This window comes from Amphiprion ocellaris, chromosome 1, assembly GCF_022539595.1.
Source record: "Amphiprion ocellaris isolate individual 3 ecotype Okinawa chromosome 1, ASM2253959v1, whole genome shotgun sequence".
NCBI lineage: Eukaryota > Metazoa > Chordata > Actinopteri > Pomacentridae > Amphiprion > Amphiprion ocellaris.
Window position 1 is genome coordinate 22,939,761 of NC_072766.1, and position 288,358 is coordinate 23,228,118.

Sequence of the window (288,358 nt, forward strand, 5' to 3'; positions counted from 1 at the left end):
TTTTGCATTCTTAATATTCTAGATTTTAAATAAATATTCACTTTTCCTGCAAATGCTTGATTCCACGTATCAGTTATTGGTGTCCTTCATAACAAATAATCCCTATTGATCAGAAAACCCCGTATCGGTTGATCCCTAACACTTGTCGTCATCGATGTGCATGAAATCAGTCATTTCTTTTTGTCAAACTATTCTGAAGGTTGTGTTTTTAGAAGAACTGCAGAATGCCGTGATGGTCTTTTCGTGCCATTACAGAATCACTTTTAAATATTTTCCAGCCTTGCTGAACGCCACTGTGCGACCTCACAATTCACAGTTGTGTACAAATACTAAACACTAGCTTTTCTAATAAATACACAAGGAAGTAGTATGAAAGGGGAGACTTGTAAATCACAAGAGAAGCACTTGTGTGACAATTCAGGGACGTGTGGATTAAAAATGAAGCGAGACACGCAAATTGTACAACTCTTTATTTTACGTAAAAACTCAATTTTGCTGATATTCTCAAGAAAACTATTCCTGGTTTACAATTCCAGTGACTGGAAGGAGTAGCAAACATATGAAAACATGTCAGTTTTGAATAATTCAGTAATACTTTGTCTCAAATTGAATCTCGCTGTGTATTGCGAAAGCCCATATAAAGTGATGGTTCCTAAGGCTATCATGCAGTGATCAGCTGTCTGTGCATTATCTGGTTAGACAGCATGTTTTCCACTGGGCTGCTCTGTTCTAAACAACCGCAGCTACAGAAAAGGATCTACTTTCACCTTGTAGTGCTATCAATACTTTTGTCAAAATGTAACGTTGAAGTTAAAGGGAGAGCTGTAAAAAAATTCACCACTCTGAAGGCACTCCCTGAAGCACTAATAAATCGGAGCCAGAAAGAAACAAAAAAAATATTCCATCTCTCCCAAATGTACTGGCACCACATCCAGTTCTTGTCCCTTTGTTCACAAATCGGTTAAAAAAAAAAAAAAAAAAAAATTACTCCAGAGAACAATCACATTGACGACAATGCAACAAGAGGAGCAACAAACAAGCCAGAGGGCTGACATCTATCAGAAATGCTGCCGTTTGTATGAACATATGTTTGAGACATCATTTAATCCATTTACAAGATTTCCCAGTTTCAGTAAACAATCCTTGCAACATTGAAATTATTGAATTTTGCAGAAACACTTTTTTCTCCACTGTAAAAATGTAAATGAAACAACTGTCAGACAATGCAAAGAATGCCGATTCTAAAAAAAAGAAATGAATGTGCTTTAGACGGCTCAGTATGTTTGCGACTCAGAAAGGTATATTTAAGAGGTACTGAAATGGTAAAACACAGTCACGGCTGACAGTTACTTAAGCTCAAACACTCACATACTCTTTTTGGCAAAATAGCAGAGCATTTTTAGTTTAATCTAACTTGTTTGGGTTTTATTTCCTAACAGCTTCTACAGACGTCACTAATAATAGATGTTCTTTCACAGACACAAATCATGGAAATGCTGTTTTGTTTCGTCAACTATGTAAACATGCCTGCTCAAAAACAATAAATGCTGTCAACAAAGATATCTAAAGCTAATGCTGTAAACCACATATATCAAGCAAGCGACTGGCTCCTATAGGCTGCCGGCATTAGGTTGCCATCATTAACTGGCCAGCAGAAGTCAAACTACAATCCAAAAGCAGAAACAAAATTCATCTGATGGGCGAGGTTTGTGTACTGAGTGTGATCTAACCATCCTAAATACTGAATACACGTCTAAAAACTAGAACTGAATCTGTTTAGTCAGCAATAATTTGCTTGGGGGGGGGGGCAGTAAGAATAACATAAGCTGGATATACATTTATTCATTACAATATTAAGTTCAGATTTTTGCTTCTTTCAGCTGGCTTTGATCTCACAACCTCATTGAGTATGAATGGATGCTAAAAAAGGAACTTTTAATGCTAACAGAGAAAAAATACTGAACACATGGCACCAAACTGAATGTGAGCAGAGAAAATATGGTGCAACAGGCAATGCTGTAAAGTTTGGTGCTGACAATTATTATTATATCAAAAAACTGAAACTGAAAAAACAAACAAAAAATAAAGCTATCGATCACTTTGACTGTGATCCACTCACAGTATCACAGGGCTCTCTGCATTTCAATATCAAAGACAACTGCAGTAAGAAATGACTGATGCAAAAGTAGAGTGTTACTCCAAAGCATTGAATTTACATGTAGGTCTTGTCCATTGGGTGATCAAACAAAACTTTTGGGGAAAAAAAACATAAACAAAAACTAAATCTCTAAGTGGAGAGAGGGAGCAGCACTCTCACCCCCTGATGTCCAACAGTCCACTGCGGTGCTGGTGACTGACAGGATGTCTTCATTCTTTCTGTCAAATGCTGAGACCAAAGAAAACTTCTTCAACGGCAATTTCATGACGAGTGGCTACAATTCTTTGTGGATCCATCGCTGTTGTACTATGCAGCCACCTTGTTATCCTTCTGGATGGAAAAAAAGAAAATACACAGAAGCTTAGAACAGCCAACAATCTTCATTTTTGGTGATATCCGAGTTAATTAAGCTCATTAGATTTACCCTGTATTCAAAATCAGAGAAATCCCGGCCTCCTCTGCCACCTCTGAAACCCCCCCTGAAACCAGGTGGAGCACCTCGGGGTGGTCCAAAGGAACCCCTGCTGGATGGTCGCCCTCGGCCTCCACGAGGTCCCATGAAGCCCCGGCCACGGAAACCTCCTCTTCCACGATTGTGCCTCAGAGGGATGCCGAATGTCTCTGCATTCATTCGTCTTTCCTCTGCCCAGGTTGGCCTTCGCTCCCTGACACACACACAGATCAATCAGGATGGAGCTTATGGCTAACAAACACATCTCAACATTAAATATATAAAGGAGAGACACCGCAGAATAACTTGGATACATGGAAATCTTGCCTCCAAATGATCCCCTTTTGCTAAAATTAATAGAATACTGTGCAGACTTAAAGATCTACAAATTTAAAAACAAAACACCATGTTGATAAACAGGTGCTGTAAACCACTAAAGCTGAAAATGTTTCAATTCTCATCTTACAGCAGGGAGACACGTTTGAATGTCAGGGGTAAATGGAAAAAACTATAAATCAAATCTAAAAAAAACGAAAATAAATAACATTTCTAAAAGTTAGCATTCATAAAGTGCTTATGTTCGTATTCAGGTTTTTATTCATGGTAATTCATCCTCCTGCAGAGCCTCTCCAAACAAAGCTTAAAAAATATGTGACTCACCTTGAAAATCCTCTTTCACCCGCTTTACTGGAAGAGATAAAAACAAAAGTCTGTCAGCATATTTATTGAGCACAATTAACATGTTTAAATACGCACAAAACATTAAAGAATATACCGATTATAAAACAGATGCCCTCACAAACACTCCAGTCTGGCAAATTCTTTTTTTGAAACACTGACTTAACGTTATTGCGACACGCAGAAAAACACTGAACACGTGGAAAATACCTAGCAGGTAATATTGTGTAAATTTTGCTGTCCAGCATTCAAGTATTGATAATGAGTTTCTAAATCTGGTGACTTGAGGAAGAACTTAAATTAAAAAAACAGGGTCTAAACTGAACAATACTATCTGATGCAGATATATTGCGGTACCTTGCGTCATCACAGGAGAGGTTATCAAAGAAGGACTTGGACTTGTCGTAGTAACATGTGTTTATCACAGCCTCCTCCTCCTCAGCAGCTCCCTCACTGGCTGGATGCTCTGAGTCAGCCGTTTCCTCTCCATTCAGTGCCTTGTCTGGTTTGTCATCTGTGGTTATGTTGCAAAAAAAAAAAAATCAGTGAAACTTCAAACCTGTTATAAACTGCACCAATTATCTATGTTTCAGTGAGCTACAAATAACAACAGATGCATCACAGTCCACCTACAGAATGTGCCATACACTCTGTGGGTTTGAGTCTGTCTCTGAGCAGCATCACATGAAATATGATACATTCTGATTTAATACAGTGAATACAATTTTACTTCTACTGTAGATTTGTGTCTAGTTGTAAACCTGTGTTTTTGAGTGTTCACAGGCCAAAATGGTGCTAAGATAAACAAACTGAAACAGCTTTTAAATCTAAGAACTGCACCTGCTATCTGTTGAACTTATGATTCACTCCCACATTTTGGATGCTACACAAAGACTAAAGCAGTACATCTGTGTTTTAGACTGTAAGGCCAGCTTGTTGCTAGTGTCAGTGTTGGAACATCGCGAGTAAGTATCAATCTGCTGCACTGTATTAAGGACAGATGGCATTTTCCCTTTCAGGTTCTGAAAAGTTTCCTGGTGTTGCTGTTTAGGGTCCAAACGTGTTAAAAAGTACCTTTCAGTTTAAGCTTATTTTGTAGCTCTTTGTCAATCTCATCTTTGTGGAACTGGGCGTTGGCAGTCTCAAAGTCAAAGTCTTCATCAAACTTCATGGTACCATCCCTGCGCACATTTACTTTGCCTCTGCTGCGGTTTCCTCTTCCACGGCCGCGGCGGGTGGACTGAAGACCAGCTGAGAAATCAGAGGAAAAACCTGAAATCAAGTAACGTACTGTGAAGTCAATAAATAGCAGGATAACAAGCAATTATCTTTGTACCACAGTACGTTGTAATTAAAATAAAACTATGGCTATGAAAATTAAGTGCTGAATATTGTCTTTAAGGGAAACTGAGTTTCTGACAGTAAGCATGGCAAGACTTTTTTTAAAGTAAGAAAAGTCCATAAAGGTACCAAAAACAAACAAAACATGAGATATTTCAGTGAATAGAGTTAAGTGTGTTTTGGGTCTATTAATTAGAGGGTAAAAATTACTTACCAATGTGGCGCTTGTTGGGATCTCGGTTTTCAAGAGCACCCTGTTCATTATCTGGCTGTGATGCTTTCTGAACCTCAGGAGCTGAACAGCAAAAGATGACATTTACCATCATTTTAACTCAGCGCACAATGGTGATAAAAACCACCACAAGCAAAACCTTCAGACACAGTGCAGTTTCAGTGGTAAACAGCCTTATCTGAGTCTGTCAAAAGTCCACAGAAGCTGAACTCAGAAGTCAAACTATTGATTTTGGTCCTGTAGAGCATTTTGTGCTCAGCAGTCTTTCATTCTCTAAAGGCCTATTTGTTGTGGTGGACTATATCAGTGGCAACATTTACCACATGTCTGCTCTGTATTTTCACCTTTTCTCTGCTCCAGGAGGTCGGGGGGCTTTTGACTGCCAGTAGTGGTGCTGGTGGGTCTGGCAGCTGCCACCCCGGACTGACTCCTCTGTCCTACAGGTGCAGGTGGAGCTGGGGCAGCTGACGGTGGAGCCTGCACTGCCTGCTCCAGTGAGGAACTTTTTGTTAAAGAGTCCAGCCGGGGACTAGTGCGTCCTGGGAGACAAAAAGACAGAAGTAGAAATGGTGGGATTTTCTTAAAATTAGCACCAAAATAGCTGGTTTTCAAGCAACTGTCAGATACAATGCAATAATCTGCACATAGAATTTATTTGCAATCATTTTTTATCTTATTTTATTTTTATTTTATTCTGCTTTATTCATTATTTCATTTTTATTTTATTTGTTATTTCAGTTTCTGCTGTGTGACAATCAAGTTCTTGAATCTTGAATCTAATATAACGTGATAAGAATGTGGTAAAATACTTGGAAATAATTAATTCAACCCTGTTGCTTATCCATTATGCCTGCAATGTACAAGACTGTCATGAAACATTTAATTACAGCAAAGACAGAGATGCAATCTACTGTATACATTCGGACAAAATTACCTAACATGAGGTTATAAATGTCTTGTCCTTTGAGCAATTTCAATAATCCAAGCCTCACCAACACAGCTTAGTAGAAATGTACTGTGTAATTGTATCCCCTATTCCCAGTTCAAGACATAATGGAGTGCAGGTGTGTAGCAGCAAATTGAAAAGGAGACAAGCAGCTATGCTCTGGTCAAATGAGCAGGAATCAGTTGTTGCTCCAAATTTGCTTGAGAAAAAGATGTCTCTGACAAAAGCATATCTAAAAATTGTTCATTGGTTTGTGCAGTCATAACAACAGATGAAGGCAGTGAATGTAAAACATATTTTTAATGAAATTTTTCCTTTTACTTTATTTTACGGTGTGTACTAACGTACAACAATCACACATGTCACATGAAATGGGTAATCATCCCTGTGTACAACTCACTGCCCATATTTATGCCACAAGTGATATATTATTGTGTGGAGTATGAAAAAATGTTCACAGCTCTCCTTTGTGTTGCATTACTTCATGGATTCACTCATTTTCGACTAGAACTACTCACCTGCTGCTCCAGCAGATCCAAACTGCTGCGCTCCAAGAGCTGTAGCACCAAACTGGCTGTAAGATGGGACAGGGGCCCTGCTGAAAGGTGCATAGGACCCAGGAGCCTGGAATGATGGCGGTGGTGCAGCATTTGAGGATCCAATTGATGACTAGAAAAACAAATATAATATTCACCCATTTGAAAAATCAACACTGACATCAAAAATAATAAAAATTCAAAATGAATAAAAATAAAGATGTCATTTCAAACCACAGACACAGTTAAAATAATCTTCCACAAGACACAAATCTGCCACTGTAACTCTGAAACAGCAGTTTATAGGACGATTTGTGAATGTCAATTTAAGAGCTGCAAATGTTGCCCAAAACTATTTTACATCAAAACTACAGTTATGCAATAAAATTAGCAAGCCGTCACTGAGATGCCGTTTATCATTACCGTTACCATAAAAACAGGAGTGAAGTTAATAAAAGTATCAGCTGCAACAGGAAGGTATTTATTTTAACAAATTCAAACCATGGAACTGGAGGTGCTTTTATATTAGCCATCTTAGGAAAATACTGTGGGATCACCAAAAAGCTAAAAGTGCTCAGCATCTGATAATTTTTTTCTTAAACCAACAGAATCCATATTTAGTTTTGGAACTATGTTGGTTAGGTCAAAGTGATTTTTGTCATATTTACTGTACAAGCACATTTATGAGCTAAAGCACACCAGGCTATGCATCTAAGCGATTGCATATTTTATTTTAATGAGTGAAATGCAGATTCCTGGACAAATTATTGACATGCACACCAAATATTTCTGTTTGTCAAACTATAATAAGCACAGGTACTACTAATAACAATATTTCAAATTTGCTTGCATTCCATTTAGGTGAGCTACCTCCATGGATCTGGTATTGTGCACACAGACTTACAGAGAGGCTTTACTGAAATGCAGCCATAATTAACGTTATGAGATACACCTGTGCAAGTCCAAATGAACGTCATGAAAAAAGTCTGTGAAGCTGAGCAGGTGACGTTTTGATGTAAAACTGTTTTGACAAAATTTCCAAATTACGGCTTTGCAGTTAAAGTCCTCGTGCAATATTTACTTAAATCTGTCACAGTGTAAGATTTTAAATGCTTGAAAGCTTTTTTTTGAAAACGGTGGGATTTTTTCTTGTTAAGTTTTGAAAAAAAAAAACCATATAGAGATAACTGCAGCTATATGTTTGTCCTTGTTGCCCATTAGCTCTTTTTCACAAAGCTTTCTGGTTTAGTTAACACCAGTGGGCATATTTGGGAAAGGTCAAGGACTTGCATAAGTGAAAGAACATGCTCTGTTCACAGCACACATTTTGACTCGTCACTGTAGGTAACACACAGGTGTTACTAATAACATCAATGATGGCTCTGTTTCATTCAAACCATGACTGTGGAACAATGAGCCAGTAGGCACAGTGCATGATATTAAAAAAAATACCCGAAAAATGGACTTAAACCTTTCCTATGACTTTTAAAAATACATACAGATTATATGACATCTTCAGCCACTTCATAGCACATGCATGCACAAATATTAACTTACTTGAACTATGGCAGGGTCCTGGGGCAGGGAACTAGTGGCTTTGGGTGGCTCGCAAACTGTTAGGTCTTTTATATCACTCCCTCGGAAGATAATGTACTCAAACACTTCCTCTCGAGGTGGTATTGGCCTGTCAGTGGGCCGATCTTCAGTGCCAAAAGAGCGAACTGTGGGGAGAATTCAATAATTTAGTCTTCAACAGTCTTACTCTTTTTTTTTTATTAACGTACAGTTTAACTCTGCTTCAGTTTAGAGCCTGGGAATAAGGATAAACAATAATTTCCTTCCATTTATTTACAATCACAGTAGTAACAATTTATTTTTAAATGACATGAAGAGAGATATACTATTTTGTTGTTAAAATATATTATCTTCATTCTATTAGATTACCCTTCAAAGAAAATGCACACTAAAAGTAAAAAGGCCCGTGGATGAGCCACAACTAGTCTAGTCATTTTTTTCTGGCTACATCCAATAATATGATATTCATTAATAACTACGTCAAAGGGACTAACATTTACAATACACACCGTGACGCAGTTGGTCTGCAGTATTAGGCTTAATCTCAAGGTTTAAGAGTATTAAAGTGCGCTCACTAAACATGTTCAAAATAAACACTTAAATGTGACTTAAGTAGATAGAAGCCAGCAATTCTATTTTCAGTATGAGATTTTAACTAGTAAAAAGTGATTTACTTTGTATTATATGCTACTTGGTACTCAGTATTTAATGCTAGCCCAAACACAACGTAAACAAAGGACGCAGAGTGTCAACTACAGCAGCACTTAGCTATTAGTTGGCTAACTACGAGCTAGCTGACACAACTAACTACGCTGATAACTACTTCAGTTTCCCATCGGCTTACATTTATAAGCAATATCTCATCCCTTCTGGGCGCTTTACTCCACCTCTTGATGAGCTAACTTACCTTTAGCAAGTGCTACTGTCGAGTTTTCAGTGTCAATGGTGTACAAAATTCCTTCATAGCGGATCTCGGCCTTGGAGATGAGGCTAATTTTGCTGCCAATGTATGGCGTCCCTCCTCCGCTCATGTTTGTCCTCTGATTTTGAAAATGCACTTACTTCCACGGAATATGTTTTCTGTCAAATGAGAAGTCGGATGTTTTATATTCAGAGCTGCAGTTTCAAGGCTACATAACATGAATTAGTACGCTACACGGTGAACCACACTCGCTCGTCTCACAACTGATTTCTACCACGACATGGCCGTTTTCATTTTCCTTCCCCCGCCGCTAAGGATGCTGGGAGAAAGGATGAGGCTTATTCTTCTAAAATTGCCTCCTCATCCCGTCCTTCCAGTGTTGCTGGTGCTCATTCATGAAGGGGGATAATATGGGAAAAACACGCCCAGTGTAGTGATATTTAGAGTGAATAGCCAGTTTTGTTGACTGTCACGATTGTTTTTAAGGAAAGTAAATAATCCCGATTATCTGAGGATGTCACACAGAGGTTTGAGATTTCGCCATTCTGATACATCGCGATATCACACGGGACCACAGCCCTCCACCCTGGCCCCATATTGCTCGAGAATACATTTTCGATGTAGAAAATTCTAAATTAGAGAGTTTTATATTATAAAAAGTCAGTGATTCCATGTGTCAAACATAAATTATACGGTAGCATTATATATATATATATATATATATATATATATATATATATATATATATATATATATATATGTATATATATATATATATATGTATATATATATATATATATATATATGTATATATATATATATATATGTATATATATATATATATATGTATATATATATATATATATATAATGCTACCGTATAATTTATGTTTGACACATGGAATCACTGACTTTTTATAATATAAAACTCTGTAATTTAGAACGTATATCACATGTACCTCAAATAGTAGTCTGGGGTGATTACATAACTGCATAGTACCTGCACAGTTGCAAGATTTATTTATTAGACTTCATTAAATTAGCCTTGAAGAAAAAACATGAAATACAACCAGGGTCCCCCCACCCCTCCTCATTTAATGACGTCAGATTCATTCCCACAATGCCTAGTAACACGCAGGCGCAATGTAAAAAAATATAAGACGGCTATCTGTGATCAGAGATGGCGGGCGCCTCCGACCCCCTGGAAGATATGCTTTTTTCAGAGGTGGATGAAAAAGCCGTGAGCGACCTGGTGGGCTCATTGGAGTCACAGCTTGCTGGACAAAGCAACCCAGTGGGAAAAACAGACGAAAACGGAGGCGCTGGCTCTGTGGCCCCCGCTAACCATCACTTAGGAAAAACGCTACCAGCTCCAGTGAGCACCACAACACTAGAACAACAACAACAAGGACGGCGGAATAAACCTGAGATGCGCCAGGAGATCAACTCCAAAGACGGGAGCCAGGATAAAACTGTCACATCTCCTCCGCTGGGCTGCACCCCTTCTTTTGGCGAGCCATCCGCCACTTCGGCTGCCTGTGTGAACGCCACTAGCAGCGGCTCGCAATCACATGGAGCATCCATCACAACACTGACTGCATCTGGTGTGTCAACTTTGGCATCTCCGCCGGCCAGCATCAGCACCACCACCGCATCCAGCCGCGGCTCCAAGCTTTCCCCGGGCACAGCGGAGACGTCGACGGAAGCGAACCCGCCGAGAAAACGCATCGCGGCGCCGCGGAGGAGCGCTTCGGCTCGGATAAAGAGTTTGAACGGTGCGGCTGTGACGACGCGGAGGAACAGCAACACAGCGGTAGCCGACAGCGTTAGCCCCGTGGAGACCACCGCAACTACACCAAACTCTACCCGACCCCTCACGTCCTCTATTAACACGTCGACTTTCACCTTATCCAACGCCAGCCTGCCTGTGGGGCAGTCGGCTATTGCTCTCGACCGGGGGACTCCTACCATCGCTCTGCACAGACTCCCCAGTCATATTGTAGCCAGTATAGCCCAGAACGGCAACGGGACCAGCGTGTCGGCCCTGGTCCAGCAGGGAGCCCGCATAGGACCCGTCACCTCCGCAGCTTCCCCGGGAAACCACGACAAAGCGGTTACAGACACTGGGGCTTCCAAAACAGACGACTGTCAGTCCAAAATTGTAATGTCAACCCAGTCTAGTAGTGTCAACTCTGTAATAAACACTGTTTCTCCTGCTTCCTCTGTTGTCACGCCGACAACTACTACAGCAGCAGCTACAACCACCACAACAGTAACCCAGCCTCTGAGCTCTGCCTCCACTGCAGCTGTCACAGGGATGGCAGCTAGTTCTGTGTGTGGGACTGCTCACACTACATCAGTGACCACCACTGTCAGCATGGTCAGACCCACAGCTCCCTCCCCAACGCCCGCTGTGGCCACCCCTGCACAGCCTCAGCCCCGTCCTGGACTTACAGCACCTCAGAGGATTGTAGCGCCCCAGCTGATTGTCAGACCACCTCAGCAGCAGACCACCATTCAGCTGCCCCCTGGGTTTACCATCCCACCGGGTAAGGTTTGGAGAAGGGGCAGCAAGGAGGTGCAGATAACACCGGTGTTATACTGACCACACCGGAGGGTTTGGTTGTCCGTCAGTGTGGTCCAGTGTTTGTAGGACTGTGTTCTGTATGAGGAGGTTGTGTGAGTGACAGCCTGTTTGAATCTCTCAAGTTATCCTCAGTGTGTATCATATGTGCTGTCGTGTGGCTACTGTTCCAGTGGTACAATTTATGCTTTAATTCATAGTAGCTGCACTGGGTGCTTTAGATTTTGTCATGGTGACCCCATAGGGCAATCAGTGTTACTGCTCTGAGCACACAAAGTACTATTTTTACCCCAAGAATCGATGACAACACTGTAACGCAAGGTATAGCCGTAATTAATAAGATAATATGTAACTGTAGTGTAAAACTGTGTCAAATCAAATTTAGCCGATGTTAAGAGATCAGACCTCATTTTTTTGCTCATAGTAAAAACTGTGTATTGTAGTGATGCTGTCGCAAAGAAAGTGTGATCACTAGTGTATTCATACATTAAATATTTTTAATGAAAATGCTACCTGTGCAGTGACAGTAATGACAGTAAAGTTTACATTGTAGCTACCAAACAGTACCAACATCTAGAAATTACACAAGGTTTGCAGAATCACAATAAAGCTATGTACACTACCAGTCAAAAGTTTGGACACACTTTCTCATTCAGTGCTTTTTATTTATTTGTATTATTTTCTACATTGTAGATTAATACTGAAGATTAGCACTTTTTTGTTTACAACATAATTCCATATGTATTCTTTTATCATATTGATGTCTTCAGTATTAATCTACAATGTATAAAATAATTAAATAAAACCCACTGAATGAGAAGGTGTGTCCAAACTTTTGACTGGCAAGTGTATATAATATGGTTAATAATACTTTAATATTACTGGCGCTGACGACTTGACAACTTATGAAGTGGAGACCTGTTGCCCTCCACAGAGAGCCTGCCTTCACTGTGTCTTTCTGTATAGTTCTTTACTCTTATGAAATCTTTGGCATGCACAAAGGAATGTAAGTGTTCTGGGTAGACTTTTTAAAAAAGTTTATATCTGTTGTACAGTGTATTTGTTAATACTCAGGGAATTACTGATCAATTCTGTTTCATTGTTACATCAGTTCATCAAAGGCTTACCAGCAATCCTTTTAGTTTAGGTTATAGGTGTTTATGGTGGTCAAATTAACTACCACACCTGCATTTATTTTCAGTGTGGAAAACTATAGTTCAGTCAGTAGCTGAATAGTTTCCATATCACCAAATTTAGTTATCATTTTTAGCTTTGTGTATCTCCAATAGAAGCTCATCTTCTGGTAAATGTCAAAAAGGGCAGGTACTAAGTGTGGACAGTGGTCAGAATGGTTTATGTGGTGAGCTGCCGGTTTGTCTAGAAAGCCGTTCTGAGTCATCTGATGCCAGAAGAGCATGATCGGAATAAGCTGTTAAACTCTCTGTTGACCTCATATCTTGAACTTCAGCAAAAATAAACACGTGTTTAAAATATTTAATCTTGACCTGACAGTGGCTACTTAACGTGAGTGTTACTATCGTTATTGCTGTCTTAGCTTTTTAGAAAGAGCAAAGAGTCTGTGTGTTTGACTCACCATCACAGCTTCATTCAAATCCTGCTATTTGTGCACAATTCTGATATTTTGTTGCCTAAATCATTTCCAGAAATGTTTATTCTCTGAAAACATATTGTAAACATTATTGTTAAGTTAAAGTTGTAGTGCAGTAAAGCATCTATATGCCTTTGCCACTTGGTTGCATATTCATGCACGACCAATATATGCAGTATTTTGCTAGTTGCTGGTTGAAAGAGCATTTAGAGGCAGTGATGTTAATTCATGTTTCCTGCTGTTCCTCAGGGATGGTGTTGGTACGCACGGAGTTAGGCCAACTGGTCATGGTTCCCCAGCAGGCTTTGGCTCAAGCTCAAGCTCAGGCTCAGGCTCAGGCTCAGGCCCAGGCCCAAAACAACATCTCTCCTCGACCTGCTACACCCACCACAGGGGCATCCTTCAGAGTAACAACTCCACAGGTGAGACTCACATGGTTGCTGCTATTTGTACATTCACTACTGTGACCATGGCACACAGTGTTACTGCTCACATGTTTCTTACAGCAAGGCAAGAACAAGACAAGAAGAAATGAGATAGGTTAAGTAGCTGTGTTGCTTACATACAAATCATTTATCTGGTTGTTTTGTCTCTGGGTGTGTCCGTGGCAAGATTTTGTTTCACTTTCAAATCATGCTAAAGATGATGAATCATCAAATTTGTCTGTCCACAAGTACATCACACAAAATCAGCTTTCCTCGTGAAATATTCTTATGCACAGATTTATGTGTAATTTGGTGGTCTGTAAATGTTTAGTGAGGGTTTAGATATTTGGGAATTTTACCTTGCACTTGAGAAAGTGAATGATACTTCTTTTCTGGGGCTGCACTGGGTAGATATTAAGGAATCATATGTTCACTGAAGCATTCTTAACATGTTACCAGTGGTCCTAAGGGAAACATGTAAAAATAATAATGCTTTTGAACCCATCTAAGTTTTTTAAATTTGAACAACCAGATAGCTTTACTTGACTATCATTGAAGGGAGAGTCTGAACAAAGACTGCTGATATCTAGCTGGCTAGCATTTTTAGATAGTTAGAATGTGCCAGATTTGCTCCCACTGTCCTCTTTCCTCCCATCTTTCCTCCCCCTCCCTTTCATCTCGTCCTGTGCAGGAGCCTAGACGTGCACAAACACAAATGTGCACAGGACATGCTGGTATACTGTTGTACAGAGTGCAGATCAGTTCAAGCCACTTTGTTCCCCATTTACAGAGCCAGGGCTGTGTATGAACACTATGTTTTTTTTCAGCACACACGCAAACAGCTATTTAGCAGACTGTGAGGAAATATTCACTGAATTTGACAAAAACTTTATTAGATTAGAATCACATACTCCCCCTTTAACAGTGATAAACACATCAGATGTAGGACTAGATATCATCCAAAACTGTTTGCATGTCCTTTAAATAAATAAATAAAATTACAGAAAGCATTTTCGGTGTTACACTACAAATGCCAGAAACACAATGAGAGACAGAATACGATAGTAGTAAGTGCTAGCAAGGATTTTTAGATGTGGCCACGGTGAAGGATGTAGAGTGATCACCGCTGTCCTGATTTCATTCCAGCACTGTAAGGTCAGAACAGAGAAGAGCCTCCAGTGATGAGGTAGCGAAACAGGTGTCTGTCCATGGTTTTGGAGACCGAAAGGAGCAGTTCTCCTCTCTGTCTTGTAGTCCAGGACCAGTGTGTTGAAGAAGTGGGCGCCAGTCTAGCGAACAAGAAGCGAGCGGTGTGGGAAAACTTGGAAGGCTGAATACTAGTTTAATGGTAGACACGCTGATTCCAGCATAGAGGGAGCGGCAGTACTGTAGAAGATGGTGAACAGCTGGGATGTGTCTTTGGTGACAAGATGGGGCGTCTTTCTGATCCTGTAAGAGAAGAAACAACAGGAGATGTCTACTGCTGCAATGTTTGCCATTCAGAGAGACTCTCGGGTTCCATACTGTCCACGTTAATATCAGCTTTGTGATGATAAAGCCTCAGTTAAGAACTCTCTCTGCTGGGGAACAGAAGGTCAGTGTTGTTCAGGTTGAGCTTTGGATGATGCCACCGAGATCTTGTATGTGATGGGGGACAGAGCATCAGATGAGGGAATAACAAAGATATCTGGATGCCGATGACAGCACTAAGTGTACTTGTGTAGAACAAGAAGAGGGGAGAGTCCAGGAAGAAAGCTTGTTGACTGTTGACAGTCTACACCCACACTAACACTTTTCATTTTAAAATGCTGTTTTAAAATGAAAACGATCCCCATCCACTTGAACATTGTAGCTCTGTTTCAGAAAAAATCTCTGTGCATACCAACATGCCTGAAAACACATATCACATGACTATTCCTGTTCACTGGGAATGCAGGTGCCAATGTAAACATGAAGTAGGGGGTTAGTTGCTTAGTTGTTAAAAATGCTTACTTACAGCAATGTTGAAAAGTAAAACCAGGGATTTCCTTTACAGTACAGCAGCTTTTAGCATTTAGCAATACCTGCAATTCATTATGTATGTTGAATTAACTGCTGGTAGTTGAGACCGATGTGTTTGTTTTTTTTTTCTGGAAAACTGTCACGAAATATGATCATGACGAATTAGGGGATGACATGTAGTGACACTTTAGATCCAATCAGAAAGCAGACATGGGTGTCTGCATCATCTCCTCCAAAAATCTGGCCATCTGCCCGTCCAGACTAACAAGCAATCCTGGAGGTTTCAAACTATAACGGGGTCAGCAGTGTTTCCAAAAGTCTCAGTTTCAGCTGTTTTTACTTCCAGAGTGTGGATGTTAGTTGTAAATGTAGCAATAGTTATGTGTTTTAAAATGAGGATGTGTTAATGTGGATGTAGAAACTGATGCCACCTGGTCAGAGCGACAAGTCGTACAAACAGACAGAGTGCACAGCCTGAGACAGCCAATGCATGCGGGGCCATATCAGCTGAGTGGCCTATATTTCTAAATCAATAGTAAACTAATACATTATTTTAACAGTAGCTCATCTTCACCCTTGGTCAATAAACATTATGCTATGTTATGTTATATAACCAGATTTATTTAGGTAGCACTGCAGCTCTGTGATTAAAGCTGTTTTATGAAATTGCAAATGTTTTGGGTTTGAATTCTGACTGGAGTCTGCTCTGTCAGGATTTTGAATGTTTTCCACAAATTTGAGTGAAATCATCTCCATTACAAAAAGACATAATGTATGAAACACTGCTGCAAGTGCCTCAAAATTTGAGTTATCTCCTGTTTCCTGTGCTGTGGCTGCACATTACTCCTAACCTAAATGGTTAGGATGGAGGTATATCCACAGCTCCACTCGTAGCTAACATGCAGGGGTGAAAACATCTAAATGTATATGTACACTTTCCTAACGAAAATGCCACCTGCGCAGTGACAGTAATGACAGTAAAGTTTACATTGTAGCTATCAAACAGTACCAACATCTATAAGTTACACAAGGTGTGCAGAATCACCATAGAGCTATTTACACTACTAGTCAAAAGTTTGGACACATCTTCTCATTCAGTGCTTTTTATTTATTTATATTATTTTCTATATTGTAGATTATTACTGAAGATTAGCACTTTTTTGTCTGCAACATAATTCCATATGTATTCTTATATCGTTTTGATGCCTTCAGTATTAATGCAACTATGTATATGTGCACTTTCCTTCTGACAAAAGAAAAAATCCCTAACCTTGTTGACATCTGTAAAATTACACATTTGTACCAAGTAGACACAGTCTTACAAAAAGTGATTTTTGACGTGCCAAGTACATAATCCACATCTTGCCCAGATGTTGCGCAGGAAGTTTTAATACATCCAACAGTGAATGTCAGATAGATAAGTGTAGAGAGGGTCAGAGATTTTCGTGGGACAGAGGGCTTTGTAACTTCCGCATGGGGCTTCAGTGGTAATGGTCTCCAAACTGCTCTTTTATTTAAGGTTACAGGATGAGTCAGACTTATTATCCAGGACAACAGAGGAAAAGCTGGATCACAGAGATACAGTAGGACTGGGGACACCTCTGGGTGCTGAATTTAAGTCTATTAAACTCAGACGAAACAGAAAGCCATGGTGGTGAGAGCGATGTGTGATAGTGGGTTTATATCATTTTTCAGCAGCAACTGTGTGGTGGTGGGGAAAGAATATTGCAAGTAAGATACACACATCCTACATATACCAAGTTTTTCAAACTAATTTTATTTTTTAGCATATTTAATAAAAAAAATATCAAATTTATTATCAAATCATTACTGATACTTCAACTGTGCAGCATAATTGTCAACCTCTGTCATACACCAATGAAATACATTTTACTTATAAGGATATGACACTGTAGTTTAACAGGGAAATCACCTTAGAACTTAAGTTGGGGTTAGAGAACAGCTGGCATTTACTTCAGGGGATGCGTTAATATAGATGACCGTTTTCTAAATTGATCTAAGTAAAGTAGCACAAAAATAATGCAACGCTTAATCCATCCGTCCATTAGCTATTCTCACTTTGTGTTTGTTGTGTTATGTTGTGGATGTCTGCAGTCTATCCCAGCCCTCATTTTGTGAGAGGCAGGATACACCCTGGACAGGTCACCAGTCCATCACAGGGACAGCTATGCATTCTCACAGCTACGGCCGATTTAAAATCAACAGTTCACCTACCATGCATGTGTTTGTTCTTTGGGAGGAAGCTGGAGCACCCAAAAACCACCACACGGGCACAGAGAGAGAACACACAAATTCCACACAGTAAGGCCTCAGCTGACACACAACCTGGTGACAGCGCTAACAACTGCACCACTGTCTTTCCCCAATGCTTCTTCATTTCTCCTGCAATTTTAGGCATCTAGTTTTAGTAGAAAGGCACCAGGTCCATTTCATTTTTTCTTACACACATAGGCTAAACCTCCACCCTCTGTTTCGGAGAGCAGCCATGGCCACATTTCAGGCGTACTTCAGTTGATTTAGTGCTGTCTAATTTCTATCAATGGTAATGCCATGGCTGGTGACCTTTGTCACAACGAATCTGACTGATTAAATTTGAGAAACTTTGATCTAATTATATGTGGATCCATTCAGTTGATGTTGGGTGGGCACCACCTCATTAAATAAGAGGCTTAGTTTTAGACCCTAATTGGGGTGTGATTAATACGTTAAACTGTGTAATTATAGCAAATGAATTTTCTTGATTATTTTATCTATAGATTAAACTGCGATTAATAGGTGAATTAATGTCTCAAGGCTTCTTAATGACTCCATGGGGTTCTTCTCATCAAAATTTAACGCGCTACTGAATCATTAATTGGAATTTGCTTATTATCACCTGTGGATACATCATTCATCTGAAAACTTGAGCTTATGCTGGTGGGGGTACACCTTTGGAACTTAATTGCTTTTAATAATGAGGTTAGTAGATAGTTACTCCCCCACTGTTTCTTTGCAAATGAAGTGTGAGAGTTGAAATGACACTGATGTTAAAGTGACAGCTGAGCACTGATAAACCTGACAGGTGTTTACAGCTTAATATTTGAGCATCTTAACCTCATTTGACCAGTGTTTCCCTTCCTATTGCTCTCAGAACTTAAAATGCTGCCTCTGCCATATCAGAAAGGGTTCTTTGTTTTTTTCTTCGTGTGTTTGTAGTGGGCTATCTTCTGATGAATATTGTAATTGTTATATGATGTCCAAAGCTTTGAATTGATGGGTGATCAAAGAGTTTGGAGTCTACGCCTATGAAAATCAAAAACTGTGTCTAAAAAAAATGTATTACATTTTTTTCTGCGATTCCTGTCAATGTAGCCATCTTGTGCAGCGATGCACTGCTCCTAGGGCTTCTGCAATGCTACCTCTTACGTAAACATGTCGAACAATGCAATGAGCATTGAATCTAAACTGTGTCAAAACAGCCACCCTTCAACTTAAATTTCATTTTGGGTTAAAAGAAAAGTCCCAGGTTGCCAAATCTGGTGAGTAATGGCATGTGGGGAGCAACAATTTTGTTGTTGTGGTCAAAAAGCCTTTATGTAATCTTACTGCTCGGGGCTATGACTGGGTGCACAACACACTGGAGCACCCACATGCCCTTGTGCCACAGTTCAGGCCCTTTGCTCTGCATACTGTCTCTCAGATACCTCAGGACGCTGCAGTAAAACTCTGCCTCGACAGTCCGACTGTGGGGCATTGATTCCCAGAGCACATGAATGTTGAAGAAAACGCACATGTTCCGTATATGGTGTGCTCTTGACCTCATGCGACTTTTCCATTTGTTGCACCACAAACAGGATCAGAGCTTTGTATGTGGAGCTGGAAGCAGTCACATTTTGTTTAATAAAATCTAATGCTATTATTTAGACTGCACCTGACCAATATCTTGTTCATCAACCAATTGATCAAATAACTCATCTCATTCTGTTCTGTTATCAGGTCAACTTGTCTGCAGAAACATATAAATATCACCCAACACACCCTCAAATCCCAACTAGAAATGTTTTAACCGTCATCCAGCGGAAAATTAAGCAGCTCACAGTTCTCTTTTTTTGTCTCATCAGAGATAAATCATCTTGTTGGCAGAATACTGAATTCTGAATTGTTTCTCCTAAACTCACTCTTAGAAGAAATAAGAGGCAAAAGAATACCACAATCTAAGACAAATGATCTTGCCAAATTGAAAATACCAGAAGAAATACAAGAAAAGCAGGAGTTCTTTTGCTGTGCTTGTAAGCTCCTTTGAGTTTTTTCTTTTACAATCTCATTGAGCAATGAAAATGAGAGCTAAATCCCAGCTGACATTGGGTGAGAGGCGGAGGGCACCCTGGACACCACAGGGGTAACACAGAGAGACACACTAACATGCATGCTCACATTCACAACTGTGGCCAATTTAGAGCTACCAAGGAACCTGCCATGCATGTATCACCGGGAGAACATGCAACTCCACACAGAAAGGAAGCCAGGCGACCGGCTTGTTCTAATCCAGAAACTTCCTGCTGTGAGGCCACAGTGCTAATCACAACTCAGCAACGCTATAATTATTCACAAAATCTTTTTTATAAATTTGAAAAAAAAAACTTCCATCCACTGAAAAGGAAAATAAAGCGTTTACTGAATATACCAGCAGTGCTCCTTGTACATTTAAGCAGCTGTGATGAACAGTTGTGTTTTAAACATCACCACTACAGCTACATAGAAACCATAGTTACATAGAAAGTTAGCATTGCACTTCCTTGGGTCCACTCCCGAGCAACACACCTGCTACAGTACAACAGAAACGTATTGGAGATATGCAAAGAATAGATGGGCACACGTACAGAAAGAAATTCCTTCAGATTTGCGACAAATCAATGACAAACTGACGCTCATGTAGATCTTGGAAGTGAATTCTGAGATCAGCTAAAATCCAGAGTTGAGATTTGAATTTGATCACTGAGATGAAAATCTGATATTGTGGAGGCCATTTATCAGGAACTGCTTATTTCAGATAAAGATCAATGCAATGATAGGAGAGCAAGAGCGTTTTAAAATCTTGAACTTGGATCAGGCTGAGATGAGGGGAAGGAACTGAATTTAAGAAGTATGTGAGAATGTTCTTAATTTTCCTTTCCTGTGGGCACCTTTGATCTGTGCTGAGTTTCAAGATGTTCGTACATGAAAATGACTTAAACGAACCATCATCAAAATAGTTTCTGTTAAATTGTCCGTGAATTGAGTAGACACTGGTCACCCTGCACCACCAGCAGCCACAAGTACATATTCAACCTGTTATGACCTGATAAAACACTATGCCTTGCATTTCTTGCAAATTCTGCCGAAGCATCATCATTTACATAAAGTGTTAAAGAATTCTTGTGTGTATGAACTTACAAAAATGCTAAAGTTTAAAATACATTATTCATCACCAACAGGCATAGTGAAAAACTTTTGGTGAACTTAAGTTATGTGCTGGTGGACCTAAATCAAACACCACTACAACCAGTGTAAAAGGTCAGTATGAAGCTCTGTTAAATTGACTCTGTTTGACAAAAATAGTGGCTTCTAGCAGCTCTTGTGACTCTTGTGACACAGTCGGCAAACGAATAGCAGTAACTGCTTGAAAGAGAAACCTCTTATTCATTCAAGATGGAGTGCTCAGTTTCATCTCTAATGTTTAAAGCAAATGTAGCAGCAAAGTCTTTGTTGTGGCCGTTCAATGCTGCAGTAAAGAGGCCCTCTACGCATCTTTGGCACCTGTTCATTGTATCACTAACTGCAAAGACAAAAGACATACACTAGAGGGCAGCATTTCATTGCTTTTTTCAGTGTGGATAGACTTTACCTCTGACCGCAGTTTATACCCATGAATTGCAGTTTGTTGCTCTTTTAACAGGTATTCATCTTACTTCATGCTATCTCATGCTATTTTGAGTTTTCAAACTGTATCAATGAATGCATAAAGAAGAAAGTTTATGTGGACTTCAATAATGTGGCAGAAGTGATTGGAAAACTGTCACTAAATGAAATGAGCCTAAAATCATATACATAATGTAAAATAGTGGTGTGCACTTTATTATTGTGTGTATGCTGTAACATCAGTGTTTTGCATACATATCATACTGCAGCAGTACAACACTGCTGTATTGTGAATAGTATTACATTTTCAGCTAGTATTGCTGCACTACAGACTGAACTGTGAGATGTTGTGTGACAAATGTGAAACCTGAGATTTAGTGGTTTTCCCTATTAAAGGAAAGTTCCGTCCTCAGTTGCTCTGATGCTTTCATAGTATAAGATAATTGTTGGTCAGTATGAGTCTCATGCAGATCACAGACAGATGTCCGCATCAGTTACACAACAGTACCCTACCCAGCCAGCCTGTATTCATACGAAAAGAGAGTCGCAGATTGTCGTCGCCTCTCACAGTTACTCTGATGACAAATCATTGGGTTGCGGCGTCGCCGTCTCGACAGGAAAAGCAGTAGCAGGGAAATGAAAGGGAATGGTGTTTATTCCCAGAGCTCAACCCCTCTGTCGGCCTGTCACTCTTCCCTTGACCCTGAGGGGAGAAACGGAAGGCATCCTGAGCTTCCTTCCTTCCATACCTGTTAAATCATTCATCATCCAACTGCCTGATTATTTTAAAAAGCTAACAAGGCTTTGGTTCTTCAGTGTGTTTGTGTGTGTCTGAGAGAGAGAGAGAGAGAGAGAGAGAGAGAGAGAGAGAGAGAGAGAGAGAGAGAGGCATAGCTGGCGGTGAGATGCACCCCGTGGCTCTTACCATCCTCCTTCTTACCCCCACCACTCCCTCTGCCCCCCATCCCTCAGGCACCCATTTCCCCCCCACAACTCTTCAGTACAGCATTCTTTTGAATCCTACAAAACTTTTAGTGGAGGGGAAACTCCCTCCTCCTTTTCTTATCCTACTTCTTCTCCTCTGCACTGCTAGTCTTTGCCTCTTTCTTCCCATCCTTGGCAGAGTTTAGTGTGTGTCTGTTTTCATTTGTGCGCAAGACAAGTGCAGTTTATTGCACGCTCGAATGTGTGTGTGTGCATCTCGGTGAGTTGTGTGTGTGAGTGCTTGGCCTATCTGTGAATGGAAGGCAGAGTGCCAGAGGTCGGGGCAGAGGCCCTCCTGGGTTGTCTTGGCCAATAGACAGGATAGCAGGGAAGCAGCCAGGAAGTGTTTATGAGCATCTGTGCATGTGTGTGCGTGTGTGTGTGTGTGTGTGTGAGTGAGAGCGATGAGCCACTGGGCATCAGTGTGGTTTTGTGGCATTTGGCACTCACTGCCTATTCCTCTCCTTTGCTCTCATGTATTTAATATGCTCACAAGCAAACATGATTTATGGCAAATATTAGCATCCACCTGTATGAATCGAACTGAAATGGTTTTTTTTTTTTGGTCAGTTTTGTGTATCATTTGTGTTTACAGATAACCCACAATATTTCCTTACTATATACTCCACATATTTGCAACATACATTTCATACACACTTCTAGACTGAGTATATACTAAAGGGGACTAATTTAGTTAGATTTTTCAGCCTAATAATTGCACATTTTGAATTACATACCAGACGACAGACGGAAGAACCAGGTGTCTGGTTAGGAATGTGAATATAAATGGCTGAACTAAAACAAATACTACGCATGTGAACATCCACAAATTAAGGCTGAATATGAGCCCCTTAGCCGCCCAGTTAATGTTTCATTTCAATTTTAATGTGCTGCAGTAAAATGCCAGCAATAGAATACTAAAAAAATAAGTTCAAAATACTTGCAAACAACATTTCTTAGTATGAGCAGAGTGTTATATCATGTTATATTATGCTCTGCGTGACTTATTTGCACAGAATAGTTTTATGTAGGTTGTGAATCTCAAAATGTTGCTATGTGAGGGTGCAACAGTTCATTAAAGCGCATTGCTTTTTTTTCCGTGTGCTGTAATGCAGATAGAACAGACACAAGCAACTGTACTTTGTGTTGTGTGAAGTGACTCAGGGAAGGATTTTTCCACATTTCTACACCAGTATTTGTCCAAAAACATCACTGAGAGAAGAGGAGGCAGTTTATGTACCCAAAATCACAATACACCTTTCTCACTTGCTTTTCTCCACAATTTGAAATCTGTTAGGCCACAAAATGAAATGAAATGTTACCGCAATAACAGCAGACACTTAAATTCACAGCTTAGATTAATCATACTCACCAATAATATATATAATGTGTCTTCTGTTTGTTATTGCATTATTCTACATCATACATTGGTCCATTGTCTAATCTCGCGAGAAAGACAAACATGTCACTGTATTGTTGATGTCTTAATGAAGCTTTAAGGAATCTTTGAATATAAGTGACTTATCTCTGAATCATAGAATATTGTCACTTTTAACAGACTGATAAAGCCAGAAATTTTACTTCTCCCATATCTGAAAAAAGGCCATAGATGCATTTGTGGCCGGTCAAAGCCTAAATTAGGGAGTTTATGGTCTAAGTTGAGATCTATAAACTTGATATTATTTAATTTGCAGTAATTAACGGACTCTATTTTAATGTGTTTCCCTTTGCTCTGACAACAAAGTCAGGTTTTTCATTGGAGACAGCATCAGGGAGAGACAAGAGTATACAGTCATATTTCTAGATGGAATTGGGTCTTTGCAGATGGCATGTTGTTATGCTAATTTCTTTATTAGTTGAATTAGTCATGCCAATTATTATGGTGCCTGTTGTTTCCATTAAAACAAATGCCAGTTAGGTAAGATAATTTCTCACAGGAAAACAGTGTTCCACGAAACACCAGGTTTAATAGACATCTACAAATTAGACCTCAAAGGTCTAGATTCCATAGTAAAAGCTTACAAATGCTATAAATAAGTTGAATAAAAGAAACTGAATTAAAGGGTTGTGGCAAAGGAAGACTTGGTCATAACCTGCAGTTATCAGGAGCCATTCTGTTTAACCCTTGTGTTGTCTTCAGATCCTGTGCACTTCCCTTGTCCTCAGGGTAAAAAATGACCCGCCTCCACTGAGCCTCTAAAATAGAGCAGCTTAATTGAATTTTCAACCAAAAATCTATTTTACATGAAGAAACAACCTGTCATGCATCACACACTTGGTGAATGTCTGAGTTTTTTACTCTTCAGAAGGCAGAAAGACTGTATTTAATAAATGGACACAACTCGTTTTTATTGCATCACACGTTATCACTGTAGAGGTTTATTAGTAGAGGTTTATTATCACTATTATTGTTGCTAAAGGTACTGCATAGGTGTAAACATTATTTGTTTAGCAAGAGATAGTACTTCTATATCCAAAGAAAGTACCAGAAATGTGCAGAAAGTAGCCTTAAATGCATTTTTGAAGAGAAACAACAGTGTACTGTATACTGTACAATGGAATGGAAAACTTCAAAACTCAACTGCAAAATGCTAGTCTACTCACATCTTTTGAATCATTGTTTCCACTCACAAGGTACATAACAATAATAAGAATAAAATGAAATAATAGATATAAAACAAAAATATGAAGAACATATTAAGCTCTAATTAGCATATGTCAGACAATATACAGGTGTGTGGCACGGACTTCTCATATATGCGGCACACAGTATTGTGTGTGTGTGTGTGTGTGTGTGTGTGTGTGTGTGTGTGTGTGTGTGTGTGTGTGTGTGTGTGTGTGTGTGTGTGTGTGTGTGTGTGTGTGCAGTGGAGGATGTGCATGTGTGTGTCGTTGTGGTTTTAGCGATGTGTGTGATGTGAGTGTGTGCTTTAGTTCACTATGACTGTGATTTTCAACTGCCGGGTCAAAAATGACCTGAAGACCATCTATGTACACTGTTGATGTTCAGCTTTGATGAAAATATAAACAAAAACAATGTTTCATTTTTTCTAATGTTGGGGTCACTTTAGGAAGACTCACTGAATTTCAAGTTGCGATTTCTATTGGGTTTTCTATGCTATTAAACATGTTTTTGGGTCAAAAATGACCCGAAGATAACACAAGAGTTAAAAGTTGGTCATTTGTGACATTTGAGAATATGTATAAAATACATACTTTCATGCTAGAATCATGTTTTGAAAAGTGACAGCTTATCCAGTAACTTTTTTCTGGGCTGGCTGGACTTTTAAGTGAAAAGCAAAGCTGTCCTGCACATCCATAACAAAAATTTGAGTCGAGCAGTTCATAATATTTTTTTGCGTCTTGTTCTCTAATTTCTCACTTTTTACATTTAGGGAAATAATTTCCTCATAATGTCAGCAGGACTGTTGCAATGTGGAAACATGATATGGAATCAGATGCAGCTATTTCTCACAGGCTCAAAATGAATTGGACAATTGACTAATAAGCAGTTTCCTGACGAGGTGTAGCCTGTTTCCTCATCATTGAATTACAAATTAAGGAGCTTAGTCATTTGGAATAGATTCCAGTGGTTGAATTTGCATTTAGTTTAGTGTAGTTTTAATTCAATATACCGTCTGAAGAGGTGTAAATGCAAGTGAAGGTCCTTTAAGTGAGTGGATTGCAGGTTTAAGCCTGCCATTGACCACCTACTTTGACACAGCTATCTCCTCTACTTCTTTTATCTATTGCATGTGTTACTGTTTTCTAACTCCATTGTATTACAGGAAACAGCTGCAGCCTCTGATCTAGCAACCTACTATACCAAAAATTAAATGTTAGGGATTATTTAAAGATTTGGATTATGCACTAAGGTGCTTTGCTTTTTTTTTTTTTTCTGTGAATTAGCCATTTTAATGACAGTTCTCAACTCCTTGTGTACAAATGTTCCACCAAATGTTCCCTATTTTCAGGGCACACCACTGTTGCATCCTTTGCTTAGCCCCACTCAAGAAGATTCTTATTGGTTACAGAAATACAAACCAGCCAGAGTGTATAGCAGAATGAAGAGTAAGTGCTGCAAACCATTCTATTGCGCAGAATGGTTTGCTGAACAAAACCCTCTTCACATCATCTGAAGAAATCAAGGACACTCTCAAGGAGGTAATGTTGGTGTGTAATTGTCAAAGTGGACAAGCAAGAGATGCTTTCATGAATGTAAATACAGAGAGTTTAAGTAAAGATGCAACCCACTCATTTGGTGATGTCTCATGGGTCCCAGACTTCAGGCATTTACTGACTGTAAAGGATTTTCCATCAAAGCATTAAAAATAGCACCTATGTTTGTAATTGTGTTAGTACTTCCCAAATGTGTAATGCAAAAGCTTTCAATTTAACCTCAAAGTCTGCACTTCAGTCACACCATCATTCATTTCTTCATTTTCAATCCATTGCGGTAGTGTACAAAGACAAAATTACACAAACTATCACTGTCCACATACTTATGGACCTGATTGTGGGTCCTCCTGCCATCAGACCCCAGCAGCACGACACCATGACCCACTGTTGCCTGACAAAACATGCTTTCCTGTGCTTCAGCCTTCACCAGCCCCATCACGCTGCCACCTTCCCTCTTCTTTCCTGCTGCCATGACCTTTGCTTATCTGTCTGCAAGGCACGCTATTGCTCTTTTCTTATTCTGTTGCCCTCTCTCTCACACACTGTCCCAGCCTTTTCTCGACCTTGCATCCTCTTCCTTTTCACTCTTTCTTTTCACTCTGAAACTGACATGATCTCACTGTAGCTGTTTTAATTTCTTTGTATCTTTAGAGGTGGCGTATATTCATTTATCTTGCATGTTCGCCACTGGCTTTCTTTGATTTCTCTATGCTCTGTGTTTCCCTGTTCCTCCTGTTCTTCTTCGCTCTTTCTCTGTTACTGTCTTTCTGTCCAGCAGTCTCCTGTGACCTCTCAGACTACCAGGCAGTGTCCTTTGACTCCGGCCAAGGTGGTACCGTCTCCCTCTCCCACCTCTTCCAGCCCTGCCCTCCAGACCTCTTCCTCTTCCTCTTCTTCCTCCTCCTGCCCTGCACTCCGCCCAGTGAGACAACCCTTCTTACTTGCCTAACTCTCAGTCTTTTGCCTTGCGTCGTCCTCCTGTGGCTTCAATGACAGCTGAGAAATAGTGCTATGGTTTAGTGGTCAAAAGGTTACGCAGTAGGTTGTGCACCATCTCAGAGAATCTAAGTGCGGTTATAATGAGTAAGGTTGTTTTTAAGATGCGGGCTAAGTATATTCTTTGGTTTTTGCTGATGGAAATGTTTCTTTTGCATGTTATAATCAATAATGTTAAACATTTGTTAGTGACAGCAGTTTTTTAAGTTTCAGAATTTCTCTAAAATAATCTATTTTATTTTTTCATTTGTCTGTCATATCTTCCTACTGCTACATAAAGAAGATATCTTATAACTTGTTGTTAAGGTATTTAAGGATAGCTAACATTGAAGAAGTTACTTTATGAAGTAACTTATCTCTCAATGCAATGTTATAAGCCATGTACTTTTGAACAACATCTTGCAAGCGAGTTATTTGCCAAGGAAACAGGAATAATAACCGATTCCCACCAACTAAAAGTATAACTGCCAGGTATTGCTGCCCTGACTACACATTTCCACATCATGTTCTGAACACTGGCACTGAGGGGGATAATATTTCAAGTTGAACTTTCCAATTTCTAGAGAACTAAAGCACTGGAGGCTCTGATCTAGATCCAATGTTTCCTCTCTAAATATTGTCCATCCAGATTTTGTTGAGATCCTGTAGAGGAGAGATTGTGTCTGAATTTGTCTTTACTTTACAGAAAACATACAAAGCACTGAGCACATTTGTACACTATAACACTATATGACCACATATATGGATGTACTTGTGGCCTTGCCAGCGTCTATATGGGACTTGAGTGATGAGACCTTTATTCGTCCCTTCCAGTTTGGGTGCATTCACACCTGTATTTAGAACTGTCTACTTAGGGTTGCATCACGTAAGATGTATTTTATTGCCAAGTGTGAACAGGCCCTGAGAGTTTCAAAAGAGGTGATGAGGGCTTTAGAGTGAGAGACTGCCGATGGCACTGCATCTGATGAGCAGAATTTGTGTTTGTATAGTTTCTCGTCATTCATCCCCAGACACATTGTTTTGAAAAAGCAGACAACAGGTAGCAAATGTTTGGAACTATCTGTGACACATCTTCATAGGAGGATAGAGACTATTAAGAAAAGCCTTGATGGCCTCCTGTATTTCTTAGCCTGTAGCTTGTCCCCTCCTCCCCGTCCTCCTTCTTGTCTGTTAAGCGATGTCCACGGAAGTCAGTACACCAGATGTGACAGGAGCGCTGTGGCGCCTGCCTCCTGTTCTCTGTGGCCTTGCTGCGAGCGAGGCGTCACGTCCTGTTTATCTCTCTGTCTCTTCCTTGCTCTTCCAGAAGGGCCCCGTGGCACCGGCCGTGGCTGTGACGGCTCCGCAGCAGACCCCCGTGGTTATGGCCCCCCAGGCTCCAGCCCAGTCGGCCTCCCAGCCAGTGCAGCCTCAGCAGACGGGCATCGCCGCGGCCCCCGGAGCTCCTGTCGTGTCCCAGGTCCGTTCTCTCAGCCTCCCCCCTCCGTCACCACCACTGCCCACACTCTATCCTGAAGGGCGCGGGCACCGTCACAGCTGCCAGGAGGCTGGCTGTGTCACAAGCTCAGCCCCGAATCCACAGCCTCACCGCGTCACACAGCTGGCCATGGACAAAGAGTCTCACACATGCCCACACACATTCACGCTCATACATTCACACAAGTGTATACCAACCCAAGGACATACAGACCATGAACTCATTTGTATGCACTTCCAGGAACATAAACAGACTCATTTACATATAATGCACACATAGACCCTTAGATACGAGTACATAGATGCTCCTGTCTCTAAATATTGAGTCTGGAGAGCAAACATAGAGGCAGTTTGTGCACCAGTCCACTCTAAGGCAGTTTGAGTGGACAGGTGCCATGTCTCATCTGGCTGCAAAGATGACTGGGCAACAGACTAAATGTTCACTATGTGCTGATTTGTGACTAATGTTTATCAGCTCATCTTCATTCTGTTTGGTGGTAATTATACAGCCACTTCTTAGAGTTTCATCTACTACTTTTTTGAGGCTACTGAGACGCTGAGAAAGTCCTGAATAACTGGGTCTCCAGTAAATAGAAAGTAGATTATTGTTTTCTCTTCTTTACAGGAAATGCAAGAGAATGTGAAGAAATGTAAGAATTTCCTGGCCACACTAATCAAGTTAGCATCTCACAATTCTCCATCCCCTGAGACCTCCAAGAACGTCAAGGCTTTGGTTCAGGACCTGCTGGTGAGTTTCAAAAACCAATAAACAAACAAATAAACATTGTTCACATCCTGTCGACATCAGAGAAGCGAGTATTTATGTAGTTGGAAGAGTTTTTGAAAAATTCTTTTAATTAGAAAACCTTTCGTGACCCTGACAGGTGCTTCTTTCCTGTAGTGAGAGTCTACATTTCTCATGCACCTAACTTCCTGCAATAACATTATGATATGACAAGAGTGCGTTAACTTTTTTGCAGTGTGAAATATTGTATATGTAGGAGAAATGTAGGAGAAATGCAACATTGGCACTTGAATGTGCTGCTGTATTGAATATTTCCAACCTGTAGATGGCAGCAGGAAACTCCTTCCAAAACTCTCCTTTCTCTGTCGTGAATTTTCAGCTGATAAAGTTGCACCCTGAGTTGCCAGTATAGGTGTAGTGTGGTTGATCGTCACCTCCAGTGATTACATTTTATCTTTTTGTGTTCAAGTCACCATGGTGCACTAAACATACCATCTGGCCTCTCTTGTAAAGTGAAGTTTATTCTTTGCTCTTAACCTAACAGGATGCCAAGATTGAACCGGAGGAGTTCACCAGCCGGCTGCAGACTGAGCTCAAGTCGTCTCCGCAGCCTTACCTGGTGCCCTTTCTCAAGGTGGGGTGATTGCTTGTGTGCTTCTTTCTAACTTCCTCTCTAAGCTACACCAACTGTAAGACTGTTACCTACTCAAAATTGAGGCAATATAATTCAAAACTTTCCTACTCTAATGGCTAAACTTCTCCCAAAGCTGGACTTCTATATAGATCCTTTAAACTGGCTACCACACACACCTCCCTCACAAAGTAGTCCCACAGCTTACTCTTCCCCTTAGCTTCTTTTGAAATTGACCCCTAAAATAGTTTCCTGAACTGCTCCCTAACCTGCCGCTTAAATCGTTCCCTAACCTGGCTCCTTAAGCTTCCCCTCTCATGTCTTTTCCCTAAACTGATCCCCCTAAAGTAGTCCTTTCCCTCGCACTAAAAAACCAGTGATGGCTCGGCTTGACAGTAGAATGATACGCACACCCACCTCCCTCTGGCCTGACTTTTGACTGTGTGTGACAGTGGCCCCTGCAGCTGTCCCTGCCAGTAGCCAGCAGGTTTCTTCAGCCAGTCATGATGAGCGTCACATCAAGGCGCTCGACCGCCCAACCCGGCCACAAACACATGTTGTCATGCAGCGTTAGGTCGCTTACGTCAAAAATCTGTCTGAAATAGTCTGTATGAAGCAGCATCAGCTCCTCAGGTTGACTGTGACAGTGGGTTATCATAAATGGCTGATGGTAATGCCATATACAGTATTAAGCGTACTGTAGGTTCATTGGCATGACAACGAATCAAAAATTTTGAGGTAGAAGTAAATGTTTTATACAACATGCACAACAACATGAATCATATTCTCAACCAGGTATGGTCACATATCTCTGCAGATCTTTTTTTTAAGGCAGCCTGTAGCCTTATTTCTATCAAAACATCGAGCTAAATTAGCAAGTGACCACAGCAGTATTTGTTGTTGCAGCTGTGTATTATGTTTTGTCATGCATGTCTGTTTCGCTGTGTGGCTGTAAACTCTGACCTCCCTATCCCCGTCAACAGAAGAGCCTCCCGGCCCTGAGGCTGTCTTTGCTGAATAGTCAGCAGTCCCTGACCCAGCCCCCGCAGCAGGGAGTCAAACCAGCACCCTGCGGCACCCCTCCTGCCATCATGGCTGGGCCAGCTGTCCGCATACGCCACCCTAACAGCGTCAGCACCACCACGGGTGCCAATACACTGCCTGCTGGGACACTCGGACATGCAGCTGCCGTGGTATGTATAGACTGGCCTAGTTGGAACAGTCTTCCATGGTGACACACTTATCACAGTGTTTACATCCTATTTAATTAAAGTCCAGGAGCAGAATAACCTGGTATAAACTGCTGGCTTCTTATCATCACAGTTACATTAAATAGAAATGTGTGAAACTGGATAATTGCAGTGAAATGTAGCAAATAAAATATGTGATAGTCTTTAACACTTGCAATTCTTCCAAATGTGGAAATGCACAGAGGTAAATTTGCAGATGTATATCTTTTGCTTCAACTGTTCTTAGTTGCTAGCAGTGTGCACCAAAAATGTGTATGTAAGGTGTGTGCGGATAGAGAGTTAAAGCTATGTGGTCACATAATGGACAGACAAATATTTACCCACAAGATTCCATTCAATAGAGAAGTGCTGAGATGTGATGAATGCAAACCTGCGGGCAGTGGTGTGTGTGTGAGAGTGTGTATGTTGATAGGTCTGAAGGCTGAATTATCATTCTGGAGAGTGTCACAGTGCCATGGCTGGAAGTCACACATCTAACAGTGAGTTAGAGTCACACTCAACTCCCAGAATCATTTTGGCAGGAAAAAAGACAAGTTTTAGAGTTTTAGAGTTGTTTAAACTACATCATTAACAGTACATCACGGACAAACACTAGAGGAACAAAGACAGCACACATATTATAAACCACTGAGGTCAGCACAATCACTGTGTAATTGGCTGCTGATCATCTTCACTGATCAGAGCAGATGATGATCAAGCACAGGCTGACTACAAGTATCCGACTCAAGAACTGTACAGTCAGAAACTGAGCTTTTTGTGCTCTTTTCAATGCTGCGGTTCATGTACACGAGGTGATATACAGACAGTTGACAAATTAAAGGACTCTGTTCTGCTATGGGCAGCGTTTTGCAGAAATGATTTAGGTCTACCTATTCCCTTCGAGGGAAGAGTCACTGCAAATCAACACCAAGTTGTTCTGAGTGATCACCTTCACCCTATCATGAAACATTTCTCCCCTGATGGCAGTGGTCTCTCCCAGAATGAGAATGCTCCTATCCATAGGATCCAAGGGGTCACTCAATGGTTTGATGACACTTGTCTGAGTAATGGCCTTAACAGCACCAGATCCCTCACATTTTTGTCACCTGTCTGTATATAAAGTTTAGTGACTGCGTATTTATTGCAAAGTTTCTGACTTGCTGTTATGTATGATAGATATAATGTAATTATAACGCAAACACACTAATTTTAATAATCATTTTTATTGATTTACTTTCATTATTATTTTTACTAAAAGGTGCTTTAATTTGTTAGATGATCTCCAAATATTTTCCTAAAAATTACACTTAACTGGGACCTTTTAAAGCTCCAACAGTTAAGATTTCCAAAAATCTAAGTCTTGTGAGTTTTACTGTAAATACCAGGAATGCACTATAAAAGAGAGAAATACAAGCTGCTGCAACCTTGCCAGACTTTTGACCTGGTGACTCTGAGACGAATGACCTAACAGCAAAACTCAGAGTGCACCAATTTTTAGTGGGAGACTCCAAGTTGTTTCTCTAGACAGGAACAAATCTTGTCATTAGAAGGTGTTACACAGTATTCATATGAAGCTTATACATTTAAGACTTTAAACACACAGTCTTAAGGTGCTTTCAGCTTAAAGTTCTTGTCTGGTTGAAATCTACTCAGTAGTAATTTAATCTCATGCTGTCTGTCCAACAAACAGTATTCATGATATAATTCTTATTAAGTGTCTGTGACGGTTCGTGGCTCCCATAGGTTGTGAGCGGTTGATCCAGTGATAGAGCAGGGACACAGCTGAATAAAGGCCAGGTAACCTGCAGGGTCCGGTGCCAGAGAACGACGGCTTCACTGAACTCTTATTTGTGCCACATTGCCCTCAGTCTGTGTACTGTTTGTGTGCGCGTACGTGCTTGTACATTGAAAATCATGCAAGCCCACCAAGCTCAGACGTCTATGGATAGGTCAAGTGAGGTCAGCCTCAGATTGGTCTGGTCCAAGCAGAGGGATGGGCAAGCTGGAGGGTTCTCTCTTTCTCTTTAACATTTTCTCTCTCAGACATGCTCTCACTTTCCCTCTTCCTTCCTTCCTTTCTTCGCTCCCTCTCTTTTTCCTCTCACTGCCTTCCTCTCCAGCTTTGTCTGTCACTTGCTTTCTCTCTCTCTTCATCTTTTCCCCACTCTACTTTCTCTCCATTTTTTTCCAACAGTTTCTCTCACTGTATCTGCCCCCGCATCGCCCTCTCTCATCTCCCTCCCTCCCTCCCTCCCTCCCTCCCCTCCTCTCTCTACCCGTTAACCATTGAAGGGTGAAGCGAGGTAACTAGGTCAGCCCCAGGTCAATTTTAAAGCAATGTGGCGGCCGCAGTCTATGTCCAGAACATGCCTCTGGACTCTCTCACTCTCTCTCCATCGCTCTCTTTCTCTTCGTGTCTCTCACGCACACACATGCATACAACACCAACATAAGCTATCACACAAAACATTAGTGAATGATGGCCACTGGCAAATCAACAGTCTGAAACCACACAGCTAGTTGAATTAGGCTAAAAAAAAAAAATCTGCTCTTGCTACAGTTTAAAGTTTATAGAAGTGTAGTTAAATTATTTAAGGTTTCTTATTTAATTACACTTAATGCACCAAGATTTGCAATTGCCCACAGTAATTTTTGCAATATTATATTTCAAATGTAACTAATGATAGCATAATATGTTATAGGTTTACTGTATTTTATTTCTGTTGCAAGATGTCAAAAGTATTCTACATTTTTAAACACATTTAGGGTGGAAATTAAAATGCGAAGGTTAGTTGCATTATTTTGAAATTGCACCACTGGCTGGAAGGGAACTGGACCTTAAACTTCCTCAGGGCAAATGATATATGAGGTGAATGGACTTGATGAAACCGTGAATGAGTGGAGAGATGTAAGTAGGCCACATCACCACATACTGTAGCGCATTACTAATCTCTGCAACAGTGAGTATAAATGTACAACTGTATATTATATGTATTCAATGAGGGTATGAGTGGGTATAATTTTAACCTTCTTCTTATTTCTGGAAAGCAAAGTATAAATAGCTGTAAATTAATTGGTTACAATACACGAGGCGTAAATCAAATGTGTGCGGTCTTGACACATGTAATTTAAAATATTAGTATGATTTCTTATAAATAAACAACATGCAGAGGTGATTGACAGCCACCTCCACTTGTATATTCAGTTTTTTTCCGGAATATGTCTGAAACTCTGTACAATTCCTTCATGGCACAAATACTCTACATAAAATGCAGATGCTGTTCCTACATCTAAATAACTTCCAGCGTTTAATTTCACCCTGATAATTGAGGGTTAAAAGTAGGAAAACTAATTTAGAAATGAAAGATGAGTGGTTCAGTTTTAGTTTCTTCCCTCAACCCCTGATTCTCCAACTTTCTACCTGAGGTTTCTTTTTTTCCCCTCTCTTAACTGTGTCGCTGGCTGGCCAGAGGTGTTTGCTATCTCTGCTTGTTCTGAATGTATTTTTTCTCCCCTTCCCTCCCACTCTCACAGACCCCTGCAGTGGATCTCTGGGAAAAATGGCCTCTGTCTTTTTTCAGTAGCTTGAACAGTAATATAGCATGTGTCAGGGAATGGAAAACAAGGCTAAAAAATATGCAGCAAGAAGCAAACTGGTAGGAATGGATGGCTGAGCCCGAGGCTCGGCCTGTAGCTGCTACCAAGGAAGGAAGTGACTCTAATAGCCCAGCATAGTCCCCCACCCCCTTCTTCATTCTTCTTCTTCTACTACTACTTCTTCTAAACTACTTTTTCACTGCGGTCTTGACTTCTTATTGCCTTTGTCTTATCTGCAAATGCAAGCAAATGTAGGTCACATACAGTGGCAGAAATCCATCCTCCTTGTGCATTTAATTTGATCGCCACTTTCTCAGTGGTGTGCAGAGATGGCCACTATAGAATTCATCACCCATGCATGTATTCTGCATTTACCCTGTATTAGTTCTGCAGTTATGTTTAATATGTTGCAATCGGACAGAAATCAGTGCACAAAACTCAAGCGGCTCGTGGCCAGCGTGCCTCTGTATCATTTCTTGCCGTCTAACTATGGCTGAGAGTTGATTTTTCCTTAAACTATTTCTCTTGGGGATTGCACAAAAATGGAGCAATGGTGTAGCAGGCATGCAATTTAATACTTTTTAATCTCGCTCCTTTCCTTCCTCCCACTTTCCAATTGTTTCTTTTCTCTGAAACGCGACAATAATGTTTTGCTTCCTCAGGGTGTCAAAACAGGAGGCGCTGTTGGCGGCCAGGTTCGGATGCCCGTGGTGATCACACAGTCCATCAGAGCGCAAGGTAAGACATCTGCAGGCCTTTTCCAGCCACATTTGATTGAATCTCCTGAATTCACTCTGTGACATTTTCATTTCAGGCATCGTGTCTCTATAGTACAGGTTTACTTACAGATGAAAGATTAAACAAATACTCGTGTGACTCTAAATGCATCTTTCGTTCAGGCTGCATTGTAGGACAAATACTTCAAGATTTTCAAACCCAGCCTGACCTTCTGAGCCAGCAAAAAAGGGTTAAACACAAGATAGCCATTAGTGAAACTCTAAATGCTCCCTCAGAAGGCTGTAAGATGTGTAAACAGGCAGGAGCCATAGAGAGAACAGGTGTTTTTTGCTGTCTGGTTATAAAGCCTTCTCAAACATTTGCGCTGCTGCTTACTCACACTGATTCACAAACACTCTTCCCACAGAAGTCCACAAATATCGCCCCAACACCAACCGGGTGTAACGCTCCCCTAAGAGAGCTGTGTGCTCTCAAGTGGTGTGTATAATGTGTGTACGTGTTTACCTGTTTTTGCTTGTGTGTGTGTGTGTGTGTGTGTATGCGTCTGTGTACGATCGGAGGTGCATACAAATTTGATCTGCCCCCTTCCCCAAGATTGCCTGCAGTGAAAGATCTGTAGGTTGTTTTATGCCCATAAATTGGAATGCGGGGATAGTTCTAAAAATACTTTTCTGTGCCTCTTGGCTAGGAACATGCCTGTTAAAATCAAGTTTAAATTCACTCTGGCAGTCCTTGTGCCTCTCTGGAAAACGTGTCTCGGAGCAGGATGCGGTTTAGGAGTGTAAGGAGAGCCGGTGAAGCGCAGTGATATTGACAGAGCGACGCTCTCCGCACCAACCTGGGGAGAGCGACAGTACATCTCCCTCACACACACACCACACACACGCACACACACACACACACACACACACACACACACACATATACATCTAACCCTGTGAGGATGACAGAGACAGCTGAAGGTAGTCGTTAGACAGGAGGATATTTGACGCAGATAGAAGGGGACACTTCAATGATAACATTACTTCTTTTCTTTATGTTTAGTGTTTTCTTCTTTGTTTTCCCCCCCTCTGTTGTCAACAGGCACAATGGGAAAGGGAGCCATCATCCAAGCAGGCAAAAGTCCCATGGGCCTGCCTGTTCAGATCTCTGGGAATCAGAAAAACAAGCTCAACGACCCCGGAGGAGGCTCTTTCAGGTACAACTCTTCTCGCCAGGAAACTGACTGCGGAGCACATGTTGTTTCTGGCTGCCATCACATGGGGGCAGCATTTCACTAAGAAGTTTCTGCATGACTACAGGCTACACTCTCAGCTAAGGCTATGAGTGTTTATCTGAGTTGCCTGCCTGGCCACCTGGCTGCCTGCCTGGCTGGTTGATCGGTGGTCCTTTCTCTCTGTGCCCACCACATAGCAACACACTGCCATCCAATAGATCACCCTCACGATCGCCCTCCTTGTGTCAGTGTCACAACTCATCGACAGGATTGCAAATGAGGTACATCTTAATTTAGAAATAAGATAATTGTGTCCAGATGGTTGGAATTTCTGGATGCGGTTCTGAAAATACCTTTTGGTTAAGTCAAACATACAGTATTTTGCCTGCAGCTTCGCTCTCTCTCTCCCTCTTTCTCTGTCTCTCTCTCTCTTGTCTTGTCTCTGCTTCAGCTGGGCCTTTGTCTCAAAACATAAAAGGTTCATCGCCCACATGCTGGCCTTTGTGGTCTATGTTTTGTGTGAGTCTCGATGTGTTTTATTGTCTGTGTGCGTGCAGCCTTTACGTGCTAGTGTGTATGTATATGTTTACACAGATACCTCTGTGTCTCTGTGTGTGTTTGTGTTTGCGTCTCTGCATGGTTGCACATGAACATATGTGTATATCCCAAAGAGTCTAAGAATATTTATGTGCGTCCACGTATCAGATGTATGTATGCGTGCATTGACAGGAGCAGGCGGTTTAGGATTGCCCTGGTATGACCGGACCAGGGCAAGAAGAGTCTGGGTCACATGGGCCAACGGGTTCATGGTAATGGCTCTTGTCTCCTGAGGGGAAAGGCAGCGCCCGGGGCTCTGATTGATAAACCAATAAATCTTTAGCTGCGTTGGTAATTAAGCTGTCAGGCTCGCTTGTTACTGATGACCTTTTCCCCCCTGCAGTGATTACAGTGGCCCACCACACACAAATGTACTGGTTTCAAAATAAGCCCAATAACACACAGCGCCACTGTCACAGAAGAAACACGTCATTAACAGTTTGTCGCATGTTTTTTTATCCAGGTCAGGTGATATTTTGTCCGGTCCTGCATTTGAGTGTTGAACAAGCTACACAACGCACAGCCCCTGAATACAGTTTTTAATTGCCATCCATTTATTTGTCTCTAAATGCATGTCTTTTATTTTCTTACAACATGCACTCGCTGAACTTCTTCAACATTACATTTTTTACTTTAAGTCACATATGAGTTTATGAGTTTGCTGAGCCAGATATTGATTTTAATGTTTATTGAGTCATTGACCTCTGTCACGATAATCTTCATCTCTCTTGGCGATTCTTCACTCATGTTAAGTATTTCTAAGTTTTGTCTAGTTTGTCTTTAATCTTTATTCTTACTACGCACTGAAAATTGTGTGCATTCAACTCTTGCCTTGTTAAAGTTTCAGCTGGACCTCAGTTGGTTGCTGGTGTCTGAAACCTCAGTTCTGCAGTCTCATACAGTTTATTGTTTGCTGTCACTTTTCTTTCCTGAGGATATAAACATGCTGGAACAGAGACCAGTGTCACAAGGTGATCCATCTGTCACCATGCTGTCTTCACACCACGTTCAGAAACCTGCAGCCTAAACACGGTGATATGGTGTTAATGGAAGTGGCTGCTGTTTTCACTTTACATCTCAATGAAAAAAAAACAACAGAAGTTATATTAGCTCTACAAAGTTATGTTTGAGCTTCTGCCGCACAGCATACCATTTGCATAATACAGTCAAGTCGGGTCAGATTTATTCATAACAGTATTGACATAATTTTATCAGTTACTTCCAAATCAAAAAAGGATTAAGATAAGAGAACAGCACACATAAAGTGCGATAGTGAGAGACAAAATTACAGTGAAGGCAGGGCAGATTTATTCATTTAAGTCCTATTGACCTAATGTTAAGTACTTGTATAGCAACAAAGAGGGGAGAAAATATCACTACATGTTGACCGTAGGAAGAAAAAAAACTCTCCAGCCAGTCTGGTCAGTCAGCATCCACCAGCCTGCATCGTGTTCAGCTGCAGTCTGGGACTGATGTGTGTATGGCTGTCACTCTGAACCACTGGTCCCAGCGGGCCAGCTGCAGCACAAACACACACATACACACTGCAGGGCTTGTGGGGTTTCCAATGTAGCTACAGCCTTCTGTGTAAGTGCTTGTGTCGGTGTGTGCATGTGTGTGTAGTTTACAGTACAGAGTGAAAGCAGCTGTCTCTGTGTCCCCCTCCTCCCCTCCTCTTCTCTCTGTAAACACTCGACATCCGCTGTAATCACTGGCGAGCCAGCCGAGGCCATCAGCCCTCTGCCAACCTCCGAGCTCAGCCTCAGCCCTTCAAATCCAACCCTGTCCTACATGGTGGACACACATCACGCGCGTTAACACACAAATACTGGCATCCTTACACAGGAAAAGACACACACAGATGCACATGCAAAACAAGAAACAAAAGTTTTTGTTCACCAGTCACTGTTGCCAGTGGACGCAAAAGTCCAACAGTTCTTTTCCATCATTTACCAGCAAAGTGAGTTCATTATGCCTTTGTGGTTATATCCTTTGTTGCTCTATAAGTTGCTATGTGATGTGCCTGTTTTGCTAAGAAGGGCTTTACAAATACTTTTGACTCAATTAGAACTTGAAAGTGACCTCCCAAAAATTGTTGATGCAGAGACTTGGAAACACGACAGCCACAAGATTAGATTATGTGCGGATTGGGTGCCGTGCCACAATAAAGATGCTCAAAAACTCCATGAAGAGAACGCTGGTACTCCAAAGCATGTAAAGGAAAAATACGTCACAAAGTCTGTATTCTTATCCACCGACATGGTATTTTAGCATACACCTTTGTCAGAGCATCATCTACATTACACCATTTCCTAGCCAGGTATTTATATTGCTGTGAATAATTACAGCCTGAGTGTGGACGGTCTGTTCGATTAACACCAGTTACTTCTTAAACATCTAGCAGTATTTAGCTTGTTGCTGGGTTCTTTGTCCCCTCTTGAGCCACTGCTGCAACCAGTGCTATCATCCATTTGGGTCATGAACACATATCCCACCAGCTGCCCAGCGAACCTCAGGCTGCTATGTGGAGAATACTTCTCCAGTGGTGCATGTCTCTCAGTGTGGGCGCAACAACATGCATGGCCTCGGTGTTAGTCACAGGGATCAATCAGGGCCCCCTGCCTGGGCACAGAGACCTTTATCCACAGGGGTTTCGGAGGGGTGGATTGGTGTGAAGGTGGTGGCGGTGGTGGAGCGGGGCACAGAAGCTCTGGATGCACCCCACACACTCGCACACACAGCCTCTAAATGGCAAGTGCAATCCTCCCACCACCTATGGCATGCCCTCGCTGAAACACAAGCTTGATATGGAAACGACATGCATATGTATTCATGTGGCCGCCGGCTCCGTGTCCCCAAGCCAACCCAAACCAATAACTGAGAGGCTGCTCTTTAGCTTCTGTGGAAGCTAATTACATCTCTGCTTTATTAGTGCAGAGGTATAGTCAGGAATATTTTGCATTTCATATCTCATTCCCTCCTTTTAATGTCAGACCTGTCTTTGGCATTCTTGTTTGATTTGAGCCACAGCTATCCCAAATAACCCTGAAATGAGACCATCCAAGAAAAAGAGATTACCAATGTTCAAGGACTGTGGTTGATGTTTTGTGTACCTAAACAGTAGCAGGCAATGTAGTCATCTAATTCCAAATGTGTGTGCTACACAGTATATTCTGTGTAAATGATTATTCACCTATACTACTTCTACACTTACTGTACATTTTAACTGGTGAAAATGAAGCAACACATGCTTTGATCTCAGGGATTGAGCTGTAATGCAGCTGTTGTTGGGTGAGCACAGTGTAAAAGAAGGACTTCTTAGAAAGACGTCATCTAAGCTTTGCCTGTTGTTATGTAGAGGTATATTATATAGAAAACGTCATGCTGATATATTGGTTTCACTGACTTTTTAATACTCATATGACTAGAATCCACAAGACTCTAAAATTATAATTTTTCTGTTGGTGTTTTTAATGGGAACAGATAAATATAATTAATGAAGATTTGCTAACTGTATTATTGCCATATATTCTAATTTGTATTAACGGTTTCAGCATAGTCTGTCCAATGAGGTCTTATCTGACTGAAAGAATGGTCAAAATCTTTTCCATATATAAATAGTATGCATTTCATCTACAATAACAGTTCATACAGAAGTCTACAAACATGCTATATAGACGTTATTTTTTTAAAGCCAACCTTTTGTGTTGTCTTCTGCCAACCTCAGAGTTCTAGCTCTCTAAAACCTGAGGAGACTAGCATATACTGATTAGCCAAACATTGTGTAGCCCCCCCCCATTCTGCCAAACGGGTCTGACCCATTTAGGCATGAACTCTGGACCTCTGGTGGTGGGGGTGTCCTCTGATGTAGACCCTAAGATGTTGACAGTGGATCCTTTGGCTCTTGTAGGTTGCAGGGTTGTATTCTCTGCAAGTTCTGGCAAATTCCTTGGATGATCAATCAGGTTGGGGTATTGGGAATTTGGAGGCCAATTGAGCTCTTTGTCATGTTCCTCAAGCCATTTCTGAGCGTTTTGTTGCGGTATGCCGGGCCACATTGTCCTGCTGAGGGAAACGGCTGCCATCTGGTCGTGTCGTAGCCATGGGGGGGTCATGTGCTTAAACTGTAACAATGTTTAGGTGGGTGGCAAAGGAACATCCAAATGAACGCTAGGAACCAAGGTCTCCAGGCAGAACATTGCATTGTAGCAATAAGATCAATGTTAATCACTTTACCTGGTGGTGGTTTTAATGTTGTGACTGATCGGTGTAGTTGTTGAATGGTCACCTAACCTGTGCCTTTGTCCACAGTGTTTCATTTGCTGTCACCATTGCCCCACATAAGGTAAATATAAAATATCTTTGTTTCAAAGTTTTGCATTTAGTCACTGGCGTCTGACACTCAGTTTATAGTGACAAAGAGAGTTGTGATACTTCTGTATTACTCAGCAGAGAATTGTGACACTAGGCTTCAATACATTTAATGGGTTGTAGACTTTGCTTCGCTTTATTTTGTTTGTTTGCTTGTTGTGGTTGCAGAGGTATACAGATGTCATTTAACTGATTGGCAGACAATTGCTGGCTTTAGTTTTTAGTGATCTTATATAATCACTTTTGTGTCTTGTACATCTATAAGCTGTTAAAGTAACAGCATTCTTTTTCACCTGAGTGAGTATGGCCTGAGGTGTGTTTACATTTAAGGCAGGTCAAGTTATCCATGAGGACGTGATGAAGAAAGGTGCACAGCCTAAGGTGCAGCACAGGGTATAATCTTGTGTATCCATGCTTGTGTTGTTGTGTAGATTCTCTCTGTGAAGGCGTAATTAGAGTGCTGGCGGAGAGTAGGAAAAGAACAGGGAAGGTAGAGGTGTGTGAGGTTCAGGGAGCTACTCTAATCATCTTTGTCAACCTCCCGCCGTGGTGTCAAGTTTCATATCGGCTCTCTGTGGCCGCACTGAGGAGCACGAGGGCCTCGGCGGGGTAGAGTTGGCTGACGGTGTGTGCCCACACTCCAAGACGCCTGAAAGAACTCGGGGCCCCGCGTTGCACACATGCTTACACAAAAGCACAACAACATGCGCACAAGCTCTGTCGCAACCAGCAACAGTGGCATGAACGTAAATGACTGTGGAGGTGAGCCAGTGAGTGGCGAGAGGCCACTCTGTGTGTGTTCTGTGGTTCTTTGTTCTCTCCGTCAAAGCCACTCAGAAAATCCGCTGCTCGCTCTGGGCCAGTCCTGTAAGCACAACATGTCACTGCTCCGCTAATTCAGGCCAGAATCAGAATCATTACTTGCCAAGTAGAATAATTATAGGGGAGTTTCACTTAGTGGCAACTCACAAAGAAACTTAGAGCCTTTACAGGATGTGTGAACCTCTTTGATTGTTAGATGCAAGGACCCAAACATTAATTCGGCATGTTTACCATCTACTGTCTTTGCTAATGGGTAATAACATGTAAACATTGTGAAGTCAATATTATACCCCTGAGAAATGACCAGTGCACCAAGAAAATACATTGCTCTCATGTGTTGCAAAGCGGTGTGGAAATAGAGTTTGTTGACATTAGTGTATAGCCAGATTCATCACTCCTCAGCGGCAATCCTCAGGAGCATCTTTACTGAGCAAAGCTCCTTCCAAACGCTCTTCATCTCCCTGCCTTGCTGAGTGTTGACACAAATAGGCCCTGGAATGGGAATTCTGTGCCATTATGACCAAAATATAGCCCTCTGTAACAAAACTAATGCATAATTTCATCCAGGCAAATATTCATGAGAAAAAAATGCATCTCCAAGTTATTTTTTTCCAAGCAATATATGTTGAAAATGTTAGGGCATGAATACTGATATGGAGTAAGTCATTGTATGCAAATAATTCTTCAATTGACGGTGGAGAGTTTAGGCAACAGGATACAGTGTAGACTGACTGTGTAGACTTCCAGTAAAAGGGTTAGTTACTAATGCTGCATTAAGGACACTTCCTACAGACAGCTTCTCAAGCACATATTGCATATAATAGATGGACATAACCTCTCTGGCATCAGCCATTTATTTGTGAACTGCTGTTTTGCAGCCTTGAATTTGAAATTCACATTTTGGCATGTTTGTCTTTTGTAACTGGACATGATGGGTGAGGAATGGGTCTGACTGAAAACTTGAGGACACTATGCTAAGTGATACATTAGCAACTTGTCAATCACAAGGTATCCCCGCCATAAAGCATACCCTGTGTTATTGTTTTACTTCAAATAGGACCATCATTTACAAAGTGGACATAATACTGTTTGGAAGAAGACTTCAAACCAGTGACTGAGATCATGAAATCATTAGGAAAATGTTGATTGACGCAATAATTTGAGTGAGAAATAGGGTCATTCTCTCATAGACTTCTATACAATTGGATTTGGTTTAGCTACTAGATTCTCCTCCTGCTGGCCATTAAAAGAAATGCAGATCTAAGGCACTTCCACATTAGTCTGACTCATTGGATGCAGGATGCAGGTATAGGCCACCACTCATTTCAGTCGGTTTTCACGTACCTTTGGTTATCAGTGTGCTACCATTTCTTCACTGTAGGCCGCAACCTGCCACACTGAAAATTTCAAATTTTGCACAGGATTTAGATCATGCAGTACAGTGCTGCTATTTTTTTTTTTTTTTTTGCAGTGATGTATCCATTTTAATCACAGTGCTTGTCTCCCTGCATGCAAATGTTGCACCAAAACATTTCCATCCATCACTATTGTTCAGGAACACGAAGCAACATCATTAAGGTCCGCCCATGATGACAGTGATTCGTTTACAGAAATACAAACAATCCAAAGTGTTTTTCCCCCTATAGCAGAATGATAGTGAGGTGCAGCCATACCAGTATGTTCTACAGAATGAACTGGCAAAGTGAGACTACTTCTGCATTGGCTTCAATTTTTACTCAGGCGCTATAGCTCTCTTTTTATACGGGTACCTTATAACTGTCAAGTGCATCTGTTGTGTCTTGTTGGACAATAGAGTTGTGTTAAAATCTATGATCTTAACCAGATAAAGGACATCAGTGTGCCACAAGCCAATGCCATTAGATATTTTTGAAAGACTTTTTTGCAAAAATGAGTGTCTGCAAATATAACTGAATTCCAATCACCAATGAATACATTTGTGCCTTCTCTTACAAGTTCACATCTTCCATTGAATGTATTTTGCTAATCTACTCTGTTATTTTCAGGGATGATGACGATATCAATGACGTGGCGTCTATGGCCGGGGTAAATCTGAACGAGGAAAGTGCAAGAATACTCGCCACCAATTCAGAGCTGGTGGGAACGCAGATTCGCTCATGTAAAGACGAGGCCTTCCTCCATCCGGGACTGCTACACCGACGAATTCTAGAAACAGGTGAGATATGTTTCAACTCACAACACCTACAGTGAAAGGATGTGGTGGTTGTGTTAAGGTACGGGAGCATGTTCGAAATGGAAGTGGATTCTTCCATGACAACAGTGCCTCCATCCACGAGGGGTTTCTGAATGATTTGATGAAAATGATGTGAATCATGTGCTCTGGCTTTCACAGTCACAGGATCTCAGTTTACCAATTGAACACAGATGGAAGATTTTGGACTAACGTGTTCGACAGTGCTCTTTTCCACCATTACAAAAAGAACAAATGAGTGAATATTTTTTGGAAGAATGCTGTTTATTCCTCCACTAGAGGTCAGAGACTTGCCAAGGTGCACTTTAGCTGTTCTGATGACATGTCATTGCCTAACACCTTATCAAGACACTGTATATTGGTTTCTCCTTTAATTTGACACTTGTCTGTGGACTCAACGCTCCAGAATCCCCCTTGCTGCAGCAGTGATGAAATCACTATCTGTTGTCTTTTGTGTTAGCAGCATGTTGTTTCTGTATTTATTGTGTCATCACTAAAGACAGTTTTGATTTTCTCTTCTTCAGTGGTTCAGACCGAGGCTTTTCTTGTTTGGCCTTGCTTTAAATTTGATACACTTAACAATTCTTTCACCTCCTTTAATGAATTCTACAGTGGCTGTCTGAACTCACTGGACCCCAGGCACACGCATAAATACTTTATGGGTTTGTCTTTTGAAGGCTGGCTGTCAGATTGTCCTCTGGACTAAAGGAACAGAGTTTAGAGGAATGAAACTTGACAGTGAAATTTTGATTCCTTCTCTCTTTTTAGTGGATCTTGACACTCTGATAGCGCACAGTATTGCATGTGCTAATCGATACAGGCAGAGAAGTCTTGGTTTGTTTGCAGTATCACATGAGAGTGATAGTGTCTTCATTACCTCTTTGCTAGCGGTGGTCAATTTCATTGCTTGAAATATACTTAAGGCCCTTGCTGCACAGTGAAACCTGTGAAAACGTATAATGAGCATTATTACTCAAAATAAAGCTATGCCTAGCATCTTTCTCCTGTGCATCAGATCAAAAAACACAGTGTAATTCCACATGACGGGGAGTCTAGCGCCCTCATCTTGTTTTATCTCAATTAAAGTATCTTTAGTGTAGCATGGAGGCCTGCAGGTCATGGTTCGTTACGTGGACTGTTGGCATGGTTGTTATCCCGTCACCTAAGGGCAGAGAGGTTGTTTAAAAATATAAATCTTTCCTCAGGGGGGGCACACAGCATGATACAGGGCAGGAGACTAGGGCGCCCCCTGCTGGGGAAGTGGCACTTATGCAGCTTTGTTGTGTCAGTGATTGGCCTCTCCGCACTTGCAGCTGACAGCAGTCCGAGGGAGGCTCCCCCAGCCTGCCAGCTCCATTCAATCAGGAGGCTTGGCTGCTCCTCTTTAATGTACAAAGCACCAACTATGACTCTGGTCTGATTTACCATTGAGCATCCCGCTAAAACTTCCCTGTGACCTATCGTGTCCTGTGCTGGCCCCCACAAAAACATGGCTGCCAGCATCTTTCTTTGGTTTGCTCCTTTTTAATTTTCAAATCAGTATACACGTCCTAATTCCCCCCTTTTGCTCACTATCTCTGTTTCTTTTCTTCTTTTATCTTCTTCATTTTCCTCTTTATGTCTCCCCATGTCTTCTCTCTTATTTATCCCCTGCAAACAAACACTTGTGCCACCCTTCTCTCCCAAACCTCTCTCACCCTCCCTTCATAACTCTCCAGGCTTGTCCTTGAGCTTGGGGAGGATAGAAGGGGGACTGCAACGCTGCAGAGCAGCACTCCACCCCCCATCTTAGGAACCAGAACACAGGCACAGCTGGAGTTCTTTAGAAAAGCTCCTCCAAGTAATGATAGTCCACTGGTACCTTAAAGGTCTACACACACACATACGCACATGCACACGGCTTTATTACATATACTTACACATGTGCACAGACACAAGAAGAAAGACAAGAAATGGATCCACAAAGAACACACATCTATTGAAAATGTTTTCAAATCCTAAAAATATATTACAGTAAGCATCCATGCGTAGAATTTTACTTCTCTTCACTCTTCGTCTGTGTCTGATATATTTTGATCATTTAATAGCTTAAGGGAAACAATAGCATTGACATGAAAATTGTTTGATTCTTTTTGATTTGCATTTGGAGGAGATTTTTAGCATGATTCCCTGCTGCATGTACATAATTCCTAACACTGCAATCACATCAGGTCACTTTTCTCCATGAAAGAAGCATAACATGATTCTGGGGTTATAAAACACTGGTCAACACAAGCATGTCAGCCTTTTATTTGTAAGACATGATCTCCAGTATCTCTGTCTATCAGATAGAGTGTGTTTAACCATTAACCATTGTGTCTGTTCTCTGGGTTTCCAATCAATGCACAATATCTTATATTGGTGATGGTCTAGTTACCTGGTAACAACTGGTAACAACTTAAAAACGTGGTTGTCTTGATAGACTTGGCTTGTCAACACTCACATAAGCTGTTTGAGATATTTTACAGTAGATTATCACTGCACGAAATGCAGCCACTAAATAATAATTTTTTAAAATGTAAATAATCATTTAGTATTTGGTAATTGGGCTGTCATGATTGACATGTCTTAAATGTTGTATGGATTTTATAAAATTGTATCCTTTGCATTGACTAATATTTGGTGGTAACTTCCTCCCAAAAATGAAGAATAAAATCAAACTGCTGTCTTATAAGACTTTGGCTTCAAGAGGAACAGATGATAGAGGGATCATTATAATTTGCTAGAAAGATCTTAATATGTTTTGTCAATCTTTGAAAGGCTTATGTCCACGTACAGCACCTTGGCTTTGGGATTACAAAAGGTTTTGGGGCTGCTTTTGTGAGTCAGAGTCCTGTGTTTTATTCTTGGCAGCACATCAAGCAAAATTAAAATGGGTGTATACGGCAACAAGGATATGACTCTGTGCGAAGGCATCTCTGCCGTTTGAGAATAGAGGTGTACTTATGACTTTATAAGGCTTTGACTCCTGATGTGCAACGGAGAAGATTTGAGCTGGAGTTTTCATGCTCAGTAGGGAATGAAGATTGGCACCAGCAAATCTGAGGTCATGGTGGTCTCCCACAAAAGGTGAATTTCTCAAACCCAGTGAGCAAGAGCAGCTACCTCAGTGGAATTCACGTGTGCTAGGGTCAGTAGATGGTGACGGTTATGTCAGAAGTAGCAATGAAAACAGCTCAGTGGATGCTGAGAAGAATGAATCACCTGGTTGCAGGTGTTATAGATATAAACTAGTACAAATGAGCCGTTCAGGACCTTTTCCATGTTCACAGCCAGCTACATTTCAGGAGGACTCTTGTTGCTATGGATACCAGTCAGTTCTATACTAAATAAATTTTCAAGTTGCCAGCCCTTAATTCAGATTGAGTCTGTCCATGTGGTTCCTTTATGTCTAGTGTGTTCTAACTGATTTGGAGACATCTGTTACATGGCCACTTGGGGCAGCAGAACAAGTTGTGACCACAATATCGACATTTACATTGACCTTTTAAAGATTTCCTGTCCTTCAGTAGAGCTAAAGCCCTGCTATTTTAATGAGTAGCTCACCGATTTCTTTATCTTGTGCATGGGCAGAAAGATGCACATGTTTTTGCTGGTCATTTTCAGTAAACTGCAGGTCGTGGTAAAGTGTTAAAACGGGCAGCAATGTGTAAACAAGGACAAGAAAGATGAAGACTATGAGCAAGCAAACATCAGTGTAAAGAATGGTGATAGAATAAAAGTATTTGGTGTGAATGTTGATTGCTTTTATAACCAAAAAGCATCAGTTCTGTCAGGCTCACTGCCACAGTTCTGTGGATTTCATGTCATTGTCTTCTGTCTCTTCATGTAATCCCAGACTGAGACCGTGATTTTGCGATCAGGGCTCTGCGGGTGCCATACCATCTGTTTCAGGCCTTCTTTTTCTTCTTGTCTTCTACTTGATAGTGCTGTGTGTTTGTTTTCTGCATGTTGAATTTCAAACACATCCCTGACGGTATTGCTTGATAAATAAGAATCAAAACATCTCTGCCTCTTTGACTCTCTTTTAGCCAACGTTTTTGGTCCTGACCAATGAATTATCAGATTTTTTTTAGCTGCAGAATGCTTCACAGTGTTCTCCAGCTGTCTGCTTTTTGGTACTAAACAGGTAGTATAGAGTGTGTCCAGAGCTGTCTCCTGACCCCAGATGTCTATTGGATGGAAAACAGTGATGCAAGATTGATGTGAGCGAACCTGAACACTGAAGTTGCTAAAAAATTAACAACTATGGTGTTATCATATTATTCTTTGGTTTAGAGTTTTTTTTCTTTTAAAATAAAGGTATTGAAATTAGCTGCATTTCTAGGACATGCATATTAGGGCTGGTATGTTTTTTTAGGGCAGATACTGAAACCCATTATTAGTATTTGAAGAGGCTGATAACTGACATTTGGAACTTATATACATTTTGCAGTAAAAATAAAAATCTTGTTATCAAAATTTAGAATAGCACAAACTCTACCACAAAACTTTAATTGAAAGCGAACTTTTCAAAATTTAGTCCTAATAATCTAATAATCAGGACATGGAGCCAGTCAGACAGTGCTGTTGGCAGGATATTGCTCAAGAGAGCTGCATGAGAGCCAAAGTAGCACATTTTAAAATCAATTCATTTAATAAGGAATCTGTTAAAAAACATAATTAAATGGGAAATTAGATTAATGATGAATATGGGGTCCAATAATCTGCCAGACCGATAATCGGTCGATCTGTAACACATGGTTTCTGATTATAGAGAAAAACCAATATGTAGTAACCTTTCAACACAAAGAAAATCAATTCAAAAAAGAAAAAAAGTACAGCAAGATGGGCGTCAAGGTATCTTTGTACTATTTTGAAGAGGAATTATAATGTCTGTGGTGGAAGATTTGAATGCACAACCTCTTTTACAGAAAACCTCCATTTTGCCATTGGTCAAAGTAGTTGACAAATTTTAATTTCACCCAATAATGACAGAAGAGGAAAAATGTGATTGTTACCACCTTGTAGATAATATATGTATAGATATTTTACTGAATAAGCAAAAGCTTTGAATGCTTAATTCCAAGGATACTAAAGTCATCATCACCATACATTTGTGTACTGTATCTCATTTTAATCCATATAAACGTTAAGGTTTTTCGAAGAGGTCAAAAATTAGCGCATTAGACAGGCTAACGTCCACACAGTTGGAGATGCTACAACCTTTGGTGGGTTTCATTTCTGTTGTCTTTCCTGCAATTCTAGTAGAATTAAACAAAAGTATTAAAGCTGTGCAGATCATTAGTCTGTTTCTAGCTGCTTTACATGTTTTTCTTAGGTGAAGAATAATGACTTGTATCAGTACAAGCAGAAAAATGTGTTTTGCTCTCTCTGTGGCTAAGTCTCTTAAACTTTTTCTGAAATATTAATGTCCCTGAAAGATCATGTTTTTTAGGGAGCTGAAGCCTATTAGCGTTTTTCTTTGACCTTGTGACATTGCCACATGTATTGCCACTGTAATTATAAGGCTAACAGGGCTCCCTCCATCCGTTTCAAAGCTCGAGCGGGTGAGGAGTGTATGTATTGTTCAGCTGATTTAAATAATTGGTGTGGTTTACTTAAAAGGGTGCCAGAGAGAAAATTATGTTAATGGAATAATTTAAAAGGAAGTTGGAAACAGATAGTAACCCTACCAAAGTCTATCCTCCTCTCTTTTGTTATGACTTCAGATGAGTTTTGCTCCAAGGAAACTAAATTATCCTTCTACGAAAAGAGATGGTCAATGTCGTTTACACACTTGAAGGAGCTTAGCTAGTAAAACCACTCTGGAATTCGCACTAAGACTGTGAAACAAATTAACTTTTCTGTGTGATGAGCCCTCTTTCCGGGAGTTAATTGCACATACTAATCCAGACAGTTCTTCCGTGTGAATGTGTGTGAGTACAGTAGGTGCAGATGTGGTGTTTGAGTAGAAGTACCGAATGAAGACTTTGGTCTTCTGTTTATGTGTTTTTATGAGTTATCTCAGATAATGCTTCCTACCTGCTTAGCTGTTGTCAAAATGCTAAATCATAGAAGCATTTTAAGTGATGATAGAATAATAACTTTCTACTAGTTTATTCTTTTAGCAAATCAAATGTGAGAGCAGAGATTATATTACAAAACTCTGTGTTGGTAAAGAGTAGGATTTTGAATTAGAAATCAGGGCCTAATGATGAGAAATAAAATTGCTAACTGTACCTGCTGAGTGAAAAAGAGGGCTTTGTTTGATGCTGATGTTGTACTGATTGTTAAAGTTTCACCTTGTTCTAAACGTGTGTATTTATCCTTCACAGCTAAGAAGTTTGGTGTTACGGAGGTCCCCATGGAGGCAGTGACATTCATCTCACACGCCACGCAGTCACGACTTCGGACTGTGGTAGAAAAGGTTTCTACAATCGCACAGCACCGACTGGACTCCTGTAAGGTAGGAAGAATGCACATACACAGTCATGGAAAAAATTGTTAGACCACTCTTGTTTTCTTCAATTTCTTGTTCATTTCAATGCCTGGTACCACTAAAGATATATTACCTGAAGAATACAATGAACACGACAAAAAAATGCAGCTGATTCCATAATACTTTATGTCCTATTTGACATGCTGAAGCTTAATTGTATTCCCAGGGTAGATAAGAGGCAATTTCATGTCATAAGCAGCACTGCACATGCAAAGGCCTAGAGTGGTTTCCTGCTGACATACAAGCCGTAGCACAATTCAGAAATTGTCAGCTCTCACATAATACCTAAAACAAACGAATTATGTGAAGCCACAAACGCAGCCATCTTGGCACTGCTGGAAATTGGCATGAGTGAGAGACAGGTAGCGAATAAACTGAAGATCTCCAAGACAGCCGTTCATTACACCAAGAAAAAACAAGCCGAACATGGTACTACCAAACTGATAACTGGTCACGGCAGGAAACGTCTTTCCACCCTGCGAGGTGACCATGAACTCATCTGTTCCTGTGTCAGGAATCATCGTCAGACCTCCAGGGACTTTAAAAATGAGTGGACATTGTGGAGAAATGTGACTTGTTCAGCAAGGACAGTTGGAAACCGACTTCTTGAAGCTGGTCTGAAGTCACACAGGGCACAGAAGAAGCCCTTCATCAACGAAAGGCAGAGGAAAGCCCAGTTACTCTTTGCTGGGGATCACAAGGATTGGACTGATGATAATTGGGCTAAGGTTCTCTTCGGTGATGAATTCAATTTTCAGTTGATGCCCACTCCAGCCAACTTACTGGTTAGGAAGAAGCCTGAAGAAGACTACAATCCAGTCTGTCTTGCCTCTACAGTAAAATATTGGGGTGGATCAGTGACAATCTGGGGTTGTTTCAGCGTGGGTGGAAAAGGGCAAATGCAATTGTGTGAAGAGCAAATGTACCAGGTCATGTACAGGGCTACTCTTGAAAACAGTCTTCTTCCATTAGCTGGAAAATTCTTACATGCCTCGAATGACTGAATTTTCCAACAAGACAATGCCCCTTGCCACATGGCAAGGTCAATTAAAGCCTGGATGGAGAACCAGAACATTGGAACCATGCCTTGACCTGCTCAATCACCAGATCTAAATCCAAATGAAAATCTGTGGAAAATCATCAAACGCAAAATGGACAACCACAAGTCCAAAAACAAAGCTAATTAGTTAGAATTTGTGCAACAGGAATGGGCTGCTGTGACAGCAGAACAATGTCAGAAGCTGGTGGAGAGCATGCCAAGATGTATGGCTGCAGTCATCAGAAATAATGGTTATATAATCAAGTACTAACTCCTGTGTCTATCATGTGACTAAAACAGACAGAAAAGAAAACATGGAATGCCTAAAAATACTGTTTTTGGCAGTACAATGCCATAGATATCGATGGAAGAGCTTAAGTGATTTTGGTAATTTTAAGAAAACCGTGGAAAATGGCTGATATCAACACTTAAGTTAAACTCTGATGAGCTGTTTTGGTTGTTATCATTATATTTGTCCAAACACATGTACCTTTAGTTTTACCAGTAAATGAAATGAACAAGAAATTGAAGAGAACAAGAGGGGTCTAATATTTTTTTCCCATGACTGTATACGCTCAATTTGTCATTTGGGCTATAATGTGTAAAAAATTGGTAAAAAAAATCTGATCGGTGTGTCCCAAAGCCCAAGATGACCTCCTCAAATGTCTTGTTTTGTACACAACATAGAAGTATTCATTTTACTGCAATAGAGGAGTTAAGGACTGTAATTTAGTTACTTTGTTTGTAAAAAATACTTTCATCAATTAGTTATTTATCAAAAATAGTTGACAGTTAATTTAGCAAGATACAACAAATTGATGAATCATTGCAGGTCTAAACTGCACGCACACGCACACGCACACACACACACACACACACACACACACACACACACACACACACACACACACACACACACACACACACACACACACACACACACACACACACACACACACACACACACACACTAGATGTCCTGAGCTGACAGCTCTTAAAGTCAATCAATGCATTTTTTGTAAGTGACATGTTAAGCCACTCCGCTTCAGCTTTCAAGTCCTCAGCTGCACTTTTTAAAACTACTTAGCCCATTAGCTCATATAGCAGACACTCACAGAGTAAGACTGGCACTTTTTAGTTCTAATTTAAAGTACTGTCTCCATGCGGGGAAAAAAAAATTGAATATTCAATCTGGAATAATCCTGCAAAAGGTGTTCCTAAAATGCACTGCTCATCTCTTTGATTTGTTCCTTTTTGTTTCCTCATTTGAGTTATTCAGCTGAGGCATTACGAATGAACAGAACATGGTCAAACCAGATTTCATCTGCCAAGATTTACATCTATGCTCAAGCAGAGGGCACATGGGCAGGATCAAATCAGGAGCAGGCTTTAAACATAAACTATGGAAGCTGGCGTGGCTAGCAGACTAACAATACTGCATAAGGTAAACATTAAATGCCTTTACATCAAATTCTTTGTCCTTACTCTCAGTTACCGCCCTTGCGCTCTTTGCAACCAGTCATAATCCTCTTTTCCCTGCTGCCTGTATTGTTTTCCCATGCAGTAAGATTAACAAGAGTATAAACAATCAGTAATTCCTGAATGACTGGTCGTTTCCCATCCTCTTTCAAACTAGATAGACATTTAAAAGTCAGACTGCATGGCTGCTTGTGAAGCACACAAGCTGAGATCCACTTGTGAGTGTCAGTAAATTGGCTCCTGGTTCCACATTGAAAAGAATGGGAGCTAAAATCTGATGTCTCTACAACCACAATGTACGACAGACCATATGGACTCCATTCCAGATCATACAACATCCTGCTATATATTTCAGGCTGAATTAATTCAGACTTGATGAAATAAAACTACTGTACTTCATAACTTTTGCTACGAAAATACCACTAACATTAGTTAAAACATTTAAAAAATCCTGGAAAACTGTTTATGTTCTTGTATTTTCTATATCATATAATAAATGGGGCAGAAAAAATGTGACATTTTGATGAGCTGTTTTTAAGAGGATTTTTTATTATCGATAAACAATAACAGAATTAAAAAATCCAAATGACTCATCTTTAAAAGGAGCCAGCTGTTTGCTTAAATGTCAGTGAGAAACATTAAATCTACCACTGAACTGACAATAGCAGACAGTAACGTATACTTGGACTGTTCTATGGGACAAAGCAAACTAGAGCATGTTGTGTAAAAAGTGTGGCATGAACCTGGGAAAAAGTACAGTAAATATTGGATTAAAACTCCAACGGGATTTTGACGGGACACTTGAGTATGAGACAGAAACTTCATCAGGACATTACTCATGAGCATGGGCACATTTTGGAATTATTTTTTTCTCTTACACATAACTCACAAATAAAAATGCAAGTGTACCACTAAAATAAACACAAACACTTATGCAGGAGCTTTGACTGAACACCAGAACTGAGAGTTTTCAGTCCGTCACTCAAAACTTGAGGTATGAAAGAACGTCTAGGTGCCCGTCTAAGCACACCTGCCTGCTTTACTCTTTATTGGTGACTTCACCTCTCGTAGCCATTGAATGTAACTTTATAACCGCATTTAATTGGTATACGATAAAGCACAAAGCCACCTCGACTACAAGGCTAAACCTTTGCGTTGTTACGAAAACTGGGGGGAAACTTTGAAAATGTGTTTTTCTTGATGCCAAGACGGGAGGATGAGGAGGAGGGAGGAAAAGCATCGCTACAGCTGTCCCCATCTTGTTTTGTGCTTCTTCTTCTTCCGATTCCTTTTTTTCCCTTTTTTGTGGTTTTGTAAATGAGGTGTGTGTGTGTGTGTGTGTGTGAGGGAGGCGCGAAGCTCTGTGAAGCCACTCTGTTGACATCAGCGAAAAGAAAAAAAAAAGGAGTGAGAGAGAGCGAACAGACCAAAAGACAAAGCGGCCTTAAAGAGCAGCCGGGCTTCGGCAGGAGCGGCGGCAGGAGCTACGGCAAGAGTGCAGGCTCAGCGCTGCAACAAAGAGGAGGGAGAGGCTGGATGAGAGAGAGATGGAGAAAGGAGAGGGAAGAGGGGTGGGTGGTTGGGGGGCTGCTGGTGATGAGCCTCCTCTGATGTGTCTTTGTGCTCGGTGCCACTCAGCTTCACTCATCCACTCATGGAAACACACACACACACACACACACACACACACACACACACACACAAACCCGACACACTCGTAAAAGAGAAGTGATATAGGAATCGAGTGCAAGACGAGAACAGAGGCGCATAAGAGACATACAGTCACACACACACACAAACATGAGAAATGAGCAATTATCCTATTAACTTTTGATGACCTACAAAAGTTGTTTTTTACGCTTGCCTTCCCATTTCCCAAGTGGGACGTGAGGTGACAAAGAGAAGCGGGGTCTGTAAATAGAGAAAGTTAAAGTCTGTTGATGTGTTCAGACTGGTGGAGCTCCAGCTGAGCTGCGTCTTAAAGTTGGGATTCATGGTTTAACCAAACGTGCCTTGAATGCTGGAGGTAATGATGTGCGTATAAGCATATCTACTACGGATGTATTTATTAATTGTGATCATAGATTTCAATAGTGGTGTTAGTCCACTAAGCTTTTGTGGTATGAGAGTTATATACTGTATTACAGTTACACTTAATAAGATCACAACATATGCAAATATTTAAAAAAATGTTGTATGAGAAGCATGTATTTCATCTTTTAAAAGTCTAGTTTCAGTGCGTTGTTAAGCTGTTGAGCTCTCATAGTAATATTTTTGACAAAAAAGGCTTTAAGAACCCAATGTTCATTGCCTGCTCTGAACCAAACAGCTGGCACATACAATTAGCAACTAGCTGATGAATTTACTACAACATTTAGCGGGTGAATAGCCAGGAATAGTTAGAGACCAAAAAAAATAAACAGTGCTACAAAGACTTTGTAGAACCCGTGAATTGAATATCTTTGGCTGTTCCACTGTTGGCTGTGTAAAATAAGTCACTTGAAGACCTCATATTAAGCAGTGATCATTTCTGATGTGCAGTAATCACAGTTTTCAGACACATATTACATTAAATTAATCTTACCCACGATCGAGGCTAGTGGGTTACTGAGATGATGGTTTTGCATTAGCAGCTCCAGCGCTTTGGAACAGCCTTCACTCATTCAATCAAATGCTTCTCGTCTGTTGATAGTTTTAGGGAAAATCTCAAAACGTACTTCTTTTCAGTGGCTCTTTGTTGCTCTTAACGGTCTCAATATTATTAATGTTTTATATTGATTTTATTTTAGAAGAAGAAGAAGTCGTTCTCCCATACTGTTTTGGATTTCTTATTTATTTTGTTTTACTAAGTGATTTTTCGAGCCATTATCCATTTTTTTCACTGATTTTTGTCCTATAACGTGCAGTACTTAGAACAGCTCTGGTCGGTTCAGAACGTGCTGTAGAAATACATCTGATTTGATTTCAAATAAAACACTGGTTAATATTTTTGAGATCTTTCTTTATGCATATATGAACTGCCATTAAATGTGGACATTTGAGGCCAAAGCCTCAGAAGCAGCCACTAAATGGGACTCGGAGCTTTGTTCTGCTGTTACCGTTGCAGTAATTTTCTCTCTATCTGCTTGTCAGGACGATGAGTGCTACGAGCAGTCTGCAGACGTTCGCTCTCAGCTTCGCTTCTTCGAGCAGCTGGAGAGAATTGAGAAGCAGAGGAAGGACGAGCAGGAGAGAGAGATCCTTTTGAAAGCCGCTAAAGTAAGTTACTGTCACCTCACCATCCTGCTACGTGTGGGTGTGTGTGAAAGTTGTTATGTCCCCTTGCAACAGTGTGTGCTTGTGTACTGGTGTGTGTATGTGTGTGTGCATGTTGCTCTTGTGCAGGCCCTGACAGATGAATTAGAGTGTGACACCAGTGGATGAAGTGACCTCCCCGTGTCCTCCCAGGCTCCTGGCCCCAGGGCTCCTCTGTCCTGGCTCTTCCTCCCCGGACACAACGAGGAGGGGGGGGGACACCGTACACCACGCAACCCTCATGCAGCATGCAGCCAACACACACACTCACATGTACAACCTGCAAAACATCCCTCCATCACAAACACTGACAGCCCAGGTAAAACTGCATCAGTTTAAAGCAAACAAGTTTGGATTTGTTAGAGTGTCTGATCAGATCAGCCAGTCTATCGGCACGTATTGCTTTTGCGGATATTTTACGAAACATCTAGTGTCAAACAGGCTTTTGTCAGGAAGGGCACAAAAAGTTCTGCATATTTTGATTTGCTTGGAATAAATAGCATTAATAATCCTAAGCAAAGATAGATATCTAAACTTTTCAACAGAAATTTACAGGAAAAAAGACTCAGCACTGACAGGTGGACTTTAGTAATTGCAGCACAAATACACTACAGTCTGCAGCTGTCATGGAATACAGCTTTAAGCAAGAAGAATGTTTGCCTTTCTTTTCCAAAACACTATAAACCTAAGGCCAAAAAATCAATCAAATCTTTAAAGGTGTCTAGGTGCAAGGCCATTTAAACACCAACGAAATAAGCCAGTTACTCTAGTTTCAATCCCTGATGGATCTTCCTCTGGTCAAAAATTGCATTTGACCCTTGCAGACCAAACCAGTGTGAAGGCGTTATGTTTCTCAAATCTGAAAAAATAATCAGTGAATCAACAGATGCCTCTGTTGTGCAAGTTACTTGCTTCTAATCCATTTTAAAACCGTAAAAGATTTTCATGGTAAAATCTTCTAAATATGTAATTCTGACACACAGAGACGTTTTTAGGGATTTAATCATGAGGAGCTTCAACTGTTACACAAATCACTTCAAACACAATAGACATCTGAAAAAGAGCGTGGCTCTATCTAATATTCAACAACCCTTAAGAATTATGTTGATTTGTTGTAGTGGCTGCTTGTCTAAAATTCTCCATTGTTATTTATGCTGTCAGCTGATTGCATTCATTTTCATTTTAGTTGAGTAAAACTGAAGTGTAAATCAGATTTATATTAGAGCGTTGAATGGCTGTTGTATGAAGCTACAGTAGGTGAAAAAGTTTATACACTGAGACTTGCAATTCATGTATAACATTTTTGAGACTTAAGGGCTAATTTAATGGCATAAACTACAACAAACTGTATATGAAGTGTGTATATTGTAGCTTTCTTCAAGTCTGTAAGTTACATTTCGCCCTTTAAAAATACTGTAAATTGCTCCAGAGTAAATGTTTTTTTAATCCAATTGATACATTGATCAGAGCACTGTAGCCCATCATGACACAAGAACAGAAATACCTGCACTACCTTTACAAAATGTATTGCAACTCCTTATTTCCAGCAAGGTTTTAGTAGCAGAGACACCTGTCCAGTTTTCTGATGTCAGCTCTCTGCATGTAAAGATATTTGTCTCAGTGAAATAAGGTCTTCAAATTTAGAAAGATCACCGCTGACCAAAAAAAAGAGAGAGAGAATCTTTTGCAAATGAAAATGCCCCGCAGTGCGACATTAGCAGAAAGCTAGGTTAATTTAATTAATTTTGAATGGAGCCAATGTCCCACAGTAAAGATTCTCATTGCAGCACACCTCACTGTCTTAATTGCATTATTACGCTCCAGTCCTGCCATGCAGGATATTAGAAAATCCTCTGGTTGATGAACACTGGCCACCAAACCTCATGACCTGTCTCTTTTTTCCTTTAGGAGCAACCTGCTGTTTGGTTGTGAAAAAAGACCCTGCCTCAGCAGGAAACAACACTCTAAAGTGTGTTGTTTAAAACAGCTTTTAGATCCTCTTTGTCAGTTCTTCGTTGTACTTGGTTGAACACACTAATCATTTTTTTTTACTATGGAAAGCTCTCTTTATTAACAGGATTAGTGAAGAACTTTAGCAAATGTAGCCAAGTTCTAGTTGGAAGGGCTTACCTTGGGGCCGTTTGGATCGCATGAGTGTTGTAGAGGAAAGTCTGACTTCACCTCAGAGCCATGTCTGTGGCTTTTTGGCTCCTGTTGCCATGGCTTTCAGTTTAAGGAGAAGTTTGGAAAATAACTCTTTGCCTAATGATTATACGATATACTACACAAACAGTGCCTGATAACATATCAGTAGTTTTCCTAGTATTTAATCATTTCTCACGTCGTTTTCCATACTATTGTATAAGCACAAACATTGTTAATATTACTTTGAACTCCGCAGACAATAAAACAGGCTGATTTAAGGAAAAACAGAAAAAATCCATCCTAAAACACTTAAATGCTGTTAGAAAATGACAGATGGTCTAACTCGATTTTGGTTTCGATTTTTCTTACTTCCACCTATGCACTTTAAATGTCATGTTTTTACCTCAGTTCTCAAAAAATATGAGAGTTTTTTTCTTGTAGTTCACACCATTTCAGGTTCAGCCATCATTTGGGAAAAAAAATCCATCTCCGAATATGTTAAAACCCTGAATGCTGCATAATGTTATGCAGTCAGAATACAGCTTGCATAATACGTTTTTTTTTTTCACTTACATTAAAAAAAATAACGTATATATATTTAAGGTGATGCTTGATATTGTAGATTGGCTTGTAGATATTAATTTTGTTCACAGTCTGTAAAGGAAGTAAAAATAACAATTTTGATAAATATATTTGTCAGTGATTACTGCAGGAGGAATAGCAAGTTTCACCCACCAGGCCTAATATTTGGGAGAATATATTGACAGAATATTCAATATCAAGTTAACTTTCCACATGCAACTCACAGCTTAATGAAACAAGTACAACCCTCTGGTGGTTTTCAAAATTCATTCTGGGCAAAGTTAGAGACTAGTGCAGGTAAAAAAAAAATAAATAAATAAATAACAAAGTTGCAACATCACCAAATACTCCTGGAATACATTCAGTATCACAGACTGATGATGTACTGTACAACACTGTATTATTTAAGTACAAAGCTTGTCAGCATCTAGTATCCAGTCCTCTTCTCCCCTTCTCCCCTCTGTTCGCTCCTGTAAGTGGGAAAACCAGGGCAGCTGACAGAGGAGATGTAAAGCATGCCAGTGGCACCGCTGCCCTTTGTAAACAGTCCATCTGTACCTACCCCTCCCACTCCTCCGCCCCGCCGCCACCCACCTCCCTGCCTGCCTCTTTCCTGCTCCAGCGCCTGCTAATTTGACCTCTTGAATAAGAAACCCGCTGAAATAATCCCTTCCACCCCCGTCTTCTCTCCTCCTTCCTTCGCAGCGAGCCCTCCCCTCCACTGTGCCGGCCATTTACTATATGACTCAAATCTGGAGGGATGCTCTGGCAGACTGGAGGGCAAACACATTAGTCTTAGTTGAGATACCGACCAGTACGTGAACTGCCTGATATATTTAAAGCCAATTAGCAGTACGGCTAGGAGGAGCAGCTCTCGGTCCACGGGACAAAGTAGACGAGAGGAGGAAGGAGAGGAAGGATGCCGAGGAGGGAGTGAGGTGTCCTGTTTTGGTGCGAGGCCCAGAAAATACTCCGACTGATTTGGTGTTGGATGTGAAACAAAAAATGTTGAAACTAAAATAGATGGTTACTTGCATGATGTAGAGACTTTATTATTATTCTACTGACAATGTCTCCACATGATGCACCTTTTCTAATGTGTCAATTAATTAAAGAAATCAGGTATAGTTCACAATGGACTGATGCCCTAAAATGGCACTTGAATATTTGCCAGATTAAATGTCAGACAGTGAGTTGAATGTGAGCCCTGATTGTGACCTAATTTTGGTTAATGCATCAAGAATAAAACTGTACAGATTATGTCTACATTCACAAACAACACCCAGTTAGTGTGTCGCACCATAATCTGCCTGTATCGCCTGCAGTGGTCAGCCGTACATGTACGTTTGGCTGTGTGGTGAAGGATTCCCAGGGACAAGTACATTCACCCAGATCTTAGCTGCTGATTAAAATAGAAGTGCTGTGTTGTTACGCCAGGGACACACACACACACACACGCACACACACACACACACACACACACACACGGATGGATAGCCACACTGGCTCACAGTGACACACAGACAGCCACTGCCACTGATAGTCACCAACATCCTTTCCCCTGCGTGTCTGTGTGTGTGTGTGTGTGTGTGTGTGTGTGTGTGTGTGTGTGTGTGTGTGTGTGTGTGTGTGTGTGTGTGTGTGTGTGTGTGTGTGTGTGTGTGTGTGTGTGTGTGTGTGTGTGTGTGTGTGTGTGTGTGTGTGTGTGTGTGTGTGTGTGTGTGTGTGTGTGCTGGCTCCTGCAGAATTTTTAATAACCTCTTTTGATTAGAATCCCCCTCCAGCGGCTTATTTAGGGCTGGATTTGGAGCGGGTTTAAAGGCCACTGCCCCCCGGGGGGCGCTCCATTGCACTTCTCTGAATTCAAATACGATGTCCTTGACACCTCTGTATCCTGTTCCCATTTTGCACTATTTTTGCTGCAGCAGCAACAGATGAGTAGCGAAGGGGGAGGTGGGCTCCTTAAACCAGCTGTTAACCTGTGTTTCCCCCCCCCTTTTACTCCACAGAGTCGCTCCAGGCAAGAAGACCCAGAGCAAGCTCGACTGAAACAGAAAGCTAAGGAGGTAAGCTGCTGCGGAGATCATTACCCTTGACATTTCCCCGACTCCAGCGTATTAATTTTTCATGCCTCACTACATATGTAATGCCATTTAAAGTCGGACTTAAAAAAGTTTGAGGAATTATTCGCGCCAATTGATGCCTGTGTGGAAAATGATTTTCTGCGCACCAAAGACACCCTCCACTTCCTCCACCCCTCTGCTTTTTTCGTTTCTTCATCTCTATCAGCCTCTTTATCTTGCACCAGTTTTGAATTTTGACTAACTACTGTTCATTGAGCCCTGCCTTGCTTTTTTTGGGAGATGGGCTATCATGGGAAATGTATACAGGGGATAACAGCAGTCGTCTTTGTAGGTTTTTTCACCAGTCATTTCTCATCGAAGTCACTTTTTGGGAACTTTTGGCACATTCATTTTCCATGGATTTTGGTGTCACATAAAAGTATGTTATCTCCCAACGTCCTTGGTACAAAACCACATTGTAGCTCAAAAGAATAATTCTACTTGTAAATTAGTCCATTGGTAGAAATAAGAGTTCAGTTAAAGCCTTAAAGCATATGTACCAATTCATTCTCTGCATTAACTTAACAGCTACAAAGGAGTAAAAAGAATTATTTCCTTTTCCAATAGGCCAAAGCACAACACTTAGCGTTGCAAACTGGGAAGTATTTCAACTGATATAGTGCACGTCTTTTTGGTAGTGCAGCTCTACATCCTCTTTATAGAATGAATTCCCAGTGGAGCTCAGAAAGTAGACCACTCGTCTTTTAGTGTTAGTTATTGTTGTTTACGCAAACGAAATTGTTCTTTCACAGCGGAAGTTTTCGTTTGGTTTTTTTTTTTATTTCTTTTCTTTTTTTACTTGAGTTTTTTTGTTTACACCAGAACAAACTTCACTGGGTGCTTTCAGTCCTTGGCTTGCTCACAAGGATCAAGAGGACTGCGTGGCGCTTCCATAGCATCATCTGAGTAGGCAGGAGGATAAGACAAGCGGCATTCACCTGTTGTTGTTTTGTTGATGTAGAACTTAAGGAGCAGACGTGGTTTGTTTTAAGTTGCTTACTCTTTTTTTTTGTTTGAAAGCCTTCTATTCATGCAGATAAAGTTTACTGAGCATGTATGCACTTTTCTTACTCACACCCTAATTTTATACTCACATAGTTCTACACTTTTCTGACCAACAGGCCCACTTTTAATGTCGACCACTTATATTTGGGGGTAATTTTAAAATGTCTTGCTCAAAGGCGACTTCTGCATTGTTGTTTGGCCAAAAAAAAATTATTTTAAGGATGCTTTTGGCCAGTCTGTGGTGTTGAACTTGTGACCTTCAAGTGACAAGTGGACTCGGCCTACCTCCGGCTACTGGCGGCGCTCTGTCTTCTCTCTGCGTCTCTCCTGGACATTTCTTTCTAGCAACAGTGAGCCCTGCTGCAGTTTAGAACATTCACACTAGATCTCAGCTTACCCATAAGCCCCACATATGCAAATGAAGCAGCGTAATAGGCAGCGCGATAGGTTTGCCCCAGGGGCCATGTGATCAAAGTGGATCTCCTCCCTGTTAAGTGGCAGTCCGCTTGTCATCTGGATACGGCCAGATTAGTGCCTCGTGAGGAGATGCTGCGTGCACGTTTGCACATTTTCATTTTCATCTGGAATTTTAAGAAGGTGGTTTGGAAATTGTTACTTTATGTAATGCTTTCTCCCGCTAGATAGAGATGAGGAAGACTCTCCAGCGCCCCCCTACACCTCACACACACACACACACATACACACATGCACACACACACACACAAAACAGTCCTCTTCCACCCTCCCTCACCTCTTTCTTTTTTGCTTAATGGCCGTCGTTTCTCAGCCCCCGTGCCTTTCCGGTTTTCATCACCTGACTGGCTCAAGGGGACAGAGCTGGCTGTTTGTGTCACTGCAGAGTCTGTCGGCAGCTCACACATCTGCGCAAATTTCATCAGGATAATGAGCCCGAGCTACTCTTCCAGGCGACGGGCAGAGGAGCCAGCCTCTCTTTAAGCCCCCTCTCCCCTGATCACACACACACATAGACACACACGCACACAAAGCAACCACCACCACCAAAAAATCATCATTTTGGAGAGATGGAATTACACCGTGTTTCTCTACTTGAACCAAGTGTCGGCGTGTAAATTGGGCTGGCACATGATTTGTTTTTAAAAAGCCAGGTACAGTGCGCTGTGAAACTGCTGTTGCAGACCTGAGTCTGGTCTGAAGGCAGACCACAAGGTGTTAAACCATTACCAGCCCGTGAATGGTTAAGCTCAGGTTGATTTTCAAGTCAACACAGTTTAGTTTACATAGCCTGAAATAATGTCAAATTTCAATTTTAAATCTCTGCAACATGCAACACCTGTGCTTATTGGCCTTTGGTTTAAGTAATTAGGGAAAATTACACAAAAAGGGGGCAAACCACGGGAAAAAGACAGATCCCTCTTCCAATGGTTTTCGTAACTAAAGCATTTTTTTGTCTCAGAAAGACAAACACCCTTCAGATCCACACAGCCTGTGTAGTAGTTCTTCAAATGGTTCACTTTAAGTCTCAAGGTTTGCTCACAGGCTCTCTTTTAGCCTCGTAGAATAACAAAATTATTAGTTCTCACCATTTCACGGCCCATAAATATTAATGACAATAAGAGCAGCTGAGTAAGAATACAAAATAAAAGTTGAGATTAAATAGATTGTTACTTTAGTTTGTTACCTGAGTTAATATAATAGTGGGATTCATCACCTTCTTAAATCTAAATGTCACCCCCTGAGCTCTCCTTTAGTGCAAGGAATTTCAAAGTCTGACACCATGTGCTATAAAAGTATGCCAAATTAGCTATTAGCATTTCCTGCGATGCACACACAGATGCACGGACACCTATTACTGGATTACGAGGTTTCAAGAAAACGTCTGAGGTAATGATATCCTGAGAAAGTGCAGGTTACACAGAATTTGAAAATATGTGTGTCACATGTGTGCGTTCAGATAGAGTTTTGATACAAATAAAGAATATGAATTTTGACACCAAGTGCATAAAGGGCTTTAAATTCCATAATATCCTCCATGAGCTATGTGTCATACTGCAACTGCTGATAATGCTGATAACGCTGCCATTTAGCAACCAAACTATTTTTTTCAAACTTCCTACCATGCACCTGTCCCTTTGACCTCACACAGTATGGGTCAGTCTCAGTCTGCACCCGAAGGCCTAATCAACAAAACCCTCTCAGATTTCACTGATACCACATCTGTTGTGCTTGAGTGTGTGAGTTTCTGAGGGCACTAACTGGTTTAAAAAGCAGGAATGGCACACACTGTCATGTCAGCACATGTTGCTTGTGAACAAGTCGCCATTAAAAGAAAGTAAATATTGGCTCACATTCATTCACAGTTTGATCAAACTGTGAATGAAGTCAATCACACCCTTTCAGTGACACCATAGTGTTTGTACATTTGATCAAACTACTAAAAGTCAAGAAAACCAAGAATATCTGTAAATTCTGTGCATTCAGTTGACTAAAAATACTAACAAACATGGAAAAAATTACAGCAGCCAGTTACTGTTGTTGACTTTCTAGCAGATTTCCTTCACCTCACCATCCGTACTTGGTTTGTGTAGATTTTGTTCTACGTCACCAATTTTGCTATGAAGTAGGGGTAAGTCAGCACTTCACAATTTGACACTGGGACAGCTCAAAGTCCTCATATGCTCAGTGGTAACGCACCTCAAAGTCCGAGGTTGGGCCTATCTTTGCTGTAGGTTTCCCTTTAGAGTCTGAGGCCAAAGCCTTCACTTGTAGTAAAGAGTAATATAAATTGAATAAGCCAGTTGTTGTCATTTTTTTTAACACATTAATGCTCCCAAGTGGATAAACTATTTTTTTCATTTTGAACGATCCATGAACTTTCTCCTTGCACCACCCTTCTGCCAAAATGCTAGCTTTAGTCACAGAGTGTCTAATAATATAGCAGACACTCCGTTCTTAAGTTTACAGAGAAGATCTGTGCTTCTTAAGGATAAAGTCTTTGGTTTTTAATGATTACAAAGTCTTTTCCACTAGACCTAACCTCGGGGCAGACTTAACTACGACCCAAGAACACCAAAATCAGTACAGTGCTCTTTTCAATAGTTTGTAGTGTGGATTGTAAGGAACATTGTAGGCTCTGGGTGTTCCTAGCAGGGCTGTAGGATTTTAGTTTTGTATATTGATGTAGCTATGCCTCTAATTGTGTTTTTGTATTTGCACCAGCAACCTAAAAACCAACCTTGTCACCAGCAGTGCAGGCTGGTCAGATAGTTTGCTGGCAGAGGTATTGCGTGAGAGATAGGCAGAGCGCCTCTGTTTCCCTCCATTCACTACCATTTGGCCAAAAGGTCAGATGGGCTATTTCAAAAATGCCCCTAGTGAAAATCAATGGGCAAATCGTGGAGCTCAGTTCCTGTTTGTTGTTGTTGTTGGTGGGTCTGTGTGTTCTGTCTGTTCCATCACTGAGGCAGGGGCCAGGCAATGCCTAATCATTGAGAGTGAGAGAATGAGAGAGAGAGAGAGAGAGAGAGAGAGAGAGAGAGAGAGAGGGAAGGAGACAGAGAGACAGAGACAAAGAGATGGAGAGAAAAGGATACTGGGGGCAGGGGCAGGGGGGCAGTGCAGAGATAGAGAGGGAGTTAAGGGCAGTAGAGATACATCACGATGTCAGACACACAGACACACTGCAGCCACAGATTCATCATCGCAACTGCGTCTGCAGGCACTACTGGACACAGGAAACGAGTGAACTGGAGAAGAGAAGTGGAGAGAGGACAGGAGAAGAGAGACGAGGGAAGAGGGGAAAGACAAATTGGCTTCTACAGCTGGCCAAAATCTCCTGTTAGAGTCTGTTCAGTTCCAAAAGCAAACAATGTCATGCTGAGAACACTCATATTTCTACAGTATGGCACAGTTCATGAGAGTAGGTTGTCACAAACTGTTGCTCGAGCACTGAGCTGCACCCATTCAAGCTCCGCTACGCTACAAATTGAACAAACACTAGTTGCAAACTCACTTGAGGATGTAAATGATTGTACAGCTGTGCATCTACAGGTGCTTTCAGCAAGAACTAGTACATTAAATGACTGAAGTGTCAGCTGACCAGTTGTGGGTGGTGGTGCCACTAGTGGTGTAACTGGTAGTGTACCACATTCTCAGCAGGTTTCTAATAGTGTCACAAATGTTTTGTGGCATTAAAAAGACAATTTTTCAAAGTTTTTACAAATGTTGTCAACTATGCCGGTTTACCTTTTGTGCAACAAGCGTTTCAAAGTTACTAATTAAAGGTGCTGTATACAACATTCATAACACACTCTTTGTTCTGCTAACGGTTTCAAAGGGAGGGGCTCACATGCACTAACATGCATGGCCAGACCAGCTGCCAAGACACAGAACAGAGAAACTTGGATGGCAGACCAATCAGAGGAAGTCTGATATAGCAGATTTTTGTTTGCTGCTGTTGTTAATGCCAATGTTTATGTTCCAAAAAGTATAACTTTTCAGAAGACATGGGAAAAAAAATAATTTTACACTCAGTCATACAGTTTGGAGCAGTTAGAATGCTGGCTAACGTTGCCACTCACCCTGATTTGAAATCACAATTTTAAGTGGATTTTCGTTACCTAAAGACATTTGTGGATTAACCATGAAATGGCCTTGATGTTCTCTAAAGGCAAGCGAGTTTCTTTCCTTTCGAGATGATTGTTTTTCAGCATTTTCTGCCTTTATCACTTAGTTGACAGTTGTGGAATTACAAGAAATAAGTGGAGAGAGAGATAAGGAATGGCATGCATCAGAGGTCCTTGGCTGGACATGAACCAGAGAAGTTGATGGATCTCATGGTCATCGCCTTAACCCCTAAGCCACCAAGGTCCTCCTTCAGGTTTTAGCTGTAACCATCTGAAAATAACCCCAATTTAATTTTAAGATGTTTGAGCGAGCACAGAGCTCACTGGGGCATTTACACTGTCAGAATAAAAACAACAAAGGAATTATAGAAAGCTTGAGATCATTTTGATAGGCTGATCCTTAGGATATTGAAAAAAAGACATTGCAGGCCTGCAAAAAGTAAGACTGAACATGCATGTACATTTTCAGCACTTGATTCATACTCTCTTATTCCCTTTCTACAGCGGAACTCTGGTGTGAGGTAGTGTAACAGGGTGTTGCTGGAAAGCAACATGGAGCTTAGTCAAGCTTCCCTGGATAAATAAAGGTTAAAAAACGGTTAACACAGTCTGTCTCCCTCCGATAGTCCAATCACTGGCAGACCTTTAGATGATGTGGGAGGGAGCATGAGGGAGTACATGGTCCTCTCCTCTCCTCTCCTCTCCTCTCCTCTCCTCTCCTCTCCTCTCCTCTCCTCTCCTCTCCTCTCCTCTCCTCTCCTCTCCTCTCCTCTCCTCTCCTCTCCTCTCCTCTCCTCTCCTCTCCTCTCCTCTCCTCTCCTCAGTTTTCCATTCTTCCACATTACCATGCCCTTGCAGCAACACTCCACTTCTAGCTTAGAGTGATTCCAGAAGACTTGTGTGAAACCGAGAGCTCTCCAATGGGAATCTCAAAGGTTTTTGTTAAAATAATTTTCCTCAAATATTTTTTCTTCTTCAGGCATTGAAAGATTTTCTTGCCCGTTTGACGCAGCAGCCTCGCTTGAAATGTCTTGAACCTCTACCAAATTAATTCTGCCCTGGCTCAACTTTGAACCTTGCATGGCTCCAATTAAGAGCCTACAGTTATACATGCTTTCTTTCTCTACAAACGTATATGTTAGAATCTACGGATTGTGTAACATATGCAAACCCCTTTTCAAATTTAGCATATTTGTTCTCATTGCCCACACAATAAAGAATTGCTTACGAAAATGTAGCACGTTATTTGGATCCTAACCTTATGTTCAGCCAGTATGCACAGTACTTTAATACGCACATACGTGTCTTGATTGGCCCGGCATCCTCCACAAGTGACCAGGTCATGGACGGACTAGAATCCACCCACACTGTAAGCCCCATCAGCCGCAGCCTCGCACTCCTCTAGAGAGGAGACACTCTTGTGTGTCAGAGGACAATGTAGCAGCCCCTTAGTTTTTATTAGGCCAGTTATATCTGCGAGTTCATAGGCTCTCATCCTCTAGCCCTCTACAAACTGCTCTGCTCAAAGAGGCGCTCTCCCCCATTAGGTAGGCCTCAGGGCAAAAGCCTGCTACCCTCCTCCACGTTCTCTCCCGCTCTTTGCTGATTTTCAAAGGGAATTCCTGCTGTTCTGTGAGTCCCAATTCATAGTTGTTATATTCTTGTCTTCTGGCCCCACAGATACACAATACATTAATTTCACGAGAGCAGCAGCACTCGCGGTCAACGATCATGACTAGAAGAACGTACGTGTTATTTTAAAACATCTGTTTCTTTTAATCAAATTAGGTTATGGATTAGTGTAGCAAGTGTCCTTTTCTCTGACATAATTTCAGTTGTATGTCAGTCATGTTTTTGAAAGATCTTCAAAGAAGTTGATGCGGATAATTTAATTATCACATAAGAAAGGTCTGTTTTGTGGTTCCTCAAGATATGCAGGCTACTAAATAGTACACTGTAACCCTATTTTTATTTGTTGCTTTGTTGTCTGTAGTCTCAACTTTATTTTTTTTTTCTTCACCTCAAGTCATATTACATGAAAAAAAATAGAAGCACGCTTTAAAAGTACCTTTGGTGTTCCTGTGTGTTTTCGAATATTACAAAGTGCTGTAATGAGAAGGAAAACAACAAAAAAAGGAGATTTTTTTTATGCCTCAGAGGGAGATAGCGACTCGTCTACTTGCTGTACAAGCCTGTAGGTTCACTTTTCTCTTTGTGCGCCGGAGCACTCCTTGGGACTCGAGCGACAGGGGAATTGGGCATGCTGAGCTACGCTGGTGGCGAGGTGCCAGCCTCCTGTGCCGGGGATATAAGTGAGAGGGAGGCAGGAGGCAGGACATGTTTCAATTAGGCAACAAACACCACGCAAGAGAGGATAGGAGAGGAGAAAAAATACCTCAGCTAACTTCTCCCTTCTGACCTCTCCTAAAAATACACTTCCCTGAACTGCTGTGCCCCACCTTTTCTCTTCTTTTTCATTTAAAATCTAAAGTGTCATTTTTGTGGAATTCTTATGGGAAGGACAGTAGCGGGGGTCTTTGTGAGGTGATGCTAAATGTGCCAGCTCGGCCTGCATGTTTCCATTAGATTGTCATGTTGGCAAATTAGAGAGCGGCAGCATGATTCACCTTGTTAATTAGGAGGACTTGCACACCATGTGCCTGGGGGCGGTGTGGGGAAGAAGAGCCCAGCCTCAGAGCCCGCTAGTCGCCTGCTGCCTATGAAGATTCCCCTTCTCATCTACCTTCCTTTCACTCCTTTTTTTTTTTGATTTGGAAATGAATAAATCATTGAGATCGTCCTCTCTCGGAGTGTGAATATCTGAGTTCTCATCTTTTCCTGGATGCAAATTAGGCGTGATCAATAGAAGGTGACGAACGGCGAATCTAAATGTTAAAAAAAAAAAGAGAGAGACAGGGAGAGAGAAGACTGCTAGACGAAGCACGGCAGCATAGAATGAGACAAAGCGAGAGAACATTTAAAGTAGGAAATTTTCCCTTAGATAAGCAGTATTTTTAATGATCACCACTCTCCCCCCGTCGCTCCGTTGTAACACCGTCAGAATCTGCTTAACACTGATTTCTGGCTCCTTCATTAAACACTGTTCCCTGGCAAAATGTGTAGTGCAAATGTTATTATTTATAAAAATATTACTTCGAAGTCAAGGCATCAAGTCTGTTAAAGTCATTAAATTTGGCCACATGTTTCTTGCCATATCCCTTCATACAGTTTAATTCCTGCAAATAAGTTGCAGATGAAGAACCACCGTTGGGTCATGATAGTGACACTCACATAATGACCTTAGCTCCAGGGAGGACTGCGGGCTCTAAATAATTGGTCTTAGGCCCTGGAAGCACTTCTGACATACTCAGCTTCAGAGAAAATGGAACACGGTGTGCCAAGACTATTAGCTCATGCATGTATTTTGAATTCATCTCCATAGGTAAAATAATATAATCACAGCACAACAGAATTGCTAGAATTTTTAAGGAGATCTTTGTGTTTAAATTAGATGATGGAACACAGTTTTCAGAGCCTTTTCTGTCTCTTTTGTTGCACATTTTCAACCTCAAGTGATGTGTGCCATGAACACAACACACTGCACCAAATCTATGCATATGATTCTACTGTATAGCGTACATTCAACACTGGATACAGTATAGTGTAGCTGTATGCCCATAGGGCCTCCCAGCACAGCATCATGTCACAACGTATGCGCGCTACACATACTGTATACTTCTATATATACACTCATGTTTTGAAGAACAGTACCATGTGTAATTATTGAGTTCTAATGATGAAGCCTACATGTCTCAATCCAGTTTTAACACACGGTCTTAACTGCATTAGCAGGTCGGAGCTCAACTCGTCTCTTTGTAGTGTATGTGTGCAGATGGAGAAGTGAAACCTGATTGGTTACTGCAAATGGCCCTTCTCCCTGCAGCAAACTAACTGCCAGGCACTTCACATGAAGAAAAGCCTCAAGATGCGGCTCACAGATGTTCACGTAATGTCGGCCATGTGGGTGTCAGGTGAATGAGATGCATGGATTACAGACATACATAAAACACATACATAAAATGTCAACACACACTCGTGTTGGTTGTGGGAAACTCACACAAAGGAACACGCAGTCTTACGGATACTTGAATTTAAAACTGTTGTTATTGAAATAAAATGTAGTTTGTTAGAATTCATGCCAGCAGAACAAAAAAGTCTGTTCCACTTAATGTTAAAGAACAGTTGCACACACAGATTTGACCTTAATTCATACACACATATATTTAAGCACTTTATTGATCAGTATTATGCAGTGTTATATCAAAAAAGTAATTCATGTGCACAAATCTTTTTTGTGTTTTGCTTCAAGTACAAAATTCAAGTCATCACCAAAGTCACCAAATGATTCTTCACACAGTATCATCTGTTCAAAACTTTGCAGAAATTTATCTAACACGTCTTGAGACTGACGTTGTGATCCCTTTACTTATGTTTTAATTTTTAAAAATAGTTGAATTCATTTAAAAGATATTTTCTTTCTGAAATCGTACATTCGTTTACATCCACAGTCTACACGCAGGCCAGAATTAGCCCCACATCTTCGCATGCTAATGCCCTGTTTAGCAGTGACCCCTTTAAATGTTATGTTTTCAAGTATTCAATATTAGAAGGCAAGAATGATAAATGTGCAAATATTTGTGTCTTTTTGGATAGCTGATTGAGAGATGAATGGTAAATGTGGCACACGATCCATGTCCTGGATGAAATCATGCTGCCATCAGCTGTGATTAAACATTCAGTGTGAACAGGACTCCACAGGATGTACATATATTACAGGAGTTGACAAATATTCCCTGATATTGATGCTGATTGATATGCCAACTGCATCCTCCAAGCCTTTCTCTTACACAGCTCACGCTGAATACCATTATTATTGGTGTTAATGTATCACTGTGTAACTGTTTGTCTATTCCACACCAGTAGAGTTATTTCGAAGCTGAAATATGAATTTTGCTGTTTCAAACAAAAATCTGGATCTGTTTACTTGAATGATGCTGTATTGTTTGTCAGGACAAAAGATGAAAAGGGATTGTTTGCTTTCTTTTTTATACATTTTCTGTCTCGGTATGAACAAATGTTCATGTATTGGATCCCATCTCTGGCAGCACGTTATTGGAAACATAATTATAGGTTGTACAGGATGCAGAACTGCCAGGTTCAAGCAGATGTCAGCATTCAGGTGACTGGTGCCAGTGCATTCATTGCACTTGGTAATATTTTGTACAAACTTACCTAAACATTTGACTGTATTCTGCTTTGCTACAATGTACTTACGATCATTTAACTGGTCAGTAATTCATTTCGATTCTTCTTCATTTTTGATGGCAGATGCACTCAAATGTACTGTTTATTATATTGAATAGCTCAGCCTATAGGTCTGCAAATCTGGCAGTGTTAGCCACCCACCCATGTTTACAATGTATGCACTCTACCAAGGCTTTGGGTAACATAAAAGCATTCACCAAATGGGGCATATGCTAAGTCTATATACTCAGAAGTTCCCTGCTGGGTCCTGTTGAACCAGAGCTTTCAGGGGGAGAGTGTGAGACAGACTGACTCAAAACCCGTGGTCTGGCTTATATATTGTGGTCTTTGCAAGGCAGACAGCCCTTTAGCTTCCTTCACTGCCCCGTAGCTGCGTGTGACGTCAAGCAGCGCGTGTTCTGCTCTACCAAGGACATCTGTCTGTAAGCGTCTGGAGGGCCGCAAGCAGCCCCTCAGGCCAGGAGTGGGGGTGTAGAGAGAAAAGCCTTTGTTAAAAACAGCAGAGATGGAAAAAGGCACGTTGGCCATCATGGCTCCTACAGCTCATCCTCCTCTTCACTCCGAGCACATCAGACCGCTCTAAGGCTCTTGCTGTATTTTGGACATTTTTGCATCATAAGGAAACATACTACTCTTTCGTCTGTGATGAGAAAAACTCCTGTTATTTATTATTTAGGTCATGACTGACACCTTTGCCAATCTATGAATGGTAGAGAGCTTACGTTGACCAAATAAATCCAGATGTGGGAAACAAGTGACTAAAAAAAAAAAAAAAAAAAACTACAGAAAGAAAGCCAAACTGATCCGGTTATTTTTTAGTTGTGCACAATCAGAATAATTTTCCCATTTTCTCTTTTAAATTAATAAAACCTGAGAAATCTGAAATTTGCACGGCTTTTTTTTTCTTTCTCACTGACAAATTGTTGTGAAGTAGGCTGTGATGGTAATTGGTATATAAACAAATAGTGATTAGTCTAAATCTCATTTTGTGAAATTGAAATATTCAGAAATATTTGTTTGAATTCACGAACATAATTTACATTTGCAATAACAAAGGAACAAGCACACCATTAATGTTTAGCTTTTATTCACTGAGTCCCGCCTTTTGTTTGTCAGCACCGACTGTACTGATTCAGCTACTGTGTGTTAAACTTGTGAACCAGACATCTACGCTGCTGATAAATATTAACATCTTCTGCCCTCAAACAAGAGGTCTCAGTCTTATTTAAATATGATTTTGGAGAAATCTTCCAGGACGTAACTCCATGACACCAGTAATCTGATGAACACTTGTAATTTGATATCCAGGGTCTAGATTTTTCAAGCATATTTAAATCAGTTTCATAGCTGGAAAACCGACTGTTTTTTGGAGTGGGTGTGTGAGTTCATGTTGCCCACCATCTACGTCCACCTTCAATGTTCTAATTGTCACAAAACATTGATGGATGCACAAATATAAAATTTTCGGGGTTGTGCAACAGTGACAGGCATTTTCTGTGAAATGTACATGTATGTATTTGCACTGACATTCACAAATTCTCCACACTGTCCATACCATTGTCAACTCACGTTGTGCTGTATGCACATGGGTTCAGTCCTCTTTCTAGCAAAACTATAGATTGATTCTGTGGGGTATCTGACAAATGTTCTACATCTCTTGACCTTTGCTAATAATTTGACTTTACAAGTCCCAGTTCCCTGCTTCCAAAGGGCATACAGGCAGACTGGATGCACTGGTATTTAAGTGACTTTAGAACGGCAGATATTTATGCGGTACCATTGATCGGACTTGGCAAATGTATGCATCCTGCCAGCTGCTTGTTCTTCCAGTCTGTGCAGAATCTCAGTAGTGACCTTTGCAGTTTTTGGCAGTGATTGTACCTATTGCATACCATTGCTGACAGGGCACTCTGGAAGGTAGAGAGAGATTGTTGCACTTAGATGTAACGGTTTGCAATTGCTTTTGCTTGTTGCTTATCTAAAAGGTCCAGAAATGTCAAAAAGATGCACTGGTGGCAGCGGATGCAAAATAATTTATTGGAGCAACAATATTAATCTGTAAAATCACAATGAGTTCTGTAGAAACAAACAACATGAATAAAGATGAACATCGGTGCACTAGTAGTGGCCAGAAAATGGCACCAACACCTCATTACTAAATCTCAACATAGCTTGTACAATTCAGTAGCTGCTCCTACTAATTTATAGCATTTGTACACCTGTGCCCAGATGAATGAATTAAATAGTAGCTGATAAAAGTCTCGTCAGGTAAAGCGAATCAATCGAAGCCTGGCTCTGGCTTGTGTCAGTTGGCAGTCATCAAAGGAAGGTAGACTCGGCATAGTGGCACCAGATTGAAATCAGAAATCAGTCTCCCAGCGTCATGGCGGCCACTTTACTGACGGGAAACGCAGACTGGAGGGTTGCAGATGGTAAAATGAAGTCTACATTTATCATACAGTCATAAATCTGAAAATGCAGGCAGTTGCTGTGGGCGCTGGGAGCCCATGCCTGGTGCCAACTGCCAGCCAGAGATGCCGGCATCCTGGTGCCATCAGTGAGATAGCGGACCTCTCCTTCTCTCTCTCGTTCTCTTTTTCTTTCTCCCTTTCTCCGTGCTGCTCTATCGCTCTGCCTCAACTCACTTTGCAGAGGGATTCTTTAAGGTCAGGCCTGGAGAGATTTGTGTGTCATTTATGGCAAAGCCTAATAAGGTTACCATTGATAACATTATTGCTACGTTTTCCATGTGGACAGAAGCAATAATCATCTCCACATTCAGCTATGATCTCCAGTTTGTGACTATTATAACCTCTGTATAGATTCGCATTACAAACTTGTCCATAGTATTGCGATTAGTTCATATTTATTTTAACTGCAGTATCTCTGTTTTCACCAGCATCTGCTGTAAGAAGGATAAGTAAATGCAGTTTGTGCATTCAGCTGGTTGGTACCACTGCTATTATTTCCCCTACTTTGTGTTGTCAGCGTGTTTGAATCTTTCAACAGTTCCGCCGTGCTAAATGTGAAGTGGCAACACCCTAAAGGGCATGCCTTGCCAGCAGGGTTTTAGAAAAAAAATCAGAGGCAACTGCATGCACATTTTAGATCAGAGTTTGTACACCAAAGCAACCTTTTACAGAGCGCCATCTGAAAGTAACATGAAATTTTCCCCTGATCAGACAACATACATGCCTCACACAAACACCAGCGCCCAGTGAACACATGCTGAGAGATAACATAAAAGAACATGAAAAACATCAAGGCGCACATTGATTGTCTCTGTTCGCTTCAACCCAGACCTCTCTCCCCCAGCGGGCAGGCACGCAGGCAAGCTGGTGGGTAGGCATTCCCTGTGCTGTGGCCAAGATTGATAGGCACGTGTGTGTGTGTACACTGTGTTTGCATGTTGGAGGGAGTGCTGACACCCTCTGTGCCATGGCCTCAGGCCCTCACACCTCCGCCCAATAGAAAGGCCAGCTCCCAGCGACGCTGGGTTCCCCCTCAGCCCTGCAGCTAGACATGACATTACCTTGGGCAGTCCCTCCCCACAACCCCCTCTCATACATCATAAACTGCAAAAATCACAACAGGAACATGTGATTACACACACACACGCAATCTTTGAGAGGAGCTCTGTTAATGGCTGACAGCAGTCTTCCATTTTGTTCTGCTCAGAGTATTCTCATACAATGAATAGATGGACAGTAGAAGGATGAAGATGGACGTCTTACTCTATTTAAATTCTTACATTTGATCCTACTCTTGTTCCATTGCTTATTCTCACTTTGTGTGTGTGACTGTATTGGTTGCCAAATGCTGTTGAAAATACTGAAACTGTCTGATCTGAAATTCAGATCATCAGGTTACTTGTGTGGCAACAGTGTAGCGTATAGATAAGTGTTATTGTGCTAGAGCTGAGTGATTGGAAATTACAATCATATTGCCATCGTTTGGACAGATAAGTCATGATTAAACTGGGAATGGTTGTTTTTGCTTTTATTTTCCCACTAGAAAAATTACATTCAGTTTATAATGTGAATTATTTTGCTGCAGCCTGTCCCAAACAGGCATGTTCCCTTATGTCTGGAGCGTATGATCGGCCAAGTCATCTCTATAGCACCACAATGCTTCATTTGTGATGATAATGTATGCGGTAACACATTTTTCCTTTATCAAGAAATTGCAGCTTCTGTGATTTGGATATTGCACTTGTTCATATTGTGATTTTGACAATATTTTTGAAAGATCGTTCAGGCCCACATTGTGCGACTTCTAAGTTCAGTGCGTACTGAACTGAGTTTATGAAAAGCAGTTCTGTATCACAGGCTTGTAGAGATCATTAGAAATCACAAGGTTTTGGGTCACTGGTACATAGTGATACTTCACACATGACATACTTAGTGACCCTAGCATATACAGTTCATATTTATACAACACTACATACTGTGTAGAGCGGAGGCTTAATTTCTAACCTTTTTGTTCTGACTTCACCAGATGCAACAACAAGAACTGGCCCAGATGAGACAGCGAGATGCCAACCTTACAGCACTAGCCGCCATTGGACCCCGCAAAAAACGTAAAATGGATTCGCCAGGGGCCACACCATCAGGGACCGAGGTAAGAACTGAATTTATTGTCGGAATTCTTTGTCCATATCCAATATTAGCAACTTTGCTATAAATACTTATAGCAAAAAAGAGAATACTTCCAAAGGAGGAACATCTGATTTCACAGATTATAATTGACTATTTCTGGTAGTTTAGAGAACAAGCAGCACTGGATTCATTTGTGATCACGATATATTGATCTAACTAATGATTGCTTATCTGACTGATCTGATTTCTCTTCCCCCTGCTTTCGAGTACTATAGTCCAAAGTTATCTTTAAAAAATATTTTCTTTTGTTCAGTTTTTTGAGTAGGCAGCTTTCGATGCTAATTTTCATGATCCTGTCATCCCCGACTGTTCAAACTTTGGAGGGTTGCTTGATGGTAAAAATGAGTCACTGCATATCAATCTGCAAAACAGTGAGTAAGAGACAGAAATAAATAACTGCAGGTAATGTAGTGGTTTCCAGTAGCAGCTCCTAGTCAGATTGTTGGAGCACCTAAACTACTTTTAGAGAAGTGTTTGTTATTATTACTAAGGCAGGATATTCTCCTGAATCCAATAACCGTACTGTTGTCAAGTCAGACTTTTTACAGAATGTAGGTCAGCGTTTGTGAAAGCCATCAACTTGACATTTGGTAGTGATTTAAGTTTTCTGGCATTAAAACAGAAGTTTCTTGCCACTGGGACAATTAATCAATAATCTTTAGTTGAATGCATCATTGTAGTTAAAGATTAGACACTTAACAAACACTGCATGTTTTGCCTACAGTATCAAGAAAACACAGCTTTACACCTCAACTCAAGCTCTGAAGTGACTAATCAAATGAAAATCAAAGCGCAGTTCAGTAGCAATGATTTTTAGATTTCACTATGGAGAACATTACTCAATACAAATGATTCATGTCTGACACTGAAATATTGTATTTATATTACCTGCATGTTTAAAAGTAAATTTCTGGTTTATTAACTTTGAATTATCTACAACGACAGCTTGTGTATGTGGATGTCTTGGCCTCAGCACATTTGTCTTCTGTCGCTGTTGGTAGAATTGTTTGTATACACTTGTTGGAAGATGTGATCACGTCAGCCCTGCTGGCACTGCTTTTTTACAAATAGGCTTCTATTAAAAGCCTTTTTCAAGTACATTTACTATATTTTTTAAAACATGTTTTTGGTCAACCCAAAATGACATTTGGTAAACCTTTAGAGCAGTAGAAAAAAGCAGACCAGCATAGTACACTGACAGTTCGCTATATTAGGCTCAAATGTAGACGTGAACAGGGTTTGATGGGATAATCATGATGAGACTGTTAGTTTCTGCACTGCAATAACGGTGATGAAGAGAGATGTAATGGCTTATTAGTTGACTGAGTCTATGTGAAGCTTTTGTTGTATATTTTGCATTTATTAGACGTTGTACCTCAGGATGTTTTGCTATGTGTAGTTGTCTTGTTTAGTATCAGATTTTCTTGGTCCAATACATGTTATAAGTCAAACCGCTATAGTAAATATGGTATAGTATACCTGTAAATGTTACAGCATGAACTGGAATGTTTCAGCAGCGCACCAGTTGTCTTCCGTCAATTATAGCATACTAGCAGGGTTAGCCTTATAAACTGGGCAGAAGATATGCAGGTTTTTTGAAACACATACGATGAGTTTTGTACAAGATCGCTGTCTTCGTTGAGAGCAAGAGCGGTAGTGTTTGTGTAATTTTAGTTGAAACCGTTGTGTTGCCACCAGGTCGCAGGTTTGTTTTGTAGACAGATTTCTTTGTAGGTCTCCTATTACTTTAGTTTTAAGAGCTACTTAAACTCAAGCTTAAGCATTGGCCGAGAATATATGTCTGGAACATCACTCTCCACAATCTAAGTTAACAAACTTGACATAGATGTAAGAAAATATGTGTGTATGTTACAGGGAACATGGTGACATGCTTCCATATGACTTGCCTAGTCTGTTTTTAATTAAGTCCAACTGTGTTATTACAAAGAAATGTCTCCTGTTCGAGGTTCCATAAGCATCGACTGTAGTATCATATTTCTCCAGCACAGGGTTATACATGAAGTCATGCACAGTTGCTGTACCAAGTCACATTTTCCTTTAGGCAGCAGGGGAAACATTTAAATTCCTCATATTCATCTGTAAATATGATGAATCTAAAATAAGCCTGAATTTTGAATGTCAATTGGTCATTTTAATAACCTGCTTATCGAGTTGCATCTTCACATCCTTCGCTTAGCAGCAGTATGCTGCAGAGGAGCATAGTAATGCACCCGGTAAAAAAGCATAAATAACAAAATAAAAGCATTACTTCTGGTCCTTGAGTACAGTGCCAACCTCTTTCAGAATGTTTTACCCTGATGGGTATTAGCCTGCGACCTTCTGCTGCATTCAAAAAAAGCTGCTCTCCAAAACTGCTTTCCCAAATGCTGTTACACAACATAAACATGAATATACATTATGGTCGAGTTGTTGTCTTTTTTCTTTTTTCCTCCCCCTTTTAATGTCCTGTATATGTTTAATTAGAAGGCATAATGAAGTGAAGTCACAGTGTGCCCCTCCTCTGGAGTGATTGCAGAGAGGGCGGAGGAGGAATCTTAACTTATTTTCACTTCGTTTTCACCTCCTCACATTTCTTCATTTCACATGGGCTGGAAGCGCCGGCGGCGTTCTCTTTCCCTTCTCCAGAGCAAAGTGAATGTGACTTTTCTAAGGGGGTCACAGGATGCCTGGAGGCCTGTGGGTGTTACTGGACTGTTGCCTGCTCTTAGCTTCACTGAGGGGCTTGTCATAGATTTCATCTCCACAGAAATGAGCCGGGGGGCCCTGGCCAGGAGCACAAGCAGCCAACGTTATGAAGGGCCCACGCTGATTATTTCCCTCTGACATCGCATCCTGAGCTTTCCGCATTAATCCCAGACAAAGGCAGCCCTTCAGTGCTGTGCCAGAGCTCAAATTAGGAGCCAGATAATGGCCTTGGTGAGATCCTGTTCTGTTCACTGAGAGGCAGAGCTCCTGTTGAAATCCTCCTCTTCAATATTCCTTCCCTCCTGCTTGTTCTTTCCCTCGTCAGACCACTTTTCCACCTCGTTCGAACTGTGACGGAATTCAGGTGACACGATTTCTCTCCATATCCCCTCCAACCCATCCCCCCATTCACCCACCTTTAATTTGATGGTGGCTTGGCCGGACTTGGGCCTGTGCCTGGATGTGGATCGCCACGGGCTGTGAAACTGATAGCCAGTCAAGACTGGAGTGTCTGTCTCCAGCCTGATCTAGTCTGCAGGAGGGAACAAAGGGGGTCTTACAGGGCTCCTCAGGGTGGATTAGTTCCAAGGAGCCAATGGCTGGGGCTGCTGGCCGGCTCACTGGTAGAGGGCCTGCTGTGGCCCCAGCGGTGGGTCACTGCACAGGCAGGGGCCGCACAGGCACACACACCCCAACTCTCCCTCCGGCTCAATTGTCCCAATCCAACAGCTCTAACCCAGCACATGCAGGCTTTTTAAGTTCAGCACAAAAGTTCAAGGGTGAGCTACCATGAACAGGGTGGAGGAGTGAAGTAAAGTGACAAAGGGCAGCTGAAGGTGGATAGAAATGTGAACAAGGCTTCAATGACCTTTTCTCTGTACATATTAGCTCGAAGATGCCGACAGTAGTACTGTAATTGCTGATTAAAAAGTGTAGAGTTATTGGAAAAAGAATGTCTTAATTACTAGTGTACGGTTTCTTTCAAGGCACCAGAATTATGTATAATTTATAAATGATCATTCCAACTAGATGATTTTTTTGAAAAAATTCTTCTGTCAGCATCTATATGGTGCTGCTTCAACTGGACACTATAGGAAGGAGTAACAGCTCAGACAGAGGAGGACTGTATATTCAGTTGTCTGCTCCTCTCCAGCCACACCAACATTTGTATGTCATATGTAGAAGAGCTACAGACAGATTTTAGCTCTGTGAATCAGAGAATGGAGAAAGGCTGTCAAATACAGCTTTATTCATAATGATTATTCCATCACACCCTCCATATTCTGTCCTTTCACACATTTAACATTATTTGAAGACTTTACTGTTTCATTTCCTCCCATTGATTTTTGTATGTTGTGATCTCGCCTCCTCCCATTTGGTGAATCTCGTCTGAATTGTGTGGCTCCTGTTTTGCCATATGAGAGACAGATAGAGGCTCCTCTGTACATCTAAGGTTAGCATTGAAGGTTCTGAGATGTAAAATGTGCCTCGACGCACAATGTCCTGCAGTGTTAAACATGCTCAGAGCTTTGAAACATCCTTGACACATTTACGAGCTCAGAGTTATCATCCAGGCACTTAGGCCATTTATCACATCAAAGGAAGAGCTTTGTTTGTTGACGTAAAAGCAACAATAGCAGCTAAATTGCCCCAGTTTGTACAGCCACACTGGCTTTCTCCTATCTGTCTCGACCAGGCGCAATGCAAGGGACAAAGGTAGGCGAGCGATTTAATAGTGAGCACAGTCTATTTTTCCATTTGAATTCATTTCACCTTCTTTCTTTGAGGCTGTAGATCAGAAAGAAGGAGTGAGGCAATAGAGTGAGAGGCATGGGGAGAGAGGGGGGAAAAGCACAAGGAAAACTGATGCCCTTTCCTCCAGCTAAATTAACAGGAATCACGTGGAAAACAATCTGAGTCTCCAATGAAGGAGGGAGGGGGGGGACCATTAAAATTAGCCCCGAGCTATGGACTGCACCCAATATCACTAAAGCTGCACTCACTACAGATGTGGAGGCTGGCTTACAGGCAAACTATGCTCTGTTCTATAGCTACAATTAAAATCAACCTCGCTGCCAAAAAATAGGAGGGGGAAAGAGGGGGTAGAAAGGCAGACATGGAACATCAAAGACAGATTGAAATGTGTAGTCAGTAATAAGAGTGGTCTCCAAGCCCCGAGGTTCTCCACGGTCCCCTTGTTAATGAGAAATTTTGACCTCTGGTTTGTAAGTTAAACTTGTAATCTCGGTTAATGAAGTAAATCAATCCCAACTCGGGAGTGTTCAGTGTCTCTCCCTTTGCCTTCTCCCCGCCAACCTCCCCTCTGTCCTTCTCTCTTGTGCTTTTCTCCTTCGCATACTCCTCCTCCTCCTCTTGCGACCCTCCCAATGTGCCGCCTGGGAGTAAAAATGGCCAGGTCTTCAACCAGACAAACAGGAAGCTCAGAGAGTACGAGGGTTCCGGAGCTGCAGGGGGAGTTGTGAGGACTCGGAGGACTGGGACCAACCAGGCTGTTTGGTTAAGAAGGAGACAGGCCAGCTGAATACTAGTAGAAGGGACAGCGAGAAGGAAATCGTTCGCTCCTCCTCCTCGTCTCCTTTTCCTCTCCATCTTTCTCTCTCCTCTGCCCAGAGTCCATTGGGCTTAGTATTTGGTTAAAAAGTCATGCCCGCTTGCTGGTGTAGGAGTAGTGGCAGTAATGAGCAAATATAATGTACTGACTACAGCTTCCTCCTATTTTGTACCGCCACAACATCCCTGCTTCTCTTACTCTCATTTTGCTCTGCTCCATGTCCAAACCACACACACATGGATGTTTTTAATGGAAAAGACAGCTAACTTAACCTCTTTTTTTTTAGTTTTCTTAAACACATGGAGCTCTTTTGCTCTTAACCATATGGAGGCTTCTGTTAAATCCACTGGGTGCATTGACATTAACCCCTGATTAGCTGTAGCATTTTTAAAATTTATTTTCCCACTTCAGTAATTTGGAGTGGGATCTGAAGTAGAACACAGTGACTTTAGCATGACTTACATCAGGATGCAATGAAGCTTACAGATTCCTGTGTGAGTTCCTTCTCTCTACATGCTACATAAATATGATTAAAGAGGGCACGGAGAGGCTGCTATTGGTTTCATAATGTCAAGAAGATTGTAATGTTAGTTTGACTTTACGTCTCAAGGCAATTCTGTATTTTCAGTGAGGACACAAAGGAGACAGAGTTGAGTCTTCGGAATGGTTACAGGGGTTCCTTGGCTGGATGCCATGTGTTCTTAGAGCTTTAACACAGTGCACTTTGCCAACTTTCCCTTCCCCTACACAATGCAGAGCACTGTGGTACCCACCAGTGGTTTTTGCACTATGTACTTTGGGTTAAAACATTTAGAATGCAGCTATAGCATTAGCATGAAAAGATAAATATATTTGTTTTTTCTTCAATTATGCGGAATAATTTTTTCTACTCCTATTTATTTCTCTAGTGAATTTCCATGCGCAGATATGTTTATCATCTTAGCCATCTTCGTATTAGTTTATTACCATGTTAACATTGCTAACAAGCATGGAATGATATGAGAATGAAATAAGTTATGCTGGTGTTTTGTGTTGGGGAAAAATAAAATTTGTAAAAAATAAATTGGATCACCAAAGTCATTAAGTGTCTGCCTCTAGACGCCACTTTGGTTTTTAGTTTGGTTTTAATACCTGCACAAAATGTTGTACACATCCATCTAGTAGATGTTGAAATATTTCATGAAATGAGTGAAAGTTTTGGCCACCTGGGGGAATGACAGGAAGTCATGAGATCAGAGACGTCACTGAGATTCCTCCTTTGGGCACCATGAATAACTGTACCAAAGCGTCAGTTGTCATTGCTCTAGAAACTAGAAAGCAGGCATGTCAGCTTTATGGTAATGCTGGAGAGGAATTCGGGACATCATCAAAGTTTTGGACTAAACTGGAGACCATGAATGTCTGTTCTGCATTTAATGGTAGTCTGTTGAATAGTTGAGACAGTCTGAACCAAAGTGGTGGAACAGCCAACATGCTAGTAAGCATGTTTTTCTCATAGAGATAAGGGGCAGTTTAAAAAACAGTTGGTCTTCTTTTCTGCCTATTCCATCATCCTCTTAGATGTGATGGAGTAGACATTTCAGTGCAGTTGTATTTAAAAAGATCTCCAAATTGCCTGTTTGTTTTTATTTCTCTATCTTCCTCCTTTAACCACTCAGTTTTGTGTGTGACTTAGACTGACATTTCTCTACTTCTTTATGAAAGATTTTTATGCTTCTGAGAGCATTTGCAAACCTTTTTATGCAGGTTGTTAAAAGGAAAATGGGTTATCTCATTTATAAACTTAACCTCTGGGAACAGGTTTGGGGCCACTTTTGGCTCTGTCGTATAATTTAAGCACTCTGATCTTACAGAGAAGTTTGATGAAAATTCTATTTTACTCATATGAGAGTATCACACATCTTTTCCTTTCAGCACTCTTTCCTGAAAATAATCGCAAACAATCGAGGTTGTTTTTGTGCTGTTGAAGGGCTGCCTTAATGAGTTGGAGAGGTAGAAGTTCTGGATGGCCTTGTGGTTCACATATTCCACTTATCTACACCCAGTCGGAGGGTTCAGTTAAAGCTAAAAACAGTCCTCAGATTATTGTATTCTGCCTTATGAATATACATTCAACTAATTATTTTAAACAATGTGTTGCTTCTTTTTTGAATAATTCCTAAATAGACCTTACATTTATACATGTACACAAATAGTGTTAACACTGTAATCTCCTTATTTAGATAAGCTCTTATATATCCATATTCATGGCAAAGTAGCGTTCCCTCTCATTTCTGCCTTTAAAACTTTGCCCTGAAATAATGGTTAAATATACAGTTTTGACAACAAAGTTGAGCCCCAGGCACTTAAAAGATACCCATCTTAAAGAAATTAATTACCTCCCTTGTTAATCTTGATATAATTAAATTTCTGAAGAATGAAATTTGCTGCATTTTTTTTCCCCCCTCCGCCTCGCTGCTATGGAGGCGGACCAATAATGGCTGGCTCTCTAGCTAGCCTGCTGGCCAGGGACATGGGGACAGCCTAACATCGTGGGCCCCATGCTGTGCTATACCGCACTGTGCAAACCCACTCTCCTCATCCTACGCCTTCACTACTCACAGGGATAGGCAGAGAAAAACGCCTCGATCGCTGCTTTGCCATTCTGTGACTGCTTGTGTTTCCTCCATCCTGGAGGAGATGGAGACTCTGGGCCTCCAGTTTCTTATTCCTAACGTGATAATGTTGTCAAACGACTCGAGAATTTTAGAGCGCAAGAGCTCCTAATGAAGTTGTCAACACAGAGCCTCTGAAACTTACATGGCGGAGCCCTGGAGAGACCAGAGAGTTCTTTCTGTTATGGCTCACTTAAGAAACTCCTGTGCCTTTGTGTGACTTACTGTCGTTATTTATAGGACCTCCTGCGATGTTGTTACGTTTCACCCTGATTGCTTTGTGCAGCCCAGCACTGGCATTACATGGAAGCATTTTATTGTCGCTATGTATTTAAGTTTGTTTTCCTTTGACTAGTTTTATGTCAGCTCCATTGTCAGCTGTCAAGGTTTGATCCTGGAGAAAGTAAGAAGATGCTGGTAGGGGGGCAGAAGAATGCCAAGTAGGGAGGAGAAGCAGGGGTAATATGTACAGAGTAGGCAAAATACTGCAGCTAGATGGCAGAAATGCCAACATAGAGAGTAGTTTGACTTTCCCAGAATCTGATTCAGGACTTTTCATTGTGGAGGAGTACATAATGCATCCTGTAAGCAACTCCTTGCTGCCTTTAACTTAGTGCTAAATAATTGAGCACCATCTTTACATTCACTGTGTTACAGCTGATCTCTAACAGTTTGCACACACATACTTTTGCAGTACATGTTCCTATATTTAATAGTGTATGTGGGAATGTCAATGGGTAATGAACCCCTGATGTTCAAATAATACTGCATAATGACTATAGGTTGAAAATGGTGTGCAAAGTGCCACTAACATACAAAAAAGAATGCATTGAAAAGACTCCTATTCAAGAAATGTAGTCAATAGCCCAGATACAGATGACAGCTAAATTGTATGAAAGGAATATAAATTCAATTCAGTTCAATTCAATTTTATTTATATAGCACCAATTACAGTCAAATTGTCTCACGACGCTTTACAGAACCCATATGCCTGAACCTGGAAATTTGAAAATAGGACTACACCGATACTGTTGTCAGTATTGGTTACTCTGTCCACGCTGGGCAAATGTACTTGTTCCTGTAATTTGTGAAACTTCTGTCATATCGATCCAATAATTCTCCATGCCAACATTATGTGAATCTCTCATCGGTTGAGCTGGTAGAGGAGGAGAAATGTCAGCAGTCCGGAGATATTTTAAGGTAAGAAGTGACGACAACAGTAAAGCATTTGTCCTCAACTGTCAAGAATAGGAGTGAAAAACATCTCTTAACCCAAGCAATTTGATGAAATGGCTAAAGATAATGCAGAGTTGAAGAAGTATGCTAATGCTAGTTGTGGGAGAGAACAGCAACTTTGCAGCGAACAGTGGAGAAGTGAGAGAAAATGTGCGTAGACAACCCAATAAAAATCATAGAAGCAGTCTTGATGCCATTGTTGACTTTTGATAGTATGAGGTTTTGTTGTCATCTCGGTATGCTGGAGCCACAGTGTTAGATTTCCAGCCACCATCACATCACAGACAGCGTCTTACTTGAACGTGCAAAAAGAAAAAAAACAGGAAAAAAAAGAGCACATTATCAGCATGTTGCAAAACGTTTCAGTTTTCAGCTGCACCGCACATATTTGATGGATATTTGGACCAGCAGTGTCTGCCCAGTGTCTCTCATCAGCTTAACTGCGTGGTGGATTGATGTGGATTTTACTCCTCGAGTCATACAAAAAAACAAAGCTATTTCAGGGCTTGCACAACAGTCAAGTCATTGCACTTTTATGGTAATTGTAATTTTTGGTTAAAAATATGACTTCATTATTAAGTACTCATGAGTTATTGAAATTGGTAAGTGTGAAGTAATTACCTGCTCTTGGGGTGCAAAAAGGAGGTGCATCCTCAACTAAAATTTAAACTTTTATTTTATTTTGTGGGAGGAAATATGTCAGGTGGGCTTTTTTGACTATTGTGGTTAACTTGAGACATGACAAGTGAATGTGTTGTTTACTGGATCAGCAACCAGTGATAAACCACTCAAGGAGTTGATCATTCCCACCCCTAAAAGCCACTGCTGTTAACTGCCCCCATTATTCAGCTCTCTGAGCTTTTTACTACAGGCCCCAGAAGTGCCTTTTTCTCTTAGGCTCCCACTGAGAGAGGCCCTGTTTTGGCTTCCAGTTACACATGAACTACCCCTCATAACCTGGACCAACCACCAGCTACTTTGCATGACAGAGATGGTCCATGCAAATGAATGTCGCATCTATTACAATTCCTTTTGTGTCCTTCGTTCTAAGGACCATTTATTTCATTGTTTTTGTTCGAATGTTGTGATACAGTGTCCTCTACTTTGTCTTTTAACGGGAAAACAGAACATCTAAAATTAGCTTCAGAAAATGGCGAAAGAGAACAAACAAGGCGATCCATTAGTGAGGATGGGTTATTGGCTGACTTGCCTCTTCTCATGGCGGCCCATTAAAAGTGGTAATGTCTGCCTGCAGCAGTGCCTGGGGAAGAAGAAGGAGGCCATGGAAGGCATATTTCACATGCATCAGACACTGGAATTAAATAGACCAATGTTCCCTAAAAAGACTGAAGTACATCTCTTTCTGATGTGCGTCCCGGGCAAAAATTCATTGATCTTAGAATGTCCCTTGGCAATTATAAAATATTAAATCCAAGTCGCACTTTTCGGCTCAGCTTAATTTTTTTTTCCTCGCTTTTCACTGCTTTCCATTTGACCAATTTAGAAAAAAAAAGTTAGAAATGGATGGCCATGAAAAAACGACACTGATAATAAAGACTGTGCCCACTTTTAGATATCTTTTGTTATGTTTCTGTATTGTTTTTGCAGAACATCTCACATCATTAAATGAAATGAGGTCCCAGCAAAGCTGAGAATGCCTGAAACATGTCTTATTACACAATCAGAGCTGTGTTAACCAGGAGCACGAGTGACTGCGATTGAAGCACACGAGGGAGTGAAATTTGTATGACATCTTTATTTCTGAGCACAAGGTCTTCTGAGCCGCTAATGCCTTTTTCAGCACTCTGGGGATGACAAATATTTGTCAGATGCTTTCCATTAGGTCTGTGGCCCTGGTGCTCGCCTCCCTGGCCCCTTTATGTTCCTCAGAGATTACAGAGGGGGTCTACAGTTAATTGCCCAAATCATTAAATTTAACATATATCTCAATAAATATAATCAGCCAGCTGTTTGACAAGGTACACAGTTCATTAAGTCCCCTTGCTTGTTTGTCGTTTCCCTAATTAAGATTTAGAATCGATCATTGAGTGTGTAATGTACAGTGTAGCTCGGCTTGCACAGGGAGTCTCTCTGTTCAAACCAAAAGGAATAGCATCCGCTTGCTAAAGCTTTACCATTTAGCACACTGACTGCAATGGGAATTAGACATCCTGTGCTAATTAGGGAGGCCAATTAACTGTGAAATTCAGGCATTTTTGACAAATAATCTCAGCAGAATTCAGACATCACCATGCACATGGATGTTATCAGTCCTGAATGGAGAGAGGATAAAGGCTATTGGCTCTTGTGATGTTTTGCATGTGTTTCTGGAACTGTGTGCTTCCATTGGTGTTTTGTTCATATCAGTTAGTGTGCAGTCTAACCTGCTGCCTCCCAACATTCCTGAATATGTTTTTTACATACACAATTAAAAAATATATGCTGTCCTCCTGGAAGTTTAATACAGTTAAAGAGCCAAACAAATGTTTTGAAGTTGGGTTTCATGAGGTAGTCACACGTAGTCAGTGCAGAACTACAGTGGCTGGTGATCAACATGCCCCCAATTTGAAGAAGGAGACGGGAGTATCGCCACAGACACAAAGCAATGTACAACTGTGAGACAAGGTCAGCAGCAAAACATATTTTAGTCACCTAAAAAAATCGCCAGCTAAAAAGAATCTGCATCCGCTTTAGTGTATGCTATATTTAGAGTATTTTCAACAATTTGTCTTGCGGTCCGACGCAGGACTGTCACCCAGGAGACTGGGGTTTGTGTCCCGTGTGGTACCATTTTATATTTAGACTTAAGCTTTGTTTTCACTTGCTGTTAGGTTTAGGTACCAAAACTATTTGGTTAGGTTTAAAGAAGCGTCATGGTGTAGGTTAAAGTACATCCTTTTACAACATATTTAAAGCTTCTCCTTGATTTTCTGCATTAACAAGGTAACAAGTCCTGCTTTGTCTAATTTACAATTGGTTGACTGATGGTTCGACAGAAATAGTGGCAGAGATATTTTGATTAGATATCTGTGATATGTCACCAACAAATGTAATCTGGGAGAAAATGCTTCCCTTTAAAAGATAATTAAGGATGCAACAGAAACATAATTTTTAGGAGACAGGGCTCGGTATGCCTGTCTTCTTCTTCAAATTAGGAGCATGGCCACTACCATCCACTATAGGTAACACACTGACTGTGGATAATTACTGTATACAACACCACTTAAAAAAACTGACTCTCAGTGTACAACACTATCACATAGAAGAAAATACAATCCTAGAAAAACAGCAGTGTAGTCTGAGTGAAAAACAGCTATAATAATCATAGATTTCTGCTACTTTGAAGCAGAGTGTCACCAGGTCTGACTCTGGTTTTGCTGCTAAGCAGCAGAACAAAGATGTTGTGGTTGGACATATTTGGCAACACTTGACCTCTATTCGCTTTTCCTGAAACAAAGAATTGGCATCACTAGTGAACCTCAATGTTTCTGTGTCTCTCATTCCCATTGTGATTCATGATCACATGTATTTTTTAGATTGCATAAATTATGTATTTGTTGGACTAATGAATGCCCTCCACTGATAGAACTTTGGGGGAGTTGTGAATAGCTGGATATGGCCTCTATCACCCGCATCAGCGTTCTGATTACATGTCATGGCAACTCTGAGCAATGAGATGCGGTTTGGCTGAAAAAGACCTGCTTGGCCTTTTGGAAGATTTTTTATATACACATACGGTACACCAAGGTCCAGAGAGCCACAGAATGTAAACATACCTCCTGGGCTGGCCTATGTCACTACACACCACTGCTTTGTTGTGTGTTTGTGTACGTTTTTGTATTGAGGTGTGTGCAGTTATGCGTGTGTGGTCTGACTCGTTGACAACTATAAAACAGGCCCCTGCTGTCTTTATTACCTGTTCGACCTATCCCAACTGCTTTGTTCCTGCACTACATAGAAACACATTTACCCGTGCTTGCGTTGGCGTGTTCTGTTCAGTTGGAATGTAATAGAAAAGGCGCCATTTCACCATGGAAGGCAATGGCTCTGGGTGTATGCTGAAGCTGTTTGGATACCAGGCAGCGCTGGAGGTGTGTTTGCTGGGCGCCGATGGGCAACTCCTGCAGCTGCCCGCCTCAGGTGCAGGAAGAATTGAGTACTTCCTTTTACAAGATGTGTAATTATTATGGCAGACAAGGGTGTGGATTTAAACCAAGTCAATATGTAGATAAGCGCTATATACACACACACACACACAGCTGCTTGGAAAAGGATGCTGTTGTACGTGGTATAATAAAGCAGGTTGCCAAAATGCTGTGCAGGTAGGAAGGAAGTCTTCTGGGCCTGTGGAAGAGGAATCTAATGGGAGGAATGAGGCCTCCAGGAAAGTGCCAACAAAACCATAATGAGGAACTACATAACTGAGTCCAAATTTTGTAATGCTGCCTGCCATTTGCACCTTCTGCCCAACCCATCCGGATTCGTAACTGACAGAATATTATACGACTTTAATTTTGACATTGAAGTGCCAAATGTGCCATGTTGTGGAATCACTGCAGTTCTCCGCTTATCAGCAGAACTAGTAGAAGTAATTGTGTAAGTAGGGTATTTATATTAAAGTTGCATTAACATCATAAATGCCCAGAATGGTGAAGCCATTTGTTTCTGAATAGCTGTAAGAACTCCTGTCAGCTTCTCACCCTGGCAGCTTACTGGATAAAAAGCAATGACACTGGGGGTCACATATGTTCACAGAGACACTCTATTAAAGTTTTGATTCGTCTTTCTGGGCCATCTATATAAAACATGAAACTGCACTCTTTCCCCAGAAGAGCCTGGATTTTAATCAGACCTGCTCTTCAGACAGACGTTTTCCTGCTCCTCGTACTTAGCAGGCGCCACAGCAGGTGCATGGGGACCAGTGTCAGCGGCACTGGAACTGAGTCTGTGATGGCTAAATGATGTCAAAAACGGCCCCATTAATGTCAATTTGAGATCAAGGGCCAATTCATAGTGTGAACCTCTGCCGTAAATGTGCTTTCTAATCTCTTCCATCTGCATATCTACTGTGGCCCCTCGGTGCGTTCCTTTTCTTGTAAGTGAAATGTGTCACTGCTCATATGAGGATTTATGTGAAGACTGACAGCTCAGAATACAGCACATATCTGCAGAGCAGTGGGATCCATCGTGCTGCCTTTCTGTGTCTTATCTCGTTCTCGAGTCGGTGTCTGTTCGTCTGCTCGGGATCTGTGTTATTCACTGCCATGCTATTCTGCTAGCCTACTCTTTTCCCTAATTAGGCCATTTGCAGGATGCGTTCCCCTTAGTGTGGTCATTTACGTTCGATACCACTCTGAACTGATAGGCTTTTGTTAACTGGTTGTTCCTATTTGCAACGTTTCGCAAAGACATCAAAGGGTGGACCACAAGCCTCATTTGGCAACTTCTCCCAGCTATCCATCGGCTGCAAAACACCCCGGTGCCTTGATTATTAACTCAGTCACCACCCTCTCATTCAACTTGAATTAAAAATTAAAAACCAGCAGAAATGACAGTGCCACACCATTGAAAGTAAAGTGTGTAAAACCAACAAGGGCTCATTAGCGAGTAGTTCTGAAGACAAGCATTCTGACTAGAGACTCATTACACTTCTCCTATTTTAACTCTAATTGGGTTCATTTTATATATGAAACGCCTTGAATATTTAATGTTGAAAAAGTTCTACTTCTGATACTTTATGTAGTCAAAGATACTTGGCCTGTGTTAATTGTCCAGGTTACCAGGCAAACTGTTCGCACTTTCCTACTTGCTCTCTCTCTGTATGGAAAACATCTGAGAAGAAAAACACTGAACACATTGCTTGGTGGGTTATTGATTGGGTCACAGTCTTCAGACGAATAAATCTGATTTAGCAATCACAACAACAACAAAATCATCGTCTGGATTGCTGTTATATTAGCTGCTGCTCTGCTGGTGTACTATTTTGATTGTGGACAATAGGACTTTCTGATTATCTAATAGATAATAATAGACAATATGCAAACAACATGTTATTACCCCACAATTCTAAATGGTGTTGCTAACTTAAGCTACAAAGACTCACCTAATAAAGCCTTTGTAGTATTTAACAAGTTGCTCAGTTAGCCAGGCTTAGAGCATTTTAATTAAACAGATTAAAAACAATGTTATGGTTTCTTCTTCTGGTTGCCTTCACACAATCTTTTGTTTCTCTCAGGTTGAAAAGAAAGAGAGAGAGAGGGGAAACAAAAGCAAGACTGTGTTTCCAGGCAGGAAAGTTTGAAGTTCTTTGTTTGGAAGCAAGGTTCCGGGTGCAGCACACTGTTTAGCTTGGTGACCCTGTGACTGTCTTCTGAGGAATTGTATGAGCAGCCCTGCAGAATAGTGCTCCAGGGTCGGCTTTCATCTTAGCAGTAACCTGTGGACTTTGAAACTCAGGGCGATGGAATTGCAGCTTTGTCAGTACACTACTAATTAGAAAATTCCTGACCTCGAGCAAGATGTTTTAATTATGTGTTGTGTCAACGAGTTTGCAGATTTAATCCACCGTTGATACACACTCAAGTGTACAAACTGTGTCGCACATTGTAGTAGATCAAGTGGAATGGAGCAGGGGCTTTTTTCTCCATCTTTCTCTTCCCCGTATAACCTTACGCCTTTCCTGCACCATGTTCGTTAAGAGCCGTCACATGCTTAAGTAGCCAAATTAGACGTGGAGTTAATGTGTTAGCTCGTGAAAAAGCTGGTCTGATTTGCCTTGGTTTGTGGGAGGCTGAACAATGTGACAGTATTGTGCTGGGTGTGAGCTCTCTGTTGCAGTGAGTCAGTGTGAGGGAAGGCAGGAAGGGGTTAAACAGAAATTGAGCGGGGATGCTGGGGGCAGCAGTGCTGCAGAACATAGCAGTGTTCGTGCGAAGGCAAGTCATTTCCCGAAACACTGCAGACACATGGCCTGCGGCGCTCTAAAACCTTTGGAGACCAAAATGGCTTGCAGGAGTTAGAAGTAATAAGGTGTTTTTTTGCCTTCTTTCTCCTTGACTGAAATTCTGCACGGTTGCTATGCATTGCCATGGAGCTGTGTAGCTGTTTTTATGGTTTATGTGGGTATTAAGATGCTCTGCAACTGGCCATTTTTGAGATTTGTTGTTGTTTAGTTGTGAAGCAAATGGAAGTTGTTTGTTTTGAAAGTAATTCCCTCATTTTTTGTGCCATGATCAGAATGCTAGCCCTCACTCCCCTCTCTTTGTATTTTCCTCCTTTTTTCTTTCATTTTTTTTTGTACTGCTGTTCACAAAATAACAAATTAGCAAAAGCCTGTATGAGACAAGAAGAAACAGATACAGCAAATGTGTTTCACTCACCTCCGTTTTTTGAAAGCACAGTGACAATGGCAGCCTCTCATTTAGGTTTTTCCAGAGAAAATTAACCTGTGATAGGAACAAAGGCCATCTGTGTCGGTGCATGAACATAAAGCTGTGGTATTAGTCCATTCTGACCTCTGTGATTATCGGAGGACTGAACCAAAACCCTTTTCATCCTCTCCCCTGGTTCTGTTAATCTTGGCTGCCTTGTCTGCTTCAAAGAGGGGCTCCGGCATATAATCTGGGTATGTACATCTGTGAATTATTATTCTAATTCTTTATACGTTTATTAGAGCTGAATAAACTCCACATCAAATACATCACTCGGGCAATGTCAGAAAGCCCGGGGCGAATCAGCCGACATCTGTTAACTCTTTCAAAATGGCCTCATCCAGCATGTCTGTGGGCGTAGAGGAGAGAGAAAAAGGAGAGACGAGAGAGGGAGAGAAAGTCTCTGTTGCTGATTAATGGCGGCCGTAGGAGAGGCGTTTCAGGCCGAGTTGGAGATGAAGCGGGGCTGCACTCCCACGGCTGGGCTACACACTGTAAACACTGTGAAGGGACGAGGCAGCGTTCCCCAACTGAAATGCAGCATGGAGGAGAACATGTGGGAAAGCTTTGCTTCCTGGCACATAGTCAGTCAACCAGGCAGTCAGTCAGTCAGTCCTTCAGTCAGTAAATTAGTCAGTCAGTGAGTCAGCCAGGCCCTCAGCCAGTCAGCCAAACAGCCAGCTCTTCAGCTCGTCCGTCAGTCAGCCAGCATGCTGGTTTGTCAGTCAGTCAGGTAACCATAATGAGAGGAGGTCCATCAGGAGCACCTGCAAGCCACTTTAAATGATCTACCCACCGAATGCACTTACAAATACAACTGGATCACCATATCATGACCTCCCTGTCAGGGTGGCCGGGATCAGACACCAAATTCCATCAATATTTGAATAGTAGCTGTTGTTAATTTCCACCCTGGCTGTAACTTTCAAAAACACCACCTGGTTCAGCTTTTGCTTCACTTCTTTGTTTAGCTTGTCAACAGTCTGTCTCTCTTGAGCTATATATGTCCTCCTTGCCTGAAGCATAGACATCAGAGTTTAAACAGATTTTTCAGCATCAAAGTAATAACAACAATAGAGTAACGTTGCATCATGCACAGCTTATCTATCTCTCAACCAACATGGGGCTACTCTTTATGCGTCGACATGAATGCTGAGCAATGTTTTCCCCCATGTTGCAGTTTTAGTTAACACAGTATGTTAGCTGGTGTGTTGTCACATACCGGTCCATACAGTACAGCCTCTCTCACCACGCAGCCCCTGTCTGCAGCTTCTGCCGTGAGGAGCAGAGTGCTGAGGCAGCAGGTTGGACTGTGCAGGGCCGAGCAGCTCTGTGTGCCTGGCAAAGTGGGCCATTAACCCACCGCCCTAAGGTGTGACCTGGGCCAAATCCAATATTGGCTCCGGCATCAAGGCATAGGTGCCACTCAGGGTTCAAAGCCACAGATCAGCAAGAAACCCACCACCGCTGCAGCCCCACCCCCGTTCCCTTTCTTAAACAATAAAGAACTGAATGTAAATTCAGGCTGTAGACACCTACAAGCACTGCTGCTGCCACTGCACAACTGGAGACAAAAACAAAGGAAGAGAGTGAGAAGGAAAGAGTGAAAGTATACATTATTCATCAAAAGTACATTTTGAAAATTTGGAATTCATTTTAGTTTAGTCAAGGTTGAGGTGAAAATTGGTGGTCATTGGTGGTATAAGAACATGAAAGCGTGACCTGCTGACTTTATTTTTCTATTAAAATGTTTTGAATTTTTGTGCACTTTAATTATCATAGACAATGAATAAAGGTCCAAACATGTCAGCTTAAACCTGCACACATTGCATTCTGCGTCTACAGCTCTTGCTCACTTTTAAACATAGTAGGATGTAATGTCTGCCCAATGTTTACTCAGATTACTCAACGAGGCTTTGGAACACACAGAGAAGCACCTACTATCAGCAGAGAGGGTACACTGTAAATATAATCCCATAAAAATGTAAAAATCATGGCAGGAAGGATGCTAGAAAAACTCTGCTAAAATAATGGTGGAATAGTGTAAAGTTCAAAAAACATTAAAAGAAAAAAATGTTAACATAATGACAAGTATCTTTAAAAAGTCTTGATTATTTTTAGCAGATTTAAATACAGAAAAACTAAGTTTACAGTCACACATTGTGAAGAAACATGTAAGTTAATACTTTTTTCAGTGATTTTACTAGACATTATCTGTTATTTAACAAAACAACTAAACATCTATAAAATAACACTAAAACAATATCCACTATTTTTCAATCCTTAGTATACATTTTTTTTTCTTCAAGTAATGTCAATTATCTGTACAGTAATGGCATTTTGCTTATTTAAATAATATAAAAAATATATTTTATGGTCAAAAGAGTGACTTACCAATCGTAAAAATACAGATTTTTGACATGAACTATATTTACAGTTTTGGTCTTGTGCGTTTTTTAGCGTTAACATTTCCATTAATAATTTTTTTGGGTGACTTTTCTAGTCATTACCTATAATTTAACAAACTGGGAAAGCGACAGTTAAAATTTTTCAGGACTTAAGCCAAGACGCAGGGGTGTGAAAATGCAGAAGTTTGATCTGTCTTCATAGTGTGAGTACTTTGTGGCAGGCAAACAAGCGACAAACATCATTAGAAAACTCAGGTTCTGCTCTTTCTTGTGACGTGTTCTAAATCTATGCAATGATAAGTTAATTAGTAGTTTAATTGATACTAATGAGTTTTGAGATGGATGCAGAGTTGTATGCAATTTGTAAATTGCAAATTCAGCCTTTTTTCACAAATCTTTGGCACACCGACAAGCAAGCAGCATTGTTACGTGCTGCACCTCACTGCAATAAATACTTCGACAGCAATTTAACCAAGAAGAAGGGATGTGAATTTGGATGCAAAATGCGTCAGCCAGGTTCTGAATAATAGCAGCCTTTTTAAATATATTTGTTTGGGTACAATGTACAATGAGAACAATGCTGTTGATACATAGCTGTATTATTCTAAAACCTAAATCGACTGAAAGTTCATTTTTTTCCCCTTATTGTTATGTCACAACACAAAAACGTATGGAATTTATCCTGCATTTTTATGCTTAATTCAGTCTGTCTTTTATTCTATGTGTTATTTTTCACATACTGTATCATATGAACTGTCAGCTACACAAAGCACACTCGCTGTTACTGCTGTTTTGTGCATGCACACACCGGAAACCAAAGCGAGTGAAATAGTGTAAAATAATGTGTTTGGCCCATTGGCATGTTGTCATGTGTGTCAACAGAATGTCGCTGAAGACCAGAGCCAGGAAAGAGGCCTGATGAGAGGAGCTTTAAATCCTCTCCTCTCCTCTCCTCCTCTCCTCTCCTCTCCTCTCCTCTCCTCTCCTCCTCTCCTCTCCTCTCCTCTCCTCTCCTCTCCTCTCCTCTCCTCTCCTCTCCTCTCCTCTCCTCTCCTCTCCTCTCCTCTCCTCCCCTCCCCTCTCCTCTCCTCTCCTCAGGTTTTATCCTCTGCACTCTCTCTGTGTTTTTCTCTGTCCCCAGCTCCAAACAAGTCAAATGTCTGAAGAGATGTATCGAAGTATCCCTGCGCGTTCTGTACGATGGATATGTCATATGACATAATGCCTCCAAGCACCCATCACAGATAAAATGACAGATGCTGTTTTTTGCCTCATGGATCTTTCTTGGCCAAGCTGATTTTGAGACTTTCCTTTTTGCTCTAACCCTCTCTCTCTTTGTGACTCTGCTCTCCTGCTTTTTCCTCTTCTCTTCACATTTTCTTTTCATCCACAATGACCTTACAAAGCCTGCCATTTTGTTGGTTTTTTTTTTTATTGAATTTCAAACACAATTACTGTGTAATTGCTGGCGACAAGGACAGCGTGGTCGTTGATGTCTCACTTTCCTTTTTAACTGACACTCAGCCATCTGCTTTGTTTAGCGTCAGTGTTTACCCCGCCCATCCCCTGTTCCTCCTCCACAACATGATTTCCTGCGTGTACTGGCGAGAGGGATCGGTCTCCATAGATACTGACAACAACATACTGGTGTTTGGGTTGTTGGCATTCTTTATGTGGAGGGCATATAAAGACAGAGGGAAGAGGTGAGGCTGTGCTGAGTGAATTCCTGGACGAGCACTGACCTTTCTGCCTGTATTTCGATCACATAAGGCTGCCCTTGTCCCTGAAGGGAATGAAGTATTCTGGGAGCTGCAGCACTACCTGGGCAGCAGTGTTCGGCTATACTTGCTGTCTCCCTCCTTCCTACCATCAACCACTGCTGCCACGGCACCAACCCCAGCACCGACTGCCTGCCTGTGGCTACCACTGCCCATCCGTCCAGGTGGATGGATGGCTTTGATTGGTAAAATCTGTGGCCCTGTCGCTGGCCTTACTTGTGAGTGGCAGTAATTGGTATGGCAGTAGGCAGGCCCATCTTTCACATGTGGTCAGCTATGATTGACCTGATTAGGCCAGGGTTGCTCCCTCAAGTGAGGGTTTGATGTGCCCCAGGGTGTCGAGGTGTTGGCTAGACCCACTTGCCCCTCAACCAGCGACCCAGAGACGATAAATGCGGTTGAGGTAAACTGGCAGGAACACTGGTCTGGCTAGCCTCACTCAGCATCCAGCGTCCAAGGGTCAGAGAGTGTACTGAGGGAAATCTGAGACAAGGCATCGTCATACAGTGTACACAAACACAAGCATACAAAGGGGCGGGAGCTGGAGGGACTTTGGTTTGGTTCTTGTAAATTCATACCCATCATATGTTTGTAATTAAGGCCCTGTCTGTACTGTGTATTTACAGAGTGGTGCAATCAATGTAATTGTGAGAGGGTGTTCCTGACTGAAATGTCTGTCTTATTTCTCTCTGCCTGGGTTCAAGTGGGCACTTGCTGGATTTGTTTCCCAGTGTTTCTCATTTCCAAATGTAAATGCATCTCTTGATTTGTATCAGCCTCTGTATACACTCCCTCTTTTTTTATCGTTCTCATTTTTCCTGGATCAAATACAAACAACAAGGGCTCCATTTCAGAGTGGGACGTCAGCTCAGATCTATGTCAGCAGTGTTGTTTATTTAGAGGGAAAATCTGTTCATATTCCGGGCGATGTAAAGAGTCATAAAAAACACACTTAAATTAAAATGATGGTTTCCCTGGCTGTTGGGAACATGTCGCCAGTGTTTTTCTCAACCTCATGTTTCTCTTGTTTCAATTTTTTTTTAGAGAACCCCTCTGCACCTGAAGATCTGGACATTATTAGTGCGTCTTTTTGATCTCATTCATGCTCTTCAAGAGGATTTTTTTTTAATTGGAGGTGTAGACTCGCTTAGAGGCCACAACATTCCTTACTATTGATACTGTCAATGTGTTTGCCATTCAGCAAAGATTACTTCATTTAGTGAATGGGATACAAAGTATTGCTTGCTTTTAAACACTGTTTGGTTTCACCATGGAAACTATCCCTTCAACTGCGACACACAGACAAAGATCTTTCTCAGCCCTAAAGAAAACTGAGGTCACATTCCCAGAAAAAGAAACAGTAAAACACACGTTAAAGAAAAAAAATGCCATCATTGAATGTTTCTGATAAAGAGCACAAATATTTTATTTTTCAGATCGTATAAAAGCCGATAGACAAAAATACATACAAATACATAATTACAAATAAAGTGAAGTTAGAGCACTTGGGTTTTTCAGCAAGGGCCTTAGGACAGTGGGGGTTGGAGTTAGAATTAGACACTGCGAGGTCACTTTAGCAGTATTGATGGCCACTGTTGATTTAATCGACTTCATTTGCCAGCTCAAAGCTCAAAGCTGAAATATTCCCTTCTGTCTCTCGTTAACTGCTAGATTCCCGCACAGCTCTGGAAAAGTATGGAAACTCAGTTTCGTCATATCCATGTCTGGAAGAACTTTGGAATTGGACAGAAACAAAAATATGAGTCTTCAGGCATACTAGCTGCTCTCTGAGGCTGCACTTAGCTATTAGCTCAAAGCAGTGCTGGGCCTAAAATCAACAGGCTAACATGCACACAATGGAATTACTAACATCCAGATGCAAAGAAGGTATAATGTTTCCCATGTTTACCATCTTAGTTTAGTATTTTAGCTTGCTAACATGACAGTTACCACCTCTCCAAAGCATAGTTTAGGCTTCTGATGGGAATGTTTTTAGTTTTCCACATATTTCGTCATTAAACAAAAGTATTGATGGTGGTGCGAAATACAAAGTTACAGGCTCATCAGCTTAATTCCAATTCATCCTTTGGAAACCATTAATGTTTGCACCAAATGTATGACACTCCATCCAGTAGATAATACAGACATAGATATTTAACTCAGAACCATTAAAGTCTATCTAATGGTTGTACTAAAGATATAGTCAAAGGTTAACCAACATCTTCTGGATTCATTCGGAGGCACACAAAAATGCCTGTACAAAATTTTACAGCAACCTATCAAGCTGCTGTTGTGATTTTTCAGTCTGGACTAAAGTGGTGAACCAACCAACATCTTTTTAAATTTTGTAACAATGAAGAAAGCATTCAGGACTCTGCCATAAAATTGACAGCATCTGTCCTTCTGTTGCCTTTTCAATTACTATTGCCTTACTACATTTGAAGTGTGTCGATAACATTTATCTGATCCTTCCTCATTTTGTAACCCACTGTTCCACTGCGTGGAAAAGCAAAGCAGGACCGGTCACCTTTGCCTACAAGTCCTCATAAGGAAAGCATGGAAAAGTAACTGTAGTTCCTGTTGTCCAATACCTGGACTTTTGATGTTTCTGAAGACAAACTAGTAATTGGTTAAATTGTTTTTTGTTGTTGTATGTCAAAAGACTATATAGACTTCTACTATGGATGTAGGTGAATTTCAGAATGATTAGTATTCTGCACAGTGGTGTATTGCTTAGCACTTTTGCCTTGTAGCTAGAAGATCCCCAGTTCACATCCTGGCCTTCCTGGGATTTTTTCTTTTCCCTGTGCATGCGTGTACTCTGGCTTCCTCCGACAGTCCAAAAATATGCTGAGGTTAATTGATTATTCTAAATTAGGTGTGAATGCGAGTGTGATTGTTTGTCTGTATATGTAGCCCTGTGACAGACTGGCGACCATCCAGGGTGTCCCCTGCTTTCCCCCCAAGTCAGCTGGGATAGACTCCAGCCCCCCCAGCGACCCTAATGAGGATTAAGTGGTGTATAGATAATGGATGGATGGTTTGGCCCCCTTTTCATTTTAATGACAGCAGCACTTGACCTGCATGGACTCCACATGTTTGTGCAGAACCTGGTAACACATGTAATCTTAGCATGATGTGACAATGTTACAAGAGCTGCTTGTGCTGTCAGGAATATTTGGCTTTGTCAGTCTTCAAGTGCCCACATATGAACTATGGGCTTGAGGTCAGGTGACCATGGAGGAAAGTCCACGACAAGCAGCATCCTTCTTTGGTCTTCCTTGGTGTTCAAGTGGTTCTTCATAGCTATGTTTGGGCTCATTATCCTGCTGTAGTATAAGTCCTACTCCACAAAGATGCAAACCAGAGAATGGAGTGAAACGAGTGGAACTTCTTCTTTATCAGAGTGGAATCAATTCACTGCAAGTGTCCACCTTCAGAACAGACAAAATACCCCCAGACATGATTATTCCTAGCACCATGTTTTGCTGTGGATTTGCCATACTGCTATCATTCAATCTGTTGGTCTCCTTACTTACATCCTTCTGTCCCTGCCAGAAATCCAAAGTTGGATTCAACAATAAATAGGACTGTCTTTTTTCCATCAACCTCTGTGAAATCCTGGTATGTCTCCAGCTCTGTGTCCTTCTCCTCCTACAAGTAGTTTTGAGACGCCACTTTTGCTGATTGGAATCTAGTATTACGATTTAGCCAATTCTTCATCTGTATTGCTGAGTTACTTTTCTAGCTCTCCATGAACAATGATTAAGATATTAATCTTCTGATGGTGTGGTCATTTTTGGTCTGACAGACCACACTTGGGATCCAGTTGATCCAGTTTCTGCCAAACATTTTGGAGTGCAATGCCTTGCTGCCCTAAAAACTTCAGTCCAGCCATGATTCGATGCTTAGAAAGAACCTCATTGATTAGAACTAGTGCCATGTGGCCATTTGGAATGAGCCAACTGCATCTTGAAATGTGGGATATTAAGGAGGGGAGGGTTGCAGTCACTTCAGTTGCCACATTGTGAGAAATTGCTTGTCAGCCCTCAGGGAGGGGGCATGCATTTACTTGCACACCAGATTGTGAAAGTATAACAGAGAACTCACTAAACTGGTCATTCAAATGACTTCAAATTCAACACTGCACCTTAGTGGTACCCCTAGAGGTGATGTAGATGAGATACATGATTGCCAAGGAAAGCAAAGGACAGACAAACAGACACACATACAGAGATTCCTTGATTCATCAGTGAAATAACATTTTGACTTCTGACATTCTTACCATGTTTCCTGCCATCACAATGCTACTTAGTAAGCAATGTTCTTCTGGAGACTTGAGGCACAAACATATTTATAACTGCTGAGCAATGCCTGCATGTTGATTTAGATGAACAAGCCTCCATCCAAGGGTCCAACTCAAGGAAATCTGACATTCTGAACAAAGTAGTTAACATGGTTATTGTGACCAAGTTACTTTCATATGATTGCTGACCCACAATTAGTACACAATCTTAAATACTTCTGCTTCATTTTACATAACAACAACAACTTCTTTCTGAAAGGATCTCGCATTTTCTTAATATATCCAGGTTTACATGAAAACATGACAGATGTTTGATATGATAATAAATATTACTTGACAACTACAGCAAGAGTCAATAAATCTTGTATGAGTGTCTCCATCTCACCCTCGGTCCTTCCTTTTTTCTCCAGGTTTCCGGCAGCACGGCGGGCTCCCCTGCCAGCTCCTCTGCCCCGTCCACCTCATCACGCCAGTACACGCGGCAACGCATCACTCGCGTCAACCTCAGGGACTTAATTTTCTACATGGAGCAGGAGAGAGAGACCGCCCACTCCCTCCTCCTTTACCGTGCCCTGCTCAAGTAGCCTCTGCTCCGCTCAGCGCCCACCTCAACCTCCTCCTCCTCTTTCCCAGCCACGTGCCTTCAGATCAGGTCTAATGTTTCAGCTCTGTGTTTCCATATGTACTGTAGTGATGTTTGATGTAGCTTTTAATAACAAGAGAGATAGAGAGAGGGAGAAAAACAAAACAAAAAATAAAACTGTTGTTCCATGTCTTCTCCGTTTAGCTTCGCGGTGTGTAGTTAGATCATTGAGTTTAAAGGCCGTATCATATTCTTTTGTTGAAGTTGGATTTGTTCGAGGAACGATGTGTTTATGTCACAGCACTTGACCCAGAACTTGCTCCGTATATTCTGGGTAGATATTTATTGGCAGAAGCTTCAATGAACAACCCAAAAATAGGCATTACTTTGGCTAAGAGAATTATGTCCACACCTTGATACAGCCTAGAATATTCTTCATGAGCTATTTGTCATAGTTCAATGAATGTAGTCCAGCTGAACTTGATAATCTTTACGGATTTCTAGACCAACACGTCAGTTTGAAATATTCAGATTCCAAATAACAGCAGTGTTCAAATTTCTTCATTGTATGTGTAAATAGTTCTTTTTGAATTATTTTACAGCATGTATATTTTTATCACATGTAAGCTTTGTAAGAAAAAGGAATAATCCATGTGTCAATATTAAGAAACCTGATGTTTTGTAAAACCCTGTGCTTTGAAAGAGTCAAATTTAGACAGTTTATTCTGTAGAGTATTGTTATGAGGCAGACTCCTGACCCTTCTGCAAAGGTCATTTAACACAACCACGGTCCGCACTATGTGACACTAGCTTCCAATAGGTCACCCTTGTTGAGTCATTTTTTATTTTTTTTAACCACACAAAATGTGAACATTGTTTTTATAACTAGTTGTAACTTGTGTCCTACAGTATAATGCCAGTTTTAGAAGGTAAATTTTGGTGATGCTCTAGGTGGGTTGGTGTCTGGGGAGAATGAAAACAGACATTCCTTTATCTCTCACTCTCATTCTACCATCTGCACATTACTGAAGTTAGAAAAAAAAACACATTTCAACTGTTCTCAAGGGGGCCCCTGGAGCAACAACACTACCATCACCACCCACACTTTGATAAGGACTGAATGACAAAGGTAATCCATGAAGCGTTTTAGTGCGCAGCACTTCTACTTGTTTGTATTTTGATTCGAAATTAAACATCACAGCTGTAAAGTCATGTGTAACTGTGGAAGGAAACGGTTCAATGATTCCAGCCTAAAACTGATCCCACTTTGTTTTGTCTCTCTTTGCTGAAGAGAGCTATGGGACAAAACACCTGCTTTTTATATGTCGTCTTGCATTTTCGCCTTGTCATTTTTTATTATTTTTTAAAAATCCTTATTGTATTATGTAAAATTGTCCATTCCGGGTTTTTTGTTTGTTTTTTCTATTTAACTAAATATCTTGGCCTCTATGCAGCTTTTCTTGTCATATTGAAATTTATTTAAATATGGGTGACAGTTGAAACAGTTGTTGTGCATTGTACATTTTGACAGCACTTTTTTTTATCTATTTTATCTGACAACTAAAAGCTGTTACTGTATTATAGCAAAGAAATTACTCTTTTAAGTAGTAAATGGTATTGCCAATTTCTGTCAAAAGACAAGTATTTTTAACACTTAATATATTTGGTTTTTTTTGTTTGTTTTTTTTTTTTTAAGATTGGCTTTTATGCTTAACAAAGTTTCATGAATTTTATCTCCAAAATACCACGTTTTAAAACAAGCACAACAATACCTATTGTGGTTCTTTCAGATGATTTTATTAATGATTTCTATGGTTTCTGGTGGTTTCACAGGAGGACATTTCTACTACTACTACTACTACTACAGCAGCTTTTTAGCCAAAATATTAGGACAGTATTCCTGATGTAAACAGATGGGGAAATAACATTTCAATGTAAGGATGATTTGTAAATATTGTTTACAAAACTATGTGTTTATTAGAACCACGTTATTTTTGGTAAACTCTTGTACATATCTTGAAAATTTCCTGTTTGTGTGAAAAAAACAATACTTATGTATTTGTACCTATTTTGTAAAGGAATAAATAAGCTGTTTACTAAACTAAACAGATGCTGACTTTGTCTAGTTCTTCTTTGGTTTTACCCTCACAGCCACACTTTAAAATGTCTGTGAATAGGAGTCTTAACAGGAATTTAAAAAATGTAAATTGTAGTCTAAAATGACTTATTATCTAAGCATCGTGCTCCCTCCTGTTACTCCTTTACTCTTTAAAGGGAAAACTAAGCCATGTTATGTTTTTGCGAGACATTTTTTTTACGCCAAAGTCAACTGCTAATTCAGCCTGCTTCATTTCCATTTCTAACATTGCACATGCTAAGAACAAACTGAGCCAAGTGCTGCTGCTCAACTATGAAAAGTCCCCCTAGGTTTCTGCTGCTAATTAAGCAGAAGCATTTTTGAAAAGACCAAACCGTTTAACTCAGTGCAAAATATTGGGGTTTGGGAGCGTATTGGTTTCTTTCAAGATCTCGACCTATGCTTTAGTCCCTCTGGAGCTTCAGACTGCTGATCTGGATTCAGCCCTGAAGACGACCTTCCCCCTTTAAGAAAATGAACACAGCACACACACAGGCTGGAGTAAAGCAGGCTGATGAGATTTATCAGGTTTCATCAGTTCAATTAGAGGACACAGAGTTCAACGTGTTGAACACAACAACTACATACATATTTATATGTGCAACCAATCCTTGTCCTCTTCTTTTTTGGACAGTATTAGAACAACATAAGAGTAAAGAGACTCATGTCAGATATACAGTACATCCTTTTATTATCGCAAATATGCAAGAAAAGTCAAATGGAGACACTGTAAATGAACACATGCCCTTTAATACCACAGTCTAATTGTTTTAAACACTTTAAATAATATACATTTGCACCTTATTATACCCTTTGAAATGTTCTAATCCATATGTACACAATGTAATGCTTTGAATTCTTTTCATCCTTTTTATGAAGAGGACTAAAAGGTCTCTTAAAAACATGAGGGTCCCAGAAAACCCAGAGTCCCGATAAATCAATATACAATAACTGTACAACTGACCCGCCTCAGAAGTGGAGTGAATGCCATGTGGACTGGCTGAACACTGACCAGTACTTCATGTGAAAGGGTGACATGTTTGAACATGTCTGTGGAGTTTCCAGTCCCGTCAAGTTTGTCTAGCTCTGTAGTTAATCTGCCATTTATATCCTCAATCAAAAGTGGAATCTCAGGTTATTGCAGTCAGAGAAACCCAAGTGTGGATTCGTTGTTCCTTTTTCTCACTTTGTTTGCAAGTTGAAATGGCCTTTTTTTTCTTTTTCTTCTTTTTTTTTTTTTATAAATGCATGACCCCTTAGCTTTTAAAAGCGCATTTTATGATTTCAAGATGCCACGTCAGTGAGAAAAATATGCCTTCTCTCCTTTCCTCCCTGAAAAATGTAATGCTTGTAGGTGTGGCTTTATGGAACACTGATCATTTTCCCCAAGAAAAAAGTCAGATGAGCTTCCAGCCCCTAACATCAAGTGGATCAAAGATGGTTGGGATCAGCAGCAGAGTGAAGTCGCCTCTCTGCACTGTAGAATATGTTCTGAGTATTTTGACTCATCAGTTTGTTTGGTTTGTTGTGGTGTGGTCCAGCGAGCTACGGTGTAGGAGGGCATTTTGAAAATGGGGCATGGGGGGATGACACAGCAGCAGCAGGGGGTGCAACCCGAGTTTCTACTGGCACCACTGAGCTGGGAGCCTTCAGGGAGGCGGAGGGGGGTGAGGGGGGTGAGGAGCGCTGTGAAAAGCCCAACATGCCTCGGCACATGAAAGGCCTGGTTGACCATTCCCTTTGAGGCGACTGGATGCAAAGGCGCAGGCCACTGGCAGGTCAGAACAAAGGCGGGCTTGATTGTGAGAAAAACCCCCAGGGAAGACTGCGCTGGACACCAAGCCCATCTCTATCCACTCACTTTCCTTGTGGAATCAGACAGAGCACATACCCTATTAGGACAACATGGTCAGAACAGCTACCGCCCATATTTAATGGACGACTAAAAACCTCCCCAGTTAACTCAAACAACTGCCAGCACCCACAAACATCAGAATGGGCTTCGCTGTGTTTTTGTTTTTTCTTTTCTCAGTCTTTTGGAATGGAAGAAACAGCATCTGTAAGTTACACACAAATATAAAGCATGAAAACTTGGCCTTTCTTGTTTCTGTCTTTGATCCAGAAATGTTGAGAATAAGACCAAAAGAATGAGAGCAGGATAGAGTAAATGCCGCCCACTCGCCTCTTTGTGAATAACATGCTGATGCTGGGAGTACAGTTCACTTTGGGTTCTGCCATACATACATGTAAAGAAGCGCTGAAATAATCTTGGCTTAGAAGTGACAATATTGAAACAGGGACTGTGTCTCAAGCTTGGTCTGAAGGTACTGAGAGCTATTCTCAACCAAACTGTCAAGACTGGAGGCCTCGAGGATCAAGTGTTGGTACCCCTTCATACAGTTCTGAATAATACATTGTGTCTTCTTTAGCTATAAACTGCAAAAAGAACCTCTTTATATTTGTACAATCAACAAAATAGGCACCTTGTCTGCTTTGGTACCTGGAGTGTTTTGTTCTGCTGGAAGTTTTTTTTCCCCGTTTTGAATATTTTAATGTCACAGTCTGCTAAAACATGAGAAGATAAACAGCTTGACTTGGCACTGATCACTGGATTCAGACAAGCATTTAGAGGGAACAGGGCTCTGTAGGAACTGTTTAAGTGCAAAGAAACATTAAGCATTTAAAGTACATCTCTTGCTGATCACGAGACATACTGGTAAACGTCAGCTCTCCTCGTTGGTCCTCAACTCCTTAACATTCTACCTCAAAACTGCAACACACTTAGTGCTTGTGCAATTTTGACCTGAATTTCAAATTTACAAACGTTCTTAAACTTGTGCTAAATACGAACAAATGTTGTGTGCTCCTGTGAGAGAATCCTATCAGAGACCCGAGATATGTTTTAGAGCTAATAAGCAGAAATTCTAGAGCACTTTTTTGTGTGTGCTACACATTTAACTATAAACAATGTCAAAATACCCAGGTTTTCTTCCATTCCCGTTCGAACAATGGGACTTTTTCCGGCTCTGAATGCATTGCCAGTCAGATCGCTTTAGCCACATAGCCTGCAGACATCTGAGTTTCTGCAGCTACTGCCAAGAAACGCTCCCTCACAAGCTCTCAAAGCCTAATGAATTTCAATGTTCATACATCCTTCATATTGGAGAAAGGAAAAAGAGACATTAAAAATAATCCTATTAATAATAATTGTTTACACCATGTCATGATAAGAACAGCAAAAGGAGCAAGAAGAACATACTTTAGAAACAACAATGAAAAATTGTAATAAACAATCAGTTTGGCAAATGATGCTGTGTTCGGTGAGGCCCCGGCATCTCTAATCAGGCCTGTAGGGGGGCGGATCATGGGGTCTTGGGCCTTTTGGGGGACTCACAATATTGGATTATGTCCTCTCGTTGTCATCTGTAAAACATGTTATCTGCCAAAGCTTCCTTGTCCCTCAGCAGGCCACATTTGTCACCAGTCAGACAAGACGTGGGCCTCACAGACACGCAACTGGATGATAGACCGCGGATAGAAGGGTAGAGGGGAGGGGTGCCTGTATGTCGGAGGATGGATCGGGGTTGAAGGAGGGGGAAGTTGTGTCCCTCCTAGAGTTTTTTTTCATAAGAAGGTAAGGGAAAAATCAACCAGTCACTGTGCTAAAATGTTGAGCTGTGCGCTGCTGTTGTGTCCATTTGTCGTCGTCGTCGTTGTTTTTCATCACCGTCCCAGATTCTTTGGGTGTTATTTAACATAATCAAAAACTTTTGTTGCTGATGCTTTTTTTTTTTCCTTTGTTTGGTTCTACATTCCCCTTTGAGTTCTGCAGAGCTGGCGAGGTTAACAAGCCTCTGCTAATACTTAGGTATGCTGGGGGGGTGGTTGTGGTCCTGCTAGGGCGGTTGGGGGGGTGGGGTGGTGTGAGAGGATGGAGGGAGTGTAGGGTGGGGAGGAGGTGGGGGTGAGTTGGCTGTCCCTCTCCCAGAATGCTCTAGTCCAGGGGTTCCTGTTTTATCCTGATGGGCGTGTTGATGGAGAGACTCCGCCGGTCCTCGCGACACAACACGTACTCGCTGAACTGAGACGAGTCCACGCCGCCTCCGCATGATGCCGCCACGCTGAAGCCTTTCTGGAAAAGACGCTCCAGAACCTGAAGGGAGGACAGAAGAAGTGAAGGCATTACAAGCAAGAAAATAGCTAATTTCTTACAGATGAAGATGCAGGTTTCTGATGTTCTGCTTGACCAAAGACAAGTTCAACATTTTCAGGAATATGTTTAGCCAGATTAAATGATGGCATTCATACGTCTTCATATTAAAAATGATGCTACCAACAACCATTTAGGCTATTTGAACTATGTGTTTATTTAATATCCATGTAGAACTATATAATCACATAAGCTTATTGTAGTGATGGTAAATAATCAGAAGGTGGAAAATTATTTATGCATGCAAGGTGCTGGTGTGAACTTGCTGTCATTGGATTGTTTTTGTAAATCCCATCCAGCAGCTGGCTAGCTTAGCTTAGCATTCAGACTAGAAAGAGAGGGAAACAGCAGGTCTGGGTCTATCTATAAATCACAAGTTTCACCTCTCATCACCTGTCAAGTTCACAACATTCTTAACCTTTCTGTAACGAGGAAAAGCCTAATCAAGATTAAGAGTCTCTTCTGCAGCAGCATCCTGGCCATGACAGGCAGCTGCAGAATTTAACAGCACTCAGAAGTAATTCAGGGGACCTATTCCCACCACATAATTAAATGCATGGTTGAAAGACATAAAAATTATAATTTACTGATTTAGATAAAACTTTTAAGTTGCAAACGTTATTTTGATGGGTTGGGATGACATAATAGTGTGTGTAATTAAGACTCAGATTTATGCATTAGTTGATTTAAAACTGAATTCAAGTCGAGATAATTTAACAAAATTGGCTTAATAACTCCATTTTTCTTCTCCTTCAGGTCAGGATTTCTAGTCCCCTTCTCTGCCTACTAAACACCGGAGCAACTTATTTTATTCATTTGGAAAAACTTGCGTTCATAATTATGGTAATCATTTTAAACAATGTGGAAATGCTCGTTGGAACAACCTAATTTGTACAAGTAATGAACTGGTATTTATGCTACCAATCATTACCTAAGTAGTAATTAAAAAATATGTTCGACTGTATAGGAAACTAAATGTTTGGGGGGTTTTTTTGGTAGGACGAAATTGTTGTAGAAGTTGTCATACCTACAAAAGATTGCATTAATGTTTTGTGTTGATGCAAAACATTATTTTTTAGAGCAAGGTAACACGTTCACATACATGAGAGTATTTAAATACAGCTTACATGCAGATAAAGAGTATGTTGCAATATCATTAAATCACTAAAATATATGTTAAAAGTAAGAAAACAAACTCAGTTGTAAGCTCATAAGTTTATTTATATGTTTGCTATCTGTTTATAATCAATTCCGTTTTTGTGTACTAATTTTCAGGAAAAAAAAATGCTTGGATAAAACATTAAAGCTGACATGTGTGTCACAGAAGTAGGGTCACAATAGAGACTCCCTTATGAGGAGCAGAGTTCCAGTCTGAAGAAGCTCCTTTGTCCAAGTCTGGAATGTAGATTTAGGGTTTTTTATGTAGCCAAGAAGTCAACAGATCAAACTTGTTGAACCATTTAAAATGAGCTGATAAAAAAAGAGTTCATTGTCACACTATGAATTCACGATCAATCTTGTGCTTCCCTTTGAGAGAGATGCTGGACAAATTGTCAGGCTTTAGGGAACAGATCACAGGAATAAATCCTGGAAGTTAGGACTATAACTGTGCATACTTTTTGATGGATATATTCACATAGATATGAAGGAAGCAGACAAAGAATAATTTTATAAATAAGAACATGCCAATGACTGAGGCCATGAGTGAACAAGGCTGATCATCCAACTCGATCATATAACTTGCAATGCTGGTTAACAGATGTTAGATTTGTATTAAATCTCAGTGCTTCACGGCAAACTGCATCTACTGCATGTAAGCATTACAAGGAGGTATGCAAACATGTTTTATTATTCCAGTACAGGCATTAAAGGACTCTTTTTGGATTTAAAAGATAGCCAAGATTTGATTCTGAACTAAAGACCTAATTTTAAATTCTACTTTTTTAACCAACTGCTAGATGTGAGGTGTAACAGAAGTAGTATCATCAAATACAGTCCTGCAAAGTGGTGATACAAGGATTGTTTCGTGGTCTTAATAGTGCATGTGTAAGCATCACGATCAAAGCCACTAAACAATTAACAAGTTTCTTTAATCTGCACTAAAACCAAAGTGTAAAAACACCAAATTCACATTTTACAGGCCATTAAATGGTGTTCTGGAGAATGTCTTGGTCAGGACTAGCTGCCAAGTCATCACCAGAGATTCCAGGAATTTAGTGAGCCAGTAACTAGTTTGGCACAAAACCAACTGTAAAACAGCGATCTGCTGATTTTAGACTTTGGTTTTTGTTCTAATGAAACACACAAAATACAGTATGTTAATTACCAACCATTACACATGCTGGCAAGTGGAGTTTGGTACCTTTTGACAGAGCCAGACCTGCTGCTTCACCCTGTTTCCACTCTTTGTGCTAACTTTTTCTAGCTGGTGATAGATCAATATTAAGCTTATAGACATGAGAGGGGTATTGTTCTTTTTTAACTGGCTCTCAGCAAGTAAACAAGTGCTTTCCAGCTACACTTTAGCACACCTTTTAAAGTTCATAAATATTTTGAATTATTTCAGTCAGACTACAACCAGACCTTTCCTCCATAACAAATAATGATGACCTGTAGGAAAGTTTAGTGATATCTCTCTATCAGAAGTTTTAACGCCACCATGTATTTTCAGTAAATGATCAACATCAGCCCATACAAGTACGTATTACTTTGTGATCCATCCATTCGCCGAACATCAACCTCAGATCTTCATCAGTCACAGCACGCACCATGTGTCATTAACCCTCCTTCTCCCCCAATCACACACAGTGATGGGATAAAACCAGAGGGCACTCCGACATCACACCACCTCTGCAATATTCATGCCGCTTGTGCTGGATTGGCTACTGAACTGAGGGCATGAGCTCAAAGGGATGAGGAGAGCCGAGTGTGAGTGAGGTGTGTTAAGGGGCTGAGTGGATCTCAGCGTGGTGATTACTGGAGCTCCTAATTTGAGTAATGAGGAGTGGGGTGAGAGGAGAAGTGAGGTCCGTGAGCGAAAGAGAGAGCGACGTGTGGGGAATGAGGATGGCGAGTTATGGGGCATCTGTGTGAGGACAAAGTGTTGGAGCTGCAGGGGGAGAACGGGAGATGGGGATGCATGTTAGCCCTCCAGCCTGGGCATTGATACATACACAAGTCCAAATAGAGATACGCTCAGACACAAACACGTGAACTCCAGCATCACTTTTCTCTCCTCATCTGCTGTAATCCACGTGGGATGTTGTTTTTTTGGAGGGGGTATATATCTAAATCCCACTGAGAGGAGTGCTGCGTATTTACTTATTCCCCTTTCCTTTTAATGGAGTGTGCAGTGCATGGAAATGAAAGGTCTCGCTGAGGGCTAACCCTTGCTACAGATACAGAGCCGGAGAAGTTCAGGCAAATAGAATGGTTTCTTCAGACGCCTATACACACACACACGCACACACACACGCACACACACAGACACTGACATGTACGCTCATGGTAAAGGATGATCTCTCTAATTACAGGAGCTAGAGCCCCATCGGATGGCTAAAGTGGGGTGTTTAGGCATCCAAGTTGAAGGGCTGCAGCCTCCCCTGACTGGGGATTAGCACAACACAGAAGAGCAGATAAATCACACACATAAACACATGCAGATGTCATGAAACATGTGCAATCTTACAGACTTTCATATGCAAAATACAAGAAATGCACGCAAACTTGTTGAGCAGACCTGACACCCCCTCACACCCGTTCCCTTCCTGATTAAAACTTGAATGTGGGCCGACGTGCTGCTTGTAAGCAGAAAGGACCACTTGGAAAAGTTACCCCTCCTCCCCCTTTTCGTCCTCTGGCCATACGACGACGACAAACTCTGTAATTTGTGAGACAGAAGGGGCGGCAGACAGCTGATGGTGAGGATGGCTAATTAAGAGACCTGCCCAAGCATCAAACACTCCCAAATCCATGACAGACGACGGAGGAGCCTAACGATTATGGAAATGATATTACATAGTCTTCTTTGATCATTGCATCACATTGCATTTTTCCCCATCATCTCTTAACGCATGTGGGACTCTGTCATGTTCAGCAATGAATTTGGTCACAGAGGAGTATGGCCTGATCAATAAAGATAGTCTAAAAACACTTTTATCATTAATGCATGGCAACACAAAAGACTTAAGGATATTATTATAGATAGTTGTAACTGACTCAAGGATACTGTAATGACTATAAGAGGCCATAAAAAAAACTTCACGTTCAGTTTGACACAGTGAATTATGTAGTGCCACAGGGGAATAAACAATACACTGAATAATTATGATGTATCCAAGCAAAAGGTTTCAATGTCCACAGGACAGTGTCCTGAAATCTATCCCTGCTGACAACACAAAGGAATGCACCCTCTTAAAAAGCTGAAACATGTCTGGTTGCTCAGTTTTGCACTACATACTTGTAACTGCAGGCTTTCAGATCTCAGCTAATGTTGTACTTATGCAGATTTCTCTGCTTACTTTCCTGCCACACTTGAGCGAAACCATAACAAAATATTTCAACAGTGGGTTGCATGCGAGCAATCTGATTGGCTAAATTCTCATTCCAGGCATCCACCAAATGGAATTATGTCTAATTAGCAGTCTTTGGTTTTTTTTTTTCCTTTTCATGTCCACCACTTTGAACTTCAAGACAGCCTTCCCTGAAGTATTGCTGTGACCAAGCCTGAAGTGTGTCACTGCTATTCTTGTTTTCAAGTCAGAATACAACAGTTCAGAAGACAACCAAAGTTTTTCAGTGTATCACGATTTTAGCGCTTCTTTTTGTCTCTGAATACAATCGTCTCCTCGCCCCTCTTCGTCCCAAGTGATCCTCCTGCATTCGAAACAATAAACCATTCTCACAGTTGCAGGGTCGACGTGGCTGCACAGGGACCTTCCCCTCGAACGCATAAACCGTTCAGCATCTAACCATCTCACCGAACTGCCACTCAACTTTGGGTTGTCACGGGGATGAGGAGGGGATATATGAGCCTCACTCCTCTAACCTCCCAGCGTTGCAGCAAAGATGGCGAGGCAGGAATCAAAGTGGATGAGTCTCAGGGCTGGAAACCGGAGCACAATGCAATATTGATGGCCACCAGAGTGAACAGACTCACTCAGAACACCTCTCAGGAGGAGCTGCAAGACACTTGCTCCTCATGGCACAGGGCTCACAGCTGAATGACATATGACACTGTAGCATGTAATGGGCGCTGCACCCAGGGGGTCCCTTTTGTTTAACTATGCACAGTCTTTAATATGTGACAAGCAACGCTAACCGCAGTCTCTGCGTTGCATCCTCTGCTTATCACAAGCATCTGGCATAAAACAGCCGTGAAGCTCCAACTCTTTCTAATTCTCTGAGCCATCTGCCGGCTCTTTTAGGAGTCACAAAAACACTTAGACAGTGCAACGTAGAAATGATCGTATCGCTGCGTCTGAGCTTACCATTGCAAACAAATGCCATAAAGCGTCTTTAAGTATCATGATTCACACAGGATTTCAGTTCAGGTGACCGTGGTAGTGTAAATACACGCTGAGCTCGAGAGGGAACAGAGGTGTTCTGGGTCAGGCCAGTTCTCAGAGGGACTGCAAGTAGTTCAGAGTAAACTGAGCAGACTTAAACACAAGAGTATCTCACTTCACCTGACTCCTTCAGTTACCTTTTCTTATATATTTACAGTCAGTTCTGTCTGTCTTCATGACACTGAACCTATGATGGAGCATAACGGCATTTACTCATGTCCTGTGCTAAATCACACATTTTAAAGTATTTTACATTTCATACCACTTCCCATTTTTACTACATTTTAATAAAAAATAGTATAAAGCAGAAACCAGTTTACAGATTAAATAACTTCAAAGTGTATGAAATTGTTAGAATAGGCTTCATCCCCTACAATACAAAAATATTGCTTCTGCGGTAATCCATCAGCAATAAAAACCCAATAATATATTATAAAACTTGCTCTGCATCGAGCACTTTTATTTTTTAGATTTTATCAGATCATTTTGGTAATAATATTGTTTAATAATAAATGAGAGACATACTAATGCTCATGCTTATTATTATCATGAGTATGAGCATAATTTTGAGTAAAGAATTTTACTTTGTAATTAAAAATACTCATGGTGTAGTAAAAGCGCTTTTTTCTAAGAAAAGCAAATAAATATCCCTTCTATCACTGCTGTTACATTTACACAGTAAAACACGCATTAAATGCCGCTACCTGAAATATAGTAAATAAATGAGGTTTTATGACACTTGCTTCAATTTATTTATAATTATGCAATTATGTGGCAGCTTGCTTCTAAGTTTAATTTTATATGAAGTTTATTTATTTTGATTAAACTTGTGAATCTTCTGATCAATTCTCTTTCTGTGAATTTTCTTGTTTCTGGCCACTTTTAGAACTATCTTGCCAGGCTGTATCCAACACAGACCTTCCACTTTTTCTTTTTTGAAAAGATTTTACTGTAACCTACTGCTGAAGCTGTCAGCAGGCACAGTTGTCCAGTTTCTATCCTCCCCACAGTGCAGATTAATCCGCCTCCTCTCAAGCCTGATGTTGTGTTGTGCCCACAGAGCCACTCAGACGGTATGGGAGACCCCAAATCGCAGCAGTGTTAATGTCTGCCACTCAGGCCACTGAGGAGCACAGCTGAGGTGTTTGTGTGGCCTTGTCTGCTCTGATGAGCTGTGCTTTCTCTTTATACCCAGCGCAGGATTGATGGAGTGGCAGTGTGACATGTAAGAGAGTGTTGCGACGTGTTGCGTTCCCTGCCTGGGCAGCGAGGGGGACAGGGGGCCCGTCTCCACGACTGCCTCCGCTGTCACATTGATGAAGGACGGATTGGCTCTGCGGTGATCTGAGTGCTTCATCATGGTGATGTATGGAGCAGCAGGCCCGGCTCCTGCGCTGGGACGCGCCTGTGTGTACACCTCTGTGGCTCTTTGGCTAAATGTTTTCCCTCCCTTCAATGCCTTTGCTGCTTTCTATGTCTCACTGCTGGATCTACATCACAGCGCAGGTGGTTTGCATTATTCCCAGAAATTCCATTCATGACTTCATGGAGAATCACTTGCCAAGGTGGAGCTGTTTATCCTCACTCTCACATTTAAATACGTAAGACAAAAAAACTAAAGAAGGGGCTACATTTACAAGACACAACATGACATTGTTTGACTTTCCATCCAATATATTCTCTCTGTAGATTAAAGTTAGCACTGTTACATTTCTGACTTGAAGATGATATAATAGTATTTACGCAATTTTAAAAGCAAAAAAAGAGGATCATTTAAAAGCTTAAAATATCACTGAGTAAAAGTAAGTAAAATGTTTTACTCTGAAGCACACACAGTTTTATTGACCTTATGATTGTTATTTGAATAAAAACTAAATAATGAACTGAAAAAAACAGGCTGCCATATGAAAGTATTGAGAAACGTCATGTTATCCTATTGTGACCAAAGCATCAAAAGGTCGAGCAGTTTCCAGCCTGAGGCAGGACATCAACAGTACATTAGCTTCATTAAAATCTCTACGCCACTGGCGTATTCTAGCATTTAAATCATGTCAGGTTTCCATCTCTTTCCTGTCAAGAGCTCTTCAAAAGCCAGACCAGTCAAACTGTAAATAGGTTTCAGACAGCGCTGCATCTCCATAAACATCCCTCCCCAGACACGCACTTTCTCCCTGGGCAGGGTGTGGTAGCGTGTGTGTTCCCCTGGGTTGGGGTCCAGGCCTGAAATCAGATCAGAGGCTCATTGTCTGGCAGGTAAGTCGAGGATTATTTTCCTAACCTTCTCATACCTTCACGCAACAATGAGAGAGGACAGAATGAGTAAGTTGTTTAGAAAAATCTCCCCTTACACTGAAAAACACCTCCATCTGCTCCTTGTGTCCTCATCTACATCGACTCAATGAGCCGGGCCCCTCCACTGTGCATGCATACAGTATGTGTGTGTGTTTGTGCCTCTGATTGTTTTTTTTTAGGGGGGAATGTTGTGTATCAGTGTGTCTTAAAGGGGCCGCCACGAGACAAAAAAAAAAAAAAAAAAAAAGACGCCACAACTAGACTTCACAGAGATGGGCCATAATTTGAGACAAGAGGGAGCATCGCTTACAGGGAACCTTGAAGATGCAGCTCTCCTTGTTGTTAGCAGTTTGTCTGAAAAGAGGATTTCAGCTCACCTCGACTTCAGAGGAGCAGCCCAATAAAAAACCTAAACAATAAAGACTCCGCTCAGATCGTATTAGTCAGATGTGCTCACATCCCATAACCAGTCTCACTGGTAAACAGAGTGGGAAAATGTTGTGTTAGTTGATGCGGCCAATTAATTATATTGTAAGTCATTTAAAAATCTATAAAAGAAGTATAAACCGGTTTAGGCTGTTTGAGAAATTGTAAGTATGGTATTAAAAAATGCAATACGTGTATTTCAATTGCCTTGAGCGGTGTTATATTGGAGTCTTTTTAAAAAAGGAGCTGTGTCTTAAAAAGGAGTAAAGCGTAAATTATGCATATCATTTTCCCCCCTTTCCGTTTCTCTTCTTCATTTTTTCGCAGGAAAACATGGCCGCAGTCCACACGTGCTTTGTCCCGCTCGCTCCGCTCTCCTCCCTGGAGGTGGTCTCTCTCTCACACTGGCAGGAAGGAGGTGGAGGTGCCAGAGTGCACTAGCCTGCCTGGGAGAGGCTCTCTCTGGGTGCTGGAGGGGTGAAGGCTCCTCTATGTGTTGGCTTGTTCATGGCCATGGGCATTCAAGTGTGTTACATCGAGCCTGTGGTGTGAGACTGTTATGTTTCCCCCCCGTTCTCCCTCTCAGACCTTGCTGGGTAGCACAACTGCAAAACTAGTTTTCTGAAGTTCTTTTTAACATCTTACTGCTTTGCTCCACACCCTGGTCAAGTCTGCTTTAACAAAGGACACTCTCAGATCATTTTTTTAAACAGCTAGCAAACTCATTTGAAAATGGAATGTATCTGAGATGATAGTTAAAGTCTGAGTAACAGAATGTAATAAACAGCCAGGCTCAGATTGCCATCATGCTACATCCACAAGAGTCACTCGGGTGTCCAGAGAATGAAACATTCCACACACTCTGTGTGTGTGTGTACACTCTGACTGTTGCTCCAGTGTAGCTATTAGCCCATTTAGTGACAACAAGCTATTATCTCTACTGGGGCAAAATGCAATTGAAAGAGCCACAAATCAACAATGTGAACTGCCTTAAAGCAAACTTCTGAGGTGAAATTACAGCTTCCAGTCACAGAAGGAAATCAGTGTATATACCAGCCTTTATCCTGGCAAACGACATCAAATTAAAGTCCACAGACTGACACGGGACTGAGAAGCTGACCAAGTGAACAGATGCCATCACGTAAAGCAGCTAAGTGGAGCTGCACAGTGGCCATCAAAGCCCTGGTTGTATAAATGGCAGCCAGGTGTTTAAGTGTGTATGAAAGTGTTGAAGGGTGGTTGTGAAAAATGGTTTGCTTGCTCAGCGAAATCCTTTGCTGGATAGATTAAGGTGGGAAAAAGTGTTGTGCAATCATGTGGACAGACTTCTAGTGACATTTCTCTAAGGAATCTGCATCCTATGGTTTACCTCAATGGCAAAATTAAATTTTAACAGATGCAAAACTGCAATGTTTAGACTTAATGTATACTAAAGTTTTTCTGCATTAGAGGTAATATGCAAAAGATAATGTTTTTGATGGAGACAATATTTCTTCTCCATCAATACACATTCTGCAAACAGTAAACTACATATAGACCTCAACAAAGCTGTTGAGGTAAAAACACGACTTGTATAAAAGCAATTTTGCTTGGAGTGCTTTGTGTGACACACATGCAGCATATACAAGTGCTTCATTGTGTTACAGTCACATCTTGTGATTATATACAGCTTATAATGTGTTTAGAGATACATTTCAACACTTTATGAGTCTGCTGTGAGTGTTCCACTTAAAAATACTGGGCACTATTTCCAAGAAGTATTCAACCTTTCTGTTAATTGTGTGTGTTATGCCAAACGCCTGCAGCTGCCACTAAATTATGCTCCATTGTTAGCCTTTACTAGATGTTATCCTATTTTTGGTTTGTAGTTAGCAGGGAGGTCATATTTACATCTAAATGCACACCTGCTTTGCCAATTACTGTGTTGCATTTTGTCGCTCTGTAGCAAATGTTTTCACCGTCCAGGATACCGACTCTGTTCGTGTGTAATTCCCAGTCAAAACCCCTGACTTTCTCTGAGTTTAATTTTATCCCAGTAATCTCCACACTCAGGACAACTCCATGTGCCTACAGCACAACAAGCCCTTTCCACCTTCAAACTAGAGAGAGAATGCAGATTTACCCGCATTCACGAGACCACGGCACAAACTGAATCGCGGCACTGAAATCGACTTTGAATGAGAAAGCAAGTTGTGTTTGCCACAGCTCAGGACAGCTTATTTATGAATTACTCAAGTTTAATCAACCAATTTTTCCACAGAGCCTGCTGTTTTTATCACAGTCGGACTTTTGGTTTTGAAAAGAGAGACAAAAATCTAAATTGATCTAAAACTCTTCTTGACTACATTAGGTGTAACGCATTTGCTATGATTGCAAATTAAGACTTCTTAAGCTAAGAAAACATGGTTGACCATGTAAAAATTCTGAAGCATTAAAATCTACTTTTAAGAAAGAAGTCAAAGAGGTGAACTTCAGTAACAACAGGCTCCTGATGTCATGAAGCTGAACCGAAGCTAATGTGAAGTCAGATTCCTAGATTTTTCATTCCTGCTTATATTCAGAACAACTAAAATTCAGGGTTCAATATAATTTAGAAAAAAAGAACTTATGTAACACCTTACACATGTTTTTTCTGAACTGGACGATATTTCATTTCTTTAGAAAAAATAATAAGCAAGAAGGTTCCCATGAGTTATCAATAATGACATTAACAATTATCACCAAAGACAGGTGGATGTCCTGCTGTTATGAGGACATACAATATAACTCATGTAAATCCAATGGCTGTGTTTTGCATAATTGTATAGATGAAATAAGACAAACCACATGCAGAGGGGGAGGTGGGATTTTCTCATGCAACCACCTGTAACACTGCGAAAACAAAGGACAAGCCCTGTAGTGAGTTACCTGGACTGAGTTGAGCCTGCAGTAGCCATTGAGGGGGAAGCGGATGACGTGAGTTGGGTCTTGGTTCCAGCCGGCGTTGACTGAGTTGCACATAACGTCTCCTGTCTCAGGGAAGATCTCCTCTATGAGGACCTTCTCCCCACTTAGGGCGATCCTCTCACCCAGGTCGGGTGTGACTCGAACCACCAGGCAGTCGCAGGGCTGTGCCATCCGCCGTTGCTCGCGCTCCTGCTTCCAGCGCTCGAGCTCTTTGATCATGGGAGTCAGCTGGTAATAGCGCGCCTCCTCGTACAGCAGGTGGAAGTCCTGTACAGGCAGATGAACATGGAGACGAGAGCAGTGAGTTTGCATGTGTGTTCCAGTCCTCTTGGCTATATGTGTGACTAACGCACAGTGACTTTTGCTACATTGCAGCTCATCACCAAGGTCACAGAGATGAAACTCTACACACATACAGCATTGTGCAACATTAAGATGACAGCAGAGGGTATGTGTGTGAGGCGGGGCCTGATGGTTTGCCCAAAGCAACTAATGATAAAGTGTCCTTGAGCAAGACACTTAACCTCTAATTACTCCAGGAGAGCTGTTCCGTCTGTATCTGCACTTTGACCCTGACCATTTCTTTTAGAAAGCACATTTCTATGGAAGCACACGTGTTCCCTTTTTCTTGATTGTTTGTTACAACAAACTTTTCCTAAGGAGTGCAGAGACTAGGGCAGTGTGTCTCCTGGCTCACACATCAATTGTACTATGACATTATGGCAGCGATGTAGGAGTTGTTTTCTATACTCCAGTATTCCTGGTAAGTTAATCTGGATAAGCATCAGACAAATACCACAAACATAAATGTGAAAATATGACCTTTGTATGTACTTGTGAAGATAAAGATATCTAATGCCCACAGAACATTTCATTTGTTTCCATGTAATACATCTTCTGGAAAGAAGAACAATAAACCAAAATCAATGATGGCCTCCGACCAGCAGGACAACACTCTCAATAAACACAGCATAGCCATGCTGCAGCTCTCCTCCACAGTAGCTGTTGGCAGAGCTGGGCTAGCCTTTAGCATGTTTTAGTGAGCCGACTCCAGAAAGGCCGTCAGTAGGGCTCCAGTGATGTGGGATGGTGCATTCCTGTGTGCAGACAGTCAGCAGCAGATTGCCTGACTCTCCCTCCCGGGCACGGCTTGCTGGGGGCCATTTGCCCCTGTGCTCTTGCCTCTAATTTCCCACAAGACCAGATGGCACCATCATTCACCGCTACCATAGAAAATACGGGGAGGCGGAGGTTCGCTATTGGAGGCAGACGGGAGGTGAGGAAAAGATACGTGCAAGTGAACATGAGGACAATCATCAGCCAAGGAGGTTTTTTAATGTATTCCTCACATGGAGGGAGTTTTATGTTAATGAGGCTTGTGGCCCGATGTTAAGCTCCTATTAGAACAAGATTTAATTAGGTTACACCTAAATGCTGCAAATCTTTCTGCTAAACAATTAGTAATTAATAAATCTGTCCTCCGATTAGTGTTTTGTGGTGAGAAAGAATGACAGCTTAATCCATTCTTATTTTATTAACTGTCATCATTGACAGTCAAAGTTTATTTTTACATGACGCACAGGTTCATCGCTCCGGGCTATAGCTAGTTTTAGTGTATGGACACTGTAAAACCGAAGCAAACATCTGAAGACCCATTTGGTTACATATTTAATAGATACAGAGAGCAGGTGCTGATTGTGGTGCAGAGAAAAATCTGAACACCCTTGAAAAGTGAGACAATGTGTGTTTGTGCTGCAAAAACAACATGTGTTTCATATAGTCTGCATCATTGGTGGCTGTGGGTGTTGGGTGCCGGGGCTGCCAGGGAGCCCTGATCTAAAAAGAGTTTTTCCCCTTTCCTTCCCCGGACCACTGCTGGGCACAGAAACAGAGCATGGCAGCAAACAGCATATTCATTAACCCTGCTGCCTCTGTCAGACTCTTTAGCCTTGAAAAGCCTCCCTCACTGTTTTACCCCTTCATCTAAACTGTGCCTTCATCTCAGGCGTGTGAACGCCACCCAAATACAACTCCATCTGGACGGAGCGTTGACGCAACACATCTTAAGCTGGCGGTCTAATATTTAAGATTTCAGAATGCGAGAGAGGGGGTGGAGGTCCTTTTTTCCCTTTTTCTCTCCCTTTCTCCCTTTCTTTTTTCTCCTGGCCTTCTTGCTGCAGCTGACAAAACTCATACTGAGACGCTCCCCTTCAGGCAGCTCTCTGTATCAAAGTGTAGCTCCTCATCCTTCACAGGTCTGAAGCCATGGATGGATATGTTTTTTACAGGGGTCTGTCTGCAAGGCACTTTAGTCATCCTGAGCAGCGCAGAAAACAACAGAGTAATCCTAAGCGCTGAGGTGAGGATGAGAGGGAGACAGGGCCAACAGCTCCGTCCTGGCTGCTGAAGCTGCTGCTACTGCTGCCAGCTCTACGAGACAATTCATCCCCCAATCCCGTGTCCAGACAGCCCGTTTGAGCTTCAAAATAATGATCCGACCTGATCGCCCACCGGCAAGGCAACATTTCAGGGAAGGACAGAGGGAGGGAGAGACAGAGGAAGAGAAGAAGAAGAAGAAAATGATGGAAAATGTCACTATGAGGGAGTCAGAGGACGGATAAAGACCTACCATATGTTTTGGACAAAAAATGACCAAACCCACGCAAGTGGAGGTTCACAGGTTGTTGATTAAACAAGTCAGTGAAGAAAAATCCAGCCAACTCTCATACAGCAGTGACGAAAAAATAAAAACGCAAGCTCCTTTCTGTTATTCTTTTTTAACATTTGATACATAAAGTACAGAAGAATTGATTTAAAGAGCAATACAAAAGCCTGAATAATCCAACACAGAAACCATTAACTCTTACCGGTTTGTAACCATGCCCTCAATATGACTGAGCATTGCTTACACTCTTGTGATTAATTGTCGTTTGAATAATGAGATGAGGGAGGATATTAATAGTGAATATTTTGTTCCACTGATGTAGGCTGAAAAATTTCTTTTCCTATTCAGCTCAGACTTTCACATTGATTTAGCAAAACACACAGCGCCGTGGCTGCCAGCAGCAGAACAGACCCAGCCCTCAGGCGACGGCAAGCCTGATTGTGTTCAGATAAGGACATGCTCAATTCCGCCTCGCACTATTTGCATTTTTTTTCCCCAGCTTCACGCAAATTGAAAGGTATGCAGATCAACAGAGGCTTATGTGAGGGGATCGTAATGAGTTGAAACAATGAAGTCCAACGCATTCTCTTCAACCATGGTGCCTGATTGGACTGTCAAGACTTCACAAGAAAACGGGCGGGGAGCATGAATAAGAAGGGTAAAACTAATCGGTACTGACTCAGGCCATCATTTGCCAAAATATGCAGGGCTTTCATGTCATGTTCTGTTGTCTGGGGTTTGGCTCCTGTTCAGACTATCTGTGAGGCCCGGAGAGTTTGCCCCTGGCTCTGAGTGGCTTGGCCTCGCCTTGTTACCTTGTAGAGAATGATGAACAAGCGCCAGCCCAGTGAAAAGGTCATGCAAGTTAAGGTGGAGTAGAACTGAAGAGTAGAATACACCTAGGAAGCAGATTCACTGAATAAAAACCTTGGGAAGAAAGGTGCTGAAGGCAGAATATATAATGATTCTGACAAAGCTACATATGGTTGTGTGGGTACTTGTTAGGTGACACGAGCTCGGTAGTAATGCCAAAAATGCGCTTTCTCATTATTTTTTATATTACTGACTGTGTGTGGTATGAAAGGGGCCACATATCAACAATCTTGCCAGGAATTATCCGCCAGTTCTGTAGTTCATTCTGGTTCTAAGAGGCATTTTAGTATCCTTCAGCTTGTTGTTTTGACTGTACAGCCGTAACTTTATGTTTTTGGTTCTCTCTCACCGCTCTTATGAACACTGCTCATTTTCAGCAGCAAGCAGCTGTTTTCACTAAAAAAAAAAGCTCTGTGATATCAAATGAATGACATGTGGCCAGAAGAAATCAACAGGCAGACAATGGTAGCAACAAGCTAGCAAAGTCGACATTATGAAAATGGATATTTTGGACATAGGACTAGGAGACAAATGTTAATATTGCTCCATTTCTAAAGCTAGTGAACACATTCTTAATATCACCTTCATACTTTTCAACGTAAACAGCTGTCAGGCCCCCAAAAAATCTTCAAGCAGGGACAGAGACAGACAATGAAGAAAAATGAATCATAAGTCTGCACACCTAATGACCTAATAACAGCTTGTACAGCTAAAATATGAGCAGAATATTATTAGATATCAACCTGGACAGCATTTGTTGTGTTGTCAAATTCATGTGCTTTGGATCATTTAATATGGTAAATATATCATGCAGGCATCAAAACAAGAACCAGTGTGTGCTGCCTCATTAGTCTAAACTGGACCAAAGCGGACTCAATGGTCCACAAAGAGCAAAGGGTGTGAGAATAGTTGCATGTGTGTATATATATATATATCTATATATATATATATATATATATATATATATATATATATATATATATATATATATATAAAGAGCATGCTAGCAGGTATTAAACTGCTCTTACAGTCACTGGCTCAGAGCGAGACTTTAAGTCTGCATGGGAGGTCGTCATCAGAACGCAGCTGAGCAGAGGGGCATTCAGGATGTTTCACCTGGGCTCACCTCTACACAAACTACTCTAGGTGAAAAACAGCAGCACAGGCCTTTGGCACACACATCACCAGGCCATGTGCCCATTAGCCAGTTAGCATTTTAGTCATGTATACGTCAGTCGAGCCATGCTTCTTTGTTTTTTCTCTCCACAGTTCCTAATTACTGCTTATGCTTATACTACAGGTAGTTAATGTGTTGAATGGGAGGAGGGTGAGTCGACATTGTGAAACCACAACTAGCGGCTCTGTTGTGGCATCAGCTCTGTTTAGGAAACAAGCCACCGGTGTAGGGACAGATAAACATGAAAACAAACAAACATATTCACACTTAAATGTATTCTTTTCAGAAAATGAAAAAAGGAATTTGACACAATATGAGTGCGTGTCTGGGCAAACAGCTTTACATGCTTTTTGTGTTGATGTTGTTCACACTGAGTGAGTCGGTGGCACAGACAAGTACACACAGTACAGTATGTGTTGGTGCAGATATATACCTTGAAGTCATCTGGAAGGAGCAATTTGCTGGTCCTGAGGAAACTGAGAATGTAGCGGAATATCTCGCCATCCCGATCTATGAAGTAGTGCTGCTTCAAGCTGTCCAACACGATGGGCTCGGTGCCATTGAACAGACGACTGATTCTGAAAATTGAAATACACACATGCAAACACACGTGCACGCAGTCAGCCGCACACACAAACACAGGCACACGATGGAATGAGCCAGCTCCCTTCAAATGCATGAAACAATTACCCTCCATTTATTTTTCAATTTTATTAGCACTAAGCTTGAAATGCATTAGCATCCCAGGTTGAAACAAGGGGCTTAAGGCACAGTTCCTCCATTCCAGACTTGTTTGAAGTGTCCCTTCTGCAGAGAGATTACAACAACACACACGCTTGCTGCTTGTACTTACAGAAATTAATGGCATGAATGTAGCATTACAGCTCTATTATTCCATCTGTCAGAGGGGTGGAAATGAAACAGAGGGAGGAAACGGTGAAGGGCCACATATTAATATGAGGAAAACATGTGGGAAAAAAGATATTTTACTTTTACAGTTTGATTGAATTTAGGAGGAATTTGCACTATTACTGTATGCCACACTGTTTGTGTTTAATACAGAGTGAGGACTTGTAGTGGTATCCTTCATGTACAGCAATATGTTTATATGAGAGACAAACAATTATGTTGGACATGGACCTTTAAAAATCACAAGTTGAACTGATGACTGCATTCAAACAACTGTAAAATTTCCTGTGAAATCTGTACATTTTCTGTGAGATGACTTGAAATAACGTATGACATATTGGCCTTAAAAATAAAAATATTTGTTGTCAGAAAGCTATTTTAAGAGGAAAAAAATGACTACAGTCGATCAAGGTGTACTGCATTTTCATTTTGTTTCTCCTGTATTAAATGCATTGATCAAGTTGAATTAAATGCATATGAAGGGTGCAGGACATCTGAACACATAACATGAATCTATAAAGGCTTTTGTTTCATATCCAACGGCAAAGCTGTATAATCTAAGAAAGAAAATAACTAAAGAGATAATGAAAATAACATTACCCGAAATTACATCAATAACATTTTCCTGTTAAGAATCACAATAATTAACTAAAAGCAGTAATTAGATGCATGCTCTTAAGCTTTCAGCACATATTGACAAGACATTGGTGCAATAATAAGACACTTGTTGCTGCCTGGTGTCCCACAGTTAACCCCTTCCACTAGTGTACTGCAAGATTAAGGGTTTAGTTGAAGTTGGCTACAGGGGCTCATCAAGGCAAAGAGTGGAAATTGCTGTTATCTTTAAACTTTCATCACACCACGTTGGCGCCATGCCTCGAGATACCCTTGGACAGATATTCATTTCCCCTTGTCTTTGTGTGGTTTTCCTGCCGCTTACCTGCAGGTCCCTTTCTTGCTGGTCTAATAATCTCATCGAGGCACCTCCACTCTATCTGTTTGTTCATTTCCAAATGTTAAATATCCCTTCTTAATAATTAAAAAATAGTTTTTTTACAGTGTGTGTAAATATTGAGGATGGGGTTTGTGCAAGCGTTTCATTTTGTTAAACTTTCCACAGTGTGAAGTGCAATAATTCACTTTAATTTGGTGACTCATTTAGAAACACATCTCACATTACGCTCAGCAGAGAAACCTGGAATGCCTGTGCAGTGTAAATAAGCTGTACTGCTGATTTACACAAGAAATCTGTTGCACATAACCTCCTTAACGGCCTCACTGCACATTTCCAGGACTATAGCGTCTTCCTTGGGAAACAGCTCTTGGCAGAGAACCGCGCTGCTGTTATTATCATCATTTTGGAGCAATCAGCACTTCAATCACAGTAACAGCTTCTAGGTTGGCTGACAAAGTTGTATGACAAAGAAAATCATAAAACCTATTTGCAAATGTGCCAACCAATGCACGCATCCAGCGCTGCCTGAGCTCTGGCGTTGTCAATCTCTATTACAAGACTCTGGAGCCATAGCGGGAATGTCAGTGAACAAACAGCAGGAATGTCCCCACTTTCAGACTCATTTTACTGAATTTACAATTACAATTCTCCACTTTGTAAAAGCGCGTGAGCTCGTATTTAACGGTTGTATCATGTATCTCCTGACCCTGATGTGTCGGCTCCACACGATGAAGCTATGAAGTCAAATTCGCCTTGTCTCTTTTCTTTGACTTGACTGTGTGAAGAAGCAGAGCAAAGATGGTTCTCCCTCCCTCTCTCTCTCGCCTCTTGCCATCCTTTCTCTCTTTCACTCTCTCTGTCTTTCTTTCTTTCTCTCTCTCTGTCTCCATCCTTCTCCCTTACTCGCTTTCTCTCTGGAAATCGATGCAAAATGCTTTATAAAAAACCAATACTCATCTCCCTGTTTTGCCCGAGGTGTTCCTTTCTCATATGGTCTTGCAATTCTTCCAGCTAGAATTTCACCATACCCCTCCAGGCTAACTCTGTTTTTCATCTCCACTTTTTTAAAAAGCAATTAAAATGCTGCCTGTTTTTCTTTTTCTTTCCCTCTCTTCTACTCCCTTCTCTCTCTCTCTCTCTCTCTCTCTCTCTCTTCTGTGTTGGTCTCCTCATTTTTCCCTTTTCTGTTAAATCCCTGAATTGGAGGGGGGGGTTGTTTTTAACAGGTAGGTAGAAAGAGAAGAGTGTGTGTGTGTGTGTGTGTGTGTGTGTGGAGAGTGGGGGCCGAATAGAGAAATTAAGAGACAAGACACACAAAACAGATGGGCCAAAAGACAAAGAGACTGATAGGGAGGAAGAAGAGAGGAAAGATACTAAGACAGAGAAATCAGAAGAAGAAGAAAATATATAAGAGGAAAGAGCAGAGAGAGAAACAAACAGAATAACAGAGGAAGACAGAGAGAGATAGTGTGGGAGAGAAAAAGGTTTGACAGACCTACAAAACTTAGATAAAGAGAAAGAGTCAGGGAGAAGGAGGGAGGTGGTGGGTGTAGGAGGTTATCAAGGACAGGAACAGCTCAGATCTGCCACCCCAGCGGTGCCAAGTGAGGGCAGGCAGCGGGGCAGTAGGTGAACAATATCTGGCAGCAACCTTGCTGCAGCAGCTCCAGCCGGCCAGCGGCTGAGAGCTGCCAGAGACGTGTCCTCCGGAGGTGGGAGGAGGACCCAGCACAGGTATCGCTGATTCTACTGCAACAGATGCTATCTGGAAACTGTAGCACTAATGGACACCTAATGGAGGCGACATACCGGGCAGCTTCCTGAAAAGCGAAGCAAACACACCCAGGGGTCTGTGTGAGCCTGACCAGCCTGACAAACCTGACCACAGTGGCTCCTGACTAGTACAGTGAGGAGGTTCAAAACCAGATCGCTGCTGTCACTGCCTCCTGCTTCACTGCTCAAAGCAACTGTAAAATACTCGATAAACTGATGATTTTCCAAACAAGCTCTCCCAAAGGGTTCAAGATAAAAGTTTCAAAACAAGGAACACAGTTTTGACTTATGAAGAATTTATCAGAATGATCAAGTTCCAGTCTAACTCTTAATTCCGTTTCACATTTTAACATGTCAACACAATCAGCAAAAGCAACGAAAACTTCTTACTTGATGCTCTGGGATTAACTTTCATTGTGTGTGGCTCTATTTCCCAACATTTGCCCATATGGGTCCATGATGGGATTTTTTTTCTCCAGAAACTCAATTGCGCATACTATAAACAGACAAACTGACTGCATTAATACAAACAACTCAGTTCTTGTTGTGACAATATGTGTTGCTTACAGTCACAGTATTTTTATGCCGTTGACAAAAAGATTTTATCTGTTACTTTGCAGTTGCATAACGTCACTATTTCTGCCACAGATTAACAATTAATTCTCGTTATTATTTAACGTTAAGTAAATAGAGCTAAGAGTCTCATTTAAGAGTTAGTTTTACTTTGGCCCATGGCACTGTGTTCGTGCCACATACCCTAAAAACAAAGGCTTAACAATGAAATAAAGTGAAAATGAAAGGAAACGCAGCTTTTCCCTGAAACTTATGTAAAGTGAATGATGATATAATCATCTGCTGCGTTATTTATAGAGTGCAGCTTATAGAAAAGTTAACTATTCGATCCAGAGGACCACCAGAAAAGCATAAAGCCAGTGCAGATCTATCATCTCTGGACACAGACGACTCGTCTTCAAAGAGAAAAATGTCCAGTGGTCCTTTCAAAATAGTTTCCTTGTCTCTGGAACATTTCCCCTAATTTCCTCAGCTTCTGTTCAAGTGACTGCTGAGACTGTCCTCTTTGAGAGCTACACAGAGTGCGCATCAATGTTTCATGACCCCTGTCCCTTAATATGGCCCACACAGAAGAAGATGAATAGCCACACATTAGTTACTAGACTAACTTTCTCTTGGCATGCTGCATTATTTAGGGGCCAATCTATTAAAAGTAATCAGCAGCTTCAAACTCCTTAACCCTGCTCCTTCAGTCGTCACATTTTCAGTTTCGCCAGTGCTCGACCGGACGTGGCTGAACGCGGCGTTCACGGTTGTGCCAGTGTAATTGTTTTGCTTTCTGCTGTCAGCCATTATCCTAATTCACACAAAAGGGCCCCTCCTTCCACTGGCTCCAGTGGAAAGTGGAGCCCCGAGGCCAACTGTACGCTGAGGAGGCTGGGAGAGAGAAACACTGAGTGTGTGCATGTGTGCATGTGTGTGTGCATGTGTGTGTGTGTGTGTGTGTGTGTGTGATCCAGAGTGAGAAAGAAACAGCAAAAGACAGATAGAGGGAGAGAGAAAGAGAGACTGAGCAAACGAGCATGTGTGAAAGAGAGAGAGAGAGAGAGAGAGAGAGAGCAAAGAGCACTCCAACCAACACTCACACTGATATCCGGTCTTTACTCACACTGTAAAAACACTGTTTGGATGCTCTGACATGACTCTGTGCTGCATTTGCACGGTGCCCTGTGTGTGTCCCCCTATGAATAACGTCTTTGTAAAGTGTAAAGCTGCATCAGAGCATAAAAAATAAAGGAACACAATAGCTGTACACGAATAGCGATGGAAAATGAAACTGAAATTTATGAACTATATCCACTGGATAAACATAATATAAGACACAGGGCAAAAAAAAAAAATAGTCTTAACAACGAAAACAAAGATAAACCCTTGTCTGGGTTGAGCTTTATTTTTCTCATGACATGTTGTAGTGGAATAAAAAGGGAGAGATGTCAGGGATTTCCTGTCAGCGGACTCTATGAATATCAAGACTTTATTACCAAGGGATTATGTGGATTGTTTCCTGTAGCCAATTTGGCAGATTTTCTAACAACCTGGTGTATGTTTACGTTGGCCCACATGGGACTCAGCTGATGCAGAATTGAAACCAGTATAATGTAATGAATGACACACTGCATTAGAAGAAAAATGGGCCTGAAGTATAAAGGAGGAAAATTCAAATCAGGGAGAGAGCAGAAATTTTTTATTTTTATTTTTTATTATTAGTTTTCTGTGCTTGCAGAGCTACCTCCGGTCGGTGGTGTCACCTTGTTTGTGGATGGAGCTAAAAACGTGAAGGAAGTAGGAGGGTGGATTACCACCAGCTCTTACACAATCTGAATCATCATGGCTAAATCTTACAAGTATGAAATGTATCAAAAATACAAACCTTGTATGCTTTATGTGTGAGTGAGTATAACTATCAGAAGCCTGATAGAGAAGGGGAGCTTTCTTTTCCTCTCCACATACATATTCAGTTAATAGAAAAGTCACCGTTGTAGCTGTGAACATTTGAAAGTTTGACTGCAATATAATCCATATTTTGGGCTTATGTTGCAATCAATTGAAAGTAGGGGTAGGCTGAGGGAAGGACTGTAAGTAGGTTATAAAATTATATCATGATTACATTACCTCACAACACAGGAGTATGTAGAGATATATTTAAGTACACATATATCACGAAGATAGCCCAGTGTTTGAGCACCAGTAATGACAATAAAGAAGATGTAATAGTGGTAAATTCTGGCTCTGAAATAGCTAACAAAATCAATATGTAACACGCCAATGAGCTAGATTTTAATCAGATTTGAAGCTGCCCTACATCAGCTTTGATGACAGGGTTCCGCACATTTACATCATTGTTTTTCCTCCAAGGAGTGCTAACAGCACACTGATCTACTGGCTAAAAAAAAAGTCTGTGAAACAGGGATGTAGAGAAAAAAAATGTCTGTGTGCTGTCAATTCACACAAACACTAGCACTCTCATCAGCAGTACCACATATGAGAGATTCCTTGTGAACAGAGATAAAAAAATAAAAAAATAAAAGCTTGGGAGGTATTTATTGGACAATTAAAACAATCACCATTAAAACAGACAAAAACAATCAAATCCATCATTTTAAAGGTAAGAGGGGTTTAGAAATAATGAAGGCAGCAGAAATGTTCCCACATGGTTTAGAAAGATAATAGCTTTTGAGGCTAATTATCACTATAAAAGTTGCAGTACAATTGTTCCAATGCCAGTCAGCTAAATGACTTGTTAACATCACAAATCCAATTAGACTTAATTGAGACAAACACCAGTCAAATAATGTAATAACTGATTCACTGACTAAAATGCAATATTAAGCTATTAAACAGAGATACAAACTGATTTAAATCTACTTGAGGATTTAATTAGGAAATGTTTTCCACTATTAGGTGGATTAAGAGACTTCATTTCCTATAAATGTACAACCTTCTCACATTTAAAACAAAAAGCAACAAGATCCAAATGTGTCGCTTCAATTTGCCAGCACTGCCTTAATAATGATTGTCGATAAATGAGATAAAGAATTTACAAACTAACTGAAGCGGCACAGAAAGCCAGGGACGCGTCTTACCTGGAGTCTGGGTACTTGGTGAGGGTGGCCAGGCTGCTGGTGTACATGTGTCCCCCGACATCGATGTGCACCGGGGCGTTCGCCTTGGTCAGCTGAGCCGGCAGAGGGATCCCCTGAGCGGCCAGAGGAGAGACCGGGGACCGGGTCAGAGACAGCCGTGACATGCTTCTTCCCTCCTGAAAGCAAGTGTAGAGAAAAGCCATGGGAATAAAGGTAAAGAAAAAAAAAAGTAACACAGTGATCCTACACAGAGAAGTAGATAGTATCCTTTCTGAATGGTATCAGATCACTTCCATGTCTGTCTGGTCGCATATTTAGCCTGGAAATTATTGCCACCGCTCTAATTAAGTATGTTTGCATCTTTTCATGCAGCACCGCAGGCGAGGATAGGAGGATGCTTATTAGAGAACCGGGGTGAGAGAGAGATAGAGAGAGATAGGCAGATAGAAAGAGAGAGAGAGAGAGAGAGAAAGAGAGAGAGAAAGAGGGGGGAGAGATATGGAGAAAGAGAGAGGGAGGAATGCTAGGTGTCAGCCTCCAGGGGAATAAAATAAACTGCTGCTGCAATATTCTAATTAAAGGTCGCCTTATGTGTTAGACGTGATGCGCCCAGACACCCCAACCACCAATCTGAGAGCAAGGAAAACACGGCGGGAGGGAGGGCGCAACTTTTGCTCCAGCACACAGACACACACACACACACACACACACACACACACACACACACACACACACACACACACACACACACACACACACACACACACACACACACACACACCAAAAAAGATTAAGGTGATCGCCTGTCATGTGACTACACATACTTTCGGGTACATGAGGCGACTAAACGCGTAAAAACGCACCAGAACTCAGCTCAAAGCATCAGGCTGCTGTCCACGCTGAGAGGCCAAATCCACTAAGAGTCCAACTCCACGAACGCTGTGGCCCAATATCTCGAGAATAACATTTTAAAATAATCTTGCAAAAGAACCAAAAAGCTCGCCGTGCGGAGGCTCACATTTGGGACTGGAGTTTTATTGGGAGCACGCCGGGGCACAGCGAGGTCAACGCGGAGCAGAATTTGATTAACTGATGAAATGTTTGAGAAAATGTTTTAATTCACTTCGATACGCCGCCATTTGATTCCACACTGCTTCAGGAGGAGCAGAGGAGGCGTTTGTGTCCAACCTACTGGTGCGTAATTTGTTTGCCAACAGCGGCAGGTAAACTACATTCCCTCAGTATGGCCGCGTTTTAATGTCGCTCAGAAAGCATATTGTAAATCACACGAGGAAGACATGATGCCAGACTGCTTTATAAAATGTGGAAATTTTGTTTTTTAAAGGGAAAATAAACAAACGCATACTGTTCTGAACTTTTAAAAAAATGTTGTCCTTATGACCACAGCTTAAAGGTCACGGTTCACCATTACGCGCGTCTCCTCCAGGCTGTAGCTAAAACACAGAGCTTTCTTTTTCTAATACTTGGAGTTTCTGGGTTTAAATAGATTCCGATAATAAAAATTCTGTCTTCAGTATATCACCAGGGCTGATCAGTTTGTTGGGTTATTTCCCGCTAAACTGAAAAAGGTTGTGAAAGTCCAGATCATCCCTGCGGCTCTGAGAGGAGAAGTGCCACTGGGCACAAAGTGAGACTGGAGCCTCTTTTTTTGTTGTTCCAGGGTGTTGCCCTCCTCACAGCAGTATCGTGTTCGTTTAATACGATTACAGGAGGACGGGATTACGTTTCAAATCCCAGGAAAGGAGCAAAAAAACTTGAAGAGACTAAAGAAGTTTGGGACACACGCATACCGGGCTGTCCCACCGCCGGTCATCCTCTCTGTCACCCACCCAATTTAGCAATTAAATCACAACATACATGAGTATACAAGAGAGAGATAAAAAGAGAATAGAGGCATAAACCTTCTTACTCTCCCAATGGCATCACAAATTCAATACCTCTCTTATCCCTAACACCCCACTCACACAGACACACGCACGCACACACACATCATTTATGATAAATTCCTCCACAAAATCACAGCAGCTATATAAAGGCATCAACTTTCTCCTCAGAGCTGCTGTCTTGCCGCCTCCCTCCCTCCTCTGACCCGCAGCTCAGACACTGTAGTCGATTTCACACTAAATGACATCCACAGAGCCCAGATGGCCCACAAATTAGAATAATCACAGAAAGAGGACGGAAACGCTGGAAAAAATAAACAATGCGATACAACAGCCGACTCTGCACGAACACCACAAGCCCGAGCTCTGCCTTTAATCTACCAAATTCTCAATATGGCGTCTTATTCCTGCTGTACAATTAAAAGCATAATCCCGACACGTGTAATTCATAACCCGTCTGATAAAAACCCGCACGTGTATTCTGTTCTGTCTGCAAGAAAAGCACTTTGGGTCGAGCAGCACACGTTACTCTCCAACACAGTTCAACTATCCTGATCGAAAACTGTGCACACTAAGCCTGCACTGTGCGTAAAAAATATAAGATTCTGTAATATAAAATGTTCACCATACCGTTTCAAACATTGTAGGGAGTCCAGAGGAAATCCGTGCCGGCGGTCAGTCCCAGCTGCTGTCCGCGTAACCCTCAAAATTTTCAAATATTTTCTCCAAATGCCCCCGAGTTTGTGACAGAACTACACCGCCATCCAGCTTCGGTATACGAACCTATACTGCCGCACGGAAAAGCCAAGTCTTTTCTCCGGATCCCACACAAAACTGCTTTTTTTTTTAAAAGACACTAGGTTGTGGCCGGGATCGACTGCTTGCAAAGAGTCTCTGTGGCTTTAAAGGCTCTATTGCAAGGCTGGCTCGACCTGTCCTCACCAAGCTTCTTTGTACCAAAGCGCACAGGAAGCGTCCTTACCTTGAACATAGATGAGATGATCTCCTTCCCCTTCTCTGCTCTTATTTGGATACGCGTAAAATGTGCGCTCTTGTTGGAATCCTGCTTCGTATTTCAGCTTCTTGTCTGCCTTTTTGCCTAAATGAAACTGCCCCTGTGGTTTGTTATGAGAAGAAGAAAGCCAATAATCCTTCTCTAAATAACAGAGCGGAGCTAAAAAAGAAAATTCTTGCTCCGGGCTGCCCGAGCGCCTCTGGGCCAGGGATTAGGCTACAATTAGCTCAACTCCACTCTCTCGCCCAGGCAATTTTCTGAAGGAAGAAAACGTGATACCCCCCTGTTCCCGAAATTATGACTACACAGATATAATAACTTATCTTATTTTTTTTTCCGGCAAAAGTAGACCGTTCCCCTTAACGGTGTGAAGTTGTGATTTAGAGGGGGGTAGGAAACCTAACAGGCAACTGTCAGTCGCTCAATAGATTTAGAGCAGCAAAAAGCAGATTTTAATCATTGTCATTTCGTCTGATGTAATAGTTCCCCAGGCAGTCCAGCTAGCAGGAACACATTTCCAGCTCCATCTCCAGTTTAAATTTAAAGTTTAAAGCCAGCCGGGCTGCCATAGTCCTCCACTCAGGCAACATATAATAAAGGCGCAATAACTTGTTGATAAAGTCTCAGCAGGAAAAAAAAAATATGTTGAAAATGAAGCGATATCCTTGAACCAATATCTCTCATGCGGAGATTTTCCCCCAGTGTTCCCGCTCCCTCTCTCTCTGCCTCTCTCTCTTGCCTTAATGTCTGGAGTTGTAACGCCAAATTTCCTGCAGGCCATTAAAATCAAATGACGTCTATGGACATGCATGCACGCTGCTGCAGAAAGCGCCCTCACAACCTGCCTGCAGCCAAATGCGCCATTTCAATTATAGCGCAGGGCTTAGATGGAGATATCTGCCCAGAACACCCCCCTCCCTCCCCTCCTCACTCTCCAATGAAAGCAGGCAGCCTCCAGACTTTTTTGGGGGAAAAAATAAGATAGTGGCTGATTATTCTTCTTCTTTTTCTACGCGGAAAGATGCATGTGATGAGGCGCTAAAGTGTTGCGCCACCTTTGCACCGAGTGAAAGAGGGGGGGAAACAGGGAGTCAAGCAGGTGCTCACACCAAGGAGATGATTATTTATTTATTTGCATGTTTGTTTATTTGCGGGTAAATAACTGTGAATAATTGATGCAACACTGAGCCCAGTAATTACTCTGTACCAGCATCATGAGGGAGCTGGAACCGTTTCTTGATATTTGGCGCCAACCAGTGTAGGAACTTATTATTGGTCCACAGAAAAATGCACAGATGTCACGAATGTGGAACCTTCTTCTTTGAAAAAAAATACGATGTTTGGATGACATTATGAACTGGTAGAGTTTACAGCCTTTAAACTTTATTACTGCTGTTATATCTCGTTTGACATGCAGGGACACAGACTGTCCTGGTGGGGTTTTTTTTCTGCATGAAGCAGTCTGAGCATGAAACGGCAAGCATTTAAATATGAAATGAACCACTAGTGCCGGTGATATTTGACAGTAGGACTGATGGGAGTGTGAGAATGCTTTTCTCCTTGAAGCAGGCCAAATCTTCGTAATTAGAGAGACCTCAGCGCGCCTCAGAGCGCTCCTATCTGCCCCTCTGGCACAGATTTGTTGTTTCCAGAGGTACAAACTGGAGGGGAAACTGGAGTTTTTTCTCATTAAAGGAAACAAGCCCGGAGTTAGTTCAATTACATGAAGTATGCGGGGATGTTGTAAATTTAAAGATTTAAATAGCTTACAAAGTGGCCCCGGGCCCCATCAGTTAATTTCCTTAATTTATGGATTTTATCGGTGTCTATGTGGAAGGGAAGAAGTAGGTCATCTTGAGGATTTGCATGCAGCCTTGAGATTTCAAAACAAATCCAGAAAACATCTGCCCTCCTGACCAGCACCTCAGCAGGTGAAAGGACTGATGAGGGTTTCCAGGCCTGTTTCTGTAACTGACGCTAATATGTCACCATAGTTGAACAGATTTCTCTTCGTTTTCAGGGATCAGGAATGCAAATCTGATTGTAATGTTTGACCCAGGTAATGAGATTATTGATGTTTGGTCTCTCTGATGCAGGCAGACAGAGATAACAGCTCTGTTCCAGTTTTCATTAAAGGATTGTTCCACTAAATTTACCCATTATTGTAAATGTTTGCCTTTCTAAAACTATGGAAGTCAAATTAATATTGACTTTTGCTTAATCCTGAGTTAAGATGTTTAAACTGCAAGACGAAACTTTAAACTGGATACATCAGTCAAAATTTCAAAGTCTCCTTCAGACACCATATGTTAATGAAGTGTATGAATTAATGCATGACCCTATAAGAATAATAACTTTGCCTCTAGGTCCAAAAGCAGGTGCTATTAGTGGTGTTGCCTGAAGAGGCGCAGAGGACAATATTGTGCCTTTTTTTTACTTGCAGCTTTGTCCTTTTACCAGAGGAAGACGTAATTTTTTAATGGGTTTTCTACCATAAATCAATCACTATTTACAGCGTTTCGCATGCTTGATGCCTCAAAGGATAAACAGTGTTTTAAAATCCTCTAAAATATGCTCTTAGAATTACGTTGACACATTAAGAAGAAATCTCTTGGTGAAACACTCACAATATGTGAGTTTTTTGCCAGTTAGTGCAGCAAGGTCAGGGTCGATCACTGAGGACTGCATACATTCTGCTTTCTCTTGAATGCATGAGGTTGTTGGATGGAACTTAGTACCATCTGCTGGTTAGAGGCAACACTGTGCATAAACAATCCTACTAAACGATCACTGTATATTCGTGTATATTCTGGTCATTTGAGATGTGGATTAGTAGAGTGCGACCTATGTGCAGGGTTAAAGGTCAAGTTCAAATCTGAGATCAAACATTCAGAAGCATATTTATTTCCTAGTGCTCATCCTGGTATATACAGTACTTGTGAAGAGTCTCAGCGCTTTAAAATCACATATGTTGCATTTTTTTAAAAAGTTGCTAAATCTATATAACATACTGTTCTAATCTTTCTGTGAAACCTATTGATTTATTTTTTTTCCACATATTCTCATACATGTTTTCTTTTTTTAACATCCTTATTTCCATTCAAGCCTTAAGGGCATTTGGCCAGTGGATGTCTTATTTTTTTAATGCACACAGCCCAAGTCACCTACACACTGTACTACGTATGCACTGAGGTGAAAACAGTAGGCACGATACAGTCACATCCGCCCCTCTAAATGCGAACATTTGCAAGAATCTCTTTCAAGCATTTCACATCAGATCAACACTTCTACTTTCCCCTCTGGCGTGTGGAGAAAGTTTGAAAAGAACATTCAGAACTTGCTTTTAGTAATCTGCATGCCTTGTGGAGCCCGGTTGCTGTCAATCGCTCCGTTCTTCCAGCCATTTGACATTCTGCTTGATGTTGGTGTGTGTCTGAGGTGCAGCAGCGACACTTATTGTTCATTATTTCAGAGAGAGAGACAGGGAGTGGGAGAGAGAGGAGAGAGAGAGGGTAATAGGGTGTCAGTTTATTAATAGAACGTATGGGGTTGTGTTGTACACAAACACCTAACAAGCACAGCGTAGAATTCCCTCAAGTGCTTAATGCCGGCAATTAAGTTTCCGAAAAAGCTGAACACAAAGAGAGTGTGTACTTTCTGTGTACTTCTGAGAGTTGCTGTTATGAGTCAATTCCACTTTTACAGGTAAAACTGCAATGGCCCTGATGCTGTCAAATTATCTCTTCAGTATATTCAGGATGTTAATGCGATTGGTTGAGACATTTAACAAATATTAACCAACTGAAAGAAAGCAGAGAACCTATTAAACGGTAAACTTTGCACCTTTATAAAAGCAGTTTGCTTGTGCAGTCGTGGAATTTATTCAAATGCTATACTGAAGTACTCTTTGAGGTATTTTATTAACGTGCCTTCTTACTCCCTGTGTCTACCTCGCTATAAATCTGAGGGAAATATCTTCCTATTATGCTCAACTGTAAATATTTGATGTCTTTACTCGCTTGTTTTGCAAAAGAGCATTTTACAGACAAAACAGTAAATGTACACCAATAACAATTCAGCAATGTTTATTTTTGCACTTTACCTACTTTACTTTGATGCATCAATTGCTACAGTATTTTCGTATTTTTTAAACTTAAAGTCCTTCTCCAGTCATTCATGAAGCCCCTAAACACTCCATCTACAAGCATCAAAATGACATATTTAAAATAAAAATTATCCCTATGTGTCTTAGAATGGCATAAATTAAATGATGATGGTGCTCCTTTGTTTTGTTTCTTTCTCTCCACTCACCCTTCTTCTACTTATTGCAACTAGAGCAATCCAGCTCACCCAGGACTCCGCTATGTTTGCTGCATAGTGGCAACTTGTAGTAAATGAGAGCCACCTTTCTAAACCAGAAGCCAATTCCAAAGAAGAAGAATTGCGGAGAAAGTCCCACCACACAACTCGACATAATTCTGTCTTTACGTTTGTTACATTTAAAGGCCTGGAAGTCTGAATCCAGGCTGTAGAGACAGCAGGAAGCCTCACCTCACTGCCCTTCAGATCCTCAATCTAGTTTTCTTTTCATTTTGTCTTTTATTTTATTTTCTTTCTTTCCAAAATCTGGGCTAGTCTTTGAGATTTGGCTAAAGAATCTCTTTTGCTGCCATCATGTGGTCTGAGGCTCTAATCACAGAGTATCTACAAGCTGTGACAAACTGCTTGGTACCCATGAGAAAGGCTGTAAGGTAATAGAGGAGTGTCTCATCATGTTTGGAGGATGATTATCAGCAGTTACTGCCAGATTTATGTTTGTGAGTGCACAGTTAAATCATGATGAATGTTAAGGAAACGTTTCTAAAATGCCAAGAAACTGGGCAGTTTCTGTTTTGTTTTTGAGAGAAGCAGGTGATAATGCAACTTTACTTTTTGTCATGTGCTGTATCCGTCACCAAACTCTCTGTATTTCCAAGTGCAATCCTCTCTGAAGTTCTTTTTTTTTTTTTTTTTTTTTTTTAAATCCTGTGAAATGTGTTATTCTGCTCCTGGCTCAAACCAGTCTTACACACATCCAGCATCATGCCTTGAATGTGTGAACAGAGGAAAAATGATCTTTTGCTTTTGTTGCTGCTACTATTTGGTTAGCAGTAACAACGTGAACAGTGTGATGTCTCCGATCACATCTGGTATGCATCACATACCATTCCACCCCGCTCAATGTGCCTTGGGGGAAGTCCCTGGCACTGCAGAGCACCCACAGTCCTCATTAGAGTGCATGTGTCATGATGGCATCAACCCGCAGCCTTGACTTATGTTTTATATTTATAATTATCCATCACAACGCTGCCATCACAACAGTCACAAAACATGGATTTAGTCTTGAACGGTTTGAGCCGATCCGGCTGATGTTTGTAAGTCATGGTATGTACAACATCCTCCAGGGCCTTTTTCTGTCTGTAGCCATGTTGTTGAGTCTAGTAATGGCCTGCGACTGAAACTGGAGTCCCTGTCCTTTTGTTGTGCACTGAGCTCCCTAACAGCACAGAGGAGGGACAGGGTTTGATGTGTCTTCTGAAGGCCTGCTGCTTTGTCAACACTGAGGCCTCTGCACTGACACTATGGAAGCTGAGCGCCTCGGGGTGACAGGGAGGGGAGTGGTGGGGTTGGGGTGGGAGGGAAGGGTGGGTCACTGCAGCCTGGTAAAAGAGAGACAGAGAGAAAGAGGGACAGACAGAGGAAGAGGGAGAAGAGCGGCGATGGGGGGAAGGGTGCCTGCTAGTGTGGCCAGCGCCCAAGGCTAGAGGAGAGTGCTCTGTGCAGCACACTGCCTGATCGGGACTCAGGCTGCTGGCTGATGACATTTTATGGTCACAACATGCAATCCCACCAACTTTACTTGGTGAAAATCCAGTTTTCATACGCTGAAGAGTGGTGTTTTTTTTTTCTGTTGTGTTTTGTTATAGCCACACAAAGAATGACGCAGTTTTGCGTGTCATCATGTCCTTTGAGTTTTACTTCTTTTACAGTAAACACAACTGTGGGTGGCAAAATAATCTCTAGAATCATACCATATGGACCCATAATGGACTATTTTCAAATGACTTTGTAGCTTTTATTATGGAAAAAAAGAGCTAAGAAATCATGGGGTATATTGAAATTGTATTTATTTGATCTTCATTTAATTTTGGAGTATAGACTTATCCTACTGTTCATACATTAAAAAATGTTCTGCTGTTTGATGGATAATAGCTAAATGACAAGATGAAAAGTAACTGAGTAAATTTATTCAAGTTCGGTGCTTAAGTACTTTATTGAGCTTGTTGTGGTTTACCTTATTAGTTTCATTTTATGCTGACACTAGAGAGCCACAACATGATATTTCCCTCTAAACTGCTCAGAAGGTTTCATCTAAATACATGTTCGACAAACCAAAGAGGTACAGTTATATAGAAGTTTGTAGAAAGTAGATGTGTGGGAAATAAAGTTCTCCAAAGGAGACAATCAGGTCTTTCCTAATTGTCTCATGCCTGGTTTACACGACCACACTGTCATCCAGTCACAAAAGTGAGATGAAATTTATCCATTTATGCAGCAGTATTAATCATCTACAGCGATCAGCCACAACATTAAAACTACCTACCTTATATTTCTTGGTCGCCTTCATTTTACTAAATCGGCTGTGACCCATCAGGCCATGGACAGGTGACCCTGGGAGTATCCATGCTGTGTGGCAGAAGGATATTAGCAGCAGATGCTTTGGTTCCTGTGCGTTGAGCCCTCTGTGGATTAAGCTTACTGTGGTGCATCTCACAGATGCCCAGTCAGATTTGAATCTCAACACCTTGAGCTCTTTGTTGTGGTTCTCCAGTGTTTCCTCAGCAGTTTTGTAATGAGGGAGTATGCAGTGCCCTGCTGAAGGATGCTGCTACAGTCTTTAACAATGTTTAGGAGGTTGGTATGATGTTAAAGTAATGTCTACATGAATACTTGGACCCAAGGTTTCTCAGCAGAACACGGCAAAAAAATTTTAAAAAGATAAATCAGTTAAATCAATTAAAATGTGAGGTTTTAATGTTGTAGCTGATCAGTGTATTTAAGGGACTATACAGGGCCGATTTATATATGGAACATTTAGTTATGTTAGTGTAAATGTATTCTGACAGTAACACTTTTATGTAATTTTACTTCTGTTTTAATCAGGATGTTTACTTGTAATACAGTACTCTGACAATGTGGTATTGAAACTTTTACTTCAGTAAAAATTTTGATTACTTCTTCCACATCTGGTGAAACACAAATTCAGTGTACCATTGGTTGATGGTACATTCCTCTAAGCCACTTTTGTCATTTTTACAAGAAGAACTGGAGAAAATATCTTGTTTTTTTTTAGATCAGGTGTTATGGGCCTACTATCCTGTGATGTATCTGTTTTGTGTAGTGAATTACAGCTTGAGTATGTTTACTGTTCTCCAGAGGGTGAGGCAGAGCTGATACTAGGGCCAGAGGCTCTGCTGTCTCCCAGGCTGGCCTGATGCAGGCTGAGAAGCCGGAGCCCTGCAGACATTGCTTTCTTTCACCAACACTTTGTGTTAAGTGGCCATAAGTAATACTGAGTTTCCACTGAGCACCCAAACCAGAGAGTTTATGGTCTAACATATGGTTCAGTCGTGTGTGTGTGTGTGTGTGGTCTTAGTGTTGCTTTCTCCTCTGTTTCGACTCTGACCTCATCCTGTCAGTTTATACCTCTGATATGGAGCCTTCATCCACTGCTGAAGCTGCTCTATAGACAACCAGCAATGCAACTTTGGTGTGTCTGGAAGTATAAAAAGACTGGAAAGTCAGTTTCCTTGGCTTGTTTTGTCTGTCTTGTTTCTTGTTCTTTGTTTGAATTAGTAATGTGGAACTAATGTGTATATATACTGTATATACCATAAGGTTTTCATTTGGAACATCCTATTTGGTTTCCAGCTGAAAGTTGATTCAGCTGGAGCTACATTATTATGTTTTTGTACACTACCGTTCAAAAGTGTGGGGTCACCCAGACAATTTCATATTTTCCGTGAAAACTCACACTTTTATTCATGTGTTAACATGAATTGCATGTTGTGATCATTTAACCTTTCAACACCATTAGCTAACACAATGTAGCATTAGAGCACAGGAGTGATGGTTGCTGGAAATGTTCCTCTGTACCCCTATGGAGATATTCCATTAAAAATCAGCTGTTTCCAGCTAGAATAGTCATTTACCACATTAACAATGTCCAGATTGTATTTCTGATTAATTTATCTTCATAAAAAAAATGCTTTTCTTTCAAAAATAAGGACATTTCTAAGTGACCCCAAACTTTTGAATGGTAGTGTATATTAACAATAATTAAATGACAATGCATAATATGAACATGGCTGCTTGAAGTGCCCAACACAAATTTCCACCTAAATCTGCAACTTCCATCAGTTCTACAGAGCATTTAAGCATCTCCTGGCTAATAGCTTTAGTTTATTTCCTGTTTTGGGCCACTCTTGCCACTATTGCCAACAAATTAAAGAAAGGTCTGATAGACTTTCTGTTTAACAGCACAAAATGGCAAGCAAACCAAATAAGCAACTTGCTGCTGAAGACAGTGGAGCATTTATTAGAGATGGATATTTCCCTGTGGAGTGAGTGGAGCGAGCTAAAAGAAGATTGAGTATTGAACTTACATTTCCCAGGTGGCCAGAAACATGACTTCAAATGAATGCTGAAGTTGCTCTGCTGGATGTTGGATGTATAAATAGGCCATTGTTTGCCATCATGAAGTGATAATACAGTATGTCCCTGTTGTCTTTAGGCTTGATCTGCTGCCCCCAAGTGGCTTAAAAAATCAATTTTTGCAGGTTTATAAAGGTAATTATTTAGTATTTAGATGTGCAAAGTGGATTCCTCGTTGTTGCAACTCAGCATAAATGAGTTCAGCAATCACAACAACATCCTGAAAATTAAACTGTTAATTTGGTGCTCACACAAGAATCTCCCCAGTCATCTTTATTCATTGTGGAAATCTTACTTTTTGGAAACTCTGAGTCTTGGGATTCATTCTCACCACAGTCTAACCAGTAACACCACACTGTGTCCAGCTGAGGAATGAGCCGCTGTGAGTCGGTGTGGTGCACCTGCCTTCTGCCAGGCAGCCACAGTGCTGCTGCCACGCCAGCCAGCCTACAGGCACTCCTAGATAACTCCTGTCTGATTAGCTCCTTAGGAGGACATTGTTCCAAAAGCAATTCACTAGACTCCCAGTATTAATTTAGTCCCGAGAGAGAGGCCCATCCATCGTAGGTAGGACGGGCCGTGCTCAGGGCCTACCCTACGGCCTGCTAATAGCACGGCACCTCCTGGCCTGTCACTATAAGTGATAGTCTCTGCAAGTTTGTTGCCTCGTTGTGTGTTTCTCCCATCAGGCAGTGCGCCTCCCTCCCTCTACTTCCCTCCCTCTTTCTCTCGCTCTCTATCAGCGGTGGTTCAGGGCAGGTGTCTTTTCTGTCACTTCCATCACTCACGCTGCTTGACGAAGGGAAGACACAGTTCAGAACACGGCGGGAGCAGGGGGTGATTCATTGAAAGCTCGCTTCTCTCCTTGAAAGGGAGCAGGAGGGAGAATCAGTTGCTGCCTTTTTTGGAGTTTGTGAGAGCTGCCAGCCATGAGAAAATAAGGGGAGAAGGTGAAAATGCTTTTAATATTGTTGAAGCTTTGAGACTGACTCCAAAGTGAATAAGATTTCTTTTAAAAATGAAAGGATGACACATACTATGATGTCTGATGCACCTTTATTGACGAAGAAACCAAAGCTGCTTTAAACTGGCAGGGATCCCAGCTGGTTTATGGAGAGCATGAAGTGTGTTCCTCCTACATATTTGTTGTTGCTGTTTGACAAGAAACACTGTATTGTTTGGGATGTACAAAAGAAACTGCAGCTATACAACTACAGTTGCAATCAGAAATATTCAACCCTCAAAGATTTCAAGGTTTTATCAATTAAAGTTTTTTCTAAGAGCAAGATTCTGCATTGGATGACTTCTTTATGAGTTGTCTGATACATAAAATCAACACAGAAAATGCATGATGTAGTATTTGTGTGTAACGGTATATTTTGTTAGGATAGCCATGTCACATTTATTCAACCCCTATATCATATTGTTGTTTTTAAAGCTTTCTGACAGTTTTCATGGTCTAAAGTGGAGTTGAAACATAGTTAAGCCTTTGGTAACTCTATAACAATCTTTCATTTGCTGCAGCTGTGATGCATATATAAACCCCACCTATGAAGGTATTCAAGGTGAGCTGCAATCCTGAGAAAGACAATGGAGCTTCGTGAAGAGAGGGATTATTTCATCACACCTTAAGGGCCTTGAGTATAAGAATATTTCCAAAGAATGTAAAATTCAAAGGACACCATTGGGTGCATTATAAGGAAGTTTAAAACTTATGGAGCAGCTACAAACCTGCCTGATTGTGGAAGAAAGATCACAATTTCATCAGGGGCCCCTAGCAACTTAGTCAGGACAACTAAGAAAACCCATGTGTGACTGCAAGACACCTACAGGATGACCTGATGAAGGCTGGTACAAGTGCTTCAATAGCACCTGTAAGACATGCACTGAATAAACAAGGACTTCATGGCCAGACTCGAGGACGAATTCCACTCTTGATCACAAGGAACATCAAAAATTGAACAGAATATGCTAGGAGGCATTTGGATAAGACTACAGACTTTTGGGAGACAGTTCTGTGGGCAGGATCTGTTTGGACATATGGACCAGCGGTATGTCTGGCGTACGAAAGGCCAGGCTTGTGACCAGAAGAATACCATCCCTACAGTGGAGGCGGGTCATGGGTGACGTGCAGCTGCTTTTCTGTGGCAAGAACTGGCAATCTTGGATGTCTACCTGGCACCACGGATTCCCAGAAATACCCAGACATTTTCAAGAGGACCGTGATGCCTTCTGTTGACAAATTAAACTTTGGTGATCATTGGACTTTCCAGCAAGACAATGATCCCAGACACACCTCTAAGTCAACCAAAGCTTGATTGAGAAAAAGATTCTGGAACATCCTGGAGTGACCTTCTCAGTCACCAGATTTAAATCCAATTGAAAATCTGTGGCGGGATTTAAAGAAGGTACTTGCATTATGAAAGCCACTAAACATCACTGAGCCAGGAGCTTTTGCACGTGAAGATTGGGAAATGGAGAAGTGTATAAAGCTTGTTAGCACTTACCAAAAATGTTTGTTAGAAGTTAAAAAGCTACTGGATGCTCCACAAAATACTGAAGCTGGGGGCTGAATAATACTGCAAATGCATGTGTTAAAAGAGTTACATTTTTCATTAACTCATTGAGTCAATAACTCAAATATGTAGCAATAAACATTTTTTGTTGTTTAATGAGTTTTTTTTTGTCATTTGTTGTCATTGTATTTCATCCACATCACTATAATGTCACCTGAGGTGAAGGAGTTGAATATTTCTGATTGCAACTGCATACTTGATCCTAACAGTAATGCCAACATTTTAGTGGCATGGTTTGGGTCCACTTGTCCCCAAAAGGGTCACTGCGAATCAATACAATTGTTCATCTCTACAGTTGACTTCTGGACACTTTCAGAATCAGTACTAAGCAGCACTGAAGCTCTTCTGGGAGCACATGGCGTCCCAACAACTAACTGAGATAATTTATACAGTTTTTTCTTTATGTTGTCATCTGTCTGTATGTGATATTTTGTTCAGTGTGTGCACAAGAAATGGTCACAAAAAAGTATTAATGGAATCTTTTTGAGATTACAGTTGAATATTCTTCTTCATGCTTTATGGAATTTATCCTAAACTGTTTGTTCTGTGACTGTTCTAACCAGCCCTCCTCATTCTATGATATCACTGCAGTATTTTCTCCATTTGCTTTCTGACAGTGTTTATTTTAATCTTAAGACTTTGTTGGTAGATCTGTTGCGGTCCTAAACATGACTTTCATTAACTTTGCTTTTTGGAGACTTTTTGCAAGCAAATTGGTATAAATATTCACACTGATCATTTGACATTCACATACAAAACATACTGAATTACATACTGGTGTTTGATGTAATCTGACTTTTTTGCTAAGAAAAGCTTAGCCAAGAGAGCTGGCAGCACTGGAACGCTGTGCTCATTGTTGTTAGAGGAACAAGTGACAAACACTGCAGCACAAATAAACTGAAAGAGCCCCAGCACCTTGTTCTCATGCCAGCAAAGGAAATGACAATGCTTTCGTATTATTTTTATTATTAGGTCTCTGAATCTTTGATTACCTCTGTTATGCAGTCATTGTTTAAGTATCTGTTAAGAGGTTTATACCCAAAAACACAATTAAATCTGTCTCTTGAATGACTGGTATGTCGTAATATTTCCTCGCACACTTTACCACCCCGATCTGAGCACACCTCCTTCCTCCTCCTGTCCATTAGCATCACCGCCCAGATGTTTGCCTCAACCTTCAGTATGTTTTTACATTAAAAATACATCCACAATATGCTGTCATTAGAACCGCGCAGAGGTATGATAGCATAAATATGAAAAAGCAAAGTGAAAAATCCTTTTATCAACCCAAATATTTCAGCTATAGCAGCAGTTATGCCAGCTAGGTAGAGATATAGCCCCAAGGTTAAAGAAGCCCACAGCAGCTTGTGTGACTTCATTATGGAACCTGTGTTTATTGATTGGAGTTCATTAAAACTGCTGCATAATTTATGTCTATTTCAGCGCATGGCCTAATTAGAAGACTTGCAGTGGCTTTCATGGATATTTTAGTGTCAAAAATGAGGCACGACAGGTGGTGACAGTAAATTGGGTACCAAAGTGCACATTACTATACTGCACGTGCCTCCATGTCTGTGGATGTACATCATTCTGTGAAAAGCAAAGCCAGAGTTGGTAATGTAGCAGATGCAGTACTGCCATCATGTGGTTATGTATGATATGTCTCTGGATAGATGAGATAACACAGCAGGGCTTTTCAGCATTTTCAGTATACAGCTTTAACATAACTACATGTTGTAAATGATTTGCCTCAAAGACACCCATCTGAAAAGAGACTAGTATTTGCGTGTCTGCATTATTTAAAAAGCATATATGATTGTTAAGGTTTTTGAACTGCGAATTATAAACAGTCCACAAATAAAAGGCATCTGAGGCATTGAATGTTTCTGCTGGAACAAATAAGAAGAAAAATCACATACTGACAGATTGAGATTTTATTTCTCTGAAGCCGCTCTCATGGCATTGTAACTGGCTCCATTCAGCCAAGTGATGCACAAGTGCTTGTATTCAGAATGAGCAGGGTGTTGATAAAAGAGCCAGGCTACTTAACCAAATGAGATATTTGGGAAGCACATGTCCTCCACAGAACTCGAGTTTTGAGATTTACTCCGTAAAATTATTTCCCACTTGTCATTTTGCTTTGCTTGATTAATAACAGAGCTCGAGCAAATCATTTTAATGAGGTTTATATCACGGAGAGATGTGTCTGGAGCGCGCTGCAACGCATTGCCAAAACAAACAGGGATTTCATGCGAAAGAGGGAGAATTAACCTGGCATGCATGTGAATCAGCAAAGTTTTGTATTTGAAGAAACGTTCTGCTTCTCAAATGTCGCCCCACTGAACCGAGAGCTCAACCTCTCAAATTGGTTTTGTTCTGTGAGCACATGGGAGATTTTGCAGAGGCACTGATGCAGTTGTTGCCATTGTAGACAGTGTGAATCTGTACAATCGGCAGTGTGTACGTCTTTGTACTATACACGTGTGTGTGTGTGTGTGTGTGTGTGTGTATGTGAGTGTTTGTGTGATGGAGCTTTGTCGTCAGAGAATCAGCAGAAGCCTGTCATCAGCCATGTTAATGCTGGCTGGAAGGCAAACATGAAGATTAACCGAGGAACTTATAATAATAATACTTGAAAAATGGAGCAAAGTCTCTTTTTACAGTCCTTCCAACCAAGGCGAGGTTGTTTATCACTTTGGGAAGATGTTTGGTTGCCTCCCTTGTATGTCTGCTTTGGGCCCTTAAGCTGATTTAGCTACACAAGCACGTTCTCTTCAAAGCATGTCAAGATTTTCCACGCACACTAATGAGGTAAATGGATGGCTTTTGTTTTCTCCACACTTTTAACTTCCCCCAAAGTGCTCTCATGACTTATACAAGAGCTGTTGCGGAAATCAGCCTTGAGCATTTAATCAAATTTCTAACTCTACAGAGTGATCAATTTGTGCTACAATATTCATCTGCCTCACAAGCATACACATAATCTCACTTTAACACACACACGCACGCACGCACGCACGCACGCACGCACGCACGCACGCACGCACGCACGCACGCACGCACGCACGCACGCACGCACGCACGCACGCACGCACGCACGCACGCACGCATGCACAAATGCCAGCACGTCAACAAAAGAAGTAAGGCTGCTATTTGTTTTTATTACAACAATGTCATTCTGGAAGACAAAATGCGGGTATGACAAAAATGCTGCTGTGACAGATTTAGCTCCCTTTTTAGATCTAGTGAGAGTGTGTGAGAATCATGCAAATTACAGTACATTTAGGCACCATAAGGTACCTACTCTGATCTAATCACAGAATGGAAATGCAACAAATCCTTCCTCTCAGAACGGGCACTTAGCGGCCCGGTGATGGAAGCATAAAAACGCCAATTTGAAAGCACTTACATCTCAAAATGAAAAGTTTTGCTTCTAGACATAAAATGTGCATTTAAGTTCATTATTTCCAAATGTGTGGGTTTGTGAGGTGATGTAAGGGGACTTACCTTCAGGGATTTGTAATATGACTTCCATCTGTTGTTGACTCACAATGAGATCAAACATATTTTACCACTTAAAGGGTTAAGAAAGCTCAACAGGCCTGTGTTTATGTGAATATCAACCAGCAAAGCAATGCAAATATTTGACTAAGCCCACTATTGTGGTTATGGGAGACTATCCTCAGAACTAACGGACACAGACAAGACTAATTAAAGGGTAGGATTTAATTTGATGAACACTAGAGACAAAAAGATCAAGATGTCTTTTGATTTTTGAGCTTTTGAGGAACGTGCTTGTATTTTCTTGTGCATGTAAAGTCCCATTCTGATTTCACTCATTCCCTGGAAAACCTCAGTTTTCCTAGTGTTGGAATATATTGCTTATGTAAACTAAATCTGAAGAATGTCTGTCTGCATTATCCATAAGTCCTTTGCTTTTTTTCTGTTCTTTTAAAGCACATGTTACAGCTGATGTAATATCAACTCTTGAATGAATTTGTAGTTGCAGTTTCTAGCAGGTCGAAATTGTGAAATTCAACTTTTAAGTATGTGCTTGAGTAAAAACAATAAAAATTATATTTTATATGACTTCTACGTAAGTAAAAGGAAAATCCACCTTAAACCTTACCTGTTTTTTAGAGCTCCTTTCTTGCACCCTCAAAGCAGGAGGCAAAAAGAACGGTACCTGCAGTCGACCACAGTGAAACACAGCTGCTAGATTTGTTTGGCGTAATAGTTAAATCCTGCAAAGCTACAGTGAGAAAGCAGAAGCAGGCTGTGGTTGCACTAGTTGGCTGTATGCATACATATCAGGTCTGAGCTGAATAACAACGTGCTCTCAGTGAAACCAAATGCTGAAAAAGAATCAGGACAGGAAGGGAGGTGCAGTAATACAATTACACTGTGTGGATTGAATGATTAGCACTGTTCTTCTTGTTTCAGGCAAAGACACTGTTGTACTGTTGACTGATTGTTTCACCATTGTTAACAATGATAACTACTGGATGGATTACCATTTGCACCCATTTTGATCCCTGAAAATGACTGACTTTTTTCCTCTATTACCATCAGTTACTACTGATGTACACAGGTTCTGGTGGATGTGAATACGGAGTCTGAATATTCTTTAATTGACATGCTTCTTTTCCCTGTTTCACTATCCTGATACACAAAGACCAGACTTGAAACTAAATCTACTTGATGCATTTTGTTTTTGTCTAGTTTCTCTTGCTTGTAGTTATTGAGACACAGAAGAAGTGAAAAGCATAGAGGGGAAGCCTCATTAAACTCTCTGTGATCACTTACGCAGTGGTTTAATGCAGCTGAAATGACAATGTATTTGCTCTCACTTACCTACTTTTCTGTACTGCACAGTGTGATGCAGCACAGCTGGATGTTGCAGTGCAGTGTCTCAGCATCTACTATGGAATGGCACTAAATTATGCACACACAGTTACAGTCCTTGGCAATAGGCCTCATGCAAGAACCCCTCATTTGAATAGATTTGCTCATGTGAATGATTTGAGAGAATTTATTACCTCGGTTTATTTTTCTACTTTAAATTTTCGCTTCAGTACCAACTAAATGTACATAAATGTAACCTAAAAGAAAACCTTAAACTAAATAAAACTGAGTTCACCTATGATACCTATGTTAAATAAAACAAACATTATTGATAATTATTATTCTGTTACTATATCACTGTTTTCATCACTGATGCTTTTTACTTGTACAAATTTATGGAGAGGTCGGGAAGCTTCTCCCATTTCATCTATACAGGTCGCTGTGGCCTTGACTACTCCTCATATTAGGCATGAACCTGCTTTGCTTTGGAAGGACAATTTGGCCTCTAGCGGCTTCATGCAGTGCAGCATTGTTCCTGATGTCACAGCATTGGAAACTGTATTTTTTTTTTTTAATTTACAAAATATTCTAAACAACAAAGTGTCCCTCTAATATGACACTTCTAAGCTTGTAATGACTTCATCTGGTGATTTCTGTCTGAAGAAGTTTTATTTGATTATGCAAATGATCACATTTGCATAATCAAATGACATGAACAATTTAAGATGAGTTTGTCAAGTGAGGTCTGGTGAATTTGACTTGGTACACTTGCATGGACAAACCTCACAGAAATCAGTAAGAGAAACATTAGAATAGAAGTAAGGCTAAACTAACACTTCATCATTTTATTTTAAAATGCATTATATAATGAAAAAGATCTATATCCAGATGAGTGTTTCAGAATCTTTTCAGAAATAATCCCTGTTAAATTACTGCATGCCTGAAATCACATATTCCACAACCATTCATGTAAGCTGGGCATGTGGACGCCAGCATAAACATGAAGCAGAGGGTTGCAGTAATGTGATAGAGGAGTAATGAACCGCCTAATGATAAGACTCAGAGTTCTGCATCAGTGTTTTCAAAAGTGTCAACACAGCAAACACACTTCTTGAAAATCTTCACCTTGGATGGATTTTTCCTAAAAGGATGTTTTCAGTGACCTATAAAGTCTGCACTTTTAACTTTGCAAGGTTCTGCGAAGAGCTACAAATTACACAACCGTCTATCGTGACCACAAAACAGTTACTTGAGGAAGAATATCAATATGCACAGAAAAATCTGCATTTTAAAAAAAATACCCGTGTGCTTGTGAACAAGACTTAAGATTACAAAAATGTTCTTGCATTACAAGTCACATATTATACTGACTTTGTTGGTCTCCTGTCAGTCCTAAGACTTCTTCACCACCATCAGGTTGGCAATTCTGACATTGATTGAAATGTCTGAACAACTGCTGAGATGAATATAATGCTATGATATTTTTTAACAACAGACATTCATGTTCCTGACAGGATCATTTAGTGAGTCTAGCACCAGATTTGAAACTTTTCCAATACATTGGTTTATGACTAAAGTTAACCACATTCCCAGTATTATCAGCTGCACAAACATTCATATGCTAAAATGTTAATCTAAAAAGATAAGCCTGGTAAGCACTGTTAACTCTGACACTGTAGTGTTAGCATGCTGACATTCGCATTTAGCTCAGAGCACTTCTGTGCCTAAATGCAGCTCTTCTGATTTGTAAGAGTGGTTGCAGACAGACAGTTTAAATGTATTCAAAACCAAAATGAATTTAGGGATGTCCCAAATATGCAGCCAAAGTTTTCTCCAAAGTTTGAACAGCTGAGAAAAACAAACAACATGAATGCATGAAAAAAGGTTGTAAACACTGTGAAAATGCTAAAAGACAATTTATTAGTAGACACTCATCAGCCAGAAATAACCACCTGAAAAATGTCTTCCTGAAATACACCATTTGATTGGCAGTGTAAAATAAGGCAAAGGGCTTAAGATCATCTTTTATACACTTTTGCACCAACGGTAAACTGTTATACATTCACTTGTTACTGTAATTATGCTTTTGATAAATCTGTCCTTACACCCATATACCAAAAAACTTTAGTAGCTGGTGGGGCAGGGACTGACAGTATTTGCAAGAGTATATACTCATCATAATGCAGTAGCTGATTTGGGCAGAGATTGGCTACACCTACATAGAATCTGACCACAACCTAAACAAAGGTTAGATTTTGGAATTGCAGAAGCCAACACTATACTGACAAACGTTCATACAAATACCATCACTGCGAAAGGATAATACCATCAAAATTGTTATAGCGTGTATAGATTTAAATAATATGGATTTCCCTTTTCCCATAGGCAAATACATCTCTTTAGAAAATCATTTTGTTAACATAAAACACTTTTCCAGTGAGCTGCAAAACATATAGGTGAATCATGACTACTAGTTTATAGGAGGCCATAGGTTGTTTCCAGCACCACAATAGATCAAATGAATCTTTACTCCCATCAACAAAGACCGACTTTGAGTTTTTTTCTTCTACTTTGTGTTTTGTTTATTGAAGGTGTTTTTTTTTGTCATCATATTTAACCACTTCTTTATTGCCCTAGTATGTTTTTGTCACTACAGTAAACTGCAAGAAAAGGTGTTTTACACCCATCAGCCACAACATTAAAGCACCAACCACCATAACTGATACTATTATTACGATGTGAAGTCCTGCTAGGAAACGGTGGCTTCTGGTGTTCATGTGGATGTACTTTGACATGTACCAGCCACCAATGAAAACGGACAGTGCACCTTGCCACAACATCAAAACTGCTCAAGGAACATAACCAAGAGCCCAAAGCCTTCAGAGTGCCCAGACTGACCAGGATGCACTGTCCGAAACATGGAGGCCCCACCCTGCAACCCAGAGGAATGAAAGGATCCAATGGTGCTTGACACAACAGGACACCCCCAGAGGTCCTGTGTCCATGGTCCAATGGGTCAGAGCTACGGTGAGCCTGCATAATGTAAGGCAGGCAGTTTTAATGCAGTGGCTGAACTGTTTACTTAATTTTTGTATTGAAAGACCTTATCTGGAGTCTCAATTCAGCCAACTGAAGATTTACATTATACCATTAGTCTGATCAGAGGCTCAATTTCTTTTTACCTCATATTATGAGGTATCATAGACATGCTGATTCTCATTGTATTGGTCCCTAATTTAACAATTTCTGAATGCTTAGGCCCTAACAACCGCCAATATCTGTGCAGGTTCTATTAGTGCACGTTGTTAAGTGGTCTGACCTGCATCAAGACATACTTATGCAAAAATTGCTTCATGACTTGCCAGTTGAATGTTACGTTTGGGAGTATAGCAGTCTGGGATATTGTGGCTGCAGTGTTTTTATTATTTATTTATTTATTTTTTTAGCAGTGTGTGTATATACTCTATGCTTTAAAAAGATTCAGGAAAAAAGATTTTAAAACATCTAAAGAGCTTATTCAGTGCCACACACACACACACATACACACAGCTTGTTGCTATGGGTAAAAATGTCCTTAGCCAGGATAGGTAACTAGGTGAAATGCAGCTCTTCTATACAGGGTCTATTATCCTATTAAGAGTCCAAAAAGATCAGGGATAAGTAATCAAAGAGCTAATTTCCAAAATTATATATATCCATTTTCATCGGTTGAACTCTTTCGCTACCTCCAAAGCACCAAGTGGAAACAATTCATCAATGAGTGGTACATCAAATTTTTGCTGTCATTTAGTTTCTTGAGTTTTCTTGTGGTTTTCAGCTGGTGGATATTTTGCTTTTGGAAAGAAACTCTTCAGTTACACAACACTCTACACTGGTATTACTGAAAGAACGGTAAGTGACATCAAAAAGGAAATAAACATACCTTCACCAAGAAGCACTGAATATATATATTTTAGAAATACATACAAAAATATATAGTCATCTGAATGCCCATTGTACAATTTTACACAGTAGAGTCAGAAAAAAGCCTATATGGTGGTATAGAATAGATGTGATACTTGTACAAAGGGGAGAGTTACTGACAGTGTGAGATCTGTAAGTGAAAGCTGTTCAGGGAGGTCTTTAATGTGGCAGATGGACAGGTTTGGGCATGCTCTTTTTCTCTTCCTGCTGGTAAGTCCAAATCATACATTTTTGAAACCTAAACATCTGTTTTGTGTATTTTGAACCTGTCGACTTTTGCTTATTTGCTTTCCAGTGCTATCAAGAGCAGCTGAGTGATCTGAAAGTCTGTAACAGTAACAGACATAAGATTTATTGGCAGCAACATTTTGTACCCTGCTAGTACCTGTACACCCTGCGCTGAACAGCCCAAGTAAATAACTCTAGTGATGAAGGACCTACTGCACATGTTTATGTTAGACTAAAGCACAAACCTAACCCACAAAGTTAGAAGTATAAAAATGCTACAATAAGTGCACACAGCTTCTGAGTGGGCAGCACTTGACACATTATACTAGTTATATAGTGTTTCATTTTGTTATGGTTTATATTAGTAAAGCCATTCACATGAAATATCTGTATTAGTATGCACTGATACATAGAGGTATACTGATGCCTGACCTACTGGGAGTCAAATAGTAAATGCGGATATTTAAAATTAAGACAATAGAGCTAATTTGAACAAAATGAGATCAACCAAGGATTAAAGCTGTTATATGTATACATATCATGCTATTCCAAAGAGGCGCAGATAATATTCTGTACTGCATACAGAGATCCCTTTCAAATTTGGGAATGTGAATGAAACCTTATTAAAATGTGGTGTCTAAGTTCAATCAAACCATAAACTGCATTTGCAAATGCTATTTGACTCACAGTAAGGCATAATTTAAAGCCTGTTGAACAACAATAAACGTTTTTAGAAGCTTAACCGTTATGACTTTGAAATCTACCTCACCATTTGCTAGTAGTGAATAAGTACCTTGCATTTCAGGACAATTTAGAGTATTTAATTCAACAGCACATGAATTGTTTTATCCCACAGTTGTCTAAAAATGAAGATAAGCTGGTGAAAAGGTAATAAAAAGCAGCTTTTGTGAAATTCAGAGGAAGTGTGGCCCCTCTGATTCCTCTGTCTAAATGCAAAGAGCCATGTAAGCAAGTGAGTGAGCCTCTTTTTGTTAAGATTACTATCATGGTAGAGATGTAGACGAAGTGGAATGTGACTGTGATTCAAGAATCATGACAAGAGTCAGTTAATATAAATCTTTAAAAGGCTTGGAGTAGTTAAACATCAGATAGTCCATGTAGTAGAAGTCATATACTCGCTGTCTCTCCAACGTGCTGACCTGTGAAAAGTATTTTTCTGTTATCTGCATTGAGGTCCTCTTGTCACTTGGGTTCCTATCTTTAAAACTGGGCAGTGTGAGGTTGGGTGGAGCTCCAGCCAATCGCAGGAGAAAGTTGGACTCTTCCTCCATGTTCTCAAACTTGCCGATGAAGTCATAGTCTATGAGGCAGGGGTTGCACAGCTGGTTTGCCTGCTCCCAGTGGATGTCCATCCCGACAGGCCGGTGGACATCTAGCAGGTACTGGACAAATTCCTTGAATGTGACTCCATTGCCTGTCTTCAGAGCTGCCCAAGACGGGTTCACCCTGTATTTGGAGATGATGGGTTTCCCAAACAGGGAGTGGTAGTAGTTGTTAGGATTCTCAAACTTATCCCTGTAGGCTGACACCATTCTCTCCAAGGGCTCACGGACAAACATGACTTTTGTGTAGGTTTCCAGACGGTGCATGATTCCCTGTCGATCAAAACTATCCAGCTTCTTTAGATGGTCTCCATAGTGGACAGTATCATGTTTAATGCTCTGAGTATTGGAGGCCTGGCCAGCCAGTACCATCAGCGTTCTCTTCCAGTTGGAGCAGCCTGCCTTGGGCACCTGGCAGTACAACAGCTTGTACCTGTCCTCCACAAAGAGATGTTTCACATGATGGCGTGTGATGGTCTTCGAAATGCTGCTTTTGTACTTGGCACAGATCTCCTTCATCAGTTGCTGGCGAGCTTCTAGGACACTGGAGAGCTTTTTCCAGCTCTCAGGGGAAAAAGAGCCTGAGGCACAGGAGGAGAAAATTGAGGATGAGGAGGAAACTGAGGATGAGGAGGAAACTGAGGATGAGGAGGAAACTGAGGATGAGGAGGAAACCGAGGATGAGGAGGAAACCGAGGATGAGGAGGAAACTGAGGATGAAGAGGAAACTGAGGTCAAGGAGGATGAGGAAACATTATTTTTGGTGTTGTGGATCGGGGGACTTGTTTTTAGTAGTTTGCGTTGTCTTTTGGAGACATGAAGAGAGCCAATGTCCTGCTCCCGAGACCCAGGGGTGGCTGTCTGTCTGCTCTTCTCGAAGTGAGGGAACTGCATTGGAGGGATTGGGCTGGACAGGAGACCTTCTGCTGCTTGGAGCTCCTGATAGTTGTCAGACTTGCCTCTCTCACGGTCTTGAGTAGAAAGAGTCTGTAAAACAATGACAATATGGGTCGAAGTTAAAAGTAGAAGATCTTTGTTTAGATCAAACAAGCAATGTATTTCTTCGTGGATATATACGCAAAAATAAGATATTTCTGATTCCTGCTGAATGTTGTAGTAAATCTGAGCTTCACTACCAGAAATTTACTTCACGTTTCTTTCTCAAACAGGCCACTTGGTGGTGCTGTTTCACCACACCTTAAACAAAGGTCTAACTTTGTTTAAGGCAAATGTCACACACTGCCCAATGCCATCCATGACCTATCAATAAACTGCGCTGTAATGCCATATAAATGTCTTATAAACACTTAATGGGGAATCTAAATTAGAATCATCTACTGCCTGATTACCATCAGATGATGCCCAAGGCCATCAGGCATTCTGACATTTTATTTCAATTAAATGCTGTAATGGCATCATAAAGCCAATGGACTGGATGTATAATTTTAATTTTACAACAGATAAGGTGATGAGACCATCATGAATCTTGGTTCATCCCCCTCCTGACTTAAATAGCCATATTCTTTCATCTGCAGGGACATCTGTAAGGGAAAAAAGAGGAGTGGTTCCTCCTTGTCTGTTTAATGTGCAAGGCGAGTGTGAGGCAGAAACCTATACACCAGACATCACGTTCCTCAGGGTTTGCACTCATGTAAGTTTCTCACTGGTGCTGATGATCACAGCAGGGAACAGAGTAACCAGGGGTCAGTTGAGAGAACATACCGCATGTCTGACATTAAAAAAAAAATAGTTGATGGATTGTCTTGGAGTGGGTTACATGAACCTTGTAGCTCATAGAATGATAAAGATGCTTCAAAGACCTTCATAATGATGCATGACAATTTAGCAGACATTTTTAGACTGTATTTATTTGTTCAGACCTTGGAGGTTTATTTTTGTTTCATTCGAGAGGATGATTTATTCCTTTTCAACTTGCAATTAACGGTTTAAAATATAGAATCTGACCTCAAAATGTAAAGCGTGGATACACAGGGATGAATTATCACAGGTCATTTTTCTTATCTGGTAGTTATCAATTCATGAAATGCCTAATTAAAGAAAAATAAGCTTCTTATAAATCCATGTGACTGGCTTTTCTTACATTGGCAAGAAAAAAATAAGTCAACCTTTTTGGTTTGTCTGAATAACATTTGCATTTTGTCTGAAAACACAAGCAGATCTTGAACAAATGCAATCAGTTTTAACGAATGATATTGCATTGTTAAGTTTTATTTTCAACATATTATTTAAACATTCACAGTGTAGATGAAGAAGTATGTGAAAAACACTGGAGGTGTAGGTTAGAGACACTTTGACTTATAAAACACTGTGTTTTTGAGTTTGATATTCACAATGAACATCTGCTAATGTGAATCATGCTGCACAGAAAAATAAGATCTCGGAAAATTTATGAGGTAGAAGGCAAGAAAGAGTTGCACAAGGACTCACGAGTTGAAATCTTGATCAGTTAAGTTAATTATATGCGCGCACAGATAATTTTGTAATGTGGCTGCTCTTCCTGGAAGTGAGTATCCAGTGGAGGTGCTGCCAAAAATACAACACAGAACACTAAGTAAGGGAAAAAAGACTAACGGCTAAAGGCTTAAAGAATGATAGACTCTGTTCACGTGTTCAACAGGCTTAAATCATTGCACAGGCATCATGTCAATGGTAGGAAACCAGAGAAGGAGCTGCTGCTCTCCAAAGAAAACATCATTCTATATTTTAAGTTTTCCAAAGAACACCTTGATACTCCACTATACTACTGGGAAAATGTTTTGTTGACTGATGTAACAAATGTGGAATTGTTTGGCAAAAACAGACAGCGTTACATGTGAAAACATCAAAGCATCTTTCCAAAGGTGAAGCATGATGGAGGAAGCATCATGATTTGGGTTAACTTTGCTGCCTCAGGGTCTGAACAGCTAACCATCCTCACAGGGAAAATGAATCCCCAAGTTTATCAACGTATCGTACAGATCGTATCAGGCTGTCTGCCAGCTGAAGTTCAGTTGAAGTCGGATGATGCAACAGCAGCATGCAACAACATGCAACTAAACATCATCTGTTACTTCAAACACAGCAAAAAACAACAAGAAAGTTCACCTTTTGGACTCGCCCAAGCAGAGAAAAGACAAACCCAGCAGGGATGCTGTGGAATCTCAAGAGATCTGTTCACATGAGACATCCTAAGAATGTAGCTCAGCTGAGGCAGCTCTGTAAAGAATAGTTCTCAAAAATTCTGGATCTGCAGGTATGAGAAAAACTTGTCCGAGGTCGTTGGTGGTGAATGAGGTTTGACCAGTTATTAAATCCAAATGAATTATGACTCTTTTTATGTCATTAACGTAAATACATAGGTTTGTTTATACCTGTGACTTAGATCAAGAAGAAAATCAGACGTAATACTCTCTCTTGTCACTCTATGACTGATGTAAACTTAAGAAAAAAGCATAAATATAAGTCAAAAAGCTTGCACCGTGGAAGGGAAACAAGCTCCAGGTGTGATCATACCCGGAGGAACCAGGCCTGGTTCAAGTGGGATCGTTTACTCACTAAACTCAGCCTCAGTCTGACTGACTGAACGCACAGTGTGAGGTCAGCCTTCCTACCCTGATGCTATCAGACACGCTGAGAGGTACAAGGCTGACAATCACTTTTTAGCAATAGATAACAGGTAGGGTCAACCTGTGTGTCTGTGTTTTGGGAGAAATGGAGCAAGCACGTACCTCTCTGGACTGCCGTGGAGTGCTTCCAAGCTTCACGCCTGGGGAGAGAGAAGAGAACAGAGACAAGAAAATCAGCACTTAACTAAACAACATGTATTTTTGTCCTTGTGGGAGAGAGTTAGATGCCTCCAATACATCAGAGGCTCCAATAATTCTATGCTTCCTATCACTCTGAACATCTCCTTTGGATCCCCTGCAAACGCCCAGGAATCGACTAGTCCCCAGAGTGAAGACAGGTAGCTCAATCTGTGTAATGAGCTGCCACATGAATGAAAAGTTGGTAAATGAGTCATGATCCCAATAGTAAGCAAAGAAGATGAGACAAGAGAGGGGAACCAACAAATGAATAAAGAAAGAAATTGAACTGAGAGAAACAACAAACAGAGAAGAGAAATAATGGAAGTTTAAAAAAAGATGTAGTTTGCTAACCAGAAGTAAGAATAAAAGACAAACTAACTGTGAGATGTAGTTTGCTGAGGACAGTAGAAGAGTGATGGAGACATACAGATTGGTTTTGTGGCAGCCTTGGGGACAGGTGGTTTGTGTATTGGCAGGTGTGCAGCAGCAGGACAGACGATGTGTTTAGTGGTCTGTCTCCAGCTGGACATCTCCTTTCCTTAAGTCCCCCCATCTCGCTGATACGTAATCAGGTTGACAGCTCTGAATGGGGCTGCATGGCTGCTGATGGGGAGAGCAAAGACACCTCTGCCTGAGTGGCTTGTCACTTCCAATTTGAGGGTGGAAGTGATAGGAACCTGCACGAGGGGGGAGGCGGAGGCTGTAGATGCAGGCCACAACCTTCCCTAAGTGATGAGATGTGCAGAGCCCCATCTCACACTTAAACACGCTTCACTGGGGAACGAATAAAACATGTTGCCCAGATGCAGTGTTGTTTCAGATTAGTATGTGCTAGAGAGCTTTCTGTTGCTGTCTGGCTCTGTGTGTTAAATCTTCATCTTCATTGTTCCGAACAAGACATTGGAGGATGAGGCAAAGGGGGGAAGAAAGACGAGGAGAGTGCTAAGGAGGTGGCATGTGACATTTTCTGATCTTGTTTGGGTGCTGTCTGGTTATTTGATCTCCTAACCCTAATGACAGCTCATGTAGGTTGTGCATCTTTGATTTTGAATTTACACTGCCGAACATTAAACACATGAATATTTATCACAACACACACACATATATCATTGCCAGGCGAATGCATCCAAGCGTAGCAATAGCTGTAACTGTCTGCTGTTGTAAACTGATGAAGTGGCGCCGGCCGCTTGTAGCCCTGACCATCTTGTCAAGACACATGCTTGGTTATTGATCTTGAAAACGGCATCAGAGAGGTAATTGAAATCTCCAGAGGTTTAATTGGTTTCCTCTAAGAGGTGTTTGTCTGGAAGTTGTTACAAGTTTGTCATGGCTGTTGATGTCAGTACTGTCTTACTTTACTATTCTATGTTGTACAGTCAGGCTGAATAAAATATAAACCTATTATGGTGTCATTCTGTTGGATCATTGACAGAATTCAGGATAAAAAATATGTGCTGATGATGCATTTTTTTTAAATGTTTGAGCTGTATTTATATCCTATGTTCTACAAAGAGGAAAAGCATGAGAATCAGAAAAAATAAAAATGTGACATGGCTAAATTAGATTCAAGCCTAGAGGACTGATCTTAGCATATGGGACACATAATTTGTCCTGATCAGTACTCAGGTGTCATGTTAAAGCTATTTTGAAAATGAATCTGACATGGCTTGATTTGATTTGACAAATCTAGGCTTAAAACTCTGTTACAAACAAGGTCTGAATTCTGGCTCTGAAAATGCCATTCTCTCTCAAGTGGGGATCCAAAATTACATTTCATGAGAGGACCGTTTTTCCATGACAGAGTGTAACCGAAACAAGTAATATAACAATGTAAACTGAATTTCAATGGGATTTGTAAACATCATTTATCTCTGTACTATCTATTTGGTTGAGGCTAATAGTTGCTGTTTGATTGCAATTTCACACTCAGTCAATTCTACTCAGTATAACTATGCTATTGATTTTCACTGCTGTGCAGTGAAACAGTGATAAATTGTTAAGAGTGAAGCTTCATCCTCTAAATTTGCAGAAAATGCGTCCTGGTAATTCCACATACAAATGTAGTAGCTACAGTAGAATTATTTATTTATTTATTTTTTTATTTTTTTACAACAAGTTATAGCAAATAATCGGAATATTTCTTGCATGGTTTAATTTGGAGTTGGTTGAGAAGCTCTGTAGGTTTATACTGCATCCAGATTTGTTGCTACTATTTACTGTCACATTTAAAAAAAATACTGTTTGCAGTGCAACTATAGAGATTCAGCAGAAATGCTGTAAATCCCGTAATAGAAAGAAAATAGTCACCCATAAAGCTTAAATTGATTGTACCTCCCGGTATTAAATGTCAAAGTCTGGTATTTCTGCTTTTGAAGCTCTAAAGGGTTCCAGTAAACAAATCAACATAAAATACGCTGTTCACAGCATGCATCGAAGGAAGGCCTCTCATAAGTTTTGCTTTGATTCTCAGGTATTTCACTGTAATTTCGTTGATGATGGAAGCTGATTTAAAAGCAGAATCGGCTTTTGAGCCTCGTCCTTTGTTGCCCTTTATAAAAACCTTGAGCGGCCAAAGCGCATTCAGAGATAAAGCCTTTGAATATTCATGCAGATGACCCTGCATTACTGCAAGGATCCACATAAGCAAGGGCCACATCATTAGCGGATCCATTATCATCCTTCCCTCTCAAAGATCCTTGTACAACTCTCTAACAGACACATACATCAAACATCATCTTTTTCCCTGCCACTGCCGCTGAGGAGGAGCAAAGGACAAAAACAATGTGAAATAATGAGCTTGTTAAGTGAAGGACTGTGGCCCCATGTTCTGGGAGAACTTGTTAAATGCCTGTTTCAAACCAGAGACAGGCCAGGAGGGTGCTAGAAGCCAGACGAGGCGTGTCCTTCTCCAGCCCGCTATTCAGACTAGGCAGTCATGCTGCGCCACCATAAACCTTTCATTAGTCATTCAGCACACTGAGCCACTGTGACCCCGACCAGCTGCACTCCCCTCTCTACCCAACAAACCACCCACACCTGCACTCTGCACACACGCTCCTCCTCCACTTGACTCTGTGTGGGAATACAAGGCTCGGGCATGCTGGTGTGGTTTATCAGAGGGAAAACGCTTGAGAATGGAGGTATTAGGCTTTGAGCTCTGGTCTATTGATGTTTTAACTTGTTGTGGCGAGAGATAAAAACGATGTTTCAGTTGGTATTGAAATCCTCCAGGACTGGGCCAGAGAGAGAGCAGCTGCTGGGGAGGAGGAGGAGATGATGGTTGAGCAATCAGTGATTTGAGATTAGAGATGTGCTGGCAGAGACTCTCTGAAGACCAAACACAAACCTTCTAAAATTTGTGCATATTGTTGTCTGAAGACTGGCTTGTGAGAGAAGGACTGAAGGATTAAACACATTCTTAGGTGTTTACAGCGGAAAGAGCAGGTTTGGATAGGAATGAATGAAGAACACATTTTTAATCCAGTCAGTGATGATGCACTGTAAATGAAGCAAAACCAGGACACACATTATTTCCACTGATCGGAAACATGACATCCTCCCACACACAGTCAATCAGATATGTTCTACAAAATTATCTGAATTGCTTTATCTGAAAAAGTCACAAATGGCTCCATCCCAGTACATATAGGAAAACTCTGCATTTCACAATTTACATCTAATGCACAGTCATGAGGAGCATATTTACTGTAGTACTGTACTAGTGCTTTGTTTGGCTGTTTGTGCTTTCAGAGAGTTGAATGAAATAACAGTGATCGCTGCAATTCATGGTTGGTGTCTTAATCTTTAAGCTACAAAAGAGCCAAACATCAGTGTAATTTTTATGTACTTGTACTTTATTGAAATATCGTCTATTTTGTGCTACTTAATATTAATATTACACCACATTTCAGAGGGAAATGTTGTACTTTTTCCTCTGCTTCAATTTTCTTGCATTTCAAGTTACTACAATCTCTGCACATTAACCATTTACACACAAAACATACAGCATACAAAACATTACTCACTGTGATTAGTTAAACCACTGAGCAGCTCGTAAAGAATTAGTGTTAGTTTTCTGAGAGGGAACAACTTTACACAATTTAAATGTTTTGCTCTATTTTTTTAAACAAGGACTTGTCCGTCAGTGGAATTCCTACCTTTCTAGTCCGGTGTGGAGCGAAGCAACATAAGCAAGAGACTGGTATCAGAAAATATGTCGTCTTCCAAAGTTATATAGTATCAAAGCTGAAATATCTTCTACAGAGACCACATGACGAAGCTTCATTATTGCTACATTTTGCATGGTGATAGCTGTCGTATTCATTTGACATTTCTTATCAGTGCTCTGTCTCCTAATGATGCCTTTTCATCTGTATTGTTTGTTTCCAAGCACAGGTAAGAGATGTAGATTCAGGCTTTTCCTTTTGACTGATGCCAAAGTCGCTGCAATTCTTTGTGCTAACCAAAAGCGGTTAAAGGTCTGTGATGACTGTGTTTGTTTAAAACTGATGAATCCCCCTTTGGTAGCTTTGATTTATAATATGTTTATTTGAAAGAGCCAGAGATTAATGAAATGAAAGAATGACATTAGTGGATGTGTGATGTGAGATGCTGACAATAACTGCATGATTACATTTTGTTTAGTAAAGATAAGAGCTGCATGTTGTAGCTTTGAATAAAATATCACCATCGTGTATTGATTTAAAACAACAACAACAAGATTCTAATTTTAGAAACACTAGCTTCCTAACCAGTGCTATGTTTTCACCTCCCTCTTGATCTGCCCTCCTAAAACCAATCACAACATTTGTGTGACCTCCTCAGCACAATTCTCTTTAGTGCACCTCGGAGGGACTGCACAAGGATTTACAGAGTTAGTGAAATCCATAAATTACATGATGTTCACAATGCCACATGTGGGCTTCCCCTTCCACCTCTGACCTCACGTCAAGGTCAGCTGTTGGGTGAGTGTGTATATCATCAGGGATGTGCTCTTTTATTGCTTGAAATTCAAATGAAAAAGAGGACACTTACTGCAATCCTTCTTTTGCATTTAATCATTGTGGCATCCACACACCATAAATAACACATGGTTTGGTTCATAATTGTTTGTGGCAGAGCACAGGCTAAGCCTACAAAAACTACATCAACGTTCAGTGAGAAAAAAAAACTGAGCTCAGCAGAAGACTATTTATAATGTGAGGCAGTGGCGCAGTATTAACACCTTTGCATTACTTTCAGAGCACTTCTCTCTGCTCTGAGGCAACACACATGTATTATCACTTTGATCCTAAGTATGAGTTTATGAATGGGTTAAATATGCAGCATTATGAAGCAGCATGCTACATTAAAGGTACTTTTTTTTTTACCAAGATAGATTTAAAATGTTTAAGAATATTTGATTCAAAAAATTATGTAATGATCATTTGAAAAGTCTGACACCTCGGGGCTACATATTATACTGCTTTTAAACTCAGTATTACAGACAGGATCCTTTTTTCTTAGAGTAATTAAATGATGAAATTGAAGCAAGGGGATTTTTTTGTTTTTTTCCACTCAAAATTGACATATTGCAGCGCTTTGGGAAAAAAACCTTTCAAAGGGAGCCAAAACATTGTGATACTGCATTTAATGATAAAGAGAAGCTGCCTCTGTGGGGCTATAATGTAGGTAGCTATAATAATCTGCCTCATGTTTTAATTTGCTCCAGTCTTCGGCTTCTCTTTCTACGCAATCTCGAAATTCTTTTCTCATGCTGATACCTTGGGCATGGCACACAGCAGGAGGGGAAATAATGAACTAGGATGATAGGAAACTGCTGAAAGGGGGTATCAAATATGGCACTGATTACTGTCATGACAAATGCTTTTGACAACAGCATATTCTCAGAGCTGATCCTAGTTTTGGTACTTTCAAGGTTAGGAGATGCAAAGGCTTGCTCAGGCAGATTTCCATGGAAACAGAGACTCAGTGAGCTGTACGTGGGGGTTTGGTGGGAGGCGACTTGTCATAAAACCACGTAGAGGACAGGCCTGGCAGCTTGCAAGAGGAGGGATGTGTAAACAAATTCTACCTGCCATCTGCGAGCTCAGGGTTAAGTGAATTATCTCTGCCGAGACAAGGTGCAAGAGGCTTTAATTGGCACATATCTTATTTAGCTGCTTTACAGCACTTGACCTATAGGCACAGAGTACACACACACTGAAGCACTGCCTTTGTGAACTCCCTTGCTGATGACAATGGGAAGCCAATGGGATACAATAAATATACAGCAGAGGGAGATTTTGTAAAGCTTTTCAGTTTAGAAGCCTGAAATTTTTTCAGACAGTGAAATCTGCAGGCAGAGCAGCTCTGCGCTGTCCTGGAACTTGCACAAGCACAACTAGATAAAGAAAAGGATTCAGATGAGGAAAAGAGAGGAGTGATGTGTTCTCTTGTATTTATAGCCTGAGTACTGAGTCAACTATCCAAAGGGGAAGAGAAGGAAACACACTGTGTAGAGAGCACCGGTTCTGACAAACTTTACAGACAGCACTGTCAACAAAGTAATCTGAGAAGGATGTAGACTGTGAAAATAGCACGTATAATAGTTTGACATAGGTAAATGAAAATAAAAATTCTGGCCCTCCCATAGACTGTAGATTAGAGATGGATGTTGCCTCCGGCTCTGAAAAGTGAAGCCAGCGTGGAAGTATCTTTACTGAGTTCTTTATAACAACCAGCAGGGGGCAACTCTTCTGGTTGCAAAAAGAAGTCTGACTGTACAGAAATCTATGAGAAAATGGTCCTATTTCTTTCTTGATCTGCTACCTCAGTAAGCATTTTCCTAATACGTTTATGGTCTCAGTCACCAGTTTAAAGACTTTGCATACACAATGACGTTCATTTTGTAAATTATGTCCCTTTTAGACATCAATAGACAATAGAGTATTGTATGTTTTAGGGCGGGGCTACTGTGTAATTGACAGGTCGCTATCATATCACTAAGCATAGTATCCTCAGGATGTCAGTCATTTCCATCCATCACACATTACATCTAGTTTTAAAAGAGCAAGATCTTGACGGACAAATTCCAAATTCAAGGCTTCAAAACGGTAGACCACAGATGGGTGACATCAAAGTTGCTATGTCCTGATTTTATATGCACCTCTGTGGGCCTTTGACAAAAGCAATTAGGCTTAAAATCACTTTTTCCTCACCCTTTATTGGACATCACAACTCATAATCCTGCTGCAAAGAGCTCGTTGTCTTCAGTCTATGTTCTGTGCCATGTGTGGTGATTCTACCAGCACACCTTCTGTCACAAAGTATTTAAAATACGTAGCTGACACACCCATTCATGAGTCCTCATTAACTCTGCTGTGGCCTATCAAGAAATCAATTATTGGCTTTTCTTTCCTTCTTGTACCTCAAGGTCTCTGAAACAAAGGCAATGCTGATCAGCTCCCCTACACCAGAAACCCATTTCCCATCATCCATATATTGGAATCACCTTGGACAGTGACCTCATTTACAACTAACATGCCATCAAAATCAGCAAGTGTAGATTTCAGTCATCTGTAAATAAAAAAACCACAGTACAGCCACAAATGTTCCTGCAATACCACAGAATCAGCAGTCATGTATTATGAAGGTATTTGCTCCGAGCTCTGTATCACAAACATAAACAAATTCCTAAAATTTGACATACAGCTGTTCAACTGATTGCTCTCTCCACTCCCATTTGCTTGTAATAACCTCCTGGCCTCACATGGAAAACATGCACAATTGTACTCCAGACCGACTACTCTCTCGACTGCCACTCTACTCCCTCTCCCTCCCTCCTGCTTATACAGGACAATCACGTACAGGAGGGCCTGCATCAGCAAAAGCTTTATTTGCCTTATCCACACTATGTTACATTCAAATAAATAAATACACAGCAAATGAGAGCTCCAAAAGACTTGAGAAGTTGCAAATTCATCTGTTTTGGGTACATCAGTTAAAATGGTTGAGGACAGTGTTTCCTCACACTGTTGGACTGTGGACAGTTCCTGGTGCTGAAATTAGGGCTGAGTTTACCAGAAGGGGACCAGATACTAATAAATGCTACCTGATTCAGTTAAACAAGACTATACCTGTTTGAATTTTTCTGCAGTTGCTCTGAAGAACCTGTGCATCTCATTACCACAAATGTTGAAGAGATTATATCATTTGCTGAAAGCCATAGCAACTAAAAAAGACATGCTGGTCTAAAATTGGATAAAAAAGGCGGGGGAATTGTGTTGCTCTCCAGTTTTTATCATCCACCACATTTTGTCTTTGATTTCAGAGCAACCTGATGGCTTTTGTTGAAGAAAGGGTGCTAGCTTTGACTGCACACTTCAAACAAACAAAAGAATTCAGAAACATAATTGTGTAGCCCTGCTGTATTTAAATTTTTTTTTTCTTTTTCTTTACAAAGCCATTTAAAGCTTTGTACACTGGCTTTGGGAGGGATTAAATGAGTTTTTTGATGACCTCTTTTAGGTTTTTTTCCACCACAATTTTTCATTTCTTCTGGATTAAAGTCAATGCCAAATCCTTTTATCATGACCTGTTGGTACACTGGTGGTGCGCTGAGGTGCTGTGATCAGATGCTACTATTTCTTCGTTAAGCCTCTGTGCCCCCATGTTCACCTCTATTTGCAGTGAGATTGGGAACTGGAATTGGCCCTGTCACTGTTTACGTTGGCCTCTCATTTGAGTTAGCTTCACGTTCTCCCACACACCCCTTGTTTTCCTGTCAGAGCACTACTGATTACAGCTGGGACTGATGAGTCCAGACATGTGAGTAAAGCACAGGGACCGCGTCTGAATACTAAGTGAATAGTTAGGGGATCGCCTCAACACACTGATAAATCAACAGATTCAGCATTCACCTTCTGCCTGTAGTGCATGTCAGTCGATCACATGGACACGCAGAAAGAGGATTAAAATTTCTCTAGGGGGGCAATCATTGAATCACTATCTCGATTCCTGTGTTGATAATTATTGATATCTTGCTTCTTAAATGGGGCTGCACAGTGGCTTGGCGGTTAGCACTTTTGCCTTGCAGCTAGAAGATCCCTGGTTCGTGCCTGGGCCTGGGATCTTTCTGTATGGAGTTTGCATGTTCTCCCTGTGCATGTGTGGGTTTTCTCTGGGTACTCTGACTTCCTCCCACAGTCCAAAAACATGCTAAGGTTCACTGGTAATTCTAAATGATCCATAGGTGTGAATGTGAGTGTGATTGTTTGTCTCTAAATTTAGCCCTGCGATAGACTGGTGATCTGTCCAGGGTGTCCCCTGCTTTCACCCTAAGTCAGCTGGGATAGACTCCAGCCCCCTGTGACCCTAATGAGGATGAAATGGTGTATAGATAATGGATGGATGCTTCTTAAACACAGTCACATGAGGCCTATACACAGCAATTCCTTCAAAAACTGCTATTTTTGCACTAAAAATGTAATAAAACCTTGAAAAAATACCAAAGTTTCCATTAAAAATACAAAGTTTCATTCTGAAAAATTCTCCTCCAATGTGATTTGCATTTTACAGGATACATACAGTGGATTCACACAAATTAAAGTCATGGAGAGAACACACGCATTTTACAAAGTCGTAAACCATCCTGTCAAATAAATGTTATTTTTAAGCGCACCTCAGCTCTATTTGAACTAGAATATCTTCCCTATGACTGGTCATATAAGTGTAATTATTAGCAAAGACATAGAGAATAATGATCCAGTGCATGTTTTATCCATCCAGACCTTTAGATAGTTTAGAAAGTGTCACCTCATAGTAATAATAAGCTGCAGTGTCTTTCCATTAGGTTAGCAATGAATTTGGATAATTTACTTTTCAGTGGTTTTAGTGGCTGTTCTTATTTATTGCAGGTCAACATGTGGGATGCAGAGTTGGTCATAACCTTGTAAATCAGGTCTACAAGCAGTGATTTGAATAAAATCACAAGGCCCCTCAATCCTGGGACCAATTCATTTAGTTATATAGTGCTAATAAAAGTAACATTTAACCCTCCTGAGCAATGACGCTTCAGAGAAATAGATGACTGAAACAAGGTTGAGAGTCTTGGACACTGAAGTGCAAATAGCTCCGATTGATTAGCTGTCATGAGCAAACATGAGTTGGGACCAACAGAATCTGCACTTGGGTTGGTGCCTCAAAGAAACCTTAGTTCTTTGTCAGAGGCCTTGAAGCCGTGCATTCTTAACATGCCTGCCAGCCCACCTCTGGGCTCCAGTACCCCACCATATCAGGCTTTCATAGAAACTTCTGATTAGCCGTAAGCACTTTCCTGTTTCCTTCATACTAGCCTCTGGTCTCACCTCTGTTTTCCTCTGCTTTGCCTCCATTATCATTCTTTCGCCCTCAAGATGCTGGTCCTTTACTCCATCCTCCCCAAAGCATCTTATCTCTTCTCTTCCCTCCACTCTATTCCTTTCCAGTGCATCACCTCTGGCTTCCAGTCTCCAGCCTATAATTTCCTCTTGCTCCTGTGTGTGCCCTCAGCGTTGCACTCCAGCTACATTCATGATAGCCAAAACAACAAAAATAGCACCAAACAATAAGCACATCAAGAACATTCACACCATTACAACTCCTGCAACTACTGCAGGTTTCTCCCTTTCTTTAGTCCTGCACGATAAAAACAATGGAAAGAATAGTAATAGAAGTTTCCTTCTTTCACACATTCTTTCTTTCTTTCTTTTTTAACAGAGGTCTCTAGTCCCACGGCGTACTGTGTGGTTGGGCTCTGACATGCAGTGAAATCTTTGAGAACATCTGAACAGGGCAGCACTTACTCAACCTCTCTACAGCTCTGTGCTAATGAGAAGTGTGTGTGTGTGTGTGTGTGTGTGTGTGTGTGTGTGTGTGTGTGTGTAAGGGTTGCTGCAAAGGGTTGTCACACTGACTGACACTCCCTTATGCCTGAAATAACTCCTACACACATCAGGTGGCTGTTGCCCCAAGGTCCCCAGAGCTGAGGTGTCATTTAAGAAACACAACTTGTTTTTGCTGCAGCTTACATGCTACTGACTGCCAGCCCATTGCTGTTGTGGAGGAAACAAAACAAGAACAAAAGCAGCAATGCTGAGGCAGATAGTGACAGTAGGTGTGATCAGAAATTGTCTGAAACCTGTAGCTAAATCTCACACCATTTATGCATTTTTTCCCCTGAAAAACGGTCTTTCTTTTGAAAATTAAGAGACTCGTGGAATTTTTGTATATCTTGCACAGCAACATCCTGAAATGACTGATATATTTACACACAACACTTTGCCAGTGCAGAGATCCAAACTAGCGGCATTATGTTGCCCTGCTTATTGCTGCCTCCTGCCTGCTGCACCAGTAAGCAGAGGTGAAAAAAAATGCCTCCCTGTCACAAACAGGAGTTTGACACGCAGCATCTGACAGCAAAACATTGCAGAATAAACCTCTGAGGGAGCATGAACTCAGTGTGCAGGCATTTTTTTTTCATTTAATTTCTTTTTTTTCCCCTTTGTATGTGAAGCACCTGGTCAGGTATTCATAAAATACAGCCTTCCTTGGAAAATCAGCTGAAAACCATCCATGGCAAAATGTCTTCGATCCCACAGTGCTCCCCTGGTCTGAGCCTGACTCTGTCTGATTACCTGGCTTCAGCATTTAAAATGCTCATTGAGCCTCAAGCCCTCCCTCGTTCTGCTATCTCAGGCTCCTTTCTTCTCCCTGTCAGGGAAAATGCCAGAGAGGTGCAGTGAGAGCCATGCTCTACTCTGAGCGCTGGTAATTTGACAGTGAGCAGAGAGGGTGCAGAATAATTGGAATAGCATTTACGTGTCAATGTGACACTGACGAAGAGAGCTCAACATTTAACGCGTCCGGCTGGAATTGGAGGAAAAATGGCAAATCAGAGATTTCTGGAATAGATTTCACAAGTTGTTTAGCTAAAGAAGTAGCGGGTTAATCATACAAACTAGACATCTGGCCTTTTGTCAGAGCTGTTTGTGTCTGAGGCTGTGGGAGAGCAGACTGGAGCCATAGCAAATGATGATTTTGGCTAAACAGTGGTCTTGTGAACAACAAGCCAATGCTGGCCAGAGTTGGAGCTTGCTGATGATTTTAATTGGACTTAACTCAGTGGGGCAGATGCATCTAGACACAATTGGATGATATGACTGGCAGTTTTCACAGTGATTTTTTCATAGAGCCAGTCTTACTGTTTTCAGCGGATATAAGAAGTGAGAGAGAAAGCGATGTTTGTTTGAAAGTATGCCTGCACTAAGTAAAATCTAAAAGCAGTAAGATGATGTGAGTGGCAGGTTTCACATAACTTTTAATTGGTTCCTTTCACTGAACAGTATAGATTTACTTCACAGCTTACAGTGGGAAAAGAGTGAACCTTCCTATTAGTACATGACATGAGTCTGCTCTGGGCTGAAGAGGGGACACACATCACATACATTTCAGCGACATTTTTACTTTCCAGCAATTTCGACAACACAGGCTGCCATATCGAGGCGATGCTGAGACATGTTAATTCATCAGAGCGTGTGTTTGTGTGTGTCAATGACAGTAAGAGATGTCTACAGTTAAGGCTGATTTCGTGAGAAATCATCAAGAGGAATATAAGACGACTGGTTGCGGTCTGCGTGACAGTGCTGGCTAGTCAATGAGGACCACTTTTTGTCCCTCCTGTTCTGCTCTCATAGTGGCTGCTGCTGCCAGCCTGAGAGAAGAGGGACAGCGCAATGTAATGAGCAGGATTACCAAGGGAGACTGGCAGGAATAGTATGGTATCAAAGGAAATCCAGTCAGTGAAGGATATTCAGACAGCACTCCCATTCTTTTATTCATTGCCTGCGCGCCCAGAGTGACTCAGCTCACTCTCCTGCTGTCAAACCCTGTCATTATCCATTAGTGTGTTTCTGCCTCGCTGGGGACCGCCCACTGCTACTGCTGCCATGTGTGAGTAGGTGCATTCATGCTTTGTGTGTGTACTTGATGAGCAGGTGCACGTGTATGCTGTGCATGGTGCATATATCTGTGTGTGTGTGTGTGTGTGTGTGTGTGTGTGTGTGTGTGTGTGTCCGTGTGTTCCCATCACACTCTCTGTGTACATACTTGAGGTTACACTTTACCCTGCAGGCTCCTGGTAGTGGGCAGGTTTTCTGCCAGGATTGCTGTAGCCGTGGAAATGCCTTGTTAAGCACTGCAAGTTTGATAAGCAGTAACAAAGCCTCCATTAAGACCATTCAGAAAGATAGAAAAGACAGATCACTTGCTGGGCTTTGAGATGATGCCGTGTGTGTGCGTGTGTGTGTGTGTGTGTGTGTGTGTGTGCGTGTGTGTGTATGTGTATGTTTGTTCATACTCAACGTTATTGCTTTGTATAATGGCAATAACGTTGAGTAAAGTTGTAGATTTGGCAATTCTGTAATTACATGAAGGAATGTGATTCTTTCCTTGCCCTTTTTATTGAAACTCACAGTATAATTCATTATTTTATAGGTCAGAAAATTGCAAATAATTTTCCTTACGATTTTTTAATATAAGTTTTATAGAAAAAGACAGATTTTTATTTCACTTAGAATCATTATTTCATTACAGTTTGCTCCTAATTACAGGGGATTTACACCGATCAGGCATAACATTATGACCACCTGCCTAATATTGTGTTGGTCCCTTTATGCTGCTAAAACTCCTCTGACCCAGTGGGGCATGGACAGAGGACCTCTGGGGATGTCCTGTGGCACCGGGATGGTGGCAGTGAATTCTGTGGGTCCTGTGGATTGCAGGGTGGGACCTACCTAGATCAGGCTTATCCTGGTACATCCCACAGATGCTCAATAAGGTTTGGATCTGGGGAGTGTGTAACTTGGGTGAACACTTAGCTCTGTTGTGTTCTTCCACTCCTGAGCAGTTTTTGAGGTGTATCGGGATGCATTGTCCTGCTGAGGATGGTGACTGCCATCAAGGTCTGCTGTTGCCAAGGAGGGGGTTGCTTGACCTGCAATGCTTAGGTGGGTGGTACATGTCAAACATCCATATGAATGTCAGGACTCAAGGTTTCCCAGCAGGACGTTGCATTATGACAAGATGATCGACATTATTCACTTCACCTGTCAGTGCTCATAATGTTGTGGCTGATCGGTGTATGCATTTCCATATTAACATAAGTAAACATTGGTTAATTATTTTTGAGTTATTGGAAACTATATAAGCCACATATGTTGAATTCTTTGAAAGGCTGATTTCAGTTTTGTTTGTTCAGCTGGTCTGGTGAACAATGATAAAAACTGATTACACAAGCAAGTAAATAATAGGAAGTGCATCTTTTCCCCGTGATTAGTAACGTAGGATAAAACTATACAGGTAATTCCAGAAAAAAAAATCTAATTACAGACCCATAAATAATACCCTATAAAATGAGGTGAGAATTCAGTGTAATTTCAAGTGAGGATGAAAGTCAGACAAATATGAGTTTTGCAGACACTTTGGCCAAACTGGCAATTAGAAGATATCGTCAGGAGTTTTTGTAAACCATAAAAATATTAAAACAGACTCATAAAATCAGTGTACTCTGGCTCACTAATGACATCACACAAGTATATGTCTGTTTCATGTTTTCTGACACAAGCCCTGCCTGTTGCAGACAGTTTGACATGTTCCAGTCTGGAAAGCACAGATGAAATCAATAATGTCAATGATGACTGCTTACTGAGACACTTAATCAAACCGAGCTATAATTGAGCTCATTAGTTACACCGCTGCTTTTTCTGGCTGCATTAGGTCCAAATCCATCTGTCCATTAGCTGTACCCGCTTCACCATGTAGAGGGTCACAGGGAGCTGGAGCTTATTCATTGGGTGAGAGGCTCGGTACACTATGGACAGGTTCATCGCAGGTCAACGCAAAGAGACAGACAACCGTGCACGCTCACTCTCACACGTATATCCAATTTAGAAAAAACAGTCACCATATAATGCATGTCTTTGGACCGTAGGGGGAGAAAATGCATGCAGTGACAAGAACATCTGGCAAACCTCAAACAAAAAGACCACGGCACCAGTGAGCTGCCCATTAAAATTTGAGTCTAAAATCACCAGCCCTTTATTTTTTATTGACTTCCAACATAGGAGATGAAAGAGAAGGTAAGAGAATCATATTCTGGCTTAGAAGCCGTGACAAAAGAATGAATAAATAACTAATTCGTTTTAATGAAACACATAAGGATTAACACAAAACAAACAAAAAATACACTGTGAAAATCAGTAGTGAAGGTGTGGTTGGGTGAACGGTGTGATGTTGGATATGATTGATGGCGCAAAGCAAATAAAGATGCACAGAAGTGTGAGAAGAGAAGAGCTCAACTGAGACTGTGGAAGGGCAGGGATTTAGAACTCAGGTGATTCAGACTATCCTGATGGTCTCCAGCCTCTTGTTGCATTGTAGAACTAGAACATATAGATGGGGTAAACAGGCAAGTGGACTCACTGGACAGACAAACTGCAAGGAAATAACGTCCTGGTGAGTTTGGAGGCTGAGCTGGTCACAAGCACACAGGAACACTATGCACTTGGTACTGTTGGTGCATCTGTCTTCAACTAACTCACAGCTAATGCACAGTACGTCCAGTTGCTATACTGACTACTTTGGCAGAGCAGTTAAATGTGTTTACAACGTAAGGAATAGTGTCACCCAGTGGTAAGCTCTGTAACAACAAAATGTAAACATTTCAGTAGAAAACGTCAAGGTTTTATAATGCCTCACTTGTCAGCTATTTTAAGTTATGGCTTTTTAAAAAACTTGTTTGCAAGCGATCTGTGAAGCAGCGTCGTTCACTAAAACACAGTGTCTCTCAAGTCTGTCACTACCATTGGGAGAGCCGAAGCATATTATTGCCTTTCTTTTTGTTACTAATGTCACATATACCTTAAAACTGCTGCAAGGCCAGATGGTTGAAATTGCTCCAGCTCTGTATAATCAAAAGTTCCAGTAGTAGAGAAAATAAATGCACTTTCGTTTCATCTTGCAGTACAGCAAAAACCGTGATTCATCAGGAAATGCACTCATGAGAATTGCACTCCAGTCAAGTTGCAAGAACCCTCATGTGCTTATGTGAAACTTCACATTTTTCTGGCGGTGTGAGTACATGGCAGTGTGTGTGTGTGTCTGTGTGTGTGTGTGTCTGTGTGTATGATAAGGAGGCTAAGGAGGCTGGGCCTGAGGCGTTGCTCCTCTTTTTTCTCCACTCAGCTGTGTTCCCTGAGGAGGGCAGGCAACGGGCCAGAACGCCTGGTAGAGATCCAGATAAGATGGACAGAAAGAGAGAAGGGGATGTGTGCATCAGTGCGTGTATGTGCATGTGTAAATGAGGGTGGGAAGCCAACATATATCTTGTCAGAGAGGAAAAAAGAGGAAAATCTGATCTAAAAAGAGGAAAATTAGAGTAAAAGGGGATGGAAACCAATACATCGAGGGATAGAAGAGGGACAGTTATGATGGAAGGAAACAAAAAATGCTTGAGTGATAAGAGATGACTCAGGACAAGAGGGAGATGGAGTGAAGCTGAGAGGTAATAGAGAAAGGGACACAGACAGAGTGATGAAAACAAACAGTGAGAGACAAAAACAAGTAGAAAAAGAAGGGAACTGAAAGAGAAAGACAGGGCATAAATGAAATGGAGTGGCTTTCTGTCAGCTGTGTCCACCTGAGGGGAAAGTCTACTTTGGCCTCAACCCAAGTCAACACCAGTGGTGATGTGATTACTTTTTCAGTGACAAGTAGAATTACAATTCGACATTGGTAATTACATTTCTTTCAGTAACTCCAAAGCTATCTTCTGGCTAGCGAGATACTGGTAAGTCTTCATTCAGGATAAACCTGTTGTGTGAATGCCTGCAGCTTCACTGGGAGGATGGAACTGCCGCATGAAGTCACAATGGCTGACTTAAAACTGAAACACAAGATCTTTTACTGCTCGATGAAGTCCCACTGAAACAAACTATAGACACAGGATTGTGTAAGTGTAGCTGTCACTAAATTCTCCAGCAAGTTGCTGACTGTGCTTACTGTTAGGTTCTAGGCAGTAACATACAGCAGGTTGAAGACTTATGGCTAAAAACAGCTATCTGCTGTTTATATTGAGTATGGAGACACGGAAGTAAAATTTGAAAGCCATGAAGTCTTGGACAATGATGTGAAGTTTGGTCATGTACGGAAGCTTTCGGGTTGCTGGAAGGCACCTTTAAAGAAGATGGGCTGAGTAAATAATTACAGTGACTGGCGTAACTAATTATTTTTGTCAGTTACTTTAATTTTTAATTACTGAAATAGTGGAATTACTTTTTCAGTGAGGAAAGAGTAACTAGTATGGGATTATTGCTTTCAAACATTTACCAACACACACATGCACATATGTGAGTACATCAAATCCTCTGTGGCTCCGGTGGAACAGCTGTTCTCTGTTACATTGTGAATATGCATCTCACATCATTATGTGTTTCATTTTCCCAAACTGAAGGCATGTACCTGTTTCCAAACTTAATGAGAGAGCCAAAAGATGGAAGCACCATGAGTCTGCAATCAATTCACTGAACTAAGAAATTTTTTTATACTGTTTTCTCACATGTCCAATGAATACATGAGAACAGGTCAGATTCATATCTTACAACAGAATAAACCAAAGATAAAAAAAGAAGGGCTAAATAACCCAAATTACAAAAGGTTGTAGCACTTGTTATTTTAGTGCTTGAAGAGAAAGGAGAAGTGGATCTAATGGCTCTCAACAACAGAAATGCATATCAAAATGTGTATCCTGACTCATTTACTTGCTTTTTCTGTAAGGTTTAATGAATGAGGTGGAGAAGGAGAGTTAGGTGGAGCAGCCAATGATAGAGAATGTCTCAGGATGTTGAATGCAAATTTACAAGTACTGCAATATAAATATTATATATTAGGATTTAATGAGGAGCAAACCTAAGACAGAAGAGGAACAGTCCAGAAACATCTGCTCACTCTGTTAACTGTAATTCATTTCACCAGCTGTGGCTGTTTAGTGTTATTTTAGTCATCTTATTTTCTGATACACTGTACATTTTGAACTTGGCCTAGGAGAGGTTAAATTCAATATTGCTTTCTTTACATGTGAGTTATACAGAGAACTGTTTTTACTTTGCATGTTTTGAGACAGTACCATAGATTGTAAATAAACATGAACAAACCCTCTTTGATATCTCTCAGAGGTTTCTCATGGACTGTCCTGTGACGCCACCCACATGTACCCACTATGTATAATTTTAAGAATCAATACAATTCAACATGTAAGTTATACAAAAAATCAGGAAAATAAACTATACAGATCAAAACCATTATTTGTATCAGACTGTAAACATGTTTATTTCAGCTGTAAAGGTGGCCATTTTTACATGGGAGTCTATGGGAATTGAATCATGTTTGGAAACAGCCTCAAGTGGACATTTAAAGAACCTCAGTTATGGTATTCCTGGTAGCTTAATTTTTCAGCAGAGAAGAGTTTAGAGGTACCTCAAAATAAGCCAAAGTTTTAAGGATTTCAAATTGATGGTTTTGCTTTGTCCTCTGTACTCCCCATGTTAAGCTAATTAAGAGTTGTTTTTAAGGTTTTCTGCTGTTGAGAGTCAACATTTTAATAGCATCCAGTGCTTCCCCAGTAAATGAAAAGAGACAGCTACACCTTTGTATTATATGCACACAGAGATGAAAAGTGTCTTGAGATGTAAGTACTATTTACTCCAAGTGGAAAAACAAGTAACTGAACTATCAGCTCATTGTGCAGCAGTGTCCCTTGCTAAACTCACTGTGAGTGTTGTTATGAGATGAGCATTAGTATAGTGGCTCCTGTTTCCTAAACCAATTTCAAACAACTCCGCACAATGAGACGATCAACATTCAGTACCACTACCATGTCCAGATTGTCTACACTCGAGTGAAGACATAATGCTTCCTTTGCAATTACTCGCAGTTTTGTTAATGTCCAGAAGCCACCAGTATAGAGGAGTAAAGAATGAGGGCAACCAGCCAGAGAGCTGGTGACAGACTTATAGACAGAGGCTGATTTACTGTGTGTACTATTACAAAGTCAGGTACGCAAAGTGCTATATAATGATTCTGTACTTAGCCATTTTGTTTATCACAATTTTTCCCTTGAATTGACAAGAGAAAGATAAAACCAACACCCTTTTCACTAATATTGCTAAAGAAAAAAACAATCTATAATAAAGTTGCTTTAGTTTTTATTATTGTCCATCTATGCACATTTAAAAGAACAAGCTACTGGTGCGAGTGCAGTGAACTTGACTCACAGTTGCAGGAATATTTCAAATTTCTTTAAGACGTAGGAAAAAAGACAAGGGAGGTTAAGGTTGGAAAAGTTGAAAAGAATTCAAGCTACAACATGTATAACAACAAAACTTTCTGAAAGTATCAAGTACGACAGACTGATCACGGATAATAGTGGATGCGTTTTGAGGATGAAGTTGGCCTTCACCTCTCAGCAGCTTTAGAGAGGCTTATTTGCTGGGGAACCGTAGAGGACTGTGGCTCTGATGGGCAGCTGAGCTTCACTTTGTGTTACTGTGTGTTGCAGAAAATGTTTCCTGTAACAGTTCAGCTCCATGCCCAGTCATCTTAGGTTAAAACTATGTAGCTTCCCCAACGCTGTTATTGTGCTGCTTGCTGTTTGATGTTGCTGACCTAAAACTTTAAGCTTATTTTATCATTGCACTCACAGCATCAGGAACGCCGACAATGAAAAAGTGAAAGTAGCTATTCCTTCCCCCTGCTGTGGCTGCCTGCCTTTATAGCAGAATCTTTTTGTCTTGTTTTGTACTGCGTTGTGCTACGAGACTGTGCTGCAGAAATTGGCCGGTTTCTATATCCTCCGCGGGTCGATCGACTGACAGCTCTGATGTTGCATGAAAAGCAGGTTCGACTGATGAGGGCTCCGGCCGAGCGGGAGTTTGGCCGGCAGTGCGTTGCAAGTGCGTTGGCTCTATGGGAGATCCGTGTTATTGAATGGGGCTCACTTTGAACTCAACGCCTTGCTCAGTAGCTAACAATGGACTTAAAACAAATGTACCAGTTCTTCAGTTTGTGCACTGTCGACAGTCAGGACAGAAGCCCTGGTGGGCCGTGCAGGGGGCATAGGGTGTAAATAAAAATATCTAAACAAAAGGAAGAAAAAGAAGAGTTCAGGAGACACAAAGATATGGAGAACAGAGTGAGAGAGAGGTAGTGAAAAAATGACACCTAGGGGCAGAGTGAGAGAAACAGAGATAATAAGAAATGAGAGAATGAGACGAACAAAAAGCAAAGAAGCACAAGACACAGAAACAGAATACCAGTGGAGTGCAGCAGTACAATATGTGACCCAAATATGACAATGAACTAAAGCAGAAAGAGAAGTGTGTAGAGATGAAACACTCTCACAGGCCTCTCATACTGTAATTATTCATGAACTGCGGTCAGTCATTCATATCATGGAGGACCTGTTAGCCACATGCTGATCTGGTATCAGTTACATCTGTTTTTCTACTGTTTATGTCAGTGCTAATGCTTTGTACTCTTCATCTGTTTTAACCTTTGTCTCTGTTTTATGAATTTTGGAAATATCAGAACTGTGTGGCCTAATGTGGAGGCTGTAACGTTACTCAAATGAATAAATAAACATTAATGCCATTTATTTATCATGTTTTACTAACAAACTCCAATTGTCTGAGGTATGACTTCTTTCAGTTTTATCATCTCCTGCACTCTCATCTCTTGCAATAGGTTAATGACACCCAATTTGAGACCTGGTGTCACCAACTCTTTATCTTGACATTAAGATAGCAGTGGTGAATAGAAATATGCAATGACACAAATCTTCCAAAAATATAAAATTCTGTAAAAATTTGCAGCCCTGGTTGAAAACTTGATTAATGACTACTTCAATTTTTTAAGTTCCAGATTGCAAGCAAACACATTTAGAGCCGCAAAGATGATCGTTATGTAAAAATAGGTTTTAAATGGTTTTGGTCTTTTTATTTCTTATGCTATTCACTTTCTGTGAGATGAAATAAACAGTTCGGGAAGTGTTGTACTCTTGCAGGGCTCGAAGATAAGATTGAGCTTCATGCCTATGCATCAGAAAGCATCTTGTCACGCTACTTAAACCATTAATCTGTCCTGTGCATCAGTCTAATAGAGAGCTGTCCATGGTGGGTGTAAGCAAACAACAGAATGGGGATGACATCAGCTACCGGGAAGATGAGCTGTCAGTCCGGCGATTGACAGACTTGTAGAGAAGAGCAGCTGAAAGCTAAAAGGAAACAGCTGATTGCTCACTGAGAAGAGAGAGGAAGCAGTGAACCGCCTTGCCAGCCATCCCGCCTAATGATGGCGGCCCACAAACCCACATACCAGGACAGATCAGCCTTGCGTCATGTCAGCACAGCATTATTAATGACAGACACTTAAAACCTTATTACAGGCCCAGCTCTTGGGACACGCCTGATGGCTTGGAGGTGCAGTCAGGCAGAGATTGGCCAGGTAATGAATAAATGACATGCTTAACCAATCCACAAAAATAATACTGCGGTACATTAATACCAGAAAGAAAAAGAGAGAGTTTATAAAAGTGGTATAGCACCTTCCATATGAAGAACAATGGCAGCCAAGTTACAATAATGGCTGTCAGACAGCAGCAATGAACAGGTGAGATTATGAGCTGATGGGATAATGTTATTCCCCATGGCCAATTTTTATATTCAAAGGAATTTAAATAGCTGAAGTATGACATGGCTATAGACTTAATACCTGTCATTAATCTTCACAATGCTTCCACAGAAAGCAGATGAGAGATTCTTGCAGCTTTTCAATGCAGGTGTCTAAAGATGAGGCAAAGCCAAAGGTGCTCATCAGCTGTCATTAATAACATGTCTTCTCACGCCTGGTTTCTTAGGCTACAAAAATATTAACAGTCGGGCAAATTACTATGCGTAAACTGAAAGGGATCCCTCTTAGTGACAAATTAACAATGAGTTATTACCAAATTCTGCAGTTCCCTGCAGTTTTACTGAGCATTTTAGTGCCTTTTAGCTGTTAGTTTTGGTTTGCTGCTTTTCCTTGATTTATCCAGGGACGCCACTGAATGAGTGCTGGGTTTAGAAACGTGCTTCACCTTCATGCCAGTAAAAGCTCTGCTTGAAGAATGTGGGCTTGCATTTGTTGTCCTCAAGAGCATCTTCGCAGCAACATTTCGTCTTTTTTTTCCAATGGCGTTCTAATTTCTTTTATGCCTTATGTAAAACAGAATTGCCTTGTTGTTGAAAGGTGTGATACAAATGAACTTGGCTTGCTTTTCCTTTAATTTTCAAGTCCCCAAACACTACATTTACACCTCTGTGTTTTCCTGCCCTTCCCTCTCCACACCATTTAACATGGATAATATCTCAGTGCTGAAATAAAGCTCTGCACCAGCAGTCAGCGAGGAGACAGGAAGTTTCGAGTGTTATTTGGTCTAGGTTGCACCCTTCATCCCCCACAGTGCAGTGTAGTAATTGTGCCGCCTGCCAGCATGGAACAAGTGCCTCCTGTTGAGTGTTTCCATCATTTTGAAGGTTATGGCACTTTGATGTAACACGAGCTGCTTCATTAGAATATCTAATGCCGTATCCTGCATTTAAGGTGGCTCTCTTGTGTACATGTGGATCATATCAGATGCTTCAAATGAAAACATTTACCATGAATGCATGGAACACTGTAATAATTAAGCCAAAGGGGAACAAAAGTCTGGTGTGCTTCGTCAAAATGTTAAGAAAAGAGCTGCAATCGGGACACCTGATGAAGTGCACAATTTGAAAAGCTTCCATAATATGCTGCAGAAATTCTTTTTATTAACTCTGGTCATAGAAATGAATCAGTACTACAAATGGTATCCAACTTTCCAAATTAATGGCTGAGTGATTATATATAAATAACTGGTGTTTTAAAGTATGAGCAACTTTCTTCCCCGTTTTAGTGGAGATGTGTGATGCTGATGTTTAAGTAACCACATATCAGTCATTACTTCAGGTCTGTCACCAAGCAATGTTAATTTGTCCAAAAAAAAGAGAATTGCTGAACTTTAAATAATTATTTCAATAGGTAACACAGAACTGAATAATTAAAGCTAGAATTAAATAGCATTACTAATGCCGCTAGTTTAGGGATACTTAATCATTTGATTCCTCTAAAATGAACAGTTTGCATTACTACACCTTAATTTTGAAGTTTTAAAATTTTCCAATTAGTATTAGCTTCAGTCAAATGTAAAATGTAAAACTGGTTATTAAACTCTGTTTCTTTACTTTTCTTTCCTCTGCAATTGTATTGGAAGAAAATAGTGGTCAAGTTGGACCTGAAGTAACCTGCACGCGACACAATGCTAAAGGAGATAGTATCAGCCGAATTTTCACACTTGTCGAAATTAGGATGCCAGTCTGAAGGGACCAAATGTAATTTCAGTTGTTAGAATAGAAATACATTTTTTTTTACAGTGTATGACACATATCACAAAGAACAAAAAGAGTGTCAGAAATGTTTCATTAAAACAAATGGCAAGAACAAAATAGCTGCAGCTGCTATTTAGGGAATCATCTGCACATTTTCAAATAAACAGTCATGACAGGTACACATAACCTTTGTAAGTGACAGAACCAAAATAATGAGACAAAAATGGAATAAACAGGCCTGCGAGCATTTTGTTGCCTAATTAAAAAAGAATGTTGGCATGAAAAAAGGGTCATGACTGCTGATCAGATGAGTTACTTTGGTTTACATGAGATATGTACAAACAGCTTAGAATGTGTTGGAATATAAGGAGGAAGCTGCAGCAGCTCTGCAGTAATGGAACCATAAAACATGTGTGTTCTCGTCCTCACAATGTTAAAATATGTGACAGCTTGTCAGCAGTAAGGCACATTAGATATCCAGCAGCAGCAATAGCAGCAGGGCAGGTACAGTGTCACCTTAACAAGTCAGTGTGCTTTACATTGGTACAAATGTGAACCTGCAGAGCTGAATGACTTGAACAATTTGGCCTCACTAAACAATCTCGAGATGGAACATAAACTAGTTACGAGTACTGCCATTATCTCTCATTGAGTGGGTATCCAGTGACAGTCCATAGGGTGTCCTTACACAGCACTATAATCCACAAGCAGCAAAGATTACAGGCAACTCTTCATCTGCTAATTAACCTTAATTTCACATGAAACCTGGGAGGCACCACTCATTACAGCATGATATACACTGGAGCTCAGTTCACTTTTGTCAGCCTGTGACAAACAGCACGTACAGGAGACACACCCCTTATTTATCAGCTTCTCATATTTTAGTTTCAATTTTTTGGCTTCTAAAGTTTGATATTAGAGGGGATATTGGCTGCTGTGAAACTGCCTCTTTCTAGTACACAAAGATAAGGTCATAATGTGAAAAAAATAAAAGTAGCCAGAAGTTCTTCTTCTACTAAAGTGAGAAATTTCTAAGTGAAGATAAGCAGGGGGGAAATGTAATCATCTCCATGAGTGCAAATACTGTGTCGGAGTTCTTACTTTCATTCTTCTCTTCACCTCAAGCCCAGGGATTTGATTTTTTTGCTCCTGTTTTCTGTTGTATGCGCAATAGACTTTTTTCATTAGATGTCTCCCAAATTTCCCTCAAACCACAGAGAAAAAGTTGATGTCTATCTATCTTTTGGCCTCATATCAAGTAAAAAAGAAAAAAAGTAATCCCAATGGGAGCAGCGTAGGGCAGACTGTGTCACGATCAAAACACACCAAACACACTATCAGCTCCTTTCTTTTCTCTTTGCTGTGTCTGATGAAATGTGAGACAGATAAGGGGATGATATTACCATTGGCAAGGTGTCTCCAAGTTGATGGACAGCTTTTGATATTGGTGGGTTTGAGCAAAATGAATCTCTTTATCTTTTTAGGAGACAGCAGCGTGGGCTGCAGCAACGATTCCAACATCTCCAGTGTTACATTTTCATTACAGTCATTTAGTTGACGTGCTAGTTCAGAGCATCTTACAGTGAGTGCAGCATTGAAATAAGGTCCAATTCCTACATGAGCAGTATCACAGTCTTGTGTGCCAATACCAGAGTTCTGAGTTTGATAGCAATAGCCAGAAGGAGCCGTGTAGGAGGAGTGACATGGAGGAGCTTGTGGAGGGTGATGACAGGGCAGGCTGCAGCTTTTCGGATATTTTCATCCCTGTTGAAGTGGCAGTGAGTGAAAACCCATAACTGTCCAATAAAGGATACACGGAGCTTCCCCCTGTGTGTGACCCCTAAGGTGAACTGCTAACAAACAGGTCTGGATAAAAAAAATATGCAAAGAAGCAAATTCCGAATAGCATTGTGTGCCCTATGGTGATTGAATCGCTCCACAACAATAGAAAGCAATAAAAATCAGCGAAGAGTGATGCCAAGACAAAGATCACAACCCTTTCAGAGTCTATATCCTGCAGCTCTGAGTGCTGGAAAAGGTCAGCTCAGTTTTCACCGGAGGCGGCTGGAACTGGATGGAGTCCAAAACAACTGGTGTGGAGAGAGTCGGTGGAAGGGCGAATCATTCTGACCTGGCAGCAACCCCCGCTGTGTGGGCGCTTCTCACAGTCTCTGGTCATCCTTCCCATCAGTTCGCTGTTTGCTTCTCTTCACAGCTCTTATATGGACGCTGTTTAATATGCACACAGATGCATGGGCACACTCACACAAAGAAAGCCATCTGTTGTGAGATGAATCATCGGAGTAATAATTCTGGATTCACCTTCTCCCACTGTGGCCATCATTTTCTGAATATCTTGGAAAAATCATTCATATTAAATAGATAGGGGTGGAAGGAAAGAAAGAATGGAAGGAGGGCTGATGGGAATTGCAGGGGGTGTGGCTGGTGGGCCTTTGGGTGATACTGACATTTCACCACAGAGGAGGATTCACACCGCTGCTCTCTCACTATTTCTCTTGTAAAGGGCTTTTAAGAAGAAGAGCATATTGTGGTGTAGCAGGATGAATGCCACCCACAAAGGCCGCTGTTTCCCTATTTCCTCTTATGCCAAGTTGAAAGGGCCTTCAAATATTCATAAACATTCCCATCAATAAAGAAAAGCTGAAGTCATCGCCTCACAACCACACAGAGGACTCTAATGGGCATGAGGTTGAATGGCAAAAAGGTTGGTGGTTGGACGAAGGCGGGCTGATGTTTGTCTGGGATGATGACGCCGCCGTCATAATATTCTGAAGCAAGTGAGTACTTCAATTACACAGCCATTGATTGTCAAGGTCCATTCTCAAATGACCTGTGTGCGCATTGTTTTGCAAATGCGGTCTTGTGCTTGGGTGCGTCCTCTGTTGCTGTTGGCACGGAGTATGCAAACCTTGCTTTATTCAGGAAATGTGATTAAGTGATTAAAGGACAAAGTCAAGACTTGGACCAGCACCCTTCAATCAATAGTTCTTATAAGTCAACCAAATATAATACTCTCTTTGTCGTGTGACTTAAGCTGCTTACCTGAAATGTAAATGAGAGTGAAGCAGCAGGTGTAATGCTTTGAAACATTTTGTCAGTCTGAAGAACAAAGTCGTCCCTCTCACAAAACTTGCTACAACAGAAAGAATGTTGAGCTGCAGCAAGAAGCTAAGCAACACCGTTGGTGATATCTCAGACCACTTTTTTCCCACATTAAGCGTATTATTACAACATTAATGCAGCTACAGGCATGCATTTGTAATTACCCCTTAGATAATTGAAGTCTTAAATGTTTTCATTCCGAGGCAAAGATGGAATTTTCTAGTGAACACGGTCATGGTGCAGAAAATTAGACATTAATACCAGGATATTAGAGCGGAACTGAATTTCACAGAAAAACCTATAAAGTTATATGCTTTCGCTCTCTGGGTTACGCCTGTCAAACCCTGATGAAGGGGCAAAAAGTTAAGGGGTCCACCGAAGAGAATCTGCCTTTCTCAGAAATTATTTCTGTTGATCTTCTTCACATAATGTAGGTTTTCAATGAAACAGCTAAAGCAAATATTAGCATTAGACTGACAGAGGAGAGGATTTGATTTCATGCAGATAAAAAAGGCAGCGAGAAACATGTTTTTGCATGTGTCTATGTGTGTTCAATTTGTTTGCATTTGCGCTTGTATGTGAGTCTCTACTGTCAAACAGGAGGCGTGCTGAGGGTCCCGTGTGGAGTAAACCCATGCAAAGCCACGCTTCATTTACTCTCTGTCATGCCAAAACCTGCGGCAGATCTGATCTAGAGGATAGTGTTTTAGAACTCCGGGTTTACTCCAATAGCATGCAATTTATTTGACACTGCAGCTAATCTGAATGCTCCATCTTATTCTGGAGTGTTATCTGTTAAAGCACTGCATCTGTTCTTAGCTGTGGTGTGTTAACGCCCAGTGCGGACAATAAATCGCCACCTCCTGTGAGCAGGAGATGGATTACAGCGCTTTCATGGGGAGAAAATCACCTACATTAGCAAAACGAAAGGCCACCGTCATATACAATGAACCCAGCCCCCTATAAAAAGAGAACTAATTCCAGAGGGAGCTGTCTGTGTTACAGAGAGGAAATAAGAAAGAACAAAGGAAGAAAGAAGGACTTGATGACTGTAAGTTCCCATAAGAATAGAAAATTAATCCTCATAACACAATATTTCCCGCCAAGTTCAGGGCAGACACAGCAATGAAATTGTATGGAGACAGTAATATTCGAACTGTGTAAGGTTATTACAGAGAGCTGACATCCTGCAGGGCTCAAAGCAGCAAAATATGCACTCACATTAGAAATAAATTGGATGAAAAATCATGTCATGTTAATTAAAAATATAAAGGCATGAATTCAAATTTAAATAACACATTGTCATATGATTAGATTTATGATTTGATGGATACAGAGATGATTTGATTAAAATATCTTGTAGTGAAAATAGTCACTTTCTATTTAAAACAGTTCAATTATATAAATGACCATAAATGTTTGTTGTTAAATATAAGGGTAGCACTATTTAAACTAAAAGTTCAATTTGAAGTTGCGGAAAATTAATGTAAATTTAACATGAATCTGAATGCAAATCACAGATGACAGATAAAGAGTCAACTCACCAATAATTTAAAGGCAATGCGATTTAACACTGTCAGTTTCCATATCATCCTTTAAATGTTCTCTCACATTTCAAATGCATTAATAACGTACAGCCACACGAAGCCACACGGCATAATTCTTGCTTAATGTGGTTATTTTTTGTCTTGTAACAAATTTGTTAAGACTTTTGTCAGACCTATTAAATAAATGTTGAATATAGACTGTTTCAAAGTCAGCAGATGGGTCATTTCTATCTATGCAGTGCTTAGTTGTGATCTATGTGTAAGAGTGTGTACATCAAAACCTTGTCTGGTGGATCTTAAAAGACTGCAGTGAAGAAAAGGATGTTAAGGCTAGAACAGTGGAATGAAAACAAATCTGATACTATGCAGACTCGAGAACAAAAAAAGATGCATCTACATGCAAGGTTGAGTGTTTAGTGTGTGTCGTGTATGTGTTGTTGTGTGTGTGTGTCTGTGCTGATCCTGCAGGCATGTGCATGTGAGTGTGGCTGAGTAGTCTGAGGTAAAGCCTGTGTTATTGGGCAGCTGCCCTCCAGTTCTCAGCTCTGTGTGTATACAGTCAGAGCAGTGGGACAGACAGAGATTGCCACCACCTGCGGCTCAGCTGGGAGCTGCTGCAGAATGAGAGCTGTGGAAAAAAAACAGGAGAGGAGATGTGGTACTGGACAGGAGTTGAGTGGAGGAAGGTGAAAGAGGAGTACATAATTACATGGCAGAGCAGAAGCTCATCTTTACGTACTCCAAGAACCCCCCTTCCCTTTACTACAGACACACATGCACACACACACGCACACACATGCACCCCCCCCCCACCCCCCGACACACCCACACACACACACACACACACACACACACACACACACACACACACACACACACACACACACACACAGTCACTCAGGCCAATGTGATCGCCCACTCCTCCTTCATGTCTTCATGTGGGAGAAAACAATCCATCAGAAAAAGGTCAGTGTACCTCCACCTTCACCATACCAGCCACACACACACACGTGCACACACACATACACACAAAAACACATACACACACACACACACACACACACACACACATGCATTTAAGAAGGAGCTGCAATGACAAAATAACGTGCATGCAACACTTTTCAATCTTCATATGAAACAGTTAATATATGTATACATTATCTTGGCTAGTAAAGCAAAATAACTAATAATAAAATCAAAAACTTTACTGTCAATCCTAATCCAAATTATTGCACTGTTTAGCAAATACATAAAATAAATCCTAGAAAAAGCAGTGTAAAAGGCACAACAGTGAGTGTGCTCTTTCTAATGAAGCTGCTGTGGTGGTATTTGTCTCAGGCCTGCTTGCAGACCTGTACAGGCATAGTTGGATCTGACTCAACCTTTGAAAACCTGTCATGATGGAGTTGCACGCCGGCCTACCAATCGATGGATGCTATCCTGCTTGACAAATGAAATGAGAGTCTGCTGCTTCTCAGTCATAGAACAGAAATTGATTCTATTTGTGTGTGATTTCCCAAAGCTGTGAAGCTGCTATTTGTTGGAACATCAACAGGAGTCGATAGAAAGAAGCACAACAAAATGGGATTGACACCTTAAAAGCATGTAAGATGCTGTGGTTCCACATAAAAATGTATTACATAAAAAACTGAAAACTAATTACAAATGTAGCAATAACTCACTGAAAACACTTACAACTGACAGTCTTGGCTTTCATGTTTTTTTCAAGGTTACTGTGCCCCTTTTTAGCAAGTTGATGAAAGCCTGGCATGTCCCCAAACTGTGTCTTTCGGTTTTTCATCTAAAAATACTGCAAAGATTCTGAGTTTTATCATGATCATACAACTCCTGGTTTTAGCCCTGTAACAAGCCCTGATATCTGTTGTCTGTAGCTTTAAAAGCAGCTAATCTGCAGCTGTTCACATTCCCTTCAGAAAGAAGACTCTCTCTGTGTCTGCAACTGACACTGTGGGACAAAACAGACAAAACATGGCAGCCAATGCCGACTTTCCATAGTTTTCAACTGTCTCTCTGAGCAATCGTTTCACATTGAACCATTGCTTAATTCGCAGCAGTGCCGTTTTCTTTAACTGGTTGCGGTTATAAAATCAGTAGTTTAGCAGTACAGAGCAGCAGCTTTCAACTGTCCCTGTGGTGACTGCTGGTTAACATGCAGTCATAATGGGCTGTGTTTCAGCTACTATTTCATAGTCCTTCTGTTGTCTGACAACAAACATAGAAAATTATGTAAATGTAAATTGTTGTAGCTGGTAGAGATGAACATCATTTTGACTACTTTCTATTCTCTCTATTCTTCACTTTTGGGTATTGAATGAACTATTCATAATTGAAGATATTCTAGACAATTCTAGATATTTTATTTATTCAGGAAGTGTTTTCTTTTGCTATTTATCTTTTACTTTTGGCGTTATTTTGTAAGGAATTGGGCTATGAGACAAACGTGTTACGTTTAGGACCAGCAAGCACCTGGGAGGTTTATGTCTTATTGTACCAGAGCAAGAGCTGGGTGAGCCATGGTTTCTTTGTATTGTGTTTGACAGGGGCAAATAAACCGCAAGAAAAATACAAAAACACTGTTTGGCCAATGGACCTTGGTCTGTGTACAGTTTGTGTCTGTGTGTGTTGTAAAAATTCATCCATAACAAAACAAGTGAATACTATGACTACAACAGGGTACCATTATCGAGAAAATAACTGTAATTAGCAGTGGAAACTGTTCAGGTATTAAAAGTATTATTGGAAGGAAGAGCAGCGGTCTGGGTCACCAAATGCATGCTGTCGTCTTATTGTAGCACTTCTCATTCATGAGAGTTACTGTTGTGGAGAAGACATGTAAAAAGTGTTTTCCTCACCTTGTGATGCTGGTGTGCTCTCCTCTTTTGATATTTAATGAGGACATTTTTTTGGTAGCTGGGGTAATCCAGGGATAAGGCTGCCATCCTAATGTCTGATGTTAACATTTCACTATTGTGCTTTGCTGAAATACTACTTTATGACAATTGGTGCCACCTTGAACAGTATCAAAACACCTTGGGTGTCAAAATACAGCTGATATTAATTGTTTGTCTACTCTCATTTTATGTTATTTACACGTCCTGCTGGGTACAACAGTAACCCACTAGCAATGCGCACATAGAACTGTTCTACATCAACAACACAACATACTTGGCAGGAAACAAATAAGTGCAAAAAATAAAACAACTGTAAAATGAAACCCTAAGACAAGAAAAATAAATCAGTGACATAAAAATGAAAAGTAAACGATGATGTCGTTCTAAATAGGTTGTTGATTTTGCTGGTTTTACACCAGTACTCCTGTTTACATGTTAACTGAAACTAAGTCACAGTTGATTTATGTCTGCTATAAGTATAATCCTTTGGGGTTAAGGAGTGATGAATGCTGTTCACATGTTTCAATTTTTTACTCACAGTTTTGATCGGTTAGCTGTCACAACTCTGCCATCCTTGCAAACACAATCGCTAATTAAGTTAGCCTTGCTCTCACAGGCAGGTGCTTGGAGAGCCCCAGGGCCCCAACAGAGAGCAGAGGCTCAGTCATCCTTAGTGTTTAGCCTCGACTTTAGGAGAGACAAGAGACTCCTAACTGAGGACCTCCAGCTACAGACAAGCTCATACTGTGTTGTTAGGTTTTCAGTAAAGCACAGAGATGTAAAATTAGGATGAGTTTTCAGACATTAACGGTGATGATCATTATTATTCAATAATAGCTGTAAACAATGCAAAAGGAGACTCTTTGCAATTCTGATTTCCATCCTGTCTGACATGAGTACAGCATAAATGATTGTATTAAAGCTCCGAACAAGCACGTCATAATATTAATATGCAAAAATTCAATTCAGTATACAAGTTCGTCTTTCTACTTGTATAGATGTATATCTACTGGGGAGTGAAATATAACAAATGATTCTTGTTAAACAGCAGCATAATAAAATATGCTTCTCAACTTCTAGACAACTGAAGTTGTTGATCTGCTTCATGTGCAGGTTCACAGAAATAATTTCTAGAGAAATTAAATGTTTATATTTAAAACATATTCAGAATTGACCAGTTGGAAAACATGACTCTGTATCAAAGTGAATAAAAATGGTCACCTTTTGCAGTTTTACACCAGGATATTGAAAATGCAAAATAGAAAATCAGAGCCAACATCAAATATCCTCAAAGTTTTAGCTAAAGTATTCAGTTTGTCTTGCTTCTTGTCCAACAGATGCTGTTGATATGAGTTACTGTTGCTCCACAGTTATCAATGATATAATGCTATATAATGTTTTCTGAAAGTTGTACGGACTTTGGCATAAACCATGTCTTGATGAAGATAGCAATGTCTCACCTTCCTTTGGCCTTGGAGGGGGCCATAGGAAAAAAATCTTTAGAAATTATTCATGGTATTTACCAAATTTCCATGCACCTCATTTCATTTCACCTCAGTGAGAAAGACTTTATGCATTTTTCTGTCATATAGAGTCGTGCTACTTTATCTGTTCTACTCTGCAGAGGACAGACAGGTATAGTGGAGGTGACCTTGAGTTGACAACACCATATTACATCAAAAGTTTTCCAAAGATGGTTTAATTTGTCCACAATCAGAGACAGACAGAGGTCCAAATGTCAGACCAAAATATGTACATTTTTTTTAAAAGCATGTTGCGGCCCCCCTGCCCTCCCAAAGTAGTCAACCCAGGGCAGACACTGAATTGTATACACCAGGGGTGTCAAACATGTGGCCCGCGGGCCAAAACCGGAGAGACAGAATTAACTGCAAATTTTACATTTGTGAAACTATAAATTTAAAATAATTCCTAGACCATGACAAGTTGTTTTGATCTTAAAGTAAAATATTATATTGCTCATCGTTCTTTTGTCATTTTGTTTCTCATTTTTGTAATATTTTTTCTTGTTTTGGGTTTTTTTGTCTGACTTTTGTCATTTGTCTCATGTTTTTGTCATTTTGTTTGTTTTTGTCATTTAAAGTTTATGTTATTGTCTTATTTTTGTCATTTTGTGTTTCACTTTGTTGTTTTGTGCATTATTTGTCATGTGTTTTTTAGTTTTGCTTGTGTTGTCTACATTTTCTGGCATTTGTTTCTCACTTTTGTCATTTTTGATCTCGTTTGTGTTATTTGTGTAATTTTTTGTCTCGGTTTTGTCGTTTGACCATTTTTTGTCGCTTTGTAACTTTTTTGTCAAATTTTTTGTCTCTTTTTGTTTTGTTTCATGTCATTTGTCAAATTTTTGTCATTTTGTGTCTCATTTTTGCAAGTTATTTTTGTAATATTTTGTGTTGTTTTAGTTGTTTTTTTATGTTTTTTGTCTGATTTTTGTTATTTTGATCATAAAGTAAAACACTATATTATTCAGTTCCAGGTACCTGTGACTGAATGCTTTGTGCCTTTGTAGAAACACTGTGATCTTTAAGTTGTAATATGTAAATGCTAAACTGAGGCATAATATTGCTGATACTGAACTTATTTTTCTTAAGAAATTTCAGGTTGTTCATGTTTTGTAAAAAAAAAAATTATCCCTTAAATGTGAACATTTTCAGAATGTACTTTTTTGCACTAAAACAAAGGAAAAATTTGGAGTTGTCGTCATTAATAAGCTATTACGCTGTGATTTTACTGGTCAGGCCCACTTGAGATCATACTGGGCTGAATTTGAGCCCTGAACTAAGATGAGTTGGATACCCCTGGTGTAAACAATGAGTGAACTAAAACCATGATTTCCATCATCATTTTTACACATAAAGCTGTTTGTGCTGACCTTTTGGTACATTTAAAATGTTTTGAAGACCACATCAAACTATACACTATAGGAAAAGGAACACATTATACGCATGGATTAATATCGACAAGCTCTCTCACGTTGAAAAAACAGCTGTTCTTTGTATGTAAATTGGATGAAGAAGACAAGCTCGGTTCCAAAATGCCACTTCATTGAACTGGAGTGCACCAGAAACCAATAAATAACTCTCAAAATGAAAGCAAGCAGTCTGAAAAGATCATGCCGTTTTTTATGAATATCCAAAGCAATATTTTATTGTTATTAAAATCCTCTGGTCCATAGACAGTACTTCATATCCCTCCAAAGAGCTGTTTTAATATCCTTATAATTTAATATCCACAGCAGGATTCATTTTTATCTCACTGTCTGAACCTGCTCCCTGCAACTTACATCCAGTGACAGCAAATGTAGATGTAGTGCATTAAGTGACACTCCTGAATAATAATTTCATGGCAATGATATGAGGGTATGTCTCTCCCTCTTTTTTTTTAATCTACAAGGGTGGGTAATGATTCATATTTGAAGTTGAATCTCTGTTGAAAATTACATGGGGAGGAAGTAATTTTGCATAATAGTTTTATAAGTTCAGTGCGTGCAGAATTTTCCCTAACAGAGGGAAGGTCAACAACCCATTTCACTTAATGGGATTTTAATTTCTCTTCAAGACTATTTACATCAGTCGTATTTACATACCAGTAGTTTGTAGTGAAACAGTCTAACTGAGCGTTGCTTGAGTGTTGAGCCCGGAGCAGGACGGTGTGTGCACATCTATGGATGATAATGTGAAGATATTAAAGTGTTGGCTTGCAGTGGGATGAAGGACTGTTAGAGTTAGAGAGTATGTATTTGTGCTTAGAGATGGAGCTGTGAATGGGGCGTTCACTTTTTGATTTAACCTTTTTATTATAATAATATATAAATGAGCAGAGGCTTTCAGAGGTTTGTCTGGTCTTATTTTCCCTTGTTAACCTCGCTGCTCTCATCTTAATGGTCTGAAATGATCCAAGACCCAACCCCAAGGGTGTGTGTTAGTGTATGTGTGTGTCTGCGTGGCGATGTTCACTTTAAAGCACATAGCAGACAAACACATAGTCATGTTTCCATCACTTCAGAGGACAACACATTTTCTAATAATAGTTTCCTGCTCCTTACCCGGCCCTCAAGCATAGCCACGACATGCCTAAACTAAATTCTTACCCCGACCTGAAAACAAGTCTTCACCTTAAAATTTAAAGTTTTAGGGACTTTTGTCCCCAGAGGGAAGGTGAGTCCCTAAAATATGACAGTGTAAGCAGATTTATATGCCTGCAAAATACACACACGCATGCACGCACACACGCACACACACACACACACAACTGCCAGATCTGAACACCAAAAGGCAGGCTGATTTCAATATACAACTAAACTGCATTCTCAAATATTTTTAATGGGAAATGTATTTTCTCAGGCTGCACAGTAGCTTGGTGGTTAGGACTGTTGCCTTGCAGGTAGAAGATCACCAGTTCGTGTCTGGGCCAGGGCCTGGGATCTTTCTGTATGGGGTTTGCATGTTCTCCTTGTGCATATGTGGGTTTTCTTCAGATACTCTGGTTTCCTCCCACAGTCCAAAGACATGCTGAGGTTAATTGGCAAGTCTAAAATTGTCCGTAGGTGTAAATGTGAGTGTGATTGTTTGTCTCTATGTGTAGCCCTGTGATAGACTGGCAACCTGTCCAGGGTGTCTCCTGCCTTCACCCTAAGTGAGTTGGGATAGACTCCATCCCCCTGGTGCTCAAATGGGGATTAAGTGGTGTATAGATAATGGATGTATTTTCTCTAAAATTATGGTTGTATTGTATCCCAAATAAGTTTCTCACTAATCAATCTAATTATTCACTCCTTTTTAGATGGGCAAGACTCATCCCCTGATGACCAAGAAAGTGGAGAAGGAGTGTAAAACATGCTGTGTAAAGATTTTTATATTACCACAAAATTTGATACTTTCTTACACATACCCAAGTAGTTTTGGTGCCTGAACCAAACAAAACAGAGAGTGAAAGTGAAACTAAAGCCTAATTATAATGGTCCCACATGGGGACATAAAGCCCAGTCTCCTGGGTGAAAGTCACACCTCCTATGCAGATTTTGTGGCTCTTTGGAAGTGTAAGTGTTCCTAATAGGTCACAGTCGTCCCTTTTTGGGAGAAAATGTGTTTCATAACATAACTGAGCATGCAGTTTAGTTGTATCTGAACATATTTTTTGCAAGATAGGGTTGCAACAGCCCAGTCAACAAAATCTTTCATTTTTCAGTCACTGAAGGTACTCTGCCCCATTTTGCAATTTTCAAAAATGAGGGCCACATTTTTCATAACCCCAGCTTGTTGTTGCCAACATTCATGTTGCCATTCATGTATTCTAACATTCAGTTCATTTCTGGTGATACATAGTACAAACTGACCCAGAGCAAGTTTGATTTTGGCCAGTGTATGGAATCTTTTAATTTTCTCACTTTGAAACAAAGAACTTGTGAAACCTATTCTTGAACTTTCAGAGCAAACAATTTCAACTATTGGATATTCAGCACACAGTCCGTGAGCTGTTTTGGTACAATATTGAGAGCACAGTTGACAAATAGCCAACATTACTGTTAATGCCCCACCATGGAAAGTGAAATTTTGAGACTCTTGAAGAAAATGAGATTTTTTTTTTTTGTGGATCACTACAATATCATATTATGTTGTATCATCGTACTTACAAAAAACAATATCTATTCTGATTTCACCAACACCAAGAGATATCAGAATGCAGTTCTAACTTTGCTTCAGCTGAACTCCAAAGCTTTGAGAAAACTTCTACAAGCTAGTCTGTAAGGCACTCGATAGGAGAAGCTTGTTTTTTGTATGATTCTAGTTGGACCCTTAAGTGTAATTCAGTAGTAAAATGGCTACTACAGCCAATTCTCTACTTTTACTATGGATTTCTGAGCACAGTGGGAGACAGAAAACACCTTGACACTCTCTATTTCCTCCAACACAGTGCAAATTGCCACAGGGTGCCTTATTAAGAGATGTTTTGAGAATGTCTTTGGGAGAATATGTTTCAATTATTGACAGAGAGGGACCAACTAAAACATATCAATGCCAGAAATGAGAGTAGGGCTGAGTTCGAACCATGTGTTCAATACATGCACAGTGTAAATCACACATTCTTTGTGAACTATATTGATTGGCTGACTGGCTGATTTTCTCAGTGTCAGGCATCAGTAAAGTAGGAGCACTGTTGTAGCAATGTCTACTATAAATTCAAACAGAAATCTGAAAGGAAGGCAAACATTTTTTAACCCTCATCCTGATCAAAGAAAATCTTGTGATACAACATTTTCAGACTGTTGCACTAACACAGTATACTGAGATATACAAGTATCACATGAAATTCCTAGAGAGTAAGTGAAGAGTAAGATTTTTACAATCTCAGTAATGTGTCTTTTTACTTGTTTTCAATTGGACCAATATTAGGTTAAATAATTACTTCCCAAATTGTGCATTTTGATAAATAAACTAGTGTGTGATAATGGAATTGCTGTGATTTACTGAAATGAAAAGGTCATTTAAATAAAACTTTACTGATACGTCGAGGAACAGTGATTTCACATGACGATGGTGAATTCTCTTTTTTAATCTATGATGACAACTGTCCAGAAGAAAGAGAGATATCATCATCCACTGCCAAACAGGAGGTGGTCGGTGTCTTTTTCCTTCCCAGGCCCCTGTAGTGCTCATCTCAGCATCAGGAACAGCCCCTTATCCTCATGCGGTGACTACCAGGCAGGATATCTCATTAGATCACACAACACAACACTAAGCAGCTCACCGCGCTGACGGGCCAATAAGGTGCTCAGTCAAGCAGGCCTTGTGCCACTCAACTCACATCCCAGATGCTGCCCAGCACTGTCAGTCCATTAATGGGAGACAGCAGCATGTTCAGTGATTAGGCTGGTTAATGGGGAGTGACTGCCTCTAGAGGCTCGGCATGGCTTGCTGGGGGTGGCGTCTGTGGAGAACACTGACAAATCCTAAGCCAGTGTTTTCTGCATATTCACAATGGAGAATGGTCCAGACAATGGTGTACATGTGCTTTATCACATGAAGACAAGAGCTGTACTGTCTCTCACAGCTCTCATGTGAAGGTGGTGGTGGGGATTAGAATGAGAGACGGTGAATCATTTCCTGACTTTTGGCACAGCCACTCTGGAGTCTCCTGGGGGACTGCAAAGCCTGTGTTATACTGGAGATGCTCACAGAACCCAGCTGCTAATGAAATAAGAGCTCCTCTGAGCTTATGCTCACTTCAGATTTTAGTGGAGGGTTTTGCTGGCAGAAATAAGGACTAGGATACCTCTACCTCCTATAACCTTGGTTTATGGGCTTCAGGGTGTTCTTCGAGAGAAATTCTGATTCACTTTTTATTTATTTTCAAACAGTTATAGATAACTTCCTGACCAGAGTGTCTAGGAGGGTGGTACATGTAGGAGGCAAACTCTGACACATTGTAAAAGGCTAAAAAAGGTGATATTATAGGTGGTATTACAGGAGTGCTGGGGGAAGGAAGAAGGCAAGAATGAGTGAAGAATGGCATTTGAATGAATGAAGTATACAGAAGACTTGGGGGCAGATAATGTTGAATTGAGTCCATGGGTACAACAAACACAAGTTACTGATATAGAAACTAATAGTGATGAGAATTGAAAAGTTGACTTGATAACAGCATGGCCATGTATAAGAGCACTATTCCCACTATCTATAAATTCATACAGATGGCTCTAAGGACCCAGAACCCAGGAGCTGCTTTTTTGATTCCCAACAGGACAATGATAATCTTAACATGAACAGAAAATTACTGGAATAAACTCGTGGCTCTGCAATGGCAATTTGGATTTTGCTGCATATCATGTTTATACAAATAGCAACTGAATCATTTTAATATTAGAAATATACAGATTGCTAGGAAGTGTAATAATTGCATCATTTCCCAGTGCACAGATGTGTGTGCATGTACAGTATTTTAATATTTTCCATGGAGCAGTGTCCTGTGTAGGCAAGCATGAAAATGAACATCTAACTGTATTCTCTGGAAAAAAATGAACTAAAGATTATGGTATTATCAATATGCAGATTATTATATTGATTGTTTTCTGTATAAAATGCAGAACAATAGTGAAAAGGGCATTTTTAGAGCCACACAGGTCAAACTGTCCTGTTGAAATGTTCTAATCAGCCCAGAATCCAAATATATTTAGTTTGCTATCGTGTGTGAGGAACAGAAGAATTACACAGAAACCAACAGTTAATTTTTCCATGCCATTATCAAACAGAAAATAACTGACACTAATACTTATACATAAATATTTGTATTTATGTTACTGGTTAAATAGATTAACTGACTAATTGTGAAGATATATTCTATGACTACTAAATATGAAAGTAGTGTATATCGATCACTTGTTTTTCCCCCCAGATACTTTAAGCCTCTATCAGGCCTTCTTTAGACCTGTTTTCATTTTCCAGGCACACTTGCCCCCTTGGTGTCCGAAGTAAGTTCAAGAACTCTGCTCATTACCTCAACTAACCCTTCGCCTTGGCGGGCAGCTTCTTTCCATCTGCTCATTAGGGTTTCATTGAGAGGACCCTGAGGCTGATTTCCAGTAGCTTTGAATCACTTCTTTTTTTTTTAAGTTATTTTTTTTGCCCTTTTTGCTTTTATTGGATAGGAAAGAGTTGGGGGAAGACATGCAGCAAAGGGCCGTGAGCGGGAATTGAACCCAGACCGCTGCGTCGGGGACCAGCCCTGTACATGGGTCGCCTGCTTAACCCGTTTAGGAGCGCCCCTGAATCATTTCTTTTTAACCTGAACTTGTGATTTAGTTTCCATGGCTCTGCGGTAGCAACTCCTTTCACACTACAGGGAGTTTTCTGATTCAGTGCTTTTTATAACTAAAAAGTATTGACAAAAAGATGCAGAAAATTAAGAATAACTAAAGTGGCCATTTGAAAGTATTAGTAAAATATTTGTAATTATTTTGCACTGTACAATTGGGACTAACCTTATGTTTCTAAGATCTGCTTATTTTTTTATATAGTGGGTTCATAGAAGTCACCTCTGGGTTAACTCATTTATGCAGTGTGAACCGCATTGTTTTAATTACTACGGATGCATCAATTAAGTACTTCTATGTTTTCTATTATTAAAAACGAGAATTTATTAAAAATAAAGATGTAAACTGAACTTATACCACAAATAGCATCAGATATGGGTAAGGGCTCTTATAAACTAATATCATTGCCAGCTTTTGGATTATTTTTATTAATTTCCCTTAATCTGTTAATCTGTCTTCTAAGTTTACCTTCTGATTAATAAATGTAATATCTGGATCGGAGCACAAATTGTGCTGTAAACCACACATGTTGCTACTTAAGCTAAGATTCCTCTGAAACATATAGCTTTGAGAGAAGCCCTCAGACTTGTGTCGACTACCAGTTATCCACAGCAGGAGACTGGCATCTCCAACCACCTCCAATGACTTCCTTATGAGACACCAGTCAAGATAGCATCTTATGAGGCTGTTCATTGGAAATGTTCTTTGATGGTTTGCGAGTGTCCATTAGTTTTTATCACCTCTCATTTCTATTATTATGGTCACTTCTCTAGAATCATATCTATGTCCTGTTAGCACTAGTGTTTTACATAATGCAAAGCATGTTTTCCTTGGATTCCACAGAGCGTCGCTGACATTTTAAAGTGGAAACAGATTCATTTAGTCAACACATTTATACACACCCGTAAGAAAATCCAAGTTGGAAATTGAATTAATAGAAAATCAAACTTAACCTAGTCTCATCTAAAAATCCATCCAAGCTGAACAGAGAAAACATTATGAAATTCTCCCTCCGATTCTATGCCAATTTGAATTACTTTGATCTTAGATCATTTAAAATTTAACTAAAGAAATTCCATACACGGGTTTACACAGGGACAGAAATTTTCAGGTTGATGAAAAATGTATTTAGAGCCAACATAGAAAGTAGCCTAAACACACTAGACACCACTGAGCCTCCCTCAGGGTCTGCTGCATTTTTTCTGTGCTTGTGCTTCCCCATTAGACTGTGTTGTACAATTTCCTTTTATACTGAGAAAGTACCACAGTCTGAAACCTGATCATTCATTTTCTCAGCACTTGGAGTGCCAATGGAAAAACATATCACTGATGTTTAAAACCTGAGATGAAGCCTGAAAGGACACATTATACTGCATTACTACTGCACTGTGTTAACGTCCAGCCTTCACTGTAGCCCTTATGGGGCAGCACAAAGGACAGACACCACAGCACTGATGATAAGAATGCAAGGATTTATGTGTGGTTGGGTGTTATGCATTTCTTTCTATACAGTACTTGAAAAATAGGAAAAGATACATATAGTTGATTTTGAAGTGAAGCAAAGTCAATGCAACCTGTATAACAGCTATAACACATAAGCGTACATTAGAAATAAGCCTTCTTTGTGTCCTAATTGCATTTTACAAATGTTGCTGCAAATGTTTGTTTGTTTGTTATTTTTACTTTTTGTTTTATGAACTTACAAAAAATAGAAAGCCCTACTAAGTTAATGTGTAGTATTTCACTCCTTGACAGATTGCAAATGCTTTTTATGAGTTTTTTAAACTATTATTTCAGAAATGTGTTCCCATTCTTTTTTGCACATCGCTTCAGGTTTTGAGGTATTTAGATATGTATAAGATCTACCCAGAGATTTTCAATAATGTTCATTTCATTGAACTGTGAGGGCTACACTTAAATGTTTCAGCTTGTATTTCTAGGAACAATTCATGGTGGATTTGAGGTAGATATTTAGGAGCCAGACTTTATAGTTTTTTAACTGACTGCATTTGCATGCAGCATTTGCTGGTTTTTAGTGGAATCGATTCTTCTTAATGTTACCCATGCCACTGGCAGTTACATAATTCCGCTCTCACTCTTTCTTTCTATCAAATTCTGCTTCTTTTCTAGCCAAACATACCTTGGTAATTGTGGCCACAGAGCTCAATTTTAACTTCATCTGTCCACAGCACTTGTTTCCAAAATGACTCTGGCTTATCCACATGGTTTTTCTAGACTTCTAACAGTGGCTGGTTTGATGAGGCCATAGGTAAGGTTTCTTTCTGATGACTCTCTGCTTTGTACAACCAACGCTGCACAGTGGAGCAACGGCGCACCACTCCTGTGTCAGCTAAACCTTCCTACAGTTCCTTTGCACCTGTGTGGGGGCTTTGCTTAGACTCTCTGCCCAGCAGACGTGCAGTTTTATGTGAAAGTTGTTTCGGTCTTCCAGCTTCTGTCTTGACTTTCACTTTTATGTCAATTCTTTTGAAATGTGAAATCTGGGAGTGTACTGGTGTCTTTCAATGGTCTTTGTACTGAAGGCATTGATTAGCTTCATTTTCAGATCCTGGTAAGATCCTATTTGGAGCCTGTCATTGTTGAGTATTACGAAAAGGTGTGAAGAGGCAACAATTGTATCAACTCTAATATTACCATCAGCTCACAATTCCTAATTTCAAAAGTTCAAACTAGTACTAGTGAGTCAGTTAAGACTTATTAGGTAAACAGATGCAAACATGTTTGGAAATGCCAATTTTACTGTATAATTCTATTAATTCTTTTTTAAAGTTTGTGAAATATAACATAGTGCATTCATATATGAAGGAACGCTGATTTTTATCTGTTTGCTTTGGGGGCATTTCAAAAATCTTCAAAATATATAATTCACCCAGTGGTGGCTAAACTTTTGCATACAACTGCATGTATTTTCAGATGGATTGCAAAATGAAATTCAGATAATGTCAGAGGACATTTTTCCAGGCTGTGCCAGGTCTTCACTACACCACCGCAGGGTTTGCTCTGATGCTGTGCTGTCCAGCCCTGCGAGCCTTTCCCTCCTCTGAGGTCCTGCCTTCTGTTCGCTGGTACTGTTTGTTTCCCACTCCAGGCTCAGCTATGAGCTGCCAACTGCTCGTCCTCTGCTCCTCCCTCCCTCCTCAATCTCCTAGAGTAGCTTCCTGTGTTGGATGAAGGCCCAGTGTTTCCGAGCTTAAATAATGTGCATTTCTCTCTTGCATCCCTGCTTTTGAAAGAGGAGAAGACTCCTCACCTGGAGACCGAAAAGTCCTTTCAGTCTGTTCCATGCAGGCAAACGCCAGGCTCGTCTGCTGTTTTATTTACCATCCCCCTGAATTATTCAGGACAATTTAGCCTTGCTTCAGTCAGCTGGAGAAAATGACAAGCTACATTATAAGGCGGGATGCCCACAAAAACCTGATGAATAATACACAGTAAGAGGAATTAATCTCTTTAAATAAACATTTGTATGATTCATTTGGAGCATGCACTGTGGGCCAGAAAAACAAACATGCCTCGCAGTTGCTGTCCTCTCCGTAGCAATCGCATCTTCGTGAGGGAGGATAGCCTGAGGAGCTGCATTGTTTGGTCAGTGAGAAAGCTAATATCCTAGTGTAGGACAGAGGAGCAAGCTGCAAGCTGAAAACATGACTTCTTTCTTTTTATCACCTAGATGAGCCCCTCCGTGTGACTTTCTCTGTGCTAATTAAAATGGCATAACATATACACTCTGAGGAAAGTAGCTCATTGTCTTGGATTCATCAGCTTTATATAGCAAGTTCTGACTTAGTTAGAAATGCAAGCAATGGGATTAGATGCATAATTCAACCTCCTTCGTTTTATCATTTCAGGTAAAAGATGAATTCTTTATTACATGCCCTCCAGCTTTGAAACACAAGTCTCCTCCCCAAATAGCTAAAATGTACTGCATGGTCCCATTTCCTTAAAACTTGTCTCCCAGGGAAGCTGTTAAAGAGGCAGCACTCTCCATCTGTCACTCAGGGCGAGCAGAGCTGGAAAATTCCTCGGTGGTGATTGTGCCTTGATAAATATGTCATCAGCTGTCCATCCTTTCCTTCCCTGCCATCCAATTTATTTTGCTTGTAATTGATTACTTGCTCTTCCACACCATGTGAGTTTAATATAACAGTTTGGGATTTTGCAGTGCGCTCCATGAAACCCCTATTCACTTTGCATTAACTCACAGCTGTGACTCATAAACAAACTCTTGGAAGCATTTGTAGCGGAAGTACCGCTGACCTCATTTCCTCACTTCACTAGTCAAGTTTTACACTTCTGCCTCCATCATCAGCACCACTAATACCAAACCCAGCCCCGCCATCTTATCACCGAGTAGTTAACTCTGGCACCTATTTCTCTAACAAGCCTGAACTCACACTACAACTGATGGTTCAATGGTGCTGAGTGTCAGCATGGGGCAAACACACCGGCTGCTATAAATAGACCTCTAGTCAACCTTGGAGCTTTGTGGGTCACTGACTGCATCTATCGATCCTCAGAAATTACAGGGGATAAAAACACTTTTGCCAGACAGACTGTGCTCAGCGCCAACCTGACATGTATGGAACCAGGCAAAATGAAACAACAGTGTCATATTTCCCCATTTAAAGTCTTTCTCTCAGATTGATTCATTCTGTGCTAAAAGCATACTCTATATACTAGCACTTTCCTGCAACTGCTCAGGGAGAGTTCCTCTAGAGTGGGACTCTCAAGGGTGAGCTGACAGTGGGCTGAAGGCCAGGCGTGACAAAATTTAAAACATCCAATCAAAGGGCAAGGGGTAAGGTACCAACAACCTGACCTTGCCTATATCACAGAATCATAATTCTCCACATAGGTATAAAATGCTGAGCTGGGGAAAGCACAGAACAGAACTCAGTGGTCCTTTGCGCCTGGCCGTAATAGGATTGGCTGCACTGCATATATCAAAGTAATCTGAGAACAGAAAGAAATATGAGTGATGCAATCTTCTTAGGGTCCCTCTTCAGGTTGAGAGAAAAGCAGTTGTTGCTATCAAGCAATGAGATGAGCTTTTTGTCATGCTTCTTTCATTCATTTCTCCTTGTCACAAACGGCTGCCAAACTTTTCCATGGAGACTTACATGTCCTAGAAGCCCAAGTTGTTTCCTTTCAGTCCTCTGGTAACACAGACAGCTGAAAGGAAGCAACTTGGGCTTCTAGGATATGTAAGCATTCTGTTCTTTTCATTGCTGTCACTGCAGCTGCTGCCTGCTGATGGTAGGCTTTTATTGCCATTAAAAAATGTGAAGGTTGCAAGTTTTGAGAACCAGAAAATATAAAAATATAGATGTGCTTTTAGATTTCCACAGAAATCAACACAAGCCCCGTCTACTTACCCTTATCAAGATGATTTTAGTTCACATAAAATATCATAAAATAATTGCTGAATGTTTAAGAAGGTTTGAATGAAGTAATCAGCAGGTATAATAACCATGTGAGCTGAAAACCCATCAAGCAACTGTGATGGCTGTGTCTCTGTTACATCACTCCTGGGTGCTTCTTTCGTCCCTCCTCTTCTTCCTGTGTTGTTTTTCTCAACTCCACATGCTGCAGATGCGGGCACCCTGTTAGAGACCATCTGCTTCAAAACCGCCTCATTTTTTCTCTCCCTCCTGTATTTGGAGGTAACTTTTATCCCTTGTCCTGAATTAATGTGGTTCCTGCACACAAAGCAGACTGATGCATCAACGTCTGTTGGAGAGAGGCAGCTTGGCCAATGGATTCTAGAATAAGTGGATGCAGGCCAAAGACACCTGCCAACAGATAACGGTTAAAAACAAAAAAGGACTAACTTTGATTTACACTTTGGTGTTGGATATAAATCCTCAAAGTGTTTACCTGAAAAGTGCCAACAAACACCATATGTTACAGAGGCTTGCTTTTTCTTCCACACACTGATGAGAAGCCAGCTTCAAAGATAAAAAAAAAAAAAAAAAAGCAAAGCAACTTGTAAATGAGAAACTGGCAATTGATGCTACATTTAAGTGTAAGCTGCCATGTTGTATTTCCTGAGTGGGGGCCTTTTTGGAACCATGGATAGAGAACCCTCTGGGGGTTTTGGGTATATCCTCCTGGCACAGCTTGAGAAGCTGGATTTTACATCTCTGGCGATTGTATTCTGATGAGATATTATTAGCTCAGATGGCGGCTCAGCAGCAGCAGCACCCAAAGGTCACAAGCCATTTAAAGGGAGAATTGCTCCAAGGCTGTTTAGGTCAAGAGGCACAGTGGAGATGAAGATGGAAGGCAAGCATCTGCTGTTGACAGTCTCGGGGAAGAGGAACACTGCCTGAGGGGTCACCTTGTGGAAGAAAATAGATCAGGGCTTAACAAGCTACATTTTGTATTGCTTGATAATAACACTACAATGCGTCTGCCTATGTGGAATTAGGAAAGCAAATGATTGAATATGATGATTGAATATCACAAAATATCAAAATGTGATGAGCTTTATTCTCATTTCTCCACAGTGCTGATTTTTCTGTGCAAACTCCAGAACTTGTGGGAGTCAACAAGAGAAAGTCTGTGACACTTTGCATCTGTTCATTTGCAAACTGAACATAGTACTTGAGCTACAAATGCACAACGCTTGACTTTCAAAGCACTTTAGGCATATTTCTTCACTCACAGTATCCATTGTAGCCAAACACTTTGCACTTAAAGGGAACCGCTGAAAAAATGATGAAGCTGTTGGGTTAGATACTATCTCAATTTCATTTAATGCACTTTCATAAACATTGCATCGGGCCAATTATACCAAAAATATTTCCGACAGTACACACAGTGCACAGCACAGAAGGTTTTTAACAGACAACGATACACCTGCCTCCGCTGAAGGCATTTGGCTGAAACGACAAAAGGAAATCCCTGAACCAGGCTGCCACTCCAAATGGAAATGAGGCCTCCAAGATGTGTATGATGTGTGCAGCAGTGGGTCATGGGAATCAGAGATTATTAGGGCTGTTTGCCTTATCATCCTGTGTTTACAAGTAGAGAGGCATGCATTTTGCATGCTGTCGATTGAAGGGCATGAAAACTGACAGAAGAGATATACAACCCAGCATTCCACTCATGGGCCTCAATTTACCCTGAAACTATTGACAAGGAGGCATTAGGAAAGAATAATAATAGCCACAGGCTTCCCAGGACTCCTCAATGGCAACAAATGCTGTTTTAGAAAAAGAGCCTTTTTTTCTGATGAGGCAATTTTTCTGTAAACTCAAGTAAACCATTTTATTTTACTGTTCAGAAATGTCATGAAGATTTCTTAGTGACCTTAGAATGAATTCTACTCAAGTCTTTTCTGCTTTACTGTTTGCCCCTCTGGCTTTCCTCCTCTGTGGGAACAAAATACTCAGGGAAAAAACAGAACAGCAATCTCATGCGCACACAATTATATCTCAAGGTTTTTACGTCTTGTGTGCTTTTCTAACCGATCATTTAAGCCGGAGAAGCTGTGCCCTGGTTCTTCAGTGACTAGGGCTATCCCTGTGTTTCATGTCTGATGTGAACGTAATTACAGAGGCGTAAATTGAAAAGGGCAGTTTGGCCCTCAAGGCACATTGGCCTCATAACATCCCCATTAGATGTGTATTTAATGACATGAAAAAGTGGCAGTGAGCTCAAGCGGTAATGTGACATGCAGTCCTATATTCACAGTAAATTTTGAGTTATCAACCTCAAGCCATGAGCAGACATGGTGGTGTATTGGTGCTGCTGTGTAGTGCTACTGTAACAACTGAAGTCTATATAAAACCACTTGACCTCTTCTACAATGTTCATAATTTAAATGCTTGGTGTCTACCAAATGCTGATATAAGACTATTTTACAGTATGAACTTGTGAGTAGCTTCCTTGTCACAATTAGTTTTCAGGGCAGACTTGCCAGAATGCAAGTAGTAAATTCTGATGCACATGTGATTAAAACTGACTTAAACTGTTTTGTCAGGGCGCTGCGGAAGGAGCTGCCGAAGTGAGCGCTGTCTCCACTAACTTACTTAGACTGCTGCCACCCTGACCTGACTCTGAATAATGGACAGATGGATGTTTTTGTAACAGCTTCATAATTGGTATGAAGGGCAACCTGCAGCTCTACCAGGTCCTTCATATTCATCTATTCATCTGACCAAGACCACAAGCTGTTCTTTTTAGTTTCTGCCCATTATGGAGCCATTCTGCACATTACTGATGTAGCTTTTTCAGAGGTTCACAAGTAGATGTGTTGGTTGCAGCTGATACTCAAGTGGTGCAGGCTGATTCTCCAAAGTAATCCAAAAGATTTCTTAATCTTCATAGAGCTGCTTTAAAAGACTTGAAAAAAACACATAGGCATCAAATATTTTAGCATATATATGTTGGAACTAAGAAAAAGTGATTGTTAATTAACTTTCATTTTCATAATAGACTCAAGCCAAGCACGTACTGTTTAGTAAGTGCTCCATGCAATGCAAATGAACTCCAACAAAAGCTCTTCAGTTCATCGGAGCCGCACATGATGATGTTAAGATCCAATTCATAACTTGAGAACTGGTGGTAAAACAACTCTTCTCTTTTTGCCTGAAAGCCGAGGTATAAAGCTGACATGAACACACCCATTCAAGTTCCTTATGTAAGCAGACTGGGGCTGCAGTAGCAAAGCATGCTGTGCTATGAATCAGTATATAAATCCACTGTACAAGAAATGGCACAGGCCATGCTGGGAGAAGAACTAATACAGGATATGTTATCCGGGCTTTACAGAGGTTGTCTCTCCTTAAAGACATTTAATATTGAATACAAGCAAAAATGCACAGCACCAATACACAAACTTGCACAAGAGCGTACTCCTACATATAGAGGTGAGATTTTCTAAAGCCTTCCCTGTGTTTTAATCTTGGAACTGGGGATGCGGGGTAATAGTGTACAGCAGTTTTACTGTTATTTCATCATGTTCAACAGCACACTCACTCCTCAGAGAATGAGCACATAGTTATCCTGGATTGCCCAGGAGACATTTACAGCACAATGCATGCAATACATGTGTTTCACTCAGCAGAGATCAACTATGAATTTCGACAGCTGGGCTATCTGAAATTAGGATCCTGCTGCTGTGCCTAATGCTATAAAAGTGAACTGTTGACATCAAGGTACAGTAACTAAATCCTCAGTGGTTACCACTACATGCTCAACATAGATAAATGCATATGAAGGATCACTCCTTGCATTTCAATTCATAGGTGTGGTACCAATGTCTCAGAAGCCAAGAAAGAGGAAACTTCAGGCCTAGTGTTTATTAGGAGGCCATACAGACCGTACAAATTTAGAGGAAGAACTAGATGATAAAGCTGTACTGAACAGGTATTGTACTTATTAAGTCACTGCTGTAATTGAGGGACAGCATGATGATGAGGGGGTTACCACTGTCACCTCATAGCTAGAAGGTCCTGGGTTCAAAACTTAGCCTGGGATCTTTCTGTGTGGAGTTTGTATGTTCTCCCTGTGCTTGCGTAGGTCCTTACACGGTGCTCAGACTTCATTCTACAGTCCAAAGACACACTAAGGTTAACTGGTGATTCTAAATTGTCCGTAGGTGTGAAAATGAGTGTGCTTGGTTGTCTCTCTGTGTGACCCTGTGATAGACTAGTGATCTGTCCAAGATGAATCCTGCGTGCACCCTATGTCAGCTGGGATGGACTCCAGCCCCCCATGACGCTACAGAGGATTAAATGATTTATAGATAATGGTTGGATGGATGCTGTAATTGAAATAGTTGCCATAATTGCTGAGTGTTGTTCTATACACTCGCATATGATAAGGTATCAATATGAATCAGGAGATGAATCAGGAGTAAATGAAAGAAGTATTACTTTAGGTGGTGGGTTTGGTGGTTGCAAAGAACTTTCCCCAAGGAGAGTTGGGTTTGTGTCCTGTATGGGATTTTTAGACATATTTGAATTGCTATTTGGTTATTTACTTTATTTTCACATGGATTGCGTTTAACAGTTTTTCACAACAAGCTTCTCTGTTTCTCAGTTATTAAGGTGACAAATCTCACCCCATGTAAAATGGTGATGACACCACTGCCTTTTTAAAAAGCTCAGAGATTTTACATGTACTTATTCACACGACTCTAAGAAGTCACCTACCCAAACATTGGTCATTTTAACACTCAGAAATAATCCACCTGTATTGTTTTTCTGGTGAGGATGGACAGCTTCAGTATTTGTTGTTGGGCTGGCTCTGTAGCTGCATTACTAGGGATATTTAGAAGTCTTTTATTGGTATAAAGTTCTCATCTCGAACTAAACTTTCACTACTTATCACATTTCCTTGTCAGCCTTGGTAACACAGTTGCAGATCAGAATGTCTTTAGCTAACTGATATAACAGACACTTGTCACGCAGAATGTGCAAGAAAAAAACTGAGAAAGATATTCCACCACTTTCTCTGCAGGAAATGTATTCTTATTTTCTTCCTCTTCAGTGATTTGTTAATGTCTCATCTTTAGGCGAGAATTGGCATATTGCATCATTGTCAGTTTTGCTCACTGATGCCTTGGCAACCCATGATTCACTGCTGAGTCATGCAACATGATCTGTGAGCCTTTTTCAACTGTTCCTAGATGTGATCTCGCAATGAGATGTGTTATATTTTCTCCTCATTAGTATACACTGTTAACGGAACTGAAAAGAAGTATCTGAAACATCAGGAGGTGAAGTCCAAGGGGTTACAGAGAGTGGGTTGAAAACAAGTTGTTTACTTTTTCTTAGTTAGGCTTAGAGAAAAAAATACCTCCAATTTTCCAGAGGCACTGTAATGATCCAGGTGCAGAGCGTGTCTGTCCTTTTCCCAGTGGCTAAATATTGACTGTGCTTGGTAGCAGCAGATGGGCTGAACGGTGAATGCAGGCTGTGCTGGAAGGATTGAGCGAGTGTACGAGCGACATCTGGTCCTTCCTGTGCCCAGTGGACCTGGTTGCTACATCAAGCTGCCTCATTAGAACTAGCTGGGGCTTTAGGAGCATTCTGCCACTCAAGCCACTGCTCTAGTGCTCCCCATCAAATCCCTTATTTGCCACTGTGCCAAGACTGAAGGACCATATAATATGTCGTGTCGGCAAGTTTTGCACATCCGTCGCCTTGTACGCATTCTGCTGGGGTCACCTATTCGCACTTTGGATGATTTCATTTTGCCAGGAGAGAATTATGATGCGGTCGCTGTCCAAAATGTCTGCATTCAACCTCAGCTCACAGCTGGCTTTCAGCAAAGCTTCGTGACTGGTGGGATGTGGCTTTTCAACTGACACTGAAAATGAAAATGTCCCCACTTGCACATTTCAGCAAAGAGTATTTTTAAGCATACACCTCAGTCAGCCCCTTTATAAATCTGCAGTATGAATGAACATGAAACTTTACCTGTCCATTCCTTCATATTCCACCAAACAGGTCATTTAGTTCTCAACGATCTGTAACGTCGCTTTTTTGCATTAAGAAGACAACCTAAGAACCACTGCAAAGCCCAGAACCAAGATCCATTAAAATCAACTTAGCTTAACTTGCAAATGGAACTAGGTTACTATAGCTAATCCTATTTTCCAATCTTCTACCCAAACTGGACACTCACTCCCACTTAATAACACTAAACATTTGATTAATAGAGCTTGCTTATCTCCAAAATCCCACTAGCTGTGATACCACTGGCTGCCAGCAAGGATAAAAAAATAATAAAATAAAACTTCTGCATAATGTTTTCATACTAATTATACATTATATTTATTTCACAGACAATTTCAACCATATATAGGGTTTTTACTGCAGAGATTTTATTGCACAGTCAACAGTTGCAAATTTCACCAACCAGATCTGGATTTCATTAATCATTAAACACATCCTATTGTACTGCTCTGTGGTGATCCCACGGCATGGATCCACTGATTTCCACTCTAAGTAAAGTGTCATCTATTTCTCTGATAGCTGTGAAGAGTGCTCATCTCAGAGCAGTCTGTGGCCCTCTTCTCTAGAGGCGACTGGACTGGGCTTCAATTCAGCAGCTCAACTCGCATCTCCTCAGGGCTGCAATCATCTGCGGCAGCATCTACTTATCACAGAGGGCTGTTTGGATTACCACACCATGTTTAATGGCAAGCTGCCATATGATGAATATCATAATCCACAACACAAGCAGTGCTACATATTCTGTGTCCCTTCACAGAGCGCTGTCTTACTGATTTCACTACAGAAACCTTCCTCCCTGCCGGCACCTTAATCCCAGCGTACAGTGCAAACTGCCATTGGAAATGTAGAAATATTGAAAAATACAAAAGCATGAAAGCCAAATAAGCTGGATGCAAACTGTAGTTTAATACTGAAGCTCTTCCCGTACAGTACAGGCTGTCTGCAGCACTACACAGTGAAAAGCAGTGCTGATGTGCATTGTATTCTTGTGAGCTACAATATCACTGAAATCAGTCATTGAGAACCAATACAATACACTTGGAGTGTATGTTAGTTTGTTCTTTCTTTGAAATAAATATAGTCATCAAGCTATGATGGAAGAAATTTGCAATAAGGATCAAAGTGGCTGGAATGATGAAAAGGTGTGACATCGCATTTTCACATTTCATATCCATGGCTTCAATGTACTGACACAATGAAGGAGTTTTTTTTTTTTTAAATTTTATTCTACAGAAGGAGCAGACACACTCAAAACTACAACCTCAGAATATTAATCAATGCAGATCAATTGTTCTGCCATAAGTCCTGCATTTACTAAGTGTATATTTTTTTACTGAGTGCGTCAGAAAGTAGTTAATTCAGCAAATACAGAGTTTTTTTTAGCTGTGCCCCAGTGGGTAGAAATATTTTTTTTTACTTGGTTTCAATTTGCTGATATATTAATGTGCACTTACAACCACTCTGGCAAGATTTTTCTAGCGCTGGGCCTGTAAACCCTGTACTGACACCACCGCAGGTCTTCAGGGCACAGACAGCACTAAAAGGCCATTTTTACCTTCCCAGAGATTCTCCCCTCCCTTTCCTCATAACATTGAAAAAGAACAACTTTTAGACTGGATCCACGTGCATCTTGACTGTTGACCATTTACTGTAAGAACAAATGCTCCCAATTGCCTTCCAAAATAAATACAACGAACAAATAAATAAACGTTTTCCACTTCTGAGAATCTACATCCCTTAAAGGTAGAATCAGTGATTCTAATCCAATACACTTTTCCATTCACTGAATATCTCCTCATGGTCCACTAGCTGCCTGTTCTGTGCGCTGAAATCAAATCTAGTGTTTGTACACAGTCCTGCCTCTATAAACGGGGAAACAAAATGGCTCAAACTAATCAACAACATTTCTGCATGTTCATGCTTGTGTGCAGTACAGGGGAAAGGGAGGTGGTGGGAAAAACAATGACAATTAATCTGACAACTGTAACTATTTACTCACTGCTTTAGTTAGGCTAACAAGCTACAACATTTTTTTTTCATAATCACAGATTCCACAAACAGAAATTATTAACATCTAAAATTTGTTTTTTATATATTACATATTATGTCACTCTGGATAAAAGCAAAACTGCTGATATGAATAATGCAGTTGGAATTAATCCAAAGCGGAATTGGTTAAAAAAAAAACAAAAACAAAACACTAACACATCTGGGATAACTGTTATTAATTTTTTATTTTTTTTTTGCAAGACATTCTTCTAAGTTGTCATCAGTACAATATGAAAAGAAGTGTGGCTGCATGACTTCTAACCTGAATAATTCTGACAGCTAATTAACTTTCTTTTTTAAATCATTAAACTAGATTAGATAAAAGAGAATAACACAATGAATTTCTTACATGGGTGTAGTGCTTTAATTTTCATATTTCCATAATGCTGAAGACTGACTCCTCTACGTACGGAGTTCAACAAGCCTGAAACAAGTTCAACATGGAGTTCAGCAACCTCTTCAGAATAAAAGGACTCATCAGGTAATATACAATTTATATAAAGTGCAGCAATATTGAGCATCTTTTTCCCTCCCTGGCTGTTAATCACACTGCTGTCCTGAAATATGGCAGCAATAATCACACATGTTAATGTGCCTGCTTACATAGAATTCAGAATTATTTAATTATTCAAATGCATATTTTAAAAAATCACATTAATCTCATTACACATTTATTTCTGTCTTGCACATCAATGTTTAGCTGTAAGTGACAAAATTTGCAGAGATAAAACATGCTCAGTGAATCAACATATGACAGAAAACAAGAATAATGAAGAAAAAAGCCTTGGCCAGTGGCGTTCCATCCATTTAATTCAAGACTGTCCCAAGAGCTGCGGGGCAGCTGCTGCATGAATGCACGATCTTGTGGGGTGCTAAGATGCGTCTGGGCACTATATTAACAGAGAGGGCTCCTGCCTGATGGAATATTGATAAAATGTTTTTTGTTTGGCGCACATTGCTCGGAGAGTTGACGGCTCACTGCACTAAATCATAAAGCCCACTTGGGCGTACTGCAGAGTCAATAACCAGTCCTTTTTCTATTCTGGGAATGTACTGCGTTGCTGGGAGGTTGTCCATTGAAGTAACAGTGGTGTTGAAAGTCTCTCAGAGTGGTTCTACTTTGTGGTGCATTGTGTACAGGTTTGTGTTAAAAGTCATACCTACCATAAGGAATAACTTCTGAAGGAGTTTGTTCTACAAGATAAGTAATGATAGCATGCATGCGGCATATTCAGAGTACTCTGTGCACATATACGACATGCACGCGACAGAGTCCTGCACATTTGATTCTCTTCTGCACCTCTATACCACCAGGACGCTCCCTGTAAATGCTGCTATAATATTTGCTAAATGAAGTGCTCCTGGCTCTGACATTTGCTGTCTGTGCATGCTCATGCTTTGAAAGGCAGATACGCATATCAGATAAAGTCATAGATATTTTCACCCAAAACTCGGTGATTTGACAGTTATTGTAAATGCTTGTGGTTCTCTGTGAGAGCTAGTGACATGTATCTGCGGTGTGAATGAAATGTTTTTCTCTGCATGGTGACAGGTGGGTAGAGCATGCAGGAGCTCTGGCAGGCTGTGGACCAGCAGCAGCAGCAGCACCAGCAGCAGCAGCAACGGCGGCAGCTCCAGCATTGAGGCTGAGAGCAGGAGACGGCCTGCCAGGGGAGGTGATGATGCCAAGAGCTGTTGTATCATTACAAAGCCTCTCTTTCCACTATAAATTATACACTAGGTCTTTAAATCTTAACTCTGGTCTTTCTAAACGCCTTGGATGCTACCTGAGTGAATTGCCATACACATTCATTTAGTACACGGCATTTTTGTACGATGTTGGAATTTTCTAACATGAAACTAAAAGGAAACCCTGTGAAATTCTTACACTCAGCGATACATTGGTAATTATCTCATATGCTTGGACAGTTCTTTGTACAGGTGGGTGTTTGTTAGCCACAGATTATGCATGCATCAGTGAGTAATAAAACCAAGTGCATGTACTATATTTATGATGCATACATGATGCGAATAGCTTTTGAATCACAGTTTGCGAAGCAACCAAACACCATGAAGCAGAGGTGATGCGAAGGTATATTTAGCCTGTTTGTATCATTAAGGAGAAGATGATTTCCCTATTTAAAAAAGTACAGCATTGGTGTGACATGCTTGTCTGGTTGTTGTTGTCTGGATGTTGAGAATGTATCTTGAAGTGAGGAGCAGGGAGGGCTGTGATGTGTTTATTTATAGAGCACAAGGAGCCTAATTGGTAAATTGGTCTAATGATTGATTCGCTATCGAGTTTGGTGTCGTTTGTCTTGACTCTACAGTGAGGGATGTCTGGAAATAGCAGGGATGACAGCGAGGAGAAAGAACATCCAATACTTTTCCCTGAGTGCATGATCCTCCTATTAACTGCCCAGAGTCTCCCTGAGAGTTCAGCCCACTGTAAGCAATTAGGCACATCAAGGTTATGGCTCAGTCTGGCCATCACCAGGCTGAACTGAAGCCCCGTGAAGAAGGTTTTCTATTTCAATACGCTCACACATGATCTTCCAGTCTTATTGAATGTTTGATTTTATTGCTTCTGTTTTTGATCTATTTCCTGATGCAATAACTGATGTGAGGTCGTTTTAAAATGTGGTGTGTAATGATAGGATGTAGCAGCTTCACGCTACACTTAAAAATACATGAAGTGAAAATCCTTCAGGCCTGATGATCCTGATCTATCTGGTACAAAGTGCAAATGAATGATATCGATCAAAGCATGGCATAATATGGCCTTGTACAGACTTCTTTTTAATGTCAGTATAATTATGGGTGTCCCTCCATCCTCTTAAATATTCCTCTGCAACTGGTGTCAGGTTAAATCTCCAAATTTAATAACCGTATATGTCTGTTGGTCATAGCAATCAGATTTTTCCGCATAAGTGTTGTTTCAACAAATGAGGTTATTCCTCTCCATGGCAGAGAGCAGCACATTACAAGATTTGATAGGCACAAATAAATCAAGACTTTATGCATAACAGTATTCCAGCTCATGCAGAGGACTTAGCTCAGGGGCCTATCTGCTTCCTGGCTTCAGGTTTGAAATTCAATTACCCGCTGCCCTGGGTAGCTGCTTGCTGGAAGCAAATCATGGATCTGAGGTAAGGTTTAATGGATTTGAAATATAATTTAGCTCTGGCTTGGCTCCTTAGAGACAGGTCACCATTACCTATAACCACATTAGAGGTAATCAAAGATTCTCCTGAATTCGTTACCTTGGCTTCCAGCGTGCACCTTGAGTGTTCTATTTTTTTTCCATCTCTGATGCATTTAAAGGGCAAGTTATGTATAGGCATACATCTTGGGTTTAATGGAGATTTATCGTGAAAGACTACTATAGCATCTTTCCTTTGTGGCAGCTTATAGTGAGAGATCAATCTCTGTGACTGCATCAGGGGCCTTATTCATTATTAGCAAACCTTCTCTAATAACTTTCTAATAATTTTGTCTGGCTCAGTCTGGCTGAACTGTAAATCTTCACAACTTTAAAACCTGTAAGATACTGGGATGATATGACAGAAATATACTCTGGCTCAAGGTACCTGCTGCTCTTTTACTCTAATTGCAGATTGTAGCTTATTGCTTGGCCTTTCTTCCAAAAGAACCTTTTTCTCAATAGGCAGAGCCTCCCCTTCCTCAGACACCTGTTATTAATTCTCTCCTGTTTAATCAGAGACCTGGGAGGTAGCAGCCGCTCCTCAGGCTGTGAGGATGACAAATGAATTGCCAGGTAAGAAAAATGGACTCAAATTCATCCTCTCCTGGAATTTGTGTTCACATCCATGCATTGTTCTTCCTCAAGGATAATGGATGGCATGGGGGAGATTCTGAAGGTGCGGCACAGAATTCCAATAAATAGTTAATGTTGCAAAAAGTCACCCATTACAGCTCTCTGGCACTTTGGTGGTTTGGAAATAGCTTACTGCAGCCGGCACGGCAAAGGTAGTATGGTGGGAAACAATCTGAAGAATTTATAGGCAAAATATGTATCCTTTTTTAGGCCATTTAAAGCTTTCTTTTGCATATAAATAGGACTGATTGTAATAAGATTTTAAATCCTTTTGCTTCGCTGTCTTTCCTCCATCAGCAAAGCCACCTGGAAATGTCACTGCTGCTGTCTCCCATACAAATACAATCCCTCCTTCACGGAGCATGTGAGGATAAAACAGCAGGAGCTCACATTTTAGTTGTACTGTATGGCAACATTTAAATAAAGGGATGTTGACAGTTATTGTAAATATTGTTTAATTCATTCTGACTCATGTTAAACAAACCGTGAAATTTGTTTTTCTTTTCATTGGTCTGTAAGAGAAGAAAAATGTGTTTCAGTGAGGAACTACGAGAATATAAGTCCTGTAATTTGACAAGTATCAGATAATCATCTTTTACATTTATATTGTCTTGCATCATTATTCAAGAATTATTCATATTATTTATTAGTATTACTGAGTGAATGAATGAATACCCTGAGTAGTATGAATATGCATAAATACAGAGAGACGTGTGCCCAAGCTTACAATACTGTAGTAGGCAAAAAAAATGTTTCAGTTGAGTGAAAAGTTTTCTGGGGTGCAGAAGTATTTACACGGCGTTGCGTCATCAAAAAAGAGCAGTAACCCTACTAAATCCTTGAATGGTTATGCGTTTAAGTGCCTGAGAAGGGAGGCCATGTTTTTCTCTTGTCAACTGGCATTCAATACCAGGAGAAAGGAGGTGACCTTGTCCTGCCAGGCACTGCGATGGGCCCACTCCAGCCTTAGAACTAGTCCCCAGTGTCTCCTACAGCTTTAGACAAGCTTTGTCAAATGATGTTAGTTACAGCTGTGGTTTAGGCAAGTTTGTTTGCTTTTCCTGCCAGTATGAAACAGAACTTCAAACTGAAACTTTGGTATAAAATGGGTTTAGGCACACAAACCTTTGTTTTGGGTAATAAGACAACAAACTGCAGAAATCCACTCAACTACATGGCAACACTTTCTCTCATAGCAGATTCCTTTTATAATGCAGCAGACAGATCATTTTAAGCACCTATATGTCTAGGGAAACACAATAAAAGTTGCATAAGTTATTTAAAGAATATGTGTTTGTATATGCATCTAATGCAAAAATATAAAATGTGCAACATATTCTTTATTCTTTTTTTGTTTCCTTTCACAAAGAGGTTGCTTTTTTTCCTGATGCACACACAAGACATTGTTTGTTTAAATCTTTTTAAACTTTTACATACATTTGGTTAAAAATGCCTTTCAAAACACCCTTTCTGTTCTGCATGTTCAGAGCATGCTAAATTGAAATTTCAACAGCCGTGTAAAGATTATGGCACCCTTTTATTCACTTCAAATTACCTTTCACAAATCTAAAAGTTCAAACCAAGACAGAATATCTGTGGTTTTAAAATATTGACTATTCCAAAGGCTTGAATGTCAGCATGAAACTGAAGCACAGTAAGTGCCCCCTTCGCTTTCAACAACAATAATAACAATTTAAAAGTAAATACTGCGCTGGTTAAATATTGAGCGAAAAATTTCAGGTGCTTTCAAAAAGAACATGTGGGTTTCGGACTGAAAAAAAAAATCTGCTTCTCAGACTTAAATAATCAAGATAAAGAAACCAACATCCAACTGCATGTGTTTTTTGTTGACTACCGTTTGTTATTAACAACTGCCTGATAGCTCGGCACCACATGTTGTCATGAATAAGGCAATGACCATTTAAATGGATGAAAACAAGGACAGTGGGTTCTGAATCCTACGTGGATCCTGCTGTTTTAACATCAAAACAGCTGCCATCAAGGGACACACTCTATTCTGTTTCATCTAACAGCTTCCTTACTGACAGTACGGTCTGTTAATGTTGCACAACCAATGCGAATTTCACAAGTTCCAGATGTCATTCAAGTCCTTGGTCACACAAATCATTGCACTGATTGTTTGAGGACAGACTGGTGCCTAGGATCTAGCACATACTGCACAATATATTAGCGAACTTAAAACCTTAAGAAGGTTGTTTTTTTAAAGCACTGGATAGAGGAGACCATTTTATCAGCACAACAAATGAGGTGTTGTGTTTCTCAGGTTGCAACCAGCAGACATAGGCATGTGTTCCTAAATCAAAACCTGACAAGTAGCCGTCTGTCTCCTTCTGCTCTTCTGGTACAGTAGTCCCAAAGAATTGGATTTCACTCTTCAGAGCTATCAGCCTTTGATGTGACACTGTGACCGTAAGAGTCAGTCATCAGGTGTAGGAATGAACAGAAACCCTCACATGCTGCAGGTCTTAAAGGTCTCAGCCATTCCTCAATGTCTCTCTGGACTTCTAACATTGCTGCCTCCTCAAGGCATAAATCAAAGCCCACATTCTACAAAACTAATACAACTGTCAGTGTAAAGCTAACTGGAAACTCTAATTAAGTGATTTTTTTCTTTTAATGTGCTCAAGTGGTAAGTCACTTTTCAGCATCTGTCTGAAACAAGATAACATTCAGTAATGGAAAAGAGCTTGACTTTTGATGAGACGGAAGGTCTGCAAACCTCATTTAACAAAGTATATCTAAGAATACAAATATTCGACGGAAGGAGAATGTTGTGAAAAAATAAAAGAAAATCAGCATTGGGTAGGAAGATAGTGCGTGGGATTTTCAGTGACTTCAAAGCTTGCAGTTCCATCAGAGCCATCCATATTGTGAGGAAGCAGCCCACGGTCAGGTGGTAATCAGCCTGCTTTGTGTTGTGTCTACCCGGGTTTGTGGATAATCACGATGGGCCAGTGGGCTGGTGAGTAAGGCCTGTGTGGTTTTCTATCCTTTAGCTATTTGATCACTGTAGGAGGACAGCGCTGAGGCAGAGTAGGAGAAATAATCAATGCCACAAAGCTAGAAACACATAATTACAGGGATGGAGAAACGTCTGAATTTCTGAGATTTGAGGAAGCGTCTCCCAAAGGACCAGACAAATAATGGAAAACAAATCGGTGTCATTCTTGCTGTTGGTAACACAAGTTTTTTGTTGAGTAGTATAAAGACATATATGCACAGAGGTTTAGCAGGTCACTCAGTCAGTGGCCTCATGGTTTTCATAACTGCAATAGCTAATATGTCAGTCAGTAAATCCTGCAGTACATTTGGCAGCCTTGAACAGAGAAACATAGAGCTAGGGAAACAAGGATTCTCTGTGCAGCTGACATCCAGGGCCAAACCACCATGAGTGACATGTTTCAGATAAGTAGATCCGAACATAGCTCAGCAAGTGCCATGGCTTGTCCTCAAAGAAGTACTGGAGGCCCAATACTCTGAAACCTTAACTACAGTTTGAGAAGTCTGGAAGATTGAAGCAATCTATCCCAGACTTGTATTGTTTTATGAGGTCACAGTGAGGCCTTGGATTTGACTCTACAGTGATGGGGTCATCGAGGCATCGCTGCAGCCAACAGACAGGTGGACACACTGAGGAAAATAAAAAAATGAAGCATTTTCGGTTTAGCGTTTTCCTAAAGAAATAAAAGGTTATTATTATTTCATTAAAAATGGTAAGAAATAGCCTCTATGCACTTTCCACCAATGTGAGCTGAATCAGGTATTTCTCACAATTAGAACAGAATTAAACCTTGAACAAACAAAAGAACTGAAAATTTCTGTTTTTCCAATTTTCATGAAATTAAAGTACATTATTTTTACTGTTAATGGTAGTCATGACATTTCCTCCACAATTAATTATTTAATTTATTTTTAACAATTCTATTTCTATATAGTATATATGTAATTTTTTTTTTTTTTGCATTGATAGTGGTGGAACCCACCATTTTCATTTTAAATTCAGCTACCTACCTGAGCAGGAGGACTGACAGAAAGTGAGGAATGCCTGTGATCAAGTGCAATTTCAGAATTCAGACACTCTATTGCTCCTGTTTCACTTTAAAGGCCTTCAACCGTTGAAACACAGGTTAGCTTTTATTGCGAAGCCACCACTAAGAGCCCAACTCAATGCGTTGGTCACAGTGCTTGGTGCTGGTGGTTTACAAAATGAGACAGTGGTTAAAATCTGCATAACTGGCAAATTCCACTGTTGGACCCATCATCCAAAACATTTCGAATTCTGTCCATCCACTTATCCTATGAAAATCTCACCCATTCCAGGTTAATTATATATGTATTTTTCCAATGTTTTTACCTATTTTGACTCTGATGAAGATACACTAGAGTCAAAACACTGGTCTGTGTGTACTATTGGAGGCAATCTGTGTGTTCCAGTGCTTCAACCTCAGGGTCATCTGAACCTCCTACAGCTCCTCCATGACCCATCCAAGCTCTGCTAGAATTTGCAAATTCATCCTCCTCCGCAAAAGATTAAAACTCAAGCTTGTCAATACAAAAAACCAATCCTGTAGCGCATTAAAGTTTAATGAAATATCTTATTGTCTGTCTTCATCAAATCCTTCCATAAGGACTCCTGTTAACGGCATATAAATCAATTTAAAAGATTAGTTTTCATTAAAAACCTTATGAAGACACTAGTCTGTCACTGACCATCGATCCGTCAACACAAAGAGCCACTGTACTTCAGTTCCGTCAGCGGCCTGTACTCAACCTCACACATAACTGCAAATGGATGCACAAACCTGTGTGTGTGTGAGAGAGAGAAAGAACACACACAAGTCTGGTTCATCAGCGGGGTGGGAGCAGGATTATACTCGGGTCTTTCTGCATGCCTCAGAGCCGTGGGAGGCTGACCCTGATAAATCACAGACTGTGAGGCAGCGTGGCCGTATTTCGTGGAGACAGGCTCATGGTATGGCGGTCAATTTATGTGGGAAGACTGCTCTAGTTTGGAGTGTGAGATGGGAGCCAAGCAGGCGGACCACACTACCAGCCTGCCTCAGCAGAGAAGCGGCAACAAACAAGCCGGGCTCCTCTCATGTGACAGAGTGATCTCGACAATACACTGGCAGCTGATGTGTCGTGTCGCTGCCCTGTAAAAATCAAAGACAGTTCTATGAATGCAATAAACAAGCCATGGGTGGGGTGTGTTTGTGTGTGTGCGTGGAGAAATGGGTTGAGGGGCGATTCAAAAGAATGCTGCTGTGACTGGACAGAAATAGGGGTAGAATCTGTCCCTGCTGAGTTTCTGATTATCATCTGGTTTTAAGTATATCACAGCAAAAAAAAAAAAAAAACAAGGCAAGGCACGGTTTGAGCCTGCATTCATTCTACACAAACTACACAGCCACCCACTGAATTACTCTTGTAGGTGTGATGTGTAAGGAATCATGTTTGTACTGCTGTACAAGATAGATTTTCTTGCTATTGTTGTTGTTGTAAAAATGTGTTATTACATTCTGGGAACATATCTTGGGTAAGGCACAAATCATCAGTGTAAAAGCAAAACACTTGCAGCTATATGAGCTATCTTCTCAACATTTATATGCAAGTATAATGTATTTTCTTCTGACATAGAGAGCAAATTGTATCTGGGAGAATCAACTTTTGATGAGTTTGCTATTGAAGGTAGAAATGGTTATTTATAGTGCTAATGAATAGCTGAGAGTGGGTGTATTGAGGAGGCTGGTTGTGGGAATCCGGAGGTTAGTGTCGAGCTCTCTGGAATTGTCATGGGTTCAAATTAATGAATCATCTGTGATAGGAGGAGCTCACTGCCAACACCCCAGTGACATACTCACGCCCTGCTCCTAACCTCTCACTACAAATATCCAAACAAGGTGGAGAGGTTCATGCTCACCAGTGTGGCATAAGGACTGGTTATAGACTTGTTATATCACAAAACTACTGATTCATAAATAGTACCGTGCGTGAGGACTGAGTTCTAAAAATTACATTCCTATCCAACTGAATTGCATTCTCAATTACCATTTGAGGGTAATCGGTCATTTGTTTGCCATTTATTTGCATTGCTTTCCAATCGTCATACCTTTTCAAACAACCAATCATATATTACAATGGTGGGACTCATCACCCTGGTAACCCAAAAAATGGAGGAGAGACTTCAAAGATGTTGCATTTTAACCCAAATCATGATATTTTCCTGAACTTCATGAAGGACTTTTGGTGGCCAAACCTAAACAGCGGGTGAAAGCAAACCTTATATCTAGAAATAATGCTAAGAGCTTTAATAGAATATAACTGGACCGAAAAAAGAAGTCCACTCATCTTCTATCAAACCTCTTGCCATTTCCATTACCTGGATGAGTGAGAATCTACACAAACCACTACAAATAATGGTTCCACATGAAACCTGTTCTCTTGGGTGAAAGTCCTATATCAGCCTAATGCTACCCCCACCTCTAACATATGTTCATGTACTGTATCTTATTGCTGCCTTACCAGGAGAGAATATGTTTCTTTCAATAATGCAGTTTTGTTGTATGGGATTGTAATTTGTGGGAGACAGTGTGCATGCACACATGCATCACTTGTCACAGTGCAGAAAAATGGCTTTCATGAATTGAATGTGATCAGAAAGTCAATACAGAGCAAACACTGCGTTCATAGATGAGTTGAGGGACCTTGAAGCAGCGGTCAGAAGGTCTCAGCTCAAACTGCCCTCTGAGGGTGTGGTTAAGAGAGTCAATATTTGTCCTCCTCATCACATCCCTCTCAAAGATTTCACTCAGTTGTACTCAGGTTAAAAAATTTCACCTTTGATAAGCATTTCCAGGTAGTGACTGCACCAGACTTGTTGGTACACAAAGTGGATCAGATTATGGTCAGCAAATCCGAATCAATACATTCAACCGATAAAGACTAGTGTCATATTCAAGGAGCAACTTGATCACTGTCTTCATTCTCAAAGATCCGTTTTGTCACACGCTGCTGCAGTTTGATAGAATGAGCGTGAATGATTTACTCCCTTCAGCTGACAGTTCCTTAGCAGTCTTTAAATTTCTATCAAGAATATTCATTTTCTAGGGTTACTTTCATGTAGCTGCTCATAAACAGATTCATTACACGTCTTGTGCAACCACCTCAAAATAGAAAACAATTCACAAAAATGTCCTCCTCCAGCAAGTCAAATTCCCCTAGGGGAAAAACAATAGCCTTGATATCTTCAAACAAAATGCAAGTATGCAAGCTCTGCTGAAATGTTTTCTGCTATGCTGCACTGTGCATAGGGATGTACTTTGCATATCTATTATGCGCTTTCTCTGTGAACAAGCAACCTTGTGGAACTCATCCGAAATCTGCTTTATATTTCTTTTGAAATCAATATTCAGCTTGTTGCTGTTTTCAAGTCTGCCAACGACAATTGCCTCCAGGCGCTCAAATCATAGGACTCTTGTGTGAGGAAGAGCTTTGCTAATACTTGCATTACTTAACTCTTAGAGGAAGCAGTGAGGAACTACTCTGTGTTCTTGGCCAACTTCTGCATTGCTTTCAAGTGATGCCGTTGTAACTCTGGGAAATTTTTAAGACATGAGTTCAACTACTGGTTTTATTAGGTGTTGGATTGACCTAACATGAGCCTTTTAATGCTTGTGAAATTCCAACATTGTTGGTTTTATAGCTGGCATTTTAAGTAGAAAGCAATTGTAAGAATAAAGATTGTGCTTACCTGTCAGGTATCAGCATAAACATGTGGAGGGATGGCAGGACAGGGAGAGAAATAAGAGAAGGGAACAAAAATGAAACAAAGTGAGTTGCACATGTTATACACTGTTTGCTTATTGATCATAAAGAAGACATGCATGGGAAATGGCAGAAGAAAGTATTTACATGTTATTATTGTTGTATATATTTATAGGAAAAAAATCTGAATTTTTGGTTATGCACCTGTTTGTAAGACAAGAAGATTGCTGTGTCTCTCATGCATGTGTGGTGAATATTTAGTTGGAGCCAGCAGATTGTTGCCTTAGCTTAGCCCAAAGACTGGAAACAGAGGGAAACAGCTGGCTTGACTCTGACAAAAGACATCATAATCCAACTACCAAAACCCTTGGTGTTAATCAGTAAGAATTAGTGGTATTGCTTAGTGGGCTTGGTTAGATTGAAGCTGGATATATGATGGACAGTTAAAAGATTATCAACATTCTCGATAATTTTCTGCTCAAAAAATGATGCATTTTACAAAGATGTGGAAATATTTCTTTAAGAATTTGTTGTGTAAGGTTTATTGTTTTACATAGTTAACAATGCAGATACTTTTTTTTGGGATAAATCTACAGTTGTAAATCTTCATTTTGCAAGGACATATTAGAAATGATACAGTGGGAAGTGCTGTGCTGTGTTGCTCGTAGAGCTGCATCATTACATGCAGCACTGCATTCGTCTGTCTTTGTTCACTTCTTGTGCGTGTGTTTTTGTGCATGGATGTACGTGCCTCTTTCTCTCTCACTCTGTCTTTGTGTGTGCAAATGCAGATGTGAGTCGAGCAAAACAAGTTTCAGCAGAGCAGGGAAAATGCATTAAAATCACAGTACACAGAACATACAGTAACATTTCTCAGTGTCAGGCAGCTGGACACAGCAAAAGGCGAGCAGCAACTAAACCTCACACACCATCAAACTGAGAAGTCTCCATGGCCCACTCAAAACAATCTCAAGGCAAACCCTGCAGCCCCATTGTCTTTCCTAAAAGCTATTTCTGCACCCTTTTTTTTCTAATTAATGCAAGGGTCATACTGTGTGGTCTTCTATGTGTCTTCCTGTTCTTGCCCATAGCAAACAGCCCTAGGGCCTCAGTGAGGACTGCACTTGGCCTTCGGCGTCTAGTTTCCTCCAGTAAGACTATACAGCTTGACTTTGAGGCCTTGCCCAAGGCAGCATAGGTCAAAATCAATGTTGGACCAGTGAGAAAAAAAAAATCTGATTTTTGATTATCGGATGAGGTGAGAGAAGTTACAGATGTTTTAGAAGTCAATTAAATTTGTCCAGTTGCTCATTCTAGTCAATGCCAAACGCCAGAAATAGAGTAAACTACTACAGCTTTAACAAGAAATAAATGATTCCAGGCCATTGCTTTAAAGCTTTCATGTCATTATCCTATTTAGTCTCGACTGCCTGTGTTACTGCTTCATAATAAATTGTGGGTGATTCAATTAATTATACAGTGGTATTAAATAAAACATTAGGGATATTATATTTTATTGAATTAAGTGTTCACCTTGGCAATTAATCTACATTTAATATGGCCTGGCCTGTATAAATTATGAAAATCACTGGTGGTTGCTGTGCTATAAACCTCTTGCACATACATATCTTTCTCTGAAACATTATGCAAATGACAGTGGATGTTTCTATAATTAACATCTTCTATTAGTGTCATTGAAACAGAACGATCACAACGTTTTGGGCATGGCGTACAGTGAAGAGTTTCAGTAGAAAATCTAAAAGGTATAAACTATATTAAGAATGTTTTCAAGCAAGAACATTGTCTTATAATATTAAAGTAAGCCTGCTGAGAAAATACTGTGGGTGCTATTGCTTATTACAGTTGTTTAAAAACCTGCAGTATGCGATTAAAACCATCATGTTCTCACTGCTATCTGCATGTCAAATGTCAAAAAGGAAAATAAGTGGATTCTTAGTAGGCACAAATTAGAATACTTCCACAAAAAATTATAGTAATTCATACATGAGAAACACAGCTGATCTTAACTGACTAGGTTTTCACACTGTAAATCTGATATAAGTGCATTTTCTAGCAAATATAATTATCTTTTTGAACTGGTAATGAAACAAAGCAGACCATCTATCTTCTGTAATTACCCTCAATTAATGAGTGCAGATCTTTAATATTTAATTATATAGATATTAGCATTGTAGTAATGGATTTCTGGTCTTATGTAAACAGATGAGAGCTGGCTCAAACACCATTCGCAAATACCTATTAATGTTTGCCTTGAACTGCTGGGAGCAGCACAGGAGGGACTGACAATTCAGATGTTGTCAGATAAGCTGTCAATCACATAGCAGTGTATTAAATTGAGATGCAAACCTGTAAGGTAAAATGGTATGCAATAATGTTACTGTGAGGCCTGCGTAATGCAAGCGTCCATCAAATCACAAATGTTATGCAGCGCAGCAAATTCCCACCTGTGCACCAGGGTGGAAATTAGCATAATAGCCTATAGTGATGTATTCAGGTTTAATAGGAGGATCACGCTCTGTAATTATTACAATGCAAAAATTCACATGCTTAAGGTTTTATTTTGTATAATTCATTTTAACCTCAACAAGCTGACTATCAATGTAATGTTCATGTTTAACAAAGTAAAAGCATTAAGGCTGTGGTTCATTGATCCTGCAACTCTATGACACCGTTATCCTTTTCATGTAGATCTAGTTTCTGTTTGTGGCCCTGACACTTTGGCTCAGGTGCTGGGGGAAATCTTATGAAGGAGGATATAAAACCTGTCCTTGATATATAAGGTTTGGGGTCACCCAGGCAATTTCACGTTTTCCATGAAAACTCACATGTGCTAACATAATTGCACAAGGATTTTCTAATCATCAATTAGTCTTTCAACATGATTAGCTAACACAATGTAGCATTAGAGCGCAGGAGTGATGGTTGATGAAAATGTTCCTCTGTACCCCCTATTCCATTAAAAATCAGCTGTTTCCAGCTAAAATAGTCATTTACCACATTAGCAATGTCTAAACTGCATTTCTGATTAATTTTATGTTGTCTTCATTGAAAAAATGCTTTTCTTTCAAAAATAATGACATTTCTATGCGACCCTAAACTTTTGAACAGTAGTGTGTATCATTTTTTATAATGCAAAGATGCATTTTATATGATTTTAAGGTGATTTTCAGGTATGGGGTAATCATGCATGTACTAGCTATACCTACTGGGGTCGCGAGGGACTGGACCGTATCCCAGCTGACATTGGGCATAGAGGCAGACAACCATGCACATTCACACCTCACGCCTACAGCCAATCAGAATCACAAGATAATCTACCAAGTATGTCTTTGGACAGTGGGAAGAAGATGAAACACCTACAGAAAACCCACACAGGCACAGAGAAAACATGCAAACTCTGCACATAAAGGCCTCAGTCGACAAGCAGGTTCAAACCAGAACATCCTTGCTGTGGGACGCCAAAAGTAATCTTCTTCCTAGTTTTATTTTAATGTATTACAAACATCACTTTTATCATCAGTTTAAAGTTTAAATACTTTCTGCCTGTTAATGACCATTTCAGCAAACTGAGGATCACAGGAAATTTGACCATCCCTATTTTGCATTATTTATATTGTTGACACGCTGATTCTCACTGTCGCCACAAACTAATTTCAGCTAATTTTGATATTTCACGCAGGCACTGAAGGCAGGCTACTGTTAATTAATTAGAGCGAACACATTTGCAGTTTATGCTCGGCACAATTAGTCTGACACTCTCAGTTTAGTGTGCAAAATATAAAATTGGCTGTGGGCAGAAGTGGGTTCTAGTAACGAACTTGAAGATATGATAAACCTGTGGCCCCAACAGACACACACATCTAGCCAATACGCTGTGTGTTTTTACTGTTTGTTTTGTTTTATCAGAGATGCTGGACTTGCTGCTAGTCTTAAAAGTTAAAAGGCCTCCAGAGCTATGCTGTAACCTGATGAGAAATAATGGCGTATTCACCCAGGCTTCCTCATTAGACCTCTGCAAGAGCTGAACAGACCCTTATCACAGCAGACATTTTGACTTGTCATAGCCATTAAATCACAGGTATAACTGATGGCATTAATGGTGACTCTGTTCCATTTAATTAAACCATGCCAGTGAGCAAGCATGCACAGTGGCAGTGACCTGAAGCCTACACACAAAACTAAATGAACCCTATTAGGTAATAGGACCATAGAACTGAAATACAACTTTTTTATTTGAGCTTATTCTGTGATCAGATCCGACCCGCAGTTTTAGAGGTGATACATCTGTCATAAAATCCTGTCAGATCCATTGTCAGAAGAGAAAGAGACTTTATTAAGATGCTTTAAGAGACTTTTCAGACATTTCTAGTTTCATTTATAATTTGCTTCATAATTTATTTGTCATGCAGTGGAAAAACTGCTGTGGGAGAGTATTGATGAGATCAGACAGAGGTTGCTGAATTGAATGCACTGTCAGGAGGTCATTGAGAATGGCTGATCTGACACCAAATCCATGCACAAAGATTAGGCACAGACGCACGACACAAGACGTGAGGTCGAATCATGGGTCATGATAAAGGAAAAACACTGCACTTATCAGATCAATATTGTAACAAGCATTGTTGCTAGTAGATAAAACCAGATCACAGATGTGTGCACGTATGTTGAACTTTACACATGACAAGACAGTAGATTTGAATCGGACTTTGAATGTCTTTTATTATTTATTTTTATTGTGTATTGTTATTATTTTTAGAAATGTTCATGCTTGTTTCTCCGTCTTCGTGACCCCTTCATACTCAAAATGTTGCTGCTTCTGGCACTGATCAGATTTCTTTTGACAGAGTTAAGCCTTCTCCGACTTCCCGGTGATTTGAACACTGATGTAAGGTCACTAAACATCATGTAGTAATAACAGCAAAATGTTATTTTGCTTGCTTTCTCGGTTTGCAGTTTAACCCAATTTGTTATGTTTACTTTATTTAGTTTATTGTTCTGTTAGCCCATATCGTGGAAATATGTTAGTTTACATCATCACAACTCAGAATATTTACTTCTTTAAAAGTTCTAAAAGACCCGTGTGCTGTATCCACTTAAATATATTGATTCACAAGTGAGAATGAGTAATATTGTTCCCAGTGCTGCACACTTTTCACCAGTGGATCATAACTTTCACATAAACTTCCATTTTTTTACCACTCAACTGTAACTGAGGGGAAGCCTAAAAATTCAACTGGGAAGAGCAGAAGTGCAGCTCATTATGTGAATGTTGCCACGCTCCACATCAGTCAGCAAAAATAATTAGGTGTTATATTACCCTGTGTCATATCTTGTGAGAGACTGAAACCATCCAGTTGAGATCGATTGCACTCACTTAGTGTGGTGAAAAGTAATAAACATAATTATGCTTTTTGCTGCTTTTTGAATTGAAGCCACACAGTGTGACTGAATGGGCTGTGTATGCGCACTCAAGCAGAACGCCTTGCCAATTACCACAAATCATAGTCAGCTGGTTTTCCACCTCCTTTAATAGGCTTCAAAACTTTCCTCCGCTTAGCATCGTTGAGCACGGCCCTTTCAACACTTCCATCTAATGTCATGCTCATTACAATATAAATTGGCTTATGATTACTACCTGCAACTTTGCAACCGGACCAACTGATAATGATTCGGCCAGAGGCAGAGAAGATTAAAAGACAGCATAGCCTGTCACCAGCACGTACATATTACGTTCTTATTGTCACTGTTAGCACTGATCCAATTCGATAACAGCGATACCTCTGCTTTTTCTACATTCCCTTTTGTACATCGCCCTGTGCCCTAATGAAAATTAATAAACAATCAAATTCTGACTCTGTTGTCTCACTCTAGAAAGAAGCTGTTAAATATAAGCTGCCATGTAGAATCACCAGAGTCATGCAGATTCTCAGATGAGCTCACTTGGTGGTAATGTTGTGTTACTTTCATTACCATTAGAAAGAAATGAGTCCCATGTTTTTCCTGTCTGATGTTACGTCAGGCAGCCTTGTATGTAAATGCTGCCATTGTTAACATCATGACGGATGTCATGTCTGAATTCAGTGTTCGACAAGTGTAATTTTATGCAGTGTGTTGTATATTATACCGACTTTAAAGCTTGTTTGGACTGCAATTAATATTTCCTGGTGACTGGCAGTACGAGAAGATTGTAAATTATAGTTGGGTTGGAGAAATCAATAGTTTGGTGGGGAATTCATGCGTTTGTTTTCCCTTGTAAATCCCTTTCTTTGCTATCGACCCAATAAAGTTGTCACAAAGGGACATATAAAACCAGGGATTAGCTGTCACTTTCATACCAATGAATTTCTGTCGGATGTGACAGCATGCTAAAGGAAATTTATTCCTATCAACAGTGACAACAGAGTGTTAAGTAGCCACAGCAAATCCAGTTTTCCGGCGGTGATTCACTGTTCTTAAGAATGATTGGGAGCTATTTTTCAATGCCACGCTTCTACTCTGGTGTCAAACACATGGAAACACAGCTCTAGATCAGAGGACAGACAGTCTGAGCCTTCAGTCCTCCTCCCACTCCCATATATGAGCAGCAAACATGTGACACAGACGTGCTGATCCCTGTCACAGGCAGAAGATCCCGTTATATTAAAGCCTCATTGATTTCAATATCCTGCCACACACAGAGCTTGACATTTATATTGAATTAAAAAGTAGGACTTTAATTAATTCACATACAGCCTCGGTTTAATAATACTCTACTCCAGCTTTAACACACTGAATTTAATCGAGCATGACTCATTGGAAATGTGAAATGGATGTTTGGTTCAAATAAGCATTCTTAGAGAGAACAATAAATCTGCCTAATGGACTTTAATGCAACTGCCAGGCTTCTAATGTCTTATTTTTGCCTCTATGCTATATAAGAAAATGGCATGATTATAGATCAAGTTCATGACAATCAAGCTACAAATGATGGTAACCACAGTCCAATGCAATTTCTGCAAAAAACTACATAATTAACAGAAAAGGTAAACTGAACTGAATACAACAGAATGCATATTTACTTATTCTGGATCAACAGAAATGCATTATGAATGTGTGTAATGCTGATCTCAATGGATCATTTATGTTATATGCTGTGTATATTTATATAGTATGCATACTGTGCCATTTCCATGTTGTAATCTGCATGTGAATATTATATGAGGTTTGAGAAAATGCTATATATTCGGAAATGCACATAAAACACAATGACAGCGGGAGGAAGAAAATATCCACCGAGCAACTTGAAAGGTCACAATGCGATGATCACAATAATGGGAGAAAATAATTCTTATTGTTGCCAGGTGTCAATGCTAACACCTATGGATTAAGCATCGTTATTCAAATCCTGTTTTTAGATATAGATCCCATAACAATAGCAGCACCCAGTATAAAGGGAAACAAAAGAAAGTGGCAGATCTGATACAGTTTTTCATGCCTATTTATGATGATATATACCGACTCAAACATACTACAACCAGTAAATTGCATTTTTATGTTATCCTCCATAAATCCTACATCCATTGAATTAAAAACATTATATTATTTATGCAAATTATATTAAGTATGTTTAAGCAGCCGATGAAAGTCTGAAACAGATAATGAAAATAACTCTTTCAGCTCCAGCAATACCTACGTCCATTACACAAAGCAAAAACTACTGTCCTCTTTAGAGTGCATCCTGACTGATAATGCAGTTTACTGGGTAGCTGCCAGTGAACAGATGAAGACTGTCTCTGAACTGGAAACTTATTCTACCAACAGGGAATAACAAATTTCATTTTTTGTATGTCTTCTCTGCATAAATAAGACCAACAACAGACTGAACTGAAAAATTATAAATTAAACGAGCCATGAAGCCTGCCACTGATGAAGATTTGGCCTTCGCACATTCAAGGTTGGTTCTTAGTTTCTGAAGGAAGCCTACAACTCTTCTATAGAGCAGAAAAGACACTAAGGAACCTTGGGTTTGTCTTCTACTTAAGCACTGAATCAAGGCTGTGTTGATGCTGCCTTTTCCTTGATGCTGCTGAACAGATTGACCAATCTATCACTGCACCTAAAGTACAACTTAAAGAAACAACTCCTATATTGACGGAACACAGTCACTGCTGTGCTGAGAGCCTGGAGTTTGCTGTCTTGACAACACACATATTCAGATAATTGTTTATTGCGAGCAAAACATATGTATGAAGTAGGTGATGTGGAATTATGTAAATTTGCCGGAGGAGTTCATCTTCGAAATTGCTCATGGAGAATATTATGCAGTTATCTCTTGAGACACTGGTTGAATTTTGTCATTAATAAATCATTATGAAAGAGGTTTTAACATCTTCCACAGCAGGCCAAGTTGGCAAGAAAAATAAGAGCAGCTATAAAAAGAAATTGTTACACTTTATATATAGTATTTATAAAGTATATATACTATAAAATTTATAGTATATAATCATATAATATGTCTTGTGCCCCCAGCTCGGACCAGCACATTTCCAGCAGACTGGCAGGTTGCAGATCATCATAAGCAGCGAGAAAAATAATTAAATACACAGAAGAAACCACATACAAACACAGCTGCAGAGCTGTGCTGGAGGCGTAGGTGGCTCGAAGTGCAATACGGTCCAGCAAACCTTGAGAACGTTTTCCTGAATTAAATGAGCTGCATTAAACAAACAATGCTGAACTATAAAAGAGAGATTCAACAACACCACATGACATACAAGACACGTTTCACGGCCATGTAGTGGAATTAATGATATTGCTTGTGTTTTCTTCTTCTGTTTTTTTATTTGAAAAGCCTGCCATAAAATAAACTGAGCTTCTGGTTGTGCCTCATAAACCTCCCCTATGGTGATGGCAGACCTTTTGACAGAAATGCCCAATCAAAGCAGCAATGGGTCAATGTGGGGATGTTCCAGGAGTGTGAGTTATAGCCAAGTTCAGAGTGTTATTTTAATGGGGCTGCGAGCAGCGACTATAAAAGCTTTGGCAGCTTGTTGGCTCTGCAGCACCAGCCATGTGTATCTTTCAGTGGATACAAACCTTATATAGGCTCAGTGGTATGGGGGGTGTCTCTGTAGGGTAGTGGTCTAACTCTTGGGGAATTTTTAACACTGAAGCTGGATAATGACTTCAAAGTCTGCTGCTTGTGGCTGTAAGACAAACGGACTGGCTGATCATTTTTTGTGGCAGCATTGAAGTAGAAGTGCAAGACCATAGCTTAACCGAGCTGCCACAACAATAAAGCCGTTGACAGGTGAAGTCTATAACACTGAGTATCCTGGAAACCATTCTGGAAACTTTGGTTCCTGGCTTTTATGTGGATGTTGCTTTGACATGTTACAGAACAAACACCCCCAGCCTTCAACAGCAGTCCTTAATGGCACTGGCCTCCCTCAGCAGGACCACACTGCCAAAACTGTTTAGGAGGGGCTCCAGGGACACGACAAAGAGCTCAAGGTGTTTACTTCACCCAATCCAAGCATCAATGGGATACCCACCCCACAACCCACAGGACCGAAAGGAATCACCAATGTCCAGGTTGCAAACACAACAGAACACCGTGAGGCGTGTCGTGTCCATCCCCTGACAGGTCAGCTGGACCTACACAATACTAGACAGGTGGTTGAAATGTAGTAGCTAATCGGTTTCGTTCCATATCTCCAAAGGCAAGAACCAAGGTATCAAGGGTAATACAGGGTCAAGGCAGATAACAAAGTACTTCTGCTCCTATGAAGAAAGGAAAACAATTTAGAGAATCAACTTCCTTTCTTCTCACACTCACAACATGCTGCTATGAATTAGACTTGACACTTCTCCCCACATAATTTCTCCCTAGACGGCACCCTGCAGTAGACATTTTGGAAGTTCACGAAAAAAAAGGACACAAATAATTGTCATGCTTGAAGAATTTTTTTTTTTTTTAAATTGAGTAATAATATAGAAGCAGAGTTTGTATAATCTTTTTTCCCTAACCCTGCAAACAACAGGCTATAATCCTCCCAGCAATCTGCACCCCTACTGCCTCCTCTCGATTTACAACACAATCACCAGCCAGTCCTCAAAACCTGTGTTCAGAAAATGCTTTCAGTATTCACGGACAGTCGACCTAACATCTTCATCATGAGATAATGTGCTTTATGCTTATTCCGCCTAGCGCTAAACTCCGTTTGATAATACATTCATCACCATCATGTTCCTGCGCTGCTTCCTTCACAGGCCTCATTTCATCACTGCAAAAGAAGCAGAGAATTGGTTTTCAAGGTAACAGAAAACACAGACAGCCTCCAACTGACCACACAGACTGAATAGCACCACACATGCCGACATATCTGCATGTTCTCTAACATCTAAGTGAAAAAGACATCATCATAAACTCAGACACAATGTAGACATGCAGACATAAACATGAATATAGAAGGCATCTAAAGAACAATGTTGGCCCTGATTTTTTTCATCCACTGATAATATCTTCCAGTCTTGTCAATGTATTCATCACATAAATGTCATTTAATCATTCAGTGCAGTGCAACACAGTTCTCGGTCACAAAAGACTTTCTTACAATAGACAAGGACTCCAATTACTGTGTACTGAAAATCTTTCACAGCCAAATTATAGAAAGACAAAGTAGATGCAGGCATGAGGAGTGTAGATGTGTGTCAATCCACTCAATAGCTGTTTCAGTAATTGACTGGTAAATGAGAAGGGTGGGGGACTCCTGAGTCATTTGACATGCAAATTGAATAAGAAGTAATAGCTGTCGACGCAGAATTCACAAGAGATCACAATCTGCTATTTTCCATCATGTAATAGAACCAATATCTGAACATACACTGTTATTAGTCTGTGGACAAAACTGTAATTTGATATGATTTCCCACATGGTTCTCCTACTTGTATCTCTTACTGAGGGAAATGAATCAGATCCACTAATAAGGGTCATGTATGGGGTGGCATGACTCCTGGATGGTGTGTAATTGGCTGCTCTTGTGGTTCTTGTAATGTATTTTCCACATCCAAACTTATAAAACACACAGTTGAATACACATAGTGAAATAGTTTGTATGGCAGCAACACTTTAAAAACAAACAAAAAAAATGTGACCAAAAATTGTGGCCACTAACTGACCAAATGTCAGCTTTCTGACAGAAAAGAAAAATATTTAACAGACATGTTCCATTTTCATTTCACGACCAACACTTGCTGCACAACCCAGTCTATTTGCATGTTATTCAACGTTTGCATCATACATTAAACATGCAGTTATACTGAAATTCAACCATTGCCTTACTACACTGACCAAACTACATTTTGTGTTCATTAGTGTCAACAGTCTCCCAAAATGTATATCAAATCAAAGCCAAACAAATTAAATAAATGTCCTGTATGTAAATGTCAGGAACTGGACAACGCTCATAGGATCGGCATGAGTGTTGGTTTACCGCAAAGTTAAAGATGAGGAGGTTTCAGACCTGGCCACTCAGCCTGTCACATACAGAGTCAGGCCCCTTCAAATCTTATTTCCGCTTTAGAAATACACAAGTGTATTTCTAAAGTCCATTACTGAAATGTCTGGTCACAATTTGGAGAAAACATCTTGTGTTCACACCTCGGTTTTGCAAGCCCAGACAAGGCTGCAGGGGTGCAGGTGCACATCTGAACATAAGACAGTCCCTGTAACCATAGAAACTCTCTCACTGCTGACAAGCTGGCAGAAGAGCTGAGGGGGCTATGGGCTGATGTTTGCGCCGCATATTAGGAATTAATGATTCATGGGCAAATAAAGCACACATTTTTATTCATAAGGCAGTTGTTTATTACAATGCAGGACACTTGTCTTGTGTGTAAATAATCTAAAAGCACAGTGCTATTCCAAACAAATTGTGACCTTTGGTCACTCTGTGAGGCTCTTAATATTTGCAGCATGGCTCATATGGGCTATGGGCTCAACAACAAATCTTAAATTCTGGCAAACAGAGGAGGCGCCTGGGTGGAGCTGATGAGGAGATGAACTAGGTGCAACCACTAGGACTGGATGACTACTTGAGGCACCAGTCAATCTCTGCCAAAGCTGCCAATTAACAAGTTTCTATGTAAGTCTTAACATTATCTTAAAAAAGAAATGATATCCCCACCAGACCAGGATTGCCTAACACACATCAGCTGACTCCTCTGTGGAAAAATGTCATGTTAGAAGAGTGGTTATTAAGATAAGAACCATTTAGCAGCCAGAGAGGACCAGAGTCATACGACACATCGGCACTGATACTGTGCTGTGGCTGCCAAACGCTTATACACGTACCATTAGCGTATATACAGAAGATAAGGTGTTCTGTCCTCGCCAAGTGTTGTCCCCATGAACGTTTACTTAGCTATACAGCCAGCTAAACACTCTCCTCATCAAACTCCAAGGAACAGGCCATGTGTTCAGTTGGGTAGTTTAATCAGGGTAAAGTGTGAAACTACAAACAAACCAGAGATAAACAAAACATTGCATCAGTATAACGTATATAAACAGACTATGTGTTCACAAAACACCAAAATAATATGTCTTAACTAATAATAATAATACACACGTGCTGCTTTCATAATAAGAAACAAACAGAACTTACAAATGATGCCGTTTTCAAACTGTGAAGGTGTGGATGGTAACAGATGCAAAACAGGTGTGACTGCCACTGACTGGCTTTTAAAGGCAGGAAGGAGAAGGAAGGAAGTGACCTCATGAGTATGACTTCACTTCCTCTTTTCCTCAGGTAACAAAAATGAATGAGTACACAAAACAACCACTAGGGCGCAATACCAACAAACAGAACAGATCTGACTCCATCACATAAGATTATTAATTCCATCTTGGGTATTAATGGTTAATGGTATTAAGTCAAAATATTATGTTGTGTTTAATCATGTAGTGAAATGAACTTAACATATATGTTCTAGAAATAGTCTAAGATCTTCCAGCACATTAAGGTCACCACTACACTCCCACTCTCTGTATCACTGGTTTCTCCTTGGGCTTGTTGCATTTCTTCAACACGGACTGCCTCTCTGTTCATGCTGTCTCCGAGGCCTCACTGGGGAGCTCTCCCTCAGACAACATCATACAGCTGCCAAGATAAAGTTAGAGACACAAGGATAAAAGGCAGCACAAGCTATTTAAGAGTCGCTGAAGCCTTAGTTCACCAGATAAAGTGATGTTACTAACAGCAACACTGGATGTTACACTGTAAGGGCACTCTGGTGTGACAACCACTTGTGGTTTATTTGTGCCGAGCACACAGATACCCAGGTTCATTTAACTTCCAACTAATACGATTAAGCATCAAATTCAAAAAGTGCTCCGACAGCTGAGTTGGACATAAAAAAAAAAGATTTACACAAGTTATCAATCATCAGAGTCAAAGCTCTGAATCACTGTGCAGTGCTTAGCTGATTGAGAAAATAATTTTTCACTAAACTAATTGAATGTTTTGCTTAAGTTTGATTGAGTAGATCACAAAAGTCCCACTACTTGGGAATGCATGTATTCACACTTGTAAAAATGTATTTGAACAGGAAAATCATCCTCAACAGTTCACCTACTAAGAATCTCCTTTACTGCAATGATTAAAAAATAAATGCACACAGCAAATATTACGCGGGCGCTGCCATAAATCATCAGCTAGAAAATATCTTCCAGCCAGTCAAATAATCAACGGATTGGTGAATAAATGCAGCCTCATCAATGTATTCAGAGCAGTTTTGTATGAAGTCACCCTTGGGTTACTGCATATGTAGCAGCTGTGAATCCCCAGGCTCGTATTTGCTAATCGAGAAAGAAAAATAAGTTTGGCTTGTTAGTTGTGGATGATTTGATTAATGTCCACCCTTCCCGGTCTGCCTCTCCCATGATGCATGTCAACCTGGAGGGGATACTTGCTGGTCTCATAACACGCTGCTTGGAAATTGTAGGTGCGTGATGAACTGATATTTGCATTAGCATACTAACAAGCAGCATTATTGTGTGTATGCCGGTGGACAGCCGCAAATAGTGAGGCAGGACATGCTTTTTGCTGAATCCCCGGGATGAGAGTAATGAATTGTGTTCCACATATGGCACATTGATAAACTCACTTCATGCCATTAATCAGTAGCAGCGGGAAATGGGAGAGTCTTGGGAATGGCCTTTGATTGACAGGCTAATTTAGTGAGAGGAACAGCTTTTCTTGCTATGAATATGGCTCTGCTTACATGGGCTAATTAAAGGTGGCCACTGTGTGGGGGAGACTGCCACAGATTTGAGTGTTAGGATCAGTTTTGGTAGGATTACATTTTTGTGGTAGGATCAGGTTTGTGTGACAAAATGAGAAACAAACGAGATGGAAGAGCTACAGCACAGTCAGAGGCTTTCCAAAAACATTGGTCAGTGCCTCGCTACAAGCTTGCCAACATTGCAATTGTTTGGCTAGGAAGGGATTATTACTGTTATGATTGCCTACATAAAAAGCTGATCGCGCTCTGTGATTATCTCACTGAGTTTCATCTTCTTCTAACAGCAGTGGAGCTGAGATGGCATTAGACATCAGCTTTGCCCTCCGTCTCAGAATATCTTACATGCATTGCCTTCCCTTTGTATTTCTTCCGAGGGCAATTCTTCTTTTCTATTAGCATCTCATCGGGCCTTACACATTGAATTTTCTCACTTTATATTTGTGTGCCAAGCAGCGCTTCTGCTTGAATAGCAGAATAATCCAATCAGCAGGGAGCGCTTCAGACCCAAGACATCTGACCTCTTCTGAGGATGGGATCTTGTCAAAGTGCGCCTTATTTCAGATAATAATTCCCTGCTTTGTCTGCAGATCCTCGTTTCTGCTCTTTGCAATGAGCTCATTTGTTTTTTCAGCAGCAATGTGTAAGACATTGGGGAAATTTCATGGAATATTCATTGACAGAGGGACCTTTCATAATATTAAATAAACAATAAGAGGTGAAAAATGCTTACATCGTGGGTGTCTGCATCTGCATGTGGTTGTCTGTCTACTACGTTTTCATTATTCCGGCAAAATTTTACAAATCTAAGAAAAAAACCCCATATATTTTGTTTTTTACAGTCATACGGTATCTGTTATGGATTTTGCTGTTTTTAGTGGCCTTTAGTGGCAAGTACTTACATATGAAAATAGATTTTTTTTAATCTAAGAAAAATGTATGTAATAGTATTATAGATTGTTTTTCAGGTCATCTGATTGTCATTGTTGTCAAAACAGACTAAGAAATCTGCTTAGTGCTAAAATTTGCAAAAGTACATTTGTTATTGAGTGGGTGTCTGAAAAAGTGAGTTTGGTCATTTTTAGGGCAGTTAAACCCTCCAGTGGACAGGCCAACATATATACTAGTTGAGCTTGTGAAACATGAAAAGAGTCATCAAACAGACAGTAAAATCACAACGACTTTAACTGCATTAAAACACTCTGTACCAAATTATCAAATGAGCTTACCGCTTGTCCAGGGATTCTAAAAATAAACTCCAACGCTCAGCAGAAAAATATCCTCAATGGAACCTCATTATTTCAAACAAAAAGTTGCAGTCAGTTGAATTTCCACAACCAATGAATTCCAACAGCTGTAGGAGGACCATGTTATCTTGTCTCTACTGTATTCATTTCAAAAAACGCAGCAAGGTCAGCTGCAGAGAGTCCACGGTTAACAGTATCGGTATGTTGGAGACAGGAGTGTCTGTGTTGCATCATGTGATGACTTGAGGCTATAAGATGTAATCTCTGAACCCTCTGCCTTGGAAAGTACTTTGGCTCCCTTGACAGACTAGCCAACAGCTGTCTACTACTGTTTGCCTTTCTACTGCCTTGTACAGTCTTCTGCTGTGAGGCCGGTCATCGAACCTGTCCACACAGACAGACGGACTGTGCCATGCCCTCCTACACTGCTCCGAAGGGGACACTTAGTCCTCTCTTTTGCAAAAAGGAAAAGGTCTACAGTAATGCACCAATGTCTTTTGAAAAATTATGTGGAAGCAAAAATAACACTTAATTGGTAATGAGTCTGGAAGAAGAATGCATAGATTTAAAATGCTTCCTGAAACTGTATCAGCCTTTCTTAATTTCATGTAAATCCTTTTGAAACAAGATTTTGTTGCAGTGCATAATGCAGTAAACCAGTGGAATACCAAATACAGAGGGAGAGGTACCCTAGAACATCGAGTACATACAGAGGAAATCCCACACAAATGGCAAAATGCTGTGAGAACAATTTGGATTTGAGTTTGTGTGTAGAGCAGGCACAAACAGGCAGCCTCCTGACTCTTGATAAGCTGATATGGCCTTGTCTGCTGAGGAGGCCCTTGAAAGCATCATCAACCTTTTAACATGGAACAACTGATGTCCTGCAACTGTACAGCAGTGTGATTTTGATTGGTATATCACATTATGCATGTGAAACATTATATAGGGGACTGTTTATCAGAAATAACAAGAAATCTTGGGGCTGCGCTGCTGTGAATTGACATCTTTTCTTGTTAAGTCACATTATGCTTAAAAATTATGCAAGTAGGACAAGTAATGGCAGAATATTAATGAGCTGTAATTTTTGAATGCTGGTGAGGATACTGGAATGCACAGTAGAAAAGGGTAATTAGAAGAACATGATAAGCTATGGTTTGATGGGTTTTCAGCCCCCACAGCGCTTACACAGAAATCTTATTTACCAGTCGTCTCTGCATGCATGCAAGTCTTTGAAGCTATACTTGTCATGTCTACAGCATGTTCAGTCTGCTAACAAACAATATGTCCCCATTTGTTACATGCATGAGGCCTAATTGTGTTGTCTTAAATGTAAATTGTCAGTCATTTATTGTGTAAATGTCTTGCTGACACCTCTGAGTTTTCAATTTTAAACAATACAAAAAACAAAGCATATAAAACAATTTGGTTTCTGCTGTGCTGGAAGAAGAGAAGTCACATGGCTCTAACTTAAGGGAACGACTGAGGCAGTGAGAGCGAAAGAGACTGAGTAATATTCATGGTACACATCACTCACTGCCACGTGGGAAACCTCTGCCATAGTAACATAATCCTCATCCAAGGCTTCCAGATTTCGTTAAAGGACATGGAGCCTGAATCTTTCATTAAAGGAAGGCTTATTTCATTATTTAGAAGGTGTTATTTTCTGCCTCAGTTCACAGGCTAAATGCCAACTGGCAACTACAAAGCCTATTTAAATGAGTCAGCTTCAGGTCCCACCTACCCTGCTGGTTTCCTTACTCTTCCCTGCGAGCGGGTGGGCAGACTGGATAATGCAGTCAGCCTGCGAGATGCAGACTGGCTTCTGCTGCGTCATCTGTCTCCCCCTTATTAAGCAGCCCACTCACCTGTTCTGAAGCCGTGGTCTCAGCAACATGCAGATCTCACATCCACAGGTGGGAGCATTTTTAATTGCAGAACTTCACTGCTGTGTGCTCTCAGTTGCTCTCAGTTGCTCTCAGTTGCTCTCAGTGTCATTAGGAAACTGTCTCATAAGTTCTTGAGAGCGATATTGTAAATTTAAACAGCTGCACAACTGGGGCAGTCAGAAGTGACTCATGGTGCAGCTATTACATCACTACCGTACCTCAGTAAAAGAAAAGTTTCTAAAGACTGAAAGAAAACTTTCAGCAGGAACAAATACATAAACACTGTGGTGCAAACACTTGGGAGGTGTTGGTTCTCTGACCCCTGGACGGCCTCTTGCACCACCAGGTTACACATTATTATATTAAGTTCAATCAATAAACCAAATATATATCAGGAAAAGGTCTCTGAGGCACAAACAAACGAAATAAAAGTAATACGAGATGATAAAAAGAGCAATAGGATCACTTGATATACAGTACTTTCAGCACCCAGCTGCTTCAGTAACATAGTCATTGGTTAAACTCACAAAGTTATTCTCTTCTATTTGCAATATGGAAATGTAACTGCAAGGACTTGTATGCACTAGAGTTAAAATGAAGAAATGTACTATTAGAAGACTCAGAGTGAGGCTTCTGAGGAAAAAAAACAGTATTTTTATGAGCCATGTAGACATTCCAGCCTTGCCCTCTCCCAATGACATGAGAAGCATGTATAATCATGTCATGTACTTCTGGATTGTGTGTGCCGTGTGAATGAATGGCTGCAGTATCATAGACTGTCAAATAGTAAGCATCATTACGCACAGTTCTGACTGCTGAGGGATCATTTGAATAATGTAGTTGGTTACATTATTATCTGTTTCATTCATTATTGACTGGTAGAGTGGCTCTGTTCCTATTACGGAGGGATAACACTTCACTGTATGAAACCCTTCATTTGCTGAGCTGGGTTTGGCGTAGCGCTGTGTGTTGTCTCCAAGGAGGAAACCATTTTCTGCAGAGCAGAAATCCTTCCCTCCATAGAAATTCTGCTTTATAACAAACAAAAACAGGCTTTTTCCCTTTTACTTAATTTTCCAAATGACTTAGTAAATAAATCTCTGCTGAGGAATGAAGCAGCTTCCAGTGCTACTTATCAGAGGATTTGTGTAGCTCTGAGCGCTAAACAGGAAGCGGAGCCAGAGGAAATAAAGAGCCAGCCCAAGCCCGTAACATAACATCTGTTGACATCAGCCGTTAAGTGAAATTTGACCACAATGTGCACTTTCTGTAAAAGAAAGACTATGTTTTCATTGTTTATGGTCCAATTTGTTAATCTACAGAGCATTTTCATGGCGTGATGGAAATTCCAGAATTAATTAGAAGATTTGGCACCTACCGGTATTGTTTCCCTAGTGAACAATGTGCTCTCTTGTTACAGTGATGCACAAAATAACTCCCCACTTTGCCAGATGTCCTGTTATCTAGAGCTATGAGTTTATTATCTTGCGAAAATGCAGGGGGATATTCTCACTTGCAGATACTCTCTCTTCAAATGACATATTGGAGGAATGTCAAAATGAATGTGTAAAGGTGAGAGATGTCTCAACTTAGTATTTCTTGTGATAAGTTATTGATTGCTTCCTCTGGCAATGAAGCTGAAGTAGGGGGTCAACCACAGGACAGGGCCACTGGAGTTGGTATTGTCTTCACTTTATTCAGCACAGGGTCAATACTGTATGGATATCCCCACACCACATGATCCATTATATAAATGGAAGTTTTACACAACTGGCTGTTGATGGCGAAATGCATACAAGATTAGTGTCCATAGTGCAATGAATTATCTCCACATACAGGGCTGCAGCACACTGTAGAATGAAAATGAATTCAGGCACTGTGAGGAGGACGATCAAACACTAAATGAAACCTGCACTTTATGCATTATTGGGAGCTAAACCATGTAACAGTGACTTACAATATTCATTTTCTCCTCCATTATTTATGTGCTCGTGTAAATGATGATGGGAATGTTGATGTTAAGATCCATACATCTGATAGTGAAGCACTACAGGCAATGAAATTGGACATTGTGACTTTTAATTTACTAACTGAGTTTGAGAGCTTTTCAGAAATCTTTTATTTGCCAAAATAAAATCGGACTACTATGAATATATAATACTGGAACTGCTTCACTTTCATCTGCACCTGGATCCGTGTTTCCCATAAAATTACATTCCTGTACAGCTAAAGTGCATTTTAGGAAAATGTAATGCAATTTCTCCAGGATTATGTTTGTGTGTGACATTTCACAAGTACATCCCTAATTGACATATCTTCAGCCATCATTCATTTTTAGCCAACTAATCACATTTCAGATGAGGGAGGACTCGTTACCTTGGCAACCCAGAAAATGAAGCAGCTTCAAATGCGTTGTGAAAGGGTCAGAAAAGAAAGCTGTTTTTATGCCTACTTGCAGCTTAAAGTGTAAAAATAATAGCCCCATGCAAGACATGAACCTGTCTCTTTGGTGAAAGTGCTGTGTTGGACTTATTGCAAGTGTTCAACCCTCCTACTGTGAGCTTTGTGTCTCTTTGAAGGTGTATTTTCTTCCTCCTATGTCATACTTTTATCTTATGAGGAGAAAATGCATTTCTTTCCAAACATAATAAAGAACACAGTTTACTTGTATCGGATTGTAATTTCTGGGAGGTGGTGTTGGCACCTACTGTGAACTGTGTTGTCACGGTAACTGGTGCAGTCAAGTCAAACAATAAAGATTAAACAAAATTGAAAAATGACTGCATTTACAGCCTAAGCTAACCAGTTTGACACACTGTCAACTTCAAAACTGTTAAAGGGTAAAATATACAATCAAGCTATGACTCATACCACTAATGTTTCTTGAAGGTAACATATATGACTTCTTGAACAGTTTTCAAATGTATGCATGCTTCAAAAGCAAAAGCAGGCTGCACAAACCATAAATACTCAGCAGAAGCATGGTTCAGATCTGGTTTGTAATGGCCACTAGGTTACAATGGGAGTTTTTTAGAATTTGCTTTCAAAGCTTTGCTTAAATCTTGTGTGTAAATTAGTTTGTTCCCCACTGGCTTTTTCTCAGGAAGTAATCAGAAGCAAAAAGAATCAGCAGTATAATTAGAGTAATTAACAAAGCACGGGGCAGGCAGTGTTTTGGATGCCATGAACCACTAAGCACAGTCCCTGGGTGGTAATTACATGTATACACTACCAGCTTGAGCTTTGTTCAAGGTTTTGCTACACTGGCCTTGAATTGTATAAGAGGAGTTTGTGCATGCAGGAGGTCATAATTGGCGGCAGAGACAAAAACATGATATCAAACTGAGACAGTTGTATAATGTAGCGACTTGGGAAATTATCAGGTATGAGTGTTCATGTTTCAAAAATCACTCCTGCAATTACTGCATGCCGAAAATGGAGTGACAACAGTAGTTAACAAGTGCAGAAGGTTGCAGTAACACACAATTTTATTTTGCATGTATTGCCGTTGAGGATTTAATTTAGTTTTCTGCTAGAAAAAGATTCATAGGTTTTTTAGTTGTGAATGGGTTGAGAAATGGGTTCTTTTGCTGGATCATAAAAAGTGAAGATATCCTTGTATGTCCGGTATGTGATGGTTGGAAGGTTCACATTTCACTGCATGGAATACAGCTCATCAAAATGACCTTGCTGCATCAGTGATGCTCCTCCTCTCTGGCCTGAACGAACCTCTCCCCTACTCCGGTGCTCCTAAAATTACAGTTTGTGGGAGAACTACCTGTTTCTAACTCTACTGTAAACCTCTCCACTGGGGATGCACTAGGTCAGTGGTGCACCTGGTGAGAATACCTGGTGTGATACTGATAAGATATGTTTTCCAAACCTCTGCACCACTGATGCAGCTGCGTCTAGCTGAGGAGACACACTGACACAGTATTACAAAGTCATTTACATTCTGGCCAACCCAGCCTGCCTCACTCCAACCCACAGATCATCTCCAAGGAGGAACCTAAACTCACATATTGGAAAAAGAACCATCCATCCCCTCCCTGTCAATTAAAATGCCTTACCTTGGCACTGAAAGTCAGACCTGTGACACACATCAAATTTTAAGTGCAGCTTTCACAAAGTTAATGCCAGATATGGCAGACACTAAATATTACAAATAGCCTCTAAGATACTTTTAAAAAGGCTTTGAGGAAAGAAGGTCAAAAAGTCAGCTCTAGTTTAATGTTTCTCAACGCAGATTACCCGCTGACTTTTAATACTGCTGTGAATAAATGCTACAGTAAATGTTGAGTACAAGCTCCGCTCGGGCAGCTTTAGGAAGTATGTCTACATTTTCACACAAATTGCTTTTCATTGCATTGCCAAAACACTCACTTTGCATTTTTTGTTCCACTGAGCCGCTAACAGCAAATATGGGAAACTTTTTTCCATATAGAGAATGCTGCTTTATTTCTAACCCATGTTTGAGCATTTCAGATAGTAGCTCATTTCATATGATTTACTGACATTTTTTTTTTTTTTTTTTTTTAAAGAATTCTGGATTCTTGTATGCACAGGAAAGGGTTAACTGGAAGGTGACATTAATTACAAAATTGATGGAATTAAATGGCATATTAAAGCTGAAGCTGGGTAATATTCATTGTCCTCGTTGCTCACAAATTTTAAGACTGCTGTCATGTTACATTTGCGGTAGAAGAAGAGGAAGAACATGAGATGATGAGAGACAGTTTTGTGAGCATGTGGTGCAGTTTTTGCCTTGTTCTGTCAAGGTCAACCTAATCTGTGCAAATGTTCATACATCGTGTGATCTATCATGATATTTTTTGCAAAACGAACCTCTGATTAGAGGGTATTGCCAAGTTAGCTATACTAAGGCTTTCATTAAAAAGCAATAAAACAATGAAAATCTATCTTCTTTGATTCAAACAGGCGCCTATGGCTCTACAGTGTGACTTAATAGCAGCTTTCACTGGACAATGTTCTTAAATATTACCTTGAGAAACCTCATTAATTCCCACTTAATTATCATCACATTCCATTTGGTGGATGACTGGGGGAAAGCTGTGATACAGGGAGATAGTATCAATACTGGAATTGCATTCTGACAGGCTCCTCATTCACTTAACAAGCGAATGATCCCAATGCATTTTAGATACTGTAATTAATCATTTACATACTCTGAGTGCCACCTGATAGGTCATCTTGCTGTGCTTTCCCAGTGCTCTTCTCATTAAAATGCTAATCTAAACTGCTGACCCAACCTTCTGCTGAGGAAGACTCCACATAATGACTCTCTCCCTCTCGCTTCTTCGTGCCCCCTTCAGACCTCCATAACAGGAGGTGCTATGGGCCGAAAACAGGGAACTTTCCCACCGAACAGAAGCACTCCAAGTACATAGATATTCATTTATTCCAATGTGCTCCCCGGTGCTGCGGTGGAAACGCAGGGCTCATTACCCAAATGTGATTTTTAAAATAGCTTTCTCCCTTCACTTCACTTAGCTTATATACTATACACCATAGATGACTGATATTGGTTGAGAAGGTGTAACCTATGAGATTATGAAGACTCATCTGTCTGCCCGTACAATAACAAGCTGAGATGGGTGATGAGAGAGGACAGTAATGAAGTGAGCAGCAGCCTTGTCTCCTACAGTTAATGTGACGATTCAATTTAACCATCACTCATTTAGATTGTTTTATAAGCTCTACAACTGGGGTGTTGTCGAGAGACACACAGGATTTTGTGACACAGTAAACAAGTTCTGTTGGCATCAGCAACTTAGTAGGAAGAGACTGAGCAGTAGGTTGAGGGGCAGGTAAAAGTAAATCGCTGCACAGATGTTTTGTTGAATTACAGCCCCATGAGACCTGGAAAATTAAAACAGCAGTCCTCGAATTAGACTAGCTGACACCTGCTGTCCTATCTAATCAAACATTTACAAATCAAGCCTCATTTTCACCATTTGACATCTGATTAAAGAAGGCAACATCACGGCAGACAAAAGACATAAAAAAGGGGGTAGACGAATAACACAGAGCTACAACAGGGTAATGTTTGAAAACTGTACAATTACATTTGCATGGGGGTAAAATCACTGTATGCCATAAAGTGAAACAGAGCTCAAAAAATGAGGGAGTTGGCCTGGAAACATCTTGGACAAACAATTGATTTTGTATTTGTGTGCCATTTGGTGCAGACTTCTGTCCAACCAACAGAGAAGCTGAACACAACACAAGACTATGACAGCTTACACTTTCAAGCACTCTAATAGTAGGTTGTATTTTACATGTTTTGTAATTCATCTTTAGTTCCCTCTGTACGTGAATGTATTTACATTTTACATGTAGATAGCCTGAAGTGTCTGACTCAGCTAACTATCATTTTTAAATGATTATAAAACACTCCAGATGAACGATATGGTGGTACATTGTGATAATGGAAAAGTGGTTATTTTGACTAAGCACTGCTGGTAAACAGGGCACATAAGAACACACATGAATGGACGGCTGCACAGCAAACCATGCATGCAGGCATCACAAGCCAGAGGAAGGCTTCACTTGACTGGTATGGACACGGCTATATGGACTAAAAATATTCACACACTCACACTTCAGTGCATCCAGTGCACACCACCAAAATGGAGGGTCACAGTGTGATGCTTTTTCAAATGACAAAATTAATATATTTAAATGTTTGTAGCTGTTTTACATACATAATAAATACACCACAAACTAATTAATTCAAATTATGTTGCTGTGTGCGTTGATCTCTATAAGTGTCTGCAGCAAACATTTAATCATAGAAAACTCTCAGAATATTCCCACAATCAGGAATGTATTCTCATTGATGTAAGACAATTTAGCACTAATATGACACACGTGATGCATAAAGGCATGATGCACCTTTAGGCAACAACATCAAACTGCTTAAAACCACAAAATTTTAGCATTCAAAGAGAATAATTTCATGTTACACTTCAGAGGAGTCTAAAATCCTGTTGTCATATTAATATTGTAATAGTCAAACGACTCCAAATGACCTTTAAAAATGTGTTTCCTGCCAGACTGACAAGGATTCCAAGGATATCACGATTACTGATGACAGTGATGAATATGATGATGTGTTAAGTTGACAGACATCATACTGATGGATGCCCTTGATGACTGTGGTTAAGGGAGCTGATAAATGGTCTGTTTATGTCATGTCAAACTGAAATGTGTCCAGAGTCACTTAACCCTCTGAAAACCTGCCAGTGGCTTTGAAAGACATATTTGTTGCAGTTTTTTTTAATTGCCAATTTGCACCGTTTATCATAGCAAGAAACTGTAAAAAAAAAAAAAAAAAAAAAAAAAAGAAACAGGAATAAATGACTTTATGACAGTCGAAACACATTTGTTTTGACTTTTGGTTTTGATCAGGACAAACAACAGCCAAATCTAAGCATAAAAATGTATGCTATCTATTTCATCAAATTGACCTGAAATACACAATTTGCCAAAAAAAAAAAAACTTACATTTTTTGTAATCAGGTTCTGTACAAAAACAAACAAACAAACAAAAAACAATAAACACATAAACTAAATAATTTTGTGTGTCTTGGCAGAACAGGAAGCCATGATTGTCTCAGTTGTGACAAGACTTTAGGGACTTTTTGGCTAAATTGGACTGAAGTGCAAGCTTTGTTTACACAGAAATGACAAAAAAACAAGGATAGAGACACATGTACAGCATAAAGTAAATATCATAAATATAGTAAAATACCCATAGTATGGGAAGTCACCATTTTTTACTGTATATCTAACATCTGAGGGCACTTGGAAAGATGGTGGATGTGTTGAATCCAAGTTTTTTTTTCAAATAAATGAATTAATAATCAAAGAAATTCAACTTTTGTTTTAACTTTTCTATGATTTATGACATTATAGTTTGGTTAGAATGGACTGAAGACATTGTTGAGTAGTCTCTTCTTCTTGGTTGGTTCAAGGTTGTGTCATTTCCATAGAGTTATTTACCATGGGTTCATTTTTTAATTAAAAATAAAAATAGATTTTCCTTTACATTGTTTTTTTTTTTTTGTTAAAAATGAGCCCATGGTAAGTAAAGATGTAACAGGAGTAAAAATGACCAAGAAACTGCCTGGAGTTCAGAGGGTTTAACAAGTAAAGTTGGCTCTGCTATTACTGTGATTTCACTGAATATTTGTGAACTTAATGAAATAATAATTCTAAAGTTGATACTTGATTTTTCACTTATATTCCCTACTGTGATTTTATATTTTACTCCATATAGTTAAGAAGATGTATAGCAGTTTTGGTTGGGCACCAGCTGCTTTTGTTGCATAAGTGGTAACACACCTATATGAGAAATGAGTGTTTTAGTTTTATGGTACAAGATTTTGTGTGGTATAAAAGTATAGTAGATTTTTGGTGCTGGTGCAAAAGCATGAGTGAGTGCAACATTTTGCCCCGGGCATACAGAGTTCACACTGAGCAATACATGTCTGTTATACTCCAAACAGCTCAGCTCAGCCGAGGATGCCTCTGGTTTTCAAAAGTCCTAAAGCTGCTGCTTGGAGACAATAACCAAAGCTTTCTTTGTATTTCTTAAATCTGAATTGCACAACCACAGTTACACACATACTCGCACACACAGATGCAGTTTTACTGTTCAGAACTCACACATGATGAGAACTGCTTTGTGAACAACTGTTGGAGAAAACCCGAACAGCAGGATGATAATTAATAAATACCTCTATTTCTCAGCCTCATAAAGCCTCAGAGAACAAACTGTCACAGTGTGGCAGCAGAAAGAATGAATCAAGTATCATTTTGTTTGCCAAAGAATAAATGCTCAGTAAATGTGCAGGAATTTTAATGACAGTGGTCCAGATTTCTGTAGCAGCATATAGGTGTAGACAGAATGAGTTAATACTGGCATTTGTATCAGTGCATATTAAAAAAAAAAAACACAGCAGAGAATTCGAGCAAAACATAGAGTGACACACAGGCAGAACATACCATTTTATGAATACATTTTAAAAATAGACATACAAAAACAACCGAGCATGTGCAAATGTCATAAAAACACTCCATGTCTCATTTGATCCCACAGAGCTGAAGCTCTCAATTTATTTTTGCACAAGCAAGAGCTCTGCCTTTGACTGGGGTTTAAAAATAGACTTTCATTAATACAGTCCATGACAATATTAATCACGTCAAACCTCCAGCAAGTGAAGGAGAGGACTGAGGCAGCTTGTTGCATTCAGAAAACATATTCTGCCATTGCTGTTCTTCGGTAAAGTCACTCTCCAGCAAACAAATGGCTGCAATAACTCCAGGCCTCAAACGCAATAGTGTCTTTTCAGAGAGAAGAATCAAATAAATGGAAAAAACTGATTGGAAGTGATATGTCACTATATTAGATGCTTTTGTGCCAATATTAGATGCTACTATATCCACTGTAGCCTCTGGGTCAGATTTAGACAGCGCTGGGGTTAACTGTACTTCTTTGACATTTTCAGTTGACACATAAACCAAAAAGAAAGTGGCCTCCTTTTGTGCTTGCAAAGTGCAACAAAATATCACCAGCAACTGTAATAGTATCATATATTCTCATGCATATAATCATGGATTACAATTTACAGTAGATTTCTGGAAGATTTCAAGGAAGGACAACAAGCATATTAGTTTATGAGAAGCAGCAGCAGTCTTTTGATTTCCCTCTGCTGGGGAATTCTCCAAACAGCTCCTATTTATGCACCATTGACACAAAGCATCTCACTCATTCAACCTTGTTCTCGTGTTATTGCCTGTTTCTGACACAGCAGTTGCTTCATTTGTAAAGCTTAGTTTCAAATTTAAGAAAAGGCTAAATGATATGGATTAAATTAAATTCCAAAAGAGCAGCCCGTTTCTTTAAAAAAAAAAAAAAAAAAAAAAGCATTCTTTCAGGACAAGGAAACTGACCTTTCATTGATATACTGGGGAAAAGTATACTTTGAAGGGGCCATAAGGTACAAATCAGACAGAGAACAGATCCAATTAAAAATCTAAGCCAAAGCAGCACAAAGAAAGAGGATCAATAATACAAATGTCAAGACAGACCAAAGCCGATCCAAAAATCCCCTCCATCTTTCACCAAAAGGATGAGTATTTATCATTGTCTCTGTGGCACCTTACTTATCGTCCTTTTAACTTTAGCAGGACTGATAATGCTGCCATGATTTATCACTGGTCAGCAGAGAGGCTACTGATCCCTGAAAGCGGTTTGTGTCTATGCATTATTCAAAACTTTTTTTTTTAATCTGCCACTTTAGGATTATGGGGGAAATGGTTAGCAGTTTTTTTCCCCCCAAAGACTTAACACAAAAGCTGCTTTCTGCTTTGTTGAACTGTTTGTATATGTATCACAGAAGCCAGGAGGAGATGCCAGTGATACCACAAATTATCTTCACCAGCAAGTTTGTAAAATGTGGATTATTTCACATTGGAAAAATCTGATGGTAAAACTGTATTGATAATAAAGGCAGTAGCTCTGCTTGACACATCCTGAGTCCCCATCCCAGACATCTTTTTTTTTGATTGTGCCAATAATGTTAACAGCTGTAACAAGAGCAAGTCCAATCGATCACACTGTGTTATGAGAGGCTCGCTGCAGTTGCTGGTGAGCATCCATTGAGCAGCAATAGAGTGAGAGGAGTCATGTGTTAATGAGGTGAGTAATTAAAGAGGGGGGATATTGAGCCTGCTGACCCTTCTGGCCCTGATGAGCAGGGGGAACACAGAGAGATGGACCATGAGGCCAAATTACGCTAAGACGACTCATTAGACGAGCTCGGCTACACAGGGAGGCCTCGCCCATTCTTCACGCTCCCTTTGCCCTACATCCCTCACTGACCCGCACAGATTGAGACAATTATTGTTTTTTTTTTAAGGTGTTACCATGTGTTCGGCTTTGGTAACAGGGACCGAAAAAAAAAAAACACACGGGAGAAAGCGTTGGTAAGATTTCTGCTAGAAACTTGCATTTTCAGTCAAAGAGGGATTCCTCATTTGGACAGGCGAGTGTGCAATAAGTGTCAAGAAAGAACATTACCATTAGATAAGATAACAGATGAGACAGGGAGGAACATGATGCGGGGGAGACGTGGGACTTGGCCAGCATAGATGTCTAGGAAAATAAGGCAAACACACTCCACAAGGAAGAAGATGACACTTCGATTTCTGTGTTTGTGTGTCAACGTAAAGGGTGATGAGTAATTAATCATAGATCTGAGATATGCACGCTTCTTTTATTTCGGCCAATTTAACACATCGAGTTTGTGAGTTATTACTTTAGTTATTAAATCAAAGCTAAAATCATAATGTAATAACCTGCACGTCATCTAAACTAAAATAAATTAAAATGATTACATTATGTGTTCTGTTTTACAGGGAAGTTATTATATTAGGGGCTTTCATTCATTCAAATACATGCGGCAAAATTAACACATCAATAGGTGAAAGACTGCAGTTAATAAACAAAAATTAAAAATTGAAAATTAAACTGTGATTTTCTAACTGCTTAATATTGGAAAGAAAATACAGTTGCTGTAATGTATTTTCAGCCAACTGTGTTCCAGAGATGATGGTTTGGCAACTACATCACACCTAGGCAAACATTTAGACAAGAGTATAAGAACAATTTTTCTGCAGGTGTGTAGGTTGTGGCCTCACAATGAAACAGGGGAGCCAGACGGCCAATATATTAATCCTCGGTTGCGGATAACTTTGTCTCCCTGTCGACAGTGACAAATAGGATCTAGGTGGAGCTCAATAATATAAAGTGTTGTATTGTTCCAATGGCACCCGAGTGAGGTGATGAAATATGTTTTATACGTTTGGCCTTCATTAACTCTTAGCCATTCTTTGTAACATCACATTCATCAAATGGCTTTGGAAACTATGCAATTACAGGGGTTTGTAATTTGTATTTTTGTGGATTAATGGGACCTTTTGTCTCACTTTGATGCAATATACAGTGTAGGTTCAAACAAAAAAATAAATCTCTCCAACACGATTTATTCTGTAAAGTGGCACAATGTCAGCAGATTTACCCTGAGAATAACTTTAACAAATAATGACTCAGTGTCTTCAGGCGTTTTATCTCCTCAAGGTTAAGAACAACCAGAACAGAGGCATCTCTCCACGTCTTATCCCATGGTCACCACCTGTATTACAGAGCAGCACTGTCCTCCCTTATTAAGGTGAGGGTAAACAGTAAAGCCTACCTAATCAGCTGTTCAAATTTGGACACGGTGATCATCTCTCTGATGTGGTGATTGGCACAGAGTCACTCCAAACATGACAGAGTCTGGAGTGAAAAGGAGCCAGCTAAAACCTTTCCTTTGAACCTATAATGATAATTTATTGCTGTCCAGGAAAAGAACCCCTCTGTTTTTTCTTCAAATATTAAAGAATATAAATTAGGGAATCTATAATGGCATCTGGCAGAAGGTTATCTGCAGTATTGTCATTCTTGAAGGCACTGAACCATAAGATGGAGATATTGACAAAATGTGTATATTTTTGTATCTTTGCATGGGTGTTTGTGTGCTTAAACCTCATTCCTGGTGGAGTATGACTAATATTTAGAGGCTTCTACTCAAAAGAAAGATTTACCATAAAGCCAATCTATGAATAACAAAGGACCCCCTCATCTCCTCCCAAATGTATTCCATCAGTTGTAATTTGGAAAAAAATATATTAACACCTCTGTGCTGACAACATAAGGAAATCAGCAAGCAGCTCTCTCACCCACACTCAAACTATTTCTGTTAAAGTGGATAATCCATAATACGGGCTCACATCCAGTTAGAGGTTAGGATTTTAAAGTCATGACAATATACGTATGACAATATTTTCTTTCAGTTTGTTATACTTATGAAGAAGAGCTCTCATTGCTTTGGTGTGATTTTAAATTTTCAAGCTAGTCAAATCCAGTGTGACTACCAAAGTAACTTCAAACAAACAAAAAAGACAGATGTTTAGCAACAGTATCAAATTTCTGAAAATTATGCTATATGATGTGATACCTGTTTTTACAGTTGATTGCTGCAAGCAAGTGATCAAATAAAATTGTTACAAAAATGATTTCTGCTTGCACGTATGGATAAGTTTGCTTGTTTGATCTAGCCAGGAAACACAAGCTCATGTTTGATGATAAAAAAAAAAAACTCTTCTTTTTGCTATTGTTCAACCAACTGCTGGCAACTGCTCAGTATGATGATATGGTGGATACACTGTGTATTCTACAAGAAAAGATTTTTATCATCATCACTACATTTCATTTCTTGCTGTAACTGAATCTTGTATATGTTTACTTTTTCTGTAAGGTGGAGCAGAGATTCTACCTATAAACAAAATGCATTTTCTGTGCAATAGGGCTTTTGTTTAAGGAGAAATACCTAAAGTACCGATGCCAGATATTTAGAATAAGCCATCTAAAAGCATTTGTAGCACAGTTACAGGTTGAATATCAGTTCTGATGTACCCGAGTATGTGCCAAATAAATGTAGATGAGAAAGCTGGACATAATTAGTGGACTCTACAACAACAACGGGCCAGTGCATCAGTGGAACTATAGCAGGAAAGAATAAAATCCAAGTCAACTACAAAAATGAACATTGTGGGGATTGTGCAAAATTAGAAGGCCTTTTTTTTTTTTTTTTTTTAACATGACAGTATGTATTAAGGATGGCCAACATGTTGTGGCCAACATAATCAGGGTCATTGTCAGCAGCAGCTTACACACCTGTGATGTGGAATGAGTTGAATGAGAGGAAAATTCTCTATTAGTATTCAAGCCCATAAAAAAACAAGGAATATAGTAATCATTAAAAATACATAAAGAATAAAAAGAAAAGAAATGAAAAAAATAGACAAAAAACAGACAAAATACTGAAAAGATACTATGTATTGCGTCCTTGTGTTTGACCAATGGGCTCGCACATTGATAGGGAATTATCCTCCCATTCAACTCATTACACAACAAAGGTGCTGACCTCACCAATGTCTTTTGCCATGCGCTGGTCATTTTAATACATTATGCCACGTAAAATACTGAAATTTTGCATAAATAGGACACATGTAATTTCTGGTGTTGAATCCATTTTTTCCCATTGAAGCTCTCCCAGACAAAATAAACAAAGTACATGTGAAGTATCCATAAACACCTGTTTGTGATCACTACACCATGTCTCCAGCAGGAAATATGTTTAGTTCTGAATCCCTCCACACAGTCATTCGTCACGTGTCATCCTCTTGTCAATATGGTAGGAAGCTCACTGTGCTCCTCCTCGGGTGTTGCTGTGGAGATGATAGTGGCAGAAGCTAGGTGTCCAGATGGAGCAGCTGTTGGGGTTTTCCTGACTTGAGCAGCTCTGATTACACGAATGAAGCTCATGATGCCTCTGAACTTTACACACCCCCTTTGTTCCAGCCCTGCACAGTGCCACTCCATCAAATCCTCACATTCTCCCCCACAAAGACACACTCATTGCTAACATCAGGATCTGCTTTCCTCCCCAGCCCGTCCTCCTGTTTGCAAGATAAGAAGGACAGAGCTCAAACTAGGAGACGCTGCACGGCAGGTCTCTTTCCTCAGACATCCCACGCTCGTCTCTGAGCAGAGATGGCCTAAAACTGACATCGACAACAGGAGCCTCATTAATCTTTATAGCAGCTCGAGTCAGAGTTTCCTTCTTCCCTTTGCCTGTCTGCTAGGTGGCATATTCTCCTGAGAGCACTATTCAACATCTTGGAGGTGCAGCACGTTGTCACAGCAAAAGATTCTGCACGTGGTGAGGAGCAGATGAAAGGCATACAGGGTGTGCATTTTAATATAACCGGTGTGAAGACATTTACAGAATTAACAGCTTAAGCAGCTCTGAAATCTCCTCTTTATATTTCCTACACCTGTGCCCGTGACCCTGCATACTGCAGTGCAGCTTAGGTTGTTAACGCAGGGAGTTTGTGTCCTCAGCCTGCTGTCAGCATGGAGACAATGTATGCATGCACCCACGAGGGTCTGCCTCATGTGAATAGCTGGACTTGAGCAGGTAAAAGAAAGCCTGTACTTACCGTCGTCATCGTTTTTATTGCAGTAAAATCTGTCTTGTTCCAAAGATATTAAACACTCACAAAAGGGCACTGAGAAGGTATAATCGAGGCGATGCCCCAGTTCTGTCAAAATGTTGCCTCACTGAGTCCTCCCTGCTTTTTTTCTACAGTGCTTTGTTGCCTGGCTCGCCTGCAAGAATCAATCAGCTCTTTACACCTGGGTTATGATGGCCCCCACTACCGTCTCTGTGTTACTGTGGCACCGAAATACTTATTTCTTCCACATAGCTGACAATTTAGTGGCTTTGCCTAACAAAATAAATTACACAGGAGTTGATAATTAGGACTTAGTAATGATCATAGTAATGCATAAAAAAATAAAAGGTATCTTGGAAAAAAGAAAACATATTTCAATTAATTTCACAAAGTAAAATATACATTTACAACTAATGCCTAAATGATGCTACAAGTGACATTGACTGGATGTCACGTAGCATCATAACGATTGGATAGCTATTAAACTTACAATATGTTACAGTAGTTTTGTCATTGGTTTATGAGGCTTAATGAGATAGTTTTTTAAAAAATAACTACATTAATATATTTACAACCAATAAAATGATTCTAAAAATGTATTTTCACACTAAAATAAGAGTTTTCTTGGCAACAATTACTGCAAGCCAGCTCAGCTCACTTTTCAGTTTGTTTTTTCTTAGTTTAAACTATGCAGACAAAATATCTTTTTCAAAGATAATCAACTGATCTCCAACTTTTTCTTCTATATCATGGAAACTTTTCAGTCAGAGAAGACATTAGTGAACTGAAACACCCAGGAGGGGATGTGTGAGAAAAAAGCAAAATAGCTTTGTTCCTATAAACGTGAGCAGAATTCTTATTCTTAGTTAAGGGTCACGAGCTGTGACCTGGTTCCAATCTTTGTGGCAGATCCAAATGTCTCCAGGAGCAAAATGACAAAGATTAACTGTCCCTTGGAGCTTGAAGGCTCATAATTAATGCTGCCTCACTTCCCTGTGTGCCTCTGCTGGGAGGAGGATTGACACAGAATTGATAGAGTTGCCATTTAGGGGTCAGTCTTACTATGATGGGACAGACGGTTTTGTGTCGTTTTAAGCCTACATTGGTCTGTTAGCTGAATTTTAAAGTTTTACATTGTCACATGAAGAAGACAAATTTGTTATCGTTTCCATCACCAGAAACAACAACGGAAAGGAAAGATTTCGGCTTTGAGAAAATGTCAGTTAAAGATCCAGTTTGGTAAAATCAAGTTTATCTTGTTAACATGTCCATCTGGGGTTTTCTTGTTTACACCCTGGCTGAGCTTTTCCACCTTGAATGCAGTGTAGCAATGCCAGAGTCGAATACATGAATTCAAACTTCTGAGGTTTCATGCATAACAAACTCAAAAACAAACCAAAAAAACCCAATCCTGTCAACCTGCAGGGTGGGACTCTGTAATCATTATTCTCCAGAGGTTGTACTTGAATTACCTCAAAATGACACCTTGCCATCGTGTAGCATAGAAAGGGATTATGTTGTTGGAAAACACTTCTAAATATGTAACATTAACACACAGACATGAGTTTCTTGAGGTCACAGAGTGACTTTAATAGCTATAAGTCATTAGAATAGGTAAGAAGGAGGTATCATCATAAGGTTTATTGCTCTTTCTGCAAAGCATTAAAAACAATACATAGAAACAATGGTCATTGACAGGTCTTTGGTGGAGTCTTTAGTATATGAATGTGGTGTTGGCTGAAGGCTAAGGGAGACACGCTGAGTGGTGCCAGTCTCTGTGTGGAGTACAGTGCAGTAAACAGCCTTGGAGAAAGGGCGGCTTTGAAAGCTCCCTCCTACCTCTGAGTGGGCTCTGCAAATCCCTCCATTGAAGTGGGCTTATTTCTTAACAGCGCTCCTACAGTTTTGTATGGATCCTCTGGAATCCTCTTTGCACGTAAACACCCACAATGAAGTTGGCAAAAAAATGAGGAAATGTTCTGTCATAAAATATAGTCTGATTCATAATCAATAGAAGGGGGCAGGAGAGGTGGGGCCCTATTTTCTGTGCCAATAAGCCAGAGGACTGGTGAGACATACAGTACAGTAAAGTGTGGTAAGTGTATCAATTCCACCGGAGATGGACAAAATCCCCCACAATAATAGAGCGGCAATTGGAAATGGAAGGCAGTCCTACTGTATATATGGGGGTTAAGTCCTTTAGCCTCTGCCTAACCCGAGTCAGTTCTCATAAAACGAGCAGCGCCGTGTTTTATGGTACAGGAAGGAAAAATACCTCAAAGTCTTACAGAGATATCAGGAAATACATATATGGGGATCTATGTCTAATTCTCTTCCATGCCAGCCTCAGAGAAAATTGGAAATGGTTAGTGAACAGCTCAATTTGTCTTGATGTAATTTAATGGCCTGTACCTGTTATGGGCTCGGTCTAATGCAGTAAAACACAGTGAACAAAAATGGTTCTGACTCAGGGAAACAGGCTGCAAACTGCCTGGCAGCTACCTGAAAGCCTTTCAATTTTCAGTGAAGGCTGTGTTACAAGGCCCTAGCATATAAAAAAAAAAAAGAAAAGGGGGGCACAATGAACTCAAAGACAAAATTCCTCAATTTTACCTTATATAAAATTATATTGTGCTCAAATAATGACAGTAGAGGTTGTCATTTTTTTTGTACAAAATACCATAGGCATAATTTTTTGAGTTCCTCACTTAAAAATTCAAGCTAAGAGGTTCAATTACATGTCAAGTGTACAAACACTGCAAACCATCAAGAATACAGGTTGTCAGTGGGAAAATAAGCACTCATTTTTCATTTCACAAAAGTCTCCTCATCATAGACATGGTCATCATCTGACAGTAGTAATAGAGTCAGAAAAGCAGTTTAGATTGTTGTGCTCCATCCTCAGAATTGACATTAATGGCCTCTCATTGAGTTGCTGAAAGCCATTAGCTAAAAAGGACATAGCTTTGCAGCTGAGATAAGGTGGAAAGATGCACTGCACCGTGTAATGGCTGGGATTTGAAATATAGTGCCCCACTGGATTTGTTGTCTATGTAGAGGAAAATAACTCAGATCACACATATTGTATGTTACCCAACTGTAAAGTTGCTTCTGGATGAATTTAAGGAAAATACATCTGTTAATGTTCTTCGCCCATGACCATCAGTGGACTGAATTCAATAATGTAAATAACTCAAGCAGTTAATGTTATATTAAATGAAAACATTGCAACATATCCCTCATTTTTTTTTAGCAATTTGGAGCTGATAATTGACAGAATCATAGCTTCCAGTGTGTTTAAAATGGAAGCTGGACTGACTGAATAAAACCTTCCTTGCACTGTCATTTTACCCCCAAAAACCTGAATGTAAAAATAATCAAACCAGACAAGTAACAGGATCTTCAGTCGACATTGTTTCCTTTCTTTGCCCCTTTGGTTTCACTCACATCAGCCACCGGCACAGACACACTTATTACCAGACCGGTAACCAAGCTTAGAGTCAGGAAATTGCCTTCTTTGTCCAAGGCCAAGCTCATCGAGTCTGATATTTGCCGGTTACTGTCTGTTTGATCAACCAAAGTGATTCTGGATTACACCTCAAGACAACAGTTGGCAATACTACTTAGATAGTAAGAGTAAATGGATGGGGTGGGAGGGCTACACCATAATTAGAAAAACAGATTGCATGGCATCACACAATATTTAAAAAAAAAAAAGATTCTGAATACAAGGACTAACACTAGACTTACTACATACTAATAGTTGTGGTCTAGTTGTTGCTCTCTGATGCTGCAAAAGGTCTGTATATTTTTACTTTTACCAGGCTGGTACCATGCCTCTGGGGATGATGGTGTTGATCTGTCAGTTGCTCAGTAGTTAAGTACATTAGCTTAACAACAGTCAGATAAATTACCATGAAATGTTATACAGACATTTGATGGCTCTCATGGGATAAAGTCTACTAAGTTTAGGGAGCTTCTAAGTTTTCCTCAAGTGCCAACATGAGACGATGAATCACAATGACTTTGCGACCCAGTGATTTTTCTTTAGTGCAGCCATGAAGTTGCCATTGTGATTTTGAGTTAAATGTGTCAACAATAACAAAATAGATTGCTAGGAATTTTAGCGCTGCAATTTAGTTTTGAAACAAATGCATTTTCTCACCAAAAAGTATGACAAAGTACGTAGGGCTCCCAGTTTGAAAGAACTATAAAGTCTATGTAGAAAGGATGGAAGTATAATTCTGCAGAAGGATCTTCATGGGGTTTTGTTTTCACTTGTGCACTTTTAGGTTCTCACTCGCTGCCGGGTTAGGTTTAGGTAACAAAACTACAAGGTAAGATTTAGAAAAATATATTCCGCTCACAACATGTTTGAAGATTCTCCTCCATTTTCTGGGTTTACCAGACTGATTACTTCCACAGTAAGAGCAGGACCAGGCCAAAGTACAGTCTCAGAGAGTTGCTAGTGTGGCTGTAAACTCTTTGCTATGTTGCTATAACCTGTTCAAATCCTTAATTTCATGCAAAAATCTAATTCTGACTCTTACATTGTACTTTCTGTAGCCATGTGCTGTCAGATGAATCCGCTGACATGAAAATATTTGCAATTTCCTTATGTTAACGTATTATTAAGGAGTGTCCTTGATAAGACCAGCAAGCCAACCTGCACATAGTGACTTAGAGGTATCCAAAATAGCACCGGGTCAAAGTCATTTCTCTCTCACTCAGCTGTACAGAAAACAACTAAGAGTATCTATTTCTTATCATATGACTGGTGTTTCAAGATCAATAGCCCCAAATCCACAGGGACGCCCTCCTACACCCCACCCCACCCCCCCTCCTCAGCACTGGTCTGAAATCAAATTGTAAACAGCCTGAAATAGCTCCTGTGTGACTAATTCCTTCTTTCTGCCATAACTACTGAGATCGTAAGTGGCTTTTTGTGTGGACCAGAAAATTAGATTCTTTACCCTATTAGAGACACAACCCCCACGCAGATCTGACATAGAAAAAAAAAAGGCTTGTCAATATTAATAGCTAATATGATCAAAGATGGCCCTGCATGTTTTATTAGCCATCTGGCAGCTCCGTTGGGTAATTTAAAAGCAATTTTGGAGTTGTAACATTTGGGAGAAACAAATAGAGTGGAGGAGCAGGGGCATAAGGTTGATGAGAGACAGAAAGATACACTAGGTGCGGGCAATTAGCTGTATGGCAATCCCCTTGTTAAAAGGCTGGATAATGCCCAGCTTGGATTGATTTACTGGCTGCAGCCTGGTGACAGCTCCCATATCACAGCCTTACTGCCCACTGAAGTGTGCATTAGGACTTAGTGTTGGCAGCAATATGGCTTTTACATTTAACAATCTTTGCCAAGATGGAGTGGAAAGGCTCGAGAGACAAGTTGACAGAGGGGAGCCTCCCATCACTTGTCAGCATTGTCAGGGGCAATTCCTTATTATCCCCAGTCTATTGGCTCCTATTCATGTCATTTATCATTCCCATCACCTTTTCTTTGTGGCCCATATCAGAGAGAGAGAGGAGGTCTGGAGGGGATATATGTATATAAATATGTTGAAAATTGGCTCAGTATGGAATCCTTTGCTCATGCAGACTTCTTTGTTTGGTGGCAGACCGAGGTGGCTTTTATGTGTCTGTCAGCAGGGCCACAGCTCTTTCCATCAATGGTATGCCATTCAGGTGATAAGCATCAGCTGGCAGCCCACTCCACTGACACCACCACTTCCTCCCGGAGTCAGCAGATTACATTTTAGAAGTTGACAGCTTGTTATCACTTTGGATAGCAGGAGGGCTTAATCTTTTGTTCTTTTCATGGCTGGGGGAGGGCTGAGGAGTCACCGGCTCGGGCCACTGATTCCACCGACTTCCCTCCTTGTGCCCTCTGCAGTGACACACATGGTGAATAGGCCACTCTCTCCTCCAGTCTTTTCATCTTTCTCTAAGAGGGCCTGCACTTTGTAGAAGGATTACAGTGATGGAAGCCTCAGCCGTGCACAATGATACCCATTCAACATGTCTCCCTGGCAGACAGGGGATGGGTTCAAGTCTGATTTGATAATGGGTACGCTGGCTTCAGTCTGCAGGGACGGATCACTGCTCCTACGGCACGACTTGTCTTCTGGGAACAATCATGTGGAATCCTTGTCAGAATAATATCCATGACTGTAATAGGGGTGAAGAAAGGCATGGCGTTTGTGCAATAGCTCTTAAAGACAGTGTTGAGAAGAAGGCTTTTCTTTGGCTAAAATTTCTGCAAAAACTTAATGTCACAATAAAACAACAAATGAAGAAAAATGTGGAGACTAAATGTTTTAGCTGAAAACTCAGCTTCCAGAGGCCAAGGTCCATCAAGAAAACATCAGATTTCTGATGTTACTTTTTGACCTTGATATGGTAGTTGGACAACCAGCTTTTGTACTGCAATCTATTCAATGTAACATTATATAAATGTAATTTTTGTGGCTCAAATATTTTGCTACAAAATCTGAAAGCCATTAATTTATGAAAGACACTGTGAAATAATAGGCACAGGTAAGAATAGACAAAACTTATTCAAGTTCACTCAACATGGGAGCAGATTATGTTTTTTAATATCGGATTTAAGCCTTGGTTGTCTCACTGTAATAACTGAGAGAGAGTCAGTTATACCAACATATTATTAATTGACCTGTTTAAAGGAAGAATGAAATATACAGTTTTTCTGTGCTAACAATAACCCATCTTGCATAATCTTCCATTACTGAGCGGATGATAACTTGAGCAACCTTGAACATTGGCATTTATTATCACTGCTTTGCTTTTGAAGCCGCGAGATGTCTCTTTGGTGAGAGCGATGGTTATATAACCTCCGTCTCTCCTCCCACTCTTTTTTTGTATGTCTCTTCCTGTCTGTAGCGTTCGCAGCCTACTGGAAGATGGCTACAAAGCTCAAACTTTACTTTAGGAAAGGCTTTCTGCTTTTCTGATGCGTCTGCAGTGGTAAAGACGAGCTCTCAGACAGGCACATTATGTTTGATATGAACAGACTCATACGGAGGCAGTGACATTAGAAAAAATATACTGCTTATGCAACACATCAGCGTTGTCTGATGAAATTAATTCTACAGATAAAGTTTTATTCTGTCTGACAGCAGACAGGGAGAGGAGTAGATGGTATCATCACCAACTCTCAGAGGAGATTAAATGTTCCTTCCAAAAGTTAGGCTTGTAGAGATGATTGGTTTGGTCCTATATTCCATAAACTCAAGTAAACACTGCTGTCACTGCAACTGCATATTCAAGAAAACAGGTAAAATAAAGTGGAAGGGCATTTACCAGTTCATTTCATAAGGTTGTTTATGTCTTTTGGGGAAAGATATGACACAGTATCTATTGTCACAAGAATAAATGAAGCTCAGATTTTAATTTATGCTTGGTGGCCTGACATTCTTCAACAGTCATCTCTTGACAAAAGCTGATACATTACCTCATTTTGCACTTATGCTCTGTCAACAGCAGGCCTTAGAAGGAAACTAGGGCCATTGTTAAGTGGACAGATTACACTCTAGGCTGCTGTCTTAACGATTATGAAGATATCAAAGTGGAAAGAAGCATTACGTGAACCTGTGTCATTGGCTACTGACAACATCTTATCACTGGCAGCAAAGTAAAGGCTCCATATTGTGGAGAATCTGCTTTTTTATTATATTTGAACATAATTACATGTCTTGACGTGTCTAGAGTCCTGTCAACATATAACACATATCTCCTTAGATCAGGGAGTATTTGCAAATCCTTCAAAAATGGAGGAATGTGACATATTCAGGTTAAATTGGGCTGGAGATCACCAGAACTGGGCCAGATCGGTTAGCCAACATCTCCTTCAGTATTACAGCATTGCCAGCTACCATTCAGATGTTGAAATCTGCTGTCAGATGCAGCTCACACTGAACGCAGAATGTCACCTTCCCTTTTATACTTTATCAAACATCCGTAGCATCACACAGCAGCAGGATCCATGTTGTCTCCAAACTAGGAGCAAGGCTGTGCCTCAGTTTATACAGGTGGCACAGAAGCGGTAACTTCATTAAATATTTACACCGTCTGACGTGTTGCTGTGATTGGACATAGCCTTATTAACCTAAACGCTTTTCTGGAGAGCAAACAGCAGAGCTGTGGCACAGATTCACAGCTTCTACAGTAAAATCACTGAGAACACAGCGGTCATGTTCAGGATGAATGTACCATTGTTTTAAAAGTCCAAATGTTGCTCCCTCTTGGGTATGAAGATTTTGTTTTCAGGGGAATTGAGTGGATTAATAAAGGAAGTTTTCAGTTTAGCAATTTAAAAGCAATAATATTTGCAGTAATGTGTTTCTGCGAGGGGCTGTACAGTGGCGTAGTGGTTAGCGCTTTCGCCTTGCAGCGAGAAGGTCCCTGGTTCGCGTCCCGGCTTTCCCGGGATCTTTCTGCATGGAGTTTGCATGTTCTCCCTGTGCATGCGTGGGTTCTCTCCGGGTACTCCGGCTTCCTCCCACAGTCCAAAAACATGCTGAGGTTAATTGATTACTCTAAATTGCCCATAGGTGTGAATGCGAGAGTGATTGTGTGTCCTTGTATGTAGCCCTGCGACAGACTGGCGACCTGTCTAGGGTGTCCCCTGCCTTCGCCCGAGTCAGCTGGGATAGGCTCCAGCCCCCCCCGCGACCCTAGTGAGGATTAAGCGGTGTATAGATAATGGATGGATGGATGTTTCTGCGAGGAAAAAATTATTCATTTCCTTAACTATTTAAAAAATAAGGCAGCAGTCAGTCTAATAATGAAAATAGAGTTTATTCTACAACAGATACTTAAGCTGGATCTGTATAAATGTATACATATTATACATATATTAATTAAATGCAAATAATAATATCTGTTAAAACAATATTCTGCAGTGTATTTGGGAATAGGTGTGGGATGTTGCATTATTTACCTTTGGGACTTTTGGGAGTTTTTTTCCATTATATTATTTAAAAATATTGCTTCACCCAAATTATTAAAAGGTAAAAATAGTGAAATATTTGGACAAAAGAAAATGAGAATATTCATGGTATCATCTGCTTGCTTTTAGACAGATACATTTAATTTGAGACACAGGCCAAAATTTCACAAATACAGTGGAAGTAAATGGAATTCAGTTTTTTTAGTTTTAGGTATTTTGGATACCTCTAAAGTAGCATTTGGAAAAAATTTGGCTGCAGCATCTGTTCCCAGAAACAGAACAATAACAACAACTCTGGACAGTCTGCATCTACACAACACAATGTGTACAGTGTTTCTGGAACTGTTTTTGAAATAAGAAATAGTCCTGAATTTTGTCTACAGTATAGTCTGTGAGCTCAATGGCCAAAGGCTCATAATCCCAAATGAATCCTCTGGACACACTACTATTTGATCAGCTGCTCAGTTGATCACTGCCTGGTTGTGACATTACAGTCATTACATATTTTAGCAAACTATCAAAAGTCAGGAAAGCCACCAATACCTGTATATCCTATGTGGAAATTTGAGTAAAATAACCAAAACAGCAACTCTCAGTGAATCTGCTGACAGTAATAATAGAGTCAATCCTAAACCTAACCCTAACACCATCCATGCTTGGTTTGTGTGCATTTGTGTTGGGAAGGACAACTACGTTTAAATGTTAATAATTTTGTTATGGACTATCAGAAAGTCCCCCTGGAACGGCTGCTGATACGCAAACTCACAGAAAGGCTGCGTCATAGTAATGAAAAGTCCGCATCAGAGCCCTTATGTACTTGACAATTTAACAGTGAGACAGCCTGAAGCCCTCAAACATTTGGCTGGTACTTGTTAAGTCCATCGGTTTGTGAGTGTGGAGATTGGACCTCTGACTAGAACAGATGTAGAGCAAGGTGTGTCTGTAGCCCTCCTCCTAAAAGGATGTATGGGCAGCAGCTGAGAGATTGAAACAGTCTGCTTGAAACGGGGCTTAAATCAGGGGAAATGTAGGCATGAGTGAACAATCTGTGCCATATTTTGAGCTGAAAATGAAATGAGATGTGCAACTTAGATTAACTTCTTAAAAAGTGATACAGTACTACTATTGGGAAACAAGACTTTGCATACTGGAGCAGGCAAGAAATCTGTTTTATTTTCGTACCAGTACAGGTCCTACATGTCTGCATTAATATAAGCATCTGCAGGTACATATGCAGGCTAATCATGGTTAACCAGATAATAAAATTGAACGCAGAAATCATTTAAAGCAGAGCCAGACAATATTCACAGAAGTGGACAGGTTGAGCATATTATTCATATTATAGGGTCGGCACAAAGTCTTGTCTTGTTTTCATTAAAACTTATTTTTGCTGTAAGTCATAAGATAATTTTGGTCGCTCTGACTTATCATTTGCCTATGCAGCTAAGACTGCAATATATGAAGTACAAAAGAGCTTGTATAAGGCATTAAGTATTTTTAATGTAACCCTCAATTGATTAAAATCTGGAACGGTTGCTTAAGTTATGCTTCTTTAACTGCTGATAAAGCTAATAAGAATAATATAATTTAAATTACACAAGATAAGTATATGTCAAACTCATGTCAAAAGTGTTCTTGTTCTTCTCAGGACACCCACCTAGTTGAGACATGACACTGCGTCCATCCAGCCTTTTGTTTCTTTCTTTTGGTTACAGGTTCTGGGTGCCTCTTACTTTGTTCAGCAATTTGCTTCCAGAGTCCTCCAGGGTATGTTTCATCAAAGCAGTCTTTAAGAACCTTTACTAAAGCTTCAACAGTTAAACCTAAATCATACATACCTTTATGGATTCTTCACATAAAAAAACAGTTGCATTTTTACACTTTCTATACACTCAGAGACTAAATCAGTGTGAATGGGGGGGTGGTTGTGCTGCTAGAATGCATCTGTTTGGGAAAACTGTTGTAGGGAAATGGTTCTGCAAAAAGCATTCTGCCTCAGATTTACCAGTTACTGGATGTAACTCCAGTTCTGTGAGTACATATGTATCCCTCTAACAGGCTTCACCTGGGCCCCCTCTGGGCTCTGGCCTGCTTTAAAGTGTAGATTAAGATATAGTAGCAAGAAAAGACATGGACAGTTTCAAATTTTCTGCATTGATATATAAATTTGTCTTAAAATATGGCCAGCTCTTCATCTAAATTACAATAATGAACAAACGCAATCTATCAGGACACTGGCAGCAAGGACAATGTCATAGTGAGCCAGAAGCCAAGCACTGAGTTTAATCATTGTCAGCATGGCTGCATGCTGCTGAGGCTGACCAGTTCATAATAGTTGCAGAGGAACATGGCCACAATACAAGCATTGTTCAGGAGAAGTGTCCTGCCAACTGTGTCTCAGTAGGCCTTTCAATGGCTCCAGTTTGTCAAAACACAAAGACACAGACTGTAACTGATATGTATTCAATGCAAAATGAAGAAACAGAGAAAGCACACATATTTTCAGATCTTTTCGAAATTTTTAGCTTGTGTTACTATTGTACATGGTTTCCATCATAAACCAGACAGAATCTATCTTTCAAAATAATCAGAAAACATGGGAGCAGAATTATTACTGTGAACTTCATCTTTATGGAGACAGTATGAGACAGAGACAGTTGGGAAATGGCAGGTTTGCGGTTTTATCGGTGATTTTCCAATTGTCTATATGAATCTGAAGCTGCATTCCTAGAGATGCACCCTTCTGTGTTCACAGTCACAGAGAGAGCCTCAGTTCTTGCAGTGACATAGCATGACTGACAGCATTGAGAGGCAACGACTGTGATTTTTGAAAATGTCTTTGAAGACATTTTCAAAAATCAGCCTCACTGTTGGATCCACCTGGTGTTCTAGCCTCATTCTGTTTTATTTCCTTTGGAGTTCCTAATGTCACCCAGCATGGTATTATGGAAAAGGACGACCTTAAAGCTCCAGCACCAGCAGTAGGACAGCAAAGCCATGCTCTGCTGCTCAGTAGGAAGCCTAACCCTGTCTGCTTGTCAGTGGCTCAAAAGATGCATCTTCAACTCCGCTGAGTTGAAAGGGAGATCACAGCATATGTTTTTCCTTTTCTTATTTCAATCAATGTCCTCCCTCTCTTTCTCTTGTCTCCCCTTTTGTACTGTATGGCTTCTTTTGAATTTGTGTTTTTTTTCCATAGTTTTCTGGAAGGAACCAGTGTTTTCTACTTTTGAGGGTGAGTTTCAGTGGACAGTACAGTGGAGAACTCTGCAGTAATGTGAATTGTGACCGTACACACATTTCTACTGGATCACACAGTGTAAAAGACAAAGTGAAAAACTCACGTTACAGTTTCCTCCTTAATTGTAGGGTTTTACCTTGTTTTGACACTTTATGTAAAATAGTTTTAGCTACAGTTAGTTCTTAAAAGCTATTTATATGTGTCTAAACATACAATTTTTTTTGGTCAGCAGTTCCAATGTTTCTTACACTGACCTCTGCTGGAGTGAGGATGTGGGGAAATTTATTTATTTTTGTATAGATTGGCATACAGAAGCCACTGGTAAGCAGGATCAGATGGCAAGGAAAACAGATTATGTTGCGAGGCTCCCATGGCATAACCCCGGGCATTAATGTTAATGGAAAAACCACATGACCTTGCAGTTGCCTCTGAGCAGCTTCATTTTAAATCCAATTGATGTGACCCAAGTCTGGAAGAGGCTCGAGAGACGGAGATGCAGGCACCTGATACCCATGCATGAAAATAGTCTGTTTTTTTTTCTATTTTTCCTTTTCAGGATATCCCAGAGGCCCCCAGTAAGGTTTCCTCTGCTCCCTGAGGTGAACAGGAAAAGGCAGACCTGAATGTTGGAACAGTGCTTCTTTAATAGTTGCTGGGATACCCATGTCCCATGTCGGATGTCATGTGATCCCAACACTGAGCAGGATGGCAAAGCTTGGCTTGCACTGCTTTAACATTCCAATTAAGGTATGTTGTCATACTTATGCTCTAGAGACAGAATACCCCTTGTTTTCAGGGGGGGAACACTGTACTTAAGGTTGTGTAAAAGCCCTGTGATAGAGTTGGCTTTGCCAAGTATTGCTTTCCAATGCTTTTCAATCTTCCTGCTTTGGGAGGAACGGGGGGGGGTTTGTGCCAGCACAACACAAACAGGCTTTGTTAAAGGAGCTTTGCACGCACACACGAAAGAATGGAAAAGCAGGGTAAAATAACACTGAGATTTTTCCACATCCATTGGTGGATTTGTTTACATGCACAGTGCAGTTCTACTGTTCTGAGGGTCATCAGCACAATTTAATTACATTAAGAGACAGCTAAATTGGACTATGCAAACAGACAAGGCTTAAGGGATTACTGGACCTCTGACAGAGAGATCAAATTTTTCCTTAGAGCGTGAAACAATATGCCTGGTTCCTGGCAGCCTCCATGTGGACAGAGATGGAGGAATGGGGAGTGTGAGTAAGCCACCAGTGGACAGGCATTCATTTTATTCCTTACTTCCATTTATTTTACCCTAGCACGCCTGAATGCAGAAAAGCGTAGTATTTCAGAATACACTTGACATGATCATAGCCCAAACAACTAGTCTCTACTACTACTCTCTAGTGTGTATCTAAAGATGTTGTTAGTCTTCATTCCATTTCCTCTTCTGTCTTTTTGCTTTCCCCAGTGCAGCATCTTCCAAGTGTTAACCTCTTGTACTTGTAATGTTTTGTCTGCTTGTCTCCTAACATTTATCAGAATTTCTGGAGGAAACATTACTTCACTGTTTTATTGAACACTGCTTGCTCTGTAGCTACCAGCTTACTGTACGGCAGTCTGCCTAAATGTTGCATCACTAAATATGGACCTTTTACATCTACTTTATATTCTTAGTAGTTGATGTGACTGGGCTCTATCATAGATTTAAATTTATCATGGCATTCAAAGGAAAGAAGTGTTTTTACTTTACTCATGGAGAGGCAGTCAGTGGAGACTGACATTTTGAAACCTTGGCCTTTACCAACATCCCACTCACTTACAGTAGACGTCAGCCACTCAGTATGGAACAAAATCAAAGGTATTGATGACATCTTTTCTGCAAGAAGCACTTTTTAACATCCACCCTAGCCACCTAGTGAATAGTATAAAAACAGTAGTTTTACTGTTTACAGAGTAACTTAAAGCCTTCAATAACACACACACACACACACACACACACACACACACACACACACACACACACACACACACACACACACACACACACATATATATATATTTATCAAAATATCTGGCTCTTTAGTTTCTAAATGAGTCACCGTGTTCAACACCCAGTAACTCGCAGTGTCTGACTTGCATTCGGTGCTGAACAGGTAGCACAGAGTGGGTGGTTATAGCATTTTCACTCAAAACAATTGTCTACTCCAACCTAAAAACAACAATATGGGACAATAAGGGTGAGCAAACTCAGTAAAAGCAAGCAGCGAGCTGGAAGAAGTTGAAACAACATCTGGTGATTCCAACAAGTGAGCCCTTTCATGTTTCAAACTCATTGTATGTACATTTAAAACATCGTAACTACTAATACTGATCAGTAGCATTGTGTTATTTTGTGTTGTGTGGATGCTATGTAAGTCAGTCACACCTGTCTGGAATCTTTAGCCATTCTCAGCAACTAAATATATGTTTTGGTTGTGCTTCCAATAACATACGTGTTCACAGCTTTATTCATTTTAATTTGACCTATGCAGTATTTGCAAGTGTTTCAGCTGATCAGTGCTCTAAGATGTTGATCCCTACATGCTGCAGCTGCAAGCTGATGGATATAGCAGCATAGATGGCAGAGTGGAAAGGCAAGCAAACCAATTTCTTTTAATTACAAGTGGATAATTCTTTAAAATCTCAGAGCCATCAAAATATCAAAACTGCCTTTCCCCTCTTTAAACTAACATGGTGTGATGACCTACGATGGTCAAAACCATACTGTTTAATGGCATATTCACTCTGCAAATACAGAACATGTTGGAAAAATAAACACAAAACTGAAGTAGAAATCCATTTCTTACCATGTCACACTTGTTGAAGTTATGTTTGCACTTGCAGGCATTTTTTAAAACTCTAACCCAACAGGGGAGTTGATGAGGTTTGCATTTGAAAATCTTTTCAATGCAGTCCAAGGTTTTCAATATTTTTTTGAAATATTTTATTTAATTAAAATAATATTTATACTACTTTTGAGTAAAATGACTAAAGTGGGTATGTTGTGTGTGTAGTATAAGCCCAGCTCTATGCAGAAATACTTCACTGCACTACTGTAGCCTACTTTTATTTAAAGTTATCAGCTACAATGCTTACAATGCAGTTGCTTGCTTTTTTTTTGTTTTTCACTGACACACATACAATGCAGCTTCTGCTCCTCTCCTCCATTTATGGATTGCTCTGTGTTGAGGTCTGTGAGGCGACACACATGCCGACCTTCCACTCCAGCAGCTGGTCCTTTCTGCCACGCTCATCTGAAAAATGCCCAGAGGTGTAAATTTGTGCAGACAATTTATCTGAACTGCTAGCTCTTCAGGTGTCTCCCTGAGAAACTGGCGGCTCTTCTTCCAATTGTCCTTAAACAATTACTTGGTGGAGACCACGGGGTGACTGTTGTCTTTTAAAGTGCGCTTTTCTCAACTACCACTGTGCGAGCCATCTAAACCATAGGATACAAAGCTCCCAAGTCCACTGCAAGCCAAATAAAGAGGTGGAGAAGGAGGGGGAGGCAGATAAAAGCTGACACCCAATGTATTATAACTCGGCTCTATTAGATATGAGCTTCTGCTAGGGTGAAGCACCATAGCTTAAGGCAAGGATACTGCTTGCTCATTGTGCTTCAGCGAGGCGGCTGGGAAGACTGTGTTGCCACTGTGTTCTGTATACAGCACACAGTCTCTCATGCATGATTTAGTAAAGTGAAATTCTTACTTCAATATCCAAGTAGCGATACAGTAGAAGGGATACAAAGATGTGCTTAGGCTGCGAAACATATCATAAGACATTTACTATGTTTTTGAAAAATGGCAACTAATCAAAAATGAGAGAAACTATTAACTCATCAGACATAAGCCTCTAAACATACATGGGAGTGCCAGCATATCTTGCTTTGGGACCTAATGGGTTAATGAAATGCTCCTGTCTCTTGTTAGCATTCGTTCACACATAAATAATTAACAGCGCCACCATCTGAACAGAAATAAAGTACTTGGTCCCCAATGATTTAATGGGCCCCATACTGTGTATCAGTTAAAAAAAAAAAAAAAGTGTTTGCTTTCATTTTTCTTAATGTCTTGAAGATAGTCAACCATGTTCTCTATGCTGGCAAAGATGATATTTTTGCCATTAAATCTGGGGATGGCAGCTGTTTTTTTAAAATTATTTTGCCATCATTGGGTAAAAATCCCTTACTCTCATCATTCCTACTCTTTCAGCATGTTGTAATCCAATTGGTCTAAGAAGAAACTAAACTTCAGCACCTTGTTCTGGCTTTGTTTTCAGGCTTTAGAAGGTCTAGCCTGCGATGGGAAATTTCACCTTTTGTCTCGCAGATGAGTTAGTAAAATAGCAAAAACATCCATGATTAGAACAGGATGTATCAGTGCAATGGGATAGATGGAGGGCTTTCACTGGAAGAGTGGAGTGTCATGTCATTATAGATTAAATCACAAATGAGGGGTGATTCGCGTTTTCACTATCTTTGTGCATTTGAAGCACTTGCTTGTCTGGTGGGAGGGGCTTAGAACAGAGACAGGAGAGGGAAGAGCTGCAAGAGGAGGACAGAATATTTTCAAATTGTGGCTTGTTTTTATCCTTTTTTCCCCTGGTTTTGCGTATTTGAAATTTTTGCCTACTGCAGTGTTAAACAGGTAGTGAGGATGTTTAGAGTTTCCTTCCAACAACAACTTCAAGGTGAAGTCGTAGAATGATTCCCTGAAGTCCCGCTGGAGGATGTCATATCAAACCCTGCTTTTTCTGCTTTGTGGCATTCTAGGCTACACTGTGTTTCTTTATGTATGTTTATACTTCCTCATACTTTTTTTTAAAATGCCAATCAGTCTTAACACATGAAAGTTCTGGCACAAATGCTTCATATGAAATCAGTAGAAAATGTCAGGTGGATATGCATTTTCTTCATTAACAGTTTGTTGCAATTAACAGCAACTGCGAATACTGTAGCACTTCTACTCACAAACTGAGAAATCAATCCGCCCTAGACTCCAAATAATCACATAAATATGACGTGGATCAAATTATGTTGTCGCCTGGTAACTATAATTTCAGGTGTGTATCTGTCAAACTGTGGTGTCAGCTGGTGAGCCGTGTTTCCTCCAGACAGCTGTTCATAAGACAGCATGTAAAGCTAAATTAAAGTCCATTGCTCACTCACATATAGTAAAGAGATGAAAAGCTGTGTGTAGCACAGTATGAGTTGACACTATGATACCAGTAAGCTCTTTTATGCACAACTGAGCTGCCTTTTACCCAAAAGGTAACAGGAATAAGTGCCACTGTAGCTGAAGGAGTGAAATAGGCAGAGGTGGCAGCTCGGAGACACCTGAGGGGCTTAATCCACCAGAATTACAATATCTACTGTATATATGTAAAATAAATCATGATGCTGCTGAAAGAATGTTGTAGTTTGCAGCACTAGCAGGCAGACTATCATACAGGTCTCAAACAAAGCCCAGATTAGCAAAATTTAGGAGGGCAGTAAAATTATTACCCTGCGGCTGTAAACATGTGACAGTTCATCTTTGTTTTACTGTATTTGCTATTTGTGTGTTCATCATTTTGCCCTTTTTTCTCTTGCAATGACAAACCATTTTCCTCCTCTGAAGAAAATTAAGGAAATCTGGAAATTAACACAACTTATTTTAGTCAAGATGTTTGTGTGCAAACATACAGTTTGCCATTTTATGAAAGAGAATGTTGAAGAAAATGCAAGTAAATATTGTTATTATTTTGAAAAGCATAAAATGAAATTTCCTGTTCAAATTGCCTGCCTTGTCTGCCACTGGTATCACTGATATTTGATTTTATTGAAAAATGTTGCTCCATTAAAGTCATTCAGTCCACTTGTGTGACAGTTCATGAGACTTTTCAGTCCTGTCTGCATTTTCAGTTACGTTTTGAGATCGTATTTGTTTGTGCTGTTTCCACAGATCTCTCCCATTTATTTTATTGCTTTACTGTCATGCCTTTTGAACCAACCAATCACAGTATATTAGATAAGGCAGGACTCGTCACCCTGGTAACCCAGAAAGGGATGTGGACCCTGGTCTTTTAGATGAAAATCCTTTGTGACTCTTTGAAACTAGAAACATTCCCTACCACATCATAGCTTTACTTTTCTGGGAGGAAATCCATTTATTTCTAAACATAAGAGAGAATGTTGTTGAGCTTTATAGAGATGTAACATGTGAGGTAGTGTTGGGCTTTTTTTTTTTTTTTTTTTACAGATTTTGCCTTGCATCTGGTTCTTGTAATCCTTGACTGCATGAACCAATTTCTTGGAAGCTTGTACAGGTTTTGGTCTGATATTTGTCATGAATGTTCAATACTGGTTGTCATGGTTTGTATGTTTGTACATAATGTTCAACCTGCTTATGTGCTTCAGTGTATGTCCTGCTTTTCTTTGTGTCATTGTGAATGGCCTTTTTTTTTTTTTTTTTTTTTACCTGACACTGCGCCTGAAAGCATCTGACAATCAGGGGAATAGAGGGTTGGAGAGATTCCAATCTGGCTAAGTGGCTCTTATTGCTGTGGAGTGTGACATTGTTCATAGTCATAATGATTCACATTGCTGTTGACACATGATAGTGCAGATACTCAGCGGATTGCAGCTTCTCTGACGCTGAGGTTCTCTGGTGACGATTTTATCTCCAAAGTGCCTCCTCGGCCAGTTTACCAGTATTATTTCTGATCACTGCAAACACATTCGCAATTCATTACAGTTTGCTTATTTTTATTTGTTTACTTACTTTAAATTTGTGTATCCTTTCAAGTTATCTGGGTATTGGTTCTCAAGGTGATGGTTCCTGGAATCCAAATGATTCTGTGATGTGTATAAAAATACCTATGTTGAAGTCGGAAGCTGGTCCGCATGCAGCTCTCATCATTTGGCTGAAAGTGTAGTACAAGCCAAAGATGTGCATAAGCAAGCAGCTGATCTCTTGTTTCTGAGACATGAAGCGGCTTAGTTTTACACGATCAGGACACTCCGTCCATCATGGCTGCTTAAACCTCAATCCCCTTAATGCTGAGTGCTGAGCAGAAGCACACTGGGTCACTTTACAGGGACAAAGGTTTGACTCATTTGGAAATTGAATGTACGGCCTTTTCCTGGAGGAGGATTGGAAACTGACCACATGCCGTAAGAGCTGGAATGAAAATGGCAGAATATGGGGAACAACTATTTCTACACTATGCACCCTGGTTAAATGTGAATACAGCACGCAACAAATAATATATAATAATAATAACAAACACACAACCTTTTGTTTAATTTTGAATGTGTATGTGAGCGGACGTATAGTGGGTGTGCTGTATTTTACATTGACAGCATGATTGCTTTTATGCATATGTATGTATTCATGTGTGTGCTCCCTCTGTTTGCATGTGTTTACTTGTGTGTAGTGAAGGGTTTGAGGTTCTTCAGTGCATTGCTTTACCTGTGGGCATCCATACACAAGCTTACCTCTGTATGTGCTCATGTCTTTCTGTGTAATGCTTGGATCAGTATATTTTTAGGCTTTGGTGTATGACTTGTCTTTCTGTGCATTAATGAGTGCACTTGTGTCCGTGTGTGTGTGTGTGTGTGTGTGTGTGTGTGTGTGTGTGTGTGTGTGTGTGTTCATTACGGTCACATCATTATTATTTTGCAAAATTTTGAAGCTTTACTCGATGTATGGCTTGTAATTTTGGTTAGCCTGTGACAGAAATGTGTGCAAATGTATCGAGCAGATAATGAGCAAGTCATTATCATGTAGTCAGTGTATTCCATTGCCAAACTCATTAACACAGCCAACATATATGATGCACATGCAGTTTTCCTGTGCATTTACCTGGTAATTTATTCCGCTAGACTGTATGCATTCAGAATCCCTAATGATCCAAATTATTTTTGAAAGATTTCCACCGTCTGTTGAAACAATTTCATAGATTCTGTTTCTTTATGAACTACTTTTGTGGTGCCTGGTAATTTGTTCTCCCCCTGATCCACTGGAAGTGTTAACACAGCGTTCCAGTCCAGTTACACAACACTGTCAGTCTCGGAAACCACACAGCAAATACTACAGGAAGAAGAGATATTGTAACTCTATGCTGTTATTGCTCATTATTGCTTTCAAACGGATTATCTCTGACACTATACACCCATTGGTTGGACGATAACTGTCACTGCTCTTCCTGGCTGCAGTGGTTAAAGCCATGGCTGTGGATTATTGCTCGGATTATGGCCGCAGTTGTGGTTACATCTGCGATATTACAATATTGGTTGTGTCTTTTTTTCCCTGCATTTTTGCTGAAATATGTAAGAAAAAACTTAAACTAATGAGAGCTGTTATGAAGGCTCATCCAGCCTGCTGAGAAAATGCTGCGAAACACTAAAAAAAAATGCCCTGTGTGAAGCCCCAGCCTTCAAAAAGCCATACCAGTTAGACCTTATGCTGTTCTAAGAGAAGTAGAGACTAACCTGGGCCTTGTTGCTGGACCATCTCTGACAGGTCCTGCTGGTGGATGAAGAGAACCAGACCTCCAGCAGCGAACAACAGGACGAACCAAAGGGAACAGGGCAGCCTCCTTCTCCGTCCACGCAGGGAGTCCACCATCATCTTCCACTTCATCCACAGCATGATGCAGCGCAGTCAGACGCTAATGTGATAGGCTCTGAGGAAAATGAAAAATCAAAGAAAATGGGAAATGAGATTATTATTTTCAGAGTTTTCCATCTTTATATCAGTACTGCAGCACCAAATGCATACAGTAGAGTAAATGGTAGTGCTTGACCATGTGACAAAGTGAGTGAGAACTCTCAATATTGCAGTATTGCTACTTATGTTATGGTACATGATTTGACTGCTAAATATCTGTGAACTCATTCTAATGGAGGCTTTGTCTGCATCTAATGAAAATCACAATCCAAATCCAGTTCAGTGTCAGATGATAGTATTTAATGATTTGAAGAATGATAAAAAAAAAGTGATGGAAAAATACTGAAGATTGTTTTACTTGGTTGAGGATTGTGTTCTTTGTTTTGCAGGACTATAAAAGGCTATGAGACTGTGCAGGTGGTTTTGAAGAGAGAGTTACATCCCTATGCCAGATATGACAGAATTTAGAGATGTCTTCCCATGCCAGGACAAAGAGAAACTATCCAGAACAGTGAGAACTTACACGTAGCTAAACAACATGATACAAGTGTGTAATACTGTCATCCTTTTTGTTCGGTAGTTCCTCTCCCATAACCTGGTGTTGTGTGAGATTTTCTGCACTGTCTGAATAAAGAGACTCATTTTACGAGTGTGATTCTTTTTCACCCACAAAAATAAAGTATACTATTGTCTTATAACATCTCTGCACTTTTAAACTTTATTTTTATTTTTTCTGTTAAGCCACTTTACCCTCATCTGTCACCCTTGTATATATTGTAAATATTATTACTATTGTTCTATTATTCTTTTATTCTTATCACTATGTCTACTGTTACATAAGCTGCTGTAACAATGTAAATTTCCCCTGGAGTGGGGAGAAATAAAGAACTTTATCTTATCTTTATCTTATCTTATAATGAACACATTAGAAAGTCCTTTCCTGATATTAAGATGTTTATAGACTTTTATCTATTTTAATATTTAATTTTAAGTTATCAGGAAAAATCCATGAGATCCGGAGAATTAAAGCTGTTCAGAAATTCAACATAGAGACAAGATGAGCAAACACGTAATTCCTCCAAATAAAGAAATCTGTGTTCTGTTTGCAAGGATACAGTTTGGTAAACACAATTCCAGTTGGACTGGCATGAATGCAGACCAGCTCTGAGGTCTGTTCATACAGCGGAAAGACCGTGCAGCATCTGTCTTCAAATTAATATGCAAATGAGCTTTGGTTACTACTCAAACATGTGTTGCCATTGCTGGAAATAAAACTAGCTCCATTTCAGTGATGTCAAGAACCCGACTTTCATACTGCACCCTGTGCTAAAACCAGAACTTGTAAAGAAGCTGTAAATGAGTGCCAAAATACAAATGTGACATACAGTCATTTCTGTCAAGATTTTGTTTCGTTTTTATAGAGATGATTAAAATGAACAGATAGTAAAATACAGCAAGACGTACAAACAAGCCGATAAAACAGAAATCCTGAAGGACTTCACTACATAATCAAGGTAAGAAACAATGACAAAGAGGACTTCAAAAAAATCAACATAGAGACAAATGGTGCAAAATAATGAAACATATAAATTTAAAAAAATAAGCCTAAAATGAATGCTTATTGTATTGGTGTTGCAAGAGAGATAAGAAAAAATGATTTTGGGTTGCTTGCTGAAAGAAAATCACCATCACCAGCATTTTACTGACAGAAAAGTTTGCATTTGGGGATTAATCAGCCACAACAGAAGTCCAGTGGGGTTTGCTGACTTTATATTTACAACACTTGTCCACCCAGAGTAGGAATACTTTGGTTTTTCAAGACACTAACACTGCACAGATTTGTCCATGCCAAATAACAAATTGTGTTGATTTTCAGAGTAGAAAAAAGCAAATCCGCATCCCCAGGCCTCTCTTGCTTCCCTACTGGGAAGATCTGAGACTCAAAGAAGAGAAGTGTGGAACCACATTTACCAAAAGAAATGTACCGAAAGTATACACAGGCTAAAAAGTATTGAGTCTACTGTGACTTTGGTAGAGAAGTGGCTGCAGGCTGCAGTTATCAAGGGCAGAAAGTACGTATGAAAGCTGGTATCAGCAAGTATAGGGTCAAATATATGGATTCGTAAGACTGAATGGTTCCAGCAGTAAGTGCATATAGCTTTTGTGAACTCCAAGGAGCTTAAAATTTAGGATATTTCCATTTATTGTATAAGACTCGTAGTTAGTTTGGCCACATTTGAAAATGAAGCAGAGGAGAGAATTGTCTTCGGAGTCAAAGGTTATGGTGGTTTCTTGCAGGCAGGAGATACCAGTGTAATATGTATCAAACTTGCCAAAGTGTTAGTGGAGAAGATTCTTGTTTTTTATTGTTGAACAGCATCACTTTTTAACCACTAGCTTCTACAAAAACCCGGCCACATTAAAAATAAATAAACAGTATTTACCTGCTGTAAAGGACTGCTGCGATGCAGTAACATTAAAATGAAAAGGACTTTTCACTTTGACAGACATTATTTGGGCTGACGTGACAGTGGAGTCCATATCACAGCATTTGCTGTTGTGCAGATGAAGCTTGTCATTCAGATGTCAGATTGTCCATTAGGCCACCCTAAAACCCATTTATTCTGTTTTTTACTGACTATACTGCATTTCCATGTCAATGTTCTTGAGATCAGTCTGTAAGGAATCCATGCAAGCAAAGATACACACTGCAAAGTGCCATTAAAAAGCGCAAGAATGAATTTCTCTGTGAATAAGCATGATTATTATGAAGAGGCAACCCTACCTTTGATACAGAGGAAATACATTTCTGTCTCTCTTCACACTGTGATGACTGTACTCAAGAGTCTATCATTTCAGTTCAGCGCAACAGTCATTAGAACTCCTGCAGAATGAAATTGGCTTTAACCAAGATTCAAATACAAACTTTATACACACAGTAATTATTTATAAAAAAAAAAAATATTCTGTGTGAAGGTGAAAGTGATCTTTGCACAGTGGACAAGTTCTTTGTTGTTGCTGTATAATGGATGAGAATGTGGTACCTTCTATGCTCAGTGGAGATAAGTGTTCAGTTTTATACTGGCTGAGGAGCTACTTCACGTTTTCTGCGGTTTGTCTCATCTTCACACCCAGACAACAGGCAGGACAAAGGAATGTATGTATGCACTTCAATCTTATTTGTATATGTTATGCTGTAATGTTTGGTTGGCTGTGCATGCTACACAGTTGCAATGCAAATGCATGTTGGCAGTGGTCACTATGGGCATGTGCCCAGTACAAGCAGACTTTTTAATCAGCAAACACACACTGCCGTCCATTGTATAAAAGCCACGACACTCTTCAAGGTGTTCTTCACTGAAATTATTTGGAATGAACTGGCTCATTGCCAGCGCCTGTCATATCAGCTTATTTTTCAAAATCCCATTAAAGTATGACATCTTGTTGGGTACCTCTGTAACACAATCACACTACATTGGTTTATACATAAATTAGATACTTTCAGGAAACCATTAAGTGAACAAATGCTAAGAAAATCACATTTTTACTGCACTGTTAGTAAAGTTTTACTTTAATTATCTTAGCTTTTTTGAACGAAGTCGTACTGTTAGAAGACTGAAGTCTAGTCGATCATGTCAGCAAGAAATTATGTTGCTATACAACTACACTGCATTCTCAATTACATTTTGAAAGAAACAAATTTTCTCCTTGTTTGGTAACAGTATGATGTTGTCAGAAATGCTTTCACTTTCAAAGAAGGAAGAGAAGGTTGGAGGGATAATGATGGATTTAGTTCATCACAGAATAATTACCCAGGAGTCTGGGGTTCGTATGGCATGTTGGATCATGAGTTTTAAAGTAAAGCTTGGTTTTCACTTCTTATTTGGTTTCACAACATGTTTAAAGCTTCTCCTCCATTTTATAGGTTACCAGGGTGACTCTTCACCCGTCACATCTAATATATCATTAATTGGCTGAAAAGAAACAGCATTTGGAAAGTAATATAGGGAATGGCAAAAATGCGTTAATTAGACATCTTTGTGATACTTCACATATAAGCCTAATCCAAAGAAAAATATGTTTCTTTCAAAATGTAATTGAGAATGCATTGTATAATAATGCAATTTTTAGGAGACATGCTTTTTGGGCTCATTCAGTTAACCAGTTGATCCAGTTTTCATCTTACACCATCAGAGCTGTGGTAGCAAGATGCTATGCTTTTATACTGTTTTCTCAACAGTGTTTGACCTTTTACACCTCATGTCATTCATAAAGCCAGCGCAAAACCACAGAATGTAATCTTATCATGGGAAATCAGCTTGGGTTTTTATTTTCTTTTTTTTTTTTCAGGTCTCACTCCACAGTTTCATCACCTTACTTTTGCACAAAATATTGAGGTCAGGTGAACACCCGGCTGGTGTTTCTGACTATTGGAGACGTTTTTTTAGTGCATAAACTTACGTTCAGTTGTGTACCCCCAAGTCCAGTGCAAGGAATGGCAATATAGTATAGTCAGCAAAGCGTGAAGCGCATGCATTCATGTCAGTGTTGATTTTAGTGATTTGAAAAGAGCGTCCTTGTTTTGTTTTGGCCTTAAGCAAGTGGTTGATTTTAGCAGCTCCTTTTATATTATTAAATTGTGAGTATGTCACATGAGCCTTTTTACTATGAGAATGCTGTGGGCATCTCAGTTCTACTATTAGAATACGTTAAGCGTATTTTTATCTTCCGTTTTACGTATGAAATCTATTGCAGTTCAGTACAACAGCTCAACCATAAATTCTGCCTTCATGAAAAATATAATGCTCCGAATATTGCTGACATTGTTGTAACACTGTGAACTGAGTTAGATGTCTATTACTGAGGCCATAGGTTATAGTTTATAACTTTTCATTATTTTGGGAGATGAATATTGTATTTATCCTCTATATTTACATACATCAAAAATTGTCATGGATCATCATAAAAATAGACAGAAGAGGTGTTTGGATTGCATTACTATTGTGCAGTTGTACCTAATAAAGTGGCCACTGTGTGTGTAAAAAGCATATATAACAACACATTTACAGCATGGAATCAACAGAATTGTCCATATCATTATAAAATTAAATGATGAATACTTATACTCTCTTCTTACTTTCACTTCTTTGAATTAGATTCATTCCTGCTGCAATTTCAATGGACTTGTTCTCTGATTAATGTCCACTATGATACCATTGCAGTATTTTTATGCAAAGCAGAGTGAAAACAAAGATTTCAGTATATCTAAAATTCAACACTGCATGAATATTGTTGGAATTTTGAAAAAATGGAATCGTTGCTGTTGTTTGTTTGTTTTTAACAATCCCCAAAGATGATGAAAACACATTGCAAGCGCCCACAATGTAAAGAGAAGCCAAATGGTGTCAAAGTAGTCACAAATGTGGAAAAGTACAATAAGAAACACCTGAATTTGAATATACACAGCTTTTCTCCTGCAGCTCTTCCCTCTCTATTCTAAGAACCTCCCAACAGACAAAGACACATTTCAAAAATGCAAAAATATTTAAGCTAAAAAGCAGAATTAATTTGTTGTTTCCTCTCCATATAAGCCTCTCCATATAGAGGGGTAGTGGGCCTTATACACTCACACCTGCTCTGGTTATAAATAATAAATGAAACTATTTTTTTCTAAACCTAACCAAGTAGCTTTGGTGTCTAAACCTAAGCAAAGAGTGAGTCTAAAATTAAAGTAAAAAGCGAGTGAACGCTAAACTTGAGTCTAAGAATAATGGTCCCATCTAGTGTTTGCTTTTGTAGTCTTACCTTTCAGGGAAACAAAAATTGGATGAGAATCAAGTTTAGTTTCACAATAACTTTTGTGAGAGAGTTTTGGACTCTTCTCAGCTACTTTTACACCCATTGATTAGGCATGATAGTGAACCTGATTGTAGTTTATACAGATTTAACATGTGTGAAGAACCTTTTTAACATGTTGAAATTGTTACTTACAAGCCCACACTTTACAGCAACGCTGAAGCACAACTGTGTTTGTGTCTAACTAAAGCGGTTAATTATGAAGCAGTTCAGAACTGAAAAAGAGCTTACATTCTCAGCCAATTCCTTCTGAAATAATAAAACAAAGTATAAAAACAAAATCGATGCAACTGTCACAACTTGACACAAACATCTCATTATGATCAAACGCATTCATTTTAAAGACCTGTCCTTCATACTCTACTTCGTAACAGATGTACATGCCAGGAAGTGACACAACATGTCCCATTTTATACAAGAAAAGATTTCTTCTGTGTCAGAGTGGTAATGGGAATGATTCTGTGTTTGATGTTCACGTATAATACACATCAAAGAACTGTGTTTGTGGGTTTCAAACAAATCTAATTTATTCTAGTCACATGCGTGATGTTTACATACATGTAAGAGAGAGATTTAATTGTGATATCTTCTCAAAACTTTCCCAATTAAATTAGTCTCTGACGATTTTTGTTTTGTTACAAAATTGAAATATGATTAAAAATTGAATGGATTGTCTATTATTTAGAGACAGTTAACAAAAAAAAATGTTTTTCTTAATGAAGCCCTGTGTCTGAGACTACAACCTTGTATTTTTTTCTCACACTGACAGTTTTAAAGCAGCTCTCATTTTGTTTCATCAATTGTTGTGTAGCAGTGCCAAAACCTTGAGGCAAGAACACGGAGTTTCTAAAGGTCCAGGACAGGGCAGCTCCATGCCTTATTATTCATTCCCCACTGATGATACTGAGAAGAAACTGTACTATAATAGCGACATTTCTGGATCCTCTCTGGATCTGTCCTCAACTCGGTCACTGTAGACATTCAAGGTAACTGTTTCTTCAGACTTTCAGGTCTCACAGTGTTCTGGTTGTGGTTACTGAAGCTGGCTGTATTGGTTAATCTCTCTCCTGAGCACAGCTGGTGACCAATGTCCTTGACAGATGTGTATATATTGTGTGTGAATCAGGCGTTACATGAATATATACAGAATGTTCGAGCAGGTCCTCTTGATGAATTTCAGCGTATCACTGGCAGTGTTCATTTCCTCAACAATGTGTGACACACACATTTTATTGATGGCCACGTTTTTCAATAATGAGACTAACAAAATAAAAAGCAACAAAAACTGTCAAAGCTACATTTTGCACTGACAAATAAAACCTTAACAATAACGTGAAAGACAGATTAATAAACAGTGCTATAGTGAACAATAAATAACGGCAGCTGCTGAATGATTCACTGCTATCCAGCTGTGAGAACACGCATGACAATAACAGAGAGAGCAGGAGTGACAGAAAGAGATCAGACAGTTTGGAAATGACAACTAAATTTACAGAGGAAAGAGCGTCAGTGTGCTGTATTACTGCAGAGTAGAGTGACACAGACATTGTGTACGTAAACCAGTAAGCAGTGCCTTTTCCAACATCCTTACCACGTAGAATAATACGACACTTTAACTGTACACAAGAAAACTGGTCGTACCATCAAAATGCTTAAATTACTGCATAAGAACAAGAAAAGTGGCTTTATTGTAAGTGACATAGACTAAAAGTTTTGGTTAGTTTTGTTGACTAAAACCAGAGGAACCAAATGAAACAACAAAAACTTGACCAAAACCAAAACATATTTCATCAAAAGATTAAGGCAACACTCATGCATGTGGATTGCATTAACACGTGATGTGTGGTGGATGCCTTTGTTGGCGTGATTATCATAACTGATAACAAAACATTTGCTGCCACCTGCACTGCCTGTATATGAAAAGCTAAATTTTTTGAAATTTTTCGCCACAAACATGAAGCAATGGACCAGCAATTCATTTTGGAGACTCATGATGTCACCTCATTCCGAGTAATTCATAGGTAAGACTGAAGCCTGAAATGTGCACAGGTGAGTCTTGCCCAAGAATAAAACTAAATTGAAATCAGGTGCCGGGATAAGCTGATTAACAAGCTCCACCTCTATTAATGGGACCAAGGTGACAATATGGAACCTTCTTTCTTTCACATCTCCTTAAAGTTGTCAAGTCCTTGTAATCAAATATTAAAATAACTTGGTCACATAAGTAATACTTTTAAACCATAGCCAGAAGTACCTTATGATGTGTTACATATTCACACAAACATCACTGGCAG

General features: G+C 40.3%; 4 protein-coding genes and 1 long non-coding RNA gene across 12 annotated transcripts; 2 read left to right on the plus strand and 3 right to left on the minus strand.

Moving 5' to 3' along the window:
• Nucleotides 1-455: 455 nt before the first annotated feature.
• lsm14ab (LSM14A mRNA processing body assembly factor b) lies at nt 456-9,151 on the minus strand. Of its 2 annotated transcripts, none has more exons than XM_023275849.3 (10): nt 8,825-9,151; nt 7,900-8,063; nt 6,325-6,475; nt 5,205-5,399; nt 4,843-4,923; nt 4,362-4,559; nt 3,645-3,801; nt 3,270-3,296; nt 2,583-2,823; nt 456-2,488 (listed from the first exon to the last, which is right to left on the minus strand). In XM_023275849.3, the coding sequence occupies exons 1-10, from the start codon at nt 8,946-8,948 to the stop codon at nt 2,465-2,467; spliced, it is 1,362 nt and encodes a 453-aa protein (XP_023131617.1). In that variant the 5' UTR covers nt 8,949-9,151; the 3' UTR covers nt 456-2,464. The 2 variants fall into 2 exon arrangements, with proteins under 2 accessions (XP_023131617.1, XP_023131618.1); XM_023275850.3 differs by having other exon boundaries at nt 4,362-4,538; nt 8,825-9,150.
• Nucleotides 9,152-9,986: 835 nt separating this feature from the next.
• Nucleotides 9,987-105,719, plus strand: LOC111572255 (transcription initiation factor TFIID subunit 4-like). 5 transcript variants are annotated; one of them, XM_055009628.1, is made up of 15 exons: nt 9,987-11,387; nt 13,281-13,453; nt 27,294-27,440; nt 28,824-28,973; nt 29,616-29,738; nt 30,280-30,369; nt 31,350-31,559; nt 35,855-35,930; nt 37,014-37,128; nt 44,961-45,130; nt 51,523-51,653; nt 57,337-57,462; nt 62,235-62,291; nt 77,780-77,902; nt 103,441-105,719. In XM_055009628.1, exons 1-15 carry the CDS (start codon nt 10,019-10,021, stop codon nt 103,612-103,614), a joined length of 3,234 nt encoding a protein of 1,077 aa, XP_054865603.1. In that variant the 5' UTR covers nt 9,987-10,018; the 3' UTR covers nt 103,615-105,719. The 5 variants fall into 5 exon arrangements, with proteins under 5 accessions (XP_054865603.1, XP_035806642.1, XP_035806643.1 ...); XM_035950749.2 differs by having other exon boundaries at nt 9,988-11,387; nt 28,821-28,973; XM_035950750.2 differs by having other exon boundaries at nt 9,988-11,387; nt 27,297-27,440; nt 28,821-28,973.
• A 698-nt stretch (nt 105,720-106,417) lies between these two features.
• On the minus strand, nt 106,418-136,968 carry LOC111572253 (BTB/POZ domain-containing protein kctd15). 3 transcript variants are annotated; one of them, XM_023275829.3, is made up of 5 exons: nt 136,086-136,968; nt 133,200-133,375; nt 126,340-126,484; nt 121,153-121,458; nt 106,418-109,903 (listed from the first exon to the last, which is right to left on the minus strand). In XM_023275829.3, the coding sequence occupies exons 1-5, from the start codon at nt 136,092-136,094 to the stop codon at nt 109,745-109,747; spliced, it is 795 nt and encodes a 264-aa protein (XP_023131597.1). In that variant the 5' UTR covers nt 136,095-136,968; the 3' UTR covers nt 106,418-109,744. The 3 variants fall into 3 exon arrangements, with proteins under 3 accessions (XP_023131597.1, XP_023131596.1, XP_023131595.1); XM_023275828.3 differs by lacking the exon at nt 136,086-136,968 and adding an exon at nt 135,734-136,065; XM_023275827.3 differs by lacking the exon at nt 136,086-136,968 and having other exon boundaries at nt 133,200-133,417.
• Nucleotides 136,969-154,190: 17,222 nt separating this feature from the next.
• On the minus strand, nt 154,191-280,190 carry LOC111572241 (carbohydrate sulfotransferase 8). Its single transcript, XM_023275813.3, has 3 exons — nt 280,031-280,190; nt 161,556-161,593; nt 154,191-158,814 (listed from the first exon to the last, which is right to left on the minus strand). Exons 1-3 carry the CDS (start codon nt 280,188-280,190, stop codon nt 157,552-157,554), a joined length of 1,461 nt encoding a protein of 486 aa, XP_023131581.1. The 3' UTR covers nt 154,191-157,551.
• On the plus strand, nt 272,534-280,854 carry LOC129349008 (uncharacterized). Its single transcript, XR_008601790.1, has 2 exons — nt 272,534-272,768; nt 280,062-280,854. It is a non-coding gene; the product is annotated as an uncharacterized LOC129349008 (long non-coding RNA).
• Nucleotides 280,855-288,358: the final 7,504 nt, after the last annotated feature.

What these genes read in the sequence shown, in the direction of transcription:
- LOC111572255 (XM_035950749.2), top strand. Translation starts at nt 10,019, where the DNA reads ATGGCGGGCGCCTCCGACCCCCTGGAAGATATGCTTTTTTCAGAGGTG. An exon ending in TCGGACATGCAGCTGCCGTG is followed by an intron (nt 31,560 to 35,854) that starts GTATGTATAGAC and finishes TTGCTTCCTCAG; the next exon opens with GGTGTCAAAACAGGAGGCGC. An exon ending in CCACACCATCAGGGACCGAG is followed by an intron (nt 77,903 to 103,440) that starts GTAAGAACTGAA and finishes TTTTTTCTCCAG; the next exon opens with GTTTCCGGCAGCACGGCGGG.
- lsm14ab (XM_023275849.3), bottom strand. Translation starts at nt 8,948, where the DNA reads ATGAGCGGAGGAGGGACGCCATACATTGGCAGCAAAATTAGCCTCATC. An exon ending in GGTGAAAGAGGATTTTCAAG is followed by an intron (nt 2,824 to 3,269) that starts GTGAGTCACATA and finishes TGTGTGTGTCAG; the next exon opens with GGAGCGAAGGCCAACCTGGG. An exon ending in TCTCTGATTTTGAATACAGG is followed by an intron (nt 2,489 to 2,582) that starts GTAAATCTAATG and finishes TTTTCCATCCAG; the next exon opens with AAGGATAACAAGGTGGCTGC.
- LOC111572253 (XM_023275827.3), bottom strand. Translation starts at nt 133,402, where the DNA reads ATGGCTTTTCTCTACACTTGCTTTCAGGAGGGAAGAAGCATGTCACGG. An exon ending in ACCAAGTACCCAGACTCCAG is followed by an intron (nt 126,485 to 133,199) that starts GTAAGACGCGTC and finishes TTCAATTTTCAG; the next exon opens with AATCAGTCGTCTGTTCAATG. An exon ending in TCCTTCCAGATGACTTCAAG is followed by an intron (nt 121,459 to 126,339) that starts GTATATATCTGC and finishes CTGCCTGTACAG; the next exon opens with GACTTCCACCTGCTGTACGA.
- LOC111572241 (XM_023275813.3), bottom strand. Translation starts at nt 280,190, where the DNA reads ATGCTGTGGATGAAGTGGAAGATGATGGTGGACTCCCTGCGTGGACGG. An exon ending in GGTCCAGCAACAAGGCCCAG is followed by an intron (nt 161,594 to 280,030) that starts GTTAGTCTCTAC and finishes CTCTCTCCCCAG; the next exon opens with GCGTGAAGCTTGGAAGCACT. An exon ending in CTCCACGGCAGTCCAGAGAG is followed by an intron (nt 158,815 to 161,555) that starts GTACGTGCTTGC and finishes ATTGTTTTACAG; the next exon opens with ACTCTTTCTACTCAAGACCG.